This window comes from Peromyscus californicus, unplaced genomic scaffold, assembly GCF_007827085.1.
Source record: "Peromyscus californicus insignis strain IS unplaced genomic scaffold, ASM782708v3 Scaffold_7__1_contigs__length_154581171, whole genome shotgun sequence".
NCBI lineage: Eukaryota > Metazoa > Chordata > Mammalia > Rodentia > Cricetidae > Peromyscus > Peromyscus californicus.
Window position 1 is genome coordinate 61282000 of NW_026294595.1, and position 248117 is coordinate 61530116.

General features: G+C 43.8%; 9 protein-coding genes, 2 long non-coding RNA genes and 1 pseudogene across 25 annotated transcripts; 4 read left to right on the top strand and 8 right to left on the bottom strand.

The window, feature by feature from the left end:
• Positions 1 to 38027: 38027 nt before the first annotated feature.
• LOC128101639 (kinetochore protein Spc24-like) lies at positions 38028 to 38561 on the top strand (annotated as a pseudogene).
• Positions 38562 to 53861: 15300 nt separating this feature from the next.
• Ctnnd1 (catenin delta 1) lies at positions 53862 to 108485 on the bottom strand. 9 transcript variants are annotated; one of them, XM_052722929.1, is made up of 20 exons: positions 108110 to 108485; positions 81869 to 81986; positions 80316 to 80600; positions 77634 to 77705; positions 76400 to 76552; positions 75472 to 76007; positions 71165 to 71628; positions 69283 to 69466; positions 67609 to 67726; positions 66431 to 66584; positions 66035 to 66052; positions 65534 to 65602; positions 64281 to 64408; positions 64032 to 64182; positions 63200 to 63392; positions 62520 to 62634; positions 61897 to 61984; positions 58561 to 58623; positions 56776 to 56879; positions 53862 to 56387 (listed from the first exon to the last, which is right to left on the bottom strand). In XM_052722929.1, the coding sequence occupies exons 3-20, from the start codon at positions 80508 to 80510 to the stop codon at positions 56196 to 56198; spliced, it is 2997 nt and encodes a 998-aa protein (XP_052578889.1). In that variant the 5' UTR covers positions 80511 to 80600; positions 81869 to 81986; positions 108110 to 108485; the 3' UTR covers positions 53862 to 56195. The 9 variants fall into 9 exon arrangements, with proteins under 9 accessions (XP_052578889.1, XP_052578886.1, XP_052578885.1 ...); XM_052722926.1 differs by having other exon boundaries at positions 53862 to 56008; positions 108110 to 108484; XM_052722925.1 differs by having other exon boundaries at positions 53862 to 56011; positions 108110 to 108484.
• A 9875-nt stretch (positions 108486 to 118360) lies between these two features.
• Positions 118361 to 125615, top strand: Btbd18 (BTB domain containing 18). Its single transcript, XM_052722851.1, has 2 exons — positions 118361 to 118484; positions 122780 to 125615. Exons 1-2 carry the CDS (start codon positions 118361 to 118363, stop codon positions 124837 to 124839), a joined length of 2184 nt encoding a protein of 727 aa, XP_052578811.1. The 3' UTR covers positions 124840 to 125615.
• A 128-nt stretch (positions 125616 to 125743) lies between these two features.
• Selenoh (selenoprotein H) lies at positions 125744 to 127258 on the bottom strand. 2 transcript variants are annotated; one of them, XM_052722849.1, is made up of 4 exons: positions 127000 to 127253; positions 126760 to 126905; positions 126511 to 126641; positions 125744 to 125925 (listed from the first exon to the last, which is right to left on the bottom strand). In XM_052722849.1, the coding sequence occupies exons 1-3, from the start codon at positions 127095 to 127097 to the stop codon at positions 126541 to 126543; spliced, it is 345 nt and encodes a 114-aa protein (XP_052578809.1). In that variant the 5' UTR covers positions 127098 to 127253; the 3' UTR covers positions 125744 to 125925; positions 126511 to 126540. The 2 variants fall into 2 exon arrangements, with proteins under 2 accessions (XP_052578809.1, XP_052578810.1); XM_052722850.1 differs by lacking the exon at positions 125744 to 125925 and having other exon boundaries at positions 126527 to 126641; positions 126738 to 126905; positions 127000 to 127258.
• Positions 127259 to 127872: 614 nt separating this feature from the next.
• On the bottom strand, positions 127873 to 135662 carry Tmx2 (thioredoxin related transmembrane protein 2). 2 transcript variants are annotated; one of them, XM_052722845.1, is made up of 8 exons: positions 135433 to 135659; positions 131810 to 131870; positions 131456 to 131569; positions 131077 to 131153; positions 129966 to 130072; positions 129727 to 129792; positions 129496 to 129625; positions 127873 to 129009 (listed from the first exon to the last, which is right to left on the bottom strand). In XM_052722845.1, the coding sequence occupies exons 1-8, from the start codon at positions 135619 to 135621 to the stop codon at positions 128863 to 128865; spliced, it is 891 nt and encodes a 296-aa protein (XP_052578805.1). In that variant the 5' UTR covers positions 135622 to 135659; the 3' UTR covers positions 127873 to 128862. The 2 variants fall into 2 exon arrangements, with proteins under 2 accessions (XP_052578805.1, XP_052578807.1); XM_052722847.1 differs by lacking the exon at positions 127873 to 129009 and having other exon boundaries at positions 129533 to 129625; positions 129738 to 129792; positions 135433 to 135662.
• Positions 135663 to 135950: 288 nt separating this feature from the next.
• Positions 135951 to 144639, top strand: Med19 (mediator complex subunit 19). Its single transcript, XM_052722848.1, has 5 exons — positions 135951 to 136235; positions 141950 to 142206; positions 142332 to 142428; positions 142696 to 142790; positions 143631 to 144639. Exons 1-5 carry the CDS (start codon positions 136019 to 136021, stop codon positions 143697 to 143699), a joined length of 735 nt encoding a protein of 244 aa, XP_052578808.1. The 5' UTR covers positions 135951 to 136018; the 3' UTR covers positions 143700 to 144639.
• On the bottom strand, positions 139969 to 142415 carry LOC128100560 (uncharacterized). The gene is made up of 2 exons (XR_008214833.1): positions 142307 to 142415; positions 139969 to 141823 (listed from the first exon to the last, which is right to left on the bottom strand). It is a non-coding gene; the product is annotated as an uncharacterized LOC128100560 (long non-coding RNA).
• A 369-nt stretch (positions 144640 to 145008) lies between the features above and the next one.
• On the bottom strand, positions 145009 to 175140 carry Zdhhc5 (zinc finger DHHC-type palmitoyltransferase 5). 2 transcript variants are annotated; one of them, XM_052722843.1, is made up of 12 exons: positions 174827 to 175140; positions 169959 to 171097; positions 161853 to 161974; positions 154209 to 154366; positions 152105 to 152277; positions 151855 to 151957; positions 150298 to 150389; positions 149654 to 149786; positions 149187 to 149310; positions 147956 to 148068; positions 146697 to 147556; positions 145009 to 146307 (listed from the first exon to the last, which is right to left on the bottom strand). In XM_052722843.1, exons 2-12 carry the CDS (start codon positions 170060 to 170062, stop codon positions 146142 to 146144), a joined length of 2148 nt encoding a protein of 715 aa, XP_052578803.1. In that variant the 5' UTR covers positions 170063 to 171097; positions 174827 to 175140; the 3' UTR covers positions 145009 to 146141. The 2 variants fall into 2 exon arrangements, with proteins under 2 accessions (XP_052578803.1, XP_052578804.1); XM_052722844.1 differs by lacking the exon at positions 174827 to 175140 and adding an exon at positions 172593 to 174711.
• Positions 175141 to 182983: 7843 nt separating this feature from the next.
• On the bottom strand, positions 182984 to 196015 carry Clp1 (cleavage factor polyribonucleotide kinase subunit 1). 3 transcript variants are annotated; one of them, XM_052724700.1, is made up of 5 exons: positions 194248 to 196015; positions 187710 to 187915; positions 186936 to 187215; positions 184647 to 185274; positions 182984 to 184054 (listed from the first exon to the last, which is right to left on the bottom strand). In XM_052724700.1, exons 4-5 carry the CDS (start codon positions 185250 to 185252, stop codon positions 183383 to 183385), a joined length of 1278 nt encoding a protein of 425 aa, XP_052580660.1. In that variant the 5' UTR covers positions 185253 to 185274; positions 186936 to 187215; positions 187710 to 187915; positions 194248 to 196015; the 3' UTR covers positions 182984 to 183382. The 3 variants fall into 3 exon arrangements, with proteins under 3 accessions (XP_052580660.1, XP_052580661.1, XP_052580659.1); XM_052724701.1 differs by lacking the exon at positions 186936 to 187215; XM_052724699.1 differs by lacking the exons at positions 187710 to 187915; positions 194248 to 196015 and having other exon boundaries at positions 186853 to 187671.
• Positions 193300 to 198050, top strand: Ypel4 (yippee like 4). Its single transcript, XM_052724702.1, has 5 exons — positions 193300 to 193665; positions 196033 to 196357; positions 196505 to 196548; positions 196872 to 196980; positions 197148 to 198050. Exons 2-5 carry the CDS (start codon positions 196217 to 196219, stop codon positions 197235 to 197237), a joined length of 384 nt encoding a protein of 127 aa, XP_052580662.1. The 5' UTR covers positions 193300 to 193665; positions 196033 to 196216; the 3' UTR covers positions 197238 to 198050.
• Positions 198051 to 198168: 118 nt separating this feature from the next.
• Positions 198169 to 203447, bottom strand: LOC128101499 (uncharacterized). Of its 2 annotated transcripts, XR_008215117.1 has the most exons (4): positions 203211 to 203447; positions 202272 to 202436; positions 201574 to 201735; positions 198169 to 201432 (listed from the first exon to the last, which is right to left on the bottom strand). It is a non-coding gene; the product is annotated as an uncharacterized LOC128101499 (long non-coding RNA). The 2 variants fall into 2 exon arrangements; XR_008215116.1 differs by having other exon boundaries at positions 201574 to 202436.
• A 25678-nt stretch (positions 203448 to 229125) lies between these two features.
• Serping1 (serpin family G member 1) lies at positions 229126 to 240378 on the bottom strand. The gene is made up of 8 exons (XM_052723425.1): positions 240292 to 240378; positions 239729 to 239806; positions 238102 to 238624; positions 236460 to 236594; positions 233815 to 234018; positions 233498 to 233634; positions 230962 to 231181; positions 229126 to 229601 (listed from the first exon to the last, which is right to left on the bottom strand). Exons 2-8 carry the CDS (start codon positions 239780 to 239782, stop codon positions 229348 to 229350), a joined length of 1527 nt encoding a protein of 508 aa, XP_052579385.1. The 5' UTR covers positions 239783 to 239806; positions 240292 to 240378; the 3' UTR covers positions 229126 to 229347.
• Positions 240379 to 248117: the final 7739 nt, after the last annotated feature.

Sequence of the window (248117 nt, forward strand, 5' to 3'; positions counted from 1 at the left end):
TAAGGTTGACAGCAACAAAGGCAGACAGTGAGCACTGACCTCCAGCTTCCACATGTACATACACTCATACTCACACTCTGAATCTGACTATAGAATACCCACAATATTACTAGAATGGACTGAGTCCTGATCCTAGTTTTCCTTGGATGCCAGCTCTCTCGCTTTAGGATAGTTGATCATTTCACTGGCGATAAATGGGCATGACATTTAAATCAGAACAGATGTATGACTTTTTTTGTTTTGTGGGTTTTATGTTTGTTTTGTTGTTGTTTTTTAGTTGGTTGGTTGGTTGGTTTTTAAACAAGTTTTCTCTGTGTAGCTCTGGCTGTCGTGGAATTCACTCTATAGACCAGGCAGGCATCTCAAATGCTGGGATTAAAGTCATGCCACCACTGCCCAGGGTATATGACATTTCAATAATTGGTAAAGAAATTTCTTAACACATGGCTAACAGTAAGTATTCAGTTCATGTTCGTCTCCCCTCACCACTTCTCCTGATGCCATTCAGTGTGTGTGTGTGTGTGTGTGTGTGTATGGGAAAAATATGGGGTGGGGTACCAGGGGAAGTTGAAAGAAGGTAGTGATGAACATGATCAATATACACTGAATAACTTTTAAAAAATTATTAAAAAAAAAAAACTTTGATGGACCAGTGAGACAGCTCAGCAGTTAACAAAGGTTCTTGCCACCAAGGCTGACGTCCTGAGTTCAGTCCTCAGGACACACACACACACACACACACACACACACACACACACACACACACACATTATTTAAATAAATAAAGAAGTTTGGGGTCCATAAATGTAGATCCATTGACAGAGTGCTGGCCTAGCATACATAAAGCCCTGAGTTCAATTCCCAGCATTGCATAAACAGAACATAAACAGAGCACAGTGGTACATTCCTGAAATCACAGCACATGGGCAGTGGAGGCATGAGGTTCAGAAGGTCACCCTCAGCTCCTTATTCAGTTTGGGGCCAGACTTTCAGCCTTAAAAACTGTGATGAAATTTCTGTTGTTTCAGTGACTCAGTTTGTGTCATTTTGTCAGGGTAGTCCTGGCAGACTACAGCAGCTTCCATTCTGAAGCCTTCTCCACCCAGTATGGCTGCTGACGAAATTGTCATCCATTTGGTGCTGAAAGAGGCACATTTTAAAACATTGTATTCCCAGTGTCTCTGAGAAACAACAATGAAGCAGCTCACTAATCCGATTCTTATCTGCTGCTAAGACCCGGCTGCTGTTTTAGACCCTCCTCCCATCACCCCTCACCACCACTCTCCATTGCTACCTCTTGCTGTTTTAGAATGTCTTCTATATAAAAACCTTATGGATTTCCATCTCTAGAAAAAGTAACGAAAGGAAACATGGTCCTGAGAGGGCCACATCTTTCAGAATAAACAAGCAGTAGCTAGGACAACACCTGTCACACAGAAATCTCAACAAATACCTTTTGACTGAATCAAAAGAATATTCCTCTTTTTTTAAACATGTAGAGTTTCTCTATCAGTTTAATATGACCCTTATCCTAAAAAGCATATCCATGTAGAAAAAAAAGTAAACTTGTATCGTTCAGCCAGTACTCAGGAGGGAGAGGCAAGAAGATCGGGAGTTCAAGACCTTCCTAAGATCCACAGTGAGTCTGAGGCCAGTGAGTCTGGGCTATGTCTTGGTTTCACTTCCTTTTGCTGTGATAAAATACCCTGACAAAAGCAACTTAAGAGTGAGCACTGGTTGTCTTTGGCTCACAATCTCAGGTTACAGTCTATCATTGTGGGGAAGTCAAAACCGGAGGAACTGAAGCAGCTGATTATTTACATCTACAGTCAAGAACAGAAAGCAGTGAATTAGCAGGTGCCTGCATATGTTTATCACTTTCTCCATTTTTATGCAGTCCTGCATCCCAGCCAGGGGATAAGCCCTATCCTCAGCTGGTGGGTCTTCCCACCACAATTAGGAAATACAGACATGGCCACAAGCCAACCTGATCTAAACAATCCCTCCCTCAGATGCCCTACTCAGGGGATTCTGAAGTTGAAGATTAAAACTAACCGTCACGACTCCACCCCATCAACCTGACACACAAACATATTACTTTTAAGCCATAACTTTCTACCCTTTGTCCTAAAGTGACACCCAGCATGGGGCAACTACATCCACATAAAACTTGAGGGAGCTTGGGAAAGGGTTCTAGACACACAGAAAAGGAGCCAAGAGTGGCTTTCTAGTCCATGTCTCTCATGTTGGCTGTGGTACAGAGATGTGTCTCCTGGCCGCTGCCTGCAGGCTCCAGCCGCCATCGGACCATGAGCTAAGCAGCCTGGCAGGTTCCCACAGTCCCTCACACAGGACATAGCACAGAGAGGCCTCTCCCAGCTGCTGCCTGTGGGCTTGAGCAGCCAGCTCGAGCTCTGCCAGTGTAAGCTCCACCAGCACATTGCATGGTGGTGTGGTGGTATTGTGTTCCCCCAAAAAATTGTGCATGCTAATAAACTTATCCGGGGTCAGAGAAGAGAACAGCCACAATATTAAACATAGAGGATAGTCAGTGGTAGCCCACACCTTTATTCCTAGCATTCCAGAGGCAGAAATCCCTCTGGATCTCTGTGAGTTCAAGGCCACATTAGAAACAGCCAGACATGGTGACTCACGCTTTTAATCCCAAGAAGTGAGCCTTTAATCCCAGGGAGTGATGGCAGACAGCAGAAAGGTATATAAGGCGTGAAGACCAGGAACTAGAAGCATTTGGCTGGTTAAGCTTTTAGGCTTCTAGCAGCAGTTCAGCTGAGATCCATTCAGATATGAGGACTCAGAGGCTTCCAGTCTGAGGAAACAGGATCAGCTGAGGAACTGGCAAGGTGAGGAAGCTGTGGCCTGTTCTGTCTCTCTGATCTTCTAGCATTCACCCCAATAACTGGCCTCAGGCTTGATTTTATTAATAAGACCTCTAAGATTCACGCTACAGTGGTGGGTTTGGGGTTTTGCTCATGCAGACAGAAAAGGATTACAGATACGCAGTAAAGATAGATTCAGACAGAAAGCAAAAAAACTAAATGGATTACAGTGTGTTTAAATATATACATAGGCTTGGGAGAGGAAAGAAAAAGGATCATAAAAAAGAAATATATAGTTTTAAAATAATAAAGTAAATTGCTTAAAAAAGGAGTAAAGTAATATAAAAGAAAAAAGCCACATAAGGATGGGGAATACACAGAGAGTCTGGATCTCGTATGTTATTGTGTTGTCTTCAATTTTTTTTGGCTGCTAAGAGACACTGGATTATAAAAGGTACCAGATTAAATCAATCTACATATTTTTAAAATATCTTGACTTCAAAGAAAAAAAATTTTTTTCAAGACAGGGTTTCTTTGTACAACAGCCCTGGCTGTCTTGGAACTCACTTTGTAGACCAGGCTGGCCTCAAATTCAGAGATCCACCTGCCTCTGCCTCTCAAGTGCTGGAATTAAAGGCATGTGCTATCAAAACCTGGCTTTGACTTCAAAATTTAAGTAAAAAAAAAATGTGACTTTGGGGAAGAGGTTATGCTTTTATTTCCACAGAAAATGAGAGGCTGTGGATTCATTCAAGGTTAGTGATGACCAGGTTTGATAGAGGAAGATCCTCTGAAATCCTGGCTACAGACACAAAGGAATAAACCAAGAAGAACTACAAGACACATGATGCATATTTTATCTACTCAAACATAAAACAAAAAATCATCTTTGGCAGACTTATGTACAATGCACAGTCTATACTTGCATTAATGTATTAACCTTTAAAAGTTTACATATTTTCAGAGCAAGGGGAACCAGACACCAATGGAACAGCTTCAAGGCTGCTGACTGAGATGACCCAGCCTCACGGAATACTCCAGTCAAGATCTGACAATTATCCTGATTTTCTCAAAGTTCCTCCAAAGATTACTGACACACCCAAACAACAGGGAGTAATCTAGAGAACAACATTCACGTTCCCAAAAGATGGATTATAGAGATTTATTATCATTTAAGGGGAGTTTTTGATGATGCTCAGAAAGAGAGCTGAACAAAAGAGATTAGTTTCAAGGATCTCTTTCTGAAAAGAAAAAAGGGGGATATAGAAATGATAGGATAAAAGGGTAGATTATTGAATCTACTTTTAAACTAAAAAAGCAACTACTAGTCTTAAATATTTTATGTCGGTATGGATTTTTGTATATTGATACAAATTTGAGGTTATTTTTGTTATACTGTATATATGTTTCTACTCTTGTTTAAGGTATTTTTATATTTTGATACAAATTTGAGGTTATTTTTGTTAAAACCTACTGGGCCTGCATTTCTACTCTTGTTTAAGGTATTATACCTATACAGCTCATTTAATAATGTATTGTAAATTTCTAATCCTTGAAAGTTATTATTACAAACTATTTAGGATAATAAAGAAAAGCAGGTTAGTAGTTAGTCATTTATTACAATCAAACTTGTAGTCATGTCAGGTATGTTTTCAAACAGAGATATATTTTAGATAGACAAGTGGTCTTTAAACACTTCAGAGATCTGCAGAATATGACATTTAATATGTTTTAATAACAAGATTTTTTATGACAATGAGACATGTCTGCTCCTGGCAGCACCTATCTACTTCAGAGAAGATAATGGGCATCAAAGAAACTCCAAATGGAGTTTACTTTCTTTATGACAAAAGTTAGCCACTTGACAAGAAACTGCCCTTGTCTCAACTGATGACAGTATGGTGTCCAAATTGGGTGAGCAGGACATAAAAGAAAGTGACTGCCAAACTTTACCAAATCAAGGTAGGACAGTCCTTCAAAATTCCCTGCTTCTCAAAAATGTCTATCAGATATACCAGGCCTGTAGACCATAGTTGGATGCCCCAATGTCACAGAAGAACCTAGGGTGACTGTCCAGGTCACCTGAGGCCCCAATGTCACAGAAAGAACCAGGTGGCCTGATGTCCCTATCATTAGGTCACATCACCCTTCTGGGGTCTTTGGTGGAGTTGTAGACCAAATAATCATAGTTAAAGTTTTCCTTAGTTATGGTAAAAGGTAAATTAGGTGTAAAACTTTAGACTTACAAAGATAAGATAAATAATAGAACAGTTTCTCCCAATTTGCCAAATACAAATGGGCTGGATGTTGTAACTATAATTCTTACTTAATAACTGTTTTGTTATATATGGTTTTACTATGTTAAAGTTAAAACCTTCCTTTTTCATTAGACAAAAAGAGGGAAATGCTGTGGAATAATCCTTTTGTACACTGTAAAGATATGTCACTGTGATTAATATAAAAGCTGACTGGCCAATAGCTGAACAGAATAAATTTAGGCGGGAAAGTCAAACTAAGAGTGCTGGGAAGAAGAAGAGCAGAGCCAGAGGAGATACCAGCAGATGCAGAGGAAGCAAAACACATAGAAAATGAGACAATAAGCCTTGAGCCATGTGGCAGAGGGTAGATTTAAAAAAATATAAGTTAATTTAAAGGTAAGAGTTAGCTAGTGACAAGCCTGAGCTATCGGTGGAGCATTTGTAATTAATATAAGCCTGAGTGTGTTCATTTGGGAGCTGTTGGCATGACATTCCATCAACACTGAAGTCTCATGTTTATTTGATAATATAAAGTACAATCCAGTTTTTAAAATTCCCACAGTCTTTAAAAATTCCAACACTTTAAAAGACCAAAATCTCAGCCAGGTGTGGTGACCCATGCCTTTTGTCCCAGCACTTGGGAGGTAGAGACAGGTGGATCTCTGAGTTCAAGACCAACCTGGTCTACAATGCAAGTTCTACAGTGCAAGTTCCAGGACATCCAGGGTTACACAGAGAAACTCTGTCTCAAAAACAATAATAAATAAATAAATAAATAAATTCAAAATCAATCTCTCTCTCTCTCTCTCTCTCTCTCTCTCTCTCTCTCTCTCTCTCTCTCTCTCTCTCTCTGATTTTTTTTTGAAACAGGGTTTCTGGATGTCCTGGAACTCACTCTGTAGACCAGACTGGCCTCTAACTCAGAGATCTACCTGGCTCCGCTTCCTGAGTGCTGGAATTAAAGGCGTGCACCACCACTGCCCAGCTGACTTCAAAATCTCTTAACTGTGAGCTTCTACAAAATCAAGTTACATAGTTCCTCATATAGTGACAAAGAATAAACGTTCCCATTTCAAACTGGAAGAATTTGGGGCATAGCAAGGAGTAACCAAACCGAAAACAAAAATCCAACAGAGAAAAACATCCTACAGCTGCATGTTTAGCAACTGGGACTAGCAATCAACGGGGCCCCAAAAGACTTGAGCCACCCCAATCCTCCATCCCTGCCACCTGTGGCCGCCCCATCCTCCATCCCTGCCACCTGTGGCCGCCCCATCCTCCATCCCTGCCACCTGTGCCCGTCCCAATCCTTCATCCCTGCCACCTGTGCCCTCCCCAATCCTCCATCCCTGCCACCTGTGGCACATACAGTTTCTCTCTTAGGCTTTAGGTAGCCCTACTCTATACCTACAGCTTTCCTTGGTGAATGTCCCCATGGTCCTGGCATCTCCAATATCCTGGGGTCTCCACTGAAGCTTAGGCTTCACTTTCACAGCTTCACAAAATGACCTCTCAGGGCCTTTTTGCAGTGATGATATCCTTGACCCCCCAACATGAATAAAAATTAAAGCACAGGAGTGACTTTTGTGCGATTTTACTTTGTGAGCTTCTGGGCCCTGGGGGAAAAATTCTAGACTTTTTAAACATTATTTTATGAGAGACTGTACCAACTAGCTTTCCAAGGACCACCCCACACTTCCTAGCACAGCCTGCCTGCCCTTAAGACAGCCAGTATGTCCTGGAGTCGGGAGATAAGCTGCACATTCTCACGTAGCCAGGAATTGAGTCATACCTCCCCGGGGCTGGAATGTGTTTCTCCACTGTTCTGTCAGCTGACAAAGTGTGTGATCACTCTAACCCCAGCATAAATATAACCTCTTGTGGGAAATGTCCGACTCTGCAGATAGAAACCCTCCTTCCTCTGTGCTCTTGTTTTCCTCTGTTGAAGGAAAAAATGTAGGACTGGAATTATTTGGTTGGTAGAGTGCTTTGCCTGGCATGCACAAAGCCCTGGCAAAGGTCATGGCGACATATGACTGTACTCCCAGCACTTGGGAGCTAACAAGGTCATCCTCAGCTACACAGAGAGTTGGGGCTAGCCTGGGACACATGACACCTGGGAGGGAGGGAGGGAGGAAGTTTGTTTGTTTATTTCTTCTCACTTCTAAGCAGGGAGCCCCACAGAGACGAGGAAAGTTTTAGATCTAAGGGTGCAGGAGGAGAAATGAGTTTGTTTCCTAAAGCCAGCAGCTGGTAAACTGTCTCTTTCCTGACTTAGGATGGCAACGTCCCTGGGTATTCCTGGCTGCCAGCATTTGCATTTTAATCAAACGTCTGGTAGATATGGGAGGTCTTCCATGTGCTCCCTGACTCAAGGTCGTGGCCTGTGGTGCCTCCATGGGCACCATAAAGCGCTTGAGTCACCGTGGACAAAGTGCTTGAGTCACCATGGAGTCACCTCATCTGCAGTGTGCCACTAGACAGTAGACCTGGAGACTAGGCCGGCTAGTTCCTCACTTCACATTCCAGCACCAGCCACACAGCACCAGTGTTACGTTTCCCACCCACACCAGCAGGGGGTGTCCTAAGTGTGTGTTTATTTGTGTGTTCACTAATCTCCTATCTCAGTCTCTCTGCTCCTGACCCTAGTATGGAAAACTGAGATTCACGCATGGCATTTGGCTTAAGTGAGATAATATAACAAAGTGCCTAGTGTAGAATTTGCCACATTTGCAGAATAGACGCTAGGCAAATTACAGCCAAATAGGGAAGTACTGGGGTTAGCTCCGTGTGGAAGGATGTTTGCCTAAGCAGGAAAGGTCCTAGGTTTGGTCCCTAGCACAAGAGCAAAGCAGCCATCCAAATAGTGGGCTGGAATCTTTCTCTTGGGAACAAGGAGGCTCCCTCTAGATAAAGCCCACAAAGTTACAGGCCTGAAAATGTTTCCCATAAGCAACTGATACACCTCCTAATCATCACGTTGTCCTCAGGAGCCTTTTCCCCATGGAGCCAGGCATCTGGAAACACCCACCCTCTTGTACCCATCAGTCCTTGGGACTGGCCCCTCAGAGGGAGTGGACAGCGGCTCTGAATATCATTCACTGTGCATTTTATTGTTGCCTTCCTTTAATGGAAGTCACAGAGCCGAGCAGCTGTACTGCTGAGACACCAGGCTCTGGACAAGGGCTGTGGGATTGAGGGCCTGGGCTCTTTCTCCCGCTCTGGAGATCCCTGGTCATCCTCTGAGCCTTGGCTGTCTGCTTTTTAAAGCCTCTGCCACCACCAGGCCCTTCTTTAAAGCCCATTCATAATGGGTTTAAGTGCAAGGATTCTGGAGGGAGCTTGCCTTCCAGAGATGGAGTTTATAATTAGCACTCAGTGAAATCCACTTGGGAGCTGAAGGAACAGATCTGCATAGACATCACTTGTGCCGCTCACTCCTGACCTGGATTTTTACACAAAATTCGGAAGTAAGGGCTTAGCTCTTGTTCCCTCTGGGAAAAGCCTACCAGCTTCCACCCGCTTCCTCCTTGAGGGAGCCATTCTGGCAGGGTGGGTGAGATCAGCAGCTCCAGGAGAAAGCAGGACCGTTTCAGAGAGTACAAGAACCAGAAAAGAGTAGACGGTCAAGGTAAAAGTGGAAGATAACTAGGGAGGGGGCCCCAAAACAGCTTGACCACACAGCTGCCATGACAGGCTTAGAGGCCCAGACACAGCTTCTGGCAGGCAACATCTGGACCCAGGAAAAGCCATAAGCTGACCCCACCCAGTGGGGCCTGCAGCTAAGAGAAAATACCGGACATTGCAAACATTCCCTATACCCCTAGACACATGTCTGCCAATCAGGGTCCTAAACCCTGGAAATCCCCTCACCCCAACCTCTGTTATGATAAAAACTCCACCCTGCCTGGGCTCCAGGCTCTCTGCTCTCACTGCTGTCTGGGCTCTGAGCTCTCTGCTCTCACTGCTGCATGGGACAGAAAGTCCAAGCTCTGAGCTTGAAAATAAAGGCTCTTTGCTTTTACATATGGAATTCTGTCTCCGTGGTGGTCTTTTAGGGGTCCCCGAGATCTGGGCATAACAGGAACTACCACCCATTAACCTCCACTGCAAGACTCTTCCCCCAGACAGTCTCTCCAGCAGGTCCACACCTGGGGCAACAAGCATGTGACTCACAGCTAGGAATGATGGCCTTGTGTTCTCTCCACTGTGATGCATTCAAACAGACTCAGGAGTGTAGGGGAAGGGCCATGAGTCACTGCTGACAAAACATGGATAGAGAAGGGGAATAGGTGTCCCACTGTGTCAGCATCCTGAGCCTCCCTCCTGACCTCTGACTAGGGATAGCCAAGGTCTAAGGCCCTTTCTAGGCCAGCATCTCTCAGCCTTGACACAATGGTATTTAGGACCTTCCTACGGAAGTCTTCCTGTATCTGCAGGGTGCTGGGCAGCACACAGGCTCTACCCAAGATTCCGGCAGAACCCCCACTCAGTTGTGCCAACTAAAGACGTCTCTAGCACAGGCCACATATGTCCGCTTCTTTTTCTAGTACCTTTTTGTTTTTAACCGTCTCATATCATCTCAGGCTGGACTCAAGCTTGCTGTATCGCAGAAGATGACTTCAAACTTTGGATCCTCTTGCCTCTCCCTCCCGGGTGCAGGGAATACAGGCAGGCACCACCCCATCTAGTTTATGTGGTTCTGGGGACCCAACCCAGGTCTTCATGCACACCAGCAAAGCATTTTACCAACCAAGCTACATTTCCTTTTAACATTAAAAAAGAGCCAAACATGGTGGCACATGTCCCTGTAATCTCAGTACCCTGGAGCCAGAAGCAAGACACTCAGGCATTCAAGGCCAACCTATGGGACAGCAGACCTTGTGAAAAGAAAGAGAAGGGAGAAGAGGGGTGACATTCATATGAGGAGTTGTGCCTCTTTCTTCAGTCCAGGGTCCTAGCCCATGACATGGCCACCCACACTCAGAATACGTCTTCCCACCTCAGTAAGCCTTTCTGGAAACTCCAGAGGCATGTTTCTATGGTGATTCTAAATCCTATCAAGTTGGCAGTTGAGGTTAACCATTATAGCATATAATCAATATTTTAAATTCAGTGATCCAGTCTTTTGCGTTTTCTGTGTTTTGTTTTTTTTTAGGTTTTGAAATTATACTATAATTACATCATTCCCCCTTCCTTGGCCTTCCTTCAGCCTCTCTGTTACAATCCTCTGCTCTCTCTAAAATTCATGGCCCCTTTTTCTTAAATGGTTGCATTCTTCTCTCTCTCTCTCTCTCTCTCTCTCTCCTTCAGCTTCTCTAATGTACCTTTTTTTTTTAAATTTATCACAATTAGACTAGACACATTTCCTGTGCTCCGTAGCCTCATGGAGTCAGTAACTAATAAAAATGGACAATATAAGAATGAAAATCTCACAGAGTGAAGGTCACCCCTGCCCCTCACCCAACACCAGGGGCTTCCAGAGCTAAGCTACACGGTGGCGAAGCTCTGTTGTCAACTGCATCCAGTCTGTCCCTTAGTGTTTCAGGGTATTGGTTCCAGAACCCACATGAATAACAAAATATGCATTTAAGTCCCTTATATAAAACGGCTTAGTATTTGCATATAACCTACCCACACCCTCCCGAGTACATCCTCTCCAGATCACTAAATGATGCCTAATGCAATGCAAATGCCTTTTACAGAGTTATCGTCCCTCTACTGCTTAGGGAATAATGACAAGGGAAAGTGTGTCCATGACCACTCTCAGGACAGAGGCGATTTTTCTTCCTAGTATTTTCCAGTCACAGTTGGTTAAATCTGCAACTGTAAAATCCATGGATACAGAGAGCTGACTGTATTTATAACTCAGAGAACAATCCATTTCAAAAGGCTTCTATCCCTTCAAAGCAGTGTCCTCTACTAGGCAGACAAACAATGCCTCGTGCAGGTGGTCTGGTCCTTTTCAGGAAAGCTTCAAACCCCCAGGAATAGAGCTTCCAGCCCTACACTACTGACACCTGTCTCCTGGGAGTCATGTGCCTCAGTCCAGCCCTTTCACACCCTGCTCCATTCCCTGAAGCTAACCTTGCTAACTGCTTACCTAACACAAAGTTGCAGATCCACCTAGCCCCGTGGTCCCTGCCTTGTGCACCATAATCAATTGCCCCACCTTTCACCCATCTCTGCTTCTGGTAGACAACTAAGGTGCTCAGTTGAGTTGAGTTAAATGCCTTTTTTTCCCCCTTCTTTTCTGAGGTCTCTCAAGCACAGGGACTTGGGTTTGATCCCCAAGAATCTGTGCACAAAATCTGGGCATTAGGGAGCACCCTTGTCGTCTTGGAGCTGAGTAGGTGGAAACAGGGGCCATTGGCCAGCCAACCTAGACTACTCGACAAATTCATGAATAATGAGAAACTGTCTCAAAGAAATGTGATCAGTGCCCTAAAAATGACACCTGACGTTGTCCTTTGCCCTCTGCATCCTCATGTACGTACACACACACACACACACACACACACACACACACACACACACACACATACATACACACACACTGTACATACACATTAAAAAAAAATTCAGTCCTTATACCTGGTCCATGATGCCTGGCACACAGTAACAGCCCAATAAACATGTATGTGACTTTGCTGGTAGTGGCAAATACAGCCTAAACCTGGGGTGGAAGGAAGTCTTTGAAAGGTCTCCATGTTTGAACTTGGGGAAGAATGGGCCATTTATCTGCAGCTTTCCAGGGCCCTAACCTTGTGTCCATGGAGAGCTGCACGGACAGTCAGATTAATGGCCCAGGAAGTCAGCTGCAGCCTTCTGCCTGTACCCATTCCTGTGGTGCAGTCTCCCCGCCCCGAGCAGCTATTAAAACCTAACTACGGACGGGCGGCAGTGGTGCACGCCTTTGATCCCAGCACTCAGGAGGCAGAGCCAGGAGGATCTCTGTGAGCTCGAGGCCAGCCTGGTCTACAGAGCAAGATCCAGGACTGACACCAAAACTACACAGAGAAACCCTGTCTCGAAAAACCAAAAAACAAAACAAAACAAAAAAAAAATAAAAACAACAAACCCTAACTATGAAGACACAAATACAGCCCCAGTCCCTTCCTGTTGGAAGCAGCGCATCAGCACCCACTTAACTTGACAGCTTTTAGAATTTTCTTCTGGTGTAGATCTTGGGATTTTCGTTATTTAGCTTTGGAACCAGTCTTGTCTTTCAAAATATTTTCTTAGCCTCTTCTTGCACTTCGGAGTTTGAGGCTGGAATGAGTCCCTATTTCTGCTGCATCTCCCACTGGCTGAAAGCATCAGGCTGATGTGCTAATATAGATCTCATGATCTAAATGCCTTGCTCATAGCCAGGTAGGGTGCTATGCCCGTACTGTAGCCCCAGCGCTTTGGAGACTGAGGCAGGAGGATCACTGGAATCCAGGAGTTCAAGACCACCCTGGGTAAGATAGTAAAAACCTGGTCTCAAAAATGTATTAATTAGTTAATTAATTATCAAGTCTCGTTAAAGTCCACCAGTGAACTCCCATTTGCTTGAGTTTAGAGTCTAAAGAACACAGCCTGGTGTGCAAGTTTCCTGGTGATAAGACTAGGGTTGGTTCTAATCTTGGACTTACATCCTCCTGCAGAGGGGAATTAGGACACAAAGACAGACACACAGGGAGCACTGCACTAAGATGAAGGCAGAGCTCTAAGAGATGTATCTTCAAAGAAGACTCACAGATGTCCAGAAAAAGTCAAAGTCTAGGAAGAGGCACAGTATGGATCCTCTTTCCCAGCCCTCAGAAGAAACCAAGCCTGCAGACCCGTGGCCTCACATCTCCAGCTCCAGCACTGGAGAACAGTAAGTATCCACTGACTAAGATGCCCAGATAGATGCTGAACCAGAGCCATAGCAAGCTAGTCAAGTCCCCAAACACAGCATCACGCTCCTGTGTATTATAGTAAGTCATTAAGTCTACCCATTCTCAAGGAAAGAGCATGAAGGTCCATCTTTTGAAAGTAAGACTATGAGAGAATTTGGGGCCATGGTTTAAAATCACTACCAGGGCCAGGAGTTCTCTCTGAAATCTTATGATAAATTCTCTTCTGTTTATACTGATTTTAATTTGATTCCTGAGTTTTGTATCCCAAGGTTTTTATTTAAAATATATTTAAGATGAGCCTGGCGGCACATACCTGTAATCCCAGCATCTGGGAGGTAAAAATAGGAGGATCAGGTGTTCAAGGCCAGCCGCGGCTACACAGTGAGTTCCTGGACAGCCTGGGCTACATGAGACCCTATCTCAAAACAAACAAACACAACTCTGTGTGTGAGTGTGTGTGTGTGTGTGTGTGTGTGTGAGAGAGAGAGAGAGAGAGAGAGAGAGAGAGAGAGAGAGAGAGAGAGAGAGAGAGAGAGAAACTCTTCCTGTCAGGAAATATCTCCTAGGGTTGGAAATGTTAGATTAAGAAACCATTCATTCAGTGTGGTTGCAAACTCCAGTTCTCTGTGAGTTCGAGGCTACCCTGGTCTACATAATGAGTTTTAGCCAAAACTACATAGTCTCAAACCCTGTCTCAAAATAAAAATAAAAAACAATAAATAATTCATTCAATGAATGAATGCCTGTAATGTTAGCAATTTAGCACTCGGGGAGGTTGAGGTAAAAGAGTTGGTGGTTTGAGGCCAATACGAAATAGATATCAAGACCCTGTCTCAAATAAAAAAAAAAATAAAACCAAGAAGAGGAGGATGAAGGAAGGGAGGGATAGAGGCAAGGAGGACAGTAGCAACAGAGAGAGGGAGGGAGGGTCATCAATGTATCCAGACTAGCGACTCATTCCACTTGTACAACATTCAGACTTCCCTTGGCGGTTTCCCATTGTAGACCTACTCCAGAAACTGTGGTGGAGGTGAACTGTGAGAACAGTTGGAAGTCTGCGAGTGTGTGGAATACCAAGGTTTTCTCTGGAGATGATTCATGTTCGGCAGGTAACAAGGATTTGATTTTAGATGCTCATGTGAGGATAAAGCATCCTTGCAACTTCATAGGTTCATGCATTCATGCATTTCAGCAAGAAGGCTTGGAGAACTTGCTACATACCTCATGCTAACAATGTTCTAGAAATAGTGTGCTGAATAAGAAAACACCAGCCCTTAAGAAATACACAGTCTTGCATTAACACTATTTGTCCCAAGATGTACGGTGGTGGTTGTTGTTGTTGTTGTTGTTGTTGCTGTTGTTGTTGTTTTAATTAATGGTAGTTCTGCCTGTCCCCCTCTGCCTCTCCAAACAGAGCCTTGCCTTCCTGCTGGGCAGCCTCCTTTTCCAGGCACTAGCTGCCTGCCATACAGAAGCGAAGAGGTCCTGTCTTTGAGGAGTGACAGGTTTAGCAGGAAGCATATGGTCAGAGACACAGTTGTCTGAAGCTTAATTTTAACATTCTGAGAATACTTCTCCCCCTTTCATGCTGCAGAAGATCTGGGCCAAGGACTGTGAGTGGGTGGAAAGGGAGAGAAAAATGGAAAACTAAAAATGACTACAGGAGGGGCAATGGTACATTCTCACTTGAGAAAAAACTGTGAAGACACTGCTGGGGGGCCGGGTAGTGTGGGGGTATGCAAATGGTATGTAAATTGCATCCACACCAGCTCAAATGATCACAGCTCTTTTCGTTTGCATACTTGAGTGTGGGTCATTGGGAACATCTCCTGGAGTTGAGAAATTAGTCACCGCTATGCTCTCACCCCATTTGACCATGGGTGAGACACTTCCCTGATGCGGCCCCTTGTATTTCTCTTTACACAGCAGAACTAGAGACAGTTTTGGAGGTTTCTTCTAGATTTCACATACATTTTTGGTACAGAGAACAATAATTTCCTTTGACATCAGTTTTTTTTAAAGAAATTAACCTCAGAAGTGGAACACTCTTAGAAAACCCAATTCATAGCAACAACACGGAATAAAGGGGGATAAAAAAAATAAAATTATAGACAACTGTTACCCAGAGTGAGAAGATGAGAGTAGAAAAACAGACATATCCCTGGTACAACGAGGTTGTTGGGGACCGCCCACAATCTCCTAAATCCAGAGATAGAGAAGTGTATATTGCCTGTGTCTCCCTGACATCTTACATGGTATATATTGGGCTATAAAATTTTGAGTTGATGTTTTCCATCTGAATTCTTTTCTACCTAGTAAAGTGGCCAGTACCACAGGCATCCAGGAAGAAATCTTCATTTGTTTTTATTTTAATTTGGTGGTGGTGGCAGTTGTTTGAGATAGGGTTTCATTACACAGCCCAGGCTGGCCTCAAAGTCAGAACCCTCTTGCCTTAGCCTTCCAAATTCTGGGATTACATGAATCACTATGCCCAGATCTAGAAAATGCCTTTTGGGGGTGACTTTTAATAGCCTTTCCAAGCCCATGAAAGCTTAATTAAATTAAACTGAATTGAATTCCCTGAAACTTGGGTTTCAGGCTATTTCACGTTAGTCTGTATTTGAGGTCATCTCATATACTATTCTGTACCAGCTCCAATCCATTTGGGCATTCTTCCTGTCTCAGATTCCCAATCATCCTTTTGTGCCCAATGTAGAAAAGGTAACAGCTTGTTAGAGTCTTTGTTCTTGGGTCCTCCCTGAGACACCTTTGGTCAATTTTCAGCTTGCTTTTTGGATCCTTCCATTTTCCCCAAAGTCATTTTCTTCTATTATTCAATCAATAAATATATTTTGAAAACCACTGAGCTTCCTGCTATATATTTGAAAATATATCAAATGCAGACCTTGAAAACATTCTGGTCCCTCCTTCAAGGTACCTATAGTTTGATTGATCACTAACATGATCAACAACAGGATCCTAGGAGGACCCCAAGGAGTCAGGTTTATTTTAATAGCTATAGGTTTCTTTTAGCATGCATTAAAAATACAAATCTTGTGCTGAATCCATGCATTTTAAGAATAGTACTTCATAAGGTAAAACTAGATTTATTTTATCTTTAAAGGAGCTTTGTTTGTTTGTTTTGTTTTGTTTGTTTGCTTTGTTTTGTTTTGGTTTGGTTTTTTGAGGCAAGGTCCCTCTACAGAGCCCTGGCTGTCCTGGAACTCACTATGTAGACCAGGCTGGTCTTGAACTCACAGAGATATATCTGCCTCTGCTGGGATTAAGGGTATGTGCCACCATGCCCAGCCTTAAATGAGCTCTTAACACCAAATATTACCAGTAGCATGTAAATTTGACAAAAATCATGACCAACTTTTGAAAATGACTGCACTAGGCTGTACTTTGTATGCTGTTGGGCAGTATTTCCAAAAACCCACCCAACTCCTGACCTTGCAACTGCCATTTGATTAATTGTTTTCAAAGTGTGTTTATAACCAAGAATTAAGTGGCATACCTAAGATAAAATGTTGTATCCTTTAAGAAGAAAGAAATAATCCTTTCAGTTGGAGTAGACTGGAGGAGGGGGAAATTAAAATTTTAAATCTGGTAATAATAAACTGTGATTGTGAAAGAAAAGAAAGAGAGAGAGAGAGAGAGAGAGAGAGAGAGAGAGAGAGAGAGAGAGAGAGAGAGAGAAAGAAAGAAAATCATTGTGGGTTTGAGGAACAAAAACAGGAACCAAAAGAAGTTCTCCCATGCAAGAGTCTGGCTGGCCGGAGCACAGGGACAGCCCATGCCCAGCCCATGGAGATCTGGCTGAAGAACTTCAAACACAGTGAGAGACAATAAAAAAGTTTCTGAAAGCTGTCATACTCAGCATCTTCAGTCTTGGAGGCTGGAGGCTATTTATGACTGAGGGGGAATGTGATATGAAGTCATCAGCCCTCAATGTCTTGTACTTCCCACACTCAGCACCATCATTTACAAAAAGGTCAGTAGTCAGCCAGCTGGAAGAGGGATGAGGTGGGATGTGGAGGCTTGAGTGAGAAAGGTAGATGCTAGAGGAAGGCTGAGGTGACAGACTGCAAGCATCATGGAGAAGAAGAGGTATGCCTGAGACCAGATCACTAAGAGGCAGAGACCGGTAGACAAAATCACTTGCTACTGGACATCTGCGACATTGTGGCATTCAGCACTGCTGTGTGGGTAGTATTCCCTTGAGGCTCCCTCTACCCTTTGGCTGCTCTGAACCTGCAGGACATAGAATGTTCCAGTTGTTGCTCAGACTCATCCTTTTCCCTTCTTGCCATCTCTACAACCATTTATCAGTCTTCAGTGGCTGCTCTAATCCTCCCTAGAGATACTGGCCTTTAGCAACCCAACAAAAATGTGTCCAAACCAATTACTCTCTTTTGTCTCTGTTTCAAAGAACAAAGCTACATCCTGCAATTTTGGTGAATTTACGTTGCAATCCACAGTCCATATAAGATGTTATCCATGGGGATCTCACGAGGGACCAGGCATTACACTAATATACAGATTCTAAGTGCTACATCCCAAATGGCTTAACCAACATTTCTTGTAAAGATTTTCAACCCAACTTTACAGATTCTAGGAGTCATAAACATAGAATCGATTCAATGCTCCACCATTGCCATCAACAACTTAAATATATTTTTTAATGTACAGACCATTAGTTAAGTACTCCTTTATGTGTATGTGTAAGAGTGTTTCCAGAGAGGGCGAGTTGAGGGGAGAAGACCTACCCTAAGTGTGTGTGGCAACATTCCATGGCGTGGCATCTTTGACAGAATAAAAGGGCAAAAAGTAGAAAGCCAAAGAAACAAAACTTCTTAGCCTGCACAGATGTGAGTCAGTCCTTCCTCCACAGTGGGCCCATGTCCTCTCAAACCACAAGCCCAAAGTAAGTCCCTCCTCCCTCAAATAATTGTTGCTGTTTTTTCGAGGTGTTTGATCAGAGCAACAAGAAGAGTAACAACCAGCAATATCAGAAGTTCACACCAGGTGTGCAGACAGAAGACATGGCTCACTGGGCAAGAGTGCTTGCTGCTCTTGCAGAGAACCAGGATTCAGTTCTCAGCACCCACATGATACTCACAACAGCTGAGGGCTAGATCAATGCAAGGCTTCCTCAGAGGCCCTGATGAATGAGCAAAGGGAATGTTAGTTCTGTATCGTTGTCCAGGGGCAGACTTGTGGGGAAGGTGGAGCCTGTGACTCAAAGGAGTCTTCTTTGTCCTCATCCCCAGTCCTCCCCCTTGACAACTCACCATTCCAGACCCTTATTCCCACAGGTCCAAGTCACACACCATCTGTAACTCCAGTGTCAATGGATCCAATATCCTCTTCTGACCTCCACAGGCACCAGGCACTCACATGGTGCCCAAACATACATACAGGCAAAACACTTATGCACATAAAATAAAAATAAATACATCTTTTGAATGTATAATTTATTTATTTTTATTCCATGTGCATTTGTGTTTTGCCTGTATGTATGTCTGTGTGAAAGTGTCTGATCCTCTGGAACTGGAATTACAGACAGTTGTGAGTGGCCATGTGGGTGCTGGGAATTGAACCTGGGTCCTCTGGAAAAACAGCCAGTGCTCTTAACCACTGAGCTATCTCTCCAGCCCCAGAAAATAAACACATCTTTTTAAAAAAGGAAGGAAGAAAGGAAGGAAGGAAGGGAGGGAGGGAGGGAGGGAGGGAGGAAGGAAGAGAGAAACTCATACCTGGTTTAAGTAACTTACAAGATTAGCGTAGACAAGAGGATTTTAGGTGAAACACAAGAGCACAAGTTTAATTCTTATTTCTTTTAACATGCATTAAAAATACATCTGTTTGGGCCAGACGGTGGTGGCTTGTAGCAGGAATCTTAAAAGATCTTATTGATAAAAACAAACCTGGGCCAGGTATTGGGGTGAACGCTGAAAGATCAGAGAAACAGAACAAGCCACAGCTTCCTCACCTCACCAATTCCTCAGCTGATCCTGTTTCTTCAGACTGGAAGCCTCTGAGTCCTCATCCAAATGGATCTCAGCTGAACTGCTGCTCTAAAGTCTAAAAGTTTAACCAGGCTCTAGTTCCTTCTCCTCACTAGTTCCTGAACTCATAGAGATCCAGAAGATCTCTTCCTTCAGAATGCTAGGATTAAAGGTGTATGTGCCACCATTTTCTGGCCTCTGTATCTAGTGGCTGTTCTGTTCTATGACCCCAGATAAGTGCACAATATTTTAGGGAACACAATATCACCACAGTGGCTCACACCTTTAATCCTAGTACTAGGGAGGTAGAGGCAGGCAGATCTCTGTGAGTTCGAGGCCAGACTGGTCTACAAGGCTAGTTCCAGGACAGCCAAAGCTACACAGAGAAACACAGTCTTAAAAAGCTAAAAATAAATAAACAAACAAAAAAAAACCCCAGCTGTTTAGTTAAATCTATGCATTTTAGAGACTGTGTTTCTTAGTATAGGGCTAGATTTTTTATTGTTTGTTTTTGTTTTTTGAAATGGTATCTCTCTATGTAGTCCTGTCTGTCCTGGAGCTCAGTATATAGACTAGGCTGCCTCTGCCTCCCAAGTGCTAGGATTAAAGGTGAGCACCACCACCACCTGACCTAAGGCTAGATTTATTTTATTTTTTTAATAATTTATTTATTTTTATTTGCATTGGTGTTTTGCCTGCATGGATGTCTGTGTGAGGGTGTCAGATGTTGGAGTTACAGACAGTTGTTAGCTGCCATGTGGGTGTTAGGAATTGAACCTGGGTCCCCTGGAAGAGCAGTGTGCTCATAATCTCTAAGCCATCTCTCCAGCCCCCTAAGGCTAGACTTATAAATGAGTCTTTTTTTAATACTAAGTAAGTATTTGTGGTAGTTTGAATGTAATTGGCCCCCATAAGCTCACAGAGAGTGGCACTATTGGGAGGTGTGGCCTTGTTGAAGGACACGTGTCACTGTGGGGCAGGCTTTGAGGTCACTTTTGCTTAAGCTTCACTCAGTGTCATAGTCCACTTCCTGTTGCCTTCTGATCAAGATGTAGCCAGCACGATATCTGCCTGCATGCCGCCATGCTCCCCACCATGATGATAATAGACTGAACCTCTGAAAATGTAAGCAAGCCAACCCAATTTTCCTTATAAGAGTTGCCATGGTTCTTCACAGCAATAGAAACTCAAACTAAGACAATATTACATGTCATGTGTAACTTCCTGAAAAACATGACCAGCTTTCAGAAAGCACTGCTAGACTGTGCTTCCACATTATTGAATGATAGAATCTATTCAGTCCCTAACCTTGTCATTGTCACTGAGCTTATAATTTCTCTATAAACTCCAGGATAAACAAAGCCACACTGAGATGCAAATGATAGGGCTCAGCTCAACTCACTAGGAAAGTAACTCCAAACACCAGTAGAGTGTAGTAGATGTAGATAGATGTTTCTTCCCCCCCCACCCCCCATCCCCTGCCAGCTCCCAAATAACCAACACAGAGACTTAATATTAATTACAAATGCTCAGCCAATAGCTCAGGCTTGTTACTAGCTAACTCTTACATTTAAATTAACTCATACTTCTTATCTATGCTTTGTCACTTGGCTTGGTACCTTTTCTCAGTATGGCATGCCCATCTTGCTTCTCTCTGCATCTGCTCGAGACTCCTGACTCCATCCTTCTTCATTCTAACATCCTTAGATTGGTTGTCCTGTCTATACTTCCTGCCTGGCTACTGGCCAGTCAGCTTTTTATTAAATCAGTTTGAGTGACAAATCTTTACAGTGTACAAAAGGATTATTCCACAGAATTTCCCTCTTTTTGTCTAATGAAAAAGGAAGGTTTTAACTTTAACATAGTAAAATTACATACAACAAAACAGTTATTAAGTAAGAATTACAGTTACACTATCCAGTCCATTTGTATTTGGCAAAATTAGAGAAACTACTCTATTATTTATCTTATCTTTGTAAGTCTAAAGTTTTATACCTAATTTACCTTTTATCATAACTAAGGAAAACTTTAACTATGATTATCTAGTCTTCAACTCCATCAAAGACCCCAGAAGGGTGAAATGTGACCTAATGATAGGGACATCAGGCCACCTGGACAGTCACCCTAGGTTCTTCTGTGACATTGAGGCATCCAACTATGGTCTACAGGCCTGGTATATCTGATAGACATTTCTGAGAAGCTGGGAATTTTGAAGGACTATCCTACCTTGACTTGTTAAAGTTTGGCAGTCACTTTCTTTTATGTCCTGCTCATCCAATTTGGACACCATACTGTCATCAGTTGAGACAAGGGCAGTTTCTTGTCAAGTGGCTAACTTTTGTCGTAAAGAAAGTAAGCTCCATTTGGAGTTTCTTTGATGCCTATCATCTTTTCTGAAGTAGATAGGTGCTGCCAGGAGCAGACATGTCTGTCATAAAAAAAAAATCTTATGTTATTAAAGCATATTAAATGTCATATTCTGTAGATTTCTGAAGTGTTTAAAGACCACCTGTCTATCTAAAATATCTCTGTTTGAAAACATACCTAACATGACTACAAGTTTGATTGTAATAAATGACTAACTACTAACCTGCATTTCTTTATTATCCTAAATAGTTTGTAATAATAACTTTCAAGGACCAGAAATTTATATTACATTATTAAATGAGCTGTATAGGTATAATACCTTAAACAAGAGTAGAAATGCAGGTACAGTAGGCTTTAACAAAAATAACCTCAAATTTGTATCAATATATCATACCAATGTAAAATATTTAAGACTAGTAGTTGCTATTTTGGTTTAAAAGTAGATTCAATAATCTACCTTTTTATCCTATCATTTCTATATCCCCCTTTTCTTTTCAGAAAGAGATCCTTAAAACTAATCTTTGTTCAGCTCTCTTTCTGAGCATTATAAAAAACAACTTGTAACCAGCCCCCCTTAAATGATAATAAATCTCCAAAATCCATCTTTTGGAATGTGGGTGTTGTTCTCTAGACTACTTCCTGTTGTTTGGGGATGCCAGTAATCTTTGGAGGAACTTTGAGAAAATCAGGATAATTGTTAGGTCTTGGCTGGAGTATTCCGTGAGGCTGAATCATCTCAGTCAGCAGCCTTGAAGCTGCTCTAGTTACTGGATCACCTGGGCCACTCGTTTTCATTGGTGTTTGGTCCCCTTGCTCTGAAAATACATAAACTTTTAAAGGTAACATACATATCTACATTAATGAAGTATAGACTGTGCATTATACACCAGTCAGCCAAAGATGATTTTTTTTTGTTATGTGTTTGAGCAAGTAAAATAATAGACATCACATGTCTTGTAGTTCTTCTAGGTTTATTTCTTTATGTCTGTAGCTAGGATTTCAAGAGAAGGAGTGGGAGGAGGAGGAAGAGAAAGAAATCAAGAAATTAAAGCCCAGGCTGCCTGTTCTCTTTCTCTTCCCTTTCCGGGAAGTCTACACACACACTCCACCTAACCCCACCCTCTCGTCAGCCTTTCCTGGGATCTTGTCACATTCATTGAAGGATCAGAGATTAGAGATTAAGCAAGGTCCTCCAGCTAACCACTCACTATGTGGTCATAGTCTAATTTGTAGCAAGATGGAAGTTAATACATACCAAATGCCTTCCTGCATCCAGAAGTAGGTTCACTATATTAACCCATTCTTTCAGTTTTTGTAGAAGCAGAGGAAACTGAGGCTCTGAGAGGTTGAGTAACCTTACAAAGATCCATGACTTTCTGAGGCATCTTTGGTTTTTGTTTTTTCTTTGTTTTATTTTTGAGACAGGGTCTCATGTAATCTGGACTGGTCAGCCACTCACTAAGTAGCCAAGAATGATCTTCAATTTCCAATCCTCTTGCCTCCACCTCCCAAGTGCTGGGATTACAGGTCTATTCACCACAACGTTTATGTGGTACAGTGGATCAAACCTAGAGCTTTGTGTGTGCTAGGGAAGCAATGAACTACATTGCAGCCCCAAAGAATCTTCTGCCTGTCAATGTTTGGTAAGGTGATCAACTCCCACTTCAAGGTATTGACCTTTTCTTCCTCTCCACCTTTCCAGAAGCTCACTCTTCTAATTTCAGCCCCCGTGTGCCCTAGTTCTGAACCTTCCCAGATCATTCCAAGCCTCAATCACCCCTCATCTATGGGTTCTCACTGCAGAGTGGGTACCACTCCACTCCACTAATTGTTTTGTGGGAATAAGTTTATCTCCCCTCACAAAACTTTTAAGATGCCAACTACCCACAGCCATGTTTTATGCTATTTTGGATGGTAGTTGTTTAAATACTTTGCAACAACAGTCATTGTTCAAATTCTTTTGAATAGCAGTAGTTGCTCAACAACTTGCTGTGTGCTTAACATAAAACTTGAAACAGTCTCTTTAAAAGTTGTACTATGAAAGGAAGTATAAAACATGGTAGTGGGAAAAAAAGAAAGACTTAGAAATATTGACAAATAATCCCTATTAAACAATTATGAAGTACATTGAAATGAAGAGATGTCAGCTGCCAGATCACAGCAGCGCATAAAACAAGAATACCAGTGGGTAAGGGAAGCCTGGCTAGAAGGGCAGAAGGGCTGGCAGGATTTATGGAGAAATCTTGGGAGTGCTTTGTAGCTGAATCTCAGAGTACATTTCTATGGCTGTTAGCCAAGAACATCACAACTGAGAAGTCTTCAAGGTGTGTCCCTGAAGGAATCAAATGGCCATCTGAGAGTGGGATTATGAAATACCCAGGGGTCTGGGGGTTTAGCTATGTCTGGCGTGGGATATCTGAGGGGGGAAAAAATCTACATACCCTATGCTCTTATGTCTGTTAACTTTGTTCCTCTAAGACAAAATTCTATCAATACAGCTATAGCTCTGTCAGGCATTTAGGGCAGGAATAACTCTAGACATACATACCAAGTTCTTTATCCATTTACTTTATTTCTCTGGCCTGAAATCCTGTCTGCATAGTTTTAGTTCCGTCCAGTTCCCTAGCCCATAGTCCTGCTAAAGACTAAGCTCTTATGTTCCCAGTCTCATCTTCATCCTCTGTCTCCATCTCTACTACTCTCTACTCCTGGCTCTCAAAAAACGCTACCCAAGATCTGCTTACTCTCTATGGAACCTCTGTCTTCCTCTCTTCTCTCTCCACATGCTGTCTGCTCTACAAAAAAAAAAAAAAAAAAAAAAATGCCTGCCTTTTCTTTCCCTGGACACATAGTTCTCTGTCTCCTCAGGAATGTGTTTCCACCCTACCTCTCACCTTGATATATAAAAACCTCTTTTGGCCGGGCGGTGGTGGCGCACGCCTTTAATCCCAGCAATCAGGAGGCAGAGGCAGGTGGTTCTCTGTGAGTTCAAGGCCAGCCTGGTCTACAGAGTGAGTTCCAGGACAGCCAGGGCTGTTAACACAGAGAAAAACTGTTAACACAGTCATGGAAAAAAGAAAAAGACCAATCAGTGTCTATCTTCTACACCATAATAATACCAATGCTCAATCCCTTTATCTACAGCCTCTGAAACAAAGAGATAAGAGACTCCTTGCAGAGGAATCTGGGGACCAGCTGAGCCCTGTGAGGTTGTCTGATGGAATGAGGAGGCCATTGCATCTTCCAAATCACATTGCAGGTTGACCTAACAGCTTCTGAAGAAAAAGGAAGCAAGGAGGACAATAAACACTCTATATTTAATTTATAAATCATGTTCTTACCCAGTATCATACTGAACCGTGGCCACCATATAATTAGCAGCCATTGTTACAATAATCACATTTTACAAATAAAGGATGCATGACTGGGAAAATAAGTTAATAAGCTATATTCATTAAGAGGATATGTATTTGGGCTGGCAAGGTGGCTTAGGAAGTTCAGGTACTTGCTGCTAAACTTTGCAAACTAAGTATGACCTCTGGGTCTCAAGTGGGTGAAGGAGAGAGCCAACTATGGAAAGTTGCCTTTTGATCATCCCTGTCCCATATAAACTCATAAATAAAAATCATATAAGGGGCTGGAGAGATGGCTCAGAGGTTAAGAGCACTGCTTGTTCTTCCAAAGGTCCTGAGTTCAATTCCCAGCAACCACATGGTGGCTCACAACCATCTGTAATGAGATCTGGCGCCCTCTTCTGGCCTGTGGGATACTTGCAAACAGAACACTGTATACATAATAAATAAATAAATCTTTAAAAAAAAAATCATATAAGAACAAGAGGATGTGTGCTCAGCATCATGAGTTCCACGGCAGAACAAGGGGCATTTCAGTTATACCACAACTGCTTTGCGTCATGTGCTATTACTGTCTCATCTTGTTTTGTTTTGGAGACTGAAGTGTCACTCCAGCTTGAGCTGTCCTAGAACTCATTTTAGGTCTTTACTGCCTTCCCATCATAACTCCCAAGAAACTTCAGACAAGGGACCGTACAAGCATTGTAATTCCCCACCATCTTGGCAAAGTGGGAGTGAGCAATGGGCGGCTTGGTTCTTCCCTCTGCAAAAAGAAAGAACAGCAGGATAAAGGTACTTTTTACATCTTGCTGCATTTTTTTGTCAACATGTTTCATTAGAACCTGGGGATCATCGAATTGCAGAAACCAAGGTATTCCTGGATTCTTTCTGCCGGCTGGTTCCCTCCAGAACTGGCTTTGCCACAAACTGGTACAGTCAGGTAAATGATGTCTCTCATTTGGATTGAGCAGTAAGTAGCAAGGAGAATTTTTGGAATGACTAGAAATTGATACAAATGAGTAATATAAAGCAGTTGGAGTGAGAACCTGACCCGTCCAAGTCACATCATCCCCAGATTCCTACATTGCTGGATTTTTTCCTAGAGATCTAAAGGAGTCCAACCAGGGTATGGCTCAGGGGCAGAGCTTGCCTAGAGTTCATGGAGCTCTCAGTTCAACTTCTAACAACACAGTAAACAAACTTCAGTATCAAGAGACTTTATCTTGCATTTCTGTTTTCTAGCGAGATGTCTGTGCGTGTCTCATAATTGCCAAAGGTGTGGGATGTGGGGCTTGTGTAGGTGTGTGTGAACGGCGCTTGGGCAGTGACAGAGTTATGCAAGATACTGGGCTTTGGAGGATGACTCAAAACCATTTTAATATTTGGTATCAGCATTTTATATACATATATACAATGTGTAAGCATTAGTGTTTTAGAGAATCAGACAAGTGAAGTTGAACTCAAAGATCTAGCTGTGACCTGAACACTGGATAAAAGGCACGCTCTTAGCTGGGCCTAGCGGTGCACACCTTTAATCCCAGGATTCTGGAGGCAGAGGCAGGTGGATTCTGTGAGTTTGAGCCTTGCTTGGTCTACAGAGTGAACTTTAGGACAGTCAAAGCTACACAGTGAGATCCTGTCTCAAAAAACAAAACAACAACAAAGACAGGTTCCCAAATCAGTGCAAAGTCTGACTTGAACTGAGGTGGCTACAGCCTGCAAGCTTGTTATTTTTTTTCCAGATCTAATAGAAATTATTCTAAATAGAGGGACTCTAAGTAAATAAGCAGGCCTGTCACAGCAGCAAGCATGAAAACATTAAACATCACCTAAGTGTTCAAGAGAGAGGTAAATGATGTATCCCCCTAAAGGGAGGATTTTATGTTTCAGAAGACTGTGTCAGAACATGGAAAGAGACCTCCCAAGTGCAAGTGCAACCATATGGTAAAGTGAGGAGCGCTGTGGTGGTGTAGCCTGTAAGCCCCCCAGCTTGGGAAGTGGAAGCAGGAGCATCATCCTTAGGTCATCCTTAGCTACAGAGTGAACTCAAAGTCAGCTGGGCCACAAGAGACCCTGTCTCGAAGAAAAAAAAAAAAAGGAATTGCAAAGCACAAAAAAAAGTAAGTAATAGCTCTATTAAAGTGGTAGTCCAGCCAGGCGGTGGTGACACACACCTTTAATCCCAGCACTTGGAGGCAGAGGCAGGCAGATCTCTATGAGTTCAAGGCCAGCCTGGTCTCCAGAGTGAGTTACCGGACAGCCAGGGATACACAGAGAAACCCTGTCTAGAAAAACCAAAGTATGTGTGTGGGCGGGTGGGGGAGGGGGAGGTTAGTACAATAAGAGATTTTAAATTTTTTTCTCAAATATTTTCCAAAATTTAAAAAAAATGCATCAAAATTAGTTGTGATACTTTATTGTGAAAAAGGAATAATCAGGGCCAGTGAGAAAACTCAGTGGGTAAAGACAATTGCTACCAAGCGTCATTACCAAAATGTAAGCCCGGGAGCTACATGGTAGAAGAGAACTGACTCCCAGAAGTTGTCCTCTGACCTACACACACACACACTCACTCAAAATAGAGAAATGAATGTAGTTCATAATTATAAAAATCCTTCCCAGGAGCTGAGTAGACACATTTCTCCCATTTTTCCTCGTTTTTATGCTGCTGGGGATCAAATCCAGGGCCTTGTGAACAACAGGCAAGCACTCTGACACTGAGCCATATCTCCAGCTACATCTTTAAAATTCATTTTTTATGTGTATGTGTGTATGAGAGAGTATATGTATGTGCACCACATGCACACAGAAGCCCGTAGAGATCCGAAGAGGGCATCAGATCCCCTGGAACTGGTGTTACAGACAGTTGTGAGCTGCCATGCAGGTGCTGAGAACTGAACCTGGGTCCTCTGGAAGAATACTAAGCACATTTAACTGCTGACCCATCTCTCCAGCCCCCGCATTTCTCTCTTCTGTCTTCTTTTATTAGCAACTAGTCAGTTCCTGGTATGTTTCACATTCCTTTAACTTATAAACCACTTTTTAAAAACCAGTTTCACATGTGTATGTATGTCTTGCATACCGACCACTCTCAGCCTGTCTTCCCCACCACTCAGCTCCTTCCCCACAAATCTCTCATGTTCATGTCTACTTGTTTTATTTTGCGACCCACCAAGATCAACCAAGGCCATCTGTGTGGCCCTGGGTTTGAAGCTGTCTGTTTGAGACTGGTGGGCTCAGCAGAGAGTAAAAAAATAGTGATTCCTTCTCTCCCAGAATCTATTGATAGTCAATAGACCAGAAGCAAAGGGTAGGGCCCTGTGAACCCCTCCTCCTTCCTTGACTGATTGGGTTGGTCTCATGGGTTGATGTAACTACAGTTGATAGGAGCTAACTATGACTTCAATAGTGAGTCAAGCCTAAGGGATGGCACTCCATGGCACTTCACCCCATCTCCCAGCTCTTGCAAACTTTTTGCTCCCTCTTCTGCAATGTTAACTGGGCCTTAGAGAAGGTGGTATCAATGATTTGATAAAACTACATTTTTTATTATGTACCTGCAATCGGAGTCAGGACTAGAACATTGTAGTGAAGAGATTTAGTAAAAGGTAGTCATATTCATTGTTCTAGAAAAATATGTATGTGTCGATGGGGTGAGAGACAATGTGTCAGTGCTATGTGAACTAAAGGTCAGATGCTTTAGGCGGATAATCTGTACATGTCCTTGAAACCTCAGTGTGCCCCCAGTGACACACCCCCTAATCTTTCCCAAACATTCTCACCAACTAGGGATCAACCATTCAAGCATATGAGCCATTCTCATTCAAACCACCACCAAAGGTAACTCGAGATACAGCAGATATCTCTCCAGGGAAACTTCTGGTCACCATAGTGGTGTCTGGCCCCTTTCATCTTGTAATGATACTTACTATCTCAGCCTGTGCCCTCCAAGGTCACAATGGTGAGGGAAATAGCCAAGACCATGAAGAATTTCTTTAAGAACCTATCCTGAATCTGGCACTCCAACCCATGTCTGGTCACAAAGCACTCTTACAGCCTTGACATCACAATAAGGGTAACTAGAAGATATCTGCTTCCTTTTCACCCAGAGAAAGAGGGAAAAATGAAATTTATTTAACAGTTAGTCTTATCTGTCACTCGCCAATTTCCCAATTGATTAAGAGTGTCATCTGTAAAGGATAGTAAAACACCAGTGGAGAGCTAGAGATATGGCTAGTGAGTAAGAGCATTTGCTATGCACATATGAAGACCTGGGTTTATATCCAACACCCACCTAAAAAGCTCAGCATGACTGCACATACACCTGTAACCCCAGGGCTGTGTGAGGCTGAGACAGGAGGATCTATGGCAAACACACTAGCTATAGCTCTAGGTTCAGTACATGTGCTGGCTAGTTTTATGTCAACCTGACACAAACTAGAGTCATAGGAAAGGAGGGAACCTCAACTGAGAAAATGCCTCCATAAGATCTGGCTATAGGGCATTTTCTTAATTAGTGATCAAGGGGGGAAACGCAACCCACTGTGGGTGGTGCACCCCTAGGCTGATGGCTCTGGATTCTGTAAGAAAGCAGACTGAGGGGCTGGAGATTTAGCTCAGTGGTAGAGTGCTTGCCTAGCAAGTGCAAGGCCCTGGGTTCAGTCCTCAGCTCCAGAAAAAGAGAAAAAAAAAAAGAAAGAAAAAAAAAGAAAGCAGACTGAGCAAGCCATGGAAAGCAAGCCAGTTAGCAGCATCCCTCCATGGCCTCTGCATCAGCACCTGCCTCCAGGTTCGAGCCTTGCTTGAGTTCCAGTCCTGACTTCCTCTAGTAATGGACTGTAATGTGGAAGTGTAAGCCAAATAAACCTTTCCTCCTCAAGTTGTGTTTGGTTATGGTCACAGCAATTGTAACCCACACTAGGACACTAAAAGACCACATCTCAAGGGAATACGGCAGAGAGTGTTTAATAAAGCAGGATACAACATCTTCCTCTTACTTCTGCATTCTCACACAAGCACAGACACACACACACACACACACACACACACACACACACACACACACACACACACAGATGGGGGAAGAGAAAGAGAGGGGGGGAGAATCAAGTCAAAAAGTTTGTTAAAACCACCAATGGGGCCGGGCGGTGGTGGCGTACACCTTTAATCCCAGCACTTGGGAGGTAGAGGCAGGCAGATCTCTGTTAGTTCGGGGCCAGTCTGGTATACAGGGCAAGTTCCAGGATGGTCAGAGCTACACAGAGAAACACTGTCTTGAAAAACAAAAACATAAATAAATAAATAAATAAAGTACTGATTCATTCATATTTCTGTGTAATTGAGGTAGACAATTTTCTTAAGCATAAATTTCAAAATAAATTTATTCAACATCTGTTTAGTTGTGATGGTAGCAACTTCAGATCCAAGAGTTTCTCAACTTGTAGCAAGTTGAGTTGCCTGAGTTGATCTAGCTCTGTTGAACAGGTTTTTAGATTACATACTCGAGTTGTATGTTTTCCCCACAAACCATCAAAGTAATTCTAAGACCAGCAAGGTGCTTGGCTGAAGTTGAGGGGCTGTTACTTCGAGTTCTAAGATTAAATAACACACAACATAGTAGTATTCACTAAGAATGATTTTATCAAACTCCTGTAATATTTAACCAAAGAAGGAAGCATATAAGAGCAAGTCAACTCATAAAGAAGAAGCAATCAAAACAACATAAAATAAGATGGTATTTTGGAAATGTAGAAGTCAGAAACAGGAAGTTTCAATCACTGAATGTGCATATGACTGACATGGCTCTATTTGTCAAAAATGTTCAATTTATATTCTACCATTCCACATCCTTATATGTTATTGTATTATCTGAGTTTATACTGATTTGATGGCAATAAAAGTGTGTTTTGGAGAGTCTAGGGAGAAATCTCAGTGTGAGTTTAATCCTCAGAATCCATATTTGTCAGGCATACATTTGTAATCCTAGCCCCAGGGAGGTGGAAACAGAGGACCTGACGCTCCTTGGCCAGCAAGCCTAAACTACCTGCAACTCTGACTCAGAAGACGAGGCTGGGCAGTGGTGACACACACTTTAATCCTAGCAATCAGGAGGCAAAGGCAGGTGGATCTCTGTGAGTTGGAGGCCAGCCTGGTCTACAGAGCAAGTTCCGGGACAACCAGAACTAAACAGAAAAACCCTGTCTAGAAACCCTCCCCCACAAAAAAATGAAGAGAAAGGCAGCCCCTGAGGACCAACACCTAAGGTTGTCCTTTGCCCTCCATGTGCACATACACACTTGCACACACACCCCAAACATGCATATTTCAATTGTTAAATGTGGTTTTCAGCAAACAAGTCCCTCATGTCTTTCGTTAGCTGTGAAAATGTATATGGATAAAGAATTCAATTTGCTACAAGTTGAGAACCTCTTGGATTTGAAGTTGCTATCATCATAACTAAACAGACGTTGAGCAAATATTTATAGACATCTAATATAAGGCATGATGAATTATTACTCTGCCGGATTCACCTTTATCACCACTATGTCTTATACTCCTGCACCATCCCCAGTGTCCCTCACCTTTAACCCAAGGCAATAAATGAATGCAATGAAATCATCCATTTCTCATAGTTATGCTACAACTAAATGAACCAAAGACATAATTAAAACAAGTGCACATTCAGAAACTTCAATAGCTTGGCCATTTTTACCAACATATTTGGGGATGGGGGGCTGCTCTTCTGAGTGGCTGTGATTCTCAATCCATCCTTTAATAATACATAATGCTAGCTGGCTACAGTGACACACACCTGTAACCCCATTATTCAGGAAGCTGGGGCAAAGGATCAAAAATGTGAGGCCAACCTGGGTAACATGGTAAGACTCAGTATCAAAGAAACAAAACACACAATAGTTCTCAGAAAATTTTTTTCTAAAGTAAACTTTTTTTCTAAAGTTAACTTTATGCTTATGTGTTTGTTTTGGTAAACTAAAAAGGAAGGAGGGGAAAAAATTCAATCCAGAGAAGCAGAGACACAGACAGAGAATAAGTTGCAGATGAAACTCAGTGATGGAGTGTTCCCTACCATGTATGAAACCCTAAGTTTGATCCCTAACACCACACAAAAAAGCATGAGGCTTCAAACATAATATAAAGGTGTAGTTTGATTTTACATTTGAATGCTACATAGTATATTCTGTATATGTGAATATTCAAGCTACTAAAAACATTTTAAATATTGACAACATTTATTTACTAATATAACCTTACAACTAAAAGTACCTGTCTATTCAATTTAATTGAAATATTTGTTAGAAAGCTTTTTCATTTTAACATTGTACAGAAATATCACCTAATAGTAGTTGTATACATGATAAAGTAGAACATTCTGAAACTGTCTTTTCAGAGAGAAAACGTAAACACTGAGTGTCTTTCTTCCTTGGTCAAAGAAGTCTAAACAAATTATTATCAACTATTTGTGGTCCTCCTTCTTCAAAGCATTATTAACTAATGCAAGGTGGGTGTAGTGGTGCACTCCTTTAATCTCAGCACTCAGGAGGACAGCCTGGTCTACAAAATGAGTTCCAGGACAGCCAGGGCTACACAGAGAAACCCTGTCTTGAAAATCAAAAAAAAAAAAAAAAGGCATTAACTAATGCAAAGTTTCAGCTCATTTAAGTTAATCTAAGGCCCTAGTTCCCCTGTACAAGAAGTATTACTCTTTGTTTTCATGTTTTAAAATTCTTTATGTCTGTGTGTATATCCATTTATGTGTATGTCATGTGTGCAGGTGCCCATGGCCAGAAGAATGCATCAGATTCCTTGAAGCAGGAGTTACAGGAGAGTGTCAGCTGCCTAACAGGTGCTGGGAACCAAACTCTGGTCTGGAAGAACAGCAAGTGCACTTAAGCACAGAGCCATCGCTGTGGCCACCATTTTTTGTTTTTAATACCTGCAAGTTCTTTTTGAGTTCATTATCTGGCAGGTGAAAAACTCATTCAGGGCAGGACAATCTCATTTAAGTCAATAACTACCCCTCAACACAATCCACATGCTTCTTCCCTTTCTTGGGGATTGTGGAGTGCCAAGAATAAGGATGGAACACACAGGGATTCTGCCTGGTTGTCTGCCTCTGTCGGCTTCTACCACAACATCCTTCCTCCTGTTTGGTCCCCAATGGACAAATTATGAAGAGTATAGTCAGAGCACCACATCTGAGTCAGGTCATTAGTATACAACTGTAATCTCAGTACTTGGGAGGTGAAGGCAGAAAGATCAAGAGTTCGAAGTCATCCTCAGCTATATACCAAGTTCAAGGCCAGCCAAGGTTACAATTATAAAAAATAATAACAAAACAAAACTAACCTCCTCATTCCAAACAAAACCCCAAACCTCTGTAGGCTCTCAACTACTCCTTGGTCCCACACAGAGGGCTTGCTGTGGATATCGCTCTGTATAAATAAAATGCTGATTGGCCAGTAGCCAGGCAGGAAGTATAGGTGGGACAAGCAGAGAAGAGAATTCTGGGAACAGGAAGGCTGAGTCAGGAGACGCTGCCAGCTGCCACCATGAATACCAACATGTAAGATACTGGTAAGCCACGAGTCATGTGGCAAGGTATAGATGTACAGCAATGGGTTAATTTAAGATGTAAGAACCAGATAGCTAGAAGCCTGAGCCATTAGGCCAAACAGTTTAAATAATATAAGTGTCTGTGTGTTTATTTTATAAGTGGGCTGTCAGACTGCCAGGGCTTGGCGGGAGCTGGAGAGAAACTTTATATAGGGCTTGTATGTTCATCCACTCCATGGTGCCACTCTGGCTCTGAGGGGCTGTCTCGGGCTGCATCTATCTGAACCTGCCACACAGCCATTTCTTATTCTTATCCTGCACCCCTCAAGGATTTCCTGGAGTTTTGCCAGAAGTGAAGCTCACTTCTTTGACTTTCTTTGCTTTCCAAGCTTAGAGAAGTTTTCATTTAGGCTTTGAGAAAAGGGCAGGCACTGGGGAACTGGCGTTGACTGGTCACATGCTCTTAGATACTTGTGGTTAAGCCGTGACTTTCTGCCTTGGGTTATTGATAGTTCTAGCATTTGAAGTTCAAAAGCTTTTAATCACAAAGGTTTTATCTCTGCCTTCAGTTTCCAAAACATATTTGAAACCTCAAAGGCCAGGGATTGACTTTTTTGGTATCTGCACTATGCTACAACAACTGTTACCCTAGGGCCTGTGGCCAAGAGGTCAGGTTTGAATGAGGAAGGAACACTGAGCAAAAATATATTTTTTTTTCAGGGATAAAAATCTGTATATCACAGTATTTTACTATGCATAACTTTAAAGATCCAGACACTTGCTTTATCATTACACTTTACTTCTGAGCCACAAGCTCTGACACATAACATTTTGTACATGTGCTTCAGGTTTCGTTGTTTTCCTCTATAATTGAAAACAGTTGTTAGACTCACTTAAACTCAAAAAGGATCACATTTACTGTTTTGGCATAGTAAATATCTCAGTTGTAAAATCATTAACATCAGCACTTTATTTTTCCATTTTTCCACTAACTTTTATAAATAAGGGCAAATACGCTATAAAATGACAAGCAGTTGCATAACATTGCCATATCTAGATGGCAAAGCTGCTTGAAGAAAGCTATGGGCTGGCAGGTAGCACATCTGGTTACATAAGGTAACTTGATAGAGCTGTGTGTTTAATGAAATGGGAAAAGTCAAAATTCAACACAGAAGTTGAATTTAGAAGTGTTTGATGCAAACACGGAACATGGTGCTGCATGCCTACAGATCCAGCACTCAGGAGACGAAGGGAAGTGGATGAGAATGGTCAAGGACATCCCAGCTATGTGCAAAGTCAGCATGGACTACAGAAGACCCTGTCTCCAAAGAGGGGTGAGGAGAGAGGGAGGGAGGGAGGGAGGAAGAGAGAGAGGATGAGAATGGTCAAGGACATCCCAGCTATGTGCAAAGTCAGCATGGACTACAGAAGACCCTGTCTCCAAAGAGGGGTGAGGAGAGAGGGAGGGAGGGAGGGAGAGAGGGAGGGAGAGGATGAGAATGGTCAAGGATATCCTCAGCTATGTGCAAAATCAGCATGGACTACAGAAGACCCTGTCTCCAAAGAGGGGTGAGGAGAGAGGGAGGGAGGAAGGGAGGGAGAGAGGGAGGGAGAGGATGAGAATGGTCAAGGATATCCTCAGCTATGTGCAAAATCAGCATGGACTACAGAAGACCCTATCTCAAAAGGGGATGGGAGGTGTCTAGTGTATACCTGAAAATGCCAGTTTTGGAGACATTAGTGAGTATCTGTATTTTGATTCGTTAATTTTGTTCACCTCTCATTCATCCTAATATTCCTTAAATATAATGTAACAATTTTTGGAAACTTATTTATATGAATGTTTGCCTGTATGTATGTATGTGTACCACATGCATGCAGTGTTCAGAGACCAGAAGAGGCTTCAGATCCCCTGGAACTGGCCTCAAACTAACAGAGATCTGGCTGCCTCTGCCTCCTGAGTGCTGGGATTAAAAGGGTGTACCACCATAGCCTGGCCTACTTCATTATTTTTAATAGCTGCTATAAAGAGAATTGCATTCACATACTTAGGTAATTTTTTTTACTACTATTTGTGTGTGTGTGTGTGTGTGTGTGTGTGTGTGTGTGTGTGTGTCCACACATGCATGTACATACATGCCATGGAACATTTGTGGAGGTCAGAGGATAATTTTGTAGAATCAGTTAACTACTTCCATTTTTTTTTTGGTTTTTTTGAGACAGGGTTTCTCTGTGTAGCTTTGCGCCTTTCCTGGATCTTGCTCTGTAGACCAGGCTGGCCTCGAACTCACAGAGATCCACCTACCTCTGCCTCCCGAGTGCTGGGATTAAAGGCGAGCGCCACCACCACCCGGCAATCTCCTTCCATCTTTACATGAGTTCTAGGAATCAACTCTGGTCCACAGGCCATAGCAAGTATCTCTACCTGATGATCCAACACATGGTCTTACTAATCCATTCCTTGGTTATTTTAGACAGGGTCTTGCTATGCAGTCCAGACTAATCCTAAATTCACAATCTTCCTGCATCAGCTTCCAGAGTTTGAAATTACAGGAGTGTGTCACCACCACAGCTGGTCCAATAGTTTTCTTAATTTCTGTTTCAGGCTGATTGTTGCAAATGTGGAAAAATACAGTTGATTTCTAAACCCTATAACATATAGTACACATTTCCACTGAAATCGAAAACAAGACAAGGTTGTCCACTCTCTCAATACCTATCCAATATATCACTTGAAGTCTTAGCTAGAGCAATAAGACAACTGATGGATATCAAGGGGGATATAAATTGGAAAGGAAGAAGTCAAAGTATGGTTTTATATATAATTTGCAGATGATATGGTTTTATATATAAATGACCCTAAAAACCTACCAGGAAACTTCTACAGTAATGTACTGATAAATACATTCAGTAAAGTAATAGGATGCAAAATTAACACACAAAAATCAGTACCCTTCCTACATTCAAATGACAGATGGACAAGGAAACAATACCTTTCACAGTAGTCTCCAAAAAAAAAAAAAATGGGATAGCTCTAACCAAGCAAGTGAAAGACTTATATAATAAAAACACATTGAAGAAAGAAATTGAAGAGGGTATCAGAAGAGGGAAAGATTTCCCCCGCTCATGGATCGGTAGATTAACATTGTAAAAATGGCCACCTTATTAAAAAGCAATCTATAGATTCAATGCAATTCCCATCAATTCTTCACAGAAATTGGAAAAGACAATTTTCAGCTTCATATGGAAACACACACACACACACACACACACACACACACACACACACACACACACCCCAGGATAGTTAAAACGATCCTGAGTAACAACAGAACTGCTGGAGGTATCACCATCCCAGATTTCAAGTTGTACTAAAGAGTCACGGAAATAAAAACAGCATGGTATTGGCATAAAAACAGGCACACTGATCAATGGAATTGAATGGAAGGCCCAGGCATAAGTACATACACCTATGGATACCTGATTTTTGACAAAGAAGCCAAAAATACACACTGGAAAAAAAATAGGATCTTCAACAATTGGTGATGATCAAACTGGATGTCTGCATGCAGAAGAATGCAGATAGACCCATACTTGTCACCCAGTACAAAACTCAAGTCCAAACAGAAAAAAGACCTTGGCACTAACACCAGATACACTGAACCTGATAGAAGAGAAAATGGGGAACATTGTGTAAGTGTAGCACTTTTTCAGTACCCATTCATCAGTTGATGGACATCTAGGCTGTTTCCAGTTTCTGATTCTTATGAACAGAGCAGCAATGAACACGGTTGAGCAAGTATCTCTGTAGTAGGATAGTGTTAGATTCCCTGGACTGGAGTTACAGACAGTTGTGAGCTGCCATGTGGGTGCTGGGAATTGAATCAGGTCCTCTGGAAGAGCAGCCTGTGCTTTTAACTGCTGTATCAATTCTCCAGTCCTCTACTTTAAGATTTCATCTTACGCCAGTAAGAATTGCCAAAATCAATAAAACAAATGACAGCACATACTGGTGAGGATGTGGGGTAAGGGGAATACTCATCCATTGCTAAGGGGACTGCAAACTTGTACAACCACCATGGAAATCACTGTGACTGGTCCCCAGGATGCTGGGAATAGATCTACATAAAGATCCAGCTATAACCACTCTTGGGCATATACCCCAAAGACTCTACATCCTACTACAGAGATACTTGCTCAACCATGTTCATTGCTGCTCTATTCATAATATAATATTATTCAGCTATTAAAAAATAAAATCATGCCATGCAATGGTTGTGCACGCCTTTAATCCTAGCACTCAGGAGGAGAGGCAGTCGGATCTCTGTGAATTGGGGGCCAGCCTGTTGTGGAATATTAGTTTAAGATATGTTACATTCATTTATGCTGTGAAATATTTGTTTAATGATGCAAAGATGTGTTGCATTTTTTTTTTTATGTTGCATTTGTTTGACTCTGTAAAGCTGTGTTACTCTGCCTGCCTAAAACACCTGATTGGTCTAATAAAGAGCTGAACGGCCAATAGCTAGGCAGGAGAAAAGGATAGGCAAGGCTGCCAGGCAGAGAGAATAAATGCAAGAGGAGAGAAAGAAGAGCAAGGAGCAAGAAAAGGAGAGGAGGATGCCAGGGACCAGCCACCCAACCACACAACCAGTCACAGAGCAAGAAGGAAAGAAAGTTATATATAGAATGGACAAATGTAAAAGCCTAGAGGCGGGGCAGTCATGGCGGCTTTCCCTGACATGGAGGAGAGACCCTGGCTGTGGAGGAGGAAGTGGCCCAACGCCTTCTCGAATTGAAGGAATGCACACGCCTGGGAGGCACCGAGCTCCAGCAGCTGGAAGTCGAGCTCCAGAAGGCCAGCAAGGAGGATGCCTGTCTGCAGGCCAGGCTCTGTCAGCTCACCACAGAGCTTCGGGAGCTCCGGGAGATGGAGGCGGATCTCCAGCAACAGGAGAGAGAAGTGGACGAGGACACCACCATCACTATCCCTTCCGCAGTGTAGGTGGCTCAGCTCTACCACCGAATTAGTAAAATAGAATGGGATTACAAATGTGAGCCAGGCACCATCAAAGGCATCCACCACGGCCCCACAGTGGCCCTGCCTATCCACCTGAACAGCGCGCAGCTCTCACAGAAGTTTGTCAGCGACTACCTCTGGAGCCTGGTGGACACGGAGTGGTAGCCAGAGCCTTGACCTCACGCCTTGCACAGAATTGGGGTTGACGGGGCCCAGAGGGGGATCACTCTAAATATAAAAATCTATATGTAATGACTTCATGTATTTATATACTTGTTTTAAGACAGTGTCTCGGCCGGGCGGTGGTGGCGCACGCCTTTAATCCCAGCACTCGGGAGGCAGAGCCAGGCGGATCTCTGTGAGTTCGAGGCCAGCCTGGGCTACCAAGTGAGTCCCAGGAAAGGCGCAAAGCTGCACAGAGAAACCCTGTCTCGAAAAACCAAAAAAAAAAAAAAAAAGACAGTGTCTCATGGATCCCAGGCTGGCCTGGAACTTCTTTTAAAACAACATTTAAAAAAAAAAAAAAAAAAAAAAAAAGCCTAGAGGCAAAATGTAGACAGGACAATTTCAGTTAAGAAAAGATGGCTAGAATTAAGCCAAGCTAAGCTTGGGCATTCATAAGTAAGAGTAAGTTTCCATGTATTTATTTGGGAGCTGGGTGATGGACCCCCAAAGAGTAAATTTTTTTAAACGATTTATTATGTACACAGTGTTCTACCTGCATGTATGCCTGCATGCCAGAAGAGGGCCCCAGATTTCATTATAGATGGTTGTCAGCCACCATGTGGTTGCTGGGAATTGAACTCAGGACCTCTGGAAGAGCAGCCAGTGTGCTTAACCTCTGAGCCATTTCTCCAGCCCCAAGAGTAAAGAGTTTTTTTAAAAAAAAAAAAAAACTACACCAGCCTGGTCTACAGTCTACAGAACGAGTTCCAAGACAGCCAGAGCTACACAGAGAAACCTTGTCTCAAAAAAAGGTTGGGGAGTGGGAGGGCGGCTCAGCAGTTAAGAACACTGGCTGCTCTTACAGAGGATCTGGGTTTGGTTGCCACCACCCACATGGCAGTTCACAACTGTCTGTAACTCTAGTTCCAGGGGATCTGACACCCTTAGACACACATTCAGGTGAGACATCAATGCACATAAAATAGAAACAAATCTTAAAAAATAAATTCTTAAAAAATGAAACAAAGAAATCATGAAATCTGCAGGTAAATGAATGAAACTAGAAAAAAAAATCATCCTGAGTGAAGTAACCAGACCCCAAAAGACAAATACTGTATGTTTTCTCTTGTATGTGGATGTCAGCTTTTAAGCCTTTGACAGGCATTTTAACAATCCATGTAACCACAGAGGTTATGTATAGAGTAAGGAACTGGGCGGGGTGTCCTCCAAGGAAATAGAACACATAGCTATGGAGAGATGGGGAGAGACTGGGGCAGATTAAATGGAGAGGAGAATGAAAGAGTGGGATATAAAGAAGGAAATGAGATGAGGGAAGGGAGAGCTAACACTAAGGGCCATTTGAGGATCATACGGAAATCTACTATAGTTGATTTCAAATATATACATATACGAAAGAAATCTAGATGGAATCACCAAATAGTGGGGGAGACGGTGCTGCAACTAGATATCTCACCACCAAGTAAAACCTCCAGTGTCAGGAATGGGTCACATCTAGTTGAGTTTTTGTTGGCCAAAGGGGTCCCATGGAAACCCCCAAACATCTCAGGCTATTACAAAGGCTGGTTGCTCTGCACAAACTGATGGCAATGCCCTATTGCTGAAGACAACAATTGAACACAGAAAAGTCAAGCTGGTGCTTAAATAGAGGCTTCACCCTTACTAGCATTCACGGTACTGGAAGGTACTTTACACACTACCAGAGGGAAAAGGTAACTACCAACCCCACTACAAACCCTGCAACATGCAACGGTGATCTGCCTGCAAGACATGCTGGTATAATAGTGGCATAAAAGTTGTGGGAGTAACTAAACACTATCTGATTAGATTTAAGGCCCACTCCAGTAGATGGAACTCATGCCTGACACTGCTTGGGTGACCAAGAACCTAAGACTGGATAGGCCAGGGGCCTGGGGGAAAACCAAATACTATTGTTCTGCTAAGAGAATGTAGCAATACAATTATTCCTAATGACACTCTGCGATACCCACATATGAGTGCCTTACTCAGCCTTCATTAGAGAAGGAAGCATCTTCTTGCAGTAGATGGGAACACACACAGTGGCCCACAGCCAACAGTGGCCCACAGCCAATGTGTGGAGTGGGAGACTTTGGCGCACTCAGTCCTAACTGGATGTCACTATCAAAGCACTCCCCTCAGGGAACTAACTGTGTGGAAGAGGAGATGGAAAGAGTCTAAGAGTCAGAGGGGACGGAGGACTCCACGGAAACAGTGTCTTCCAGACACAGTAAGACTGATGCACACATGAACTCACAAAGATTGTGGCAGCATCCCTCAGGGCCTGCACAGGTTCAAACCAGCTGGGGACCCAGCACGGAGAGAAGAAAGGGGACATGGGCTCCCATCCCTAACAAACTATCTGTAATTGATACTCGCTTGCAACGGAAAATTTTATTTTCTCCAGTGGAGTCTCACTGAGGATATTAACCACACTTCAGGTAGGCTCCATGCCCGGGAATAGTTGGCCAACACAAAACAAATTCAATGGTATTTTTGTAGATTTTTTTTATGTCATATCATATTGTTTGCTCATTTTTGCTTGTATATTTTCATTTCCATTTTTGTATTTTTGTGGGGGTTTGTGTGCCTCTCATTTTCATTGTTGTTTGTTTTGGTTTGGTTTGGTTTTTTGAGACAGGGTTTCTCTGTGTAGTTTTGGTGCCTTTCCTGGATCTCGCTCTGTAGACCAGTCTGGCCTTGAACTCACAAAGATCTGGCTACCTCTGCCTCCGAGTGCTGAGCTTAAAGGCGTGCGCCACCACCGCCCTGTTTGTTTTGTTTTTTTTTAAGAGGGGAGCATGGAATTAGGTGGGTGGGGTGGTGGGGAGGATCTGGGAGGAGTTGGGGGAGGGGAAAAGATAACAGCAACAATCATAGCAATGACGGGACCAAAGAGGAAATAAAAGTAACCAAAGCAATCAAGGACAAGGGAGCAAATCTCAGAGAATTTAGGACATTGATGACACAGTGATTTTGGGTGCAGAATCTAAAATCCTGTCATAATCACTGAAGCCTAAATGGTCTCTGAGAGAATGCAGTCCAGGACAGCGCTGTGCTACCAGGACAAACAAATCAGAGGAAAGGCATTCTGCTCACCTTCCATCCCTCCTCCTAACGCCTTGCTTAGGTGAACCCCTAGAGCATTTCTAATATGTAGTTCAACTTCGAAACATTGTTAAAATGGATATTTCCACTGATGTAAGCTTTCTGGAAAACAGCATGGTAATACGTAAGCAGAGCTTTTAAAATATTCTACAATTTTTGACCCAGCAATCCCTCTGTTAAGACAATAACCCAGAAAACAAAGGTTTAGACAGAAATAGGTTTATTGAAGCATATTTATATTATTATACATAATTATAATACTTAAATATGCAGCAACTGAACAAAAATTAAATAAATAATGGTATATTCATGCAGCCATGAAAATAATTGGTTTTGAAGAATTAATTTAGGAATATTGTCTAAAACAAAACTGGACAGAAAAGCAGGCAATTGTATCACCTGTTGCATAAGCTTTATTACTTTTAAATGGATTTAAAAAAAAAAAACAGATGAAAGGATACCAGAATGTTAATAGTGGTTGCGAGAGATAGTGGGTGGAGAGACCCAAGATTATAAGTACTTATCCTGTGCTAAGGAGGAAAAAAAAAGACCCACACCCTTTGATTTGATACTCTATAAACTACTTTCAGTTACACTTTTCAAATTGTACAGCTAGTAAAAAACACTAGAAGAAAGTTACCCAGTACAACTTTCTCTGCTGTTATCAGTTTTGAATCTCAAAAAAAAAAGCCTGACCTTTGAAGATTTCAGCAAACTCTGCAAAGCAAAGCTTGTTTTGTTTGAGACCAGGTCCCATGTGACCTAGTTTGAGGTCAAACTCACTATGTAGCCAAGGATGACTAGTAATCCACTTGCCTCCCCTTCCCAAGAGCTGAGATTACAGGAGTATGCCACCACACCCCGCTTCTGCAAAATCTTTTATTGTGCCCCTCTCATCCCATTTACTAGGTCCTCTAACCGGATCACTGGCTATCACACAGAAATAATACAGCTGAGTCCAAAGTGCAGAAGCACAAGACATGCTTGGGTGGGAACCAGTTGGGGACGGGAGGAACATGAGTACACAGAGTCCATGCAAAGTAGAGAGGACTGAGTCGAGTAATCCAGGACAAGGCTTAGCTCTCCAAATTCTAAACTGTGATAGACGGCAGAACCACCCAACCCCAAGACTTCCTCAAGAAGACACTTCATAGCTTAGCCTTAAAGGAAATGGTGTTCTCTTTAGAAGATGACCAAGACTTCAGACACTAAACTCCTGCAGCTGGGGTTAAGCAGATGGGAGGGGAAGACAAAATACACCATGCCGACAAGCTGAATCTTTAGAGAAGAATTTCCGATACTTTGGTGTACTTGAGAATTATCATTTAAATTGCTGCTTCTACCACCAGAAATTTGCTTTAACCAATCTAGAGTAAGATCGAGAATACAGCTTCCCCTCATCCCAACCCCACCCCAGAGAAGTTACAGGAGGTAGTAGCAGGTAGATATGATCAAAGCATATTGTATAAATTATGAAATTCTCAAAGAATAAGTAAAAACATATTTAAAAGGGAATACTGTATTTTAACCAAGCAACCCCATAAGCTCCCGGGTTTTCCTGATGCATGAAGCATAAATTTAAACTCTCAAATTGTAGGCAAAACACTGTGTATCTGCATTTTTCTAGAGAAGTCGCATAACTATCATCAATCAGATTCTCAAGGAGTTCCATAACTCAAGAATACTAAGAACTGTCTTAATGAGCTCAGAAGCGAGAGACCCTTACTCAAGGATCGAGTTGGAGGGACAAGGGAAAGATTAAAATATACATACAATTATGGGGCAGAGTGGAGTAGAAGCAAGCCTACAATATTGACAGCTTATTCTCACTAGACTAGGGCAGCTTGTCCCATGAGTGTGCACCCATGCACTTTGAAAAGGCATGGGGATCAACGAGACGTTAGTGCCGGGGGAGTGACAGACAAGTCCACGGCTTTTCCAAGAGGGAAAGATTTCAAGTTTGAAGAAAAGAAGGAGAAGATGGCCAACTGCTGGAGTTTTGTAGTCTGGAATTCAAGCAACTATAAGGTACAGTGGGTTGGGGGAAAGGGAAAGAGGTGTGGTGGTGAATGTTACCAAGATACACTGTGTCATGTATGGAAATTGCCAGAGGATGACTTTTTTAAAGGTACAGTGCTGTTAAGAAGATGTGGTATGGATGAGCAGCAGCCATGGCTGAAAGAGGAGCAGTTATGGCGGAAGAAGTTGCTGTGAGCCTACTCAGCAGGCATCGTTCACTACCGTCCACCCTCATCAGTCATGGTGCGCAGAAGTCCATCTTCAAGACTACTCAAAGACAGTGAGACACGAAACCGGCTGTGAGTCCAGGTGCTCTGTCAAGAACAGGAGGGAGCTGGGGTCCAGTCCACACAGCAGCTGCTCAGAGCTTTGGTGCTTTGAGACAGGAGCATATTTCCATACCTCTCTCTGTCCTTCCTAGAAACAAATTACTATATACAAATTTACCTCCTGGGCCAAACCTTGATTAGCTAAACTCCCTTAAAACAAACTTCTCATTCATTTGTAATACTGTGGTAGCCTTGTGACCAATTTTTCTACTTTATCTATTCTCTACTATAATTTTTCAGCAGTATATAACTCAAGTAACAGCCTTTAAAATATCCAAATAATTCATCAAGAGCCATAAACAAATTCCTTAAGTCTTCTACAGTCATGCTTATAAATTAAATGTTACCAACAAACCAAACTTAACAAAACTTAGAAGCAGGGCTGTTCTTGTTAAAATGTGACAAGGAGTCTCCTTGGTTCCACCTCTCTATCCTTATGGCTATTCCAGAATTCCTTACCCCAAACCCTCAGTCCCACAGAAATCTGCAACCCACCCTCTGCCTGTACTTGGCAGGGAAAGAAACATAACCCAAAACCCACCTCTGCTGCTGCTACCCTTGTTTTGACCATTTCCTGATGTTTGCATGGAGATACTAGTAGTCGAATTCACATGTTATTATTACAGGGAATCTCATCCACATAAAAAGCAAATAAAATACTACATATATTTAAAAAAAACCACTTCCACACAGGTCTAACAGCTTTAATGATTAACTCATAGCCAGTCACATTTCATTAAACCCCATCCACTCCACCACCACGGTACAAGCAAATTTTCCCATCACGGCTTTTCACCCATGAACCTTCCAATTCATTACTGTTATTGCTAGGCTGCAAGTAGACAGGTGTCATGGCACACATTTCTTTTTTCTTTTTTTTTGTTTTTCGAGACAGGGTTTCTCTGTGTAGCTTTGCGCCTGTCCTGGAATTCACTTGGTAGCCCAGGCTGGCCTCGAACTCACAGAGATCCGCCTGGCTCTGCCTCCGAGTGCTGGGATTAAAGGCGTGCGCCACCACCGCCCAGCATGGCACACATTTCTAATCCCAGAACTCCACAGGCAGAGACAGGAGGTTCTTGAGTTCAGGGATGTATCACAAGACTTTGTCACAATAGTGGCATATGCCTACAATCCCAACTCTTTTTTTTTTTTTTTAGGTTTTTCGAGACAGGGTTTCTCTGTGTAGCTTTGCGCCTTTCCTGGATCTCGCTCTCTAGACCAGGCTGGCCTCAAACTCACAAAGATCCGCCTGCCTCTGCCTCCCAAGTGCTGGGATTAAAGGCGTGTGCCACCACCGCCCGGCCAATCTCAACTCTTATGTGTAAAGGTAAGAGCATCAAGAGTTCAAAGTCATCCTCAGCTACAAAGCAAAATCAAGGCCAGTCTAGGTTTTGATTTTGTTTTGAAGTTTTGTAATTCTGTATCTCAAAATCAATAAAATGGGCTGAAGAGGTGGCTCAGTGGTTAAGAGCACGGGCTGCTCTTCCAGAGGAGCGGGTTCAATTCCCAGCACCCACATGGCAGCTCACAACTGTCTGTAACTCCAGCTCCAGGAGATCTGACACTCTCATTCAGATATACATGCAAGGAAAACACCAATGTACAGAAAATAAAAATAAATCATTAAAAAAGTTGTAAAAAAAATCATTAAAAAATGAAATAAGAACCAACGAAACAAAAAACCAAAACAGTAAAAAATCCTGTTTCAAAAAGCAGAAACTACAAAACAAAGGGGGGATTATAATCCATAAACTCACACTTAGAGAATAATGGCCATCCCTCTGTAACAAGCATTCTAGTTAAATGTCCAATTGCCTCATAAAATGTCCTTTTTTGAGAGGAGGGCATGGTTGAAAAATGGTCTCATGTAGCCTACAATAGCCTTGAACTTGACTTGTAGCTGAGAATACCTGTGAATTCCTGACCCTCCTCACTCTTTCTCCCCAGTGCTGGGTTTATAGGCAATCATTGAAACTGCAATCTTGCAATCCATAGGTCCCCCTACATTATTTTCTTATTGTAACTAATTTATAAAGAAATTGGGTATCTTGATAACATCATTTAGTATTTCCCCTGTCTTATCTCTGGTTAAATAGTTAGATCCAGAGGCTTGATCAGACTCAGGAGAGTTTTTCTTTGCTGTGCTTCAGCACTGAACAAAGGACCACATCTTCAGATTTTTTAAACTTCATGGATGGTACCTCTTTTTGTGGTATGGACCACTGATGTTCAATGCCTGGAAGACCCAGCTGTTAGGGCCTCCACCACGATGACATTCTTTTTTGACTACTTCATTTATGCGATGAAATGTTTCTACAAAGAAAACCCTCTTGCCCACTCGGTGCCTAGCGCACCACGTTCTTCTTCCATTTCTGTAGTTTTGCACGGTATTCGATCTGATTTCAGTGACTTCAAATCCTCAAGAAGCAGAATCCTAGCTGTCCTTTAATAATCCCAGCACGCCTCAAGGATGCTTGCTGCCCTTAAAAGGTTATCATTGGAGTAGTGCTTACCTTACTGACCCTAATTTACAGCCTCCATCACAGACTTGGAACTCTTCGAAACAGGAGCAGCCTTAAGCCCAAGCATCTGAATCAAGTGGTTACTGGACAAATATTTGCAGGAAAATGAAGTATGAAAGAAGTGGGGGTTTCATTTCAAAGGTCATTTCCATTTTTTTCCTTTTTTATAGACAGGGTCTCTCTATGTAGTTCTGACTGTTCTACAGTAGAACTCACCGTGTAAACCTGGCTAAAGCCAACTCACAGAGATCTGCTGGCCACTGCCTCCCGAGTGCTGGGCTTTTGCCACTTCACCCAGCTCAAGGTCATTTTTCTTAAACAGTTCTATTAGAATGCAGTTTACAAAGCAACTGGGAATGAAGAAGTCACCACTGGGATGTGAGTTACCAGAATTAAAAGATACTGGTGGGGAGGGGAGCAGAATCAGAACTGGGTTACCAAAGTATGCAGTCAGGCACTAACCATGCCCAGCAAGAAGAGCATGAGGCCTCAAGACTACACAGAAGACATGAAGGGAACCAGCAGGAGCCGGAGTCCTTCCTAAGGATTCCATCAGACGCAGGTTAGGATTCAATGCCAATGGCAAACCCCCTTGTCTCTGTATTCATGCAGTGCCAGACACATTAAGGCTGGGGGTGTTAAGCAGAGAAACTCTTATTTTCAATGAAATAAGGGCTTAAAACAATTAAATCCCCTTTCAGGGCTGCAAAGATGGCTCAGCGGTTAAAAGTACTTTCCACTTGCAGAAAACCCGAGTTCACTTCCCAACACCCACATGGCAGCTTAGAAGGTCTCTAAGTACAGTTATAAGCAATCCAAAGCCCTCTTCTGACCTCTGTGGTACTCAGATATACATGCAAACAAAACACCCATACACATGAAAATAAATATTTAAAAGAAAAAAGTTCCCCTTTGGTATGTTCTGAAGGAAAGGAAGGAAGAATGCTTAATATCTCTGGCTGGGGGCATAGGACAGAAGCAGGCTTCCTTTCAAATCTTCTGGGGAGGGAAGGAAAAGGGCTAACAATCTGGATAAGGAGAGGTGAGCAGAACATTCACAATGAACTCATCCTAACCAGAGAAGCATGGGTTCCGTATTGAGGGAGAACTGTCTCCTGAGAATGCAGCCTCTACAGTTTCCATGGAGGCCACAGAAAGGTGTTTCAGAAGTAAGAGGATAAAGGCTTAAATAAAAATGTGACACAGACCAATGGTAAAATAGTCATCAGGATCATAAAGCAGGAGCATACACAATTGTGTCTGCAGATGTCCGTGGCATATTTTATGAGAAAAACAGACTATGGAATATGTAGACTGTGAAACCACCGCTAAAAGCAGGTCTGTGTTGTGGGAGCAAAGAGAAAGATGCCTGAAAGTACAGACAACAAAAGGACAACATAGAAGGAAAATTTTAACTCTGCCATCTGCTCTGCTAACTTTTGCTTTAAAAATACTTACGTAAACTCTTACAAGTAAGAATTTGTATGTCTGACCTGGGGACTAAACTCAGGGGACCATGCACAAAGATAGGCATTTGCTCTATCACAAAATTACATTAGCTCCTAAGCCACAATTCTGCAAAAATAATCAATATATGAAGTAGTGTGGAATTGAGATATGACAGGTCTGAAGAAGCATGCCCTTCTGCAGGAGGCCAGGATTCGACTAGTGATGGGCCCTGACAGCAGAGGGCACCGTACGTTGTCTCTGCCATCACTGGTGGTTACTAGGTACTGCCATGTTTGGAACCTATTCCACCTTGTGTGAGGTGTTGTGGTGGAGAGCTGCATGGTAAGGGCACAGCTACAGCCTGCATTGGTCTCATTTGACCCATGTAAGTTTGAGTTGTTGTAGTAACAAACCTGCTGGGATTCAGATGAAGCATAGGTTATGGATAAAAATCTGGGAGTTCCCACAACAGCCTTCCACTCGAGAGAAAGTGGAAGAGAAATGAAAAGACAGGTGGGGATTCTAGAACAAGTGAGAGAGAATAGGATGAGACAGGACAGTCCCGGACACTGTATCTCACGATAAGATGGCTATCCCTATTTTGGTCTTTCAGAATTCTAAATCCCAGTTTATATCCAAGGGAAAGAGAGTTAAACAGAGATTGAAATCATTCCCTCTGGGATTCTAGACCACAGACCAAGAGCAATACAGAACAAGACTATAAGGAAAAGCATCATATTCAAACAAATGATGATGAAACAAACCATCATGAAGCATGACGTTTACTGTTTTGCAGGGCAAAGACTAGCACCCATTTTCAGGATCTCATCCACTTAAATATATACATATAGCCAGAGTTTAAATCTAAACCCTCTGCTCTTAGGAGAGTGTCTGTTACAAATGTGCCTCATGGTGATGGAGCATCAGCATTCCCAAATTTCAACTAATGGCCCTGAGAAAGCCCTCTGGGCCCAGGAAATTATGAATGGTGCTGAGATGAACTGGAATGACACAATGCTCCTCATTGGCTCTCCTATCTCAAAGCCATCAGTCTCTGAAAGAAGGTCCATCCCACAGCTGAGGAAAAGTGCTGGCTATGTAAGCATAATTCATTAACTTTGCCTTTTGGGGAACTCTCGGACTTCTTGCCCATCTGTACACTTGCTTTCCACCTTTGCTCTTTTCTGCACACATCTGTTCACTTGTTGCATGGTGACCCCTGCACTGGGATGACACACATCTTTCCTCTACTCCTTAAACCTAGCTCATTCCATCAGATGAAGTACCAATTTTAACTACACCTCTGCCCTTTTGCTTTTCTTTAGAAGTTATATACTCTGTTCTTTTAACAGCTAAAGCTAATATGGACACTTAGTTTCACAAAAGCTTTGATCAGTATATTCACTTTTCTCCCAAACACAAGAATATGAGAATTCTGCTCTAATCACCCTTCAACATACATGTCATTGTCCAGCATTCTGATTTCATTCTGTCCAGCTCCTAATTACATGCCACCTTTATGTAAAGCTTACATTTACATCATTTACCAGGGCTTTGAACAGTATGCCTTCATGAGTCTGCATTCCACTGGAACTCATTGACCTTAATCCATGCCTTGTTACATAGTCCATGTTAGTGCCAACAAACATCTGAAGTATTTAAGGATTGGCTTATGTGTTTTCTATCCCCAATTTCACTCACTGCTCTTTACTACTATGTGTAGTTTTTGAGCACCTGGTTGAAGTCTACGAGAGTTGTTTCTGAACCTCAGAGGAAACACACTGACTTCTGGAAACCATCTGGAGTTATGGCCAATGAAGAACGACTTGAAAAGTCCCTATTTACTGGCTTTTGAGTCACACAGGTAATGAAATTTGGATTGCAAACCCTCCACAACCTATTATCAAGATCAGAAGTTCTTTGTTGTCTCCCTCAACAAGTTGTTGTTGTGTAATAGGTGTGCACACACTTTGTGGGGTCAGTTTTCTCTTTCCACATTTATATGGGTTCCAGGCATTGAATGTGGGTCACAAGGTTTACAGAGCAAACCATCTGATCATGAGTATCTATTCATCTTTGTGCTAAGGGTATTCAGCTTTATGTGGAATCCCTCCTTTCCACTTTCCCACATTCCTTGGAAGCTTAAAGTATGCTGTGCTTGGCAACAACTCCGGGTGAAGCTGGTTTTATCAGATACTTGCAAAGACCCCAGTCTTGGCTTTGTTTGGAAGATCAGCTTTCTTTTGTGCCTTTTTGTGTGTTTAAACAGTTATCTTTTTTTTTTTTTTTTAATACACAGCTAGATGTAGCTCAGTGTTTGCCTAATGTGTGAAGCCCTGAATTCAATACCAACAAGACATGAATAAATATATTTATCTAGCATGCTACTTCCCTCTGCTCAAAGGATTCTCAGGGAATCTAATCCACCATACTTCCAAAAGCAAAAGCCTGAAAAGTAAAAAAGGACCAACATCAATACTGAAAGGATTAAGATAAAGACAAAGAGGGCCAAAGGGATGGCAAAGATAGGTGAAGAGCATCAATAAAACAGATTTTGTTTGAAAATGTCATAATGAAACAAAACAAAACAACGAAGACAAGAAGTGCACAGGAAGCAATTGTATGAACATAATCAGGAGTCCCACCTATATTCCTTTTCTTTGGGTACATTTCAGCATTTGGACTGTTTGTCCAATAGAACTAGAGATATCAGGAAATGGCAGCAAGACATAGCCTTTGTGTCTTCAAAAGTAGAAGTGGCTGTCCTTTGCTGCAACAAAACTAGAAACGGATAGAGACAGGTGTAGTACTCTCAAGTACTAGAAAAAGACCAGTTGTCACATGCTTATAAAAATGCTTGAAATTCTTACAATCGTAGCAGCATGGGTGAAGCTCCCAACGAAGTTCACTTGTGGCTTGTTGGCCCTGGTCACTGTACGCTACACAAAATAAAAACTCAAAGCTGTCACAATGCAAACAGATCCAAGAAGTTGTTCTCAATAGCAACTATCTACCTTGCTTCTCCATCTTTCTTTCCTTTCACATCTGCCAGTAATCCTGGGTGAAACAGCCGAAGTACTAAGCATTGAACTAATGTCTTAAGGGAGAGTTGGGTAGCAGAAAAGCCAGGAAGTCTGTTCTATGAAAATAAGTTTGCTTCAGGCAGTATCTTATTTCTTTCATGTTTGTTTTCTTGAATTAGGCCCTCTCTCTGGAATGATTCATTTTCATACCTGACCTCTTTGGCTTTGGACAATAGAACCATTTACTCCCTAGTTGAAGTACCCTTTTGTAGACAGAAGAAGTTCATTAATTCATAATCCAGGACATTCTTTCTGCCTTAAAGGGCACCATATTCGGGGCCAGCTTGCCCTTGGCAGCCTGCGAATTACCTGGATGATTTGCAGGATAGAGAAGTACTAGAATTCACAGTCTCTGCACTTCCTCTGAAACAAATATTTCCTTTTATGAATTATCTTCCTGTGGTTATCATCACATTATCTATACTCACTACTGTTGCCAAAAGAGTTGGTCTGTCATCCCAGGTTCCACACAGAAAATAAGCAAATGTCCTAGACCATGGTTTCAAGGCAGATAACCACATACAATAACCTATAGCACTTACTTTACAAAGCTCAGATTTCCAAGACCAACCTATGAATCAATTTCCACAGTGAAACATAGGAATTTGTTGTGGTGTTGGTACAGTACCCATGGTCTAGTGCCTGTAGGGAAGCACTCCAGCTCAGAGCTATAGGCCCATCCCTCAGAAGCTTGGGGGAGTGTGGGTTGATCTTTTTATTTTCTAAGATAAGAATCTGGTAACACAGCCCAGGTGTCCTCAAATTTGTAGGTAGCCTGCTTCAGCTTCCCAAATACTAGAATTAGAGGCCATGTTTCACCAGTCAGTTTTGGAATCTACATTTTCAACCAACAGACCAAGGTAATTCTTATGTACTTGCTTATGTCCGCAAAACTAGATCTACTGATTCTATAATGCTTTTAAAAAAAAAAAAAAAGTACTAAGGGGGATGGCAAGATAGCTTAACAGTTAAGAGCACTTGCTTTGAGTCCAGAAGATCCAAGCTTCATTCTAAACACCCACAGCTAACAGCTCACAATTGCCTGTGACTCTAGTTCTGAGAGAATCTGGTGCCCTCCCTGGCTCCCAGGGGCACCCACACAACTGGCATACACTCATACAGATACACACACACATATAAATAAGGAAAAAAACTTTTGTAAAAGTGCTAAGAAGGGCAGCAGTTAAGAGCACTGGCTGCTCTTCAGAGAACCCAGGTTCTGTTCCCAGCATCCCACGTGGCATCTCATAACCATCTACAACTCCAGTTCCAGAGGATCCAACACCCTCTTCTGGTCTCTTTGGACACTGCACGCATGTGAGGCAAGACATTCATGCACGCAAAATATACATAAAGTAAAAATAAATAAAAGCTAACAACAACAAAAAAAACCAAAAATAAAAAAACTATTAAGAAGAGCCACAAAGGAACAAATCCTAAAGGTTTCTAATGTTAGTAGGAGCAAGAAGTATTAAGAAGCCTCAAAAGCACTGTTGAGTCTGTCAAGAAATTCATCAGAAAATCAGGCATCATGGCACAAGTACCTGGGAGTCAAAGGCTGGAGGACTGCTGCAAATTCAAGATCAAATTGATCTACATAGTGAGTTCCAAGTCAGTCAGGGCTACAGAGTGAGGCTTTAAAAACCAAACAAACCCAAAGAAACTTAACATATAGGGCTTTTATAGACCAGTCACTTCAACATTTCATTTTAGGTATGAGTATGAAAAACTGATTGATTGATTGATTGATTGACTGTCTTGCCATGCAGCCCAGGCTGGTGTCTGCCACAAGAGTACTGGGATTAGCAGTATGCGTGATCTAGATCTTTGAAAAATACATGTGTAGCTGAACCTGGTGATGTGCACCTGTAATTCCAGCACTGAGGAGACAAGCTGGAGGATCACAAGCTTAAGGCCAGCCTGCAGTAGGGTTTCTATCTACTGCAGTACCAATGGCCAGGGTTTTCTACATACATAAAAATCCAACCTTGCTGCAGAGCAAACTGTTTTTTTGTGTTTTATTCTTCAGATCTAAGACTACAGGTGTAAGTACAAATTAAGCCTTAAGCTACTGTGCGGGCGGGGGTGGGGGTGGGGGTGGTTGGGTTGCCTGATCCCATAAACCCAAAAAAGTCTCATACTTAAATCTAGTATAATGTGGTGATGTTGAACAGCCAAATAATTTTAACTGAAGAATTTTACACAAATTCTCTTGAGGTTTTTAAATTACATGACAGCACATTAAGGGCCCTGGAAAAGTGTCTTTCTGAAGTCTGAATCTTCGGCATCTGCCGTCAAGATAACCCCCAGTAATCTGATTTCTGTTAACCATACAGTTTGGCAGAACATCCTATCAAACAGCCTCACCCACTCCATTCGGCCTGAGAAGTATCAGCATGGCCTGTGATTAGTGCAGAGGACTTTGAACTCTTTCACATTTACTAAGGTGGCAGTGGGGATTGCCAGCTTCTACCCATCTAGATTCAATGTGTTGTGTTCAAAAGAGCATGTCTTCCGAGGGCTTTGCTCAGTGTTGCTTTTGTCAAATGATGTGGGAAAACCCCAGAGAATGAGGAGGCTGTCAGCCTGCACTGTGCAGTTTCTATCTCTACTAAGTCCACCTGCTCCACTTCAGCCATCGAGTAACTTGGAGACTCGTGTTGGGGGTGTTCCAAGAATGCTCCTTCATAAGACTTGGGACCGAAACAAAAGTGAACCCATCCTGAGACAACCGCCTTCTGGCAGCTCTGAAAAGAAAAAGAACACTGACACCAAAATAATCAAGATGAAAAGGAGGGAGGAGATACAGCTCGAAGTGAAGAAATGACACAGACCTCCCACATACACACTTTAAAAACTTTATTTATATAAAAAACTCATTTGTTTTTAAAAGCATTAACAAGAGAGAAAGAAAAGAGAAAAGATATAGAGCAGAAGACATGCCCCTTAGTAGTGTTCGGTGGGAAGGTAGGATTTTTGGTTTGCTGAAATTGAATGTTTAGTGTTTATAAATGAAAGAGGAAAACAAAACAAAACAAAACAAAAAAACAGTTAAAGGTCCCCCAAAGCCCATGGCTATTCTATTACCCACACCCCACCGAAAAAGAGCACCAGGAAGAGCAGAGGAGGACAAAAGAAACCAGGAATAGAGCCAGGTCTGGGTGGGAAGGCTCCCTGTGCAGTGTACTCTGAGGGTCCCAGGGAGAGAGGCTCCTTTCTGCCAGAAAAGGTGGATGGGGGTAAGAAGAAATGGGAGGGAAACAAACAGTTAAAAAAAAAGAAAAAAAGGGAAAAAAAAGGGAATTGTAATGCATAGGGAAAGGGGTTGGTGGGTTGTGCACTTTTCTCCCACCCCATAGCCTCAGTATATTAAGGAACAGGACAAGAGGGATAAAGAATTCCAGTTGCATTGAATAGAGCTTTTGGATTAAGGAACAAAGGCAAATAAGGGAAAAAATTAAAAAAAAAAAAAAATCAACCCAGATAGTAGCTGATTCTCTAGCCCAACCTGTAACATTCCCTACAATTGGACAGGGTATGATGGAGGCAAAGGAACTGGAGAGAAACCCTTGATTCCCTATAAACTTTCAGATAATGGGAACTGGGAACAACTAAGGAGTAAGAGTCATGGCACTCCCTCCCACCAGCCTCACTTTGAGACTTATCAGGATAGGATAGTCACCAATTCCAACTGTACACTGTTGGCTAAATCAGAGGCTAGAACAATCCCCAAGGAGGACTTGAAGTTCCTTAGGTAACCACTCCTTTCCTTCGGCTACTGAGGGTCAACTGTGGGTAAGAAAATAACAAAATCTAACTTGCAAAATCATGAGAAATGAGACTGCAGAGGCAAAGAAAGGCACGTGGAAGAGAGGGAGGAGACGCACCCCAGGCCAAAGGCACAAGGAAGAGGCAAAGCCAGGGCAACTCCTACCTTAGAAGGGCAAAGGGGGCAGGAGTTATGTACAAGTCTTGTAGTTGGCCAACAGATCCAGGGAGGGGGAGGAGGAGGGACCAGCCTATAAAGGAAGAAGAGAATGGGGCGGGGAAGGTGGGGGGAAAGCCAGCTTTGAAGCTTCCTGCCAGTTTCAGACTAACCACTTCATGTACATTCCTTCTATTTCCTCCTAGAGGTTCATCTTCTCCCCAAAAGACAATCTTTCTGTTTCTTCTCAATCAAGAAGTGTTCCATGGCATTCTCTTTTTTACATAGCCTCTTGCAAACGGCCAAGTCAAGTTAGCAGATTTATCACAGGGTAAGAGAGGAGGGTTGAGGACAGCCTTGGTCAGGGCAGCACCCCAAGGTTGGCCTGAAGCTGACAGAAGAGATGGAGTCTGTAGGTCCTTTGTGGTCCCTGCCTCGGACAGGAGGAACAAGAGTTCTCAATCCCAGTTTGAGGAGTACCTCACTTACTCGAGGGCCCTTGCCAGGTGGAATGTGCCACTGTTTCCAGCCTTCTTGGCTTCAAAAAAGCCACTGGATAAGGGAAGAACTCATACTTCCCATTATCCAAAACAAAATTAAAAGTTCCCTCCCCACCAGAAAGAAAGACAGTCTTGATTAAAGTCATCAGTTTGTCAGAATGCTGAATAACGCATACACAGCGTGCAATTTTCAGTTCTTCCCACAGCTTCCAGTGAAGAGCTCCACTTTCTCCCTCCCTCCACACAGGCCGAGGGTCCAGGGAGGGCTGGCAAAAAGAGCTAATCTGCAGCAGTTTCTCAAGATATGCAAATAACTGAGTCAGGTTTCTTGGGGAAAACTGGAGGTAGGGGATGGGAGGACAGGACAATTAAACTTCAGTAGAAGATGTTGGGAATTGATGGAATGAAGGCAGCCACTCTGGGCTATAAGGGTAGGAGGCAGCCTGGCAGTTGGCACAATAGTCCAGCGAAGAAAGGAAAAAAAATCATCAGTCCATTTCACCACCAAAAAATAAAAGTAATATATTATAAGCCCAAATGGAGCAGGTAGAGTGGTGCTAAATCTTCTGCTGTAGGAAAAAAAAAGAGAAAGCTGTTAATAAGGTTGAGAACAGGAAGACCTGGAGAACAAGGCAGCTGAGTAAATCTGGAGGCAGGAAAGCAGCACACAACAGAGAATCAGATCACCCACTGCATCCCAGGCTTTGAAGAGGTCAGGATCACAGAAGCAGAAATCCTTGGGCCCCACGTGCCTCAGACAAGTGTCTCAGGCCTGATCAGATCAACATGATTGGCAAAGAGTGGGCACACAGAGGCCTCCTTCTTGAGGGCCATTTTAGGGGTGACTGGAGGACATACCATGGGGGAGTAAGACACTCGGTCCCCCTCATCATCCAAAACCAACACATCCAACTCTTCCTCCAAAGATTCCTGCCCCTCGTCCTGCTGTGAACACATGCAATTTGTTAGTAAGAGAGCCAAGATAAGAACCTCTAACTATGTGCCAATCAGGAAAATCCCAAGTTTGTAAACAAACACTGTTAAAAGTAAAAGGGTAAAACACCCTCAAGGTAAGTGAAAGAAGAGGGTGATGTATGATAGAACAGATTAGTTAATGTTAGTCACATCAATAACACTTGCAAAGACTTCCTCCAACACAATCAATGAAGAGCATCCCAAGAAACTTCAAGATGCATCAAAACCTCTACTTTTTCCTGAAAACACCTACCAAAGAAAGACATTACCTTTCTCTTTTCTTTCCCCATTTCATATATCATATAGTTTCAAAATACTATCAGTCTCATATACACAGCAGTATATAACAAGGATTTACCATCAAGGGTGCTCCCTTCAATGGCTCCATATCACCCAGATCCCCAGATCGATCCAGTGTTCTGTTGTGGTCTCCTCTTTCATTCAGTGTGGAATAGTTGTTATCTAGAGGGGGAAAGTACACAGAAACAATATATTCCCTCTAGTATACAATGTATCTGAATTAGGCACCTTGATAGAGAAGCGAGCTGTTTCAGATGCCCCAAAGCATTAAAGACTGATGCTTTTTAATACTTAAACATAGCTTGAATATAATGGAGAAGATAATGTATGTGAAATACCCAGTACTAGGGATGTAGTTCAATGCTAGAGTGGCTGGCCTAGACTCTATTACCATCACGGCGAAAACAACAAATGAATAACAATGAACAACAGTGTCCTATGGTGGGTAATACTAAAGAGACTGGGCTTGCTTATAGACCGCCCTGAAATTAGGAGAAAACAGAAACAAGCTGCAACTGGAAGGAACTGACGAAGCAAAACACAACTTAAGTTCAGCCTTTGGGAATGAAAAGTTAGAAGAGCAAAGGGGAAGGACATTCCAGTAGAAGGCTTAATATACCAAGGCTTTTAAATAATGCACAATGAGTTGTGTGTCCTGATGTAAACCTACAATTGCAGTACTTGGGAGATGAAGGGAGGAGGGTCCACAGTTGTTCAAGGTCATCCTCAGCTATATACTGAGTTTAATTTCAGTCTGAGATATGGGAGACCCTAATAATAACAAATAATAAAGTAGAATGATGAGAAAGAATAGCAGGCAGGCAGGAGGCCCAAGAATTTAAGGTCATCCTCAGCTATATTGTAAGTTCACAGCTAACCTGGGCTATGGAGACTCTGCCTCGAAAGAAAAGGGGGGGGGGGGGGCAGCAAGTAGATCAGCTAAACTGAAAGTAGAGAGAAAGAACAGAGCGAGATCAGGGCAGATTATATGGACACAACAAGACTTTCTGAGAACATCTGTTAGAAGAGGAAGATCAAGAGTTCAAGGTCAGGGGCTGGAGAGATGGCTCAACACACTTGCTGCTCTTGCAGAGAGTCTGGATTAGGCTCCCATCACTCACATGGTAGTTCACAACCATCCCTAACTCCAGTTCTAGGGGATCTTACCTCTGAGGGCAAGAAGCACCACATACAGCAAACAAACATACCAGCAAAACACTCATACCCATAAAAATAAATAAATAAATAAACCAGGCATGGCAGCACACACCTTTAATCGCAGCATAGGGGAGGCAGAAGCAGGCAGATCCCTGTGAGTTCAAAGTCAGCCTGTTCTACAAAGTAAGTTTCAGGACTGCCAGGAATACATAGAGAGATCTTGTCTCAAAAAATTAAAATAAAAAAAAAATGTTTTGAAAAAAAAAATTAAGAAAATTTAAGAAAGATCATCCCATCCACAGAAACACGTGAAAATGTAGAAAAGAGCAGGGATTGATCAAATTTTATTATATTTCTAGATATCCTTTCAAATGGAGATTACCAATCACAGTACTTCAGGAATGGTAAATGATAAGGGTATTTAGGGGGGTAAAAAGCTACAGGAAAAAAAAAAAAATCCAGGCATGGTGGAGCATATCTGTAATCCCAGCACTTGGTGGTAGAGGCAAGAGGATCAGGAAAGAGTTCAAGATCAACCTCAATTGCAGTTGAGTTCAAGACCAGCCTAGATGACTTGAAACCCTGTCTCAAAAAAAGAAAGGAAAAGAGAAAAGAAAAGGAGAAAATACCTACTCACCCCAATTACACACTATTCTGCAACATTAGACAGGAATTCATCACCTACCTAATAATTTTGTGTTTGACCCCATATTGCTCATTGGAATTTCTTCCCGGTCAGGTTTCTTATCTATATGGAATTAGAAAGTTATTCAAATCAAAATCCAATACTCCAAGATCTATATTAAGTAGACATTTCTCTCTGGCATGCCATCCTTCCCTGTCTTTATTCAAATAAAGTTTTACTCAGCACATACTATTTGCCAAGTACTAATCACAGCCTACAGTTATAGGAAAGCCCTCACAGAACTTTGATCCCTTTCATACAGAAACCTAAAGACAAGAACATTAAAGAGGCCAGAAGACAGCTCAGTAGATAAAGGTACTTGCTGCCAAGCCTGATGGCCTGAGTTTCATCCCTGGAACCAACTTGTGGAAGGAACTGATTCACACAAGTTGTCCTCTGACCGCCACATATGTACCTACACACCCAAACAAATAAACAAATTAAAAGTACTTCAGTAATCTGAGCTATGACATCTCAAAGCCCCTTTTGTCTTAAAATTATGAGGGTCTAGGCTGGAGATGTGGCTCAAAAGTAGGTAAGGCATTAGCCACCAGAAATAAGACCTTAGATTCAGTCCCCAATCACATACACAGGAAATAAATGAGGATGCAAAGGACTTTTATCGGTGTGGAATAAATACACATTACTATATTCAGAAATGTAAACAACTAACCCACTTAGAAATAAATGTATTACCTATCATAAACATCTTCAATTTAAAAGGCACTATGAGTGGCTCAGCAGATGAAGCACTGGCTGTGCCAGCCTGGCAGCCTGAGTCTGATCCCCAGAAGCTACGCAGAACTGCAAGAACCAGCTCCAGAGTTGTCCCTGAGCTCCACTGAAAGCCACAGTATGGGTGTGCCCACAACATGTACACAATAATAATAAATTTTAAAGACAAAGACACCCAAGGTGGGGAGCACTGTCTAACATTTTTGTATACCTCTTAACTTTGATTAATAAGCATACTCCCATAATTTTGGCACTTGGAAGGCAGAGGTAGGGGATCACTGCAAGTTCCAGGCTAGCCTGGTTCTATATAGTAAGTTCCAGGCAATTGTAGGGTCCATGGCAAGACCCTCCTTCAAGAAAACCACAAAAAATAAATGAGTTAGCCTGTCTTGCCCTAGAATGGAACATTACTCATATAGGAATCTGAAATGTCATGGCATTGTCTCCCCGCAAGATAATGGTTTATAGAACAATGCAAACGTTATAAAATTAACAGATTTTAGTATGTATGTGTATTTTAAAAACACATTTGTATCACCACTTATATAATCATAAAAGCCATTTTTTAATTTGATATTTCTATTCTTAACACCTTGTTTTTTAACTTTTCTATTATTACATTGTGTGTGTGTGTCTGTGTCTGTGTGTGTGTGTCTGTGCATGCGCGCGTCCATCCATATTAGGACATGGATATAGTGGTCAGAGGACAAATTTCAGGAGTCAGTTCTCTCTCAGGGATGGAATTCAGGTTGTTAGGCTTAGAAGCAAGTGAGCTGACCTGCTTAGCTACCTTGATGGCCCTAGAAAAAGCCTTTTAAGTATTGGGAAGTTACCAGACTCAGAAACATGAATTTGATTTTCTTTGGGTTTGTTTGTTTGTTTTAGAACAGGGTCTTATTCTACATCTCAGGTTGGCCTAGAACTCCCTATGTAGCCCATGCAGGCTTCAAACAAATGGCGATCTCCCCGCCTTAGTCTTCCAAGTGCTGGGATGAGTCACCACACTCAGCCAAAATTTTATTGTTTACTCAGGTAGCAAATACTGTCAGTTTTTTGTTGGTGGTGTTTTTGTTTTGCTTTGAGACAAGGTTTGTTTGTTTTTTTGAGATAAGGTTTCTCTTTGTATGTAACCCTGGTTGTCCTGGAACTCAATCTGCAGACCAGCCTGGCCTCAAACTCACAAGAGATCTGCCTGCCTCTGCCTACTGAGGGGTGAGATTAAGAGTGTGCACTACCACCGTCCCGCTTTGGCCTCAGTTTTTTAACCAAAGCGATAAGGTTTCCACATTTACTTTTGTGGAAATGCTTGACAAATAACCATGTCTCAGCTGCTTCATAAAGTAAAATAGTACTCTATAAAAAAATAGGTAGTCTAATAAGCTAACACCTATAGTCTGCCTCAAGACATCCACAGTGGCTCCCTACACAGCACAAGTGCTGTACATGTCCTCATTAGCACTACACATCTAAATGATGTGCGTTTGGGGGTATTAATGTTTACAGCTCCATCAAGGATGCTCCTGAATGAAGATGGCTTTTTATAGAGTATATGGCAATGAAAATCACTTGTTCAGATCAGTGTTGCTACCCTCATTTATGCTGAGCAGCCAGTAGCAAGCACCACTGTTTCTATGCCATCGGCACACATGTCCAAGAGTTTTGGAGCCCTCGTACCACACTCCAAAGCCATGGGTCAAATCAAATCATTAAGGTAAAAAGGGTTACAGTACATAATTTCAGTGAAAGAGAAAAAATATATACAAAATATATAATTCATCTATGGTAAAGTGGTTTAAAAAGCTCTAATTCAGTTAGGGGCATAGAACACTTGCCTAGAAAGCCCTGCATTCAATCTCCAGTGCCACACAAACACAAAAACACAAGCACACACACACAGAGCTATAAACTAAAACAGCAATTAGTGGTGCTTTTCTCTAGACACTAGAAATAACAGACTTTCTAGTTGTCAGTAGTTTTTAATTTTTCAACTGGAAAAGCACTAATAATTAACCAAGCACATTAATCAACAGAACACAAAAATTTAAAAGAGGAAGAAATGAAACAGAAAAACTATGCCTCACTCTCTAAGTCCACAGGCAAATAGGAGCCACACTCAAGCTCACCAACTGCTTTGATTTTGGTTTTGTTTTCTTTTTTTTTTTTGGTTTTTCGAGACAGGGTTTCTCTGTGTAGCTTTGCGCCTGTCCTGGAACTCACTTGGTAGCCCAGGCTGGCCTCGAACTCACAGAGATCCGCCTGGCTCTGCCTCCCGAGTGCTGGGATTAAAGGCGTGCGCCACCACTGCCCGGCCTTGTTTTCTTTTGAGACAGAGTTTCATGTCGCCAAGGCTGGCCTTGACATACTGATCCTTCCTCCGCCTTGGAGTCCTGGACTGGGATTACAGGTGTGCACCACCACACCCTTCCCTGTCTGTTTTAATTTCTCAATTCAAACCCATTCTCTTACACATTATAATCCTGAGGCAAAGCATTACTCCAAAGCATTATTCAGGGTCTAGCTCATTTTAGAAATACATACATACCCCATTTCTTAGTTAATACGACATTAAATAATGGTGGGAGCACCTCTTGTTTACTATACCTGATTTTTGGTTCCGGTCAATGAGTGGGAGGGTGCTATCATCATATGAATGGCTGCTCTGGCTTCTAGATGCATTGTTTAGATTCACCTGGAGGCAAACAAAAACATAATATCATAGAAACCTGAACATACCCACTTCTTTCTGTCCCCTCCTCCTAACCATGCACCTCCTGCTTCAGAAGCTCTTAAGGACCATTGATTTCCTTCTCCATGATCACCTGTCCTAGCGCTTACTCACACATTTTTCCCCTAATGGGCTTAAATCTCTAGGCTCCTATTGACAACTATGACTCTTCAGAAAAAGAATCTGAGGCTAGGTAGTAGCACTTATCTATCTATAAGGCTAGTACTTGGGGATTGGAGGAAGAAGAATCAGAGAATGGTAAGCACATGGAAGGGTCAGAGTACATCATCTCTATTCACCACCACCAGCATGTACTGCCATGTTCAACGTCGAGAGAGTAGAACAATATCAGCAAAAATAAACTGTGGGCACCACTGTATTAAGAGGTAGTATAGCAAATATCTGAAAGACTTGGGTTTAGTATGATAGTCAATATCAGAGGCACTAGCTAAGAACCAAAGGAGAAAAAAAGCCAACGCTTTGGTGAAGAGTATTGCACCTGGAAGTCTGACTTCTTCCAGCCTTCTTTTTCCAGTGGCTTCCGAAGTTCCTTATAGCCCCAGATTGTCTGCAAGACAAGAGCTGCTGCCCGGACTTCCTTTTCTGAGCGATTCCTATAAAGGAAAGTAACACCATACAAAGTTTGGCTATAAGACCAGGGAATCTTGACCCTGTACCCTCTAAGAAGTGGTTCTCAACCTTCCTAATGCACAACCCTTTAATACAGTTCCTCATGTTGTGGGGAGCCCCCCAACATAAAATTATTTTCATTGCTACTTCATCACTGTAATTTTGCTACTATTATGTATCATACTGTAAACACCTGTGTTTTCTGATGGTCTTAGATGACCCCTGTGAAGGCGACAACCCCAAAGGGGTCATCATAGGTTGAGAACCACTGCTCTAACAGCACAAGAATATAAAAATGTAAAATGGGTGAAAGCAAATTTTCTCCAAATTGTATATTCTGTTTGAAACACTGACATAGACTAATTGGATGTGTAAGAGTCCATTATCAATGTACAGACCAACATTAAGAATGAAAACAGACCATTATCTCTCTACATGTCACAGGGTAATATAAGGGGAAGTAAGCTCAGAACAGAAGAGGACAGCTCCTTTCTGAAAGCTCTTCTCTCATACTCAAATTCTTCCAGCTCCGATTAAATATAAGCTCACCCTGATTTGTTGATCAAGACCAGCTTCTCAATACCCTGGGTCTCTCGAAGCTTTTTGGCAGCTTCCAAGTTCTCAGCAATAACTTCATTGATGGTGTTCAAAATAGAGACCACAGTATCTTCAGAGAAATTCCAGGAGGAGTTCTGCTGACCTCCCGGCAGATTCTTTACCAAGTTAGGAATGGCATGTTTGCCTATAGCAGCAAGACAAAAGGAACACGTGTGGGGAGAAACGTCAGTCAGGTCAAGGGGAGCCTTCCAGTACATTTTACAGTAATCAGGTCAAGTGTGAGCTCGAGTCATACAAATCAACTTCATTATCACATGAGATTATATCAAAGGGGCAAAGGACACGAGACAGCCGTGAACTCACTGCCCGTCCTCCTTCCTCAAGTGCAGTAAGACAATGTGATGCTGGATATCGAAATACACTGTCTGGTCTCTTCACACTAATGAAAACAGTATGTTCAGTACTATAATATGATAAGTCAGTGGGACAGAGTTCTTTATGAATTTAAAAAAAATCAACAACTTGGGCTCTGCCACTAACTAACTATGTTAATTCTGGGCAAATGGAAAAAACAGAAAAATTCTTAACAATGACTAGGGAAAGAGAGAAAAAGCAGATATTCAACAAATAATAGTGGCTATAATGTTTTTGAAGAACCATCACTTCTTGCTTTTTTAAGAACCACTAAACCATGAACCTTCACCAATACTCAGATATATAAACTAAGGAAGAGTATAGCATCCTTCTCTTCGATGACATCAGCAAACGACTAAACATTTGCTGGAATCCAGGCACTGTGCTAGGCACTGATTCAAATCCTTACCAATTAATTCTTTGTTCCGAGCATCCACAGCCAGGTTTCTCAGTGCCCCAGATGCCGCTTTCACTACTCGTTCATGTTCACTGGTCAGGAGGTCAGCTATGGCAGAGAGAGCCTTCTCTTGACGCAGAGCAGAGCGGATGTATCGACCATACTAGGAAGCACATGGGAAGCGGTGAGAAGATTACAAATGGCAGCAAACTAGTTATCTAAGTTCTTTATCTCCAGATCCATTTTCTCAGAGGTACTCACTGTCCAGCGCCCAGCACACAAGTTCTGGATAGCTCCAGCAGAGGCTTCTAAGATGGCAGGCGTCTTGCTCTCCTTAAGGAGTGAAATGTATATTCGCACCACTTCTGGCTGAAATAAGAGTTCATAGCCTGTACAAGAAAGGGCAAGACAGAAGATGCTCATCGATGCCTACAAACCAGGCTCTGGCTGCCTACCGTTCTGCATCTCCATCATTAGGCTCTACATCTCTTTCTTCTTAGGTTTTTGTTGTGTCTTTTAAGACAGGGTCTTGTAATGTCACACAGACTGGCCTCAAACTCATAATCTTCCTGTCTTAGCCTCTCAAGTGCTAGAGTAGCCTATGAAGTACTAGGACTACAAGCACGTACCACCAGGTCCAGCTGATTCCATGCCTTAAGGATAACTAGTGTAGCCTGAAGCAGTGTACACACTTTTAATCCCAGCACTTGGGAGGCAGAGGCAGATGGGTCAGTGAGCTTGAAGCCAGCCTAGTCTACAGAGAGAGTTCCAGGACAGCCAAAGCTGCATAGTGTGACCCTATCTCAAAAAAACAAAGCAAAAGGAGAAAAAAAACAAAAACAAAAAACCCTAAAATAACAACAACTAGTCCATGGTAAAAACAGAATAGACATCAATCCTATCACATTCAATTCCTTTCTCCTTCCTCCTTGACTTGTACCCCATAGCCAACTTAAGCCTTGTTTTCACCATGAGCAATCAGGCTTAATGATTCAACCTCTCAAACAAATTATTTCTAATTTAACTCAGTAACTCACCTCACCATGAATATAACTAAATGAAAGGGACAGCCTGAGATTTAACACCCTTTAATTAAAGTCTTCTATATTTATGGAAAGCTAGCAAATTTATATTCATTGATACAGTGGCTCCAAAATCCAAGCAGTGACAAAGAGATTTTCTTCTAACAGTAAGGTCCAAAAACTACAGTGAGCACTTACTGGCTAAGTTTCTGTCTTTTCTTTTCTGAGGCGTTCTCTCTCTATATATTCTAATCAGGCTATGAACTCACAGCAATCCTCCTGCCTCAGCTGCCCAAGTACTATTTGCAGGCATTACCATTACACACAGACTAGCTTCTGACTTGAGACTAAATTCTGTGAATTTTCCCAATACTTCAACATCACTTCAAATCCAACAAGTCAGAGACAATTATTAATACAGTGCATAAAATATGTTACATATGCAAAAACTATATCTGAGATCTCTGGAGACTGAGAAAAAGGACAACTTACCTCGAGCAGGACTAGTTCTTTTAGGGAAATCCACTGTATCACTTGCTGGATCCTCTGTGGGCTTTTTCCCTATAAAAATGGGGGAAGGGTAGAGAGAATTTGGTAAAGAACTTTTAAAGGAAGTTTTCACCTCAGTTTTTCATCCTTTAGTCAGAATCTTCAGATCAGAGATGCAGCATCAAAACAGGCAAAAGAAGGGAACCCCACACACACCTGTCTGAACAGGTGTGATGCAGAAACAAGGGGCAAAACCAGGCAGTAGATTGGTACAAAAAGGATAACCACTTTTACTGCTATTAACTGAATTCTGATAACAGAGACTACTGTCCAGAAATAGCATGTCAAAGCCACAACCCAGCTAAACTTATTTCAATGCTTTTCCTCAACTAAATTTTCCTACATGCATCCACAGGAAAGGGTTAGACAAGGAAATACTGGGGAAGGCAAAAACCAAAACATGCACATTAGAAGGAGACAAGTGCCTTAAAAGATTGCACTCACCTCTGGAGAACCACTCATCTTCCAGTGCATCACCAAGGTGGAAAGCGAGGAGAGAAATGAAGGAAGAAAACGCAGGAGAAAGATGTCAACAGCATCATGGGCAAGTTCACAAGAAAGCAGAGAAAGAGGAGGAGGAAACGAGAGGAAGGCCCCAGATTAGTTGAGCTCTTATCCTTCACTGCCCCAGTGCCAACACACTAACAACCATCACTGTCATCACATCACCACCATCATCACCACCACCACCACCACCAAAATCAAAGCATCTAGACCAAAGGAAGCAGCAGCAGAGCAAAAGGACAAGTCTCCACTAGGTAGACTTCCAGACTATTTGTAAGTACCTATAAGGCTAAGTGTTCCTCCTGTCCCATATAAAGAACAGGAACTAAGACTCACCTTTGCCCTTCTTGGCCCCAAAGCAACTAGCAGCATGTGGCCCAGTATTATTAGCCACACTGGGAAGTGCCTCTTGGTAACGTTCTGCCTGTGGGATTTCACGGTGGACTTGATATGATAAGTTCCGAAGGAGGCAAACACAGTTCTCCACAAGCTTACGGATACAAAGCAAAAGGTTCAATTAGAAAAGAGAATGCCTATGACGACTGTCAAGAAATTGTCTCCATAATTTGAATATTAAAATATCAATCCTAAAATGCATAACTCAATCCATCTCCTCTCAGGTCCCCTTCTCAGTGCCCCAGGCTCCTCAAAACGCTTGTTATCTTCAGGCTAACAGCAGGTCTAATTACAGACATATAATGGCTTCTGCAACTACATAGTAATGCAACATATGTAGGTCATTGTTTTCCCTACTTAGAAAATGTATAGTTGCCTGGCAGTGGTGGCGCACATCTTTGATCCCAGCACTTGGGAGGCAGAGGCAGGTGGATCTCTGTGAGTTCGAGGCCAGCCTGGTCTATAGAGCAAGATCCAGGATGGGCACCAAAACTACACAGAAAAACCCTGTCTTGAAAAAAAAAAACAAACAACAACAACAACAAAAAACAAAAAGAAAGAAAATGTATAGTCTAGAAGGCTACTAAGCAGCTTTAATATATATGGGAGAAACGTGTGTGTGTGTGTGTGTGTGTGTGTGTGTGTGTGTGTGTGTGTGTGTAAAGAAAACTATCTTTGAGCCTGGAGAGATGGCTTAGTCACTAACAGCACTTGCTGCACAACAAGCCAGGCATGAACTTGAATGTACCTGTAAACCCAGTGCTATAGGAACAGAGACAGGATTGCTAGGGCATATTTGCTGCTAGCCTAGCCAAAGAATACAACCTCAAGGTGAGACCTTGCCTCAAAAGAATAAAGTGGAGAGTGCCTGAGTGATAAACAAGGACACTAATGTTCTCCTGGCCTCTCCTCTTGTATACATGTGTACATACATACACACACACACACACACACACACACACACACACACACACACACACACTTCTCTTCTTCTAAACTCAATGTCCATTTTAAGAAGAAGGGGTTGGCCTAAGTATTTTGTATTATCTGACAGCCTGAAGTGGTAGATCTGAAGCACAGTTCCCTTGTGAACAAAACTCACTCACTCATTAACTTACCTTGCTGTCTGAGTCCTTCTGCCCAATTTCTGCTTGAACAATGAAAATGAGAGCATCAACTAGGCCATCACATTCCCGGAGTTTCCGGCGAGCTTCACTCCTCTCTGAGCTTACATTTCTAAGGGAAAACACAAAGTTCTAAAGATGACTCAAGTCCCTCAAGTCCTCCCTCTGATATCTTTCTTCATCTCTATCTGAAGCTTCCTTAAACCTTTTCTATCCAGCACAATAAGCAGTTAACACGCAGTAAAAGCAAAGCATTTATGGCTGGAAACGGACTGACAGTCTGTCTTCTAAACTGCTTACAAGCTTGGAGTCAGGTTGAAAATGTATACCAGGGGCTAGAACAGGCAATCAATACCCAGCACCACATGGCAGTTCCAGCCCCAGAGGACCTGACACCCTCTTCAGGCCTCCTCAGGCACCAGACACACATGTAGTGCACCAATAAATAAGCAGACATAACACCCACACACTGCTGGGCAGTGGTGGCGCATGCCTTTCGTCCCAGCACTCGGGAGGCAGAGGCAGGCAGATCTCTGTGAGTTCAAGGCCAGCCTGGGCTACAGAGCGAGTTCCAAGAAAGGCTCCAAAGCTACAGAGAGAAACCCCGTCTCAAAAAACAAACAAAAACACCCATACACATTTAATATTTTTAAAATGTATACCACAGTCCAAAATGGTAGTCCACACCTGTAATCCTAGTACTTGGGAGGCAGCAGCAGGAAGATAAAGTTTGGGGCCAGATCGGACCTATTATAAAGCAAAACCCTATCCACCACTTCCACCACCAAATACAAGCATGTGTGTGTGTGTGTGTGTTCATGTGCACTCATGTGTGAATGAACATCAAGGGTAGGGATATAGCTAAGTGGTAGAGAGCTTCCCCAAGCATGTAGAAGGCAATGGATCCAATACCCATCACCACAAAATGGGGGCTTGTGGGAAGGGCACACCAACATCAGTAAATCCAGACAGAAGAGTCATTTATTATATACAAGTACAAATACAGGGAATGACAAGGTACCTAATTTGAAATACAGATAACTGAGACAGGGACTAAGACCCACCCAAGTCCATAACTAGAGAAGAACCTGGTATGTGGGAGGTTCTCAACAGGTATTTACCTAAGTAGATGAACAAAGTCAGAGAGGAGGAAGGAAGGGAGTAAATACACGAGTAGGAAAACATGGTGCACACAAGAAAGCAGCAAAGGCAGGTAGGCTGAGGTCAAACACACCTCAGAATAGAAGCTTGAAGTAGAGAAGAAGCTTGCCTAGGAAATGCAATGCCCTCGATTTGGTCACCGTACAATAAAACTATAAAAAAGGCGCAAACAAAACCAAACAGACAAAAAACCCTCAACTTCTAATTTAAAAAAAAAAAAAAGAAAGATATTATATCACCCCTCAAAAAGTCAATATTGGGATGCATGTGTATGTGTGATATTGAAGATTGAACCAGGCAAGCACTTTATTTACCACTAAGCTACACTTTACCTGCCTCCAGACTACTCCCTTTTTGAGACAGGGTCTTACAAAGTATTCAGCTAGCCTTGGACTGACTAGCATAGGCAGGCTACTCACTCAGCCTCAGACAGGTTTACAGGCCTGCATTACCAACCCCAGCAAAAATTCAATCTTTGTAATCTCAAAACCAAAACCCTTCACTTACCTGAGGCAGCCAGCTGTGTTGGTGAGCACTGACTCCCATTCAATATGCCGTGGCTTACAGTCTTCATTAGGTTCTCTCTCCCAACCAGAATGTGGAATGATCACTTCATCTGTCAAGGCGTGCAACGCATGGTCCACAATCTCCATTTTGATTGAATCATGGGATGAGAGATTCCACAGGGTTCCTGGCAGGGTCAAGTCAGAGAGTTCTCTAGCACCCAAGACAACTGTGTCTGAAGAGTATCAGAGCCCTATTCTATTCCTTCTTTATTGTCCTCAATGATCACAGATATGTTCTATTATAGAGTCTATATGACTCCATGTAGTGTTAGTCAGGCTTCTTTCTGCTTATGACCCACGGTAAGATATATTTTATTCTGTAGTTCAATACAGACACACAGTCATGAAATAAAGCTTTACAAAACAGTATTTACTATAATCTATGCTCAACAGTCTACACCAGTTTCTCTACCTCAGCAACCCGGTCACTTTGGTTCACATAATTCTTTGTTGTGGGAAGTTGTCCTGTCTATTGTTGGATGCTTACCAGTTGACCAGTATCCTTAGCCTTTATTTTTTAGATGCCAAGGACTCTCTACCCCAACCCAAGTTATGACAGCCAAAGCAACTCCAACAATGGAGATGTCCTCTGGGGGGGGGTCAAAATATCCTGCCATTCAAGAATCAGTAGTATTCATTTTTCTTCCTCCTGGAATGATGATTATGGTCCACAAAACTGTGCTTACTTCACACTATGGATCACCATGTACAATCTGGAAAATTTTCATTCTAAATAAAGGACCAGGCGCTCAGATTTCTAAATGGAACATGCAGGTTGAGTCAAGACAAGCACACATTTAAAACAGATTATAAGGTTGTAAATAAACAGCAATTGACAATTCTGTGTTTGGAAGACAAGTTCCTCTACCACTATAGTTGGTCAAAAATAACAGAATGTGGGCTGGAGAGATGGCTCAGCTGTTAAGAACACTGGCTGCTCTTCCAGAGGTCCTGAGTTCAATTCCTAGTAACCACATGGTAGCTCCCAACCACCTATAATGAGATTTGATGCCCTCTTCTGGCCTGCAGGCATACATGCAGACAGAATGCTATATACATTGTATACATAATAAATAAATAAATAAATCTTTAAAAAAATAAATAGAATGTGCCAAACATGATGGTGTATGACTTTAACCCCAGAACACAGGAGGCAGAGGCTAGTAGTGGATCTCTGTGAGTTGAATACAGCCTGGTCTACATAGTAAGTTCAAGGACAGCCAGGGCTGTATAGAGAAAGACCCTGTCTTAAAAAAAAAAAAAAAAAAAAAAAAAAAACCAAGAGAAGGGGGCTAGAGAGATGACTCAGCAGTTAAGAGCATTTGCTGTTCTTCCAGAGGACCTGGGTTCAATCCCCAGCTCCCACCTAGTGCCTCACTGTAACTCCAGCTCCAGGGTACCTGACACCTTCATACCGACACACATGCAGGCAAAACACCAAGGCACATAAATACAAATAAAAGAAAAAGAAAACACACATGCATGCAGAATGTCTCGGGGTTGCATGTGTCATGTGTCGTCCAATCAAATCTGCTTCACAGATTTGACCCAAAGGTCACTACTTCAGAACCTATAATCAAAAGGTAATGGACTGGCCAAGCATGGTGGTGCATGCCTTTGATACCAGCACTTGGGAGACAGAGACAAGCAGATCTCTTCGAGTTCGTCCAGCCTGCTCAACATAGTGAGTTCTAGGCCAGCCAGAGCCACCTAGTGAGACCCTGCCTCAAAATTAATTAACTAATTAACTGAAAGGTAATGGACTAGAAACCTCTAGATCCCTGCCTCTCTATGAAGTAAGTGACTCCCAACCTAGCACTCACCAGTAATGACTTCAGTCAGGTCCATATCTCGAGCCTTTCGGAGCAACCGAACCAGGGCAGGAACACCATCACAGTTCTTTATGGCAATCTTGTTATCTTGGTCACGTCCGAAAGAGATATTCTTGAGAGCTCCACAGGCTCCAAGGTGCACTTCCTTTTTGGGATGGTCTAACAATCCTACCAATACCGGGATACCCTTGAGCTTCCGCACGTCAGTCTTCACCTTGTCATTGCGATAGCATAGGTGCTGCAGGTATGCAGCTGCATTGGACTTAACAGCATCCAAGCGGAAGCCTAGCATGGCAATCACCTCTGGCAGCTCAGGCTGTCTCCAGTTTGGAGGTGGGGGCATTCCCTTTCGTAGACTATCCAAGCTTGCTAAACTTCCCCGCTCATGCTGAGCCAAAGGAGCCCAATAGTACTGATCCGGTGGCACCTCCTCACCAATCATGTCTTCATAGCTCCTACAGTTTTGAAAAGAACCAAGAGCCAAGCAGTTAAATCAGGCTCCTTAGACATTCCTGTTATCCATTATCTTCAAGGAAGGATTAACCCCAGGTCTACATAGAGATCATATATCTCCTCTGTATGATCAATTTTAATAATTTTGTGTGTGAATGTAAGTCTTCTCAATGGCCCTCCACCTTATTTTTTGAGACAGGGTTTATCACCAAATCAGGAGCTTTAAAGACCTCTCTCTTTTTTCCCTGTGAAATTTGCTGATTGAGAAAGAAAAGTACTTGATAATGGTAATCACAAAAACAACAAATCCTGATTCCTTAGTATTTACTTGGAATTTACTGTCAGCTATTAACTTCTCCGTAAATGCTTAGAAGAGCTATACAAGGCAACTGATTCCATGTCACATAAGTAAGCAAACAAAGCCTGAGAACAAGCAAGGCTTATAAGCCCAGCACAAGAGACAGGGTCACAAGTCTGAGGCCAGATAGGTCTACATAGTAAAGTCCAGACAATCTAGGGCTACAAACCAAGATTCTATCCCAAGACATTCTCCTCCCACCCACACCCTCAAAACAAAAACCCTGAGACTAGTTCTTAAATCCTAGCTGAACAGGAAACAAGGCATATGCACACAGGAAGCAGCTAGTAGAACAAGACGATTAAACACATTTCATATTTAAGCTTTTCCTTGCCCTATTTTGGAAATTATAAAAGAGGAATTGATCAAGAAAAATGAAGGACTTCCTGCTACATTGTTGAGGACTTGGCTTTAGTACTAACGAGGAATAAACTTGAACATTAATTGTCACAGTTCATCCCAAGGCCTTATATGCTATCCAGACAAATATGTTCCAAGAATGAGTTCCATTTTCCAACTTCTAAATACTTCTAATTCTGCCAAAGTGCCATCTATAAACCAACATTGAACTGGAATGTCCCAGCTCTTGGATCAGAGGGAGAAACTGAAAGAAGTCAAGTGAAAAGCAACTTATCCTGTTTCAGTACTACCACCAACCACTAGAGGGCGAGCCTGTCATACTATTATTTATTCATAACTACCAGGAAGGAAGAGCCCCATTATCTGTGAGCTCATCTCACCCTGTGGGAGCCACAAGGGAGAAGAGAATCTATTGTGTGGGACTCTCCAAATAAGACTGTTGTTGGTTCCATAAAACCACTCCCACTGTCACCAAACACAAAGTTAGCCTGACCAGACGGCCTGCCTAACAGGTACCAACACTGACCGTTAAACAATGAAAGACTCAGTGGGACAAATCATTTAGTTAAAAAAAATCTAAAAATCACTTTATAATGTCAGTGAAACAAAATAAAGTTAAGTTGTTTTAAACGCAGATTGCTAAACATTATATGAAAAAGGTTTCCTTTTAATGAGAGAGAAAACAAAAACAAGACACATGTAAGAAAACTCCAAGGATCCACCAAACTGTTCATGAGAGAATGGTGTTTCAGGCTGTATGTGTTGAGCAGATTTTACTTTTCTTGTTTAAGTAACTACAAAAACAATTGCCATTGCCAGATTTTTTTTTTAGTCACTCAAGGAAATTTATCTTTATACTTCCTTCTTTCATAGGCAGTAGATCAAGATTCTTTCCTTTGGGGCTGGAGAGATGGCTCAGTGGTTAAGAGCATTCACTGGCTGTTCTTCCAAAGGACCCGGGTTCAATTCCCAGCACCCACAACGGCAGCTCACAACTATCTGTAGCTCCAGTTCCAGGGGATCTGGCATCCTCACACAGACATACATTCAGGCAAAACACCAATGCATTTAGAAAAATTCTTTCCTTTAACAAATAGCAAAAGTGCCCAAATGATCAATAACCTGCTTAAGGCTATATAAATAATGGCAAAGGCACAACTAGAACCAGAGTTTTCAAGTTCAGTGATTTTTCCCACTAATCACTGCCTCACTGTGTAAGTTTGACCTTGCAACTGTTCTTGTAGGCCTGAAACAGGAAGCTGAAGATGTTCTTGCTAGTCAAGCAGGTTTCCAAGCCCAATGCCACCCTGGAACAAACCCAAGAACCAAGCCCCAAACCCTCTCTATGTGAACTGCCACTTCAAGGGACACCAGGGAATGGCCTGGCCATCCACACCCATCTGTGTCTAATCTCTCTTTGCCAATGAGGAAGTCAGAGCAAGCAGACTTGCACTCCAGCCCCACTCCCTGGGCAGACTGTTCCAATGATAGCTGCTATCTACTTCTAGCTAGCTTACACCAGCTGAGACCTGGTGCCCCATCAGGAATAAAAGGTGAGTCACATGGGAGTTGAATTTGCTAACCACACCATCTGAAGAGTGTCAGTGACTCAGGCTTAGATAACAGGGCTTCTACTCCTGTCCCCAGACTAATTCAGTTTACGGTTAGCCAATACTACCTAATATATTCAAAAAGTAAGTGCCAAGACCTTTGCTTTGGTAGGTCATGAACCTATATACAGAAATTGAGCAACAGTTGCCAGGGCACCCTCACTATCAAGATAACTATAAATTTTGCCTTATTTCTTGGCTTGGAAAATATAGACCCCGATTTATTCTAAACTAATGTTTTCAGCCCAAGACCAAATATGTTTTCTGTACACACCCAGAACTTAGGATTTTTAAAATAACCTTTTCTAAATATGAAAACCAAGTAAGAGGCGTGACAAAGGTACTAGTGCACAGCACACCAAGCCTAAAACGGGTCCTTTAGAAAAGGCCTGCCCAGCCAGCTATGTTGGTATATGCTTTTAATCCCAGCACTCAAGAGACAGAGGCAGGGGGCTGTCTGTGTGTTAGAGGCTAGCCAGAGCTATACAGTGATATCCGGTCTCAACAACCAAAATAAAGGGAGGAAAGGAACAAACGGAACGTGGGTGGGAGGGAGGGTGGACCTTTCAATCACATTCTAAATACTCTTCCAAGGCCACTACTGCTCATCCAAACAGTAATCCTTCATGCCACCAAAGACCACCCCAAGGAATAAGTATCCTCAGAACAGAGAGATGCTCAGTGACCTTTGGGAGTATTATTAAGGTACCATTCCTGACTCACTACCTTCATAAAACTCTAACTAAATACAAAGTGTCAGGGCTTCTGTTAGATCAAAAGTGATTGTTTATAAACATCAGGATTGGAACTACTGCAAGGACAGTTCTTAAACACAATCTTAATTGTGTTCTAATACCAAAAAAGTAGCTTAAAAAGTTCTCAGAAACAAGAGTGTGAACATGGCCAGCCTCCTGGCCTCAGACTCTTTGTGGTGCTCCTTTCACTATCACCCAAAAGGAGACAGATCTTAGGCAGAATTATGGCATAGCAACCAAGTCTCTTCTTTTAGGACACAGACTGATAACCATCACTAATCACTTTTGGGTTTAGAAATGTCCACACAATAGTCCAAACCAGCCTTGAACTTAACTGCAATCAACCTGCCTCAGCCTCCTCAGCAGTGGAATTACAAGTGTAAGTCATCACACCTGGCCACAAATCACTTTCTCACCAATTGTGGTGACACACACTTGTAATCCCGACTTGGAAGATGGAAGAAGACAAGAGTTCAAGGTCACCCTCTACTACATAGCCAGACTGGTGGACAGCCTGAGCCACTGAGACCCTGTCTCAAAAAGCAGTAGCAAACAAATAAAAACAAAAAAAAATCACTTAGTATAACTAAAATATGACTCTAGTAACAAGAAAGAAAAAGACAGCCAATCAACATTCAATGAGCCTTCCATGAAGAAGAGAGAAAGGAAGCCATGGGTGTCACTGACCCCTAAAAGCTTAGAAGATAATGCTACCCTTGTCCCATCTGGGAAAAGAGCCCTTCATCCCCTGTTCCTGCCCACCTGAGGCGTCGGCGAGGGTCCGAGGGTGTTCCTGTCCGACGGGCAGTGCCATAATCGGACATCATGCCATAATCTAGGTCATCATAGCCCATGCTACGCTGGTCATCCTCTAGCCCATAAGGCTCTGGATGAAAGCGATGCAGATCCACACTGCTGCCACCTACTCGAACCTGGGGCTGGGGACCATAGACATCTTGTCTACTGGGTGCCCGGTAGCCTTCCATGCTGGGTCTATACCGCTCCTCAATTCGGGTCACCCGGGACAGACTGCCGTAGTTGTCACTAGCACCTGGATAACCATCTTCATAGTGTCGGCCATATCCATCTGGGGGATAGTGGAAGTTCCTAGGAAGGGTTGCAGTGCCTGCCTGCCCCACATAGGGCCCAGGGCCCCCATTGCCATTCTTCCTGAAATCACGGCCCAAAGTCTGGATGAAGTTGTTGGAGACTGATGAGGCGTCCACAGGCAGTCCATCTGGTCCCATGGGGACTGGCTGTACTGTCCGTGTTGTCACCGTCTTCACAACTTTCTTGACCTTCAGTTAAGCAATGAGAAAAAGAAAAGCAATTATTGAAGGAAATAAAGAATCTAAGTTTAAATTCTACACCACTCCCTTACCTTCTAGATCTTTACTTAGAAATGACTCATTTCATTGTGTGTCATCTATACCTTTTTTCACCCCACAGAAGCCCCTAAGTGAGAAACTGCCCTGTCAGTAGCAGCCTCTTGAGGAAGCTATTATAGCTGTCATACTCTGTTCTCTTCCCCCTTCCATTACATTTCCCTGCATTTCTTTTACCTTTTCTGTATGCTCAGTGATCATTTTCTTTCTGGCAATCAGTGACCTGCATCCATCTACCTGGTTAACCTCTCTACTAAAAGACCACAGACAACCTATCACTCTGAGACATGCAAATTTCAGCTTACTGTGGTCTCCGTCCGCCTAGTAGTCCCATCGTCTGAGGTCTCCACAGAAACAACAGACATGGCTCCTTCAGGGTCCTCCTCTGTGTAGGTTTCCACAATCTGCCCTGGCTCCTGCATCCTGGGGATAGTGCTATACAGAAGGTGGTTGTGATCCTATGAGAGAAGAAAGCAGGAAGCTACAACTAAATCTGTGTAGTAACAATCCATCCTAACAAGAAATGTTAGTGCCTCTAGAGACAGGACATCTGCCCAGCATCCCCCACTGGCCTCAGGGTTTTGAGAAAGAGTGGTTGTCATCTTTTAAACTTGTAAAAAGGCAGGGCATGGTAGTGCACATCTTTAATCCTAGCACTCAATAGGCAAAGACAGGCATATTTATTTGTGAGTTCCAGGCCAGCCTAATTTATATAGCAAATTCCAAAACAGCCAGGACTACAAAGTGAGACCCTATCTCAATAAATAAATAACTTGTGTAAAAGGACAGTAAATATAATTTCCCAGACATGAAAAGAGGTAACTAAAACCATGCTGACATCCCAGTAGCAGAAACAGAAGATTTAATTCCCATTTTTGAATATGAACTATGCTAACTGTTACATCTACATCTGGGTAATACTTCAAAATAGCTTACCCAATAAAGACCTTTTAAGACTTAAAAAAAATAATAAAAATAATCAAGAGAGTTTTACTTTGTTTGGGGTGGTACCAGAAGTTGCACCTGGTGCATGCTAGGCAAGCATTCTACCTAAGCACTAAACAATCCAGAACCCTCTTCTTACTTTTACTTTGGAACAAAGTTCCAGTAATTTCCCAGGCAGGCCTTCAACTTTTGATCCTTCTGCCTCAACCTCCCAAGAAACTGGGATTAGACTTGCACCACCAGGCCCAGCAAGAGTTATCTTCCAACTGGTTTTATGTTATTCCTCAGATACTCCCCAGGCAGTTTTTAGGTAGGTTTTCTATTATGTAGAATTAGGCTACCCCCACCCCACCCAAAAAGAAAAAAAAAAATGCAGTACATGAGGATCAAATGAGGAGACAGGAGTGCCATGATAAAAGCTAGTTTTTTTTTAAATCAACAAAACTAATATAATTTGGAACGGCACCTTTTTATGTTCCTAAATTAAAGATTAATGAATATTTACGATAAGCACTCCAGCACACCAATATGATCATAAAGACTAGAGAAATAAAAGGCTATGAAGCCATCCAGACCTTGAGTCAAAACAATTACCTGGGGTCCGTTGAGTTTCAAATCTGAAAATTTCTGTCTCTCAAGGTCAGCATCGCCCATAAACCGGCCGTTCTGAAACATAGCCCATAAGACAATTGATTTTCTGGCCTTCCTTTGTTCTTTCAAATACAAACAACTTTCTTCCAAACGAGAAAAAAAAAAAAAAAGGGGTGGAGGGGGCCTTTCAAGAAGGTGTTTGCGGCCTGAAATCCTTGTCAATATTCATAAAAGACTTCTTAATCTTTCCTCAACGTTGGAATCAGGCCTAAAATTCTGGCAGATTGGGTCTCTGGAACGTAAGAACGTTGAAGTTCCATGAGTACGCAGAGTTTGAGGTCAGTAGTTTCAAGGATGTATCCCTACTGTCTTGAGTACATGAGAAGCATTAAAAAAAACATTTGCTGAATAAATAGCATAGACTCCTCTACACACAACCTTTATGGAAAGCCCTAAGAATATAAGGCAAGTAGGAAAAGCTATGATGGGATGGTTCCCAAAAAAGGCCTTCTTTATTGTTCTAGGAATCTTCATGCTCTGCTACCATGGGAAACTCCCATTCCAAGAAGCCTTTTAAAGAAAGAAGAGTTAATTCTCCATTTCCAAATATGAACGAAAGTACTCGGCAAGCCCCTTCAAGAAAAATCTTAATATCTTTATCAAGTTACAGCCACAGAATACATTCTAAAATGTTCTTAAATTGCTCTACCTTAAGCACCAAGACATAACCTAATGACAGTATACACATAAAAGCACATTTCTTGCTCCTTTCCCAATACAATAAATACACTAAGCTCCAACAACCTGGGGAGATTCTTCCTCCGCCCATTCCCCCTTTACATAGAGTATAATGCTGCAGGGGGAGGAAGTTAAACATTGCTTTCAGGAAGAAGACAGGGTGTGGTTTCATTGCTAAGCAGAGGTTAAAAATAAAAGAACAAGAGAGAAACCACTAAATCCTGGGATTCCCCACCACCTATGAAACTGAGCAGCCCCACTTTCGTTCAGTCTATCTCATCCCTAACTTTCTACTCAAGTTCCTGTAAATTGCCCTGAACATTACAGTCTCTCTTTACGTCCTGATGATTCCCAATTCCAATTATGACCACTGGTTTAAGAATTAAACAAGAAGCTGGACATGATTGCAATCCTAGCACTGAGGAGGCAAAGGCAAGGGGATCATAAATTTGAGGTCAACCTGAGCTACAAACCAGTATCTTATCTTCAAAAAGTCAAAGGTCAAGCCGGGCGGTGGTGGCGCATGCCTTTAATCCCAGCACTCGGGAGGCAGAGCCAGGCGGATCTCTGTGAGTTCGAGGCCAGCCTGGGCTACCAAGCAAGTTCCAGGAAAGGCGCAAAGCTACACAGAGAAACCTTGTCTCGAAAAACCAAAAAAAAAAAAAAAAAAAAAGTCAAAGGTCAGACTGGGGGTTGGGGGTGAGGGTGGAAGGTGGCGTACACCTTTAATCCCAGCATTCGGGAGGCAGAGCCAGGAGGATCTCTTGAGTTCGAGGCTAGCCTGGTCTACAGAGCGAGATCCAGGACAGGCACCAAAACTATACAGAGAAACCCTGTCTCGAAAAAACAAAACAAAAAAACAAAAACAAACAAACAAACAAAAAACAAACAACAACAAAAAATTCAAAGGTCTGGAAATGTTGCTTAGTGGCCAAGTATCTGCCTAGCATGAACAAGACCCTGGGTTCCATGCCCACCTCCTCATCGTTAGTAAATAGTCTAGGATGTAGCTCTGTGGTAGAGTCCATGCCTAGCATGTTAAGGACTCTAAAGTCAATCTCTAGCACTACTGAATAAATAAATAAATAAATAAATAAATAAATAGCAATCAGTTAAAAGACCTGAGCATAAGCACTGCTCTAATTCCACTCAGAGACCTCTTCACAGGCAGTCTACTAAATGCACACATGCGCATTCACTCTCCCGCTACACACACACACACAGAGATAAAACTTCAGATTACATCACTGTAAAGTCAGATATAAACCATAGGAGACACAATATAGTTCTCATTTCTAAGACCACCCCCACCCCCTTCATCCATCACAGAGTCAGCTAACCCAGAGACCATCACTGGCTCCTGCGGTTACCTGGGTTAAATAATAGCATAATACTCCCTCTTCAACTCCAGCCAATAAAGATTAACAATGACCCCTCCTTCCAAAACATGATTTACACACCAAACAAAAACACACAAGGGTAATATGGAACAGGAATATACAATTTACCAATACTCTAATGCCTTCTGAGAACAAATTGTTCCCTGGATGAGACTGAACTGGAGCTAGGAGCTCAAGCTGTCCAACTTCCCCAATCACTAAGTGGGCATTCTTTCCTAATTTTTGACGTTAAGAAAAAAGATATCTCAACAAAAACAGAAGTGACTTGAGTGTATCTCCAAACTGCACCACCATAACTAGAATTGTATCCCTGCCCAGAAAACCTACTCCAGCAAAACAGGAAGTCTCACCGGTTTCTAAAGTCTACCCAACTCAGATCAGCAACAAATCCTTTATCTCTTAATGAGTGTTTGTCACATCCCTGGAACAGTTCATCATGAAGTACACACACTGGACAGCCCAGGGCCAGTAGCATCTCGTTAAGGATCCAGAGCCTCTCTTGACCATGCCAAAGTCCTACCTGCAAGTTTGATGGGGAGAGGGTTACCTGATGCCGACGGGTGAGGGTGCCGTTGGCCATGAGTGTGTTGGCATCTTGTGGTGAGACCCGGACGCGTTCCAGTTGCGCCGAGACATGGCGCCGTTCCTCCTCCAGCGCCCGGGTCAGCTTCTCAAACTGGGCCTCTTGTTCCTTCACAGAGGCCAAGATGCTGGCGGTCGACTCCACCTCTGAGTCGTCCATGAAGGTAAGGGGAGGAGCCGCCGCGGGGCAGGATAAAAAGTAAGGTGGACCACAGAGGAAGTAGAAAGGAGTAGGCCCCCTCACTTCACACTAGGGAGGGGGGCGGTAAGAGAGAGAGAGAGAGAAGAGAAAAGATCACAGGTCAGAGAAGACAGGTGAATTGTTAATCCCCAGTGCCAAAGATGCCCTCTGTAGTTTTACTGCAGTGCAGAAAGCAAGACACCACCAACCAAGCTTAGAGCCCATCACCAATGTCTTCTCAAACAGAATCATTTGCCTACGACCCTCTTTTTACACTCTACTATCAACAGCTAGTGAAAGAAAAGGTGGCAGCTTGACCAAAGTCTCCACACTGTTGGCAGAACAGGGAGACTATGGCATGGGATTAAAATTAGATTCGTTTTTCCCTGGAAAATTTTGCAGGTATCAGTTAAATCCAAGTTTTAACTCCCTGGTATAGGTAAGCACTTACTGTCCTGCAGGGCAAGCTCCTCGAGATAATGGGACAGCAGATTTTACTTAAACCTCTCCCAAACCTGAACACTATAAATATAGTGGCGTGATGAACCATACCAAATTAAAATGCCAGTTAAGAAATGGAAATATGCCAGGCAGTGATGGTGCACACTCAGAACTCAGAAGGCAGAAGCAGGAGGATCTCTGTGAGTTCCAGGACAGCCAAGACTACAGAGAAACCCTGTCTCCAGAAACTAAAATAAAAAAAAGGAAGAAACTGGGGGGGCGGGGGCGGGGGCGGGGTGACTTCCCAAAGTTGAAAGACAAAAGGCCCCACCATACATTTATGAAAAGGTCTTTCCATCTTCCAAAACTATACTACATTATAAAGCACAAAACATGTTAACTGAAACAACACAGTGACAAAACCACAAGTCACTGTATAAGGTTTTGCCTCTAGTCCTGCCTGTGGTGCATCCTCTAGTCCTACCTTTTCAGAAGGCAGAAGATCACAACCTCAAGGCCTGACTAGGCTACAGAAGTTTGTGGCCAGCTTGGGCAACTTAGCAAAATCTTGTCTCAAAAAGTTTTTATGACCAGGTGTGGTAGCTCATGGCTTTAATCCCATCACCTGGGAGGCAGAAGCAGATGGATGTCTATGAGTTTGAAGCCAACCTGGTCTATATATCGAGTTTCTGGACAGCCAGGACTACATAGAGAGAGACCCTGTCTCAAAAAAAAATTATAATAATAATAAATAGAATGTATTTATTGCTGAACAGCAAACTGGAAGGAATTTTTTTCCTCCCATATACCCTCCCTATCCTCTCACCAATCCCCTAAGGAAAAGAAGGCAACTAAAATAATTTGTAATGTTTAACAAACATATATTCCATACACACCTGTTAAGAGAAGGGTCGTAATTGATTGGTTTAGCACAGAGAACAGCCCAGTCTAGATTCACATAAATCATGGAAGCATCCCAGCCACCTTAGCAAGCAGCAAAAAGGAAGGAGAGAGCTGCAGAAATATGAGTAGGAAAAATGAGAATGGGAAGAAAATAAACTATACCCAATGCATAAATACAAAAGGGGAAATATTGGGAATGACAGGGAGTTATTTAAGACACAATTTGGAATTGCTTAATGTTAACAAATACCCTTTAGATTTTGCTGTGTTCAGATGTCTGGGCCTTGGATGTAGGATTAATTAAAGCACAAATTGTTCTGTCACCTAGAATGACTCTACTTTTAATTCCATGCAGAACGAGACCAGGTTATAATGCAGGAAAACCCCCACATAGCCTCTGTTCCAGGCAACCAATTTGGGGGTGAAATTTGTTGTTGGAATGCCCTTCCTCCTCCTTCCCACCCTTAAGGCAGAAACCTCAAAGCCCAGTCCCAGCATGCCCACAAAGACATTGAGAAACCAATGCAATAGTCATGGTAGAGAAAACATGTGGAGACTAGCCTAGGCTGGGCCTTCTGCTTAGGCTCTCTTTCCCACGCTCCCCAGAGCCCCACCAAACACAAAAGCTTGGGCCTGTTTGCCTTAGAATGTATCCAGCATTCAGCAAGCAAGAGTACCCAGAGGAAACTGATAAACAGGTGCCCAGCAAACTGAATTAATTCAGCCACTAAATAGAGAACATGCCGAACTGCCCTAAATCCCTCCTACCCAGCCCTGGGCTCCCACAATCACTTATCAACCACTGTTTTCATTCAGCCCAAAGCCCAATGCCACTTTCTCATACTCCTACCCCACATTCCAACAGGCCACTCAAAGGTCTTTCTTTGGTAAGTACTCTTTTTTTTTTTTTTTGCTTTTGTTTTTTGTTTGTGACAGTCTCCCAGGCTGGCCTCAAACTCACTATAAAGCTGAAGCTGGCCTTGAATTCCTGATCTTCCTGTCTCTACTTCCCAAATACGGGAGTATAAGAATGTATCACCATGCTTTGCTTTAATTGCTCCCGTTTCATCCGTATTCATTTTAAAGACTTGTCCTCGTCTGCCATGTACAGTGACCTATGACCCTTCCACATCAAGAGAACCCAGCTCAAGAGAGGCTCTTCCAGTTACTGCACTGCAGTTACCACTGTGGCAGTCTCCACCCTGTAATCTTCTTGCTAATAAAAGCCCAGGCGACCACTACTATGGGGCACACAGAAACAACACTCCCTGCCGCACAGAGACATTGTCACCATGCCATAAATGGTCACTGTTTGCCCCCACAACTTTAATTCGATACAGGGAGTTAGAAGGAAAGTTAGGGAAAGCACTGAGGGATCTAGGTCACAAATCAGGGTCTGGAGAAACACCAACTTCTCCAGCATCCTGGCTTTCACCCTGACCAAATAACTCTGAGAGGAAAGTACAATTAAGTAGAAAAAGAGGTCACATTCCTAGGTCTTTATACATGGATAGATTTTCTGTTTAAAACAGACCAGGTGGATCTCTGTGAGTTCGAGACCAGCCTGGTCTACAGAGTGAAATTCAGGACAGGCACCAAAACTACACAGAGAAACCTGTCTCGAAAAAACCAAAAGAGAGAGAGAGAGAGAAGTGGTGGCTGTGTGAAACAGGATACAACTCACAAGACTGGTCCCAGTCATAACTTAGGTGATAGTTATTCTCCTGGTGCTGTCAATAGCACCAGCCCATTCTAAGTCAGAGCTGCTGTGAAGACTGGCTGAGATAAGTGTGTTCTACAAGATGAGGTATTAAGTTGTTTCAAGAGTTAGTTTCAATCTTCCAATTACATTACTTCATGGAAATGTCTCAGCTCCAAACTATTTTGTGAAGTAGTAGATGAAATGAACTGGATCAAGAATACAATTGGATTCTACAGAGTAGATGAGCTGGTTTCTCTACTCCAGCTCTATATAGTAGGAGGTCTCAACTAAACCAGTGTTTCTGGGACAGAGGGTGTTTTTCTTGTACCTGTCGGTCCCTGTAGCAGTACAAATCTATTACATTCATTCTTAATTCTTTTTCAGAGCCTTACAGGTTTGTTACCTCAGATGAAGAGAACATGAAAAAAACTACCAATGACTGAATGACTTACATTTATTGCCCTGGCAATCACAGAAACCATAAGGAAGTTAAGTTTTACTACAAATGTGAAAACAGACTCATAGGTGAAAAAATTAACCAAGTTCCTAGAGTTCATAGCAAATTTAGAATTTAAACCTCGGTCTAGAATATTTTTAAAGCTTACATTCTCTTCTATGCCATGCTGTCCAAATACAAGACCAAGCAGAGCACACTGGCAAATGCTTGTACTCCCAACACTTATGAGGTTCAACAAAAGAACCACAGGTTCAAACCCAGTCTGGGGCTACCCAACAAAACCCTTCCTCAAAAAAATAAATAAATGAATGAATGGTCCCCCAGGGCCCTCTGACTTATATTTTAAGACCTTTCTTTTCAGGAAAGAGGGAAGGAAAGAGAAAAAGGAAGCATACTTGAGAAGGAAGCTGCAGCTATGACGTGCAACAGCAGAAAGTCTCCTAACTTGATGACTCCTCTTCCTGCCAAACACCATAAAAAGACCAGTCTGCAAACCACCCACTGACTCCGGCTGGCCAAGAAAAGCCCTCAAGCCGGCAGTGGCAGCACACGCCTTTAATCCTAGCACTTGGGAGGCAGAGGCAGAAGGATCTCTGTGAGTTCAAGGTCAGCCTGGTCTACAAAGTAAGTTTTGAGAAACCCTATCTCAAAAAAACAAAGAAAGGCCGGGCGGTGGTGGCGCACGCCTTTAATCCCAGCACTCGGGAGGCAGAGCCAGGCGGATCTCTGTGAGTTCGAGGCCAGCCTGGACTACCAAGTGAGTTCCAGGAAAGGCGCAAAGCTACACAGAGAAACCCTGTCTCGAAAAACAAAAACAAAAAAAACAAAAAAAAAAAAAAAAACCAAAGAAAAAGAAAGAAAAGTTCTTAAAGTCTTTCCAGATTCACCAATTAATATTGTCAAAGAGACACTTTCACTAAAAAAGGATCATGGCAGGGGGTATTTACCTTGTTATTCTCATAAGATTATGTTTTATGAGAATAGCTGTGCTTACTTTTAACAAGCCATAGGTTTTTACTGGATGGAACCCATCCATACTAGAAAGACCTTGCAGGTCTACAGCTTACTCATTCAAGCAATGACAATGATAAAATGTCAGTCTCTTTTGTCAGAACTTCAAGGTAAATTAAAAATCAAATGTCCCGAAGGACCAAAGAATTTGACAGTGCCAACCAAATAGCAGAGCAATAAATAAAACCAGTCACCAACAGCACAGCCCCTGGAATGATTTGTTCTACTGTAAACTGGCTAGAGAAATCTCTTTGGGGGCTGGTGAGATGGTTCCTGGACTAGGACTGTTGTGCACCAAGCTTGATGATCTGAGTTGGATTCCTGGGACCACATGGCAGAAAGAGAAACCTGCTCCTACAAGTTGTCCTTTGACCTCCTCAAAGGAGTTACAGCACTCATGTTCCCAGACATAAACACACACAAATCAATAAGTGTAATTAAAAACACTTTTATAGGAATATAATTTGGGCATAGTGACTCACATCTATAACCTCAGCACTAGGAGGCTGAGGCAGGAGAATTGCTAGCACCAATCATCATTATCATCATCATCGTCATCATCATCAAAGAACATGGACTTTTAGATCTCGACTGCATCAAGTCCCAGATTCCAACATTTACATGATACTGGGCAAAGTGCCACTTTGCCACTAAACCTCAGTTTTCTTTCTCTGTAAGATGGAAAAATAAAAACACATAAGGGTAGTTATGAGAACTAAATGAAACAATCCATGTGAAGTGCTTAGAGAAAGTCTGAATATCTGGGAAATCACTGGCAACGTAACTATAGACATTACTACAGTTTGAACACAGGGAACTAGTATGTCAGTGTGAGAAACTACATGCCTTCCTTGCTCCCATCACTCCACTGGAATTCTTTACTTTCTTAATAGCAAAGATTAAATGAAATCCCTGACTTCAAAAGATCTAGGATCCAATCACTGGTTCTGCCAACACACACACACACACACACACACACACACACACACACACACACACACACACGAAACCTGGGAGAAGTAATAACCCTGTTTAAGTTTCAATTTCCATTACCTTCCAGAGCTTCATTTAATGACAAAGACTATTACACCCCCTAACACCCACAGCCACCCACACACCCCACACACACATGCACTTCCATGAAGCTCAGGTAGATACATCCATACATGGCCACACCTGGGTGTGCTCTGGAAGAAATCCCAATTTTCCCTGAGTAGAAGAGCTCTCCAAGCTTCGATCTTCAGGCTCTAGGGAAGGGATTACAATCTTCTGTAACCAGTCCCAAAGCCTCCTTTCTTCCTGTTAGTACATTATAAATCAAAACCAATGCCAGAAATGTATGTTCTCCCTCAAAGCAAACTCCATTTCTGTGTCTTCTGGGGCTATAAAATGATTTTTTAAAGCACACCAATCAGTAACACAGAGCAAGCACCTGTAACACTTGAGCACCATATGACAGAGCTTTCAGCCAGAAAGGATGTATCCAAAACTCACAATTCATCGCTTCTATTCAAGCCCACACACACACAGAGAAAATTACCATTCTCTTCTAATCTCAAAGAAACATATTCTGTGAAAAGTTTTTCTAAGACTCCATATTAGGAAGAATGCTTGTACCAGAGTCCAAAGTTCCAGCTCCCAACCCAACACTTATAAGAATTTCCACCTTCTGAAATTCAGTCAGACTAATTATAGTATTTCTCACTTCTCTGTTAAGATTCATATCCAAGGCTGGGCGGTGGTGGCGCACGCCTTTAATCCCAGCACTCGGGAGGCAGAGCCAGGCGGATCTCTGTGAGTTCGAGGCCAGCCTGGGCTACCAAGTGAGTTCCAGGACAGGCGCAAAGCTACACAGAGAAACCCTGTCTCGAAAAACCAAAAAAAAAAAAAGATTCATATCCATATTAACCCCAAGTCCCTGGAAGGTCTATGCCTGTAATTCTAGATACTTGAACTGAGTGAGACGTAAGGATCACAATTTAAGGCATACCTGGGCTACATAAAGGAGTTCAAGGTCAGGAAAACCACCTCTCAAAATAAAAAAATTAAAAATTCAAGGGCTGGGGATATTAACTCCGTAATACAGTGCTTGCCTAGGGGTCATAAGACCCTAGGTTTAGTCCTGTGTAATACACAAACCAAAGAAAAGATCCAAAGACAGAAGAGCACAACAGTGTGTGCCTGTTGCTTAAGGCAGTTCTGGTTCAGCCCAGGCAACATAGTATGACAATAATAATATTAGTAATAAAAAATAATCTAAAGGGGACTCTGCTCACTTCATAACTTCATCTCAACTGAGAACTACTGAGTCACAAATTTTACACTCTAGAAATTTTTGCATTTCCCTGAGACTCCACTTAATGAAAAGGCTGACCAATAGTGTCTTACTGTATCCACCTTAAGGCTCACTTGGGAATTAATGGACCCTCTGGGGAAAGTAATACATCTGACTGAGGTGCCAAAGGAAAAGAACTTAAACACATAAAAGCTTTTTTTCCTAACAAATTATTTTCCTGACTTAAATTACTCTCCACATGGGGCTGGAGAGATGGCACAGCAGTTAAGAATGTTTGCTGTTCTTCCACAGGACCAAGTTCGGTTCCTGGCACCCTAGTCCGAAGCTTACAACTCTAGCTCCAAGGGATCTGACACCTCTCCTGGCTTCCTAGGGCACCTGCACACATGTGCACTTACATATATATATACACAGAAATAAAATAAAAAGAGCCAGGCAGTGGTGTCCTGCACTCTGGAGGCAGAGGTAGGCAAACCTCTGAGTTCAAGGCCAGACTGGTCTACAGAGCTGGTTCCAGGACAGCCAGGGCTACATAGAGAAACCCTCTCTGGAAAAGACAAAAATAAAAAACAAAATAAAAAGAAAGAAAAAAATAACACGTAAAAGGTTTTTCTTGTGCCTCTGTGGTAGCTCACACCTGCAATCCAAGCATCAGGGAGGCTAAGACAGGGGATCCTTGGGAGTTGCTGAGTGAGGCCAGCCTGGGCTATATGAACTCCACGACAGCCTCGGTTACACTGTGTGATCCTGTACCCTAAAAAGAAATAAAGCAAACTACCAGGAGTTTGATTCCACTTTCCCCTGGCTGGCACGGCAGAGGCTGTGTTCTGTAACAATGGACCTGTGCTGTACTAGAGGGTTCTTGGACTGAGAGGACACAGCCAGGCTTAGGGTAACCAGAGCTACAAAGGTTTCTGGATCACGGGCATCTGAAGGGCACAAATCCATAGGCCATAGGATGGCCAAGGCAACAAAGCTTGGCTATCCTGGCCTGACTCTGCTAGGGAGCATGTGGCCAAGCTGAGCGATGAACTTAGCTCAGAGAAATAGACCAGGCTTAGCAATATAGGCCAAGCTAGCCTAGAACTCAGCATTCCTCCTTTCCTCGGCTTCCTACTGATGGGACTACAGGTGTGCATTACATCCATTTCAGCACTTAACGTTTGCTTTCTTTTCCAATTTGCTTGTTTGAGACAGGGTCTCTACTCTGCAGTCCAGGCTGGCCTGCAACTCTATATAGTCCAAACTGTCTTCAAACTCTCAGCTTCCAGAATGCTAAAAATGCACTTTGGCCACCATACATGATAGATTTGCAGTCCCTACTGTAAATTTATAGTTTCAAAAAAGTATATAGCGACTGGGGAATACAGCTTAAAGGTACAAAGCTGCCTAGGATGCAGGCAGTTCTGGGTTCCGTCTCCAGTGCCACAAGACAAACTGGTGCCCAAGCAGGACAATCATCAGAGCCTAGGAGTTTGAGGAAACCATATACTGAAAGACATCTCAAATGGAAGAAAAAAAGATGTTTTCTACCATCGTGGCCTCCTCGGTTCAGAAACTATATAAAACATTATTCCTGTTCTTTTTTCCCTTCCTAAGTACCCTAGGAACCAACCCCCAAGCCCTAGCACATTGACAGTGGCTAAAATTGGGCTGGCTTTGAAGCAGAGGAAAGGTGTGACTCTCCTATGGAGGAGCTCAGGACTGAAAGGGCATGGAAAGAAACAAAACCTGCTTCTCTTTGGAGTTGTATGACACATACACAGGACTGGTCTAACAAGTCCTTCTGATCTCTCAGGCCAGGCCACCTCCCTCTCCTCTCCTCCCCCATTAGCCAGGTGCCTCTCTCCAAGGCCCTTCACTGGGACAAACACTGAATTTTCTCTCAAGAGACATTGAGACAGCTACTCACCTAGATCCCCCTGCAACTCTAGCAGAGGGACCTTGCCTAGCCTTATAAGGAAAAAGCAGGGCTTGGGGAGAAGCCGATAAGGAAACAAAGATAAAAGGGAGGTGTGGGGGAGGTGTCTGACTAGAGGAAGGGGAGAGGCCAAATGCCTTTCTCTTTCCTGAAAAAGGAGGGAGAAAAAAGGGAAGGCAGTCTACAATGGGAAGTGAAAAAAAACCAAGCAGAATTCGATATTGTTTAACTCTCATTAAAAGGGAAATGCTAAAATTAACTGTGACACCTTATACCCCCAGGCAAAAAAAATCAAAAAAATATCCAGAGAAAAGCTTAACCTCTGGGTTTAGGAGAGGTCACCCAACTGTTTGAGCTCACATTCTTTGTTTTAAAGAGGCAGCTTCTCACCAACCCTTTTACTTCCCATCTACAGCATTTCCCCATCTCTTTTGCTCACCATTTGGAAATAACTTGGAAAAGGTGGAAGCACATAACTGAGTCATATTTACAAAGTCCCTACTTCCTCAAAGCCCTAAAAAGGACAAGACAATAGACAACCTGTCTGCCACATTTAGGGAACACTTGTCTATCTGGACAACAAGCAGTGAATCTATGCAGAAAGCAATGAGAGGAAGCATGAATGTCTATTTTAGCTAACAGGATAAAATGCTTTCCCATCTGAATGAAAGATAAAATACAAACCTAGAGTAAAGTGTACTGCAACCGCCCCTAGAAAGTATCAGTAGAATCTTCTCAATCCCTTCTGAAGCAATACCAGCCAGCCTGCCTATGACATGAGGTCTAGCTAGTATCGGTGTGTGTTGCCCAGGTTCTTTGAAACCCCAAGTGGGTTCAAGTGATTCTTTGCCTCACAGTCGGTATGCACACTAATAGCCCTTTTTTATGGATGAATAAACTACTTATCAGAAGTAGCATTGCTAATAAGTAGTAGAAACATCCTACTCATATCCATATTACTTCTCCCCGATACAGAAGAAAGTGTATGAGCTTTCTATGCTTCCCGTGGTTATGAGTCATTCTAAGTCCACAGAAGCTAAAACAAGGGATTTGTTGCTGTTGTTGTTGTTGTTTAAGGAGGATATGATAGTACATACACACCTGTAATCCAAACACTGGGTAGGCTAAAGCAAGTGAATTTCAAGACTAGTCTGGGCTATATAGTGAGCCCCTAGCTACACACACACACACACACACACACACACACACACACACACACACATACACACACACACACACACACACACACACACACGCTTGAGGAAAGAGGGTGGGAAGTGGACATGGGCAAGGGGGAATGAACCCACCAAGAGAGACCTTTGGGTCTTATCTTCACTTTAAAAGGCAAAACATTTCTCAATTCTGGGGACAAATGGCTTATATTTTACTTCAGACTTAGTTTCCTCTTTTTTTTCCTAGAACTCACTTTGTAAACCAGGCTGGCCTCAAACTCACAGAGATCTACCTACCTCTGCCTCCCAAGTGCTGGGATTAAAGGCTTTTGCCACAGCCCAGCATCAAACTAAGTTCCTTTTTATAAGGAACAAGAACTCAGAGAAGAAAGGCAGTGGACACACAGATTACTTTGTACCAATCACCTACTTTTGCATTGGCAAGCCTCGTGTCACACTGTCACCCTACCTCTCCTCAAGAAAAAAAAATCTCACCAAAATATTCTCATTTTTGATGTGACATCTCACTAAGTCAAAAGCAAAGGTCAGAGCTAGGGTGGGAAAGAGAAGGAACTAGAAGCAGGGAAGATTGTGTTGGCCGGCATCAGAACAGAGGGGAGGGATTGTTCTAGTGGTATGTTAGCAATCTGCCTCTAGGGCAGCTGTCCTCCTGGGCAATCAAAGGCAGATCTGTGTGTGTGCTATCGGGCTAGCCAGCTTAGCCAGAAGTTGAGGACTCAGCCACCCAATCAACAAAATGAGAAAAGATGCCTGTTTCACGGCTGTAATAAAGAGCAGGAAAAACAAAACGAGGAAGAAAGGGGGGCAGCAGGAGGAGGACAAAGTGTCGCAGGTACTACTTCAATCCCAGGAAACTACCAACTATCCCCGGTTATGGGTAAACATTGGACATCTACAATGAGGGGATGCTGAAACCAAATGGGCAAGGTACCAAACAGAAGGGTTCCAGCATTACCAGTTTCTTTGTCCCTTTCAGACCCAACAAGGTTTCTGCAACATACATAGTGCATCAACATTATCTAACACTTATGTCCTTCTAGAATTCCATTCTTAATTAAATCCTAAAGATCCATAAATAAGTACACACAAAACTCAGTAAGTTCCTCAACGCTAAGAGATCAAGGCCATTTATATAACTCAAGTGCTAAGATGTAAAAGGCCACAGTCAGATCTCATACCCTCTAATCCCTCAGAGTAGCTAGATGCTCTGAGACCCATTAGACACACAAAGACTGCTCTCTTCTCAGTAGGGCTCTGTAGCAGAGCTGCTCTCCAGGGACAAAGAGATTTCACAGGAGAACCACAAAGACATCACCCCTCTCTGTTCCCCCACTCCCAGCTTTCTCACTTCCTGTCACAGTAGCACCAGACCACAGTCTCCCAGAAACAAACAAATACAAAGTGCTGGATTCTGGGCTGCAGGCCAACCACATTCCAGGGCATCCTGTCTACCAATCACCAGCTAGAGCTCCTACTTTGCCCTGCTCAGTTCCTTATCATGTTCAGGAAAACAACCCTCCTCTCAGCTTCAAGCCAACACTACATAGGACAAAGCTCAGGCCTTTAAGAATCAGCAGAAAGATACTATGTGCAAAGACCTAAGTAAGAGTCTGGGGGGCGTGAAGGATTTTTTTAAATTGTACTTGGTAAGTTTTCTTACTTTGGAGACACTGAAATGGGGATTTTTAAAGCTAAAGCTGCCATTCCAGTCAGCACATCCCCAAGTGGCACATCCCCAAGAAAGCACCACCAATGACAAGTTGATCACCAATAGGAGACTGTCCTCTGTCACGTTCTCTATCACCCATTTCCATTGCTTTTAAAACTTTCAAACTTCCCTACATGTGGAGTTAATTCCTAAAGCCAGCCCCACAGAGAACAAACAAAGGCAGCAGACTCCACCCTACAGAAAGGCAGTTATCAAATTCTGAGGGCAAAGTTCCTGACTTCCCAAGAGAACATGAGGAAGGCCACTAGGAACTGCACTGCATAGCAGGCAGCAAAGAGGTTGAGACAGCAACCTCAGCTTTTCCTAGAGCCTAGTCAGAAAGAAAACACTGGCTGGCTCCGAGAATGGCTAAACTATACTTGCACAGCCCACTGGAAGCTAGCCCTATCCTCCAGAAGCAAAACTTTAGACAGAGGTCAAGCTCCATCAATCAGAGATTCCTGAGGTCCAAAGAAATAACACCCTTTGCCCAAGGTTCCATTCACTGTGCATAAACAGCCAAGCTCAGCAGAGTTCCGAGCAGAGCAATAGTCCAAGCCAAGAACTAGTAAAATGCCATCCTTTCTCATCTTTTCTCTCCTTCCTCCTCCTAGCCACCACCACTACCCCCATCCCACCCCCATCCCACCCCCATCCCACCCCCCGCCATCAACCTGCTGAAGAAACACTTATCAGCTAAATCCTGAATCTTTGGCTAAGCCTTGATCTGTGCAGCACAAGAAGCAAAAGGCGCTAAGTTGAAAGCAGCACAACTTGGAGGACCAGGCACAAGCAGATGGAGGTAGGGTAAGAATGTATACAAAAGCCAGCTATTCTAGGTTGACAGAAACCAATATTTAGCAACACTGTTTCAGAGCAACAGGACAAAGCCATTACAAATCATGTCACTGAAGCACACAATCAAACAAAAGTTTCCAATTTTACCTAACCCCAAATTTAATTCTCTTTTTCTCAAGAATTTTGAAAATGTAGTTACAAATGTCAGTATTCTTAATGTTTCCTTGCTCAGGCCCAAACCAAATAAATAAGAGTGGATTGTATACTATGAGATGGACATGCAAAATGAATTTTTTTAAAAAAGCATTTAAGGAAGTTTTCTGAAATAAAACAACAAAAAACTGGTTATAAAAGACACCCCCCAAAGACAGAACTCCTGATGCTCTGAAAAGATGTCTGGGAGGTCTGCATCAAACTGAACAGGTGAGACAGGAAAGGAGTGCTGACTCAGAATTGTTATCACCCTGGAGTGTGAGCCAGGGTTAAGAAGACTAGTACAGTCGACTACAATTTAACCTAACTTCACTAGAGATCCTGAGTCTAACTGTATCTCTGGCTCTTTCAAACATATCTGGAAAACTCAACCAAAGGGATAGTTAAAGAGAACACTCCTGGAAGGCCCAGGACTTCAGGTGAAGGATGAATCTGCTTTGCTATCTAGCTTCCGGCATCATGCTCCAAAGCCAAAGAATGAGAGGGAGGTTGGGAGTGGAGGCTCATATCTGTAATCCCAACACTTGGGAGATGGAGGCAGGATGAATGCCGAAAGTTCAAAGTTAGCACGGACTACATAATGAGTCTTCATCTCAGGGGAAAAAAAAAAAAGCCATCCTAGCATTGGGAAGGCAGAGGGAAGGGAGAAAAGAATGTGTCTCATAAAGTTAGGCTGCATTCCAAAAGGCCAACATCCCACAGAGTGTTAAGAGTGCCCCAGAAGCCAGTGCCACTCCACTACCCAGTTCCAATTCCTGGGCACTCCCTACTCCAGAACAATCTTTAAGAAGAATCATCGAGGGGGTTTGATGAAGGCACCAGCTGTTTCCACTACTTTCCCTCCCCCTCCTCCTCGGAGCATAGTTCAAACTCACATCAAACAGTTAATACAATTGACCGGTCAGTAGGAAGGAGAAGCCTGGACTAAAATAGCAAGAAGAGTGCCAACTGGCTCCACTTGGAATGCTTGCTTGGCTCAATTTAAAAATAAGAAACTTTTGTCATCCATTCCCTCTGTCCAATTAAGTTCTCGTACAGTCTACCTTTCAGTGTCAAATGAGTTCCAGTTTCCCAACAACTCCCAGGTCTATTTTCAAATCTCAGAGAATACAGGGGGAGTGCACATTAATAAGGCTGAATATAAAATGATGTCTGAAGGATGGGAAGGTTTCCTGGACTGCAAAACAACCTTAGTACAGGCTTTCCCCTCTCCACCACACACAGAAAAGCACAGAGGCAAAGGGAGCACACAACTACACATAAACGTGATGGTAACTATTTCCTAAGGCTTTGGTAACCAGGTGAGATAAATTACACAGACTGAATGTAGCTAAGAATGGAACACTTGCCTAGCAAGTATGAGGTGCTAAATCAATCTGCAACACTGAAGAAGAAGAAGAAAAAAAAGATTTACAAGAACAGCTCCTCCCCCACCCATATTCCAAGTTGTCCAGAGTTGGCCAAGAAGGAAGTTAAGGAAGCCAGCGTTTCCCTTTCAGACAGGAAGTAAATTAGCCCTTCCTGTGAATTTTAAACAAATTGTACAGCTGGGGTTTCAATGCTAACATCCTCTCTTGAATTTGTTCCACAATTTCAAAATTGCAAGAGGGAAATGGAGCCGTGGTCTAAGATTCCCTTAACAGGCAACTTGAATTCTCCACACCATGCTACATATTGGCATAACCTTCAAATCAGAATTAACATGTAATCCCAAAACAATATTGGGTAACACTAAAGCAGATAAATTCAAATTAACTAGCCCCCACCCCATGTATACTACCACATAATGCCAGTTAGTAGCCTACTCATTCCAATTAAAGACTTCAACCCTGAAGGATCACAATCATTTGGGAATTGATATTTCCAAAAAGGTTACATAGTGATTCTCACAGCCTGTAGGAAACCATGGGGCCTGTTCCTGACAATGTAACCACAATAATCCTCTGACAAAAGTGGCAATAGTTAGAAAACACATTTGGGCCTGTTTTACTGCCCACTATACAGCTCCGACCATTACTCAGTCTGGATTAGATACTCTGGGAAAGCATGAACTTAATTAAGTATAGGATGGCTGGAACGGCATACAGTTAAAGCCTTTTTCAGTTTGTTGTTGTTTTAGGCAAAATCTCACTAAATAGCCCAGTTTGCTGTTTGCTGGTCTCAAACTTACAGTGATCTTCCTGCCTCAACTTCCTGACTGCTGGGATTAGACATATGTCACCAAGCTCAGCTTTAAATCCTATTTTTTTTAAACTCATAACCTAGAAGGAAGAACTACTTTGCTTACCAGCCCCACCGTCTATGGGCTCCTTAACTGCTCACTGGAGTGCACGCCTATTAACACTGCAGACGGAAGAACATTTTAAATGTTTGCATTTCCTGCAAGGAACGAAGATCTATGCCAGATTCTCAAAGACTAGTTCCATATTCTACTGCAAAAGAGGCAATCTTCTAAATCTTCTTTCATGACCCCTAGATATTTCTAGCCTACTTGATAATAGATGAGGAATAACCAGAAATTCAGACATCAAGCACTATTGCTGACATTTTTCCAAGCAAGTCACTTTAACTTCTGGTTTGAGATCAAATGAGTAGCAAAACATCCTTAAAGAGCTTTGGAGAAAAGTATTTCTAAGGAAAACATGTGAGTGAAGACTTAGTTTAAAAAAAAAAATTAGCCGGGCGGTGGTGGCGCACGCCTTTAATCCCAGCACTCGGGAGGCAGAGCCAGGCGGATCTCTGTGAGTTCGAGGCCAGCCTGGACTACCAAGTGAGTTCCAGGAAAGGCGCAAAGCTACACAGAGAAACCCTGTCTCGAAAAACCAAAAAAAAAAAAAAAAAAAAAAAAATTAACAGCATTACATGATACAGTCATGAAAATTACAAACATCTTCACCATCTACACATGCTGAAAAAATAAGCATCAACCAGTTACGTAAAGCAACCTGAAAACCCTGCAGAAATTTGATTAACTGGAGTACTTCCCATGTAAAATGATAGTTAGGAAAAGGGAATTGAGGTGGGGGTCGGGCGGGGTCCTTAGTCAACCCTCTAAGATGGTATTAAGTAACAGAATGACAATCAGATAATTATAAATAGAGGATAAGGAGTAACCAGGTCAAGTACCAGGACCAAAGCCTCTAACAAAAAGAAAGGGAAAGCTGGGTGTAGTAGCTTGTACAAGGTAATTCCAGCCTGGGGAGGCTCAAGTAGGAAAACTGCTTCAAGTTCAAAACTAACCTGGACTATGCTGTAAGCCTGAGCATCCACATACACAGAGAGATCAGGGGAGGGGGAGAAGTGTCTTTAACTGAATGACAGACTTGCTAATTCAGAAATCTTGAAAGGGAAAATAAGTATGGGTGATTCAAGACATAGGGTCTCTGGTGATCAGGTATTATCTGACTTTCCTAAATGAGTTGCCAAAAAACACGAAATCACCAAATACTTGGTTATTCTTCATCAGCTCCATCAAAATCACCAAAGTAGTTCAGAATGTGCTTTAATAATCCCTAATAAATGAAACTTACATATCTGGAAAGGGAAGATAGAGTCCTACAGTTACTTAACAAGGATGATCAACTATGATATGCAAGATAGAAATATGGATATGGTAGCTTATAAAGTGACTGTGATCCCCAGTCTTAGGAGAGGGGTTTCAGAAACCATCAAGTCCCAACATTAAAAGGAGGAAGAAGGAACTTCTAACCCGACATGGTAGCACACCTTTAATCCCAGCAGAGGCAGGCAGATTTGTTAGGTTCAGTCCAGCTTGGTCTACACAGTGAGTTTCAGGGCTATGTAGAAAGATCTTGTCTCAAAGAAAGCAGGAACTTTTAGTCAAACAAGCATAAGAAGCAGCAGTATGTAAGTGAGGTCTAATGCACCTAAACAAAACCAACAAATGTAGACAAAAGGAAACTGTACCAGATCTGTGCTGCAATTTCTCCTTTTCCTAGACAACTTTGTAGATAAGAAAAAATTTGATCTTTACAAACACATATAAACTTATTCTAACTAACTGCACTAGTATTATGGTTCTCCAAGACAAGGATCATCAACCTATACAAAACCTGCTATTATGAAAATCACTCTCTTTGGGGGTCTACATTGGGAGAAAGAGGCTGGGACCGCTGCTGCCTCAAGTTAGTAGGAACACACAAAACACTAGTCACAGCTGTTGTCTCTCTAGGATCTAAAGATAATTTTTCTTTGTACTTCACAGTGCTAAACAGGATCCTACCAGTACTCTCCTTCAGTACACACCAGCTGGAACAGGTCTCTGTTGATACCCACCCCCCACCATCTCTCCTAACCAGGGTTAACAATCAGCCTAGGGCCTGTGCCCTTTCTATTCCTCTCATCTATATGACCACTTATTTTGTTCTCTTCCAAATATACCTTACATATATGCCCTCCCTGATCACTCTTGTAAAATATAATAACACTCAGCATTTGAGAAGTGGAGGCAAAAGGATCAGGAGTTCATGGGCTAGCCTGGGCTTCATGAAACCCTGTCTCAAATAGATAGATAAGTAGATGGGTAGATAGATGCATGGATAGACAGGCAGACAGATAGATAAATGGATGGGTAGATGGATGGATGGGTAGATGGGCGGGTGGATGGATGGATGGAAGGAATGGACGGACAGACAAACAGACAGCAGGCAGCAACACACACACACACACACACACAAATTTTCTCCCCTTAGTACCATTTAGCCTCCATCCTATGTACTATGCTTTTTTCAACAGAATTACCTATTGTAACGTATGTACTTATATACTCATTATTTACTAAGTGTTCTTGGTTTATTATTATACACTAGAGCATGGCATGATTTTTGTGTGTGCTAGTGATCAAACCCAGGGGTTTATTTATGCCAGATAAATGCTCTACTACTGACCTACCTCCTTAGCCCTAGGTTTTTCATTTTTGGTTTTTTGTTTGGTTGGTTTTTTTTTTCCTATTTTGGTCTTTTCTGGTTTGCTTTTGGGAAAGAGTCTAGATAGCTAGCCCAGCTCGTTCCCATCTCCTATCCTCCTGCAGGTGCCAGGTCTCAAGTGCCAGGTCTGCATGTATACCACCATACCTGCCTTCTTCTGAGTAGAGATATTTCACATGTTCAAGGAATACAAGCAGTTAAACTTTAGAAAAATAAATGAACTACATTTTGTTTTTATTTTAATAGCTTTTGTTTAGTTGGTTGTATTTTTGTTCTTTTTGAGAATGGGTCTCACGTTCCCCAGGCTAACCTCAAAGTCACTACTTACCCAAGGATAACTTAATTTCTGACCCTCCACTTCTCAAGTGTTGATATTACTAGCATGCACCACCATAACTAGCTTGTTTTTATTATTTTACATTCACTTTGTATACGCGTGTATGTGTGTGGGAACCTATGCCATGAGGCACACATGCAGAAGTCATCAAGTCTGGCAGACAGCACCTTATCCACCGAGCTGTCTAACCAGTCCTATTTATCTATATTTTTTGGCAAGATCTACTATGTAGCACAGACTGGCCTCAAACTCCAGCTCTTCCTGCTAGCTTCCCAAATACTGGGATTACAGGCATGTGCCATACCAGGTTCTCTACATCTTTTCTGTGATCCTTAGGTCTACCTATGATTTGGGGATCCTATAGAGCCACACCTACTCCTTTGGCTGACCCTCCGCAGGGTAGCCACTCAAGTGCCCAACTGTGTCCTAGTTTACAAAGCCAGCAGTAGAGAGAACAGCAGAAAGGTTCCAGATTTCCCCCATTCTAACAAAGAAGCAGGAAAGAAATCAGATTGGCATCAATTTCCCTTTTAAAATAGACTCCTCTATTTTAAAAGTGGACTGAATATACACCAGCTACTTTATTCAATGAGATTTACTTCACTTGCAATGAAATGGGAACGGCAGGTGCTTTGATAAAGTACTGAAAAGTTGACCTACTTTCTATAACAATGTCTATGTCCTCAAACATCAGAATAAATTTTGGTCTCTTAAAATATAAGCTTCTTCAAACAAGTATCTTTTTATTCGACAGTAAGAAATGTGCTTCTCCATTCTAATACAGAACAACATTGGTCACACATACAAACATTGTCATTTATTTTAGGGACTAAGTTTCTTCTTGATCTACTATTGTCTGGGCTATACTGAGTAATTAATTAGGAAAGATGAGATCTAACAAAAAAAAAAAATCAATGCTAAAAACTAAGGGCTTGACAATGGTGTCCCACGCCTTAGTCCCAGAATTTGGGAGGCAGAGCCAGAAGGATCTCTGTGAATTCAAGGCCAGCCTGGTCTACAAAGTGAGCTCCAGGACAGTGAGGGCTACAAAGAGAAACCTTGTCTCAAAAAACAAAACAAACAACAAAAAATAAAAAAATTAAGGGCTGGGCATTTGGGAGGCAGGAGCAGATGGATCTCTGAGTTCAGGGCCAGCCTGGTCTACAGAGTTCCAGGACAGCCAAGGTTACACAAAGAAACCTGGGGGTAGGGGTGGGGAGTGGCACTAGTTGAATTACTAAATGTACCTTCATGTCAATCTAACTCAAGTAAACCGGAAGCTGTATCCTACACTTGCCTTTAGTTAATTGTCTTAGTTAATTAATACAATTAATTAAGAACAAAAATCAAAATCTTGAGAAGACCATTAACTTAAGGAAGATAGTACAGAGAACAGGAAGGCAAACAACAGGGGAAGAACCAGGAGAAACAGTAAAGAATATAGGCTAGAAATGTAGGAATTTGGGTAACTAGCCATCACAGAAGGCTAAAGAGTACCAAACAAATATTCAGAACCCTAGTTGCATGGGTTATATAATATGAAGAAACTACATAGCAAGACCCTGTCTCTAAAAGGTGAGGGGTGGGGTGGAAAGAAGGAAAATTCTAGGCTGGAGGAAACTTACCAGTTTCCTTCCAGACAGGGCTTCATCTCAGACATGCATTCATCCCAAGCTCAGCTAGGCTTTTCCTCATATGAAAGCAGACTTTTCTTAGAACCACACTTTTCACAGTAAGCACTCATGAATTCAAAATTTCTACATGTTAGTTTCTCAAATGTCCATAAATGTGGGCTTCAAGTGGAATGTTTCCCAAACAAAAAAGGAACTCATTTCAATAAAAAGGACAGCAAAACCCTGCCTTCATTCATACAAGCATTTATAATCCACATTAGCTTACAAACTCCTGGCTGGACAAGCTCAAGGTAAAGAATCTGGCTCAAAATGGCATGTGGGAAAAAAAAAAACAGGGGTGGTAGTACATACCTGTACCAAGGAACTGGGGAGGCAGAGATAGGAGGTTCTTCACAGGAAAGCCTGGTCTACATAGCAAATGCCAAGTCAACCATGGCTACATAGTGAAAGCCAGACTCAAAACAAAAATCTGGTTCAAGTTGGTAATAATAAACTCAAGCAAAACCCTTCTCAGTCCACTCTGATCAAATTACATTTCCCCAGAGTTTTGTTTCTGCTAGACACAAAAATGGGAATAACTTGTACATTTTTCCTAAAGTCTTTGAAAAAATTATGAGGATATCGGCAATGCTACCTGCTTGTCTCCCCATCAACACCTCCCCTTATGAAGAGTTACCACTGTTTTTAACAACCCCACACACACAACTCCCCTAAGTTGCTGCCTACTACAAAATAAAATGCACCCACCCACCCACTCCTGACACAGAATTTCTCTGTGTATCCCTGGCTGCCCTGGAACTCATTCTGTAGACCAGGCTGGCCTTGAACTCAGATCCACACCTCTGCCTCCTGAGTGCTGGAATTAAAGGCATGCACAGACTGAGACTTCCACCCACCCCCAATCCCCACCCCACTCCCACCTCCCGGCCAAAATAAAATGTTTCTTAAAGTTAACAGAAAGCAGGCATAGATGCTTGAACAGGTCTGTGATTCTATCACTTGAGTATCAGCAAGCTGGGCTACACAGTGAAACTTTGTCTCAACAAACTATTTAAAAGACATTTTGTCTCACAGATAAATGAAGAAAAATGATGTTTCAGTTAATTCAATGTTCTATGGCAAACACAGGGTATTACTATTAGCTGTATACTAGTCTATGAATTTTAAGTAGCAAATGTAATGATAATCCTATATAAAAAGGTTAAGAGTTAATACATTTTGTTTGTTTGTTCTGCATTAGAAGAGATCAAACCTAGGGCCTAGAGAATGCTAGGCTAGCACTCTACCACTGAGATATGTCCCCAAAGAAATGATCAAAATGATCCTGTCTTAGAGAAGACCAGGACAAAGAGTGACTAAGCAATTTGTCCTGGGGTAAATCAGAGCACGATTGGAACCCAACAGTCTAGATCCAGCATCTTTTCTTCTCAACAGGACTTTCTTTTACAGAATAACTACTATGCTATACCACTTTGCCTTATAACATTGGGGAGAGGCTCTCAGTAGAAAATCACTTTTTTGGTTGAATATATTAATAAAAAGTACATGATAGTTAAAATATCTGAAGCAAAACAAGAGCATCTGGTGCTAGGTGAATAAGGATAAAGAGTTAATGTGAACCAGGCAGTGGTGGCACATGCCTTTAATCCCAGCACGCAGGAGGCAGAGCCAGCGGATCTCTGTGAGTTCAAGGCCAGCTTAGGCTACCGAGCAAGGTCCAGAACAGGAACCAAAACTACAATGAGAAACCGTCTCGAAAAAAAGCCACAAAAAAAAAAAAAAAAGAGTTAATGTGATTTTTGAAAACATTCTTACAAAATTATGTATGTTTAAAATAAGAACTTTATAAACACCACTTTCCCCGTCATATAATGAGACTTGTGAAAACATTAGGCACATTACCTATCACTGATCATCACAAAACACTTGGAGAAAAACTCTTTAAGACTAGATGCAGTAGGATGTAGTGGTGGTGGCCTTTAATCCCAATACTAAAGCAAGAGGATCTCTCTATGAGTTTGGGGGCCAGCCTGGTCAATATAGCAAGTTCCAGGCCAGCCAGGGCTCCAAACCAAAGAGGCCCTTATCAAAAAAAGAAAGGAATAGAAAGAAAAGGAAAGGAAAAAAGACTAGGGATGTAGCTTAATTGATAAGAGTGCTTGCCCAGCATGCAAGAAGCCCTGGGCAAGGTCAAGGCCAGCCTGGGTTACTTGAGATCCTGTCTCAAAAAGTTATCAAAAACAATTACATAACTAAATACAAACCATTCAAACTTTAATTTCTCCCCTAATTGCAAGCAGGACAGTTGTTCTCTCTCCATCAGTGCTCTATTGGAGACCTTGGAGGTCAATCAATTCCTATTTCAGCTTCATGTAATTAGGATTTATTTATATTTATTTTATGTGTATGGGTGTCTTTGCCTACATGTATCTATGTATATTATGTATGTCTAGTGCCTACAGAGGCCAAAAGAGGGTCTCATATTCCTCTGAAACTGGAGTTACAGAAGGTTGTGAGCCACCATATGGATACTGAGAATGGAACCTGGGTCCTCTGGAAGATCAGTCAATGCTCTTAACTGTTGAGCCATCTCTCCAGCCCCTAAAGGAGATTTTATTTTTATTTTTATAATCCCTTATTTTAATCCCCTTTTCTGAGCAAATACAAAGGAATATCTCTAGTTTTTCCATATCCTGATTACCTATGGCTCATTCCTTATATGTTTCCTCTTGCTACAACCCTGAATTGTACATAAAAGCTAATTTATATTCTTTTAAAGATATCTTTACTTTTATTTAGGTGTGTGCATCTACGTCACAACTGTGCAGATGCTCACAGAAGCCAGAAGACGGCATCAGATCCGGTGCAACTAGAGTTAGAAGGTTGTGAGCTACTTGACTTGGGTGCTGGACATCAAACTCAGTCTTTGGAAGAACAAATGCTTTTATCCACTGAACCATCTCTCCAGCTTCCATAATTTCAGTTCTTAAATTAATAGATTTTCTAATACAGTTCCATGGCTGAAAGGGTGATTAGTAATAGTAATCATAGTAATAATAATGGCTGCCAAGTGTGATTGCTCACATTCTGGTCACAACACAAAGTGACACTGAGGCAGGGGAACTGCTTCCATTGTATGGTATCCTGTGCTAGCCTAGCCCTGTACACACACACAAGTTCAATCTATGGCAAAAAAAGAACACATATCAGGCCAGGTGTGGTAGCCTATTCCTATAATTCCAGCACTTTGGGAGGCAGATACAGGAAGATCAGGAGTTAAAGATCAGCCAAGGTACAGGAGACCCTGTCTCAAAATGAGACTTGAGGGGGGGGGGGGGAGTGGGGAATGATACCAAATGCATTTTCTTTGAAGCACTCATGTCTAAAACTATCATCCCAAGCTCTTCATGTGTATTGTGTTCCCCAAAATATTGTGTACCTTAGTAAACTTATCTGGGGTCAGAGAACAGACAGCCACTAGATACAGAGGCTAGAAAATGGTGGCACTCATGCCTTTAATCCTAGCATTCCAGAGACAGAAATCTCTCTGGATCTCTGTGAGTTCAAGGCCACACTGGAAATAGCCAGGCATGGTGACACACGCCTTTAATCCCAGAAAGCGAGCCTTTAATCCCAGGGAGTGGTGGTAGAAGGCAGAAAGGTATATAAGGCGTGAGGACCAGAAACTAGAAGCATTTGGCTGGTTAAGCATTTGGCTGGTTAAGCTTTCAGGCTTCTAGCAGCACAGTTCATCTGAGACCCATTCTGGATGAGGACTCAGAGGCCTCCAGTCTGAGGGGACAAGACCAGCTGAGGATCCGGCGAGGTGAGGTAGCTGTGGCTTGTTCCGGTTCTCTGATCTTCCAGTTCACCCCAATACCTGGCTCAGGTTTGATTTTATTAATAAGAACTTTTAAGATTCCTGCTACATTCATGTTTTTATTAGTAGTGGTATATAAACCACTGATCCAAGCAGGACTGAAAATGTTCTTCCTCATTGCTGCCCACGTTTTTTTCCCCAGAGAAGGGAAAGGTTGCAAGTTTTCACTGAATGAAGGCAATAGCCACCTAAGCTGTGAAATGCACCTTACTTCTTACACTGTTCTTTAGGCTGATTGCCAAGAAAGGCTAAACCTGAATAGAAGGGATCACAAATACAAGATGATCGTCAGCTACATTATAGAGTTTGGGCCAACCTCAGCCAAATGAGACCAGCTAAAAAAGGTTAGAGTTGGTAAAATGTCTCAGTGGATAAAGGCACATGCCACCAAGTGTAAGGACTTGAGTCCAAGTCCTAGAATCCACACAAAAGAAAGAGAACAGACTCTCCCCATCCCCAAATTGTCCTGACTTCTACACACCTGCCATAGCAGAAACAGGTGCCTGTCCCTCCCCGACTCATACAATGAAATAAATGTACACAAAAAAATGTAAATGAATAAAAGATCTAAACTACAGGCTACAGTGAAAGTGTCAAAATTATATGAGAATGTAATTAATTCGTGTTGTTTGCTTCCTGTCTCAACTTAAGCCTTCTCAGTCCCCACTAATTCCCATCAAGTACCTTAATTAAACATGACTTAACAGAGCACCTCAGTTTGTAGCAGACACTGAGATAGGTAATAAAGGGATAGAGATAAGACAGTACCTACTCACAAGCAGCTCACAGTGAACGACATAATTTTAATACAGTATGATATTTAGATACATAATAATACGTTTATTAGAACTACCTCCTACAAATCTGTCACTAGAAGGTGGTATCATTCATCATTCATCCCAAAGGGCTGAAAATTCTCTGGAAAAGGAAATTTCACTAATAAGCAAATGAAGGTTGAGGCAATTCCCAGAAATTAAAAATGAATAAAGCAGCCAGTGGTAGTGGTGCACGCCTTTAGTCCCAGCACTCAGGAGGCAGAGGCGGGTAGGTCCGAGTTCAAGGCCAGTCTAGTCTACACAGAGAGTTCAAGGACAATCACAGCTACATAGAGAAACCCTGTCTGGAAATAATGAATAAAGCAGGACTGGTGATGAGCTCAGTGGCAGAGCACTTGCCTGGCCTCTGTGAGACCCTGGATTCAAGCCCCACCACTGCAAAAGGAAGGAAAAAAAGAACAGTGGGACAGCAGTGGCATGCCTATGACATGATCCCTGCTTTTAGGGCTAAAATAACATCTATGCCAGCATATTCAGCACTCACTCGCTCTAAGGAAACTGATCTTTTACATATACTATTCCAATTTGGTCTCTGTAAGTAAGGACTAAAACACTCCTGCCTATAGCAAGGCTTCGTTTATTTTAGTTCCAGCTGTTATGTTCATTTTCTCTGGGTATTGGCAGTGTATCCCTGGTTAAATCCATTGACTCTGTAGTCAATCAGACCAGGATTAAGCCATTTAGATAGTGATTGGTCAGCATATCTCAGCTTCTGAGTCCCAAAGTCTTTTTCAAAAAAATGGTTATTAGAAATTAGGTCTATGCAAAATGCTTAGCACACAGTAAAATAAAACAATGAGAGGGAGGGTAGAGGACAGAAGGACCTAGAAGGTATCAACAGAGAGCCATCACCTACCATAATAGAAAACAAGAAATTATACAGAGCTAAATACTTTGCTAGTGCAATTGATAATGATCCAAGCTGAATTTATTTGCCTGCACCCTGTCTCATCCATCCCTAAGAAGCCAAGCTATTTGATAAACCTAAGGCTGGGATGTAATTACAGGAAGCTCTCCTTTTTTTTTTAAAGATCTCCAAGAGTCCCAATTTTAGATCAGCACAGAACATGTTCTGACCCCTCTGGCTGTCCATACTGGAATCCTAAGAAAGGCACTAGAACTCTAACCAGCCATGAGACCTCCCCCCCCCAACACACACACCTGAAACAGACCACTACCTTACTCACATAACAAAGAAACTAAGCAAATTATATAAAAAGCAAACAAGGAAAGAAAATCTGTACAATTCATACTCATTTGTCATCATTTTCACCCCAAAATCAAAATAAAAAGCACAGAAAATAATAGTAATAGTAAAATAAAAGATTACTTATCTGTCCCCTTTCCTATAATTCCTGAAAGAACCAGCAGAGGTGAATGAAGCAAGAGACAATAATCTTCCATCTTATCACCTCAAAAGGCTCTGCACTACACGGCAGGCCAAACAATGCCTTAGTTTGGGAAAACAGTCCTGGACCCTAATGTTGTTCAACACAGCTACACAAAGCCCAGTTTCAAAGCCGGACCCAGATCACCACCAGTCATCCAGAACCTATTTTCAAACTGCCTTTGTACTCCTCCTTTACTCTCATCTCTCCCCCTAAAGGTTGAGCGAGAAACCGACACTCTGAAAGCAACAGACCAACCCTCCAAAGACCCACCAAGAAACCTCCACAGAAAAGCATTTCAAAGGAAAATTGAAAAAAAATTGGAAACGAGAACTATAGCCCAATTGACTGTACACGTTGTCTTTCTTCTTTCTTTTCAACTACTTCTTTTCACTTTTGAGGTCTAGACGTCAAATATTTTCCTGTAACCCTCGCCTAGATTATATGGAAAGGAAAAGAGGAACAAAGTTGTTTCCTCCAGAAGCCACAACCTGACAAGGACAAAATCATCTCGCAAGGAATGTCTTCACTGTAGAAAAAAATTCAAGAAAGTGTTCCAGTCAAAGAATGGGGGCAGGGACTAGGAAATCAGAAGATTAGAGATTCGTATCAATTTAAAGGCAATGAGCAGCTTACACATTAAGACCCGCCTTGCTACAATTAGAGCAATATCTATTTCAGCCCTAATTTTCATACTGATTCCCATTTAAAAAAGAAGAATACCCTATTTTGCAGCTTACTGATGAGTTGGCTATATAATTATCTGGGATCAGTACATTTGCAAGAATGTATGTGCATAAAGCAAAACCAAACAAACCTTAAGACCAATTATAAGACATGAAGTAGAGTCATAGGCCTTTATCTCTAACAGTGTTCTAACTTAATGGTAAGTTAACCAAGCAAGCAAACAAACAAAAGACAACTCTAAGAAAGCACCTTTCCAGTGGCTTAAAAATAAAATTCCCTTTGTGCTTTCTCAAATGGGGTTTGCAAACTCAAGTTTTCAGTAAGTGGTTTCTCTTCACCTGACCATTCACAACCTAAGGCCCTTTCTGAAACCAAAAGGGCTGAAAAGACTTCCAGGTGCTCTGCCGCTTTACTCTGGTCAACAGCTTTAAGCATTATTAGAATTCCTGACCCTTAAAGCCAACATGATCATATTTGCAGGTTTAACACACTACACCTTCACAAATCTCTGCCTTCAAAAGTATTTTTAGGATAAAAACAACAAAAGTGGTGGCAATTCAGTTAATCTAGAGCCATTTGTTTTTCAGGGCAAAGCAAGAGGCTCCCTTCTAACAGGCGAGGCTCATACCCACCACACCTGGAAAAGTAAGGGATCCACCCAGGAACAGCAGAGCTGAAACCATCTGGGCCGTTCAAACTCTCAGGAGGAAAAAACAATACTATTTAGGTTCTAAAGCTCCCTGCAACTTTCCACTGCCACAAATTCAAAGGTGAGGGGGCTGAAAGTTTTGAAACATGGTAAGAGCCATCTGTACAACTATCTTCCGACCAGGACAAATTCCCTTCCCAACCCACACACAACATGCCAAAAAAACAACTTTTTGAGCTCCGAAAACAGAAGTATGTTAGCTTAACCCAGAAAAAATAAAAATAGAATAAAATAAAAGTACAGAGAAAAATATAATTTGCACAACTTCTACCCCTGGTTCTAAGCCAGCTTCCGGTATTAGGTCTATTACGTTTACCTTTTCCTTAATATAAATACCAAAATATGTCCAAAGTATTAAAAGTAGAAAAAAAATTATTAAAATTCACCGTCAGCATTAACAGGCTCTCTTGCCTTTTTTCAATCTCTCCAGTTACCACTAAGACAAAATCCCACTTGGGTTATCCTTTTCCCAACTAGTTATCCACACATTTTTATAAAAGGATGAAGAAAGCACCCACCTCAAATGTGGACTTCTAAAGCCAATCCTTTAAGAAACAAACCCAGAACTTCACCAATGTGCTGAGAAAGACAAATCCAGCGAGGTTCGACACCTCTTCCTCTTCCTCGTTTCAGGATCTTTCCTGCCTCTTTCCCTCTCCCTCCGTGTCTGTTTCTCGCCCTCCCTTCCTCCTGCTCGCTCTCCGCGCTCTCTCTCTCGCTCTCCTCTCTTCTCTTCTCTTTCTCTCTTTCTCTCTCTCTCTCTCTCTCTCTCTCTCTCTCTCTCTCTCTCTCTCTCTCTTCTTCTCTCTCTCTCTCTCTCTCTTTTCCCCTCAGATCCAACACCTAAAATGGAAGTTGCACCCAGCCAAAGGCAAGGGAGCTTGGGTGGTGACAAACTGATCTGGCAGCCCTACCCTAGCTTTCCTAAGTGATGTCAGCCCCTGCGAGCTTCCAATAGGAGCCAGGCATAAATCAGGGAGCTGACCTTATCCAATAGGAAACTTTATTATAGGAAATTAAAAAAAAAAAAGAGGAGAGAAAGACGAGGAAGTTTTATATATATATTATATATATATATTTATTTATATTTAAAGCGGAGACTATACAGTCTCTGAGGAATTACTGCAGAGCTGGCGGTGGGGATGGGAGGTGCTAACTAACAAAGCTTTTTAGAACGGCACGCCTAAGCCTCAGTGCTCTTTGATGAAGGTCTTGCTCCCTTTCCCTGTCTATCAGGGTGGGAAAACAGAAAAGAGCTTACTTTATTTGCCTGCTGCTGTTTGGTTTGTCGCCTTCTTCCCCAAAGCATTTTCCCAATGGAAGCCAGGAAGGAAGGAGAGAGAAATCCCAGAAACAGGACTGTGTGTTGATTGGGATGGTAGGATATATCTGAGGCAAACTCTCAATTCCATTGTTTTGATTTAATTGCATTAGAACTAATGAGGAAAAATAAATGCTTAGGCTTGTTAATAATTTGTTAGCCTCTCTGCTCTAAACTAAAAAAAAGCAGAATCCACAGAGCTGTTGAGGAAAACCACTGTGGGTTTGCCTGGGACAATGAACAGAATCCAATAAACAAAGAGTTTAGAAGAGATAAGAATGTCATTAAAATAACGAGGAGAATGCTATTTCTTTGTGAACTCAAAGTTACCTGGCTTTTTTATCTGACCTAAATAAAACATTACGGGGATTTTCCTCTGAATTCATTTAAGATTTAGGAGGGGAAAGGGTTTTATTTGTTGCTTGAATTTTTTTTTTTTTTCCCCCTTGGGTGAGGAGATTGCTTTGTTTTGTTTGAGACAGGGTCTCACTGGCTGGCCACAAACTCAAAATCCCTCTGCCCCTGCCTTCTCAGTGATGGAAATGCTGTCATATTACCACCTGGTAAGACTGGTATCAGTTATTCACTAGCTACTAAACAAAGATGATGAATTAGAAGGTTTCTCTTTATATTTTTAAATTAAATGTATTTCTGTGTATCTGTGCTTGCACATGTGGAGAGGCACACATGTACCACAGCACCCATGTTCAGGTCAGAGAACTTACAGAAATCTGTTCTCTCCTTCCTCTATGTGGGTTCAGTGGATCAAACTTAGGTCATAAGACTTGGCAGCAAGCGCTTTTACCCACTAATACCTCTTGTTGGCCTTGTTTCTTAGTTTTGTTTTATTTTATTTTATTTTTTTAGACAGGGTCTCATTATGTAGCCATGGCTGTCCTGGAATTCTTGATATGTACACCAGACTGGCCTTGAACTCACAGAGATGGCCCTGTCTTGGCCTCCCAAGTGCTGGAATAAGAAGTATGTGTTCCTACTGGCTACTGCAAAATGAATCTTCGTAAAGCTTTCATAATCTATAATGGTGATACAATGGCTAAGAAGAGAGACTGCAGTCAAACTGCTGGCTTCCAGCTACTCCTATACAAGTACACTAACTCAATGTTTGTACCACATGTGACCTTGGCCCAGTTCTAGAATTTCTGAACCTGTTTCCTTAACTATAAGATAGAAATAACTGGGCTGGAGAGATGGCTCAGAGGTTAAGAGCACTGGTTGCTCTTCCAGGGGTCCTGAGTTCAATTCCCAGCAACCACATGGTGGCTCACAACCATCTGTAATGAGATCTGGTGCCCTCTTCTGGTATGCAGGCAGAATACTGTATACATAATAAATAAATCTTTAAAAAAAAAATAGAAATAACTATCTCTCACTGCAGAGATGGCTCAGTGGCTAACAGCTCACTTGCTGCTTCAGCATGAGAACCTGAATTCAGGTACCAGCACCTATGTACAAAGCCAGGCATGGCCATATGCATATTGGTATCTTGATGAGCTTCCATTTTCTCATCTGTAAAATGGTGGTATTCATTCCATAGGGGTGCTTTAGAAGACAGGGGGAGGGGCTGGAGAGATGGCTCAGAGGTTAAGAGCACTGCTTGTTCTTCCAAATGGTCCTGAGTTCAGTTCCCAGCAACCACATGGTGGCTCAAAACCATCTGTAATGAGATCTGGTGCCCTCTTCTGGCCTGCAGGGATATGTGCAGACAGAACATTGTATACATAATAAATAAATTTAAAAAAAAAAAAAAAGAAGACAGGGGGAGTAATGAGTTCAAAGTGTATTTCACATAGCAGATGCTCCATTGGTTGCTATTACTGGGCAGTGTTGAGTCACTGAAAACTTTTGGGGGACAGGATAAACACTTGCCATAGTTATTATTATTATTATTGAGACAGAGTTTCTCAGTGTAGTTCATGGGTAGGACAGAGTCAAGAGGATCGCTGGAGTTTGCTGGTCACCAGCCCAGCTCCAGGCTCACAGACCGAAGTCAGAGCACTAGAGCAGAACACTGGATAGCCTTCTCTAGCCTTTGCACGGGCACACGTCACACTCATCACACAGACGAATCTGTTGTAAGAATAAAAATATACATAAAAGTCATTTTTGGTTTTTTAGCCAGACCTTGTATATAGTTCCTATTAGTCTGAAACTCACTATATATATATATCCCAAGGTGGCCTTGAACTTCAAATAATCCTACTGCTTCCGCCTACAAAGTCCCAGGATTACAGACATGGGCCACATTGCCTGGCAACATAAATGTCTTCTAAAAATATCTGGCATATAGTATAAACTCATTAGGAATAAACTACTGAGCCGGCAGTGGTGGCGAACACCTTTAATCCCAGCACTCAGGAGGCAGAGGCAGGAAGATCTCTTGAGTTCAAGGCCAACCTGGTCTACATACCAGGTTACAGGACAGCCAGAGCTACACTGAGAAACTCTGTCTCAATAATAATAATAATAACTATGGCAAGTGTTTATCCTGTCCCCCAAAAGTTTTCAGTGACTCAACACTGCCCAGTAATAGCAACCAATGGAGCATCTGCTATGTGAAATACACTTTGAACTCATTACTCCCCCTGTCTTCTAAAGCACCCCTATGGAATGAATACCACCATTTTACAGATGAGAAAATGGAAGCTCATCAAGATACCAGATTTATTCACTCTATATATGACAGTAACACCCATTAGCCATAATCAGATCTTTCTTTATCTATATAACCCAAAATTCCTGCTCATTTAATCAGGCTGATATAGTCATTATCTAACCCCTCATATTTAGACTATCTTCTTGAAGATCCTCATATTTACTCTATTGTGCACAAAGACCAAACAGGCATTATAACATTTGTTTGATCTAGTTTTTAGCCAAAGTGGAATGGGAAAAAAATACATTGTCAAGAAGATAATAAGAAGAATTATCTCATTATCTAAGAATCTTCTCCCATTACTCAGGATATCTTCTACATCTAGACTTCATCCCTGCCAAGTTCAACAGCCAAAGATAATTGCTAGAGGCAAACCATTAATACTAGGGAGGCAGAAAGAGGAGACCTAGCCTGGACCATATCAAGTCCAGCTAGGACTAAATAGCCAAACACTATCTCAAAAAACAAAAAATGAAAATGAAAATAAGTTAATGAATTGAAGTATAATTTAGACATACATGGCTGTTTTTTCTCTCTTTTTTCTCTTTTGTTTTTATGCATGGAACATTATATTCAATGTTCAATAACCTTCAAAAGTTTAACCTCACCCCTCACAACCATCACCAAAAAGCAAGGTATCATAAAACGATGAAAGATTAGGGAAGAGCTGGGAAAAAGAAAAAAAATATGTCTAAGAAGAAATAGGAACTGGGCCTGGTGGCACTTGCCTTTAATCACAACACTCAGAAGACAAAGGAAGGCAGATTTCTGTGGGTTCCAGTCCAGCCTGGTCTACACAGTAAGAACAAAAACAGAGAAGTTGGGCATGGTGGTGAACACCTATAACCAAACCCACTGGGGAAGCTGAGGCAAGAGGAATGCAGGCCTAAGCAGGCAACATTATGAGATCCTGTTTATAAAAAAAAAAAGTAAAAGGAGAAACTCAGTTGGGGCTGAGATTTAAATAGCTCAGTACATTAAAGTACATGCTCAGCATGTACAAAGAAGGCCTGGGTTTCAATACTTAGTAACAAAAGAAAGAAATATTAAAGTCAGCAGATAGGGTGTAGGATAGAGTGCTGTGCATTATAATGAATCTAGCTCTTTTTAATCATTTTTAAATTTATTACATTTATTTATTTATGAATGGTATGCCAGCAGAGGTCAGAGGGCAACTTTCCAGAGTGTGTTTTCTCTTTCCACCACGTGGGGCCCTGGGATAAAGCTCAGGTCGGCAAGCTTAGCAGCAAGCATCCTTACCTGCTAAACTGTTTTATCAGGAAAAATCATTATTATCATCATTATTATTATTATTATTATTATTTAAGGTTTTTAAGACAAGGTCTAATGTAGCCCAGGTGGTCTCATACTGCCTATGTAGCTAACTAAGGATGACCTTGAACTTTGATCCTTCTGCCTCCACCTCCCAAGTCTCGGATTACTAGTGTGTGCCACCTCACCCAGTGTTTAAAGGGTACTGGGACTCAAACCCAGGGCTTCACATACCTAACTAAGCACTTTCCTGAGATACAGCCCTAGTCCCTTATCTTCAGCCCTTTTCTCCTCCTCCAACTTTCTTTTTCCTCCTTCTCCTTTTTTTTTGAGACAGCTCAAGCTGTCCTCTATCTCTGTTCTCCTGAGATCAGAAGTGTATGCCATCAGACCCAGCCTTGATTCTAGTTCTAAAACAGACCAAAACCATAAATGACATGATGAAATGAGAAAAAAACAAAACAAAAAAACTGGCCGGGCAGTGGTGGCGAACGCCTTTAATCCCAGCACTCGGGAGGCAGAGCCAGGCGGATCTCTGTGAGTTCGAGGCCAGCCTGGGCTACCAAGTGAGTTCCAGGAGAGGCGCAAAGCTACACAGAGAAACCCTGTCTCGAAAAACCAAAAAAAAAAAAAAAAAAAAAAAAAAAAAAAAAAAAAAAAAAAAAAAAACTCTTTCAAAACACTGGCTATCTGTATAAGGAAAAACAAATTATTTTTGTTTCCACCCTCTGGTAGCTATGCACCCAGAGTTAGCTATTTTTTAAGCCCATTCCCTTTTAAAAGTTTACTACCACAAGCTGGGTGTGGTGATGTACCTTTAATCCCAGCATTTGGGAGGCAGAGGCAGGTGGATCTCTGTGAGTTCAAGGCTAAGTATTGGGTTCCATGACAGCCAGGGCTGTTATACAGAGAAACCCTATCTCAACACCCACCCCCAAAAAGAAAGAGAGAGAGAAATAAATTTTACTACCAAAAAAAATAATGGTACTTAATTTAAAAAAAAAAAAAACCCGCGATGGTGGCGCACGCCTGTAATCCCAGCACTCAGGAGGCAGAGGCAGGTGGATCTCTGTGAGTTTGAGGCCAGCCTGGTCTACAGAGCTAGTCCAGGACAGGCTCCAAAGCCACAGAGAAACCCTGTCTCGAAAAACAAAACAAAACAAAAAGCCAACCAAGAAGTCCTCTCTATTTATTAAAATTAATTTAACCTTGACAAAAACATATTAAGAAGGGGATAAAACATTTTCCTTACATCTCCACAGAATAACCCGCAATGGTATTGTCCCCGCTCACCCAAGTCTTAATTCTACACTCACAGACGGCATAAACAAGGATTGTCTGGCTTGTGGCTTCTGTTTTCCCTTGCCTGCTTGTCTCTGCTGTGCTGCTGCTGCTGCTGCTGACAGTATCTGGAATCCGTCTTGAAACTAAGTTGTATGTCTTTTCACAAACTGCTTCCTCTTGTAAACGTAACAACTGCCACTGAAAATGTGCAGCTTCTTGTTTCTTTTTTCATCCTTGAAGCCGACTCTAAACTAAGGGAAGTAAGTATGACCTACTTGGAAATGTGCTCAACTACTTCAAATCCTTCCTTCCTTTTTTTTTTTCTTTTCTTTTCTTTTTTTTCCTGATTTTCAAGACAGGGTTTCTCTGTGTAACAGCCCTGGCTGTCCTGGAACTCTCTCTCTAGACCTGGCAGGCCTTAAACTCACAGAGATCCACCTGTCTCTGCCTCCCAAGTGCTGGGATTAAAGGCTTACGCCACCACCACTGGCTCAAATGCTTTCCTTAAAAAAAGGAAAAACAAAAAAACAAAAACAACAACAAAAAACAAAAAACGGGCTGGAGAGATGCTCTTCCAGAGGTCCTGAGTTCTATTCCCAGCTACAAGGTAGCTCACAACCATCTATAATGGGATCTGATGCCCTCTTCTGGCATGCAGGTATAAATGCAGAACACTCATACGTGAAATATAAATAAATAAAACTTAAAAAAAAAAAGGAAAAAAGAAAACAGTGCTAGGAAAAGAACACAGGGCCTCTTACACACTAGCAAAGCATTGGACCGTTAAGTTACACCTGAAGCCCCCAGAGTCTCTGGTAAAATGTGTTAAACCTCACTAAAGACACATTTGAACACACTGTCTTACTCACCAATATATGTTCTGTTTCCGCAGGCTCTTCTTTTTCTACATCCTCTTGGCTACTCCATTTCCTTCACCACAATTTGTTATCAGTAGCTTTGAATGTGGCCATTTTATCCAGTGCTGGACATCATCAGGTAGCTACTGAGGGTCAGTCATCCGCGTTAGATCCTGGGTCCTAATGCACAGTGGTAAAGAAGTGCTGTACAGATTTAGAGCATGGATCGACAGTCTCTCTCTCTCTCTCTCTCTCTCTCTCTCTCTCTCTCTCTCTCTCTCTCTCTCTCTCCCTCTCTCTCTCTCCCTCTCTCTTTGTGTGGTGGTTTTTTCTTGTTGCTGTTGTGGGTTTTTGTGGTTGTTATTTGTTTTGGTGTTTTGAGATGGGGGTCTCTATATAGCTTCTGGCTTTCCAGGCTGGCCTAGAACTCACAAAGATCGACTGCCTCTGCCTTTCGAGAGCTGGGATTAAAAACATGTGCCACCATTCCTGGCCTCAGTCTCTGCAAATTTTTTTTGCTTTAATCTTGAAATCATTCTTTTTAGTACCATCCCTGAAAACCGCTATTTCTAGTCAGAAACTGAGCTGAATAAATGATCTGTAGAAGGCCACAGGAACTCACCACAAGTAGGTGTTCCCACAAGTCTCTTGGGTCACCACTTCTACTAAGATTTAGGGCTGGAATGGAATCCACGGGGTGGGGTTGGGGGAGGGGTGTCAGAAGCCAGTCCAGTGATGTTTTTTTTTTTTTTTCTTGAACCTCTCCAGTCTTAGAAAATAGCTTGATTGGCAATGTTGCACGCCGAAACTTTTTTTTTTTCCTCCACAAACGAAGCCTAGACTGATCTAGGTAGGGCCAAGGTTACTTGCAGCCTTTTCAAGGAGAAAAAGAAATGTACCTCAACTTCATTGGAGCCCGGCCTATTTAACGAGGGAGTCTTGGCCCTGCCCTCACTGTGTTCCGGAACAAGGCAGATTCCAGAAGAAGCCCTTCCCGCGGCCCGGACCCCCAACCTCTCGCAGCCCGGCCGGGCCGTCTTCCCCTCAGTCTCAACTCCCTCGATACTTCAGCTCCCGCCAAAGCGCTCCTCCTCCTCTGATTGGTTCTCCCGGGAGCGGCCGTCCAATGGGGATGACGTATTGTGGCGCACGTAGGTCGCGCCCGGCGGCGGCGGCGGCGGCGGAGGAAGGAAGTCGTCGGAGCCCTCGACGCCCGGAGCGCGAGGATGGCCACGCGCGGTGTGTAGCCCGGGCCGCGTGGCCTCAGGCCCTCGTTGTCACCACTGCCCAGTGCATGTGGGTGCTGGAGACCCGGCGAGGCCTGCGGGCGCCAGGGAGAGACTGCAAACCACGTGCGGGCCAAGTCAGCGGTGTCCGTGAGGGTCCGCCCTGGTTTCGGGCCTCCACCAGCTCCATGCTCCATTCCCAGAAACCCTCGCGCCGGAGATCCCTCTTTACAGGAGTTGGGCCCCTGGGCCCAGAGTGTGCGGGGTGACCTGCTTTGCAGGGCCTTCTGTGACGCCGTTTTCTCCGCTAACCCTCGTTCCCGTGTTTCTGGACTGGGAGGGGAATCGCTGAGGCTGCTGGCCCACCTGGGCTGCATTGCGCAGCCTTTCGGCTAAGAGACTGGACGTTCGGAGGAAACAAAGCTACTGGACAAGAGGACCCGAAGAAACAGAGGACAACAGGAGCAAGTTTGTTGCAAAAACGATTCCAGGTTGGGTCTGAGGACAAGGCTAGGCATTAGTATTTTGGAAATCTTCCCGGCCCCCCTGCAACAGGTGCCTTGTTCATCCACATTTCTGATGGCTGGGATGAGACTTAGTTGTGTTTCCCGCTCTGCTCCCCCAAACCCCGACCTCCATCCCTTATTGGTGTAAGGCCTCACACTTGCCAGGCAAGAGTTCTACCCCTGAGGTATACCATCAGTCCTTTTAAAATTCTGTTTTGAGAACAGAGTTCATTAAATTGCCCATGCTGGTCTGAAACATATAATAGTCCTGTTTTGGTCTCCTGAATAATAGCTAGGATTATAGACATGGGATCACCAAGCCCAGCTGATACTTCCCTTTCTTAATTTACCTACTCTTTTCTTTCCTGATAGTTTTGACGTGAACTATTTGGACTCTTCAGTGCTACCTGACCGAAAACTCCATAACTGTACCGGAAAAGGAACACACAGCTGTGCAGTAAGTGGGGATGGGAGTGTGGTCCTGGCACGTGTGCACGCACACACACCCCCTAGAAATTTAAGTCAGAATATCCACTTTATTTATTTGGGTGGGGAGGGGTCAAATACTTACCTCTCCTTGCTCTACTGTTAGCCAGGCAATTAACCAGGCTCACAAAAGTCCATATTTTTTTGCAGAGATCATTCTGGTTCACTTTGGTCAGTCAACAGTACTCTTATTTATATGCAAGACCTTCTAAATCCTGTCTTTTCTTGATTGTGCACCCTCTGCTGGTTAGTGTGATAACTGAGCTTAAATAAAGGTGTATATGGCTTCCCAGAGTCAGTTTTATAGCCAGCAGTATTGTTTTGAAAGTGTGAAATTGAAAGTATGGTGAGATGTGGTGCACAGGAAGAATGTGAATAGTTGGCACTATAGGAGTTAGGTCTCAGTGCTAATATGAATGAGAAAAACTGAAGTATAACCGTAGCTGATATTTGAGGAAGATAATTATTTTGTGGTAGGCACTGTACTAAACTATTTGCCTGTATTGACTCATTTAATTTTGAGTCAGAGTCTTCCTGTGCAGCCCAGGCTGGCCTGAAACTCACACGCAGTCCTCCTGCCTTCTCCTCTGAGTTGTTTCAGACAGACATGTACCACCATGCCCTCATTTTTTTTTTGTTGTGTTTGAGACAGGGTCTCATATAGCCTAGGCTGGCCTTGAACTACTTATATATGGAGGATGGATGTCATTGAATTCCTGGTCATACTACCTCTGCCTCCCAAGAACTGGAATTATAGACATGCTCCACCATGTCTGGCTTGTTTAAATTTTTTAAAAAGCCCCACAAGGTAAGTACTGTTATTTCCATTTCATGTGTGAGAAAAGTGAGTCTCTGAGAAGTTAGGTCACCTGCATGATATTATACAGCTAGGCTGGTTAAGAACAGAGCCAGGTTTCAAATGCAGGCTTATTGAGGAGCTTCTATAGGTAACCACTGTCATAAGAGTCTTTCTTGAGATTATCCTCAGCAGAACTTTTCAGCTCACTGTCTCTCACTTTTAAAATTTCTCCACCATTTCAAAGACAAAAAATCAATTAGGTATAATCATACCTCTGAAATATATTATCTCACCCACAGGAATCTGAACCGTGAAAACCTAGAAGGTTATTTACCAAATACAACATGTGCTCTCCTGCCAGTTCCAAAATCCTGTACAGGAATCCCCGGTTTCTCCGGGTAGCTTTTCTGCAGCTTCATCACCAGCAGCAGAGCGGTGTGTTTTGTGATGCCCTTCTGCAGGCAGAGGGTAAGAAAATAAAGGAGGTTCAACTGAAAAGTCACTATAGAACAAGGTAAAATGAGTTCAAGGCCAGAGGTAAACAATAAACCCAGAAGAATGTTCTTACCTATAAATATTTGTAAACTCTTTGGTAAGAAGCTTTTTGTTTCCAGGATAATTACTTTTGGGAAGGGATAGGGTGGTGGTGGTGGTGGTGGTGGTGGTGGTGGTGGTGGTGGTGGTGGTGGTGTTTGTGAAAAGCTTTTTGTTTCCAGGATAATTATTTTTGGGAGGGGATGTTGGTGTTTGTTTTGTTGAGGTAGGTCTTACTGTGTAGCTCTGTAGATCTTGCTATGTAGATCAGGCTGGCCTGGAACTCACAGGGATCTAGAACTTGCCTCTACCTCCCCCGGCCCAGGATTAAAGGCTTTCTTTTCACCACCACACCTGGTTTAGGATAAGCTTGTTTTTGTTTTTTGAGACAGGAACTCATTCAGCCTAGGCTTTCCTCAAACTCTGTGTAGCTGAAAAAGGCCTCGAACTTCTAATTTTCCTGTCTCCTAAATTTACCACCATCCTAATTTGATGCAGAACTGAGGATCAATCCTGTGGTTTTTGTGCATGCTAGACAAAGCACTCTACCTAATAAGCTATATCCCCAGGCCCTCTAAAACTATTCTCAGGAGTAAAATTGTTGGGGGCTGGAAAGATAGCTTATGGCTAAGAGCACTGACTGCTCTTCCAGAGGACCCTGGTTCTATTCTCAGAATCCACATTTCAGCTTACCACTGTCTGTAACTCACACATGTGGTGCACAGATAAATATGCAGGTAAAGCACATAAAATAATAAGTCAATTTTTAAAAAGCCTTAAACTGTTACTATGCTTTTTCCTCCTAAAATTAAACTAGAATGGGGCTAGAGAGAGATCATTCTTTGGCTAAGAACATTTGTTGCTTTTGTACCAATACCCACATGTTGACTTACAACCATCTATAACTCTGGTTCCGGGAGATCCAGTGCCCTTTTAGCAACAGGCACACATATGTGGTGTATACACATACATGTGAACAAAATACTCATATATGTAAATCTGGCTTTCAAAAGTAAAACTAGGAAGTTAAAGGATCACAAATTTAAGGACAGCCCAGGCTACAGAGTGAGGCATACTAATGCATGTTACTCCTGTGTGTACTTAACACTCTGTCACACTCATATACACATTTATTTTGTGAGCTGGAAGGTGTGCCGCAGCACACACGACAAGGTCAGAAAACAACTTTCAGGAGTTAGTTTTCTCCTTTCATCATGAGGGTTTCAGGGATGGAACTTAGGTCTGTAGGTGTGGTCGGCTGCTACCACCTTTCTGTGCTAAGCCATCTTGCATGCCCAGACCCTGTCTCCAAAAAAACAATAAACAGCCGGGCGGTGGTGGCACACGCCTTTAATCCCAGCACTCAGGAGGCAGAGGCAGGTGGATCTCTGTGAGTTCGAAGCCAGCCTGGTCTACAGCTCGAGATCCAGGAAAGGCACAAAGCTACACAGAGAAACCCTGTCTTGAAAAACCAAAAGAAAAAAAAAATAAACAAGCAACATAACCTGTGCTTGGTGGCACATGCCTTTAATCCAAACACTCTTTTTGGGAGACAGAGACATGCAAATTTCTGAGTTCAAGGCCGGAGAAAATTCTAGGACAGCCAGGGCTATACAGAGAAATCCTGTCTCAAAAAACAGAAAAAAAAAAAAAAAAAAAAAAAGCCAGTAATAACGAGGAAACATAAAACAAAGCTGGGCTAGAGAAATAAATGCCTTGTGCTGGTTTTGCAGAGGACCTTGTTTCAGTTCCCAGCCCCCACATCTTGTTCCAAGAGAGCTGGTGCCCTCTTCTGGCCTATGTAGCTGAAAAAGGCCTTGAACTTCTAATTTTCCTGCCTCCTAAATTTACCACCATCCTAATTTGATGCAGAGCTGAGGATCAATCCTGTGGTTTTTGTGCATGCTAGACAAAGCACTCTACCTAATAAGCTATATCCCCAGGCCCTCTAAAACTGTTTTCAGGAGTAAAAGCAAAACATTCATACAATAAAATAAAAATACGGGAGGCTGGAGAGATGGCTCAGAGGTTAAGAGCACTGGCTGTTCTTCCAGAGGTCATGAGTTCAATTCCCAGCAACCACATGGTGGCTCACAACCATCCATAAAAAGATCAGGTGCCCTCTTCTGACCTGCAGGTGTATATGCAGACAGAACACTGCATACATAGTAAATAAATAAATCTTAAAAAAATAAATAAATAAAAATACATAATTTTTTTTTAAAAAAGTTGGGCATATAGCTCAGTTGACAGAGTGTTAGCCTAGTTTTCATGAAGCACTGGGTTCAATCCTCAGCATAGATTACACCAAGCATAGTAGTGCATGCCTGTAGAAGCAGGAAATTTGTCCATTACTACATAGGGAATTTTAAGCCAGCCTAGATCACATGATATCCAAGCTCAAAATAACTAAAAAAGAGGGCAGAGAGAAGGCTCATTGGATAAAAGGGCTGAGTGTGCAAGCATGAGGACCTGAACTCAAATCCCCACAACCCAAACACATAGTGCAACTGTCTGTAATTCCAGCCCCCATATAAGGAGCTGGGAGGTAGGAGACAGGAGGACTGTGCAAGTTCAAAGGACAGCCAGGCTGGCATAGGGAGCAGGTAGAAACAAACAACTGCTAAAGTACTTGTCTTGTAAGCATGAGGATCTAAGTTTGGGTCATCAGCACCCATATAAAAAGCTGAATGCCTTTATGTGTTCCTGTAATCTCAGTGCTGGGGATTCGGAAACAGAAAGACCCCTGGGGTTTGTTGGCCAGCCAGTCTAGCCAAATTGATGAGGTCCAGGTTCAATGAGAGACCCTGTCTCAAAAGGATAAGGTAGACAATTGATTGAGGTCAACTTTTAGACTACACACAACCTAAAAAAGTAAATATAAAGAAACTATAGGGGTTAGGGAGATTGCTCTATGGATACTTACCATGCAAATGTGAGGACCTGAGTTTGAATCCTCAGACCCCAAATAAAGCCAGTACAGTTTTGCACACCTTCAATATGCATTCCTTTGAGGCAGAGGCATGAAAATCCTGGGAAGCTTGTAGACCAGCTAGCCTGGCATTATAGGGGCAACAAAGAGACCCTATGTCAAATAAGGGGAAAGGTGGGGACAGACACTTGAGACTGTCCTCTTCTACATGCATACAGTAGTGTGAAGACATTATTCCTTCAGGAATATGCATGCACACATGCCAAGAAACTGGGTGTAGTGGTGTACAATTTTAGTCACTGTTCTCAAATGGCTCATGAATTTGAGGCAAGTCTGGGCTATATAATCAGATCCTGTTTGAAAATAAGCAAAGGAAAAAAAAAAAAAAGAAGCAAAGAGTTGGGCGGTGGCACACACCTTTACTCCCAGCACTCGGGAGGCAGAGGCAGGTGGGTATCTGTGAGTTCCAGGCCAGCCTGGTCTACAGAGTGAGTTCCAGAACCAGCTCCAAAGCTACACAGAGAAACCTTGTCTCAAAACAAACAAACAAAAAACCCAAAAAAAAGAAAGAAAAGAAAAACAAATTGCAAAGTTTTGTGGGCATAGAAATTCTATAAAATGCACATAATATCCTAATGAGATAGTTGCAAAGGTTTAAGAACTGTTAAGCACTTAGGAAGGCTTTTTTGTTTGATTGGGTCTTTTTTTGAGACAGGGTTTCTCTGTGTAGCTTTGTGTCTTTCCTGGAACTCGCTTTGTAGACCAGGCTGGCCTCGAACTCAGAGATTCGCCTGGCTCTGCCTCCCGAGTACTGGGATTAAAGGCATGCACCACCACCGCCCAGCCTTGGTTGGGTCTTTTAAAAACAAGATTTCTGGCTGGGCAGTGAGTGATAGCTCATGCTTTTAATCCTAGCACTTGGGAGCAGAGGCAGGCAGATCTCTGTGGATTTGAAGCCAGCCTGGTCTAGAGTGAGTTCCAAGACAGCCAGGACTACACAGAGACACCCTGTCTTGAAAAACCAAAAGGGGGGGGGGGGGGAAACTCTCCTATAGCTCATACTGGCCTTAAGAATGACCTTGAACTCCCGATGTTCCTACCTTCCAAGTTTTGAGGTTACAGGCATGCACTACCAAACCTGGCTTGGACAAGGTTTTTAAAGCCCTAAGCACATACATTAGCTGGTACTGTTTTTTTTTCTTAATTTTCAATTTAGTGATTTTTGTTATTGGGACTAAAAACAGACCAAAAGAAAAAAGAAAGAAAGAAAAAGCATAAATGTGTATTTTTTTTCCAGGTGAGGCTGTCCCAGCCCACTGCTGCATCCTGTCCGCCTGCAGTCCCTTCTTCACAGAACGCCTGGAGCGGGAAAGGCCAGTTCAGGGTCGGAAGGTGGTGCTGGAGCTGGGAGGCCTAAAGATTAGGACACTTAGGAAGCTGGTGGATTTCCTGTATACTTCAGAGATGGAAGTATCTCAGGAAGAAGCCCAGGATGTGCTTTCTGCTGCCCGTCAGCTCCGAGTGTCCGAGCTGGAAACCCTTCAGCTAGAGGGTGGGAAGTTAGTAAAGGCTCCTCAGGGCCGAAGACTAAACAGAGAATGCTTACAACCACCAAGTGCTGCACCAATCTCTGCCAGAGTGGTAGCACCCAGCCGCCGCCCTCGAACTCCACTGCCTGTCACCCAGACTCCTAGTCCTCTTGGAGCAGTAAGGTTTAAGTCCTTAGGGGAAGAAGAGGGGCCTCACAAAAAGAGCAACCTACCAAATGTAGAGAGCTTGTCAGACACCCTTCTACTCAAAAAGAAAGCCAGGATTTGCTTGACTCAAGAAAGAAGCTCATCTCCATCAAGCCAGAGAGAAGGGCCAAAGGAGTACAAGAATAACCCTGCTCTAGGTCCTACAGCTCTTTCCCATCCCAGCTTGTACCGTTCTGTGGATGAGCAACTGTTGCCCAGAAAGATCAGGCTGAGCCGCTCAAAGCCATCATCCCATGTCTGTACATCTAAGCCTTCCAGTGTTTTAAGTGGTCCCAGTTCAGTGCCCACAGTCCCTGGCCGGCGTCTTTGGAGGCAGAGAAGTGTAAGTAAATCATCACAGGGTGTGGACAAGCAGAAGCCAGGGGAAGTCAGTCCTCTACAGAGCACTTCAGACCCACCTGATGTTAGGAAGACAGGTGGGAGCAAGAAGCAGAGCCCTGAATTCAGAGCACTCACCTCCAACTCTGTGGAAGAGGGGCAGGTTGGAAGAGTAAAGCTTAGGAAGATTGTCAATGGTACCTGCTGGGAGGTAGTCCAGGAGCCTCCCCTCAGAAACACTCAAGGTAGCCCCCAGATCTTAGAACCCTCAGATGTAGGACAGCCTCCAGGAACTTCGATGTCCTCAGTTAATGAGCAGGAAACACCTGCTAGATTACAACTGTGTCAGGACTCCCCAGAGAGCCCTAGGCTACAAGACATTTTGCTCTCTGCTAGCCACTCCCCGGACCACCCTGTGGTGAAGTCAGAGTTTGGGTCCAGTCCATTGCTGATAGGGAAGGAACCTGTGTTGAATATTGACTGCAGAGAGCCCTACACATTTGACACAACCCTGCTAGACCAGCCCTGTGAAGCTGAGCAGTATCGAATCACAAGTGCTGCAGCCACCAGTGAGCTGGAAGAGATTTTGGACTTCATGCTATGTGGCTCAGATGTTGAGCCACCAGTAGGGTCTTTGGAGAGTCCTGGGGCTGAAGGCTGCAGAACCCCAAGTTATCACCTATCAGAAACAGGAAAGAATTGGATTGAAGGGGAAGAATGGTGTTTGCCAGACATGGAACTGTGGCCCAGAGACCTCGCAGGATTGGAAAAGGAACCTGTTGTCAAGAACAAAGAGCCAGTTGAGCCCTGTAGTCTCCTTGTCATGCACTCTGAGAACACAGAATCAATTGAGCCCCTTAGCCCCCTTGTCATGCCCTCTGAGGTGAGTAGAGAGGCACTTTCACTGAGAGGCTCTTGGACTCCAGATCTTGAAATTACCAGCTCCCAGCCACTGGATGGTCAGGGAGAAAAACTTCTCCACCTTGACTCCCCTGACTCTTCCCAAAGGTCTTATAGGGACCTCTCACTTCCATGCTCAAATTGGGCAGAGACAGGGCTGGAAGTGTCCCTAGGCATGGATGAGGTATTGTATCCTACTCCCAAGGCAGTCAGGGAAGTGTCTGCTAACCCTGAACTGCTGGACCCGTTTCCTGGCAGCTCTGAAGATGAAATTGATGTGGTAGACTGGCCAGTGGAGGGTAGGCTGGGGCCCACTAGTGTTCCCTCTGTCTGGCCCGACCCCTCCTCAGAGTCAGAAACAGAGGTAGATATACTAACATAGTGGAGGCAGAGGGCAGGTTAGAGCTCCTAGGAGGGTGACAACTGTTGATCAGCAAAAGGCTTTCTTGGCAGAAAAGCAAGCACATGTCTCCTCCTCTCAGCACTGATCTCCCCTTCCCAGGTTTGTGCACCAGGCAGAAATCAAATAAATAGCAATACCATGGATAGAAAATTATGAACTTGAGCTATTTCTTTGTAATCCATTTTTCAGTGATAAAATAATTGTGGTCCCCAACTCTAGTTAAGACATAGGAATTGTTAAGACTAGGCCTTTTACAGTTCATGAGATATCTGACAGTCACTGAAAATTCAGGAAAACTTAGAACTGTTTGTGGTTGGGTTCTATTTAAAGAATGTTTGAGAAGGAATGAAGCTATGTTAGGTGTAACACTGGAATGAGAGTGGGATCTCCTGAAATTACCCAGGCTGGCACTCAACTTTGACTCCTGCCTCAGCCTCCTGTAGCTGGTGTTATAGGACTGTGCCACTAAGCCCAGCCTATGGGGCTTACTCACTGCCAGTATGAGAAGTCTAGCAAAAGCCTCCACAGGGGCCTGGAAGATGTTACCTCCATAACCACTTCCAAGAAGTAGATTAAAAGTAGTTGCTTTAAAAAAAGATTTACTTTGTATCTAGTTTTTTGTTTGTTGTTTGTTTTACAAAAAACAACCTGGTCTTATATAGGCCAGGTTGGCCATGGATCCCCAAACTTCCTGTCAGCCTCCCAAGTCCTGAGATTGCAGGCATACACCACCAAACCCAGCAACATCCATGTTTTTGTGTTTCACATGTTTTACTCTACAATTTCCACACAGAAGTTACTTTGCACTGTGAAATATACAAAGACCAACAACCCCACAAGGCTGGTTGTGTCCATTCTTTTAAGAAAAAATTTAAACTTGACCCTTATTCTCAGATACTTTAACTTTTATTAAACCAATCCAAACACTTTTACAATGCCTTGCTGGAGGGCTGCCTCACAACTGAACCATCATTTCTGGTGAGGAAGAAACTATGGCTTCAGGTACACAGCTTAAGTTTGGCCATGCACTATCATAAATGCTTCAACATCTCCAGGGAATGAAAGCTGCAAATAGAGAAGGGAACATCTGAGTAGGGTTCCAGGCAATCCCAAGGACCAGGAGAGACACAGACATGCCCGCCCACCTATGGTTAGCACACAAAATTACAGAGCTCGCTCAGTATGCAAGTGCAGAAAACACGCCAAAGCACTGTGTAAAGCACTAGGGACAGAATCAAATCCTTGTAACCAATAATGGCGTGGGTGGGGGTGGGGTGTAATGATACCTTATCACACAGACTACTAGCAAAAACCAGCAAAGTGCAAGTAAAGTAACAACAAAGATTCTGCCACTACCAGGGAGAAAAACCTTACTACAAAAATAATGTCACACTCTTTTGAACCAGTAAGATTTGCAATAGACTCATGGAATTAAAATAGTCACCAGAGATGGGAAACTGAAATAGTAAACAAATGCAAAACTTGCCCATACCTGTAGGGCAAGACTTTTTTTTTTGGGGGGGGGGGGGGGGGCGGTGTTACCAGCAAAAATTCTACAGTTTTACCCCTCTTTTTCAATCCCGCGTGAGGTACGTTGTAACGGTTTCTCTCAGTCTACCCCAGTGTGCATCCCTGTGTCATGATGCAAACCTCAGCATGGGGACTCCCTGCCCAACGTCTTTATGAAAGGTACTTCTTCAATTCTTTAACCACCTCTTGAGGCTCAGGAAATTTGAGCTTTCGTGGCGGGCCCTTCTTAATACCAGTCCAGAGTTCGGCACCTGGGAAAGGATCGGATAAAGATAAATTATGGTGGCACTCACTACTACCCCATCCCCTCAATCATCAGGTGGCCAGGTTTCCTTTCTCGCCCCTACCCCCATCGCGGCCTCCACTCACGGCTGTTGTCCGGGCGCAGCAGCGTCACCTCGAAGCTGCCCCTCCGCGGCTTGGATGGGTTCACCTGCACAGGCAGCTCTGGGACCTCCAGCTGCAGAGCCTGGCTCAGGGCAGCCGCATGGCGCCCGTAGACGCGTCAGCTCGTGCTGCGGACACACACAAGGGGTTGCAGACGGGGCCTCTGGTGGCAGCAGCCAGGGCCTACGCTTCCCTGCCCCCCGCGACTTCCCAGCCCCTCACCAATGCTCGATGACCACCGCCGGGCCCTCCGCCAGTTTCTCGCGCTTGTCTACTGTATCTGCCGGCGCAGCCTTCCGCTTCCTTCCGACAGGGGCCATGGTACGGACCTCCGGTGGCCGAGACAACGTGGGGATGAGGCGTTGGTAGGATAAGGTGGCGACGCAACCCCAGAGACAAACCCGCAACCCAGAACCGCAGTTGCCCAGTCCAAACCACCCAGCAAAGGAAAGCGCGGCTGGCGGCGCCCACGTGATGTAAAGGCAGGGCCCTTCCAGCACAATCAGACAGCCTATCAGAAGGGAGGTGGGGGCGGTGCGGAAGACCGGATCAAACCACCCTGCTCCGCCAAGGGGACATTAATGCGAGACTCAGAAGAAAAACACACACTTGGCGCCTTTTTCGGCTAGGGGCTTTCTGTACCTAAACCTCCTATCCTGAGATCTGTAGACCAGTTCCAAGTGAAGTTTACACTGCATTTCCGTGCCGTTTGTACACAGACTACAGAAATTAGCTAACTCGCACAGAACTTGGAGAGCCACGTCCTCAAGTGAGAAACCAAAAGGTATGGCCTTTGATGTTAAGTGGGCTTTGAACCCGAGCCCATTTATATAATCTCGGCGCTGTAGCTGGCGCCTTTAGTCTCAGGTATTTAGGTGAATCAAGAGGATCGAGATTCAGAGGTTAATCTCTCCAACAGAGCAAGACCCTCACCCACAAGCTTAAAAAAAGTTAATTAGGGTCTAGAGGTGTGTTTGGCGTATAGAGTCCCTGAGTTCAATATTCAGTCTTAGATTCAAAAAACAAAAACGAACAAAAAATGGGCAGTTCCTTTGCAGCTGCTCACTTTCTAATAAAGGAGAAACGCTGAGGCAATCAAAATAACAATCCCTTTATTAGGGAAAGCTGTGTGGACAAGAAAACAGCTGTCCAGACTTGGGGCTTGCTTCTTCCCGTCCCACACAAAAGACCTTCTCAAGTTTACATTGCCCTTCCTTTCAGTTCTCACAATACAGGGGAATCATTCAGTTCTATTTCCAATGATGAAAATTCTGGTTGAAGGCTTTTCACTGGGATCAGTGACATTTAAAGATTAAATTACAACACATAAACCCCTTTTGCCTGGGACTAGAGTTGCAGACAGTTCAGCCCTCCCCACGGGGTCCTCTGGAAAAATAGCCAGTGAGTGCTTAACCACTGAGCCATTTCTCCAATCCTTTAAGCTTAACTATCTTTTTTTTTTCTCCCGAGACAGGGTTTCTCTGTGTAGCTTTGGTGCCTGTTGTGGATCTCGATCTGTAGACCAGGCTGGCCTGGAACTCAGAGATCCTCCTGCCTCTGGTACCGAGTGCTGGGATTAAAGGCGTGTGCCACCACCGCCCCACCCGTAAGCTTAAGTATCTTAATGAATGCCACAGTTCAAGCCAGAAAGGCCTAAGGAAGAAAGGGTTCTTGAGGAAAATTTCTTAGTGCTTTATATTCTGACATCTAATATTAGAGTTTAATTTAGTTTATACTTTGCAGGCTCACTAGGAGGAATAATGAAACCACAGACTGGTGATATCCAAGCGTTGAATAGCAGTTTACATGCTGACCCAACCTTGGAGGGAAACCATTTCTACCTCTTGTCTATGAGATCACTCCCTTCCAGAAACACTTGGCCGAGGCAGAACAGCCTTTCCATAGAATGCTTCATGGTTCCCTAGATGATGCTTTAAAACCCAGAAGCAGGCTCCCTGCCCCAACCCAGGCATGGCCCAACAGGAGAAAACAAATGGCCACAGCCTCAGGCAAGGATTGTGGTTACAGCTGGAATTGGGCCTCAAAGGTGCCAGAAACTGACAGAAGCAAGAACAATGCAGGGTCCTATTTGTCCTTCTTGTTTTCCCCATCCGGCACGGCAGAGGGAGCAGGGGCCACAGGATTTTCTTCCGACACACTGTCTCCACCCTTTGACAGCTTCTTGGCTCGTTGGTATAGTTCATTCAAATTGAACTCTCGAATCACATTCTCCTATGCAAAGAGATGAAAAAAAACACATAAGGCTCTGGGTGGGAAGGTCAAGTTCAGAGCTTGACAGTAGATGTATTGAACTAAGCACAGTCTAGAAACCAGAGGAATCAGAGGGCAGAAATCTGTCCTAACCTAATTTTTCTTTTCTATTAGAGGTCAATTTCTGTGCCAAGAATTGTACCTCCATGCAACTGTAAAGCAATCCTATGAGTCATGTGTTACTGCCTCAGATTTACTGATGAGGAACCTAATTGCATACAAACTACAGGCACCTCACAGACCAAGTCTTATTTATGATTTTCCTCAGTATTAGCAGCAAGCATATAACAAATCTGAGTGACTTACTAGGTGACATCCAGTAACTAATCTACACCCTTAAAAACAGTGGGCAAGTGGCATAATTCAGAATTAAACCCAGATTAAGTACAAAGCCCATTCACTGTTGTATATATTTCTCCAAACCATTGCCCATTTTTTTCCACATACCTCAGAAAAGGTCCAAGAGACGGCTCGTCCTTTCTTGTCAATCTGTGGCCGCCGAATTACCTCCTTGCCACCTTGGAACAGGATCAGGGTAGGGAGTTGTTTGGTGAGGGGTGACGTGCTCACTTTGTACCTAAAGGGCCCAGAGAGGATTTTGTACATGCAGCTGTATCCATCACTTCCATCACTCTAAGTAATTCTCAGCTCAGACCCTCTGCCCAGGCATCTACATACCTTGTGCTAACATCAGTATAGCGTCCAACATCTACCTTCCCGAAATTTAGCCCTGTACAGTTGTACCTGCAAAAAATATATTATTTAACATACTGAAAAATACAGGGATGGATCAAGGGAACTAGAAATAGAGATACCTAGGTAAGAAAGGGAGAAACAACTTTGGATGTACAAAATTAGGCCAAAGGAAGGAAGCCACAGCATTTCCATTTTTGACATGCTTCACTCTGCATACTCACTTGAGAGACAGGTCAGCATAGATGGGAGCAAATGACTGACAATCATTAGACCAATTGGCAAAGAACTCCACAATCCAAGTGACCCTCTTGTCCCGCTCCAGTTCTTCCTACCACACAAAGGGAAGAGAGAATAGGCTGAAACAGCTGGGCATCTGAGAAGATTCAGACCTGTGACTAACTCCTTAGCCTGAACTTCCCCTTCCGCATAATAAACCAGTACCCTGACAACCTTTTCAGGTTTGTTTCTTGGTATCGAAGATTGAATCTAGTGCCTCATGCACGTGAAGCAAGCAGTCTACCATAAGCAAAATGACCAATTTTTTTCATAACCTAAAAAAACTTAATTGTATTTATTGTGTGGGTGTAGACACATGTGTCACTGCCCACACTTAGAGTTAGTTTTCTCTTTCCAGACTGAAGACTGAGGTTTGGCAGCAAGGACCGTCTTTTTCACCCTGAACGTTTTTTTTTTTAAAGTTTATTTTTTTATTATTATTATTGTGTATGTGTATGTGCCATGGTGCACATATGGGGGACAGAAGACAACTCTGTGGAGTGGGCTCTCCCCTTCTACCTTTACATGGGCTCCAGGGACCGAGTTTAGGCGATCAGGGCTCGTGTGGCCATCTCACCAGTCGACCAGCCTTCCTTTTGAGACAGAATCTTACTGTGTAGCTGGGGCTGTCCTGGAACTCACTATGTGACCTACACTGGCCTCGAACTTGCAGCAATCTGCTGGGTGGTGGTGGCATACACCTTTAATGCCAGCATCTGGGAGGCAGAGAGGCAGGTGGATCTCTTCGTTCGAGGCCAGCCTGGTCTATGGAGGGAGTTCCAGGACAGACAAGACTACACAAGAAATCTCGCCTTGAAAAACAAAAATGAACAAACAAACAATAAAACAGGAAAAAAAACAAAAAACAAAACAAAGAAACAAAAAAACAACCATTCTTGCAGCAATGCTACCCCAGCCTCCCAAGTACCAGGAAAACAATTATGCATCACCAACCCCAGTGATGATTTCCATCCTGAGGCCCCATCTTTATGAATAAAGAGCACAAAACCACAAAGCAGGAACCAAGAAACAAGAAACAGAATGTAGAATACTCACGTCAATGGTTTTATCATTGAAGTACTTGATGTACTCAGGACCCATGTACAGGGGGGGCTTGCAAGTCATCAGGAACACTGAACACAGAGAAAAGATGTCAGAGATACATACAGGGCCTTTTACAGTTTCTTGCAAACCCACTCAGGAATTTCAGACATCAAAGAATATACATGTGTACATAGATCGCCAGCACATATTCCTCTTAAAATACTAAGTAAATACTCACCACCTGCATATACTTAAGAGCTACAAATATAACTCATTAGGTGTAAGATAAGGACTGGAATCTGGTCCTCAAAAATCAAGCCTTTATCAAAGAACTTTACTCTTTCAAATAATTAACTATAGAACCATAACGTAATAAAAGCCATTTTCTCACCTATGCAGAGTGTGAGGTATAGTAGACCCATTCGAATATCCAGGCGGAAGAAAAGAATTGCGTTGGCCACCTTACTGAACATGAAGATGTTGCCTACGTGTTGCTCCACAGTGACTGGAACACAGAGATACCACAGTCAGGCTGGGCTGAAGGCTCCCACTCTTTTGTCCCTCTTCTTGGGGTACTTTGAAATGGGAACAGGAGGGAGAGGATACAGAAGTTGAAGGTCAAACTAGCCCCTGGCATGAAATGTGGAACTAGTTCATTAAATAACACTCCTCCAATAACATGAAAAAGGAGCTTCTGTAGGGCATGCGTCCTAACCCCCAATAAATGCAAAGCAGGGAAGCTTACTGGATCTGCGGTTCTTCATCATCACAATGGCACTGAGGAACATCAGGATCTCCACTTCTCTCTGGAAGAGAGTCAGTGACAGCAACGTGGTGAATGAGGCTGATGGGATGAGGGCAAAATATGAAATGCAAAACAAGAGATCCAGCTTGGGTTGGTGATAAAGAAGTAACTGGATCTGGCTAAGGTGTAGTGGGACCAACAAGTCAAAAGAGCTAAGTTAGAGTCTACCCTTGGCACCTGAATGGTATCTTTCAGCAAATCCCTGACCTTTGGGTTTTCTCTTCTTTCTATTTCCTCTCTCCCTCCTTCTATCCTTGAGACTTGCTCTCACTATCCTGCCCAGGCAATTCTGCCTCAGCCTCTAAAGTATCAGGATTATAGTGGTACATCACCATGTCCCACTGGTTTTCTTTAACTACATTTATTGGTTTCATGTGTGTACTCCCTGCATGGGCCGCAGCACACATGTGGAAGGCAGAGGGTAACTTTCCTTCTCTCTCACTGTGTAGTCCAGGCAAGTTTCAAACTCATTGAAGCTCCTCCCACCTCAGCCTCTCTAGTGCTGGGCGCTTTTTTGTCATTTGGTTTTGAGAAAGGATCTTGCTGCATAGCTTAGGCTACAATGTTTTGTCTTTATTTTTTTTTTTTTTTTAGAGAATGTTTTGTAGGTCAAGATGGCACCCAACTCCCTATGTTGCTTTAAACTTGTGATCCTGCCTCCACCTCCCAAATGCTGATATTACACGTGTACTACCATGCTGCACTTCTTAACAATTACTATTGTTAGTAGTATACTACAATTTCTTTTCAGTGAGCCTCAAATTTTTATTGTTTTGCATCTTCAGGATACCCAAAGTGTAAGCCCACAGTTAGTGGTGTACACACGTGAACCCAGCATTCTGGAGGGTAGAGGCAGGAGAAATGCCAAAAGCCCAAACCTATCTTGGTCTACATAACAAGTTCCAGGTCAGTAAGGACTATAGGCGCAGCTCCACTGTTGCTGGCACAGCCTGAGGAGCTCCCCTAATCTTTTAGGAACCCTTTCAGGTCAAATTGGGACTCATAGTTTCAATAAAGGAGTTTCACAGTTGGCCATTCTAAAGAGTTTGGTGTGTATGTGTTTATTCTTTTTTTTTTTTTTTTTAAATGGTGTTTTGCCTATATATATGTCTGTGTGAGGATGTTGGATCCTGGACTTACAGATAGTTGTGAACTGCCATGTGGGTACTAGGAATTGAACCTGGGTCCTCTAGAAGAGCAGTCTGTGCTCTTAACTGCTAAGTCATCTCTCCAGCCCCATGTGTTTGTTTTTAATGAATTATTTTTACTTTATGTGTATTAGTGGTTTAACTGAATGTCTATAAGTGTACTACTATGTGTCTAGTGCTCGCAGAGACCAGAGGTCAATGCTAGAACTAGAATTATGGATAGTTGTGACCCACCGTGTGGGTGTGAGGAACCTCACCCAAGTCCTCTAGAAGAGCAGCCAGTGCTCATAACTACTGAGCCATCTCTCCAGGCCCAGAGTTGAGATCTTCTTAAAACTATTTCAATATTCACTTTTATTATTTTTTATCACGTGCATGTGTTTGGATATGTGCAATTGATTGCAGGTGCCTAAAAAAGAGATCCCTAAGGCTGGAGTTACAGGCAGCCATGAGCCTCCTGATGTGGGCACTGGGAATCAAATTTGGATTATCAGAAGAGTATTTGGGGTTTGTTTGGTTTTTGTTTTTTGGGAAGGGGTTTCTCTGTGTAGTCCTGGCTGTCCGTAACTCACTCTGTAGACCAGGCTGGCTTCAAGCTCACAAAGATCCACCTGCTTCTGCCTCCCAAATGCTGGGATTAAAGGACATGCACCACCACTGCCTGGCATGACAGTATGTGTTCTTAACCACCGGGCCATCTTTCTAGCCCTAAACTATTTTAGTATAGGCTTGTAAGTATGTAGGTTAAGGGAGAAAAAGGAGTTCAGAAAGACTCAAGGGCGTGGGCACTTCATAGGGCATGGGTACTTCATTTTCTTCACCATAGTCATCTGTAACATACTGGTGGGATTTGAAGTTATCTTCAAAGGGCAGCTAAGAAGCCTAGATGAAATCATAAGGTGATTCTTTTCTTTTTTCCCTTGGGTTTTTTGAGACAGGGTTTCACTGTGTATCCCTGCTGTCCTGGTACTCGCTGTGTAGACCAGCTGGCCTCGAGATCACAGAGATCCGCCTGCCTCTGCCTCCCAAGTGCTGGGATTTAAAGGAGTGTGCCACCACCATCCAGCTTCATAGGGTGATTCTTTTTTTTTTTTTCGTCTTAAATTTATATATTTATGTACACAGTGTTCTGCCTGCATGTATGCCTGCAGGCCTGAAGAGGGCACCAGATCTCATTATAGATGGTTGTGAGCCACCATGTGGTTGCTGGGAACTGAACTCAGGACCTCTAGAAGAACAGCCAGTGCTCCCAACCTCTGAGCCATCTCTCCATCCCCCATAGGGCGATTCTTAAGAGGCACCTGGCATTGTTACAACTTATAAGGTACGACTCTAGAGCACAGGAATGGAGGAAAGTAGGGTCTTTGGCGTGGTGTTGTTCTGAAATAGGGTCTCGCTATGTAGTCTTGACTGACCTGGAATGTGTTATATAGACCAGGAGGGCCTATATCAATCTCACAGAGATCCACCTGCCTCTGTCTCCAGAGTGCTGGGGCTAAAGGGGTACTACACAAAGCCTGGAAAGGTATGGTATCTTTAATGCAAAAAAAGTTAATAATCTTGTTTGAGAGTCCCAGAAATGTCCGAGGAAAGTAATGAGATCTGCCCAAGGTTATAGGCCTTAAGTCTGGGTCACTGCTATTTTAACATAAACATTTGTACAGGAAAGGAATATTAGCTCTATGCCCACAACCTTTCACAGCGAATGGTAATTGTTCTGAAATTATTGCTTCTCGGATAGTGAGGGGCTCCCCTCGACTCGTGTTTTTGTAATCTTCCCCGTTTTTCTATTACCCCCTGAGGATGATAGTGTGTGAAGTTACGGTGGCCAGGGTAGTCATGCGGTTGCTTTTCCACCTAAGTCATTTTGTTGAATTAGCGACCAAAGTCGACCGGCCTACCAGAGAATTACACAAGGTTAGACAGCAGTTTCTGAATGCTGTGTGACCTTGGAAAAGTCGCCTAACTACACTGAGATCAGTTTGAAGATAGATAGACAGACAGATAGATGAATAAATAAATAGAAATGGTATTTCTACTAGATAGATAGACGATAGATAGATAAATGAATGAGTAAATAAATAGAAATGGTATTTCTAATAGATAGATAGACGATAGATAGATAGATAGATAAATGAATGAATAAATAAATAGAAATGGTATTTCTACTACTGGCCCGTCTTCCTCACCGGCGCCCCAGGAAGCTTGGCATCACTGCAGAAGGCTGTTCATATGTGAAGGAAACCCTGGAATATTTCTCCATCTTAAACAAAGGGGTTAAGACTAGTAGCGGCCTAGGATCTCCACTAAGTCTGTAGAACGGTTACATCCCGAAATCTACCCCTATACTTTCATATGCACCTGCAGGGGCAGAGATGGTCAAGGTCGAGAGCTACTGAGGCAGGGGGCGCTCACCCAGTCAAAGTCACACGGGTTACCATCTTCGCGCTGCGTGGGGAGACCGTTGCAAATCGGCGGCAGTTTCCTCACGAGGAGGAAAGCAGCGGAGAGCAGGGCAGACAGAAGGCAATAAGGTCGGGCCAGCCATCGAGAAAGCCGCGGCACCGAGTACACCAGAGCAATCAGAGGCGCGAGGACAGCCATCTTTCTTGCCTGTTCTCTCGCAGGCTCCGTCCCGCCCCCAGCTCTTCCCTCCGCCGCCCCCACCAGCGAGGCTTCTATTGGGCCAAATATCAGATGCAGCGCCTCCGGACCCGGATGTAGATCTCTTATTGGGTGCTATGATAGATCAGAAAATGAGTTAGGTAGTCTATTGGTTCACGTAGTTGTCGCTTTTCTACCTGAGTCATTTTATTGGCTATAAGACTGCGAACTGCTTCCCGAACAGCGACGGAAGTAGTTGCCGGAAGATGGTAGGCGGGGCCTAATGCATCCAATGACAGGAAGCTCTTACGAGGACGAGGGTGGTACTCTGTGAAAGTAACTGTCCAATGAAAGTCATTAACGCCAGATCCCGGGTAACGCAGCAGCCGAGAGTGCTATGGAGAATTTCACGGCGCTGTTTGGAGCTCAAGCTGACCCCCCACCGCCCCCAAGCACCCTAGGCTTCGGGCCGGGAAAGCCGCCCCCGCCACCTCCACCCCCTCCGGGAGGTGGTCCGGGCACGGCCCCGCCCCCGACTGCGACCTCGGCCCCCGCGGGCGCAGACAAGTCGACTGCTGGAAGCGGGCCCTTCTACCTTATGCGGGAATTGCCGGGTGAGTAGTGGGGCCAAAAGCAGCCAGTCAGATAATAGATTAGGTGACGGGTGTGGCTATCAGCCTGCTCTGCGAGGTGTGAGGTAACGGGCGACGCGTGGCCAGTGGGCAACTCAAGAGTTAGAAGCTCTTTGGCGAGTCATAACCCTAAGAGATAGCTTGATTTCATGGGGTGGATTTGGGGTGGGCGTGAATATCCGGGACTACTTCTGGCGAGAAGTTCTGTGATTGGGTTCTTTGACTGCCGTTTGTGACTCTAAAAAACGTGAGCCATTGTTTGGAACCCGGGAAACCTGATTTAACATTTCTGGAGACTTTAAGATTTTAAAGCCTGTCAGGTATATAGCAAGTTGCCATCTTTGTCAGGGACTCGGAGATTAACATGTTTAAAGAAAATACTAAAATTGAACCAACTCTGTCATTCATACCATTATTTGGAAATTGGGGGCATGTGGCTCAGTGGTGAGACTCTTGCCTGCCATGCTTGAGGCGGTGTTTTCACAGAATGTTCTCTGAGTAGGTAGCATTCAAGAGTAAACAAATCCACCCGTGGACAGAGAACAGATACTTCTAGATACAAGAAACTTGATTAGCTTGGAGGAATATCTGAGGGCCAGAAGACAGTTTGGACTCGAGTAAAACGAACAAATCCAATAGTGATGGGAGATAGGCAAAGCCTTTATAAGGCAATATAGGGTGTGTAAATTTCAAATTGAAGCCATTTCAACATGGGTGCAATATGATCTAATTTATTGACTTTCAGATATTCAGCAGAATGAATGAAAATGGGATAATCAGAAGTTACCAGTCAGTGTTCAGGAAAGAGATAATGGTTTGGACCAAATCTTAGCAGTAAAGAAGTAAATGGATACAGAATACATGTTAGAAGCAGAGCCTACAGAAATAAAGAACTAAATATAAAAGAAGAAAGGAATTGGGTCTTGTGCAGAGGCTATGGTAGTCTGAGAGTAGGAAGTTGTGGAGAGAAAAAGGTTGACAGGCTGAAAAATCAAGAAGTGTTCTGGACATGTTAAGTCTTAGGGACTTGTGGTACTATACATCAGCACTCAGGAGGTGCAAGCAGGAGGATCCAGAGTTCAAGCCCAGCCTAGGTGGCATGAGGTCCTGCTTCAAAAGAAAAAGTCCTCAGTTCATTCCAATAACTATTAGCAAAATAGTTTGACATTCACATCAGTGTGTAACAGTTATTATAGCCCTCTTAGATAGATATTGTATTTTATAATTGAGAAACTGAAGCATAAAGAGATTGGCTATGCTTTAGTGATAGGTGTCTTCCGGCAGTTTTATTTTAGTTGTTTGTTTTGAGACAGGGTCTCACTATATAGCTCTGGCTTGCCTGGAATTCTCTGTCGATCTGACTGGCCTTGAACTCCACCTGCCTCTGCCTCCATGTGTGTGCCGCCATGCCCCAGTTTATCTTTTGCATTACCTGTTCTTTTTTTTTTTTTTTAAAGATTTATTTATTTATTATGTATACAGTGTTCTGCCTGCATGTGTGTCTGCAGGCCAGAAGAGGGCGCCAGATCTCATTACAGATGGTTGGGAGCCACCATGTGGGTGCTGGGAATTGAACTCAGGACCTCTGGAAGAACAGCCTCAGCCATCTCTCCAGCCCCGCATTACCTGTTCTAATTGTACATGTTTATCAGTTAATCAACATAAATCAGCTGACAAATACTAAATTTCTGCTTGAGGCAGATGCTGGGTATGTAGGAATGGAGGGAGGGCTGGTGTTAGTAGTGGAGATCATGGTTTGAGGCTTGTGCTTGTGTTTTCATTAGTGTCAGTCTTACTACTTTGTAGTCATCCTTCACACATCTTAGGAAAAATGTTAAGAGCAACCTGATGGTTTTCAGAATTTGCTGTTAGCCAAAATGACATCGAGAACAAGATGTCAGCTGGGTGGATGCATGCACGCCTCTAGTCCCAGTACTTGGGAGGCAGAGACAGACAGATGGTGAGTTCGAGGCCAGCCTGGTCTACAGAGTGAGTCCCAGGGCAGCCAGAGCTTAACAGCTGAGAAACCTTGTCTTCAAAAACCTAGAAAAAGAGAAATTTTCCATGGATGAGTAGTGGTCGATGAGGCTCCAAAGCTAAGTTAGAATAAAAATATCGCCGAGCGGTGGTGGTGCACGCCTTTAATCCCAGCACTCGGGAGGCAGAGGCAGGCGGATCTCTGTGAGTTCGAGGCCAGCCTGGTCTACAGCGCAAGATCCAGGAAAGGCACAAAGCTACACAGAGAAACCCTGTCTCGAAAAACCAAAAAAAAAAAAAAAAAAAATATGAATAGGAGGAAGCCTGGGGATGTAGCACAAAGTCCTATATTCAGTCGCCATACTTGACAAACCAGAGAGAGACTCTGTCTCAAAAAAATTTTTTTAATAAATCATTTTTTAAAAAGTATTAGGCTCCATGGCTAACGAGTTGGCTCGGTGGTTAAAAGCACTTGTTCTTGCAGAGGACTGGGGCTTGATTCCCAGCACCCACTCAGGGGCTCACCACTTCCATAGGCATCTATCATGCATACATGTGGCAAACATACATACATGCAGGAAAAGCACTCATACATACAAAATAAAGTAAATCTAAAAAAAAAAAAGATAATTAAAAAAAGTATTAGGCACAAGTATCTTGATTTTTTGTTTGTTTATTTTTCAAGACAGGGTTTTTCTGTAGCTCTGGCTGTCCTGGAACTCATTTTGTAGACCAGACTGGCCTCGAATTCAGAGATTCACCTGCGTCTGCCTCCTGAGTGCTGGAATAAAAACTAAAAGCATGCACTGCCACCAGGTGGCTTGAGTGGCTTGCACTATGGGAATTTAAGTAGCAGTTTCTTTGCTTCCCTACCCCACCCCCCAGGACTGAGAATCACACTCAAGGCCTTCGACATTGCTACACAAGCACTCTATCACTGTTTTTTATTTTGTTTTGTTTTAATTAAGAAGTATTGTTTTCTACAGTTACAGAATGTGAGTTCCAATAATTGGAATAAAGAGGCCATAGTAATGTGAACAGGATTTAGAATTTCAAGAAGGAAAAAAAATGAATCTGCATGGAGTTCACATTTCAAGATTTATTTTCAGGAATCATGGCTTCTGAAAGTTTATAAATCATTTTCAAAGACCTAACAGTTTAAATAGAGTTAAACTCATATTTCTATATTTTTTTAGTGTTTATTTTATATGTATGAATGTTTTCCTGCATGTGTGTATATGGCTTATGTATGTGCCTGGTATCAATGGAGGTCAGAGAGGGCATCAGATTCCCTGGAATGGGAGTTCCAGATGCCTATAAGCTGCCCTGTGGGTGCTGGGAATGGAATCTGGGCCATCTGCTGAGCTCCCTGATATTTACTTCCTTAATTTCCCCTTTTGATGAAGTGTCATGTTACCCAGGATGGCCTCAAAACTCATGTAGTCAAGGATGAGCATGAACTCCTGATCTTCCTGCCTCCACCTCCTGAGCTGGAATTACTGGTGTATGCCACTTAGATCAGCTTGAACTCCGTTTTTTAGAAATTATGAAAAGCACCAAGAACTTTCTCAACAGAACCTTAAACATAACCATCTGGAAGGAGAAGCCCTGGCAAGCAGAAGGCAGTGCCAGTTATGAGAGGCATTGTAATGCCAAGTATCCAACACTGTTGCACATCACTCTTCTAGTTATTTGACAGTGAAGAGAAGGAAACAGTGGCGGAAGAACTAGACCAGAAGAAAAATAATGATTGTTTATTTCAGAAACATTTTAGTGTATAACCTGGGCACTAACTAGTCATGTGAATAAGACACCATCTCTGCCCTCAAGGACTCACAGTTCAGAACCTGAATTTTCCCAAGTAAATGATCATAAACAAGTCATCTTATCTGTATGTTGTCAGAATTAATCAATGAGCCTTAAAAATAATGAAATGCAAAGTTATTATCCTATTACATAGATAAAAGGAGACAGCGGCAGACAGGACAGCTAGTATTAGAACTCTATAGTTGCTTGTATTTTGATTGAGTAGTTCTTTCTAGGTAATACTTGGTACCATGAAGAATAAACATGTTGGTCATAAGGTAGTCACAGCCACAAAAATCTACTGTTTTCCTGTGGTGATTAGTCTTTCTTCCTATTAAAAAAAAAAATAATAGGGCTGGAGAGATGGCTCAGAGGTTAAGAGCACCGACTGCTCTTCAAGAGGTCCTGAGTTCAATTCCCAGCACCCACATGGTGGCTGACAACCATCTGTAATGAGATCTGGCACCCTCTTCCGTATACATAATAAATAAATAAATCTTTAAAAAATAATAATAATAATAATAAAGCCAAGCATGGTGGCACTCACGTGTAACACTAGCACTCTCGGGGAGGCTAACGCAGGAAGTTGCCATAAGTTTGAGGCCAGCTAGAACTACATAGCAAGAGACTGTCTCAATAAAAAAATACACAGCCAGCCAGCAGAGGGCCACTGACAAGACCCTCATGCCACTGCATCCAATTTGTAGTAGTAACTTTTAGTGTAGCTGTAACTAAACTTTAAGGTTCTGTTACCCTGATCCAGGCAGAGATGTTTCTGAGACATTTTATAAAATGCGGAACAATATCTGTTTGATACAGTGTCATGTAAGTTATTCTAGTTAGTCTGGTTTTGTTTTGGGTTGTTTTGTTTTTTCAGTTTCTATCTCTACCCTGCTCCATTCCTTTTCCATTTCTCTAGCCCACAGTATAATATTTTATGTTTGTTATATGTTACTGAGTTGGGGGTGTTTGAGACAGGATCTCACTATATAGCCCAAGCTGGCCTGGAATGCAACTGTCTTGCCTCAGCCTCCTCAGTGCTGGCATTACTGGCTTACAGGTATGCACCACCACACCTGGCTATTATCACAGGTTTAGTGTTTGTTATCTAAAATGTTTCAAATTTTACAATTTTTCAGAATATTTGCATAGATTTTACTAGTTACATATCCCAAATCCAGAAGTGTGAAGTATGGAATGCTCCAAAATCTGAAACCTTTTGAGTGCTGGAATTCTATAATTATGGTGGTTTGAATAAGAATAGACTCATATATTTGAATGTCTAGTCACCAGGGAGTAGAACTCCTTGAATAGATTAGAAGGATTAGGAGGTGTGGCCTTGTTGAAGGAAGTATGTCACTGGAGGTGGGCTTTGAGGTTTCACAAGTCCATGCCAGGTCTAGGCTCTCTTTCTGCCTGTGGATCAATAGGTAGCTCTCAACTCCTCCAGTACCATGCTGCCATGATGATGAATTAAGCCTCTGAAACTGTAAGCAAGCCCCCAGTTAAGTGCTTTCTCACAATTTTAAGATTTGCCATGGTCATGTCTCTTCACAGCAATAGAACAGTGATTAAGATGTTCTTATTTAATAGATTCCTCATTAGTATTAAAATATAGTCCTTCATGGGGCTGGAGAGATGGCTCAACAGGAGTACGGGCTGCCCTTGTAAAAGACCCAGGTTCAGTTCCTTGGGCAGCTCACAGCCATCCATAACTCCAGTTCTAGGGCACCTATCCCCACTTCTGACTTCTGCAGGCACCAGACACACACGGTACACATGTATACCTGCAGGCAAAATAAACACACACATAAAGTAAATCTAAAAGTTGTTTTTCCCTTCAATCCCTTCTGGGTTAGTGACAAAAAATTATCATCTGCTTTTGCTATAACTTCATTATTGCTGTTTTCTAGGCAGTACAGAGCTGACCGGCAGCACCAATTTAATCACACACTACAACCTGGAACAGGCCTATAATAAGTTTTGTGGGAAGAAAGTGAAGGAGAAGCTAAGTAACTTCCTGCCTGACCTGCCAGGGATGATTGATCTCCCTGGCTCCCATGACAACAGCAGCCTCCGCTCCCTCATTGAGAAGCCTCCTATTCTTAGTAGCTCTTTTAATCCGATCACAGGGACCATGCTGTCTGGTTTCCGCCTCCATACTGGCCCGGTGAGTCCCTTCCCTTCTTAGGGAAGAAAAGTGGGGAGGCCTAATAGGCATGGAGGTAGTTTTCTGTCCAAGTCTGGGAGAAAGGATTTCCTCTACTCACCTGGACCTTCCTTTGGTTCCCTCAGTTGCCAGAGCAGTGTCGTCTGATGCACATTCAGCCTCCCAAGAAGAAGAATAAGCATAAGCATAAACAGAGCCGGACCCAGGACCCTGTGCCCCCAGGTAAGAAGCACTTCTGTTCAGATCAAGACACTGGCCCAAGTCTGCTTAGTTCCTCTGGACTCCCAGATTTCCCCAAGGAGAAATTCATGTATTGACATTTCTTGGGCAAGCAGTGATTTGGCATAGCTGCTCTATCAGCAGCTCCATGTCTTTTCTGGACACACAGAAAAAAGCAGTTCCCTCGTGTTGGGTTTTCCTGTAGCCTTAAGAGTTCATAGCAGATCTTAAGCTCAACAGTTTATAGGCTCTTAATATCTCCTCCTACAGAAACTCCATCTGATTCAGATCACAAAAAGAAGAAAAAGAAAAAAGAAGAGGATCCTGAACGGAAAAGGAAGAAGAAAGAGAAAAAGAAGAAGAAGGTAAGAGGGCTATTATAGTGCCCATTGAGTTTTCGGTGTAACCATTTTTTGTTTTTTGGTTTTTTTTTTGTTTGTTTGTTTTATGTATACGTTTCCCTACACGTGCAGTGCCCAGAGACCAGAAGAGGGCTTTGGCCCTGGAACTGCTGGGAACTGAACTCGGGTTTTCAAGACAGTACATGCTCATAACCAAAGCCATCTCTTCAGTCCCCATCTCACCCTTCTTAAATAGAATCCTTTGCTTCAAGTTGGACCCAAGATTGAAACCCAAGGCAAACATTTTTCTTTTACAACATTGGCCAAGGCTAGTTCATTTGTTCTTTTTCTCTGAGGTAGTGCCCTACCACTGAACTATCCAGTCTCCTTTTAAAAATTTTTGTTTTGCAGCCGGGCGGTGGTGGCGCATGCCTTTAATCCCAGCACTCGGGAGGCAGAGCCAGGCGGATCTCTGTGAGTTCGAGGCCAGCCTGGGCTACCAAGTGAGTTCCAGGAAAGGCGCAAAGCTACACAGAGAAACCCTGTCTCGGAAGAAAAAAAAAAAAATTTTTTTGTTTTGCTTGTTTATTGATAATTTTTAAGACAGAATTTCACTGAGTTGCCCAGGCAGGCCTTGAATTTGCAATCCTCCTACCTCTGCCTCCCAAACAACTGAGGTTCCAAGTCTATGCTAGTGGGCTTATCTTTTATTATTGATTTAGGGTTTTTGTTGTTTTGAGACAAGGTCTTAATGAGATTCGGCCTTGGCTGGCTTCTACCTTTCTCCAGAGTACTGGGATTAAAGGCATGCGCCAGGTTTTAGTTTCTAAATATTCTTACTCCCTTTTTCTTTGTCTCCTCCAGAACCGACATAGTCCAGACCACCCAGGTATGGGCAGCTCACAGGCCAGCAGCAGCAGCAGCCTCCGCTAACAGGATCACTGAACTCTGCCAAGGATGGCTTTCCTGTTATATTGAACCTGCTGACAAAAACTGTCTTCCAGGCACGTGGGCACTGCCTCAGGGCATCTACCAGCTAGACAGGGGCCAGCCCCTGCTGTGCTTGTGACTAATATACTTTAGAGAAGTGCCATGCTTTTTTATGGTTTAGTCCAGTTGGCTTTTTCATGGACATCCCTTTTCACAAGAAGCTGTTTTTGGGGTTTTTTGTTTGTTTTCTCTCATACTCTTGTGCAATTTCATTTCAGCATGCCATTTGTTAAGTTTTTCTTTAAAAAAAAAAGTGTGTTTAACAGACTGGCAAGTGTATAAGTTTAAGACAAGGCACTGACTGCTAAGATATAAGAGATTTTGGTTCTTGCCATCACATTTCCTTAGGCTGGGAAATCAAAATGAGAGCAAAGAATGTGGTTGAAAAGCTAGTTTGCTAGTATTTTCCCACAGCAGACACAAAATACTTTGCTCATAATGTTCAGTGCCTGGATGATCTTCAGCCCCTGTCAGGAAAGCTGGTCCAGATAAGGTTTATGCCTGTGTTGATACACAACAGGGAACTATTATAAAACACCCACAATCACCAGTATATTTAAAACAACTGGTGTTTGGGTGTTTGTTTTCTTATGCTCCCACCCTTTTTTCCTGGGACTGACCCAAGCCTTGTATATGCTGGGCAAGCTTATCTCCCCCCACCCCTTATTCTTTAGTTTAAATACGGATTTGGTAGTTTAGGAAAAAGCTTTGGTTTGTGTTTTTTTGAGACATCATCTCACTATGTAACCCTGGCAGGCTATGAAGACCTCAAGCTCAAGAGACCCAACCGCCTCTACCTCCCAAGTTCTGGGGATCAAAGGCATGCACCACCATGCCTGGCTTTTTATTTTACTTTTTAAAAAAAAATAAGTATTTACTCTTATGTGCATTGGTGTTTTACCTGCATGTATGTCTATGTGAGGGTGTCAGATCTGGGAGTTACAGACAGTTGTGGGCTGACATGTGGGTGCTAGGAATTGAACATGGGTCCTCTGCAAGAGCAGTCAGTGCTTTTAATCACTAAGCCACCTCTCCAGCCCCTATTTTACTTTCTAAAGAGGAAATTAAAGAATGACACGAGTTCTCGAAGATTTCAAAAGACAGGAAGTTTTTGTTATGAAAAGTTAGGTTTCTCTCATCCAGCAGGGCATTTAATTTGATAGCCAGAATAAAAGCAGACCAGAGAATGAGGCTTCCCTTTTGACAAGACCATTCACCTTGCCTTAACCAGATAAAACACAAGTCAGGGGGAGCTGGTTAGATCAGGATTTATTTTATTCCATGTTGGTTTAAAATGGCTAATCAGAATAAAAAAATTAAAGGGTCTCTGTATAGAGGCTGGGGTCTTCCCTGTTTTAAGGTCAGAACCCAGCTACCCCCTCTACCCAGCACCATATTGAGGTGGGCTAAGGGGTAAACCCCAGGGGACAATCGGAGGGGCCTAGGCCTGCCACTCCTTCTCTCTATCCCATTTTTGGCATATGATGAAAAATATTGCTTTTTGGATTCTTCTCTTCTGGCCTTGGATTTTAAGATCATTTTAACTGTGAGTTATAGGGACGCATGAAGGGGCTCACTAAGCCCACACAATCCCTGTCTCCCGAGAATGGGGGGAGGGAGGCTGCCTGATGTTTTCCTAAACTAGGCCAAGCTCTTTTCCTGATCTCCCACCACCGTCATGGAACTGTGACCCCTTTCCTGGGGAAACTAGATGTCAATGAGCCTAGAAAACTCTGCAAGTTCCTTTATCTGACCAAGAAGCCCAGACTTAACCAGGTTTCTTTCCTAATCACTTAGCACCAGCAGAGGGTGCTATTTCCTTAGTCGATAACTGGGACAAAAGAGGGAACCATGGGGAAAAGGAAGACTTTAATGTCTCTTTTCCTGCTGGTCTAAGGAAAGGGAAGAGTAAAATCCCCCTCCTTATATATATATATCTATATATCCCTCCCTTGTTTTCCCATCCCAGGATAGATATATAATTTCTTTGATATTTATAATATATATATATGTACACACACACCTGGTAACGGAGAAGAGGAAAAAAATAGAATCCGTAACAATAATAAAAAAAATTATTTCTGGTTTAAAAATGATCTGGTTCCCTCCAGGGCGAGCAATTGCACAAATGTCCACTGAGTCTGGTCCAGGGATCAAAGAAGGGAAGGTCTTAAAAGATCAAAGGGGGGAGGGGTTGCCACCCCTGTCTCAGGGCCCCGACTCTCCTCAACCCCATGGCATTTTGTAAAACAAGCCTCATCCTCTTGGAATCGGTGATTTTAAAATGTCCATGCAAAGTAGGGGAGCCCCTTGAGGGAAGGAAGGTGGCCACCTGAGGCCCTTTGGTGTAGGTGCAGAGGTGTGGGGGAGGGGAGGCGCCAAGATTCACACAGAAATCTCATAAGTGGTACCACCCACCCCTGACACCTTCTTGACTCCTCCCCTTGTGGGGCTACTGAGAGGTGGCTGGCCTGGGCCAGGGGAAGCTGAGCCTATACTCTTGGGCTGCCCATTGGATTTGCTGTAGGTGGTCTTGAGCTGTACTTCATCTCTGGGGGAAAAAAAAGAAACAGACATCAGGAAAAGACGCACAATGCACAAAACAGAAGCATACACAAAAAGGGTCTAGTGTGGGGGGTGAGCTTCCCCACATTTTCTTACCTAGACAATTCAGTCCCTTTTACTTTATTGACATGCTTAAAATGATTCTTTCTCCCCAGTTTATTCCTAATTTCAGTTTTTATATACTTACTCTTTGACAAATAAAACTTTCAGGAAGATAGTGTTAATTTCTAAAGAGGAGTTGTCCATAAAGGCAATCAAATACGAAAAGCGTTCTCAGTATCCCCAGGGTCTACCTATACTAGAATCATGTACAGCCAAAGACCTGATGCCTTCTGCTAATTATGTTGAATGAAAGAGGAAAAGACAAATACTTACTTGGGTGTCAGTAATGGCTGCAATGCCACTTCCTCTGTCTCAGAGACACTAGATGGGGCTTTTTGGCTGCTATAGGACATTGATCGGCCCAGGTAGGGGGCAGTTGAGCCTGGTTCAGGGGACCCTAGTCCCCGGCCCCTTAGCCCATCTGGTTTGCCAAAACGAGGAACAGCTGGGCGTCCCAGTGGAGTCTTGCTCAAAGGTGATCTCTTTGAATCATCTGAAGAGGAACTGGTACGAGGGGCATGGCCTGAGCCTGGTGTTGACTGAATGCCTGAGTCTCCCAAGCCTGGTTCTTCCTCACGGCCTGCAAGTGGAGGTGACTGTCGTAGCAACTTCTCTCGTTCCTGGAGGGAGGCCACAATGTGTCGAGACAGATTGTCATAACGAACTGGCGAGGGCTCTCGGTGTGGTGGGCCCGTTGGCACCAAACGTGGGTGCCTCTCAGCTTCCCGTTGCTGGGCCAGCCGGGCTGACAGGAAGGGAGAAGTGTAGCCTAAAGGTGGGTCTGGCTCAGGCCCTGCCTGTACTGACTCAAAATCAGGGCTGTCTGAAGGAGTGAGTAGGCTGTCATAAGATAGACTTCCATTGCGTGTCTGATTGGCCAGGCTCTTATAGGAGGTGGAGGTGGTACCCTCTGAACGAATGGACTGCAACTGGCCCAACTCAAAGCCCGTGCCCTGGGCTGACTTGAGGCTAGAGGATCGTGAGCCACTGGACAGTGGATCAAAATGAAAGCTTTTTCCAAAAGTGGGAGACCGGAAGCTCTCTGGCTCCAAGCTGGGCTCTGAGCGGTAGCTGGGATGGCGGCTACTATCTGCAATTGAGGTTGGTTCCTTCAAGCTGTCTCCACGACTCAACTGTGGGAAGAGTAAAACAAAACAGTTTTAGCACTCTTTGACAGCTGCCAGACACCAGAGCCCAAAGAGACACTGAAGAACAGAATTACATGCCAGTAGTACACTTCAAACTTGGACATCATATGGTTGGCCTTTAACACAAAATGTGACTTGGAACAAATACTTCATTTTAAGATCTGGAAATGAGGCCTACAGAGACTAAGTAATTTGACAGAAGTGGTTTCTAAAATCAGATTTGACACTAATTAATGTTTTTGTCTAGTATTCATCATTGCTCCTTTTTTGATGAAAAACACATCAAGGAAATTCAATTCCATTATGCCAATAATCAGTAAAACGCCCTTGGTTTTTATGTTCCCGCTCATAGGTTATGACCCCACTTCTTAGATTAGATAGTACCTTGGCGCTGGAGGAATGAGGCATGGCGGCTGATGTACTGCTGCTGCTATAACCTGGTCGATACTTGTACATGGTAGGTGTAGGGGGGCTGTCCTTGCCCAAGAGACTGCTATCTACAGGGAGAAACCCAGAAAACACTTACTTTACAAGTTAATTCTTTTAACAGTCATGAGGTTTCTGAAAGTACACAGACATGGTAGAATCAAGTATACCCAATAAAAGCAAAGTCTAGGGAACAAGATTTTGCTGAAATTTAAGTCTAAAGACTCAGCTGGGCCTGGTCTTCACATACAGACCTACAGTCAGCTACTCAGAAAACAAACAGGAAGACAAGTGGTGAGCAGACATATGCATGCAGGCCAAACACCCACACACATACAATACAAATTAAAAACAATGATAAAGCCAAGTATGATAGAGCACAACTTTAATCCCAGCCCTCAGGAGACAGGCAAGCAGACTTCTGTGAGTTCAACAACACTTTGGTCTATATAGTCCTTGTTTCTTTCATTTTTTTTGTTTTGTTTTTTGAGACAGTATTTCTCTGTGTAGCCCTGGCTGCCCTGAAACTCACTCTGTAGACCATGTTGGCCTTGAACTCAGAGATCCACCTACTTCTGCCTCCCAAGTGCTGGGATTAAAGTCATGCACCACCACTGGGGGCAGGGGGGGATTTTGATTTTTGAAGACAGGGTTTCTCTGTGTAACAGTCTTAGCTGTCCTGGAACTCAATTTGTACACTAGGCTGGCCTCAAACTCACAGATCAGGGCAGGTATTTTTTAAAGCCCAAGGATCTGTACAGGTTTCAGAATTTGTAGTGGGCAAATGCACCAAACATTCTAAGAAATTCTGATTCAAGAATACTCATAGCAAGTAAAAGCACTTGCCACAAAAATCTGATGACTTGAGTTCAATCCCCAGAATCCAGAGTGGAAGGAAAGAACTAACTCTTGGAGGTTATCTTTTGATCTCCCTAACACCCTCCTGCCACACACACCATGCACATATATAATATAAAATTGTAAAAAGTAATTCTCTGGAAAGTCCAAATCACTGTCTATTGCTAACTGGCAGCCCTCCTTTTAGCTATCCAAAGAAAAACTCCATTCGCTGGGTGTTGTAAGCCATAATTCAAGTATTACCTCCCAGCCCTTATCTTCTCTATAGTTTACATGGTACCTCGTCCCTGTCTTCTATCTCTAGAACCTCACGTATCAAGGCAGCACTTACCCTCATTAGTAGCCAGGCTGAGGTGCGTTCGCAGCCCTGTGTATCGGCTCAGGTCCGGCTTAGGAGGAGGTGGAGGTTCCGCATCTGCAGACTGACTCTCTGTTATCTCTAGGCTTCCTTTAGACTAATAAACGGAGGGAAATCAGATTGAGAAACTGCATTAAGGTAACATTAAATTGGCATAAGAAAAGTACTGGAGAACCAGTTATGTTTCTAAACTGGGAAAAGAGTCCGTTTGGGGATAACAGACAAAGAAAAGTTGAGCATCTATCATCGAAAGATACTGTGTCTTATGAAGACATGAAAGAATGGAATCAGTGTCTACTGTCACTGAACTTGAAATCTAATGGAGAAAAGATCTATATTTAAGTGACTTTAACACAAAGATGTACACTCAATGCAGATTTCTCTCTCTATCATGGATGAAATTCCCTGGGTTTAGCTACCTTTACTTCCCTGTTCCTCACCTTAGTCCTCCTCAGTTCTCCCTGGATACCATTATCCATGATCTTCACAGTTATCTGCCCATCTGACACTTCTGGTCGAAGGAAAGGCGGTCTGATTACAATTGTCTTCTCTTTCTTTGGTCTCCCCAAATACCTGTGTAGAAAGAATGAGAAGGCTTTCACTTACTATTTCATTCAAAATTTCTACTTGCATACCAAATATGAAGGAAGCACTCTGCATATGCAATAAACAGTCATGGACTGGGGTTTACAGCCCAGGCATAAAGAAAAGACCCTCAGTTTAATCTTCAGCATCAATTCAAAAAACAGTCCTACAAGTCTAGTGTAAAATTTAGTGCTAAACTAATTTGATTCAGTGAACATCTTCAGCAGGAGTAGGCCTTTATAAGCAGGTATCTAGCACTCTGGAGTTAAATTTTATGCATCCTCAATTCTCAAAGGCAATTAGCCATAGCTACACAGTATCAATTAAATTCAAGAGTTCACCAACCAAAAGATCAGCATGTCTCTTCCTTGTAGTACTTACCATTCTAGAGCAAACCCTTCCCTATAAGGCCATTTTCTATCAGACTTCCCTTATTCAAAACAAGCCCAAAGGAGACAAAGGTTTGACTAAGCATGAACACCCAAGGATGTCGGTGTACCTGGGTGCTGGAGAGCTGCAGAGGACACGGCTAACATTGTTACAGCAGCCATTGGTGAAGGGATTCACACCTCCCCGGAATTTACCTGTAACCTTGGAGATAAAAAGAACCAGATACGTCAGACTATGCCAAAAGGCAAAGTATTGTGTAGCCATTCTTTCAAGTACAAAAGTGATACTTGTAATGATTAAGAATGAGGATTCAGCTGGGTGGTGGTGGCCCACGTCTTTAAGCCCATCATAGGGAGGTAGGGCCAGGCGGCTCTCTGTGAGTTCGAGGCCAGTCTAGTCTACAGAGCAAGATCCAGCACAGACACCAAAATTACACAGAGACATCCTGTCTCAAAAAAAAAAAAAAAAAAAAAAAAAAAAAAAGACTAGGCTGGAGAGATGGCTCAGAGGTTAAGAGCACTGACTGCTCTTCCAGAGGTCCTGAGTTCAATTCCCAGCAACCACATGGTGGCTCACAACCACCTGTAATGACATCTGGTGCCCTCTTCTGGCCTGCAGTCATATATGCTGTATACATAATAAATAAATAAATCTTTAAAAAAAAAAAAAAAAAAAGACTGAGGATTCATCAGATGGTGGTGGCTTACACCTTCAATCCTAGCACTTGAGAGACAGAGGCAAGGGGGTCTCTGTGAGTTCAAGGCAGTCTGATCTACAAAATGAGTTCTAGGACAGCCAGGACTGTTACACAGGGAAACCCTGTCTCGAAAAACCAAAACAAACAAGCAAACAAGAACTAAAAATAAAATTTAAAGAAAAAAAGGATTCTAGAATCGGGTTCTCAATTGAAATTCTAGGTCTACCTTATGGAAACCAACACTCAACATCAGCTTCCTGTATAAAATGAGATTAAGTAACTTTCTGAATACTGACTAAAATAATCCAGAGATTCCCTTATATAAATTGGCACAGCATTTGCATATAGCCTATGTACATGTTATATACACTAATTCATCTCTCCATCATTATACTATTACATTATACCTAATACAGTATGTTAGATAATTAATATATTAAGGCCAAGAAAAAGGGTGTATATATTCAGTACTGATGCAATTTTCCTTCCAAGTCTACTCCCATCTATATTTTATTGAACCTAAAGAATTCACAGATAACAGAAGGCTGACAGCAAGATAAGAGTAAGCAATTAAGGTTTAGTTATTATGTGCATAAAAATCATCTTTAAGCAGTACTACGTGTTTTTTAAAGCCTGTGCCAACTAGTTTCTATAAAATCAGACTAAATATTTGTTAAAAGAATGAGAACATGGCAATTTCTTAAGGTTATTTTTCCTCCTTTTTTGAAGACAGGGTCCAAGTAGCTCAATCCTACTACCTCAGTCTCCTAAATAAGATTACAAATGTGCAGCACCATTCCCAGCTTTAAATCCACTTATTGATGACCTAGGCCTACTTCAACCACTTTGCCCACTACTGTAAATCTCGACATCACACAAGTATTCGCTGAGGTTCTGTCTGTGAAAGTGCTATGTTCTTCACGAGCTAAGGGTTTGAAACATGCCGTCAGTCTCCTGCAGCTCTAGTACCTGTTCATTGGTTGTGCGCCCCCTAGCCACCAGCACCACGTGAAATCCTGTGAGGCCAGCAACAGGGATGAAAAACAAGCCAGCCACACACATCACTGCCATTCTGATTCCAAGTAGTCAAGGAAAATAGAGCAATGTTATCTTGTTTTTCCCAGTTCTATTGTGACCACTTGCCCTTTAAATTTATTGACTCAAGGACACAACTTGCCCTCCCAACCCCATCCCACAAGCCAAAGGCCTCCAAGGATACGTGACAGCAGTGCGGACCCCTGAGAGTTCCTCTATGTGATAGAGGACATAAAGGAGGCCAAAGCCAAACACACCCATAATGTGGGCTGTCAGGGAAAGGAGGAAAAGGAAGAAATATCTGTAGTTCCTGCGACCAATACAGTTGTTCACCCAGGGGCAGTGATGATCAAATTCCTAGGAGCAAAAAAGAGATAGAAGAAAAGGTATCCTTAAAACACAGACTAGGGTCTCACCAGGTGAAGGCATTTGCCACCAAGTCTGACAACCTGGGTTCAATCCCTGGGACTTACATGATAGAACGAGACAATCAATCCCTGCAAGTTGTCCTCTGACCTTCACATGTGTGCCAGGCACATGTACGTACACACACACACACACACACACACACACACACACACACACACACACACACACAAAACCATTTAAAAAAAAAGACAAGCAAACATTATTAGATCCCTTCTGTTGAAAAGAGGAACAAAGTAACAGAACTCTAATCTACTTTTAGTATTCATATTCACCATTTACTTACAAAAATTTAAAGTTTTAAAAAATTAAATTTAAAAATATTCAAAGAAGTTTCTCTTGCTCTGTTAACTGAAAGAGAGCCCTTCTAGAGGTTGGCCAAAACCCAAGTTCTCAAATTCATCATCGGCATGGTGCTACAAGTCTACAACTCCAGTACTTGCAACACAGGAGGAAAGCCACAAGTTTGAGGCCAGCCTGGTTTATATAGTATGTTCTAGGTCAGTCAGGGCTACATAACAAGTCCTTGCTTAAGGGGGAAAAAAAAATCTATGTGACCAAAGAGACAAATGTTGGCAAAACATTTGAGATTCATAGGAATAAAAATAAGACAACACAGAAGGATAGCTAGAAAAGTTGAACTATAACACGAACATGCTTTTTGTAAAAGAGGTAACACTATGTAACCATGGGATGGAAGGCTCAAACTATGAATCTTGGGGTCAGTAAAGTTGTTATTAGAGTTAAAGTACTCCAAATACAATTTGATTCAGCTGGACCATGCAGATGGGCAGCTTGTCAGGACTATACTTCAGGAATCTATTCTAGGGACTGCAGAGATGGCTCAGTGATTAAGAGTGTGTGCTGCTCTTGCAGAGGACCTGAGATTAGTTCACAGCACTCACATTAGTCAGCTTACAGCTGCTGACTGTAACTCTGGCTCTAGGAGGATCCTGGCCTCGGCCTCCTCTGTCACTGGCACTTCATGTGCAAATACAAACATACACATAATTTAAAAAAATAAATCTTTGAAGAAAAAATAATTTACACTAGGGGGTACAAAGATGGCCCAGTTAAGAGTACTTGCTGTTCTGGTAGCACCTGGGTTTGGGTCCCCACACCCACATGTGGCTTACAACCAACCATTAGTAACTCTAGTTTTTTGTAAGATAACTGATTACATTGTATAAAGATATGTCACTGTGATTGGTTTTAAAAAGCTAAATGGCCAATACCTAGACAGGAGGTATGCATGGGACTTCTGGGGACAGAAAGAGAGAGCTCTAGGAAGAAGAAAGAGAGTTGGAGAGTTGCCAGCTGGATGCAGAAGAAGCAGGACATGCAGGAGGAGAGGTAAAAGCCACAAGCCACATGGCAGCACATAGACTAATAGAAATGTGTTAAGTTAAGAGAACTAGTTAGAAACAAGCCTAAGCTAAGGCCGAGCTTTCATAATCAAGTCTCTGTGTTGCTTTTTGTAAGTTGGCGGCCCAAAGAAAAATCCTTCTACACTAGTTCCATGGGATCTAATGCCACCTTCTGGTCTCCTCAGGCACCAGGTACACACATACATAAAAGCAAACCTTTTTAAAATCTATTTTTATAAAGAAGAGAGCTGGAGTAATCTTCCAGAGGACCCAGGCTCAATTCCCCACATGGAGGCTCGCAGCTGTCTATAACTCCATTTCTATGGATCTGACGTCCTCTTGTGGCCCCCAATATGCAAGTAGTGCACAGAACATGCATACAGACAAAACCAACCATACACATACAATAATAAAAATTCTAATTAAAAAAGAATCTACTCTACAGTAAGGAAAGACAACTTAGTCTACACAGTCTTGGCCATGCAGTGCTCTTACCTCCACACAGTTGTCACAGACACTGCAGTGGGAACATCTAGGAGGTCGGTAGAAGCGGCAGGTGGCACACCATTTCATGCGCACCTGGATGCCCTTGATCTCCACTGTTTTGTAAAGAGGAGCTCGGAAATCATCTTCTTTGTCTTCATCCTCTTCAGCTTAAAAAGAGGGAAAAGCAATTGAAAAACAACTATGCCCAAACTATTAAGTACTAGGAACATAAGGATGTTTAAAACATCACTCCTTAAAATTTTGTGTGTGTGTGTGTGTGTGTGTGTGTGTGTGTGCGCGCGCCAGAAGAGGGTGTTAGATCCACTGGTGCTGGAGTTATAGATAGTTGTGAGCTGTGAGTGCTGGAATCAAACTCAGAGTCTCTGCCAGAACAATATATACTCTTAACCACTAAGCAATCTCTCCAGCCCCAAAACCTAACTTCGTAAGTACCTCGATATGTTATAGTTTATAAATCCACAGCTCACATATTGCATGGTTAAAAACAAAAGGTTTTCTTTAATATCACGAACAGCAAGAATATACATTCTTCTTAATTAAAAATTTTGCCAGGCAGTGGTGGCTCATTCCTTTAATCCCAGCACTTGGGAGGTAGAGGCAAGCGGATCTCTGAGTTCAGGGCTAGCCTGGTCTACATAGTGAGCTCCAGGACAGCCAGAGCTACACAGAGAAATCCTGTCTAAAAAACAAAAATAAAAAACAAAAAAAGAGGCTGCTGTCTAAGTGCTGGGGAGGCAGGAAAAAATAGAAACAATTTTTTCTTAATTTTATCATTATTCTGTGTGTCTTTAAGTGTGGGCACATGTGTGTTGAGGTCGGAGGACAACTTTCAAGAGTCAGTTCTCTCTCTACACTGTGGGTTCAGGGACTGAACCCTATATTTTTATTTTATGTAGATGAGTGTTTGTATGTGTTAAGTACCACATGCACGCAGTGACTAAAGAGGCCAGAAGATGGCATCAGATCCCCTGGAAGTAGAGTTACAGACTTGTGAACCACCATATAAAGTCATGGGAAGAAAACCTATGTCCTCTTTAAGAATTGCCTGTGCTCTTACCCACTTAACCATCTCTCCAGCCCAAATAAATAAATCTAAAAAAAAACTAAAAAACAGGGCTGAACAGATGGCTCACCAGTTAAGAGCACTGACTGCTCTTCCAGAGGACCCAGGTTCAAATCCCAGCACCCACATGGCAGCTCACAACTGTCTGCAGCTCCAAGATCTGACACTCTCACACAGACATACCTGCAGGCAAAACACCAATGCACATAAAGATTTAAAAAAAAAAAAAAAAAAAACAAACTGAACTTGTAAAATAAAAAAGAACAATCTGTTAATGAATTCCATATGTGCCATATAGAATGTGTAACTGATCCACACACATACAAAATAAATAACATACATATACACACACAAATTTTAAGTAAACAAAAATGCAAAAAAAAATTTTTTAAGTTCTTTTTTTGAGACAGGGTTTCTCTGTGTAGCATTTCTCTGTGTAGACCAGGCTGGCCTCAAAATCAGAGATCCACTTGCCTCTGCTTCCATGAGTGCTAGGATTAAAGGCAGGTGCCACTATGCCCCGCATATAAATTTTTAACTAAAATTTACATTTACATAAAAACTATTTTTTAAAAAATACATGGCTTCTGCCTTTGAGAAATGCAGTATTGAATGGGTAAGGAGACTGGGAACTATTAATACGGTGAGATCAATTCTACATGCACTAAGGGAACACAAAAGAAGAAAGTTTATTCTGCACTGGGAAGTAGGGTTCAAAAGAAAAGTGCTCACAAAGTGACATACATATGCTAAATTTCCTCGGCTTACATATTATGAATCTATCTTAAAAGATAAATATCCAAATACATAGTTACCTTTCTCCCACAAACAAATCTCCTGCTCCAAATGGTCTCCTCTATTAATTCCATTTCCCCCTACTACTGTTACTCAAGCCCTAATTTGCCTTGGTCCCAAGTTTTCAACTATCAGAAACTATCCCATTTTGAAACTTCAAGAATATTTTTCCCCTCATATATAGTGAGCAATTTTTACTTTTATGATTAACCTAGAAAAAAAAAATGTGTGGGTAGTGGTGGCACAACGCCTTTAATTCCAGCACTCCGGAGGCAGAGGAGGCAGAGGCAGGCAGATCTCTGTGAGTTTGAGGCCAGCCTGGTCTACAGAGTGAGTTCCAGCACAGCCAAGGCTACACAGAGAAACCCTCTCTAGGGGGCTTGTGGGTGCAGGTGGGGGAAACCAAACAAACAAAAAAACCAGCCACTTCTTTTGGGGCTGGAGAGATGGCTCAGCAGTTAAGAGCACTGACTGTTCTTCCAGAGGTTCTGAGTTCAATTCCCAGCAACCACATGGTGGCTCACAACCACCTGTAATGAGATCGGGTGCCCTCTTCTAGCCTACAGGGATACATGCAGACAGAACACTGTACACATAATAGATAAATATTTTTAAAAAAGAAAAAAAAATGTGGGAAGGAAAACTGACTACAGGCATTGTCAAAAATGAAGTTTTTGGGGCTGGAAGGATAGCTCAGCAGTTAAGAGCACTGACTGCTCTTCCAGAGGACCCGACCGGGTTCAATTCCCGGCACCCAAATGGCAGCTAACAACTGTATATTACTCCAAATTCTGACACCTTCACATAGACATACATGTAGGCAAAACACCAATGCACATAAAATAAATAAATTTAAAAAAAAATAATGAAGCTTTTGAGCCAGACGTGGTGGTTCATGCCTTTAATCCCAGCACTTGGGAGACAAAGGCAGGTCTCTGTTGAGGTCAAGGCCAGCCTGGTCTACAGAGTGAGTTCAAGGACAGATGAGGCTACCCAGAGAAACCCTTTCTTCTTTTTTTTTTTTTTTTTTTTGGTTTTTCGAGACAGGGTTTCTCTGTGTAGCTTTGCGCCTTTTCCTGGGACTCACTTGGTAGCCCAGGCTGGCCTCGAACTCACAGAGATCCGCCTGCCTCTGCCTCCCGAGTGCTGGGATTAAAGGCGTGAGCCACCACCGCCCGGCTGTGCGCCACCACCGCCCGACTAGAGAAACCCTTTCTTGGGGAGTGGGAGTGGGGTGTTCTGCCAGGCATGTGGATCCCTATGACTTCAAGGCCAGCCTGGTCTACAGAGCTAGCTCCAGGACAGCCAAGGCTAAATAGCCTTGTAAAAATTTACATAGAGAAACACTGTCACAGAAAAAAAAAAAAGACGTTTTCAGCCAGGCATGGTGACGAATACCTTTAATCCCAAAAGCATGTAGATCTCTTGTGCACCACGCACAAGGTATTGGGTTCAATTCCCAGAATGGAAGAAAAAAGACGTCTTATTACTTTGGTAGATACATGCTATATATAAATAAGCCAAAATATATACATATATAAAATTATGGTTTGTTTGGAGTTTGTTTTTGACATATGGTCTCACTTCATAGCCCTGGCTAACCTGAAACTACAGAAATCTTCCTGCCTCTACCTCCTAAGAGCTGGGATTAAAAGTGTGCAACCAGCCGGGCGGTGGTGGCTCACGCCTTTAATCCCAGCACTCGAGAGGCAGAGGCAGGTGGATCTCTGTGAGTTGGAGGCCAGCCTGGACTACCAAGTGAGTTCCAGGAAAGGCGCAAAGCTACACAAAGAAACCCTGTCTTGAAAAACCAAAAAAAAAAAAAGTGTGCAACCAAGCCAGTCGGCAGTGGCACGAGCCTTTAATCCCAGCACTTGGGAGGCAGAGCCAGGAGGGTCTCTGTGAGTTCCAGGCCAGCCTGGCCTACAGAGCGAGATCCAGGACAGACACCAAAACTACACAGAGAAACCCTGTCTCGAAGGAAAAAAAAAAAAAGTGTGCAACCATGCCTAGCTCATATGTAAAATCTTCAAGGATGTAGCTCTCTGTTACAGAGCTTTTGTCTAACATGTGCAAGTCCCTGTGCTGGGGCATGTCTTTCTGTACACTGTGAATATATGTTGTTCCCACTGTTTAATAAATAAACTGCTTTGGTCTATGGCAAGGCAGCTTAGAGGAAGGCAGGAAATCCAAGGAGAGAAAAAGGAAAGAGAAAGGCAGAGTCTGGAGAGAGACGCCAGCCTGCCGCCCCAAGGAATAACATGCCGGCAGACCAGTAAGCCACGGAACAAGTGGCAAAACATTGAATTAACAGAAATGGGTTAATTTAAGATATAAGAGCTAGCTAGCAAGAGGCCTGCCATAGACCATACAGTTTGTAAATAAAGAAGCCTCTGTGTGTTTACTGGGGTCCCAGCAGCTGCAGAAGAACCTCGGGTGGGAAAGATTTGTTCCGACCACAGACCAGGTGGGACATAGGAAATCTTTCAACTACAGTCCTGGGTTTGATCCTCAGCAATGTAAAAAAAAAAAAAAAAACTTTTAAAATAAAGGGAATATGCCAAAATGGAAGAGTTCTCTCTGAGCTGGGCAGTGGTGGCACACGCCTTTAATTCCAGCACTTGGAGGGCAGAGGCAGGCTGATCTCTAAAGCCAACCTCCTCTATAGAGGGCGTTCCAGGACAGCCAGGGATATACAAAGAAATGCTGGGGAAGGGGAGGAGTTATCACATATAGTCATCACAGCTTTCCATATATTAGGCCACTGAATATCTGATGAATGAACATTAATGACTCACTAAAACATCTTTCCTTGGTTTTGGGGGACTCAAAGTGCCTTCTCTCACAGAAATTTCAAATGATCAGAAACACTGAGGCATGCTTTCAGAGCACAGCAATGTTCAGGAAAACCTCGTCTCACTTGCTATCCCAAGCCCACTTAGAAAAATGATGTACTCGCTGGGCAGTGGTGGCACACGCCTTTAATCCAAGCACTTGGGAGGCAGAGGCAGGCGGATCTCTGCAAGTTCGAGGCCAGCCTGGGCTACAGAGTGAGTTCCAGGAAAGGCACAAAGCTACACAGAGAAACCCTGTCTCAAAAAACCAAAAAAAAAAGAAAGAAAGAAAGAAAAATGATGTACACTTGTGAGATGTCATTAGTAACAATTTTTGTCAGCTCATGGTCTTTCTACCTCTTACTCATGATAGTTCTCATTCTAGTCTATTTTCCAAAGAACCTACTCCTTCCATGAGACTTCAACATGCACTGGAAAGCCTACTTCCAGCTTTTCCCATTCTTCAATTTAGGTTTCACACTCTTCTCCAGCTCTATTTCCTCATGGTAGTCTTCTGTCTTGTAAAACATCTGCTTCTCTCTTAAAATATTACACCATCTTCAGCCTTCTTTGCTTAGTTCTTAAAAGAGGAAATTGAATACTTGCGGATTCTGCTTTCTCATTTTCCATTCAGTGCCTTCCAACAACTGTAATTCAGCTGTATCTTTTCCTTATACATACATAAATACACTACTTAACTATTGTTAAGATCAATTTTTCAGCTGGGTATAGTGGCTCACACCCATAATTCCAGCACTCAGGAGGCTAATGCAGAATTCAAGGGCAACCTAGGCTACAGTGTGAGACCCTGTTTAAAAATAAGTAATTTTTTATGGGGCTGGAGAGATGGCTCAGAGGTTAAGAACACTGGCTGTTCTTCCAGAGGTCCTGAGTTCAATTCCCAGCACCCATATGGTGGCTCACAACCATCTGTAAAAAGATCTGGCTCCCTCTTCTGGCCTGCAGGCATCCATGCAAACAGAACACTGTATACATAATAAATAAATAAATCTTTTAAAAAAATTAAATTAAAAAAAAATAAATAAAAATAAGTAATTTTTTAAAGAATCAATTCTTAGTAACCAAATAGGAGATTCTGAGTCACTATACTACAGTAAGTCAGTTACCTGATGGAACTCTCCTTAGCTTTCAGTTTACTTTCTCTTCCTCCTTGTTCAGTCCCTCTTCAATGACTCCTCTCTCTCCTATACTCGTAATAAAAATGGCAGAACTGACCAGGTCTTAATTCAGGTCTTTCTTAAACTCACTCAACTTTCTCTAGGTAATCTTACTCCTGCTGCTTCAAACAGCATAGCTGCACACTCCTAAAACAAAGTATTTAACTCCCACTAGTCAACTGCCCACTGGGTAACTGCACCAAGGAATATCTCAAATCATTATCTAGGTCTGAGAGTATAGCTCAGAGATAAAGTGCTTGTCTAGGGCCTGGGCTCAATTCCTAGCATGGAAAAAACAAAAGCAAATATACAGCCTATTTAACATTCAGTTTATAAAACTCAGCATCCAATTTATCTCCCAAGTTCTAACCCTTGCAACTACCACAAGAAAACCATCCTCGCCCGTCTAAGTACTATGCAGGCCTGGCCTTGCTTGGCTTCTGAGTTCAGACAGGATCAAGCATGTCCAGGGCGGTGTAGCAGATCTTTTTTCATTCTTTGCTCTGCCCCATTAAGCTGTCATAAATGATTCTGTTGAATCTACTTCTAAAAAAGCTGTAAAACTTGTCTCAAATTTTCATCTGGTTTATATTATTTATACTATATTTTGGCCAAAGCCAAAAGCTGTCTGTACACTCTCAGAAGAATTATTTGTTGTAAATTAAAGACCCTTTGGTATCAAAGGAAGAAGCATATTTAGCAGAGGCTCCATGTAGCAAATGAAGTCCTTTACAATTTGGCTCTGGGTTTCTTTTCTGGTCTTACCATACACTCTATCCTCCAACCTTGATGACTTCACCATTCCATGGGCACAAGCTTCTGTGAACACCTCCTTTGCCTGAAACTGCCCTCCTCTCTTTCAGTGTACTAGTTGGTAAAGTCTTCTCACTGATTCTTAGCAGAACTTCACTAATTTCTCTAGGCAAATATAACCGCACCACGTGTATGTTCTCAAGAGATCCATACCCATACTTCCACTGTAGTTTGTACCACACTGTTAGAACAGTCTAATTCATAGTAAATATTACTCTACCTAACACCACTCAACCTACAAGCTCTAAATAAATTTCTAAATAACAAAAATCAAAGATTTGATCCAAAGAAGCAGACCAAAGTCCCACCCTTAATCAAGATGCTATTTACAATTGATACCTGCTGAGAAAGAAAAAATCAGTTTCTCCAATGGAGTGACATGGGGTATCAAGTCCAGAAGTAGTACTAGGCCAATACAAAACACTCTGGTTTTTTGTGTGATTTTTGCTTAGGTTTAATTTTGTTTTGATTTTCCTTTTTTTGTTTTGTTTGTTTGTTTCTGAGAGGGAAAGAAAACGAAGGTGGGTGGGTAGGGAGATGGGGAAGATCTTAAGAGTTGGGGGAGGGGAAAGAATATGATCAAACTATAAAAAACCTTAAGTACAATTTGAATAAAAAAGGTTTGACCCAAGCCGGGTGGTGGTGGTACATGCCTTTAACCCCAGGACTTGGGAGGCAGAGGCAGGGCAGCCTGGTCTACAGAGGGAGTTCCAGGACAGTAGGGCTGTTACACAGAGAAACCCTGTCTCAAAAAAAAAAAAAAAAAAAAAAAAAAAAAGGTTTGACCCAAAGTGACCCAAATAACTAGATACTGTGTAACCCATATTCCTGTAACAGTATCCCAGAATCCTAAGACCCTCCAAGCCCAAGATCAACTGTTATCTGCTCAAATAATTATTCTTAATGATGACAAGGAGCTTACATGAGAGTATAGAAAGATCTTACTTACCTCGGGGGAAAATTCCTGGGTCCATAAAGGTGGCCATGCTGAAGTTGGCCAGCACAAAGAGAAACATGATGGCATTGTAGATGGGCACTGCAGGTGACACATACAGGCTTAGTCCTGGACACCTGCAGACAACAGAGAAAATGAAGGGCTGCCTCTAACACCCTGACACCAGCAGCAATCTATAGAACACAGGCTTTACAATACATCCTTATCTCCCTACAAACCATACACAAAAGAACTAGGGATTGACTGTATAATGAATATCAGCTACACTCCTGTCTTTGTTTGGAGCAACCTAAGGTTTCTGGATCCATGTCCCACTGACCTGCAAAATAGCCCAAAGCATATGGATACTACCTGCCTCTCTATCTCCCCTTCCAATCTCAACTACCTAAGGTTTCTTCACTGCCAGCTATCTAGAGCCTAATTCCAATGGTTAAGAATTGAAAATAATAATAATGCTGGGTGTGGTGGCACATGCCTTTAGTTTCAGCACTCAGGAGGCTGAGGCAGGTGGATCTCTGAGTTCCTGGTCTACAAAGTGAGTTCCAGGACAACCAGGCCTGTTATACAGAGAAATACTGTCTTGAAAAACCAAAATAATAATAATAATACAAGAATGTATATCAGAACACAGAAATTAAGTCAGGCACAGTAGTGCACACCTGAACATTAACACTTGAAATGAGGAAAATACAATTGCCAGTTCAAGGTCAGTGTGGGCTCTATAAACAAAAAGCAATGTTCACCTTGGCAGCATATATACTGAAATTAGAATAAAATTAGATTATTGTGGCTTCTATGCAAGAATGACATACAAATTTGTGAAGCATTCCATAAAAAATAAAGGACAAAGAACAAGATTTCTCCTGACATCTAAAAATGGAGCAAAGAATGAGAGAGAAAAAAATTAGAGAATTTCAGATCAAAGAAATCCTAAATCCTTCAGGGGGGGAAAACTGGCCATACATATCCAGTATTCATAGCATTCAAATCAAGAGACAAGCTTTAGATACCTTTTAGAAAAAAAAAAGAAGAGTGCTCATTTAAGCCTGAGTTCAGGTTCTTTCAGAATCTGACTATTAATAGAGGGGCTGTCCTTCTCTGCTGATTTCCCAGGAGTTCAAACTTCTGGTGTGAACCTTACTTTATCAGTATTATCTCCCATTTCGGCTCAGAGAGAACTTCCTACTCACTACAAGACAGTGGCTAAATACCTAATCTGCTTTGTGGCCAAGAACTTAATCTCCAGAATCAGGACAGCATCTGCCCTTGTCCCTTTTACCCTGACAGTCAGAAGACAGGAAGGGTTTGATGAAGGAAAAGACAGGCCGAGGATATTAAGACAACATTCAAGTCTGGAATACTAATTCACAACAGTCAAGAAAGGTGCTCAGTTTCCATTCAAACTAAAAACACAACTCTAAGTAGTGACCCAAGACAGTTTAGAAGCAGTGGGCCTTGTAATAAGACATAAACCAATGAGACGCAAATTTCTTATCACCACTATCTAGTTCTTCAAATTCATCGATCCATTTAAATTTTTTAAGTAAATACTATTTATGCCAGGCTTTGCAGCTGGTAAACAGCAATAAACTCACTGCATCTCTTTATTGGGCTATACAGGATTGGGATCCAAAATAATAGAGACAGATTTCAAAGTCAAAACATCCCTTCAGCCACAGTTCCGCACTATTATCAGCAAAGACCCCTATAAAGCCTCTTCCTCTGTGAACTCTTTGGTCCAGAAAAAATGTTCTCATATCTTGGCATGAGCTGGAGTAGAATTTAAGAAGGAAGAGTCCCTGCAGGGCTCTACTGGGAAGCCTATTTCCTAGGTTTCTTAGGAGGGAAAGAGAGAAACTGAAAACCAGTCATCCAGGTCAGAGCCTCTCCCTGGTACTTAGCTGTCCCTTCAATTTCCGCCTGAGGAAGAAGAGAAAGGGTGACTCACTTCACTCCTACAGCCTAGGATGATAATTAGAAGGGAGAAATAAGTTAAACCTTTACAACACTGAGGTGCTTGTCCTTAGAACTGGCCGCCACCATAGCCCTCATCTCATAGTCCAACCTAGGTCTTTTCTACCCACCCCCACCAGTTTAGTTTTTTTGAGAGAGGGCCTTTGTGTGGCCTATTCTAGCCTGGAACTTACTATGTACCTTCATGCTAACTTTGAAACTCCTAATATGCCTGCTTGCTTCAGCCTCCTGAGTGACAGTATTACAGGCTGTGCCACCACACCTAGCTCAACTCTTGATCTTTTAGATCCCACCTTTTCTTCAGTTTCATTTCCAAACTAAACAAATCACCTAATTCCTTGTGTATCCTGACAAACTTCACCTCTCAACCTCTATCAGCACATCTCAGTGAAGTGTGTAATAATGGAACTGAGTCTATCGCCAAATAAAGACTGTTCCCACAGTGGCAGAATGTCTAAGTGATTCAAATAATTCAACTTCATGAACAGTATCTTCTACATTCAGACTTACTGCTTCTAGCCTTAGGATTCTAGCTGAAGAGACAAGCCACCTCAAAACCTGTGAGCAAAGCCTTTTTCAGCCACAGCCTATATTCTACTTGTCTTGAGAAAACACTTTCCATTGCTTTAGCACTTTGCCAGATTCAAAGATGACCACAACTGGCCTGTTTGAATCGGTTGCCTTTGATGGAGAGAGATGCAGCCAGGGCTAAGGAGAGAAGTTAGGACTTGTCCTTAACTCTCTAAGTAATAATCATAGAGCACAAGAAGTTTAGGGAGTGGCTGCAGCCCAGAAGGCTGACTCACTGATGGGATTCCCAGACATAAACCACCCCAGGTAGAACAGGTTCTTCTGCCCACCCATTCATTATGCCTATTTTCAATGCAAAGTAAAAAGGGAAGTGGGGGTTTCAATACACTCTCCTGAAATCCTGTTCCCTAGCATTTCTAACACTTTCTACTACTTAAAAGAAAAAAAAAAAAAAGTTAAATTCCTAGAAAGAAAAAGTCAATCAAAAAGTTTTAGATTCTAATCCTGTTTCAACTCACAGGAAACTCTTAAGCTTGCTACTTCAATTGTATAATACACACATGAAAATGAAGGAGAAATGTCTGAAAAGATGCTAAAAAAAATTTTTTTTTGGGGGGGGGTGTCCTGTTCTTTGTCTTTGTTTGAGACAGGTTCTCACTATGTGGACCAGGTTGTTCTCACTGACAGATCCACCTGCCTCTGCCTCCAAAATGCTGAAATTAAAGACACATGCCATGCTCTGTTACTAGAGTTCTTTATAAACTAGCATGTATAACACTGAGGATTCACTAAATACAAGACACAAGAAACCACTATCACTGTCATCAACTGTCACTCCAGCTCCACTTTATGCTCAATCCCACCCCCCTCCCCATCTGAGGCAGTAGATTCAAGGACACTTACAGCAGGGGCACTAAGCTGCTGAAGAACAGGCCCATGCATTCCATCCAAGCCTAGCACACTGCCTGAGCATTTGTCTAGTGTTTCTGGATGAGAAGGCTGGAGTGAATGCCCCATTTCCTACCTAGAATTTCATCAAGGAATGCTTTCTTCAAGATTCCATAGGAAAACAATTTGTCTTGTGACAGGTTCATAGGTTTCTCTTAAAACACTTGCTTTTTCTGTACTTCTATACCCTGTGATTTCCTGCAGCTGAGCCATGTATGCTGTAGGACCTGGGCACTTACTTATTCCTGGATGAGCCATGTGGGAAGGGAAAGAACAACCACTGCTCAATTAACCTCCCAGATCACGAGGCTGTTCCCACTCAAATCAGGTGCTAACACCTCCACAGGTATGAAAGGGGAGGAAAAAAGCCACAGGAGTTGCCTAATTCTGTACACAGAGAAGCTGGAAGGGACCTGAGACAGAAACTAAAAGTAAGCGAGCTGTACTACGGATAAGACACTGGAAAGACTATCTGGATTTCTAACCTGCTTTTTACTCTACCAAAACCAGAAATTCCCCTACCTCTTCTCCCCAACTTAAGAAACAGAAAATGGAGACTCTGTACTAGAGGACACTTTAGAGAAGATCAATTTAGTGATTCTCAATGGTACTGCCAGGAGCTCTGAGGTCTCAGGCACCCCAGAAAGGTAAAGATGGAAACACCAAGTAGCTGGACTTACTTAAATTAGTCTCATTTGAATCACAACATTCCTACTTTTTGTTTTATGTACTGAGATTCCATGTAAGATGCCAGCCAGAAAAGTTCACACAGCTGAAATAAACTGCTCTAATTCAACTTCTTTGTAGATAGAAAGGAAAAACTGAGATCCAGAAACATTAACAAAGTACCAAACTCAAGTCTCCTGACTTCCAAAGCCAGGCATGGTGACACCCACCTTTAATCCCAATACTCAGGAGGCAAAAGCTGGCAGATCTCTATGAATCTGAGGTAGCTTGGTCTACACAATGAGTTCCAGACCAACCAGGGCTACATAGTGAGAATTTGTCTTACAAAAACAAAACAAAAAGTAGCCGGCTGTGGTGACACACGTCTTTAGTCCCAGCACTCAGGAGGCAGAGGCAGGCAGATCTCTGTGTGTTGGAGACCAGCCTGGTCTACATAGTGAGTTCCAGGACAGCCAGGGCTACACAGAGAAACCCTGTCTCAAGAAAACAACAAAAAAGTATTAAACTCCGACAGATGGGACCCAGATGCATTATCTTAGATGCAAATTCTAGTACCTACCCAGGAAAGAGTGTGCTTACTTAAGCAGATACTCTCCTGTCCAAACAGCTGAAGAGAGAAATGAACTAAGGCAGGATGCTCACCATTCCTGTCTGGCTTTAGTATTGAAGAAATGAAGTCGATGAGGAGGATCACCTCTAGGTAGACCCTCAACTACTCTTTGCAGACTCTCTGGAGCACAAAATCACCATTTCTTTGATGACCAGACCTAACTGGTAATTTCTGCTCATAGCTTTCCCTACTTAACAAAGAAGCATGGAGGGTAAATTATTCCTAATTAGTTGAAGCCTACATGCCTCCACTAATTATGTCTGCCAGCTGAAAGGAACTCTTCCTCCTGCTCCCAGTCCTCCAGGTCCCAAAGTAATTATCACCAGGGACCTAGACTGATGTAAGCGCCACTTGTAACCTAGTGAAAAGAACAGGAGGGTGACAGAGCAGTTACAGATTTATGTCCCCACAAAAGTGGGTTCAAACACAGCCTTCTTTACTTCTCCATTTGAAATCATGAACTCTTTTTCACATGGCACATAGTTTTAAACAGTGTTTTCCAAGGAACTGAATCTCAAAGGGGGGGAGTGCACAAAAGTACCATTCTTAAGAACAGTGATGCCCCAGCTCAGTAGTAAGTATGCTTATAGAGGAGACACTTCAGTCAGATGGAAAAGCGGTAAGACTTTCACAGGTAGCAAGAGCTAGGTATGGGGATGCAGAGACAGCCTAATAATTAAGGCAACTGTTGTTCTTCCATAAGACCCAAGGTGGATTCCTATCATGCACATGGCACTCATACAACCTTCTGTAACTCCAGTCCCAAGGTTTCCAACACCCTTTCTGGCCTCTGAGGGGACCAAAAACAAACAAACAAACAAACAAACAAACAAAAGCTAGGTGATAAAGTAAAATCAACAAAATGCTTATGACTTCACAGGGTGGACAAGTGAGACTTTGGTAAGAAACAGGAGCCCATAAATTTATCCTGTAGAAATTAATGATGGGAAAATCTCATCTATGATTTAAGGCTCTCTTAGATTTGTATTAGAAGCATAAATTCCAAATAGAGTCAGTAACATCCTCTATTTTTACCCCCAAGCTAAGGATGTAGTTTAGTGTTAAAAATATAAGACGCTAGCCAGGCGGTGGCAGCGCACGCCTTTAATCCCAGCACTCGGGAGGCAGAGGCAGGTGGATCCCTGTGAGTTTGAGGCCAGCCTGATCCACAGAGCGAGATCCAGGAAAGGCGTAAAGCTACACAGAGAAACCCTGTCTCAAAAAACCTAAAAAAAAAAAAAAAAAAAGACCCTAGAGTCAATCCCCAGCACCACAAAAAAACCAACTTTTTGCTACAGCTGACACAACGCAGATTAAAGAGGAACCCAACTCAACTGGCACCAAAGAATGAAAAACTAGGTTAAACTAGCTTCAACTATCAGTAAGACAATGCCTGTCAGGACAGTTCTTTGTGGGCAAACTGGTATAACAAGCCAAGCACTTCAATGGTTCCAGATTAACACATTAAAAATAAGGATTGTGCATGTCTGATCTCAACGACAGTTTGAAAGAGAAAAAACACTTACTCCCCTGAATACTTTAGCTACTACAAGAGCTTGACTCCCAAAGGGAAACTGACATTCCTATTAGGTAGGTCTAAAGGTATTAACCTGATCCAGTTACGTATCTCTCCTGACCCAGCACAACTGCTACTAAAGCACAAAGATAGGCTAAATTTTTGATTCTGCTTACACCAACACAGCAAAACACATTCTGACACTGAAGAAGCATTCCTCCTTTTGCTACTCAACATATCAAAGGCAGAATATGAGTTACACAGGAGGAAAGAGATTGAAAATGAAGATCTTGGCTCCATGATCACTCCCAAAGATACAACTAGAATGCTAAATCAATGACTCAATAATAAAGCTCAGAAGGCTAGTATAAACTCATTATAAATTGGTAACAGAAAACATACTTGCTAGGTGGCCACAGCTACACACTGGGGACAAGAGAGGGGAAAGTCAGTTTCCTCCAGTAAAACAAGTGTATGAACAGTCTTAAGATCCTAACTAGGGCCGGGTGGTGGTGGTGCACGCCTTTAATCCCAGCACTCGGGAGGCAGAGCCAGGCGGATCTCTGTGAGTTCGAGGCCAGCCTGGATTACCAAGTGAGTTCCAGGAAAGGCGCAAAGCTACACAGAGAAACCCTGTCTCGAAAAACCAAAAAAAAAAAAAAAAAAAAAAAAAAAAGATCCTAACTAGGAAGGCTGAGACCCTAGGTTCTAAGTAAGGTATCTTTGAATGCCAACACTCTTTCCCATCAGAATTAATGAACACAAGAACGGCCACTCCTTTCAGTGGGAACTAATGTAAATAACTCTTCTAGTATTTTCTTCTTAAATAAAGGCCACTCTTTCCTAGGAGCCTCTCCGTCTCCATGCCTTAGCTCTTAAAAGTATAGAGAAAAGCATCTGGGTAGCACTACAAACCAAAACTGTCTCATTAGTATATCTTAAATCAATTCTCAGTGTTCAGAAGGCTAAGGCAGAAGGATCATGGATTTAGGGCCAGCCTGGGCTACACAGCAAGGTCCTGTCTCAAAATTCTCAAATCTCAACAATTCTGACACAGCGAGGTAAAAACATGTCTACAGGCTAGGTGGTGGCGGCATACACCTTTAATCCCAAGCAGATCTCTCTGAGTTCCAGGCCAGCCTCAAAAAAAAAAAAAAAAAAAAAAGTCTACAATCCCAAAGGGAAGAGTACCACAAGTTTGAGGCCAACCTGATCTACTTAGGGAATTCCAGGTCAGCAAGGGCAACATAGTGATACCATGTCTCAAGGAAAAAAAAAAAAAAAAAGACAACAACAAAAACCTCTGAGGTACTCAGGTTCTATAATCTCTGGCCAAGCCTATGGCTTAGACATCCCAGGTGTAATTGACTGCTATTTGAAAAGACTTAAGTCAGCACAGCCTGGTGATCCCAGCATTTGAGAGGCAAAGGCAGGAGGTTCTGTGTGTGTTCATGGCCAACCTGGTCTACATAGCAAGTTCTAGGACAGCTAAGGCTCTATGGAGAGACTCTGACTCAAAAGAAGAGGAAGGAAAAAATAATTTAAGTCTAATCTAGTTCTCTTTCTCTCATTTAAACTTCAAGCCTCTCTCTCTGAAGGTGTGTTCCTACTTCCTTCCTAGTTTATATCACCTGTGATGGAACTAGATAGGAAACCATGAAGACATCTATGATTCCAAAAGACAGAAAGCAGAGGGAAGTAGAAAACACCAACAGCGTAAAGGACAGGCATCTACTGGCCTTCCAAATAACTATGAAACTGAAGAAAAACTAGTCTTCACATTCCATGGCATGACCCTCCCACCCCCAAATGCCACTGCTGGGAGAAAACTCACGTAAAGGCAAAGAAGAGTGTTGTAGCTCCCACTAGAAATATGGCGGCTGCTGAGACCGGTACATACTTGCTGGGTTTGAACCTCTTTCCAGACTCTGCGGGCATGTTGGAGCTCTGATGGAAGATGTGCCCTGCCGCATAGCCCAGGCCCACACAGCGGCAGAACAGACAAGAAAATGGGATGAGGGAAACAAAGAGGAAAGAAACTGGGGAAAACAGAAAATGCAAAATTATCACCCTTCCCCCTCCCAAACAAAAATGAAGGTCAAAAGATCTCAAATAAAGGAAAGCACATGGGAGGGGGAAAGGTGATTTCAAGTGATTAATAACCACTTCCCCAGAGTAAAGCAGAAAAGGAGATTAAGAAGCACAACTTGTACAATTCAAAACTTGAAGACAAACAGTAGGCTGTGTGCATGCAGACAGTTGCAGGTGGAAAACATGGAGAGCCAAGCAGATCAAGGTATAGCTCATGGATGGAGGCAGGTCTTCAAAGGGAAGGTTAGGAAGGAAAGAATATGGGGGACAGGGGGCTTTAACTCTTCTGAGGAGATACAAGAGCTCCTCCACAACACACTTCCACAAAATACGAGCAGCACCTAAGAGGCGTGCACTGGGTTTCTATTTTAATCCAAGAAGGAACTTGGGGTCCCTTCCAGCTTAAAGAGAAGCTGATTTTTTAACTGCAGTCCTTGTCCTTTCTCGATACCACCTCTCACACCTTGACTTCACCAGGGCTGGTCGTCTGGCAATGGTGACTGAATTTTATTTATTTCTCTCTTGATGGCCAAAGTTGGACAACAGCTGTTAGAGGGTTGAGTTGTAAATCCTTTTCTTTGAAAGGGGAGAAAAACAGCAGTATCGTCCGTTTTCAATCTCTTCTTGTTATTCCCAAGCCCTTTAAGGGCTCCGTTTCCCAGAGAGTTCATGAAAAACTGAAAGGAAATTCAAAATCCTTGAAGCCATGTTCTTTCCAATAAGCAGAATAAGATGCAGTCGATTTCACCTGACGACAGTTTAAAAATTACTGTAGATAAAGTTCCAAAGGTGTCCCTGTTTCCAGGTTAGTCAATGTCTGATCTTTTGTCTTCAATCTTGGGTTTCCTGGATGCAGAGTTCAACTGGGATATGGTGCTTTACCTGGAGAAAACCAAATATCTTTATCAAAGAAATTCTTTTATGGTATTTCTTAAGAACCTCAAGGCTAAAGCCCCACGAGTAGCTATTAAAAAGTGCCTTTTGGCCGAGCGGTGGTGGTGCACGCCTTTAATCCCAGCACTCAGGAGGCAGAGCCAGGTGGATCTCTGTGAGTTCGAGGCCAGCCTGGGCTACCAAGTGAGTTCCAGGAAAGGCGCAAAGCTACACAGAGAAACCCTGTCTCGAAAACCCAAAAAAAAAAAAAAAAAAAAAAAAAAAGTGCCTTTTGAAAGAAAGACTATTTTCCACCTCACATCTATGTATGTGGGAATGAACTCTAAATGGAAAGGAAAAATACATTCCAAGTCCTTCACCTTTTCAAGGGCTACTGATTGTAAGGGGAAGAACCCAGGTTTATCTGACCTAGGGTCATCCAAGGACTAGCTCTTAAAAGCCCATCTCTCCTGACAAAAGTGCAGGAACAACACATACCAAGAATATAAAACCTAGAAACAAACAAGGGCACAAAGTGAAGGGCACTACTAAAACAGACATTTCTCTTTGAACAAAGAGAATATGTATTCCCACAATGAAGAAAGGAAGCTTAAAAATAGGACAGCAGCTATCACTTCCTTTTTGTGCGTCTCTTTTTATGCCTATGCCTTTTATCGACAACACGAAATAAGCACAAGTTCAATGTTTGGCCTGTTGTAATCATCTATTAAGGGTCCTGCGTAAGAAACGAACTTGCACCAATAGGTGAAATATTCTCTATGAGAAACTGGGTCCAACACCAGGACTGGTCGTTTTCTTCCAAATTCAATAGTTTTTAATTCCTAACACAGGCTATTACCCCTATTAGGAGGTAAACTAAGCTGCTTATAATCCAATGTGATTAGAGTAGCAATTATTTCTGTTGATCACAGTAACAAAACAACACAAGCACCTTAATTTTATAGGATGCTTTTCATCTGGTGATCTCAAAGCACTTTACTCACATTATCTGGTGACAGAGTCCCTTATCCTATTTTGTAAAATTGAAGGCTAGAGAATGCCTGAAGCCATTCTACTGAATCACTTGAGTAGCCAGGTTCAGAACCCAAGAGTTTAATTGCTGACATAAACCCTTTCTACCATACTACATGCCTAATGATAACTTGAAATCTACAGACCCAGATTTTTGCTTTAAAGTTAGAATTTCAAGTGAAAGCAATTCTATTCCCCAAGTAGTATACTATTTGATACCAATAGCAGCTATTAAAAAACATCAAGCCGGGCGATGGTGGCGCACGCCTTTAATCCCAGCACTCGGGAGGCAGAGCCAGGCGGATCTCTGTGAGTTCGAGGCCAGCCTGGGCTACCAAGTGAGTTCCAGGAAAAGGCGCAAAGCTACACAGAGAAACCCTGTCTCGAAAAACCAAAAAAAAAAAAAAAAAAATCTAAAGATTTAGATACTGAAATACAAGTGTATTCTAGAATTTATAACTTCTTCTCTTACCTAAGATATAGAAGGCAATGCAGCCTGCTACAGTCACCACTCAGGAATAGTAAGTAGTGAACACCTTTAATCTCAGTACTCAGAAGGCAGAAGCACGTGGATCGCTCTGAGTTCCAAACCACCCTGGTATGTACAGCTTCCAGGCCAGTCAGGGATACATAGTGAGACTTAGTCTCAAAAACAAAACAAAACAAAAGGGGGGGGGGGGAGGCAAGCAACATTAGAATGAAGACCCAACGACTGTAGTAAGTTTTTATGGTCCTAAAAAACAGGTCCTATTTAGTCCTGATTTTACAGTTATTTCTGTTTGCTGAATTTAGGCATGAGTATCTTTATTAACTGGAACAAGCAAATTTCTTGATCTGTAAATAGTACTATTAAAGCAAATATTTCCCTCAAAACTCTAAAGATTAAAGAAGGAAAATTACATTACCTTAAATTTTATGTAAAGTTAGTTTAATAGATTATCAGTTTGTCAGTTTGAATCCTATACTATTGCAGATCTCATTTACTACAGAATAAAAGCCACATAGACTAATACTGCCATGGTACAGCAGTCATGGAAGGACATGCAATTTTGGAACCACATGAGATATAAATTAAAGCATCATCTGAAGTGTTAGGATATTATTAGATGGGATAAGATAAAATAATTGATTGGGTATAAATAACAACACACCAAGTCCCAGCAAAGGGATGTGGTGAAGAGAAGACATGAAACCGGAAGGGTGAGTGTGGTTCATCAGTCACACTCCAGTGGATCCACATCATGATCAGCAAAGTGTACAAGAATGTGCATGACACATGCTGACAGGGGGGAGGGGGGATCATGGAGTGAAAATATGTATGTATAAAACAAATAATGCAGAGCTGGGTGTGGTGGCCCACACCTTTAATCTCAGCACTCAGGAGGCAGAGGCAGGCAAAACCTCTGTGAGCTAGAAGCCAGCTTGATCTACAAAGTGAGTTCCAGGACAGCCTGTAGAGAGGTCCTGTCTCAAAACAACAACAAATCTCATAAAACAAACAATTTAGGATAAGCAGTTTGAAGGCTTTAGTAAGGTTTAATACAAGTAGTTCCTTAGGGACAGTACCACTGACAGCACATGTATTATTTGTTATAACTAAGCATTATAAGCATAATACAGTAAACTTGAATATATTGTAATGCAGATGCCATATAGAACAATGCACACAAGCTATGAGGTAAAGACCCAAGCTGAAGTTTTTAAAAGAGTATTATCATCACAGATTGAGGTAGGTACCCAAGTACCTGTCAAAAGAATTCTTACAAACATTAGGTGAATATACATGCGATAATGAGCACAGGAGAAATGTCTGATACAGAGCTGACACACACTGGGATAAAAGGATGGAGATGCAAACCTAAGATTATCCTGGACAGATGGTGATAATTTATTTGTATTAAAATGTTATTCGTATGTTAATAAATAAAGTTGGTTACATCTACATGGACAAGATGGCATTAACCAGGAAGTAAACCCAAGACGACAAAAATGGTCTGCAATGTAACATAGATCTGATTCTACGACTACTTCTAGTAACTTCAGTCACTTTCTAGCTTCTCATTTTAGTGGTTTCATTCGGCCAACTGGTTAAGGAACTTTAGACCTCCCTATGAACAGACTCCTACAGATAAAATACTGTCAAACACATTCAAGCTCCACTAGTAAAAAGTACAAAGTACTTAAGGCATGGAGCACCTGGCTGGTGGGGGTAGGGAGAAGCAGCAGATGGATGGGAGAAAGAACAGGTAACCACCACAGGACGAAGCTCTAGCCAAAATAAGTATGAACGGAGTGTGGGGCAAGGGGCCTGAGCCACCGAGCGGTTAAAGGGGAACAGGGCTCGGTCCCCACCCGGCAGCTGAACTACGGAGAGTCAACGCAGGGAGCAGAGCTGACAACCCCTGGGCCAGAAAGCACGGAATCCACCGAGCAGGGCCCGCCGGCGCTGAGAGGATCGCGGGCCGGGGACGGAAGGGGCGGCGGCTCGGCAACCGGGCAGCCCGGCACCAACCGGTTCCGAGCCCCGGTGGCCGTGGCTCTCCGGACTCTGCGGCCGTCCGTTTCGGGGCCCATGGAGCCCGAGGAGGGGTAGGGCCTTAACCTCCTCCCCTCCGCGGTCCCCCTTCCCTAGAGGTCACTCTCCCCTCCCACCTCACAGGCCCGGGCACTTCCGGTTCCGCAGGGGCCAGCGTCCCCGGTACTCACCCCCGGCGCGGTGCCCGTCACCACCGCCGTCGTGGTCGCCGCCGTCGTTGTCGCCGCCGCCTCCCAGCAGTGCCGTCTGGCCTCTGAGAGGCAGCGCGCGGCCCCCGCACGCTCCACGCCCGCCCCGCCGCCGCCGCGCGCTCCCGACGGCTGACGCTCGCCTCCGAGCCGGCGCGCGGCCGTTGCCCTCAGCCTAGGGTCTCCAGCCCTCGCGGCGTTCCCATTGGCTCCCGGGCGCGGGCGCGGGCGACGTCTCTCGCGGGGCACGTTCTTCTCATTCATGCGGCTCGCGCCGCCGCGCCCGCCCCCGTTCACTCTTCCATTCACCCCCCCCCACACACACACACACACACGCCCCCGCCCCCACGCCGCTCCGGGGCGTGCGCGCGACCGCGGGCGACCGCGGCGACCTCGCCTTCTGACTGGCTGCCGGGGCACGGCGCCGCAAACACGTAGCGACGCGGGAGCGCGCCCGTAAGGCCGTCGTGTCTGGCCGACGGCCGGGAGAGGGGCGTGGCCAACTGCGCAGGGTTGGGAAGGAGGAAATGGGCAGGCGAGATCTTCCTCTTCTTTTGTCTGCTTTCCTATTTGTAGTGTATCCAAGAAGACCTCTTAGGAAAAAAAGATTCCACGTACGTAACGAAAACACTCAAAGAAACAAGGAGATGCCTTTCTTTAGTTCATCAACCTCCTCCGAGTTAGCATGGTACAGTCCTGACAAGCGTCTACGATAGCCAATCACCGGCAGGCTTTTCCGGCTTCCTGGCTTGCCTCTTCATTCATTGGTCAATCGTGTGAGGACTAGCTAGGACATCGCCACCGCCACCACCCCCTTTTTTTTTTTTTTTTTTTTTTTTTTTTTAAAGGAGAGAAACTTTATTTAAAACAATTCGTTGGCGAAGTCTTCAGTGGGGCAAGTTCCCATACCCCAGCAGAATTCCTGACTGGTAGTGTGGCCTGGGCTATGGCTCGCCCACGGAGGGAGGAGGCGGCAGGGCCAAGAGAGCAATATAAGGTGAGGGTCCTGCCAGCTTGGGTAGGTTAGATGAAGGAGCGCGACTGCCGGCCCTGGAGCCATACTGCCCAACGATGGAGTGAAGCGTTAGGAGTGCGCGCTGTGCGAGGCGTAGACACCTCCACGACTACACAAGGGATGGGCGCCTTGACCTCACCCAATTTGAGAAAACAGGCTGAAAAGAAAAGGCTTTCTAGAATAGCTCTTGTCCCTGGCGAGCTGCTGGCTAACTCTCCGTAGATCACGGCACTACATTTTGCCCTAATTAGCCCGAGACAGCTGTGGACCCTGTAGCTTTGCCATAGGGCTCTCCTCTTAGAGCTCCAGGCCACCCCTCATTTGTAAAGCAGCTCTGTTACATAACAGCCCTTCAAAAAGGTGTCCCACCTGCCACTTCCCTGAAGCCAAGATCTCTCATGTGTCCACTGTGATTTCCAAGTTCTGTCATTGTCTCCTCGGGTTGACTTCAAATGTTGCTGATTTAACTTTTGACACTTTACCTTAGGCAGCAAGTTAATGCAAAAATCTACCCTTTGTTCTTTAGAGTCTGGTCTATTTCCTTCTCTGACATGGCATGTATTCTCATTTGTACTCCATTTTTACTACTGGCTTCAATCCAGCATTTATTACAACTGATTCGAGTTTATATTGACTGCTTTTAAAATCCAGCTATATGAAAAGTAATTTTAAGGTATTAGATGGAGTTTCAGTATTTACGCTAACAAATATATTCTGCTTATAAAACAATGTTTCCTTTAGACGAGTCAAATTTCATTTCTTTCTCTTGGATTTTAAAGCTTTATTTTCTCTGCTTCACAAGCTAAGCATTTTTATTTCCCTAAATGGGAAGGGGTGTGTGTGTGTGTGTGTGTGTGTGTGTGTGTGTGTGTAAGAGAAAAAGAAAGGCGGGTGGAGGTTTGACAGCTTTCAGGTGTTGGTTCCCTCTTGGCTTCCAGATATGGAGCTCAAGCTGCCAGGCTTCCCCAGCAAGCACTTTCCCCCACTGACCCACCCTGCCAGCTCAGTCTTTCTACTCAGAACCTGTGCAAACAATCATGTCTCTTGGCCAGACAGTACTAAATGGAAAAAGCATTCCGCCATCCAACCGGAGGTACTGAATACCTCAGGGTCACTAGGGACATTAGACTGCTGGATTGTCAAGCTCAGTTTTAGCTGGATGAGCACTAGCAGAAGCAGAATCATTGTCCCAAGGATTAGCAAAGATTCTACTTCCCTTTCCTTAGGATCAAAAAATTTGTACCCCAGAAAGAATGTTTAATAGGATGTAACACAAAAACTTCTGGACAATAGTCCAGAGTAATATGTCGACCAAAACAGCCAGATGGTGTGGTGTTGCACGCCTTTAATCCCAGCACTCGGGAGGCAGAGGCAGGCAGATCTCTGTGAGAATGAGGCCAGCCTGGTCTAGAAGCAAGTTCCAGGACAGCCAAGGCAGTTATACAGAGAACCACCCCCCCCAAAAAAAAATGTAGACTAAATACATTATCCAGATCATCACACTTGAAATCAATTACTTTGACAAGTATATCAGGTAATGCCTGATGCTTTCTCTAGTGTCGATTCTCTGTGCTCTTTCTAATCTCTTTCACTTGAATTTTCACATGCCTGTGTATGGCAAACCAGCATCAGAGTTCGATTTAGCAAATAGAATACCTTCTTTCGGCAGTGTATAACAATCAATGCGTTTTTAAAACTTCATGTTAAAATACTATCTTCACTCCTTGTCCTTCTGAAATACCTGTTTGGAGCTGGGGGCGAAGCTCACTGACCTAGTTTGGGTTTGGGTTTAGCATTGGCAAGGGCCTGGGTTGGAACCTCGGCATACGTGCCCAGTGTAAGCTTCTGCTAAAAGACCCAGCCTTTTCTCTTTGATCTCTATCCCCTTCACTGCATCTTTTTCTTATTTATTTTTGAGGTAGAAGAGGCACACACATGACACAGAACCGGTATGGAGGTCAGAGGACAACTTGTGGGAGTCAGTTTTCTCCAGACTGTCAGGTTTGGCAACCTGTGTGCCTTTACCCACTAAACCATCTTGCCAGCCCTCCACCCTCTTTCTTAACAAAACTTCTTGGAAGACAAGCCTGCATCTCACCTCTTCAGTTTACAGTACCTCAAAAGTCTATTTCAGTGGCGCTTCCATCCCCACCATTCCAAGACTAAGCCTTTCTTTTTGTTGTTGTTGTTGTTGTTTTTTGTTTGTTTTTTTTGAGACAGGGTTTCTCTGTGTAGCTTTGGAGCCTGTCCTGGAACTCACTCTGTAGATCAGGCTAGCCTTGAACTCACAGAGGTCCGCCTGCCTCTGCCTCCCAAGTGCTGGGATTAAAGGCGTGTGCCCACCACCACCACCACCACCACCACCACCACCACCACCACCACCACCACCACCACCACCACCACCACCCAGCAAAACTACCTATGCCTTTCAAGGCCAGTTTTGATACGCATCAGTGCTTTGGGATCCATAGTGAAGTTTCCTTTTTGTTCCCATTATGCTTCACACTCTGCCCCCACCTCCCACCTCCGGCTTTTTTTTTTTTTTTCCAGTGCTGAGAATGGAATCCAAAGCCTTATGCCTGTTAAGCGAAAACTGTCCCACTAGAACTACCTCCCAAACCCACTTGGCCTCTTAACTCCATCCTTTGTCCCTTATTTCCATTTTCACAGCACCTAAATTACTAAATCACACTGCTTAAAATACTTTCTGTATGTTGGGAGACAGATATTCGACCACACTGTGAACCCCGAGTTGGCATTTGTGTTAATTAAATAAAATTAACCTTGGGTCAGGAGGCTGAGTTAGCAACTAGTTGACAGAAAGTAATAGAGCACCAGAGAGCATCTGGAAGACAGAGAGAGAGAGAGAGAGAGAGAGAGAGAGAGAGAGAGAGAGAGAGAGAGAGAGAGAGAGAGAGAAGAGAAGAGAAGAGAAGAGAGAGAGAGAGAGAGAGAGAGAGAGAGAGAGAGAGAGAGAGAGAGAGAGAGGCACCAGGAGAAATAGGGAAGGATTTTGAGTGGTGCGGCTTTTTTTGTTTTGGTGGAGCAGAAGGACAGGCTTTTTTGGAAGATGTCAGCAAGGAGAAAAGGTCAGCTAGTTGCTACTCAACCTCTCTGAGCTAGCAGGTTTTCACCCCAGCCTTTGAATCCCACATCTAATTTATAAATAGAATGATAGAGATTTAGTTAAAGCTTTAGTAGCAGTGACGGAGCAGGTGCCTCCGGGAACAGAATTCCCGCCAAGCTTCAGCCCGAGTGGCCGGCCGCTGCCAGAGAAACAGGCCAGTAACTTTGAGTCACACTTGTTGGCTGAAATAGCAGTAGACTGAGGCACAGCCACTGTGCTGAAGATGAAACAACATCTATATTTAAAGGTCAGTGGCTGTTATGAACTTTCAGCCCTACCCTTTTCTAAGGCTCCAGATGCTGTCTATTCTGTACCTTCAGAAGGATGGATAATGGCTCAGGCGTCCACAATGCCAAAACTCACTTGCTGGTCTCCTACTCCCCCCTGTAGTCTCCCTGCACCTGGAATCCTAGCACTGAGGAGGGCTAAGGTAGGAGAATCTCAAGTTGGAGACCAGCTCGGGTTACACAGTGAGACCCTGTCCAATAGCTGGTGAGATAGCTCAAGTTGGTGGGTAAACAAAGGTGCTTGGCTCCTCAAGCCTGGTGACCTGAATTCCATCTCCCAAACCCACATACAGGTAGAGAGGACTGACACCACTTCATAGGTTGTCCTCTGACCTCCACATGTACTGTGGCAAGTATCCCTCAAACATACACCATGCACATAGATGCCCCTACACACACACACACACACACAAAATTATAACAAAAATTTAAGGAGCCGGAGAGATGGCTCAGCAGTTAAGAACTCTGGCTGCTCTTCCAGAGGACCCAGGTTCAATTCCTAGCACCCACATGGCAGCTCACAACTGTCTGTAACTCCAGTTCCAGGGGAATCTGACACCCTCACACAGACATACATTCAGGCAATACACCAAAGCACATAAAATAAGAACAAATAAATCATTAAAAATGTTTTTTAAAAAACTAAAAAATTTTTTATGGGGCTAGAGAGATGGCTCAGCAGTTAAGAGCACTGGCTGCTCTTCCAGAGGTTCTGAGTTCAATTTTCAGCACCCACATGGTGGCTCACAGCCATTTATAATAGGATCTGATGCCCTCTTCTGGCCTGCAGGTATACTTACAGAGCACTCATACATAAAAATATAAATTTTTTAAAAAATTATATAAGCCAGGTATGGTGGCACGTGTAGTAACTCCAGCAACTCAGCACTTGTATTGTGGAGGAAGACTGCAGACTACACACTGAATCTGAGAGTAATCACACACACACACACACACACACACACACACACACCAGTCAAGAGCACTTATTTAGCAAAAAAAAAAAAATAGGCCAGGTATGGTGATGTACGCCTTTAATCCCAGCACTTGGGAAGCAGAGGCAGGCTGAGTTCAAGGTTAGTCTGGTCAACACAGCAGGTTCCAGAACAGCCAGGACTACACAGAGAAACCTCATCTCGAAAAACCAGAAAAAGAACACGTGTTACCTTTTCAAAGGATAGGATTTGGTTCCCAGCACCCACAAAGCAACTCGAAGGCTAAACTCCAGCTCCAGGGATCTGACCTTCTGACATCCCCAGTCAGCATGCATGCATGTGGTGCACACATACACACAGGCAAAATACACACACACACATACACACACACACACACACACACACACACACACTCCCCATAATCATCCTTGATTCCATTTTCCTTTCCTTATCCCTTTCATCAGCAAGTCCTATCCATGTTATTTTCAAAATATCCCAAGCATGGATGGTAGCACTCTCCAGCCCTGTCTCTGCAGCCCTCATCCTGTCCTCCACCAATTCACACCTTGATACTGACACAAAAATGTCCCATTTGTACCCCAGCTTCTCCAGAGGCTTGCCCTCTAATCAGCTCTCCACACAGCAATGATCTTTTCAAAATGAAGAGTGGGTTGACTAAACGTGTGTGTGTGTGTGTGGGGGGGGGGGGTGTCCTGGAGGGAGACGGGTACACAGGGACAGAGGACAGGTAAGTAGGGGAGACGAATAGGAAAATCAACCAAAACTAAATACGAAGATGCCAGAAGGAAATCTGTCACACGTAAAGTGCATCGTGCCATCATTCCTCTGCTTAATGACCCTAGTCCTGTGATCTCTCCCACTGCTGTGGATAAACTCTGCTCGACTCTGATTTATGAACACCATGCTTTCTCTGATGGCTCCAGCTCCCTCCTGCCTCACCTTTACTTTGGTTTGGTTTATTACACCTGACTACAGTGCTTTTTCCTCCATTAAACTCAAAGCTTGCTTTTCTAGGATTTTGTGTTTCTTCTACTGGGAAGCTTTTCTACGAATACTGTTTAACTTTTCCAGGTCTTACTGGAGATGTACTCTCTGCAAGGGCCCTCCCTGAGGGAGACCAGCTCCCTCTTATTCCCCCAGGGTACTCTTGAGCAGGGAGAAATGAGGAATTTGTAGATAGAAATATAGAGGAGACAGACAGAAAATACAGGATAGCCTCAGGAGGGCCTGGGTCTCAACCCACCAGTCCCTTCTGTCGCTACGAAGGGCTTTTTAAAGGAATGCCAAGGGATGAGGCAAAAGACCTCCCCCTAGCACAGCAAGTGCAGACCATCCCAGACATCTGGGACCATGCAGGTGGTCCAGCCATCCCCTATTGTAGCCCTGCTGTGTAAAGCAAGCTCAGATCTAACTAGAAAACCTTTGTGGACTCCCACACCTCCCTCCCTGACTCTGTCCCATATCCCCCAATTTTTTTAAAGATTTATTTATTTATTATGTATACTGCACACCAGAAGACAGCATCAGATTTCATTACAGATGGCTGTGAGCCACCATGTGGGTGCTGGGAATTGAACTCAGAACGTCTGGAAGAGTAGCCAGTGCTCTTAACCACTGAGCTATCTCTCCAGCCCCTCCCCCATACCCCCAAATTTAAGCTTCTGTATACTACTTGCCTTTTTTATTCTTTCGCTGCAAGCTTCGTAAAACTTTATTTTGTTCCCCACCTTGAACAGTTTCTGCTGAGTATGTGCTCAGTAAAGAACTGTGGGATGAAGGAGCCGGGCGGTGGTGGCACACGCCTTTAATTCAAGCACTCAGGAGGCAGAGCCAGGTGGATCTCTGTAAATTCAAGGCCAGCCTGGTTTACAGAGCTAGATCCAGGACAGGCACCAAAAATACAGAGAAACCCTGTCTCGAAAAACAAAAAAAAAAAAAAACAAAAAAGAAAGAAAAAAAGAAAAGAATTGTGGGATGAAGGAATGGGCAAATTTATTCAATACTTACTAAGTAAAGTCCAAACTAGAAACACCAAATGGGCTTTCCCAGCTTAATACCCCAAAACTCTAACACATTTGGACATTGGGATCCAATTCCAGATAAACAGACAACAGGAAGGATAGTTGTAACAAAAGGGTAATGATAGAGGGTTGGAGAGATGGCTCTCAGTTAGAGCACTAACTGTTCTAGAAGTCTTGAGGTCAATTCCCACTACTCACATGGTGGCTCACGACCATCTATAATGGGATCTGATGCCCTGATGCCCTCTTCTGTCATGTAGACATGAAGACAGAGCACTCATACATAAATAATTAAAAAAAAAAAAAGGCAATGGGCTATCTCTAAGAAATCAGAGCTGAAATCATGCCAAGATTATCACTAGTCTCTTATCTCCGAGTACATCCAGCACTGGAAACAGGTTTACCGTCCAAATGTGAAGCAAGAGGGGACCCAGCCAGGCTTGGTGGCACTTGCCTTTATTCCTAGCACTCAGGAGGCAGAGGCAGTCTGGATGTCTGTGAGTTTGAGGCCAGCCTGGTCTACAGAGCAAGTTCCAGGACAGCCAAGGCTACACAGCGATATCCTGTCTCGAAGAAAAAAACAAAACAAACAAAAACCAAACATGCTTGGCTCACAAGTAGGTTCTCAGTTTCTCCTCCTCACAGCATTTTAGTAAGGAACCATTCCTATAGTTTCTATGATGCTTAGGTGGAAAAATAAAATAAAAAAAAAAAATCACACTAACTTCTATGATATGATAATGATATTTATTAAAATAATTGTTTTCAGGTTTGAACTTTATCTTACTTTCATCTCAGTTATATAACAAGAACTATATATGGACCAGAAAGTAGTAACAAAAAACCCCTCATGGTAGCACAGTGGAAGACATGGAATTCTCCAGAGTCCTGGAATATTTAAAGTGGCAGGCACCTTAGGCGATCTTAAAAAAATAATCAAATTTTCTTTTCGTAGTTTTTCCTTTTGGTTCAGAGTTACAGGAGTCTGGCTACTACCATTGTTGTAAGAGGTAGAGCATGTGCTTTCTACTAGTTGTTCCTTGTCAGCTCCTTAATAAGGCTTCCAAATCTCCATCTGCCTTTGTGATAGCCAGATTTCTATGGCCCACAAAGTGAGGCTCCTTGCTAATTACTACTTGAGATCCATGAACCGGATATCCATGATGAGAAGGAAGTTCTTAGGCAGTGGGCGGGGGGCTGGAGACAGGACAGTAAACACCTGGTGTTCCAGGTCCACACTGGTCACGACAATGAATCCAGCCACACTTGTCTCGGAGAGGTTTTCCTCTGTCCCCTCAGCAGTGCTGACACTCAGGAGATGGTGCACCATATCTCTGCCAGGGGTGACGGGCACTAACTTGAGCTGATTGTCTTCCTGAGACATGCCCAGAGGTAAACAGGAGTCTGGGATGGTGGGTGCCCCAACTTTGTAGATTTTCACATCAGAAAATTTGACATTGAAGGCATGGGGATAGAAACAGCCTCGGAATCCATAGAAGTACTCACGGATCCGCTCATCCCTACATTCCCGCCGGAAGTCCTTGGAGCGTTCCACCACACCCCCTGATTTTGGGAGCAACACAGTTCGAACAAAATGAGGCAGGTCCCTTTTCAATTCATTGTACAGTCGTTCTTGATCCAGAACCACAACCACATCCACTTCAAAGGCTGAAGCTGCATGCACCAGGGCCTGGTAACCAGAGCCCTTGACCCAGCCACAGGTGTTAATGACACAGCCACTCACAGAAGCCCTTCTATTCACTTCACACCTTTGGTTGAACACATCAGCTAAACGTGATGTAATCTGAAAAAGAATCAAAATGAGAACAAAAAATAAAATAAAATAAAATAAAAATGTGCCCATATTATTTATTTATTTATTTGTTTGTTTGTTTGTTTGTTTATATCTTATGTGCACTGATTTGGTGTTTTGCCTGCATGTATGTCTATGTGAGGGTGTCAGATCCCCTGGAATTGGAGTGACAGACAGTTGTAAGCTGTCATGTGGGTGCTTGGACCATGGGAATTAAACCCTGGTCCTCTGGAAGGGCAGCCAATGCTCTTAATCACTGAGCCATCTCTCCAGTTCCTAAATCCACCTATTTAACTTTCTCTTTAGAGTAATAGGTACTACCCTGTTTAGAGGGCTGGGAATCCAACCAAAAGCCTTGAAATGTGCTTGGCAAGTGAAATACATCCTAAGCCACACACTCCCACGCCCCCTCCCCCCCCTTTTTTTTTTTGCTTTTATGAGACAGGGTCTTAATACAAAACTCTAGCCTAAAGGCATGTGCCACCACCACCCGGCAAAATTCTGCAGTTCTAAGTAACAATATTACCTACTTCCTACCATGATTGAACTCTTCCCTCCACCCTGTCTTAGCTCCAGCTCTGACCTTATTATAAAGCTTGATGTTGGTGCCAGGAGTGGTGGAGCCGAAATGATACACAAGAGGGGCCTGGATGGAGAAACCTTCTTCCACATCTGCTGGCCGTTCAATGTAGAGAGCCCCCATGGTACCAGGGATGGACACAGAGCCCTGACCCACATCCAACTCCACATAAGTAGGACGGCGGCCCAAACGCACTGCATAGTTGAGTAGCAGTCGACACACTGTGGACTTGCCCACATCAGTAGGACCCACCACCATCACTCGGGGGCCTCTCTCTTCTTCCTTTTCTGCCTGCCTCCGCATCTGCTCCAAGGCTGTATGAGTGTTGAGGTAAAGCAACATAGGGGTGTCTTTAGAGACATAAGCCACCTCAGTCCGACCACTCAATTGCAGAGAACAGCCATGCCAAGTGAAAACAGCCACCTTGGCACCAGCATCAAAGGTAAACTTCTTGTTTCTGGTCAGCTCTGTGCCAAAGATCTCCGCCATGCCAGCCAACAACTCCAGCTGCACTGACTGAGATGCCTCCACCTCAAATCGAAGCTCTGTTTCTCGCTCCAGTTCAAATTTAGTCGTTGGCTTCTTGTCATCGTTGGATTCCTCGCTCATCTTTTCTGTACAGCTGCTGTGCCTAGAACCCACATCAAATATTAGGTCAAATGATTACATCAGGCCATCGTTCAAAATCTTCCAATAGTTTCGTCCCTTTATCTTTTTCTACACAATTCTTATTGCCTTCCAACTCACTGGGTATGTTTGCAGCCGGTCTCTCCACAATTAGAAGGTAGATGTTGGTCTTTTTTTTTTTCTTTTTTCCCTTTCGAGACAGGGTTTCTCTGTGTAGTTTTGGTGCCTGTCCTGGATCTTGCTCTGTAGACCAGGCTGGCCTCAAACTCACAGAGATCCGCCTGCCTCTGAGTACCGAGTACTGGGATTAAAGACACCGTTTGGCAGATGTCTTAAGATGGTCTTTTAATTAAAACAAAACAAAACAAACAAACAAAACCCAGTACCAGATATTGGGGTAAAAGCTGAAAGATCAGAGAAGCAGAGCAAGCCACAGCCATCCTCACCTCAACAACTCCTCAGCCAATCCTGTTTCCTCAGACTGAAAGTCTCTGAGTCCTCACCCCAACTGCCTTAGTTCCTGTTTCCTCAAACCTTATATACCTTTCTCTGCCCTACCGTCATTTTCTGGAATTAAAGGTGTGTGTGCTTCCCAGTACTGGGATTAAAAGTGTGTGCCACCACTGTCTGGCTCTGTTTCCAGTGTGGCCTTGAACTCAAGAGACCCAGACGGATCTTCGCCTTCCGAGTGATAGGATTAAGGGTCTATGCCACCACTGTCTGGCTTCTGTGTCTAATCTAGTGGCTTGCTCTGTCCTCTGATCCTTTGGCAAGCTTTATTGGGGTACACATATTATCACCACAGGTAGAGGTGTTTTTGTTTGCTACTCTGTCTCTAGCAGGTAGAATAGTAGTGTACCTCAACAGAAAACATTGAGTGGGCCGGGCACTCAGGAGGCAGAGCCAGGCGGATCTCTGTGAGTTCGAGGCCAGCCTGGGCTACCAAGTGAGTTCCAGAGAAACCCTGTCTCGAAAAACCAAAAAAAAAAAAAAAAAAAAAAAAAAAAAAAGAAAACATTGAGTGAATGAAGGATTAGGTCATAAAAACAAAACTCCCTACAGTTGTAACTAACAGGAGATTTGATGGCATTGTCTTCCCTCCAATCATTCTATTGGAAAAGAAATAACAGATGCCACTCTCCAATTCTCTTAACCAAGAAGAAACTAGAATCTGAATAATGTGAAAAGAACAAGACACAGGGTTCAGACTAAGAAAACAGTCGCATGTCCGGCTCTGGGACTCCTAGTAGCTATTATAGTCGAATCAACACCTGAACTAACTTCTCAGCTGTCATATGGTGGGAACTTACACGTCCTCACGTAACAATGCTGTTAACAGTGATCACAGTAGGAAAAGCAAAGCAAAGCAAAACAAAACACCATAAATTAGAATCCACTGAAGAAACGAAGTTACTATTTCTGATTCAGAACCGCACTTCTAGGTATTAGAATCTACTGAAGAAACGAAGTTACTATTTCTGATTCAGAACCGAACTTCTAGGTCCAGTATTTGTCGCAGTTAGCTCCGACACAGAAATCTGGCCAGGTCTCGCAGAAGTGAATTGGGGTCCTTAAGCCTTACCTGCACAACCAGAGGCCCTAAATCGGCGTAGGAGAAGCCTATGGACAGGACTGCAGCACAACCACACACAACAGATCACTTACAGACCAGCCGGAAAACAAATGCGGTTCCGCTCTTGCGCGGTGGGAGAAGGCGCAGTCGCGTAATGCCTCTTGGGATTTGTAGTTGGAGAGGGAGAGCGCGCGCCGCCGCTCGGCCCTCTGGGAGTTGTAGTTCAAGGATTGTGCCGTGACGCGCGAGGTGGGCGGGGCAGCGCCGTCACTTTGTGCGGGAAGACCGCAGGAGGCGCAGAAGAGGCGTTGTCGGTGCGCCCACGCGCGGGAGGCGGATACATGGTCCCTCCCCATCTGCTGTCCAGGAACGCTAAGGGCGACCAGAAAGGGAGAGGCCTCACTGTCTAGATCCTCTTCTCGGGTAGAACACAAGCCAGAAAGTGGGCAAGTTAGCAAAACCCAGCCTAAGCAGGAGCCCCTAAGCAGGAAGAGGGAAATAGTAGAACCTCTGCCTGTCGGTGCCTGACTTATGGAAGGAACCAAGTGTCAATTGTTTAATTTTTCTTTTCTTCTCTTTTCTTTCCTTTTCTTTTCCCTTCCTTTCCTTTTCTCTCCCTTTCTCTTTTCTTTTCTTTCCTTTTCTTTTCTTGACTAACTGTAGCCCAGGCTAGCCAACCTCAGACTCCGTGATTTCTCCCGCCTCGGGCCTCCTGAATCCTGAAATTTACAGACTTGGGCCACCAAGCCAGGATGGTTATTTGTTTGTTTGCTTGCTTGCTCGCTCCCTCTTTTCTTTAGTAAACATAGAATAAAAACCCAGTGATTTCTTCCATTTGCCTTATAAATCAGTCATTATCCACCAACCTCTGCCAAGAGCCTGGACTGTTTCTCCGTGTAAATCCGACAGTTATACAAGGTCAGTCATTTACACCACTGCTAACTGGTTCCACCACATCTGTAATCCACTTTTCATGAGCATGGACTTTGGAATCTTGTATTGTTGGCTCACTGCTTGACTGGATAAATCACAGGCTTCCTTTCCCTGAGACGTCTCTCATCTTACAGATGTCCTGTAAAATGGGAATAATAACAGTATTCGACCTCTTAAAGTTGTTTTGAAGATTGGATGAGATGTATGTAAAGCTCTAAGCACATTGCCTATAATGTAGCAAAGTATCTGGTGTTAGCCTTTAAGTTTTTATTATAGGTTGGAGAGACTATAATAATCTCATCTATTCATACAATGCTTTACATTTTCCGAAGTTCTTTCAGGTGTCTTATGTCACAACACTCTCAAACCGAGATAGGTATATTATCTCCAGTTTCATTTGGGGGAGGAAACTAAGATAATGAGGCATTTGCCCGAACATTCAGTTATTAGTGGAGGTACACTTTTTGTTGTTGTTTTGTTTTTTCGAGACAGTGTCTTACTGTCCTGACTGTCCTGGAACTCACAACATAGAACAGGCTGGCCACAAACAGCGATCCACCTGCCTCTGCTTCTGGAGTGCTGGGTTTAAAGGCCCGCGCCACTATGAGGCTTATAGAGGTAGGCTTTTTGATGGTTAGCGTTGTTTGTCAATTTGACTGGATTAGTAAACACTGTGGACACCAATGAGGCACATTTTTGGGTGTGTCTATGAAAGGATTTAAGAAAAATGTAACTGAAGAGGGAAAATTCACCCTGAATGTGGGCAGCACCATTCCAGAGGCTGGGGTCCTAGACTGAGTCAGAAGAGGAAAAGGAAAAACCCACTTAAGCACCAGCATTCCACTCTGTCTGCTTCCTGATCTGGCCAGATGTGGGCAAGGTTTCAACACCATCGCTGCTAGCAGTTTCCACTGCCATGCCTCCTTCTCTGTGCTGATGGACTCTGTCTCCTCAACCATGTGTCAAAATAAAAACCCCTTTCAGTGGCTTTTTCTCAAGTGTTTGATTACGGCAATGAGAAACTAAAACAGATTCAAACCATAGTTATGGCAACTGTCACTCCCATTTTACAGGCACTGCTTTTCTTTCTTTCCTTCTTCGTTTCTTTTTTGAGATTTATGTGTATGAATGTTGTACCTGTGTGTATATATGGAGGCCACATTCATGCTTGGTGCCAACAGAGGTCAGAAGACTTTTCAAGTCTCCAAGAAATGGAATTAAAGATGGTTGAGAGTGCCGGGCGGCGGCGGTGCACGCCTTTAATCCCAGCACTGGGAGGCAGAACCAGGTGGATCTCTGTGAGTTCGAGGCCAGCCTGGGCTACAGAGTGAGTTCTAGGAAAGGCGCAAAGCTACACAGAGAAACCCTGTCTCGAAAAACCAAAAAAAAAAAAAAAAAAAAAGATGGTTGAGAGCAGCCATGTGGGTGCTGGGAATCAAATTAGGACCTCTGCAAGAGCAACAAGTGCCTGTAACCCATCCCATGAGCCATGTCTCCTGCCACCATACTGTTTTGCTGTTGTTACTCTTTGGTTTTTGGGGTTTTTTTGTTTGTTTGTTTTTGGTGGTAGTGGTGGGACTTCATTTTGTAACAGCTCAGGCTGTCCTAGAACTAGCTCTGTAGACCAGGCTGGCCTCGAACTCACAGAGATACACCTGCCTCTGCTTCCTGAGTGCACCACTATCACATAGTTTAAGTGTATGATCATTTTGCCTGCATGTACGTGTATCACGTGCATGCCTGATCCCTTCCTAGGTCAGAAGATGTCTTATCTCCTGGAACTGGAGTTACTAATGATTGGGAACCACATTTCTCATTGTCTTTCCAGCTCTCTGTTTGGTTTTTTGGGTTTTTTTGTTCGTTTTGTTTTGTTTGATTTTTGTTTTTTCAAGACTGGGTTTCACTGTGCTGTGTAGCCTTGGCTGTCCTGGATCTCACTCTGTAGACCAGGCTGGCCTCGAACTCAGAGATATGACCGTCTTAAAGCCAGTAAATACTTTCCTTATTCTACCCCATCTGATGAATTTAGACTGAGAGCATGGGGCGGCTTTCTGGTTTACCTTTCTCTTGCTGGTCCTATCTAGCACTCGGTTTTCAGGCAGGTGAGTTGTTACTTCTCTCAGTTTTCTTTGGGGGATTTTCTTTAGTTATTTTGTTCATTCACCATGCAGACATAGCTTTTCTTTTTTTTTTTTTTAATTGTTCTTTATTTTTTATTTTTATGTGTATTTTGCCATGGATGTTGGGGTCTCCTGGAACTGAAATTACAGACAGTTGTGAGCTGCCATGTGGGTGCTGGGAATTGAACCACTGAGCCATCTCTCCAGCCCCAGACATTAGCTTTTCTTTTCTTTTCTTTTTTCTCTCTTTCTTTCCTTCTTTCTTTTTTTCTCTTCCTCTCTCTATTTATTTATTTTGGATTTTTGAGACAGGGTTTCTCTGTGTAGTTTTGGGGCCTCTGGATCTCGCTCTGTAGACCAGACTGGCCTTGAGCTCACAGAGATCCGCCTGGCTCTGCCTCCTGAGTGCTGGGACTAAAGGCGTGCGCCACCGCCACCTGACGTTAGCTTTTCAATGAGCTATCAGGCATAGGCTGATCCCTTACCATTCTTCAGAATTTTAGCACTAGACTTCCATTAGCAAACTTCTAGCCTCCCGAAGGAGCACATCCACTTTCTTTGGAACTCATTCTCCTGAGTCTTCTTTGCCTCCACACACTCCCTCAAGGCAATGTCTCCCAGTTACCTGAAGATCATCTTTATTTGGATATTGTATAACCATCTCAAGCTGAATTTAGGAAGAGCCCTCTCCTGCCTTTTGGAGTGCTCTCCGCCGTTTCTTTTTTCTTTTTTCTTTTTTTTTTTTTTTTTTTTTTGGCTTTTCGAGACAGGGTTTCTCTGTGTAGCTTTGCGCCTCTCCTGGAACTCGCTTTGGAGACCAGGCTGGCCTCGAACTCACAGAGATCCGCCTGGCTCTGCCTCCCAAGTGCTGGGATTAAAGGCGTGCGCCACCACCGCCCGGCTCTCCGCCGTTTCTTAAGTACAGAAAAAGGATAGAGCCTATAAAGCATGTGTGCTTCCCCACTCTCTCTTCTCATTTCCAGTTCACTAGGCACTCCTGCCATCTCTACCCCACCCCCAAATCATTCTGTCCTGTGTCCTAGTCCTGCTCCTCTGCAGCTAAATCTTCGATCGTTTTGTTCCTTTGTTGATTTAAATTTTTGAGTATCATTTTTGCTTCCAGCTTTGAATCCACACCCTAAGGACTTTTCCTTTTTTTTTTTTTTCTCAAGACTGGATCCTCAAATTCACCCTCCATTTGTCTTTCCCCTTTCCTTCCTTTGAGTTATCATGTTGTGTGTGATGATGATGTACGGGGTGGCAGTGTGCCACAACGGGCACGTAGAAGCCAGAGGACAACTTTTCATATTGACTCTGTCCTCTTTTACATAGATCCTGTCTGGAGATTGAACTCCGTTTCCAGCCAGGCTTTTACAGCAAGTGCATTTACCTGCTGAGCCTCTCCACAGCTCCTGTATTTCCTTCTATTTCTGTTGCCCAGACAAAATTCCCCCTTCCCCTCTCCACATTTCTGGGGTTTTGTTGTTGTTTGTTTGTTTTGAGAGCCCTCAATGTCTGATCCTCCCATCTCTACCTCTAGAGTGTTGGGGTAACAGGCATGCACCATCATGGCCAGCTTATCTGGTTGAGACAAGGTCTCACACTCTAGCTAGCCCAGACTGGTCTGAAACTCACTGCGTAGTTCAAGATGGCCTCTTCCTAGAATCCTCTCACCTCATCTGCTTGAATGCTGGTAACCAGCACGCCAGATTTCTTCTCTTTCTTTAGCCAGCTCTTCTCATTTGGGGGCCTCTAGTGCTACCTTCATGATACGCACGTTGTGTTTTCAGAATTTACCTAAACCCCAGACTTGCTCCTCACTGAATATTCAGAATTTCCCTTTCTTCTTACCCAACTAGCAGCATCTCTCATTACCCCTTGTTCTCCCTTCCTTAATCCTCACCCCTCCCATGTGAGAAGAGAGATGGGATACTACTCTTTAGAAGTCTGTGGTTTGCAGTTTTCACATTCTGAAAGTTAGCCTCTGATTTAAAAAAAAACAAAACATAAACAGGGAGTTTTGTCTTGTGGTGGGGGCATGCCCTGGGTCCACGTTTTAGTGACAGACACAGTACTGTACTCCATGGGAAGTGTTGTAAGTCAGATGAATTTTAACTGGAAGTTGATTGAAAAAAAAAAAAAAAAAAGCAAGGGAAAATGTAATCGCTCCACAAGGCTAACATTCGGCACTATGCCTCTTGAAACATCAAAAGTGTAATAGTAAATATTCTCTGGGTTTGGGGTTATAAATTGAGAATATCTTTTTTTTGTTTGTATTGGTTTAGGGTTTCTCTTTATTTATTTCTGATCTTACCATGAAGCACAGGCTGTCTGTAATTTGCAGTCCTTCTGCCTGCCTCATGGCCCCATGTAGAGAATGCTGTTGTGAAATAACACTAACACATAACAAAACTCCTCAATTTAAATGCTAACTTAAAAAGTTAACCGAGAGAGAGAGAGAGAGAGAGAGAGAGAGAGAGAGAGACAGAGAGAGAGACAGAGAGAGAGACAGAGAGAGAGACAGAGAGGACAAAAGAAAAGTGCATTACTCTTTACTTAGTGCCTATTGTGAGTTAGGCACTCCTTTGGAAATTTACATGCTACCTCACACAGTCGCTTCTCCAGGAGGTAAATATTATTAGCTTCACTGAGCAGAAGAGGAACTGTATGGCGCAGAAGGATTAGTCATTTGCCCGTGGTTCCTGGTGAATAATCGGCAGAGCTAAGATTTCAACTCAGGAGTCTTTGAGATCAAAGGCAGACGCTTGGCCATTGTCTGAAGATGTAAGCAAGCCACTGTTTTGTAAGTCTCTTCTACATGCAGGACTTTGCACTAGATAAGGCAGTCTTGTGGTGCAGGGAGGTTTCCCCTGAGGATCTGCCTCAGAAACTCTACAGCCCAATTGAGAACCTCATGTCCTATAGGTGTCTCCATTCGCAGCACAAATATTTTGGGGGCAGTAGTTGATAAATGATTCCTGGGTGCAAGATGTCGTATTTGACCTATGGCTTCTTTGGGGGTGGGGGTGGGGCATTAAACTGAGATGGTAAAGCTTCCAAGTGCTCATCAGTACTGCACACATTCGAGAGCCCAGATTGTCCTCCTTCACCATGCATCAGAGCTGATGTCAGAGTTGAAGTGGAAAAATGTATCCTGTTGAGTGTGTGTGTGTGTGTGTGTGTGTGTGTGTGTGTGTGTGTACTTCCTGGCTCTCTCTATATCCATCTCTCACTTCCCCAGCCTTCCTCCCTCCTTTCTCCAGCCCTGCCATCCTCACCCTATCCCAGCCCTTCCCTCAGGTTCTGTTTCCTTGGTCACATCGCCTTGCTCCTTAACAACTTATCTCTCCTTTTGCCTACCACCAGCATCAATACCCCAAAGCCAGCCATCCCTCTGCCTCCACCCCCTAACATCACTCCTCTAGCCGGGTCCCTTGATGCCTGCCCCCTCCCTCCCTCCTAACCCGCCTCCTGTGTCTCCCAGCCCTGCTCTGACGTGGGAGGTGAGGGGGGTGGGGGGTTGGATGACTCACAGTGTTATGATGCAGTTCCACAACACACAGCCACATTTACCCACAGACCGAGGTACAGAACAAGAGGCAACCTCTGGCCCCCAGCAGCTGTCCAGCCTGCAGTCCCAGTCCTCAAACCCCCAGCTACCCTCCCTCAATCCCATCCCCTTCCCAATTGAAGGAGCGGAAAGAGAAGAGAGAAGAGTGAGCAGAGAGATTGAGAGAGATAGACGGAGATCTCTGGAGCAGACCTCAAGGTGAGGGGGCAGCCCTTCTCCAAATCAATTTTTCCCCTTTGCAAGTCTCCTTCCTGCTGCGTGTTGCTTTCTCCCCTTTGCAAAAGCATTATTCATCCACCCTTTGTCCTCCCTTCCCCCTCCCTGGTGCCTCCGCTCCTCTCTCTCTCTCTCTCTCTCTCTCAGCTCCTCCATCCTTCCCCAAGCTCTGACGATTCTCTCGCACTTATTTCCCAGCAACTTTGGCTCCAGCATCAGACATTACTGTTTATTGTTTTTGCTGCTGGTGCAGACCCCCAAAGCCCGCCCTGGGAGCTGGCTGCTCCGCTAATTATTCGGACCATACCATACTGAAAATGCTGGCCCAGGGGGAGGTAAAACCTCCAAGCAATTGAATCTATCCATTGTGAGCACAAGTCCCCCTCCCCTTTTGGATTCCCTGAGAGGCACTGGACCCGCACCTGGTTCCACCAGCCTCTACCTCATCGCTGCTGCTGTCAGTTGCCAGTCTTCCCAGTTGCAAGCCCTTCTGCTCCCCCCAACCTCCTACAGTCCAGCCCCAGCTCAGCATCAGGGAATCGTCCTCTTCTTCCCAGCACTCACCTTTGTTTTTGTTTGGTTGGTTTTTTTCTGCCCCCTGGTCATTTGCCTGATTTGCTTCACCCCATGACAAGGGATGGCAGAAGAAATGACCCCCCTCTCCTTTTTATGATCTTATGATTTTTTTTTTTGTGGCCTTCTTTGAAGCTTCTCCTCTGCTGGACAGAGAAGCAGGGGACAGGGAGGGAGGCGTGACAATGACGGAGGATAGGGCTGGGGAAGGAGCCCAAGATAGAGGGAGGAGGCAAGCCTGGCATCTGCTAGTCCCGTGAAATAGGTGTTTCAAGGTGGAACCTTGAGGAGAACTCGAAGGCAAAGTTGAAGGCTGATCAAGTAGTGATGCTGAACTGTAGCAAGAAGGCCAGAACACAATGTCACCCTGAATTTGGCCCAAGGTGTCTTCCTGGGACTCAGCCAACGGCTGAGAACCAGAAACTAAAGATGGTCTCACTCAGGGGGATTTGTGGAAAGACTGCATGGCAGCCCTTGGAGAGAGCAGAACAGTCGGGGTGCTTATGGCCACCACAGAGGACAGGAGGACAGCCTGTTTGTCCTGGCAAGTGGAGCCACACTGCCTTCTCTGCTTGGTGGTCTAGCCTCACTACAGCATTTATTAGCAGGGCAGCTCTGAAGGAGACCCAGGCTACCCCACCCACAGCTGCAGGATACTGGCACCTCACAGCTTATCAGAGTCAACAGAAGATGACTCTCCCTCTTATCCTCTGCCTGCAGCTCCCTCAGCCACACTGGGACTGGAGTGTGAGCAAATATCAGTGTCTCAAGATTCTTAACCAGAGCCCTGCAATTATTTCATTTGCTGCTGCCCAGTCACTGGTGTTTGCCCTGGCTCCTGGGAGAAGAAACATTTTCTGCCTTGTGCCCCAAAGCTCAGCTCTTCAAACTAAGGAGTCCCCTTCTTCCGTTGTTTCCTGTTAATGTTGCTCTCACACTATACCGCACAGCCCGGCGTAGCCCAGGAGTCTGGCTTCTGAGATGCCGCCCATTTTCCAGCTGTCAGACTTGACAGCTTGCTGGAGGAAAGATAATTTTTTTCTCCTAGGGCTAGGTGCCTATCTTTAACTTAGAGCTAAGGTAACAGTAAGTAAACAGACCTGAGGACCAGAGGTTTAGGACGACAGCAAGTGCTCCCTCTAGCCTGGGATATGTAGCCCAGGATATAGGATTGCGAACAGCCACATGTAAAATCTGAGGTACTGAAGAAGCTACCAAGTTCTGTGGAGTTCCAGGGCTCAGGACTCAACCCCAGGAGAGGGCTGGAACGGGGTGAGTGGCGCTGCCTGTTCCTCTTTCCTTCCTTCCCAAAATGTGGACCAACTGTATTGCAAACAGAGGCCCTGAGACAGAAAACAAAATAAAACCACCACCACCTAAAACGAACTCAGGGAGACTTCACTTTTAAAGGGTTCTGAGCTCATATTAGGGGACAGTTTCTCACAGAACTGGACACGGGGTGAGTCTCCGCAGGTGAGGTTGCTCCTAAGGCTGTGTCTGTACCAGCAGGCTGCTCTCAGTGGAAAATGCTGGAGGCTGCTACTGCCTCTGGAGAGAAAGAGGTACCAACTCCCTGGCCATGGCACAAGACGCCTGGAACTGCTGCCAGAACAGAATGGGACTCTAGGGGACAGAAAGTGCAACGGGAAGCTGAGGGCTGGTGGTGATGGGGAAAAAGGGAGGGTACAGGTGAGCTGAGCCGCATCTTCTTCAGCCACCCAGGAGCGGCTCCTCATGAGGTCACATCTCCCCTGATGTACCTTCCTTTCTTACCAGGTGATTTCCATTTCTATCTGGTTCTCGTCTGGGGGGGCCCTGGCCGGGCAGCCCCCCCACACTTCTACTGTCCTGAAACACGGCTCTAGCCAATCTGCTCCGCTGCTTTACCTGCGACCGTCTCTGTGGGGGCTGCACGGCACCAGCCCCTCCAGCCCGCCAGGGCATCGTCCTCCAGCCCGTCATGCCCAGCTGTGACCCAGGCCCGGCCCCTGCCTGTCTCCCCACCAAGACTTTCCGCAGCTACCTGCCCCGCTGCCACCGCACGTACAGTTGTGTCCATTGTCGAGCACACTTGGCCAAACACGATGAGCTTATTTCCAAGGTAACGGTGAAGTGAGGGCCTGCCACTTCCCCCAGGCTTTCACTCCGAAGGCGATGGGAGGATCTGAGGTCTCGCGCCACTCCAGCTGGGATTTAGGCAATGGGGCTGAGACATACCCAGTGGTCACTGTCTGTCCTGTTTCCACAGTCCTTCCAAGGGAGCCATGGCCGGGCCTACCTGTTTAACTCCGTGTGAGTCTACCTCTTTCTTTGTGTGTGTTTGTGTGTGTGTATGTGCTTGTGCTCCAACGGCTTTGGCTTTCCTCTTTGCAAAATGGGGGTAAGCCTTCAAAAGGATCTGGTACCTCTGGTCTGACCTTCCCCTTGACAAGAGGGTTCAGAAAAGCAATCTAAGTTATGTGGGGGTAAAAGAAGGCTCAAGCATTGACCCTAAAGGGGTGGACTGCTGAAGTGGATGCTTCTAGTTCTCCCCAGGCAAAAATCCCTTGGTAGGTTGGGGGAATGGACTGACAGAGCAACCCTACTGTGTGCTGGGTCCTTGTTTTCTGAGACAGGGTCAACGTGGGTTGTGGGCCAGCTGAACAGCGCCTCCTGCTCACAGGACTCCACTCGGTAGCTGACATTTTCTGTGAAAGCTGCAAGACCACACTGGGCTGGAAATATGTAAGTATTTGAAGAGGGCCACTTCCTAGACAGTCCCCACAGCTCTCCAAACCCAGTGTCCACACACCAGGCTTTTGCATGGTCCATAGAGGGAGCTCGGAGCTGGGTAGAGGAGCCTGGATGGGGAGACACTTTTCGACATGGTCCCTACTTTACTCCCCCACCAGGAACAAGCTTTTGAGACCAGCCAGAAATACAAAGAAGGGAAGTACATCATTGAGATGTCACACATGGTGAAAGACAACGGCTGGGACTGAGGGGCTCAGCAGGCTGTGACCCTCCTCCGCATGCCCCATCTTCCTCACACCAGTCCCCTGGCCCCGTGAGCAGCCCACACCAGCATGAGTACTGCCCACCCCTGGGGAAACCTGGCTCCAAATGACCACCGCCTCCCTTCCCCCAGCACAGCAGCACCAGGTCCCTCTGAAACAGGAGCCTGCGATACCCCAGGGTGGTGAAGGCTCAGGAGTGGGGAGCCGTCAGGGAAATACGAAACTGGGGAGAGGAGATGAATGTGGCACTGGAAAGTGACGGCAGGGTGTGAACTCAGGTAGTTACCAAACTTTGAGTGAACTGGACAAACACTGGCATGGGACTAGACCACAGAGTAGCAAAGACTTTGGCTGGTCTCAGATATTATCAGGGCCCCAGAGTCTGAGGGTAGTTTACCCAACCCCATTCTTGGTTAAAAAAAGGACTAGGGATGGGGCCATTAGAAGTAAAAACACAAACCCTAGACCCTGGGAAATCAGTTACAGGGGTTCCCATTTCACTCCACTGTTTACCTTGGCACTAAAGAGGCACTTTTAAGTATCTAATCTTTGCCATTGGGTGGGGTGGGGAAAGCTGTTCCAAGAACAGCCCCCACTCCCAGCTGGCTGTTGCCAGAGGGCAGTCTTTACGGGCATTCCCCAAGGCTCAGCCACTGCTCCCTGGGACCAAGTCCCTTGGAGGTGGTGGATCATCGGCGCTGCGGGACCAGTCTTTCCAGTGACTGCCACCAGCGAATGAAACTTTTGTATGATACATAAAGTGTTTGGGTCTATTTTTAATAAAAAGGGGAAAAGCAACGGTGGGGTGCTGTCCTGGTCTTCCTTCCATAGGTGTGGACCTTGTACTGTCCCCAGTATGCACAGCAGCAAGGCCCCCTTTTTTTTAACCAGTAGGAGGCAGCAGTTGCTTTGTGGCAAGATTCTCCACCTGTTTCACAAGCTGTAAGCATCCAAGTGAATCATGAGGCATGGGTTTTGATGAGCTTGTCCATGGGGAGCATCTAATGTTTTCAGTCCCCAGGACTTCTCCCCAATGAGGCTACTTTTTATCTGGATTCGGGATAAGCAGTGAGTGCAAACTTATTCCACAAGTTGATAGTTTCTTGTGTCCCCTCGTTTTTTTTTTTTTTTTTTTGGCCTGGTCCTAGAATGTTTTAATCAACTCATGGATACCCTTGAGGCTAAAATGAAAATTTATGGGGTGAGATGCTGCTGGCAGTTGATCCGTAGTGGGATACAGCTCAAAGCTCTAGTATCAACACCAAAGTGTGATGTAAGAAACATGGTTGGGGTGCACTGACATGAAATTTCGATTTGGAGCAGCCCAGCCCCTACAGGGGAGACTGTATGTATGGTAAAAATCTATTAAGTTACATAATTATTTCCAGAGCAACTCATGGACATTGCAAATATTTATAGGTACTTATTACTTGCCAGGCATTGTGTTGAACTCCAGGGATGCATGGCGAGCAAGCCAGCCATGGCCTGACTTCTTGGAGCTCTCAGTCCAGTGGCCAGAAGGAAGCTAGAGGAATTTCGCCTAGATCTGAAGAGTCAGGGATGGCTTCACAGAAGAGACCATGATGGAAAGATGGGCAGGCCAAAGGGCAAGAGAGATTCAGACAGAACTGTGTGATGTGGCACAGACTTGGCTAATTTGAGGAAATTGTGTTTTTCTGTGGCTAGGAGTGCAAGAGGATGAGACATAAGAGATTAAAATGGGAGAAAGAAGAGCTGTACACTTTATAACAGTGGTTCTCGACCTTCCTAATGCTGCAATCCTTTAATGCAGTTCTGAATGTTGTGGCGACACCCCCAACCATAAAATTATTCTTGTTGCTACTGCATAACTGTAATTTTGCTACTGTTATGAATCATGGTAATGTAAGTATTTTTTGGAGTTAAGAGGTTTGCCAAGGGGATCAAGATCCACAGGCTGATCAAGGACAGCATGGAAGCATGGACAAACTACTGTACCTCCTAAACATTCTTCTTCTTTTTTTTTTTTTTTTGGTTTTTCGAGACAGGATTTCTCTGTATAGCTCTGCGCCTTTCCTGGAACTCACTTGGTAGCCCAGGCTGGCCTCAAACTCACAGAGATCCGCCTGGCTGCCTCCTGAGTGCTGGGATTAAAGGCGTGGGCCACCACCGCCCGGCTAAACATTCTTATATAGTCTAGGCTGGCCTTTTAACTTGCTATGTGACTCTGAAAGTCAATCCTCCTGCCTCCACCTTCCAAATGCTGGGATTACAAGCATGCTTTACCATATCTGGCTTTATGTTATGTTGTCCAGGGCTTCCTGCATGCTGTTATCTACTGAGCCACAGCCCCATCCCAAAACTTAAAAAGAGTAGGCTGACATTGTCAAATAGCTGTTTTGTGCCAGGCATGAAGCTTTTGTTTGGGGGAGGGGCCCACAGGCAAATGTTCTATGTAGCTCTAGTTTGCCTGGAACTATATATCTATATCTATCTATCTAAGATAGATAGATATAGATAGATGTGCTAGTCTCCAGCTCACTTGATTTTACCTGTCTCCCAAGTGCTGGGATTAAAGATATGTCCAGGGAAGCTCGGATAACTTTAATAGCTTGAAGTAATGGATGTGGAGTTATCTATACTATCTCAAATACTGTTAACAGAATGGAGACTGTGGGCAGGACAAAGAATTGGCAGGCCCAGAAGTGCAAAGTCAGAAACGTCCGAGAGCTGGGGCCAAAGAAAGAGCGTCTGACCCACTGTTCAGTTTCATTGATACCAATTATCTTCTTTCCTTAAACTCTAGTAGAGACTCAGTTCCATCTCCTGGTCTCACTTCCCGCACCAGAGCAAGGTCAAAACCGCTCAAGGAGTCCTGTGAAGGACAGAAAAGTAAATGGCGTGGCTGTGGAGCATGAGAAGACTCTGGGCCTGGCTTAAGAGATTAATCTTTTAAGACCATAAGTAATGCTGCCCAAATCTTGGGTGCCCAGGCAGGTCTGCCCTCAAGAGTCATCTCTATCAAGTGATGTGATGGGGAGGTCACGCTGAAAACTTCATGGAGGGACCTCCTTCCCCCACATAACAAGAGGCAGAGGACACTAGGGATACCGAAGCCTCTTTGTCTAGGCAACTGTCCTTTCCTGTGTACCTCCTTATTCCCAAGTCTTCTGTGGGCCTCATAAAATTTCTCCCACACCTCACCAACTGTCCACACCAAGCTTCGTCTGAAAACTCAGACCTTCTTCATTTAATGAGCTGCCCCTAGGCTTATCCTTAAACACTGAAGACTTCAGAGGACATCCTCCCATAACCAGCAGGTGGCATTAAAACCTTTCACCCCCTCAGTTCAAATCTCTCCTGACAAAAGATGGGTACTTTCCTACTGGGCTCAGGACAGAGTTCTAACTTATGAGCTCAACAGCCTCAGCCAAACAGCTTATACTTTTCTACCCGAGGGGCCCCCCCACCCCGTTCTTTTCATCTGAGAAATGGGGATGTTGCTTGCCAATTAGTAACAGGCTTATGGCGATGTATGCCATGATGTCTAGCCTGTGAACTGCACAAGTAAATGGCTCCATGGATCCAAATTTTCACCAGGGTAGCTGACTGGTGCCCAGACGGGAGGAAAACCAGTGATGCTGAGGAGGATGCCGGCACTGGGTAGCACTACAAGGCCGATGCCCTTTTAACATTGCACTGCTCGTTATAGGTGAAGACAGTAGCACAATGTGAAAAGAGCTCCGGCCAGCAGCAAAGGCATGCCGGCCCTGCCTCCTCACCCTCTCCCAGTCCCTGGCCCACTCAGCTCACAGCCTTCCTCTCTTTCTCATTTCCTTACCAGCAAAGACCCTTTTTCCTTGAGGCGTGTTGGTGCAGATCCATACGAAGCAGCTGAGGGATTCCCAGCATTTGAAACTTACTCCTCAAAAGAAATAACTGTTTTGTTTTTTTTAAATAGTCCGAGCGATAATAGCATGAGGGTGCATGTCTGCCTGCAACCTTTCAGAGAGAGCCTTGCCACCCAGAAGCACAGAACCTTCTACTCGTCTCCAGTCTAAAGTTAACCTCTTCATTTTTAATAAAGAAGCCTTGGAGGTCTCAAAGTGATGTCTCAGGTGGTGGAACTCCAGGACCAGTGTAATGGGCGCTTAGGCAGAAAAGAAGCTCCCAGTTCCTTTTCTGAGGTCTTCAAAGCAATCTATGAATGTGGTGTTAAGCAAAATGGTCAGAGATTTGGCTCTTGAGTTAAGGATAAACTTTCATCAATAGCGGGATTACAAGCAAAGTTTCCTGTCCACCCCCAAGTTTAGTATTGGAGTCTTCACACTCATTTTCATACCTCTAGACCATCATCCTCAATCCCAGGACTATGGAGATTGATGAAAACTCAAAGCCAGGTGCACTTGGAGACGCAAAGACTTGCAGAGCCTTGCAGAGCTCTAGAGTCACAAGCCAGCTACAGTTTTGACCAAAGGGACAGGGCCTGAGAGGAGACTCCTCCCTGTGGAGATCCATTTAGACCATGGGAGCAGCCTCAAGGGAGACACCCCCCCCCCCTTTCCACTGCAACAAGCAGGAAAAATGGAGGACTGAATTCCATTCGGGAGCTCTTCCTCTGGGCTTCCCCCTCCAGCCTCCTCCCACCCCCTCAGGAAGCAGGAGAGGTTCTTTCCCGCCTTCCCAGGCAGAGTTTGTTCTTGTAATCTGCAAACACGGGGCCCTGCCCCAGTTTGCACAGTTCTAATGGACGGAAACCAAGGCCCCGCTTGGGTCAGTCGCCAGGCCTCTCTGCTCCTGGAGTTGGGCAAGCCAGTTGGGAACTGGACCAGACCAACATGGGGCAAAGGGACAAAGACGAGACTACCCAGTCAGCTTCACAGTAGCCAAAGAAGGTTCTTCCTCAAGGAGTCCCCAGATCTTTCCTTAAGGAGTGAAGGGAGAGGCAGCTGGACACTGAGTCCCTTGGAGCTCACGTGTCCATCTCATTCCTGAGAGGGGAGACCAGCAATTCAACAGCCAGCAGGACCCCTCCCCCACCTTGGGCCTAGGAGCCATCCCCCCAGCTCCTTCCAGAAGCGGGTGTAGAAACAGAGGAGGAAATGGGGGAGGGGAGGCCCTGGCTCAAGTTCTCTCCACTCCCCCTCCTCATTGGCCACCATCTTCCGGCCCCTGCCCGCCAGAGCAGCAGGGATGGGGCCCAGCCTGTGGAAAGGAGAGAAAGGGCAGGTGGGGGGTTAGCTGGAGCAGCAGGGGCAAGGGGCTGGCTCCAACTGTCTCCTCCTGCAATCCCCCCACCTCCTCCCGCAACCATGGCGACGGGAGGAGGAGACCAGGAGGGTCCTGAAAGCCCTGTTCTGTGAATGGGATGAGAGGGGCAGCTGGGAAGTGTGGGGTGAGGGGCGATTTCCCTCGACACCCAACTGTGCCCCTGCCACACCTCGAGGCTGGACCACACGCGCTCGCACGCACACGCAAACTCTCAGCCATACTTGCTACACAACTCACCCCAGTCGACACTCACCCCAACTGGAGGGTGGGGGCACAGCTCCCCACGTCCTCGCACCCCACCGCTAGCTACTAGCTAAAGCCAGCCTCACACCCCTACAGCAAGTGGGGCTCACCTCACAAGTTCTAGAGGTGATGAATTCCCTGCAATGCTCTAGCTGCTCTCGGAACACACCCGCCAAGTCCCCCGTGTCCCCACACCCTCCCAAGCCCAGGGACAGGCAGATGGCTCAGCCTTTAGAGCCCCCCATCCCTTCCCACCACGCCCCCCATTGGAAAATGACAGTAAAGCCACCTCGGAAAGGCACGCTTGGTGCTTCCCAGATAGTGTTTCGAAAGGAAAAATAGAGAAGATGCCTACGAGTGGAGAATGAGGAGGGGAGGAAAAAGCAGAGGAGAGAAAAAGGCCGGAGCACCCCCTCCCCTCACCGAGAGAAGAAAACCGAAAAGCGCCGAGCTCCCAATACCTACACATCGCTCTTCTTGGGTTCCTCTGCCCGCCACCTCCTTCTTCCCGGGCTCTTTCTCTGCCTTTCCCTCCCTTTTGGCTCCCCTTCCTGGCCTCGCTCCCCTTCTCACGCCCTCTCGTACCCCGCCAGCCTCTCTCTGTCCCCGCCGGGCTCGAATCCCCGTCTGCTGCCCCTCCACCCGCCGGCCGGGACCGAGGCTCCGGGATGGGCTGGCCGCGGCGCTCCGCTGCTCTAGAGATCTGGCTCTTCCCCCCGCGCCCCCTTTCTCCTTCCACACTCCCTGCCGTCCATCTTGAATACTTGGGATTCTTGAATGGAGTGAGCAGGATCCGCTCCCCCAGGCTCTCATTGGCTGTGGGTTAACCCTTTTGAAACGAGATCCTCCCTCCCATTGGCTGCCAGGCTCCCCTCTTCTCCCCCAACCCCCATCCTCCCCGCCTCTCGACAGCCCTCGAGGTCAGGGCGCTCCCGGGCGCCCCCTCCCCTGGCCTCTCGCCTCCTGTTCCCTTTTCCTACCCCATTCCAGGATGCCCTTCTCCCAGCTTTTTTTCCATCACACACTGACGGACACACACACACACACACACACACACACACACACACACACACACACACACACACACAACTGCAGGCGTGCAGGTGAAGGCAAAACCAATTCCCGCCAAATGCAACTCCCGGATGGGCTGGCAGAAGCCCTGTTCCCAGATGCCCCTGGTGCTGGACTTGGAGACCTCTGAAAGATGCATTGGGTCAATTTCCTGCCTATCCTCAATGCCCCCTCTGACCAGAAGTACTTCCCTAGTGGGGCATTTTCTCCCCGTTTTAGCCTCACCCAAAGTAGTGCAGGAGCCTCCTGAATATATGCGCCCCCTGGGCTGGGCAGGAAGCTGGCAACTCCAGAAAGAAGAGGTGGGGCTGCTGAGAAGAGCTAATCCCGAGTGCCGCAGGGCAAGCCTGACCCGATCAGGAATGCGCAGCATCTGAAGCCCTGGTCAGTCACAAACATCTCTCTGAACCAGCCTTGCCCCCACCCCCACCCGTCCCCCACCGCCTCCTGCTACCGCCAGCACCACCAGCACCAGCACCACCACCACCAGTTAGGATCTTTGAGCTGGGGGATCCTAGAGTCTCAGGAGGAAGGAGGGAATAGGCGGATATATCAGGAAGCAGGATCGCTTGAATCTAGACCCATATTTTCCTGTAACAAGCATTCCTTCCCTGGGCCTCAGTCTCCGCATTTGTAAAAGAGTGATCCAGAACAGAGCTGCCATATGGAATTTTCTGGGTAAAAACGGAAATGGTTCTGTATGTGTGTCATCCAAGATGGTAGCCGCCCCGACACACTCAGCTGTTGAACTCTTGAAATCTGGCTAGAGTAGAGGAACTGGCTTTTAAATTTAGTTTAATATCATTTTAAATTTCATCGGCATATATTAATTGTAAAACGAGTCTCGTTATGACTCTTTGTTCTTTACGTTTGTGTGTATTTTTGTTTTGTTTTCTTCTGAGACAGCGTGTCACAACCACGGATTTGCTATAAAACTGAGGCTGGCCTTTCCTTTCATATAATGGCTACTTTCTTTGACTTTGTTGCTACTTTGTTTGTATACATCTAGAATCTTTGTCCTGATGAATAACAATATTCGTGTGTGTGTGTGTGTGTGTGTGTGTGTGTGTGTGTGTGTGTGTGTGTGTGTGTGATGTGGTGTGTGTGTGTTGTTTGGGGGATTTTTAAGACAAAGTCTTGCCATGTGGTCCAAATCCACCCCAAATTTTCGGCAGTCCTTTTGTCTCAGCCTTTCTAATGTGATTACACCCACCATGTGCCACCACACCAGGTTTTTTCCTCTTAGTAAAGAAATCCTTTTATTTTGTCAGAAGCTGTGCAGTTTTCCAGACCCACATCGCACATCACCAAGGGCATCAATGCCTAGGAAAAGAAGTTCAAAATCCTTGTCCAGAACTCATTCTATATAGAGTCCAGTCTTTTTTTTTTTTTAATGTTGTTGTCTAATATGAAATGTGTATGGGGGACATGCATGGTAGTCAGAAGACAACTAAGACTGGTTCTCTCCTTCCACCATGTAGGATCTTATTGCTTTTTTACAAGGCTAAAAACCTAGTTGTTACTGGGCATGGTTGAAACAAGCCTGTAATTTCAGCACTTAACAAAGTCCTGAAGATCAGAAGTTTAAGGCCATTCTTGGCTCCATAATGAGTTTGAGGCCAGCCTGAGCTATGTGACTAAGATATTGTTAGGAACAGAAACGGGGCATGTCACTTGAAGGTAAGGGCACAGGCAATATGGATGTTTGCTCATGAGTTAACATACACCAATAAAACCAGTACATCTCTTAGCACACACACAGCACACATACACATCGTTCAATTCATTCAATATGTGCTTTTTAACCAAGGCCATATGGGAGCTGGTGCAGAAGTTAACCACAGTGGGTGATGTTTAAGGATGATCAGTTGTGGGAAGATCTAACAGGTTCCTTCAACCAGCATGTGAAATCCCTGAGTTCCAGGGCATGCTAGAGCTACTAGAAAACAGGCAGAAGCTGAGCATGGTGGTGCATGCCTGCAATCCCAGTGCTTGAGAGGCTGAGGCTGGAGAACTGCCAAGAGTTTGAGACCAATCTGGGCTACATAGCAAGACTATTAAAGGAGGAGGAGGAGGAGGAGGAGGGGGAGGGGGAGGGGGAGGAGGAGGGAGAAGAGGGAGGGAAGGAAAGATGGAAAGAAATCAGCACTTACTTCCTGAATTAATGTTAGTGAAGGATCTCATGGCATCTCCTACCCTGAGGAGAAGCTGCTGAGGGAATGGAGGAATGACTGACTGCATTTATTCATTCTTGAGCTGATGCAGAAATAGCTGGCTGGGACTTATGGAGCAGTGGGGATATAGGATGCCAAGTATTCACATAGCTCTAAGTTAGAACCACTACATAGAGGCCTCTAACGTAGTCCAGAGGGAACTACACCGGACATTAGCGTAGAGGAGAGCTTCACCAGTCTGAATTTGTAGAATATTTATTCAATGTCTGCTCCTCAGGGGTTCTGCCAGGGTAATACGCTGTGTGTCAGAAGTCAAAGAGATACCTAGCAAATGGCTCTGTCTTCAACATCTTTTTACTCCCAGGTGAGATTGCTAGATGACTTCTTTGGTGGGAGACAGGTAGCTTCAGTGAAGGGAAGACTTGGCATGGAATTCAAGAGGGCTGCCTGGGAGTATCACCTTAGACTTGATGATCCACAGGACTTAGTCAGAGGACAGTGGTCAAGGAGGGCAAAGCACGCCAAGGAGAAGGATCAACATACGAGCTGAGAGGTAGGGATATGGTGGTGTGTGCTCTGACTGGAAATCACTCAAGAATGCAGAGCAGGAGCAGCAGAAAAGCAAGCCAGAAGCCGACTCTAGAGTACGTTTGCGTAGCCACTGCTCAGTCCCAAAGACACCATTTTCCTTGAAAGTTCTCTTACCCGTTCCCTTACCAAGCAACAGTGCCCATCTGTCCATCTAGCTGGCCTAGCGCCTCTCTCCTTAGCTCTCTGCTGCGTTTGTCTTGGTCTGAAAGTTCTCTGTTCAACAAGACTTCTCCCTGAAGACAGAGGAGACTCTCGTTCCCTATGAGAGGACTGGTTTTCTTTGCTCTGAATTCCCAGTGCCCAGGTATAATGTGCATGAAGGGATTCCTTTTCCATTTACAACCTTCCAAAGCCCTGCTTGACCCCATCCCTTCTCAGAAAAGAGACTGGCCCTGCTTGTTATGGGAGTATAAACAACAACGACAAAAAACAACGCACCCAGGAACTGTTGGACTCCTACCCATCCTACACCATCTCCACAGTCTTCTCTCCCATAGGAGTTTCAGAATACACCTGGCTGCAAGCTCTCTCTTCCTTTGCCCCCCTAATTCCCATCACCCTATAAGGATTTGGGCATCTCAAAACAACAATAACAAAAATCAAAACAAAACCTCTAAATGTGAGACAATAATATTATGTGTACCAGTCCTCTGCATTCTGGAAGCACTGGATCAGGAATGTTGGGATGAGAGTCACCTCCCCCGCTTAAATGTCAGTGGAGGTGACTTGTTAGCTGATATTACCATGGCTCCCGGACTCCGTGAAGGAGGCTTGTCAGTGAGAGCCTCTTCAGTTTCCCCTCCTCCCTCAATAAGGTGCCTTTTCATCTTCACAGTCCTGCTTCCCCCCTGTGCTTTTGTGCTTGGCCACTGACTGTATGGAAGGCTTTGGAATTATGGCCTCTAAATGTTGCTGACTCGCAGGTGTGCAGAGCAGAGAACTACACAGCAGCTACATCAAAAAGAACATATTCAAATAGACGGGAGAACTCTCGTTCTGAGGTACATTCCTTTCTCCGAGCTCTTGTTGCTATCCTTGCTTCAGCAATAGTGATTGTTCTCGTGCATCTATCTTCAACCTCTTTCCCTAAGCTAGGGGAAGGGTCAGCTGGGTAAGGTTCACACACCTACTCCTGCGTCTGCCTATCTTGGTGTACATAAAGTTCACTGGAACACAACTATACTCATTAGTTTATGTACTGCCCCTGGCTACTTTCTACAACCATGGCGTCACTGGGCTGAGTGATTACAGCAGAAAAAAATGGCTGGCAAAGGTCTAGCGTATTTACCACCTGGCACTTTACAGTAAAATGTCTGCCATCTACCTAGCTTTCGGGAAGTTTTAGACTTTGTTTATTTTAGAAAAAATGTACTAGAATGTAAGACAGGCAACTAAGAAGGACCTGGAAAGATGGCCATGCCTGTCATCTCAGCACTTAGGAGGCTGAGGCAGGACGATTGTTTGCCATGAGTTTGAGGCCAGCCTGGTCTACATAATGAGTTCCAGGACAGCCTGAACGACATCACAGTAATGCCCCATCTCAAACAACACAACAAAATATTGTGAGAAAGAATGAGAAAAGCTAAAGAAGAGGAGAAGAGGAAAGGAAGGGAATACAAGCAGGCAGCAGATGCCCAAGAATGCCAGAGGGAGGACACAGCACAGACTTTCCAGCTCAGCCTACAGGTATTATACTCAGGTCTTTTCTCAAGCCATCCCAAAACATTCTGTAGTACTGTCTTACTCTCTATCTCTCCTTTGTGTCCTGCTCATTTATTTCACTTCAAATTAATGAAGAATTTTTGCATGTGGTGTGACAGTCAGTCACATGTTTACAATGTATAAATGATCAAATCGGCATAATTAGCATGCCCATCTCCTTTTTCTCTAGTTTTCCACAAACAATACAAGTTGCTGTGACACATAGCCCACTTGTTATGCTGTATAACACTAGGACTTCTTCCTCCTAGGTAAGTGTCTGTGTCCATTATTTACACATCCTGTATTTTTCTACACACACCCCTCCAGCATTTCCATCACCTAGTAACCACTATTCTGCTCTCTTCTACTTTGATACCAAATTTTTCAGCTTCCACATATGAATTTCACATACATTCAGAGAATGTACAGCATCTATTTCAATATGTCAGGCATGATTCATTTACCTACCCATTTTAAAAAGTATTTTTTAAAAGTTATGTGCATGTGGGGAGTCGGTATGTACACATGAATGTAGGTATGTAAGGAGATCACAGGCATCAGATCCCCCTGGAGCTGGAGTTATAGGTAGATGTAAGCTATCAAATGTAAGCACTGAACCATCTCTCTATCCCTGCTCACTCATTAAAATTATTATACTTTTTATAGGCAGGTGTGGAGGCCCTAGTTTTTAATCCCAGCACTTGGGAGGCAGAAGCAGGCAGAACTCTGTGAGTTCAAGGACAGCCTGGTCTACAGAGTGAGTTCCAGGACAGCCAGAGCTATATAGAGACCCTGTCTTAAATTTTTTTTATTACATTTTATTGTTTATGTATATCCGTGCATGTGTGCACACATGTCACGGTCCTCATGCAGAGGTCAGAGGACACATTTTGGAAGTTCTCTCCTTCTTGCCTGTGAGTCCCAGGAGTTAAGTTTAGGTCTCCAGGCTTGTCAGCAGGTGTCTTTAGCCGCCGAGCCATCTCTCCAGCCCCACGTGTGACCATTTTTAAATGGTCCTGCCGAAATAGTTCCACTAACACACACGTTACTTCACAAGATCTCCTTGTTATTGATCCACTGTTCTCATTTCAGTTTCCATCGCTGATGCCCTCTATCATTTGTCATTGTTGACTGCATGCATCTTGAAATGTCCTTGGTATCTGGGAGATTAGTCCCTCCCAGACTGTTTTTTATCTCCAGCTGTTGCTCACCTCCCTTTCTGCAGGTCCCCCTTTCTTCTCTTGCACACAGATTCTGCAAGAATTTATCTTTAGCTTTCTTTTCCATGCATGCTTTATTTTTTAAGATTTTATTATTTATGTATATGAGTACTTTATCTGCATGTACAACTTTACGCCAGAAGAGGGCATCAGACCCCACTAGAGATGGTTGTGAGCCACCATGTGGTTGCTGGGAGTTGAACTCAGGACCTCTGGAAGAGCAGGCAGTGCTCTTAACCATTGAGCCATCTCTCCAGCCGCCTCCATGCATACTTTCATTGAATGAGATCATCATGTGCCTAATTTTGACAGTCACTTTTGTGTGTTTTTTTTGTTTTTCATTTGTTTGTTTCGTTTTCCGAGACAGGGCTTCTCTGTATACAGCCCTGGCTGTTCTGAAACTCACTGTGTAGACCAGGCTGGCATCGAACTCACAGAGATCCACCTGCCTCTGCCTCCCAAGTGCTGGGATTAAAGTCGTGCACCACCACAACCCGGCTTTGTTTTGTTTTTTGAAGGGTTGCTCAGGCTGGCCTTGCACTCACAATCCTGTTGTGTCAGCCTCTCAAGTGCTGATGTCACAGCTGTGCAGAACCACGCTCAGCTCTCCAGTCACTTCTGCAATGACAGTTGCAAATACATAACTTCAGAGCTGTACGTTATGATTTCTAACAGAAGACTACAATTCCTGAGATACGTGTCTTCCCCGCCAAACAAGCTCAGCTGGCTTAACGTCAAGCCCACGTCTTTCCACACTTCTGCCTTTGTTCCATCCCTTTGGGCTCCTTTTCCATCTGCTCTTTAATTGTTGCTGTTCCCAAGAGAGCTGCTCTTGACTCTCCTGTCTTCAGTGGTGACTTTATCCATTCTTAGTTTCAACCATCATTGCCAAATCTACATCTCTGCATGTGTTACCAGCTGTCTTCTTACACTGTCAGACAGATGTGGGAGGTGAACAGCTGTTGATCTTGCTTGAGTAGATTTCACCCGCCTCTGGCAACTGCATTGTACTTTTGTTTTCAGGAAATGTATGTCTGTGGGAGTGTGTCAGATTCTCCTGGAACTGGAGTTATGGACAGTTATGAGCTGCCACATGGGTGTTGGAAATTGAACCACAGTCCTCTTGAAGAGCAACCAGCGCTCTTAACCACTGAGCCATTTCTCCAGCTCAAGATACCTATTCTTTACTTTTGGTCAACTTGATTCATGTGAGACTGACCTCATCTGCCCCTTCAGGGGCACTTACACAACCGAAAAGTATTAGTTGTCTATTGCTATGTAACAAATCAGTCCAGGCTTAATGGCTTAGAACAACACACATTTCTTCTTCTCACAGTTTTTGTGGCTCAGGGGTCTGGGTGAGACTTAGCTGGGTCCTCTGATCGTGGTTTCTCATGAGACCATAATCAAAGTGTCTTTCATGGCTGGGGTTCCATGGAGGAAGGATCTGTCTGCGTGCTTACTTTCATATTGTTTCAAGATTCAGTTCCTCCAGGGCTGATGGACTAAGAGCTTCTGTTTCACAGTGTTGTTAGCTTAAGTTCTTTGCAATGTGGGGCTCTCCAACGCAGTAGCTTGCATCATTCAAGCCGACAAGAAAGAGGGCCTGCTGGCAAGATGAAGGTCACAAGCTTTGGTAACCTAATCATGCAAGTGACAACCCCTCAACACTGACAGCCTATTGGTCAGAAATCAGTTACTCAAGAGAAGGGAATTACACAAGAGTCTGGACACCAGGAGACTGGATCACTGGGGGCCATCCCAAAAGGCTGTCAATCACACAAGACTTGGCTAATCAAATCATAATGATTGATTCAGGGATGAGTGTCCAATCAGAGTCAATCATGATTTGGGCTTGAAAGGCTTGACTTGGGAAAGGTGTGACTTTGGGAAAGCCACGTTGCTAGGCTTGGTTCGTGAGTAGAAGAAGGCAGACTTGAAACTGCTACTGGTTATAACTCCTATCACATGTGGGGAAACTCTGAATAAAGTGACAAGGTAGTAAAGAGAATCAGAGGCAAGTGATGGAGAGGGAACATGATAAAACCATGTCTACAGCTTAATCCCTCAAGTTTGGGGCAAGGTCTCATGTAGCCCAAAGTGACCCCAAATTTGCTATGTAGCTGAAGATGACTGTGAACTTCTGATCCTCCCACATCTACCTGCCTAAGGCTGAGGTAACAGGTATGTACCTCCACAGAGGTTAGAGAGGACCTGGGTTTGATTCCCAGCACCCACATGGTGCTTCACAACCATCTGGAACTCCAGTTCCAGGGGGTCCTGTGCTGTCCTTTGATTTCTGCAGGCACCAATCATGCATTTGATACACATACATACATGCAAGGAAAATACACACATGTAAAATAAAAGGAGTAAATACAATACTTAAAAAGAAAGAAAGAAAAGAAACCGAACAACTGAAAGGTGCAATCCTAAGCATCGTGTCTCCATGGTGCCTGCTTCAGCTCCTGCCCCCAGATTCCTACCCTGCTTCAGCTCCTGCCCCCAGATTCCTGTCCTGCTTCAGTTCCTGCCCCCAGATTCCTACCCTGCTTCAGTTCCTGCCTCCAGATTCCTGCCTTGACTTCCCTCAGTGACAGACTGTTCCCTGGAAGCATAACCTGAAATAAAACCTTGTCTACCTCAAGTTGCTTTTGGACATGGTGTTTTATAATAGCAATAGAAACACTAATGAAGACAGGGAACCATTCCCTTTCTGTTCTCTCAATTGTGACCTTCTACCCGTACATTGTATTAATTTTTTTTTCTGTTGGTATAACAAAATGCCTAAGCCTGCCATCCTAGTTAGGGTTTTCTATTGCTGTGAAGAGACACCATGACCACAGAAACTCTTATAAAGGAAACATTTAACTGGGGTGGCTCTCTTACAGTTTCAGAGGTTTAGTCCATTATCATCATGACGGAGAGCATGGCGGCATGCAGGCAGAGGTGGTGCTGGAGCTGAGAGTCCTACACCTTGCAGGCAACAGGAAGTCGACTGACACACTGGGTGGTATTCTGAGCATAGGAAACTCAAAGCCTGCCCCCACAGTGACACACTTCCTCCAACAAAGCCACGCCTCCTAATAGTGCCACTCCCTATGGGGGCCAATTACATTCAAACTACCACACCTGTGTCTTAGTTAAGAAAAAAAGGTTACTTAGCTCCCAATTTTGAAGATTTAAAGTCCAAGATTGAGCTGCCCTATTGGTTCAGCCTCTGGTGAGGGACTCCTTGGGTGCATCAGAACATGGTGGACCACACCACGGTAGAAGAAATTATGAGAGGGAGTGATCATACAGTGGGACAAAAAGCCAGAGGGATTCAGAGGCAAGCTTGCTCTTTCTGTTTATTTGTTTTTCAAGACAGGATTTCTCTGTGAAGCCCCGGCTGTCCTGGAACTTGTTCTGTAGACAAGTCTGCCGTCCTCTGCCTCTGAGTGCTGGAATTAAAGGCATGTGTCACCAAGCCTGGATAAGCTTGTTTTGTAGCAGCTAGCTCTTTCAAGCACTGATTTGATGATTCATTGCATGAGGCCAGTATGAATCTTGTTTATTTGTGACAAGGTCTTGCTCTGTGCCTCAAGTAGGCCTCAAATTCACACTGCTCCTGCCTCAGTCTCCCCAAGTGTTGAGACTGCAGGCATGAGCCACCATGGCTGGCTAGTGTAGCTGGAGTTTTCCTGCCTGGCCCACAGTCAGGACAAATCTCTCTCACCTGCCAGTCCTACAGCCGCTCAGACCCAACCAAGTAAACACAGAGACTTATATTGGTTACAAACTGTATGGCCGTGGCAGACTTCTTGTTAACTTTTCTTACAGCTTAAATTAATCCATTTCTATAAATCTATACCTTGCCACGTGGCTCGTGGCTTACCAGCATCTTCACATGCTGTTTCTCATCATGGCGGCTGGCAGTGTCTCTGACTCAGCCTTCCACTTCCCAGCTTTATTCTCCTCCTTGTCCCGCCTATACTTCCTACCTAGCCAATGGCCAATCAGTGTTTCATTTACTGACTAATCAGCAACACATTTCACATACAGACCACCCCACAGCACTTCCCCTTTTCTTTTCTCTTTTTTTTTTTTCAAAAAGGTTTCAACCTTAACAAAGTAAAATTACATGTAATTTGGGAATTTGGGCGTAGCTTCTCTTACTACTTCCTGCTGGAGGGGGGTGCTGTATCTTATGGGGACTCAAAGAAAATTTTAGGATTATGGAATTGCTGTGGGATGGTCTGTATGTCAAGCGTGTTGCTGATTGGTCAATAAATAAATCCCTGATTGGCCCATGGCCAGGCAGGAAGTATAGGCGGGACAAGGAGGAGAATAAAGCTGGGAAGTGGAAGGCTGAGTCAGAGACACTGCCAGCTGCCACGATGACAAACAGCATGTGAAGATGCCAGTAAGCCACGAGCCATGTGACAAGGTATAGATTAATGGAAATGGATTAATTTAAGCTGTAAGAACAGTTAGCAAGAAGTCTGCCATGGCCATACAGTTTGTAACCAATATAAGTCTCTGTGTTTACTTGGTTGGGTCTGAGAGGCTGTGGGACTGGTGGGTGACAGAGATTTGTCCTGACTGTGGGCCAGGCAGGAAAACTCTAGCTACAATGGAATAGTCCATGAGGCTGTATTGTCTGAGCCAGTTGCCTTCAAACCATTCTGGATGTTGGATCATCTGGGCCATGTTGTCATCGGAGACCTTTCAGGGGGTCTTGGCTGGTCAAACCTGATGTATCTTAATCTGGAACAAATCCATAGCCTTTGGCTTTCTGTGGGAACAAAAGCAGAGACTCTTTTCCAAAGCAACATATCCTTATATCCAAATTTTGAAGTCAAGGTATCTTTAAAATATACATTTTGGCATAACTCAACAGCTTTTACAATCAAATGTTTTTCTGCAGTTAAAAATCCCAAAGACAACACAATCCAGATTCTCTGTGTAATATCCATTTTTACGTGGCTTATTTTTTATACTACCTTTACTGTCTCTTTAAAGACTTTATTTTTAAAACTATTTGTTTATATAACTGTATATATTCCTTTTTCTCTCTCTTTCAAGCCTACGTACATTTTTACACACATTGTAAACTATTACATCTGAATCTGTCTTATTGTGAATCTATTGCTTTAAACTGCAGCAGCTGTGGCTGCTGGCTCTGCCCACCTCAGCTTCCCAACATGGCTACGTTTACCGCCAGCTCTGGGAGCTATCATGGGTTTGTGCTTTTATTCAAGCAGCGTGTAGCCCAGAAACCTCTTTTTTTGTTTTGTACTAGCAAAGTCTAAATCCACCACGCAGCTTAATGTGCCACTTGCAGAGGCCTCATTCCAGCCATACTGCAGGTCGAGCGTGCAGAATAGGAACCCACAAGTAGCTCAAACCCGCAGCTGCCACTCATTTGAGAGAGACAATTAGGAACTGTTTTTAGCTCCATTTTAGAATCTTTTTTCTCAGTTTTTAGGTGGAAACTTTTGCCACCACGTTGGACGCCAAATGTAGATGTAACCAACCTTCTTATTAAATAAGAAACACAGAACCAATGCAAAGAAGAAAGCCAAGAGGTCAGAGCTAAGAGCTTCTAAAACCTTACCCTTCCTCCTGCAGTTGGTCCTATCTCTCCGAACCAGAGCTACCCCTGTGTTAAAGTCTTTATATAGAGTTCCTGTTCTGCCTTCTCATTGGTTGTAAACCAACCACATGACCACCTCGTCACGGCCTGTCTGTATAGGCCTCCAGGTTTTCCATGATTGGTATTGAGATTAAAGGCATGTGTATCCAATAATGGCTGTATCCCTGAACACACAGACACTTACCCAGCTCTGCCTACCAAGTGCTGGGATTACAAGCGTACGCCACCACTGCCCTGCTTTCCTATGGCTTGCTAATAGCTCTGACCCCCCGGGCAACTTTATTTATTAACATACAAATAACATTTTAATACAAATAAAATATCACCATAGGCTAAGCCCGTTTTTTTCCTAGAGTGATATTCTCTGTCACCTCACTGCCTTCCTCTAAAATGCCAATCACTTTCACCAAGTCTGGTTTTTATTTGTCTGTTGTTTTGTTTGTTTGAAACAGGGTCTTGGGTAGCCTAAGCTGGTCTATGACTCACTAAGTAGTTAAAGCTGGCCTGATCCTCCTGATCCTCCTGATCTCCCCTCCCCAGTTTTCCCTCGAACTCTCCTGGTTGATGGAATTATAGAATAGGAATTGTACTTCTAATCATTAAGGCCTTGTTTGTTTTGTGTTTTGAGACAGGGTCTTATTATTTACCCCAGACTGCCCTTAAATTCACTCTTAGCTTAGCTTTGTCTCAAACTTGCAATCCTCCTGCTTCTAGACACATACCCTAGACACATGTTGGGATTACAGGTGTGTGCCACAACTTTGGGCTACCTTACTGAACATTCATAAGAATAAGTGGTACCACTGGGCATGGTGGCGCCGAGCACTTTTGAGGCAGAGGCGGGTGGATCTATAGAGCAAGTTCCAGGACAGTCAGAGCTTCACAGAGAAACCCTGTCTCAGGAAAACAAAACAAAACCAAAACCATTTAAAAAAAAGGAAGAAAGAAAAAAGGAGAGAAAAACAAAAGAAGGAGGAGGAGGAGAAAGAAGAAGAGAAAGAGAAAGAAGAAGAAGAAGAAGAAGAAGAAGAAGAAGAAGAAGAAGAAGAAGAAGAAGAAGAAGAACCAAAGTCATGAAGTGTAGTCTGAATTAGGTTCACGAAGGACTTCTTAGTGCTGGCATAGCAGTTACTTAGAATGAAATCCTGGGCTCAGCCCCCAGCACTAGAAAAAAAAATTAATGAGCTTGCTAGTAGTTGCAAATGAAAAGACTCAAATACTCATGAGCATGCTACTGATTGGTAAGACAGCGTCTGTAGTGTAGGAAGGGTTTTTTGGAGGAAGACAAGAAAACATGTTGGGGGATGAAGTTTGCACTAGATGCAGAGGAGAAACATTTAAGTGTACAGAAAGGCTTTTTTCCCCTTTGTTTTGTTTTAAGCAAATATGTACCCAACTGCCACTTAAAAGGTGCCAGACATTGTAGAGCTAAGGACAATGATAAAAGATGTATATGCCTTCTGGGAGGTTTTCAAAATCATTTCAGCATCAGCATCAGAGCAAGTTTCTCTCATGTGGCTAGTCCTAACCTCACTCTGTAAATGAGCCCCTGGGATGCTCTAGGAAACCAGCCTGCTCCCACCAAGCAGAATTTCTTGGCTAAGGGATTGGGGTTGCAGGGATGGAAGTCTGGTTGAGATAGCAGAGTCTGAGACCTGACTCTAGTGCTGGAGTCTGGAGCCAGCCAAGAGACGAGTGACTGTGACCATGCAGGTGTGGGTCATTGGAAGAATCCTTGCCCCACTGGCTCTGCTGCTGTACCCTTTCTGCTCAGGCACTGACCTGGCACCCTTAAAGGTCATATCTGGCCCTTCCTTGTGGGGCCAAAACAGCTTTGGGATCTTAAACTTCAATAGAAGAGAGGTGATGTAGAAGAGGGCCCTGTGGGGCTTCCAAGCACAGATGTTGAGCCTCAGATCCTTCTACTACCTCTCAAGCCTGAGCTAGTGTGTTGGGCACAGAGTTGGGCTATGACGGGAGAAGCAGTTGGGACTCTGGTGTGATTGACATTTCTAGTCTCCCCTGCTGGCTGACCCTGCACGAATTATTTCTTAAAAGCTTATTTTTATTTGTGAATGTGGTAAAAATCAATTTGAACTCACGGGATGGCAGCAATGAAATACATGTGCATGTGTGGACCAGTTGAAAGGGAGCTTGGCATGGTCGGTGGGGAGAGAGAATCCACCATGACTTCTCTAGGTGGTGGGAGAGAAGAACAGAAGACCACGAACGTGTCCACATTATGGTTTTGGAGAGGACTGAATATTGGGCTAAAATGCTTTTTGCTTTGTGGAGCAGATCTGTGGTCACTCAAGGAGAAACAGAGTGTGATGGGGAAGGGAGCTGTGGGGCCTGCCTGTCACTTCAGAATGATGGATGAGGCTAATTCAAGGTTTGTAATTAGTGACGAGAAGCTTGCTGGGGCACGGATGTACCCTTCTCACTCAAGAGGCCCTCCTCTGAAGCTGGACTTGGATGTAAAGTTTACCCCTTTCCAGACCACACACAGTGTGTATGTGCATTTGGTATGAGAGTGTGGATGAGAACATCTGCACGTTTGTGCCTCTTCTATCCGTGTATGTGTGTGCACATAAGTAAACATGGGTGGCACATACTTACATGTGTATAAGTGGGCATGTGTGTTAAATTGCTAGTCAAAGATTAGAGTGAGAAATGAGAGGAATCATTGAAATATCAGGCATTCATCTGTGTCACTTGAAGAAGCTCAGAGGAGTCTGGTCCATGTCAGTGATACAGATGGCAGTCTGTCCATTCCACACCCCACCCCACCCCCATTCTCAAAGCGGCAGACCATTGTACATGCATCTATGGCGGTTGCACCTGAGGTCCCTGTTAGAGAAAACAGGGGATCTCATATTTTTCCACAGCATTTCTTCCTAAGATTCAAAATCATATTGAGCTTTTGGGTGTGTTTGTAACCACAGCTTAGGAGAAGGAATGGCAGTGTCTTCTAGAAGATAAAACTACTTTGGGAAAAAAGGAATCTTGTATATTGAGCACAAGTTCTGGAATTAGACACTGGAGTCTACTCCTAACCCCACTATCTGTCATCTGAGACACTTTGAATCAGTACATTAGATTAATAAAAGCTTCATATTTTTCATCTACAAAAAAGGAGATAATAATGCCTGGTGCTACTTGTATATTATGTAAATTTTTAATGGTACAAATTTGAAAGACTGCAAATCTCCCATAATTATAAAAATCATCAAGGATTGCATAATTTCAAAATTGTTTGCTGAGGGGGTTGTAAACTGTGCTTACAATTATTGCTAATGACAGAACCACGTGAGCTAGCAACAGTAAATAACTGCCGTCAACACTTACGTGAAATTGAGCTGTTGTGTAAGTACATCATAACTTCTGACAGTGACATTAATGATGATGTGATGTGATTTTAACATCCAGAGAAATCATTTAAGGTATCTCTTGCATCCTGGATTGATGTTATCTCAGTTCATTAAGTGAGGTGTTAGGGCCAAAAAAAAAAAAAAAAAAAAAAAAAAAAAAAAAAAAAAACCCAAAACAGAACAAAAAAAAAAAACCTCTAAAATCAATAACTTTGTAATGGAAATTAGAGATGATCATTTAAAAAAGCTATGAAAAAGTCAAAATAGGGTCAGTGAGGTGGCTCGGCTAGAGCTAAGAGAGCTTTCTGCTCTACCAGAGGACCAGGGTTTAGATCCCAGGACCCACAGCAGGCATCTCACAAACAAGGCCCGTTATGGTTATTTTGGTGTGTGTGTGCCTGGCTGAAGTAGTCATGCCAAGAAGTTAATTTAGCAGTGCCCACTGCCCAAACTACTAGCAAGTTTAGTGTTTAGTCAATAAAACACAGAATGTAGTAAAAGTATTCCACCGTGGTGGAAGGTTTGTTCCATGCCTCTTCCGTCGTCGTTATTCTGGAAATTATATTGTCATCTCACCTAAGTTTTGAATTATCCAAAGTCTCAGCAATGTACTCTTTTCATAAAATGTGGTCTCCCCTTAAGTGAAATGACGTAATCTGAATTTGGACTCTCCCGGGAAACAGAACCAGGACAGGGGTTGTAGCTCACTGGCAGAGAACTTGCCTAGTATGTGTGAGACCTAGGTATGATTCCCAGCACCAGAAGGAAGAAGAGGAGGAGGAAGAGGAGGAGGAGGAAGAGAGAAGGAGAAATCAATAGGATTTGTTTGTTTGTTTATTTGTTTTGGTCTTTTGAGACAGGGTTTCCCTATATTGCCTTGGCTAGCCTGGAACTTACTATGTAGACCAAGCTGGCCTTGAACACATAGAGATCTGAATGTCCCTGCTTCTGCTTCCTGGGCACTGGGATTAAAGGCATGAACTACCACAACTGGCCCAGGTTTTTGTTTTTGTTTGTTTGTTTGTTTTTGTTATTGTTTTATTTTTGTTTTTTTCTGGTTGGTTGGTTGGTTGGTTGTTTTTTGAGACAGGGTCCAGCATATCCTGGAACTTACTACGTAGCTTATGCTATCCTTGAACTCCTGGTCTTCTTGCCTTTACCTCCCAAGGATTGGAATTGGAGGCACGTGGACCACACTGTGCTAAGAGGGTGCTTCCTGAGGGATTGGCTCTCATGATTATGGAGGCTGAGAAGTCTCATGCAGGCCATTGATAACCTGGACAATCAGGAAAACTGGTGATACAGAACAGTTCAAGTTCAAAGGTCTCAGAACCAAGAAAGCTTGTGGTGTAATGTCAAAGGCTAAAGGTCTGAGAACTGGGAGCCGCTGGTGAAAGTACTGGACTCTAAAAAGCCAGAAAAATCTATCGTTCTAATGACCAACATGTCCCAGCTCTAGATAAAAGAGTGAACGAGTTCATTTTCTTTACCTTAATTTTTTAAAATTTCTATTTTATATTTGTGTGTGGGTGTTTTTAAAGATTGTTATTACATTACATATTCATTTACTGAGCATATGTGTTGGCATGTGTGTGCCATGACGTTAGTGTGGAGGTGAGAGACCTGAAGAGTTTGGTTTTCTCCCTCCACTTTGTGGGTCTAGAGGACTGAACACAGGCTCTCAGGTTTGGTAGTCGGTGCTTTTCCCCTACAGAGCCATCTCCTTTGCCCAGTGTGTGGGTGGAATTTTGTTTGCATGTGTGTATGTGCACTGTGTGCATGTTGAGTACCCACAGAGGCCAAAAGGGGGCATCAGGTCCTCAGAAACCAGAGTTACAGACAATGTCAGTCACCATGTGGGTGTTGGGAACCAAAACCAGGTCCTCTGCAGAAGCAGCCAGTACTCTTACCCACTAAGCTGGACGTCTCCCCAGCCCCTCCCTTTACCTTTTTTTTTTTCATCTGTGCCTGCAGCCATCGGGACAGTGCCCATCTATACCAAGGGCACATCTTCCACACTGGTCCACTGTATCCACATGTTGGTCTTCTCTGAAACACCCTCACAGACACATCCAAAGATAATGGCATAAGCCAGTCAAGCTGGCTCCGTAAATTAAATAATATTGGGCTCACTTCATGTTAGGCAGTTATTGATAAGACCATGGTTACCAACTGTAGCTTAGGACAAGGCCCTAAACATTGATAGGCACCAGGATGGTTCCAACCCGGAAGTCTGTTGGCTTCCAGAGTCTCAGCAGAACCTGTAGGTATTGTAATTGAAACAGCGGCTGAGCTGGCGAAGACTGTAAACGTTGCAAGGTCGTTTGTTGCTGTCTGGGATGAAACGTCAGCTTCTTGTGTTTGCATTCTAGACCAGCACTCGGTCACCGAGCCATACTTTATCCAGGAATCAAAGTTTAAATCCATATTGGGCAGCTTGTGATTCTGGATCACCGCTCATTTCAGCATATAGAAATATCAGAACTAGGGGCTGGAGAGATGGCTTAGTGGTTAAGAGCACCAACTGCTCTTCCATAGGACGCAGGCTTGATTCTCAGCACCCACAGGGCAGTACACACCTTCTGTGATTCCAGTTCCAGGGGGTCCTGTTAATCCCAAAGACGGGAGGATAAAGACTACTGACCCAAAGCATCAAGACCATGACCCAAATCAAATTAAAACAAACAATTAATGAAAGCAAGCTTTTTAATTTGAGTACACAAGCTGCCTCCCCCTAAGGTGGGGTTTGAGAGGTTAGCATTGGATGTGAGTAAGACAAGGTTTTTGTAATTCAGGGGTAGGGGGTTTCCAAATGGGGGATTTGGCAGACAAAATAAGTGGGGTTACAGGAGCAGAACATAAAGCATAACAAATTAGTCATAACGACCTCCTGAAACAAAGACATGATTGCAAGGTGATTGTAACAACAGATAGTCATAACAAAGCAGCTATAACAACCCTTTTGAAACAGGTAGCATTGCAAGATGGTTATTAACTTTTTGAAACAAAGCCATGATTGCCATTCCTGGAACAGGCAGTACAGAACCATTTGTAGTTAAGGTTACAGGTGGGGCATAGCCCAATCCTTGAGAAACAGAGGTTTAATCATAAACAGGAATGAACTTAATTTGCCTTTACTATAAGATGGCTTTTAAGCCTAAGATGGAGACAGGCTGGTTCTTCAATCCAACACCCTCTTTTGGCCTCTGTGGGCACCAGGCATGCATGTTGTACACAGGCATACATGCATTCAGGCAAAACACCCATTCACATTAAAAAAAAAAAAATCGAACTGTATGGAGAAGATTGTCATGGCCCCATGCAGGCTGTATGCAAATTCCTGAGATGTTTCATTAGGAAGAAGAGACAAGGAAGTTAAGTCTGGACCAATAAAAATTCAAGGACAATGTCCACGTGGCTATGCAAGACAAAGCTTCAAGAGTGCCACCATGTGGTCAAAATGCTAATTGTACAGGAACCATGATCACTGATCTTTATTAGAATTTCACCCAGGTGGAGTCCTGTAGTTGGGGACAGTAGATGGATTACAGGAACTAGGTTTGCTGACTTACAAGACTGTCCTAGAGTTGGGCTTCAAGGCGGAGACTTAGGACTATATGTCTGTCATTCTCTGTAGCCCTCCGTCTTTTTCAAAAGATAGATGTGTTGTAGGAACTGGGATTAAAGATGTCGCAGAGTCAGCAAAAAAGAAAAATTAAGTTAAATGCCATCATCCTGCAACTGTATGTAATAAATTTGTTCCTAGAAGTATGACATAGACAAATATTTATAAATTAATTCATTTATTTATTTTTTTAAAGATTTATTTATTATGTATACAGTGTGCCTACATATATGCCTGCACGCCAGAAGAGGACACAAGATCGAATTATGGATGGTTGTGAGCCACCATGTGGTTGCTGGGAATTGAACTCAGGATCTCTCAAAGAGCAGCCAGTGCTTTTAACCTCTGAGCCATTTCTCAAGCCCTATTTATTGTTTTTTGATACAGGGTCTCTCTATGTAGCTTTAACTGTCCTGGAACACCCTTGTAGACCAGGCTGGTCTTGAACTCACAGAGATCCGCCTGCCTTTGCTTCCTGAGGGCTGTGTTGTGTTGTTTTCCAGACAGGGTCTCCCTGTAGCCTAAGTTGGCCTAGAGTTCACTGTATAGGCCTTAAACTGAATAATTCTCCTATTTCAACCTCTTCAGTACTGTTATTACAGACATGCTACCAAGCCCGGATTTCTTCTTGGTTCTTTAAAAAATATCGTTGTTATTCTTACTGTTATTATCATTATTGGGGTGTGTGTGTGTGTGTGTGTGTGTGTGTGTGTGTGTGTGTGTGCATGCGTGTATGTGTGTGTATGGTATGTGGTATGTGTGGTTTTTTTTAATATTTATTTATTCATTATGTATGCAGTGTTCTATCTGCACGTACCCCTACGGTCCAGAAGAGGGACCAGATCTCATTACAGATGGTTGTGAGCCACCATGTGGTTGCTGGGAATTGAACTCAGGACCCCTGGAAGAGCAGCTAGGGCTCTTAACCTCTGAGCCATCTCTCCAGCCTGGTATGTGTATATTTGTATGTGTGTGGTGTATGTATGTATGTATATGTGTATATGAGTGTGTGTGTATGGTATGAGTATGTGTGTGTGGGGGGTGTGTGTGTATGGTATGTGTATATGTGTGGAGTGTGTGTGTATGTGTGTGTGTGTATGGATGTGTGTGGTGTGTATAAGTTATGGAACAGTTTTTGAAAGTTGGTTCTCATCTTCTACCATGGAATTGGGGGATTGAATTTAGGTTATCAGGGTTGTTCAGCAAGCACTTCGCACTGCTAAGTGATCTCCTTGGTTTTCTTAAGGAACAGCTTGCTAGGGTGTAGCTGAAGTTTTCCTGTGTCCCGCTTGGCCTGCAGTCAGGACAAATTTCTCTCACCTACCAGTCCTGTGGCTGCTCAGACCCAAGTAAACACACAGAGGCTTATATTAATTAAAACTGCTTGACCATTAGCTCAGGCTTATTACTGACTAGCTCTTACACTTAAACTTAGCCCATTTCTGTTAATCTATATGTTGCCACGTGTTACATGGCTTTACCTGTGTGTCATTACATGCTGCTCCCTGGACGGTGGGCTGGTGTCTCCTGACTCAGCCTTCCTCTTCCCAGAATTCTCTTTGTCTGCTTATCCTGCCTATACTTCCTGACTGGCTACTGGTCAATCAGTATTTTATTAAACCAGTGTACAAAAGCATATTCCACAGCACTAGGGAGAGTTGCTGAAATCTCCCTACAGATAAGGACAACCATTTCAACAGATTGGAAATGTGGCAAGTGACTCATGTGTTCTCATGTGTTCTCACATCCACACTCTTTGCAGAGCAACTTTGAGGTCTTGTCTTAAGAGGCAGATTCTGTCCTCAGTCCACAAATGTGAGCTGGTCTGTTGACCAACTAAACAGTGGAATTAAGCAGCAGTGATGCTATTTTTCTACCTGGCTTCACATTCAAGAGGCCTTGTAGCCCGGTGGTGGCCACACCTTTAATGCCAGCACTTGGAAGCAGAGGCCTGGTCTACAGAGAGAGTCCTAAGACAGCCCAGGGCTACAGAGAGAAACCCTATTGAGAGAGAGAGAGAGAGAGAGAGAGAGAGAGAGAGAGAGAGAGAGAGAGAGAGAGAGAGATTGAGAGAGAGACCTTGTATACCTGTTTGTTTTCTAGAATGTCTGCAACCTCCGCATGGATAAATCCAGACTAGCCTCCATGAAAGTGAGATTATGTGCAACAGCTGACTAGGTGATTCCTCATCATCAAATTGCTCAAATTGATGCCTCCTAGGCTCAAATTGCTGAATGGTCTTATATTGAAAACCCAGATCAGAGAGACAAAGGAACAAACCATAGCCATGTCTTACCTCTCGGATTACTCAGCCTGAAAAAGCTTTCTAGCCAAAAGGGGCTTCTTCAGCCAAAAGCACCTCCAGCCAAAAAGCTTTAGTTCCTGTCTCCTCACACCTTATATACCTTTCTCTGTCCAGCCATATCACTTCCTTCTTAGTGCTGGGATTAAAGGCATGTGTGCTTCCCAAGCAAAGGCATGAGATCTCAAGTGCTGGGATTAAAGGTGTGTGCCACCACTGCCTGGCTCTCTTTCTCTCTTACACTGAGTCATTCTCATGTAATCCAGGTTGGCTTTGAACTCACAGAGATCCAGATGGATCTCTACCTCTGGAGTGCTAGGATTAAAGGTGTGTGCCACCACTGTCTGGCATCTATGTTTAATCTAGTGGCTTGTTCTGTTCTCTGATCTTCATGCAAATTTTATTATGGTACACAATATATCACCACATCATCATGTACCAAAATCTGTGCAAGAGTTTATGCGAGCCCAGCAAGGTCAAACCTCCTCACACAGTCCACACTTGTACAGAAAGAGGGACATGCCAACAGCTCTTGGACAGTGAAGCATGGTATGAAGCAGGGATATCTAATCTTAGGATAAGTTGGGGGTGACTCTTGTTTGGTTCTTGGCCTTGACTAGAAGACAAGCTACAAGAAAGATGTGGCTCAACATTCTGAGGCTTTGCTTGGCTTTGCCAGGCCTGCATGAGGAGCCAGAAACTGAAGGTCAGTCTGAGGACCAGGACAGAGTTGTGTAGGTGAATATAAGTCGTGTAGGTAAAAGATAAGCAATGATTATTCCTCCAGGTCATTTTTTCTCCCACCAAGGATGCTTTGATGTCAACCAGAGCATGCACAAATCAGAAAAATTACAGGAACCAAAGTCCCAGCTTTCAGGAATAACTTTGTTGGCTACTGTGATAGTTTGAATGAGAATGGGCCCTATAGGCTCTTATGTTTGGATATTTAGTCCCCAGTTGATGGAACTGTTTGGGAAGGATTAGGAGGTGTGTTTGTGACTTGTCGGAAGAGCTCTGTCACTGGGGGTGGGCTATGAGATTTAAAAAGCCTATACTATTCCCAGCTAGTTCTCGTTCTCTCTCTCTCTCTCTCTCTCTCTCTCTCTCTCTCTCTCTCTCTCTCTCTCTCTCTCTCTCTCAAATTATTATGGTCCAGTCTTAATAATCTTCTTCCCAGGGGCCCAGAAGAGAAGCTATGAACAGCGCAAATTATTTTCGGGAAAAGAATCTAAGTACACCAAGCTCTTAGTCTGTCTACTTTATTCTTCTGGGATAAAATTCTATCTACACAGCTACAGTTCTGTTCTTGTGCCTGGCTCCTTTCTTGCCTGATTTCTCTCCACATTTGTCTGCTGTCCCTTCTATGTTCTATCTTAATTCTCTCTCTCTTTTTTTTTTTTTTGGTTTTTCGAGACAGGGTTTCTCTGTGTAGCTTTGCGCCTTTCCTGGAACTCACTTAGTAGCCCAGGCTGGCCTCGAACTCACAGAGATCCGCAGGCCTCTGCCTCCCGAGTGCTGGGATTAAAGGCGTGTGCCACCACCGCCCGGCTTATCTTAATTCTCTTATCTTAGTTCTGCCCCATCTTGGTCTTTCTCATCTCGTTCTCACCCATCTCGTTCTTTCCCATCTGGCTCTTCCTCATCTTCCATCTTATTCTTCTAGTTCTCCATCTAGTTCCCCAGTCAAAATTCTCTCCCAGTCTCTGAGGTTTAGTTATATACCCATGCAATAGCAGTGCTCTAGCTAAAGCAAGGTCACCAGGCTTGAATTCTTACAGGGTCATAAAGGCAGACAAGAGTTTTCCTCAGGCAGTGACCATCAGGCTTGCTTTTATAACCCAAAAAGGGAGTGGTAAAGGAGGAGGTCAATTAAGAGCTAAAATCAGTTAATATACCAGAAAGAGGGAATTTGTGTGCTCAAACTACATTCCTAGAGGTGGTTAGGTAAAATGTTAGGAGTCTATAATGTTAGTATAAATACCACTAAGGCTGTATAAGAAAGGAAGGTCTGAGATTAATTTACCTTAATTCATGAGATTGTTTGGCCTTGGATGCTTTTAGGTATTTCAGATAAAATACACTGTTATGAGTTCTTGGAAGCATATATAGCATACAAGAAAATCATTGCAGGAATCGGCTAATATATATATTATATACAAAAGCTAAAATATCACCAAGACTTCTTAAGCCACGGCTTGACCTTCGGAAAAGTCCTTGACCTTTCCAAGTAGTAGTTTTTGTGATAGTAGCTAAATTCCATTACGTTTTTCTGCGGCTTGCAGTATCTCCTCCCCACCCCTCCCTCATACTTTGGATCAAATGAAAGCTCTCAGCTTCAGCTCCAGAGCCATGCCTGCCTGCTGCCATGCTCCCCACCATGAGAGTCATGGACTCTAACTCTCTGGAACTGGGAGCCCTGGAAGGTTGCCTTCACCATGGTGTTTTATCAGGACAATAGAAACGTAACTAATAGTGCTGGGTGGTGGCGGCACATGACTTTAATCCCAGCACTGCAGGCAGATCTCTGAGTTCGAGGCCAGCCTGGTTTACAGCATGAGTTCTGGCCACACAGAGAAACCCTATCTGGGAAAACAAAACAAAACAACCCCCCCCCCCAAAAAAAAAAAAAAACCTAAGACAGCTACCAAAACCCATGCTAAGCTTATCCTGCCAAGAGTTACTGGAACCTTGGTGACCTCACATCCTGCATTTAGCCATGAGCCTGGCCCCCCAGCTCAGCACCATGGAGAAAGGGACACGCCCAACGGACCAAGAGCTTCAAGCCTGGGTACAGTACCCGGTTAGGTTAGGTGACATTTTACTCTGTCACCTTCTTCCCAAGAGTCTCAGCTTCTTACGCAAGATTTTCTGGGAGGGAGGGATGGAGAAGGCAGATTTTGCAGACAGCAGAAGTTCCTGGAATGTGGGGCAACAGTGGTTTGTGTGTATATATCTTGGCCATCCGCTACAGGGAGACTTCCATACCCAGAACCATCTCAAGCAGCCTGGCTTAACCTCTGGGATAAGCCTTTTTGAAAATTAAATCTTCACCATGTGTGGGAGATGCTCAATGGATGTCTGTGGGGTGATGGTTTCATGCGCAGGCACCAGGGAATACACTACCTCTAGGCTACTAAGGATGGGAACCTGAGGTCTGGAGTGTGTGTGGACAGAGCTGGGGAGGGGAGGCTGGGACCAGGCTAGATCCTTCACCTCATCAGGAAGAGAAGCTGATGGGTTAAATCAAGGAACTGTGGTCTGCACGCTTGAGGCTGGCTGTGCTTTAAGTAGGAAAGAAGGGAGAGAGGGAGGAGAGTGTGAGACATATTGAGGGGTGGAGAGAAATAGAGAAGGAACGATGAGGCAGCAGCAAAGAGACGGGTGAGGAGGGAGAAGGAGGAAGAGGAACACAGGAAGAGGAGAGAACTGAAGCATCAGGGAATTCATGAGTACAGCCTAAAAAAAAATTTGGAGGCAGAGATGAAAACATTTTGTTGTTGTTTTTTTTGTTTTAGACAGTCTTGTTATGTAGCCCAGGATATCCTCCAATTTGTGTTCCTCCTGCCTTAGCCTACAGAGTGTTAGAATTACAGGTTTGAGCCACAGCGCCCAGGAGAAAACCTTTCCAAAAAAGACTTTGAACAGCCTGAGTTAGCCATGCAAAGTTATTATTATTATTATTATTATTATTTTGAGACAGGATTTTTATGTGTAGTTTTGGTGCCTGTCCTGGATCTTGCTCTGTAGACCAGGCTAGCCTCGAACTCACAGAGATCTGCTTGGCTCTGCCTCCAGAGTGCTAGGATTACAGGCGTGCACCACCGCCGCCCAGCTCCCATGCAAAGTTATTGCAGTAATTAAATGTCTGCAAAACTCTTAGCAGAATGCCTATGATTATTCCCCACCTTGCTTGTTACTATTGCTATTGCCACATTTTTAATTTATTTTTTATGTTTAATGTGTTGTTGGTTTCCCTGCATGTAGGTCTGTACACCATGTACATATCTAGTACTTGTGGAGGGGGAAGGGTATCAGGTGTCCTGGAACTGAAATTGCAAAGAGTTATGAGTTGCTGTGGATGCTGGGAATTGAACCCAGGTCTTCTGGAGGGACAGCAAATGCTCTTTACCACTGAGCTATCTCTGCAGCACCTAGTGCTACATTTTTTTTTTTTTGCACATAAATAATCAAGATAAGGATTGTGGCAGATAAATCGCATTTGTGGCCCTCAGTTAATGGCTCTCTACCCCATAACTTCATAGTGGCTTTTCACTCTAAATCTAGATTTCACCATGCCAATTGCTGATGGAAAATGGTAAACTTGATATAGGCAGACATGAGAGAAAGAGGCGGTGTTCTCAGAACAGAGGTCATCCTGGCAGCAGGACATAAGAGACATGTAGATGAGTGTCGAAAAGTGTGACGCAAGGCCATCAAAGACCAGTCATCCCCCAACCAACCCGCTAACTATGGAAGACGCTTTCATATGCCCAGGGAAGCTGAGCTAGTCAGGTCAGCAAGACCACTGGCCAATCCTGCCACGGAGGGGGAAATAATAAATGGTCGCTGGTTTTAAGCCACTAAGTTTAGAGTGGCTTATTCCACAGTAGTAAGTTGCTGATGCAGGAAGCACGGTAATTGTTTACTGACATCGAGGCAACTAATACCCATAGGCAAGCAAGAGAAGGAATGTCTGCAAGTTTTATTTGTTGAGTCTGGTAAACCTGAACCATCAAGCGGCAAAAACTGGTTTAGAGAGCATGCCGATGCCATCGGGCTGGTGGGTGAGAACAGTTCCCTCTGCCAGATCCTAAGGCTGGAAGTGGCTAGGGAAGGCAGTGGCAAGGCAATAACTGGATGAGCTGAAGCCTGGGTGGCAGGGCTTACTCAAGCCCGACTCCTGCCTGTCTCAGGCCCTGGGGTCGTAGACCCGGCCCATGAAGACTGGGAACTTGTGTTGCTGGTCCCAGAGCAGGAAGAGGAAGGGTTGCTGCACCTCAAAGATGATTAAGTTTCGGGCCACAGAGACAGCAGAGGCTGCAGCTGCCTCCACACCTGTCTCTGTTAGCTCCAGCACCGTCTGGTGCTTCATGGCAGACACCTGAAGATCTGGGTCCTCAGTCAGCCCACACAGGTTGAGATCGTAAGTGAAGTCAAAGAATTCTAGGGCAAAACAAGAGAAAAAAAAAAAAACAGAGATCAGCAGGAATCCAGTGGTGGTGCACACCTTTAATCCCAGCACTTGGGAGGCAGAAGCAGGTGGATCTCTTGTGAGTTCGAGGCCAGCCTGGTCTACAACCCAAGTTCCAGGACAGCCAGGGCTACACAGAGAAATCTTGTCTCAGAACAACAAACCAACCAACGAGAGATCAGCAGGAAACTCTTGGTGGGTGTAGATTCTGCTCTTAAATTTCCTAGGTTAGTCTCAAATTCTTCTTGTCTTTCCCTTCTCAGACCCTACACCATGCCTCCTGGTCTTGTAAGTGGGAACCCGTTAGCGGACCCAACCACCATTCTCTGCCCACCGCCAACTCTCCCCTGAAAAAATGACATATTCCTTCCTTGTCTCCAAGGACTTTGGGAAATAAATAGAGATGGACAATATGCTATAAAATGAGATCATAGGAGAGTATAATGCTGGTAAGAAATGTATTCTGGTCTCTGCCCTAAATTTCTGACAAAGAACTCCTAAAACCTTAACATTTCCTTAGCAACAGATGTGCTGGCAGCATATTTTGTTTTAGTATTTGAGGTTTTTTTTTTTTGGTTCTGGTTTTTTGAGACAGGGGTTCTCTGTGTAACTGCCCTGGCAGAACTCTCTCTGTAGACCAGGCTGGCCTCAAACTCACAGAGATCCTCCTGCCTCTGCCTCCCAAGGGCTGGGATTAAAGGCTTGTTCTAACACTACCCAGCTAATATTTGGTTTTTGATCTCTGCTCCTAAAGCCCTTGCAATTCCTCAGCAGCAGGAGCACTTGGTGTATCTTTTAGTCTATTATTTGGTTTCTGATCCTGGTTTTAGAAAATCAGATTATATATTAGGTGGTCAGAACAGGAAATGAGTGACAGATCTAGCTAGAGATAAAGTCAAAGGTTAGAAAATGGTGCTTCTAAAGTCTCCCCAAAACTCAGAAACCCCAGACTCCTATCTAGATGGATTTAAGCTTATTCTGTGCGGTGGTTGACTAGTGGATGTGGCCAGGAAGTGAATGTCCACAGCCCATCAGGGTCTCCTGTTCCAGTGAACCCCAGTAGAAATATCCAGAGAGCTGGAGATCTGGACTGGTCTTCTGGTTTGACTCTAACTAGTTCAAAGGTAAGACATGCAAACTTTGGGCAAGTCACGGGGAGTTTCTGAGTTTCAGTTTTCTCAGTGACTTCACGGGCTAAAGCAACTCCTACAGTTGAGCAGTAAGCTTATGTTACAAGTGAAGAAAAGCACTCTAGAAGGAGAGCAACGTTTTAGTACCACCTTGCCCCTCTCCCTCGTGACCCGGGAGTAACCTGAAGCGGCCAGGGCTCACCCATTTTCTCCAGGATGGACAGCATGTCTTGGCTGCTCTTTACTTTGATTCGGGGCATCATCAGGTAAGTGGGCTGGTATCTAGACAGCTCCAGCTTCTTCATGATGGCCTTGAAGACAGTGGGGGTGAGTGCCTCTTCCATATCTTCAAGTCTGTGCTTCTGGCTCCGGGGCACCATGATCACAAAGCTCAGGTTCTGAGAGAGCTGTAGCTGCCCCACCTAGGGAGTCAGGGATACTCCGTATTAGCTCTTCCAATCCAAGCTCTTTCCTCTCCTCCCCCCCGGCCCCTGTGCCCCAAGACTGTCTTTCAGTGTGTACTGATTCAATAAGCACCAGCCAGGCCTGACTACCATGCTGTGCCATGAAATGGGGATGCCAGTTGGTCAGACTGAAGTGCGCTGGTCCTGGTGAGAACCGGAAGAATGAGCACAAGTTTTGGATCATACCCTGACTAGCTTTGTAATAACAGAGAAGGGGGGTGGGTTTTCCCTCCCTCTCTCCCTTCCTTAAATAGGGTCTTATGCAACCCAGGATGGGTTCAAACTAACAGAGGATGACCCTGAACAACAACTTCTTCTTCTTCTTCTTCTTCTTCTTCTTCTTCTTCTTCTTCTTCTTCTTCTTCTTCTTCTTCTTCTTCTTCTTCTTCTTCTTCTTCTTCTTCTTCTTCTTCTTCCTCCTCCTCCTCCTCCTCCTCCTCCTCCTCCTCCTCCCTCCTCCTCCTCCTCCTCCTTCCTCCTCCTCCTCCTCCTTCCTCCTCCTCCTTCCTCCTCCTCCTTACCCCCTCCCCTACCCCCTGTTTTTCCTGAAACTTGCTTCATAGACCAGGTTAGCCTTGAACTCACAGACATCTGTCTGCCTCCTAAGTGCTGGGATTAAAGGGGTGAGCCACCACCACCCGGCTGATCCCAAACTTTTGATCCCCCTGCCTTCACCTCCTACATGCTAGGATTACAGATACATAACACCACAGTTAGTTATATGAGGTGCCGGGGATCAAACCTACAGCTTTGTGTATGCCTGGCAAGCATTCTACCAACTGAGCTTGAGATGTAATTTATTTAAGCCCTGTTTCTTTTATATTTCAAATCATCTCTAGATTACTTCCAATACGGAATACAAAACTGCCATGTAAACAATTGCTATACTTTTTGTTTAGGGAATAATGGAAAGAAAAAAGTTTGTGCGTGTTCAGTATAATTTTTTCTCAAATGTTTTCTGTCCATGGATACACCATGGATATGGAAAGCTGGCTCAAAAAACCCTCCCCAAGAGTCACAGAGATACACACACCCCAGTGGAAAGGTCAGGAATGCTTAGGCACTGGACTGGGAGAATTTACTAACTAGAATCTTTTGGGCTCCATATTCTTTTTTCTTTCTTTCTTTCTTTCTTTCTTTCTTTCTTTCTTTCTTTCTTTCTTTCTTTCTTTCTTTCTCTCTCTCTCTCTCTCTCTCTCTCTCTCTCTCTCTCTCTCTCTCTCTCTCTCTCCTCCCTCCCACCCTCCCTCCCTTCCTTTCTTTCTTTGTTTCCCTTCTCTTTTTTTGTTGTTGAGATGGGATTTCTCTGTGTAGCTTTGGAGCCTGTCCTGGAACTTGCTCTGTAGACCAGGCTGGCCTCAAGCTCACAGAGATCCGCCTGCCTCTGCCTCCCGAGTGCTGGGATTTAAGGCATGCGCCACCACCGCCGCCCGGCTGTCTCCTTTTTTTGGCAGGGTCTTTCTATTATATAACTTTGGCTGTCTTGGAACTTGATATGTAGACTAGGCTGGCCTTGAACTCACAGAACACCATCTGCCTCTGCCTCCAGAAAGCGAGGATTAAAGGCATGCACCAGGAAGCCTAGCTTGGCCTCCATATTCTGTTTTTTCTCCCTCCTTAACCACTAGAATTATACTGTTCAATTTCTGCTAAAGAACTTAATTCAGTCTGTTGTGGGGGCACATACCTTTAATCCCAATACTTGGGAGGCAGAGGCAGGTGGATCTCTGAGATCCAGGCCATCCTGGTATACAGAACGAGTTCCAGGAGGGCCAGTAGCACACAGAGAAACTTTGTCTCAAAAAAACAAAACACAACAAAAAAATTAAATAAATTTAATACCTGTGTTTACATATACTTAACACATATCTGCACCTACACAGCAATACCTCTATAAGTATACTTATGCATGTGCATACTGTACAAAGTGTCCACACACAGAAGACATAGCAAGCTACCAGTGTACCCAGAGTGGTGGCTGCTAAGAGAAAGAGATGCACAGAATTAAAACAAGACTCACTTTTTGCCATTTGATGCAGTAGAGATGAATGAAGAAACTTTAGAATCATGTCTAGACTCATGCCTTCCAGCCTAAAATTCCCTGCCTCCAAAACTAGAGAGAGGAGAAGGAGAAAGAGCGTGGGGCTACTAGATGGAAGAAACAGAAATGGGGAATTTACAAGCAGGCACTCCATACTGATAAGGCCGTTGCAGAAAGGAAGTCAAGACACTCAGATATGTCTGAAGCAGGAATGGAATGAGCCAAGAACTTACCCTGGCCTTCAAAGTCTGGTCGCTGAAATGGGCCATAGGGTACTTTTTGCTACTCATCATGGGTACTTTAATCACAGAGTTTTTGTAGAGGAAAGATGCCTTCATTTTTGTTTCGTCAAATGTTTTCTTCCACTTGGCTAAAGGAAGAAAGGGCGGCTGAAACGCAGGTAGGGACAAAAAGGTGTTAAAGGCCCTGTGAGGGAAGGGGTAGGATGGTCACAGAGGAATGTGGCTGTGGAACTCTGAGGTTGGTGAAGACAGGATGGAATGGAGGCAGGACCGCGCTAGGCACACTACCTGCCTGCTGCTTTCCTTACCACTCAAGTAGACAGCGTTCAGCAGGACAAGGCGGGTGTCGGAGGGCAGGCTGTCTAGCAGCTGGCTGATCTTGTGGTTGGTGTTCTCAGCCACCCAGGTGTTGATGAGTTCTAAGTTAGCTTCACTGTCTGGGCCCAGGACTCTGGGGCTGCTTCCATACAGGCTCTGAGAGGCATTCACATAGGTGTCCCTTATGGCCAGGTCTGAGGGGCAGGACAAGAGAGGCAAGTATGAGTCCTCTGAATAATCCAATCCAAGTTCAAAGAGCAAGTCTGGGAGTGAGCACACTTCCCATGTGTTTTATTAGTTTTGCTTGTTTGTTTTTTTTTCTGAGACAGAGTCTCACCATGTAGCTCTGGCTAGCCTAGAACTCATGTAGACCAGACTGGCCTGGAACTGACAGAGATCTGCCTGCCTCTGCCTCCTGAGTGCAGAGATTAAAGACCATCACATCTGTTGGGGTTCCCGTGGTTCTTCCTGCTCACTCCAGTGAACACTCTAGCATTTTGCTGGAGCAAGGACCAGCCCACTCCTCTATTATGTGCAAATCTATTATATGCAAATCGGACTTAAGAAAACAAATCCTGAACTAAGAGCAGCAAAACTACTCCTAGGCACCCCTGCTGCTTCTGCTTGCTGGTGACTAGTGCTTGGCTAGACAACCTTCTGTGATGTTGCTTGCACTTGACTTTCCCCTCTGTTCTTTCCTTATTCCGCAGGAACAGACCCTACTTTTCAAGCCTCAGTGGAAGTTCATGACAAGACTTCCTGACTTTTGCTCTCATGGCCCAAGTCTACTGGAGAAAATGTGAGTGCTTGGAAGAATAGACTGTTTTACTGAACTAAATAGATCAAAGTATTTCCCCAGGTTTGGCCTAAGACTCAGAACCTTTGCAGAAATATGGATGTGGGTGGGCAGGATGCAGGATGCCCTAAAATATTGAATGTGGTGGAAATGTCCATTAACTGAACAAAAGACATCACTGGTTGTAAGTAGGTAAGTAATGCAGTATGTATTGAAACCTCTGAGTCATATCTATATCTATCTATCTATCTATCTATCTATCTATCTATATATATATATATATATATATATATTCATGTCAAAAAGAAACATTTTAGCCAGGAAGCAGTGGCCCATGCCTTTAATCCCAGCACTTGGGAGGCAGAGCCAGGTGGATTTCTATGAGTTCGAGGCCAGTCTGGTTTACAGAGTGAGATCTAGGACAGGCACCAAAACTACAGAGAAACCCTGTCTCAAAAAACAAAAACAAACAAACAAAGATACATTTTAATGCCAGGTGTGGTGGAGCATGCCATTAACCCAAAAGCTTGGGAGGCAGAGGCATGAGATCTCTGTGAAGTCAAGGCCAGCCTAGTTTACATAGTGAGATCCCGTCGAGGGGGGTGAGTGGCAGAGATTGAGATATTAGGCAATCTCCTTTCCCTTTTTCTTTATTTTTCCTTCCCTGTATTTTCACAGTTTTCTACAAATATGGCTTTCATAGTTAAAAAGAAAAGAAAAAGCCAAGCATGATAGCACATGTCTACAATCTCAACAAGCTAGACCAGAGGACTGCCACAAAAGTGAGGCTATGTCTTTAATCTCAGCACTCAGAGGCAGAGGCCAGCCTGGTCTACAGAGAGAGTTCCAGGACAGCCAGAGCTGTTATACAGGGAAACCCTGTCTTGAAAAGAAAAAAAATTGAGGCTACAAAGAGAGGCTGTCTCAGGAAATAAGTAAACTGAGGAAGAGGGCTGAGAATGTAGCTCAGTGGTAGCACTCATGCAGCATGCACAGAGCCCTGGGTTTAATCCCACGTACCTCAGAGAAGAAAGGAAAGACGTGAGAAAATGTTTTCTTACAAAAGTAAGAAGGGAAAAGTGAAAGAGAAAGTGGACAGAGGGATTAAGCCACATGTGGTAGTGTGTAACCCCAGCACGCAGGAGGCCTGGGCTGCAGGAGAACTGGAGAGGGACTAGATGAAACCTGTGATTTTTAACCTTCGAAAGCAACAGAGCTGTATTTCCTAAGTCATAAATGGGCTCTGGCGAGGCAGGCGGGAGCACTGAATCCTGCCGGTCCACTTCCCTCTCATAGGAAGCGTGCCTCCCACCCCCACCAGCCATTCTGATCCCCCACCCCTACCAACTCCTGAGCAGCTCTGCAGAAATAGTCAGCTCTAGGGTACCAAGTTTACAAACAACTGTGTCAGATTATTTGTAAAGGTTCTTACTATTATCTACTGCTTGCTGGTATTACCTACCTAACACAAACATGTAAATGATAACAAATTCATAAAACACAAAAGTACAAAGGATGAGTCTGAAGACTCCCTGGACCCAAAACTTAGCAAAAAAAATCTTTTGCTTATTTTATGCTTCTAACTCTAACCTTCTAACCTCTAAAGGTTTCCAGCCCTGCTGTTAACAGTTAGGTAGGACTTTCTTATTCTAAAGAATAGACAAATGCAAATGATTTGCCCAGGTCTCACAGGGAGGAGAGTCCTGCTCCTGGAGCCACCTGAAACTCCTGCTGAGACCCCCATCTGCTCTTACTCACCCCAGTACAGTCCCTCCCTCCTCTTTTCCAGGCTTTCTCTTCCCAAATCCTCTACGCTCACTGTCTGCCCTGGACACTCACCTGGGCTGTGGAAGATCTGCGACACAGAAGTGACACCTTTGGGTGAAAAGGCCTTCAGAGCCTGGTGGACACAGGCAAAATCCGTGGGGTAGGAAAGGACGCTCTCTAAGTTGCTCTTGGTGCTGTCTCCAGCCCCTACAACAGAGGACACAGAGAGAGAAGAGTTCTTGGGGGAGGAAGGAGAGAGCCACTATTTGGACTAGGGTCAAGCACTGGCTAGAACGGAGGCTGTTTCCCGCTACAGCGGGGTTTCAGAGCATCAGAACTGTATTCTGGAAGACAGTTCATGTGTCAGGAGGAAGGTGGTAGGCAGTGCTGAATTGTCCTATTAGACTTCCCCAGGGCTTCCAATATTCTCCTTCCCTGGTTTTCCACCTTGGTGAATCCCACACATCTTTCTAACCACTGCTCCACATTAACTCTTACTTAGATGGTTTGGATTTATAAAGGGTCATCCTATAAGCAGAGGCATTTGATCACTATTACAAAAGAGGATGGATGTTCTTCATTATTAAACACTTACTGTGCACGTCTTCTCTGCTACAGCAGCTAAAATTTGTTGAGAGCATTTCTTCTAGTTCAGGGAGTCTAATGTTTCTCCTATGGTATCTTATTAAATTATCACCAAGCCTTTTCCATGGGATACTCACTTTCCTACCATATAGAGGGGGCCCCTGGAGTTTCCGAGACTGTCTTATTAATACATTCAAGGCCACAGAGCTAAAAAGTGAAAGATGAATGCAGGATTTGAACGGAAAAGAATGAAGGGGAACCAACTGACTAGAAAGGACCTCCCAGGAGACTTCGAGGATGTCTGAGGCCAGTCTGGTTGCCATACCTGGGGAGTTGGGCGCTACCAGCATCTCATGCTAAGATGTTAGGATTTGGGGACGTCACGAGAAGGGATCTTGTATGTGCAGTCTCGAGGAGCCTTCCTGGAATTTTCCTTGCTGGGGTGTGAAAAGTGTCATCTCTCTCTCTCTCTCTCTCTCTCTCTCTCTCTCTCTCTCTCTCTCTCTCTCTCTCTCTCTCTCTCTCTCCTGCCTGTGGTAATTTGTCATTGCCTTTCCTAACAGAATCACTCTCATGAAGGGAGAAGGTTTTTTACCTCCCAGGGAGTCAAGGCACCACACTGTCTGATTCTTGGCTTTTGGAGGTAGATATCACCATCTCTACTTAACTGTTGAGAACTCACACTCAAGAGCGCCTAAGTGAACTGCCCATGGCTGCATAGTTAGAAAGTGCATTACCATGATGCTGTCTTAGGTCTACCACTGATGATTTCATCTCCCTTATCACCTTCCACCCTTTGAACCATGACTGGTGACTGGGACCTTATTTTATATGTTGTTAATGAGGCCATAGGGTTTTTTTTTTTTTGGTTTTTCGAGACAGGGTTTCTCTGTGCAGCTTTGCGCCTTTCCTGGGACTCACTTGGTAGTGAGTCCATAGGGTTTTATAAGCAATAGTACCTAATTAAATCATTATTAAGTAAAGCAACGTTCAAGAATGACGACCTACCACCCCACCATGTAGCCCATTTGACAGCTTCTTTCCAGAGACAAAGCCTCGCAGAGATGTGCGATGGGTGATTCCTATGAAAGGGTCCCATGTACAGCCTGGACAGAAGTCAGAGACTTACCAAGAAGGACCTGGGTGAGGAGGCTGGCGATGCTGAATGGGGAAAAGACCATGTTGGTTTCAGCCTTCTTGGTAGCTGAGAAGGCGTGGTAGAGCTTCACAGAAAAATCTGTCAAGGCCTCCGACAGTGTGGCCTCTGAGGACCCTCTGTCTAAATCAGAGCACTGAGCAAGTGGCCCTGAACAGAAGGGCTCAGTAGGAGCCTGGGTGGGAGAATCTGTGGTTGTGGAAGGCTGGCTGGAAGGATCCACGGGGGACTGGCTGGAAGAATTCATAGTGGGCTGGCTGGGAGAGTCTGTGGGCAGCTGCTCAGCTGGTTGGGTGTGCTTGAGGAAGGCTTGGGTAGTGTCAGCAGGATCTTTGGTGGGTACATTGGTTGTTGGCCAGGTAGAAGACTGTACTGTATGCTCAGTGGGATTCAAGGACTCATCTGTTTCAGGGAAGACCTCATTGATTGCCTCTTGAGTGACCAGTGGATCCTGGGTGCTGTGGCTGGTAGTTTCTGGATCTGAGAAAGCTCTATCCTGTGGTGCAAGAAACAGGGTTTCATTTCTTAGTGAGCCATATTTCCCTCAACCACTCCAAGCAGGAAGACTGTGAACACATTGTACCAGTTGCATTTGGTATAGCTTGGCAGGTGAAGGGCCTGGCTTGAGCCACCCCCACAATTCCTTCAGAAATAGGGAATGCTGGGGGAATTCTCTACAGGAGACATGAGGTAATTGCAATTTAGTTGTCAGTTATCTGTGTCCAGTGAGGGCCATGGGAGAAGCTGCTTTCTTGTAACTATGTACTTGTTTTGACTCACTTGCCCCAGTAGTATAGACATTTGCATTTGCCAGCCTTATTTTAGGACTGCAGATTTTCAAAGAGCGGATGTGGTATACCAGTGGGTATTGAAAACAATTAGTATTCCAGCAAAGGAAAGGAAGAATGGGTAGAAATTAGGCGCAGTGGCACGACCTGTAACTCCAGTCATCTAGGCATCTGGGAGGTGGAAACAGGAGGATCTCTTTATGCGGCAATGTTTTCAGAAGCGGGAAGGAAAGTGTATAAAATACTGATCCCTTGCTCAATCGGACATCATGTGCTGACTCCCCAAGGTCACCCAGGATGCCAGCTTTCCAGCATAACACCCTGCTCATCCACCGGAAGCAAGCACTCACTCTTACATGAGTTTACTTTTTATCCCTGTCCTCCTAGGCCACTGGGACCACAGTGCTCTTCACCTTGGTGCGGGCCCAGGTCTGTCTGTCTGCTAGTCTTCTTCCTTGCACCCGGCTTTCTATAGACCGTGACCTGGAAGAGCCTGTCATAACAGCATGGGGAGGGGGGGAGGCAGGTTTCCACAACTTGGGCTTGTCTTGCCTTCTATGACCCAGCCAAGCCCGGCTGGTGAGCTGGGTGGGGTATTCTCCCTTTTATATAATTGGGTTAAGGAAGCCTGGAGAAGGGTCCAGCCCAAGGCTATCCAGCTAATGTATCTTCCAATATAGAACCCAAGACTCTCCTCCTATGCAACGGCTAGACCTGAACTTAAGAATCCCAGGAGGAGTTTCCCTTCTTCGCCAGGGCCTGAAGGGTTAATCCTCACCCCCCACCCCCCACCTCACAGAGGGACCACTTACCCCAGCCAGCAGCAGCAGCAGCAGGAGGGTCAGCGGGGTCAGCCTGGAGGCCATCTGGGCAGCGACGTCAGCTGCGACCTGAGAAGCCAGTTAGCCTCAGAGCCAGCCTGAGCCTTAGGAGCTCAGGGGGGTCCACCCCATCCCCGGGCCCGCCCCCATTCCGCTCCAGGCCTCGACCCTTCTTAGTGTGTTCCCGCCTCCTCCCCCTGGGGCCACCTTCTCCCTGGCTCCACCCTCTGTTTTGTTTTCCCCAAACCGCTTCCCTTTCCCGGCACCGGCTGGCCCTTCTCTCCCTTCACGCCTGGGTCTCAGTCCATCTGTTCAATCTCCCGGGTCCCGCTTAACTAAACAATAAGCCAGGGGCAGCAGGAGAGGAGGGCCAGGGCGAGCTGGGCAGCGCAACTTTGAGGAGGAGGAGGCAGAAGGTTCAAGAGGAAGCAGGCCTGTGAAAACGGCAGAGATAACAAACAAGGGGCTGGAAAGTAGGGGAGAAGGGGGCTGGAGACCTCCCTGCCAAGCCCTCTTGACTTTGTATTCCTCCCCAAAAGCCCCCATTACAAAACCTGATCCCAAGTTCTTGGTCACTAGGCAGCTTCAGGGCGGACTGAGTGGACAGTCGCAGAGGGTCAGCGAGGGTGGGGTGTGGGGGCCAGGCTCAGCTATTGGCTGGTTCAGGACACTGCCCAGTTAAAAATTAAGGATGATTGATCACTAGTGTGAGTTCCCGTAAATCAGCTGGGACAGACTGGGTCTGGCTCTGTGGGCCAGGCTAGGAGTTTAGCCCGGAGCTCCTCCCGGATTGGGGTGGAAATGGGGTAGGATGCACCACAACCAACCGCTCCTCATGTGTCTCACGGATCAAGATAAAAGCAGAAGAAACACAAAACGTGCCCAGCATTTTTGGATAAATGGGTAAAGTAACCCTTTGGAAATAGGATGATAGTTAAGACACCAACCTTTAGAAGCGGTTAAATGTCTGGCCTGTCCATTGCTGTCATTTGGAGGTAAGCCGCAGGATCCTCCCCATCCCTATACATACTCAGCGGATCCAAGTTTGAGAAAGAGCGATCTGAGGCTCTTAGCTGAGCCCTAGTTTCAGTACCTAGTTCCACACAAAACAAAACAACCACAAAAACCAACAACTAAAGCAGAACAACCATCCCAAACCAACCAAACAAAATACAAATCCTGAGGTCCATGTATTTGCGATTGAGTTGTCACAAGAACCCTGGCAAGGAGGAATCCAGGTAAGTTAGAATTTTAAAGTAAGTCCCATGCAGTCTTGGAGTATGCTTGTGATAAAACGTTTTGCCATTGTTGTATATCTAAAATTCAACTTTGACTGAGCAGTCTGTTTGATGTGCTGAATCTGACAGTCCTGTGTCATCTGCAAAAGAAAGGCTGTTCTCTCTGGTAACCTGATGTAGCCATGAAGTTCTGTGACCACCTAACTGCAGGCCTGACCTCTGCTTGGGTTTGCCTTCTTCAGGTTAGCATGAGATCTGATACTCAAAGAAACTCGGAAGACGGGGACAGGAGAGGAGAGCACTCGTATGTCTTCCAGGGGACCTTAGCGAAGACTCTGTGCTTCATTTTCTTTAGCCACTTGGGAGCTCCTAAACCTTAAAGAAGTCCCATAGTATCAGAGCCGTCCTTCGAACAGTGGCAGGCAAATTCCACTTTATACCCCAACTGATGGTCTTGGGGTATCTTGAGCTGTGGATTCTGGGAAATGGCTGAGCCAAACTAAAAGCCAATATGTTCACTGTATTCTTACCAAGTCTTTACCTTTGTCCTCTCATTTAAGTCTCAGGACACCCAGGAAGCAATTACTAATGTTAATCACATTTTAAATGAGGTATTTATTTATTCATTCATTTTATATTAAATGAGGCTCGGGGGCTGGAGGGATGGCTCAGGAGTTAAGAGCAATTGATGCTCTTGCAGAGGATCTGGGTTCAACTCCCAGTACCCACTTGGTAGCTCACAATCATCTGTAACTCCAGCTCTAAGGATCTAATGCCTTCTTCTGACCTTGGCAGGCACCAGGCACACATATATACACACAGGCAAATGTGCAGCATTTGTACACATAAATAAGATAAATAACTGGATTAATAATTTAAGAATGAGGTTCAGAGTAAGTATTAGATCCACCCAAGCTAACAGTGTTATGGTTTGAGTCTGAAATGTCACCCACAGATAAATCTGTGTTGAACACCTGTTCCCACCAATAGGTGCTGGCCCTGTCTTTGAAGGCGGCAGGACTCCTAGGAGAAAGAAGCTAGTTGATGGGAGGACGTAGCTCTTGAAGGTTGCACCTGGCCTCTGAGGCTGGCTAATCTGTCTTTGCTTCCTGGTCTGCCGTGATGTGAACAGCCTCTACTCCATGTTCTAGCAACCGTGAATAGAGCTGCTTACCATGCCCTTCCCACTATGATGGACCGAAACTCTCTGATATTCTGAACCAAAATAAACATTTTCTCCCTGAAGTTGACTATGTCAGGGATTTTGGTCACAGAGACATGAAAGTAACTAACATAGAAAATTGGTACCAGAGTAGGGTAATTTCTGTGACCAAATCTAGCAATGTGTTAAGTAGGCCTTTGGAAGTGGTTTGGGGGGGGGGGCGCGGGGAGAATAAGGAAGACTTTGAAGACGAAGGCCAAGGAAATGCTACACTATTGTAAGCTCTACTCAATGGGCTATTTTGGTGGAAGTTTGGAAGACTAAAAACACCACCAATCAAGATGTAGACAGTAAAGATAGCTCATGAGGTTTCTGACAGTAATAATTCTATTGAGAAATGGAGTATGTTCTGTAGGAAGCTTTCTTGTCGGAACTGCCAGCCCCCAAATAATGACACAGAGACTTATTATTAATTATGAAAGCTTGGCCTTAGCTTAGGTTTTTTAAAAAACTAGCTCTTATAACTTAATTAACCTGTTTCTATTGATCTACATTTTATCAAGTGGCTCAGTTGCCTTTCCTCTGTCCCGTATGTCTGACTTGTTCTGTCCTGCTGGCGTCTCAGGCCTAGATTCATCCCTCTGACTTCCTCTCTCTGCCCGGAAGTCCCGCCTATTCTCTCCTGCCTAGCTATTGCCCTTCAGCTCTTTATTACACCAAACACACTGACACAGCTTCACATAGTGTACAAATATCCCACAACAATGTTCAATGTGGCAAAGAATTTGGCCATTTTCTGTTTAATTCCTGAGATTGTGAGTGGGACTGGATTGAAAAGTAATAGACTAATTCATTTGATAGAACTTTCAAGACAGGCCATGGCATGGTTAGTTCTGGCAGGTTTTAGTCAGGTTTACAGTGAGAATCAGGAACAAAAAGACCGGCAGAAAGATATGAGTCCAGTGTGGCTAGAGAAAGAACATGGATTGTTTAAAGTTGCAGACAAATCAAGTGCAGACAAAGTGGCTATAACTGTTAAAGAGATCAGTGCCATAGAAGAGAAACTGTACTCTTCGCACTGGAACAATAGGAAAGGTGCCTGGAGGGTGAGACTCCATCCATCAAAGGCTGATACAGAGCAAAAAAAATGGAAAAACCATTTGAAAGACTTCCTTTTCTTTTTTTACAGTTTTATTTTTATTTTTGTGTTTGTGTATGTGCATGCACACACATCAGTGTGTGTGCAGAGGACAGAGGTCTCAGATTACCTGAAGCTGGAGTTACAGGTGTTGTAAGTCACCTGATGTGGGTGCTGGGAATTGAACTTGGGTCCTCTGCAAAAATGGTGAGCACTTTTAACTGCTGAGCCAGCTCTCTAGCCCTGAAAGATTTTTTTTTCTTTTAAAAGATAGAGCTTAAAGGCTGTCACACTCAAACATGGCTACCTACGAAAGTGTCTTCCCGGGTTATGCTATCTAGGAACTCAGCAGAGGCCCAAGGGAGCCTGGATGCTACTGGACCTGACAGTGGAACCTGATGTCATCTGCATAGTGTTGATTTTGTAGGCACAGGGAATGAGAGTTTTGTGGTCATGGAAGCTTGCACCCAGATGTTTAAGGAAATCCTGGGAGGCCAGGTATATGTAGCAAGCTCAGAACCCTCCAGTGAATCCCTGAGAGGCCAGTGCATGAAACTGTAAAGGTAAAAAATAAGAAACCTCAAGATGTAGATGCCATAAGTGTGTGGCATCTGATGAAAAAAATTGCAGGCACCTAGTGAAGCCAGCCCAAGAGAGAATCCATTTATAGTACAAGTGAGAAGACCATAGGGGTAGGTATGCCTGTGGTAGTTTGAATGTAATGGGCTCCCATAAGCTAATAGGCAATATTAGGTGTGGTCTTGTTGGAGGAAGTGTGTGGCTTTGAGGTCACCTATGCTCAAGCTATGCCCAGTGACACAGTTCACTTCCTGTTGCCTGTTGATCAAGATGTAGGACTCTCAGCTCCTTCTCTAGCACCATGTCTGCCTGCACTCAGTCATGTCCCGCTTTGATGATGATGGACTAAACCCCTGAAACTGTAAGCCACCCAATGAAATGTTTTCCTTTAAAGAATTGCTCTGGTCATGGTGTCTCTTCACAGCAATAGAAACCCCAGCTAAGACAGTGTCCGAGCCTGTAAAGTTCAGATGGTGCCACTATATGCCTGGAATGCTGGACATGGAGCTACAGGATTTAACATTTACCCCACTGGCTTCAGTCTCACTTGGATCTAATATTTCCATGCTGCCCGCCTGCAGCTTTTAGGGACTCCTGAAGTTGTACTAAATTCATTTTGCATTATGAGATGGCCGGAGTGGGATTTTTTCTTTTCTTTTCTTTTTTCAGTTGGAGCTGAGGACCAAACCCAGGGCCTTGCACTCTACCACTGAGCTAAATCCCTAACTCAGGGGTGGGATGTTATGGTTTGAGTCTGAACTGTCACCCATAGACTCGTTGCTTGTTCTCTAGCTGGTGGCACTATTTTGGGATGGTGCAGAACCTTTAAGAGATGGGACCTAGTTGGTGGAAGTAGGCACTAGGGCTGAGCTTTCAAAGGTAACACCCAACCCCTAATTCCAGTTCATTTTGCTGCCTGGTCTACCACAGTGTGAAGAGCCTCCACCTCATCCCCATCACCTTGGTCAGACATACCCTGTTTTGTCGTCTCTGCTTGGATGTAATGAAAGTCTCTGAAATTGTGGGCCAAGATGAATATTCTCCCTTTAGGTCATCTGTGCTAGAAAGTTGGGTCACTGTTAAGTAAAAGTGACAGGCATACACCCCTAGTAAGCGTCAAAGGTAAGTTAGGATCAGCTCTGGCTGAGGTTGAAATTCTTGTAGTTACTAGCCCCTGCTAGGGCCAATCTCTAGCAGCCAGCAGAATGAGATCCTGCAGTCAGCTCCAGTGCCCCAGCACTCTTTGGCTGAAGTTTCAGGGTGAACAGTAGAGAAGGAGAGAGATTTTCTCTGTTCGTAGATCTCTTTCCTTGAATATTTTGGCCACCACTGTCTGTGTACCCTAGCCATTCACAAGGTTTCTGCATTGTAGCAGCTTTCTTGTTTGATGAAGCTGGAGCTTCAACTGACTGCATCACCATGTTTACAGAATTTCTTCCTAGTGTGAATGATCATTTATCCAACTTGTGTAAAGCTGTGAATTCAGTTCTTCCCCACTGGGGGCAGGTATTTATGCTTTGCATACTTATCTGTGCTTTGTATGACAGCTTTGTCTCTGATTTCCTACCACATACTTCCTTGTGTGGAAGCCACAGTGTTGACAGCCACAAGTAAAAGTTTGATGTGGGTTCCTGGTGTCATTGTTACCACAGATGATATCTGCACTTTATACTTTTACGTATCACTGTCACCTCATGTGGGTATTTTTCTGCTTAGCTCTACAGAGACCAAGCCTTTCTGGAAATCTTCCTCTAGAATGCTCATTCACAACCCTTCTGTTAAAACTCCTATTCTTCTCTTCCTGGCAGTCTCCAGCTGGTACCAAGATGTGGATGGAGATGAGGAATGAAGACTGGAAATTGGGTTCAAATATTTGTTAAGACACAAACTTTCCAATCCTGAAAACCCTAAAGGGCCTTGTTTGTAGCACAAAACTTTTTAGAGTAGAATAGAAACATTTGATGACTCCTTTTACAGACATTCTAAATTGGTTCATTAATTTATTTAAGGTTATTTTATTCTTTCAAGGTTACCAGTACAATATCATATATGTACCTTGTAAAACTTTTAAACAAGTCAAAAATTTATAAAATTGAGTCATTGCAGACACAGTCACTTTTTAATCACTCCATGTATCTCCTTCCAGGATCTCTTATTTATAAAAACATATATAGCACACATGTTGTAGAATATTATTTTAAGATGTGTTACATTTGTTTGTTCTGGGGAACATTTGTTTAATGATGCAAAGATGTGCTGCATTCCTTTTTGTTGCATTGGTTTAACTCTGTGAAGCTATGTTACTGTGCCTGTCTAAAACACCTGATTGGTCTAATAAAGAACTGAACAGTCAATAGTGAGGCAGGAGAAAGGATAGGCAGGGCTGGCAGGCAGAGAGAATAAATAGAAGGAGAAATCTGGGAGGAAAAGAAGAAAGAACAAGAGAACAAGGAGAGGAGGATGGTCAGCCACCCAGCCACCCAGCCACCCAGCCAGCCAGCTATGGAGTAAGAGTGAAAGTAAGATATACAGAAGTAAGAAAAGGAAAAAGCCCAGAGGCAAAAAGTATATGGGATAATTTAAAGTTAAGAAAAACTGGCAGGAAACAAGCCAAGCTAAGGCTGGCCAATTATAAGTAAGAATAAGCCCCCATGTGTGATTTATTTGGGAGCTGGGTGACAGGTACCCCCAAAGAATAATAAGAATAAAAAACAGCCAACAACACATAATTATTATCTGCTCCCTTCTTCCTTCCTTCCTTCCTTCTTCTTTTTTATTTTTCCCCTCTCTCTCTTTCTCCCCACCCCTCACCAGTTTTCAGAAAGGGTCTCATATAGCCTTGGACTCAAACTTGGTATATAAGATGACTTGGAACTTCTGATCCTTCCTTCTGTCTCCACTTCTCAAGTGCTAGGATTTTAATAGGTTTTGTGCTTCCATGCCCAGTTTATGTGGTGCTAGGGATTGAACACAGGGCTTTATGCATGCTAAACAGACACTCTACTAATGGAATTATATCTTTAGCTCCCATAATAATTTTGTTTCTTACTTAATAAGGTATCATGAGAATTTGACTGAGTAATTATATGTAGCCCTAGCTCATTCTTTCTAACAGTTATACAACATTCCATTGTATGGATGTATCACAGATTATTTTTTTTTGATCTCAGGCATAATGAAATTTGAGTTGATTTACAAACTAGCCCTAGCTTCCTGCTGATCCCAGAAGGTTCTGTCAGTTGCTTATGTTGACTCTTCTTGCCCAGCAGCTTACCTGATGTCTTTGCTGCCTTCCTGGGTCTAACGTTTGTCCCAGCTGCTGGTTGTCATCTTAACTTAGGTCAAGAGGTCCAGGTTTGGCTTGTTCATCCAGATGTGAATTTGGTCTTTGTTGTTGTAGGATAATCTTTTTTTTGTTTTGTTTTTTGTTTTTTGGTTTTTTTTTTGTTTTTTCGAGACAGGGTTTCTCTGTGTAGCTTTGCGCCTCTCCTGGAACTCACTTGGTAGCCCAGGCTGGCCTCGAACTCACAGAGATTCGCCTGGCTCTGCCTCCCGAGTGCTGGGATTAAAGGCGTGCCACCACCGCCCGGCTATCTTTTTGTACACTGTGAAGAGGTGTCTTTGCTAAGGCACCTTCTGGTTACTTTAATAAAGAGCTGAATGGCCAGTCGCTAGGCAGGAGAGGGTAGGCAGGACTTCCAGGAGAGAGGGAACTGGGGGAAGAATCTGAGAGGCAAGGAATTTGCCAGTGAGATACGGAGGAAGTCAGCTGTACAATACTAAGGAGAGGTAACTAGCTGTGTGTCAGAATGTAGATTGATATAAACAGGCTAATTTGAGTTTTAAGAGCTAGCTGGGAACAAGCCTAAGCTAAGGAGAAACTTTCATACTTAATAAGAAGTCTCTGTGTCATTATTTGGGAGTTGCAGTCCAAAGAAAGTCCAACTATACTTTGTACTATTTATTTTTCTATAGCTGTGCTAAAACACAACAATCAATTCAACTTAATAGATGTATACCCCCATGCCTGGCTCATGAATTTATTTTTGAAACTGAGCATGTTTGTGGAATCACTTAGAAATAAGTTTTAGGCCGGGCGGTGGTGGCGCACGCCTTTAATCCCAGCACTCGGGAGGCAGAGCCAGGCGGATCTCTGTGAGTTCGAGGCCAGCCTGGGCTACCAAGTGAGTTCCAGGAAAGGCACAAAGCTACACAGAGAAACCCTGTCTCAAAAAACCAAAAAAAAAGAAATAAGTTTTATTT

Bases quoted from the DNA above. Each gene is read 5' to 3' on its own strand.
- Serping1 (XM_052723425.1), bottom strand. From the start codon at position 239,782: ATGGCCTCCAGGCTGACCCCGCTGACCCTCCTGCTGCTGCTGCTGCTG. The intron at 234,019-236,459 runs GTGAGTGTCCAG...CCTGCCCCTCAG, and splicing joins GCAGATCTTCCACAGCCCAG to ACCTGGCCATAAGGGACACC. The intron at 231,182-233,497 runs GTAAGTTCTTGG...CTGACTCCCTAG, and splicing joins ACCAGACTTTGAAGGCCAGG to GTGGGGCAGCTACAGCTCTC.
- Med19 (XM_052722848.1), top strand. From the start codon at position 136,019: ATGGAGAATTTCACGGCGCTGTTTGGAGCTCAAGCTGACCCCCCACCG. The intron at 142,429-142,695 runs GTAAGAAGCACT...CTCCTCCTACAG, and splicing joins CCAGGACCCTGTGCCCCCAG to AAACTCCATCTGATTCAGAT. The intron at 142,791-143,630 runs GTAAGAGGGCTA...TGTCTCCTCCAG, and splicing joins AAGAGAAAAAGAAGAAGAAG to AACCGACATAGTCCAGACCA.
- Clp1 (XM_052724701.1), bottom strand. From the start codon at position 185,252: ATGAGCGAGGAATCCAACGATGACAAGAAGCCAACGACTAAATTTGAA. The intron at 184,055-184,646 runs GTCAGAGCTGGA...ATTCTTTTTCAG, and splicing joins ACATCAAGCTTTATAATAAG to ATTACATCACGTTTAGCTGA.
- Tmx2 (XM_052722845.1), bottom strand. From the start codon at position 135,621: ATGGCTGTCCTCGCGCCTCTGATTGCTCTGGTGTACTCGGTGCCGCGG. The intron at 131,871-135,432 runs GTGAGCGCCCCC...ACTCTCTTCCAG, and splicing joins ACCCGTGTGACTTTGACTGG to AGAGAAGTGGAGATCCTGAT. The intron at 129,793-129,965 runs GTGAGTATGCAG...TATTTTTTGCAG, and splicing joins TATGCTGACCTGTCTCTCAA to GTACAACTGTACAGGGCTAA.
- Zdhhc5 (XM_052722843.1), bottom strand. From the start codon at position 170,062: ATGCCCGCAGAGTCTGGAAAGAGGTTCAAACCCAGCAAGTATGTACCG. The intron at 151,958-152,104 runs GTATCCTTGGAG...ACTTGGAATCAG, and splicing joins GGGGTCCGCACTGCTGTCAC to AATGGCAGTGATGTGTGTGG. The intron at 148,069-149,186 runs GTAAGTGCTGCC...TTCTCCCTGTAG, and splicing joins CAGCCTGGCTACTAATGAGG to ATAGCAGTCTCTTGGGCAAG.
- Btbd18 (XM_052722851.1), top strand. From the start codon at position 118,361: ATGTGCTCTCCTGCCAGTTCCAAAATCCTGTACAGGAATCCCCGGTTT. The intron at 118,485-122,779 runs GTAAGAAAATAA...TTTTTTTTCCAG, and splicing joins TGCCCTTCTGCAGGCAGAGG to GTGAGGCTGTCCCAGCCCAC.
- Ctnnd1 (XM_052722929.1), bottom strand. From the start codon at position 80,510: ATGGACGACTCAGAGGTGGAGTCGACCGCCAGCATCTTGGCCTCTGTG. The intron at 69,467-71,164 runs GTGAGTGCTAGG...TGACCCTGCCAG, and splicing joins CCTGACTGAAGTCATTACTG to GAACCCTGTGGAATCTCTCA. The intron at 63,393-64,031 runs GTAAGGATTTGA...TTGCTGCTATAG, and splicing joins TCGGAACAAAGAATTAATTG to GCAAACATGCCATTCCTAAC.
- Ypel4 (XM_052724702.1), top strand. From the start codon at position 196,217: ATGCCCAGCTGTGACCCAGGCCCGGCCCCTGCCTGTCTCCCCACCAAG. The intron at 196,358-196,504 runs GTAACGGTGAAG...CTGTTTCCACAG, and splicing joins ACGATGAGCTTATTTCCAAG to TCCTTCCAAGGGAGCCATGG. The intron at 196,981-197,147 runs GTAAGTATTTGA...CTCCCCCACCAG, and splicing joins CCACACTGGGCTGGAAATAT to GAACAAGCTTTTGAGACCAG.